General features: G+C 41.9%; 10 protein-coding genes and 1 long non-coding RNA gene across 39 annotated transcripts in view; 8 read left to right on the top strand and 3 right to left on the bottom strand.

Moving 5' to 3' along the window:
- Positions 1–14,501, bottom strand: part of ZFYVE1 (zinc finger FYVE-type containing 1) — a 27,958-nt gene extending 13,457 nt beyond the window's left edge. For 2 of the 7 annotated variants that reach the window (XM_021401541.1, XM_021401547.1), the window contains exons 1-3: positions 10,850–11,237; positions 10,225–10,409; positions 9,558–10,094 (exon numbers count right to left, since the gene is read on the bottom strand). In XM_021401541.1, the coding sequence (XP_021257216.1) occupies positions 9,558–10,052 (495 nt within the window). In that variant the 5' untranslated portion in view covers positions 10,053–10,094; positions 10,225–10,409; positions 10,850–11,237. The other 5 variants (XM_021401544.1, XM_021401546.1, XM_021401542.1 and 2 more) reach the window with 5 other exon arrangements.
- Positions 14,684–48,961, top strand: RBM25 (RNA binding motif protein 25). 3 transcript variants are annotated; one of them, XM_021401538.1, is made up of 20 exons: positions 14,684–14,857; positions 18,608–18,699; positions 21,883–22,003; positions 25,463–25,512; positions 26,512–26,682; positions 26,999–27,056; positions 28,047–28,207; positions 31,291–31,473; positions 33,618–33,671; positions 33,932–34,015; positions 37,558–37,844; positions 38,732–38,930; positions 39,240–39,329; positions 40,529–40,602; positions 41,305–41,455; positions 41,777–42,101; positions 43,039–43,313; positions 44,201–44,299; positions 46,812–46,859; positions 47,469–48,961. In XM_021401538.1, the coding sequence occupies exons 3-20, from the start codon at positions 21,898–21,900 to the stop codon at positions 47,559–47,561; spliced, it is 2,508 nt and encodes an 835-aa protein (XP_021257213.1). In that variant the 5' UTR covers positions 14,684–14,857; positions 18,608–18,699; positions 21,883–21,897; the 3' UTR covers positions 47,562–48,961. The 3 variants fall into 3 exon arrangements, with proteins under 3 accessions (XP_021257213.1, XP_021257212.1, XP_021257214.1); XM_021401537.1 differs by lacking the exon at positions 18,608–18,699; XM_021401539.1 differs by lacking the exons at positions 18,608–18,699; positions 33,618–33,671 and having other exon boundaries at positions 14,685–14,857.
- Positions 50,738–75,773, top strand: PSEN1 (presenilin 1). 5 transcript variants are annotated; one of them, XM_021401578.1, is made up of 12 exons: positions 53,567–53,701; positions 55,449–55,555; positions 55,960–56,025; positions 58,323–58,579; positions 59,838–59,979; positions 62,884–62,951; positions 63,688–63,908; positions 66,097–66,195; positions 68,106–68,192; positions 69,023–69,196; positions 71,238–71,356; positions 71,653–75,773. In XM_021401578.1, the coding sequence occupies exons 2-12, from the start codon at positions 55,472–55,474 to the stop codon at positions 71,806–71,808; spliced, it is 1,473 nt and encodes a 490-aa protein (XP_021257253.1). In that variant the 5' UTR covers positions 53,567–53,701; positions 55,449–55,471; the 3' UTR covers positions 71,809–75,773. The 5 variants fall into 5 exon arrangements, with proteins under 5 accessions (XP_021257255.1, XP_021257253.1, XP_021257252.1 ...); XM_021401577.1 differs by having other exon boundaries at positions 55,431–55,555; XM_021401580.1 differs by lacking the exons at positions 55,449–55,555; positions 55,960–56,025 and adding an exon at positions 50,738–50,885 and having other exon boundaries at positions 53,558–53,701.
- On the top strand, positions 82,736–146,696 carry PAPLN (papilin, proteoglycan like sulfated glycoprotein). Of its 5 annotated transcripts, none has more exons than XM_021401536.1 (28): positions 82,736–84,566; positions 105,786–105,848; positions 117,443–117,558; positions 118,935–118,995; positions 119,283–119,385; positions 120,316–120,446; positions 120,772–120,895; positions 121,554–121,634; positions 122,310–122,482; positions 123,068–123,191; positions 124,238–124,364; positions 125,058–125,123; positions 127,054–127,261; positions 128,979–129,155; positions 130,467–130,623; positions 131,247–131,333; positions 131,850–132,138; positions 132,269–132,386; positions 133,098–133,227; positions 134,433–135,087; positions 135,813–135,950; positions 136,826–136,953; positions 137,872–138,010; positions 139,448–139,585; positions 139,992–140,119; positions 140,633–140,741; positions 142,069–142,244; positions 142,632–146,696. In XM_021401536.1, the coding sequence occupies exons 2-28, from the start codon at positions 105,792–105,794 to the stop codon at positions 142,805–142,807; spliced, it is 4,116 nt and encodes a 1,371-aa protein (XP_021257211.1). In that variant the 5' UTR covers positions 82,736–84,566; positions 105,786–105,791; the 3' UTR covers positions 142,808–146,696. The 5 variants fall into 5 exon arrangements, with proteins under 5 accessions (XP_021257211.1, XP_021257208.1, XP_021257207.1 ...); XM_021401532.1 differs by lacking the exon at positions 82,736–84,566 and adding an exon at positions 94,576–95,074; XM_021401535.1 differs by lacking the exon at positions 82,736–84,566 and adding an exon at positions 95,622–95,816.
- On the bottom strand, positions 146,471–239,824 carry NUMB (NUMB, endocytic adaptor protein). Of its 10 annotated transcripts, none has more exons than XM_021401558.1 (13): positions 239,738–239,824; positions 231,841–232,139; positions 194,210–194,324; positions 183,363–183,506; positions 172,015–172,089; positions 166,810–166,887; positions 158,912–158,986; positions 156,885–157,025; positions 155,197–155,398; positions 153,024–153,323; positions 151,105–151,254; positions 150,115–150,258; positions 146,471–148,420 (listed from the first exon to the last, which is right to left on the bottom strand). In XM_021401558.1, the coding sequence occupies exons 4-13, from the start codon at positions 183,486–183,488 to the stop codon at positions 147,711–147,713; spliced, it is 2,001 nt and encodes a 666-aa protein (XP_021257233.1). In that variant the 5' UTR covers positions 183,489–183,506; positions 194,210–194,324; positions 231,841–232,139; positions 239,738–239,824; the 3' UTR covers positions 146,471–147,710. The 10 variants fall into 10 exon arrangements, with proteins under 10 accessions (XP_021257233.1, XP_021257237.1, XP_021257234.1 ...); XM_021401562.1 differs by having other exon boundaries at positions 166,810–166,842; XM_021401559.1 differs by having other exon boundaries at positions 239,663–239,763.
- On the top strand, positions 245,951–248,573 carry RIOX1 (ribosomal oxygenase 1). The gene has a single exon (XM_021403442.1). It carries the CDS (start codon positions 246,741–246,743, stop codon positions 248,529–248,531), a length of 1,791 nt encoding a protein of 596 aa, XP_021259117.1. The 5' UTR covers positions 245,951–246,740; the 3' UTR covers positions 248,532–248,573.
- LOC110401907 (acyl-coenzyme A thioesterase 5-like) lies at positions 253,735–259,235 on the top strand. Its single transcript, XM_021403454.1, has 3 exons — positions 253,735–255,435; positions 256,901–257,103; positions 257,559–259,235. The coding sequence occupies exons 1-3, from the start codon at positions 254,718–254,720 to the stop codon at positions 258,138–258,140; spliced, it is 1,503 nt and encodes a 500-aa protein (XP_021259129.1). The 5' UTR covers positions 253,735–254,717; the 3' UTR covers positions 258,141–259,235.
- On the top strand, positions 263,360–269,916 carry LOC110401900 (acyl-coenzyme A thioesterase 1-like). The gene is made up of 3 exons (XM_021403443.1): positions 263,360–265,807; positions 267,190–267,392; positions 268,444–269,916. Exons 1-3 carry the CDS (start codon positions 265,216–265,218, stop codon positions 269,047–269,049), a joined length of 1,401 nt encoding a protein of 466 aa, XP_021259118.1. The 5' UTR covers positions 263,360–265,215; the 3' UTR covers positions 269,050–269,916.
- On the top strand, positions 270,165–277,559 carry LOC110401901 (acyl-coenzyme A thioesterase 5-like). The gene is made up of 3 exons (XM_021403444.1): positions 270,165–270,717; positions 273,319–273,521; positions 274,370–277,559. Exons 1-3 carry the CDS (start codon positions 270,180–270,182, stop codon positions 274,943–274,945), a joined length of 1,317 nt encoding a protein of 438 aa, XP_021259119.1. The 5' UTR covers positions 270,165–270,179; the 3' UTR covers positions 274,946–277,559.
- Positions 271,911–277,414, bottom strand: LOC110401908. Its single transcript, XR_002440678.1, has 3 exons — positions 277,276–277,414; positions 276,091–276,189; positions 271,911–272,180 (listed from the first exon to the last, which is right to left on the bottom strand). It is a non-coding gene; the product is annotated as an uncharacterized LOC110401908 (long non-coding RNA).
- The window catches only part of DNAL1 (dynein axonemal light chain 1), a 17,011-nt gene continuing 8,162 nt past the window's right edge, over positions 277,744–286,592 (top strand). Inside the window, exons 1-5 of one of the 4 annotated variants that reach the window (XM_021403451.1) lie at positions 277,744–277,891; positions 280,208–280,246; positions 283,141–283,250; positions 283,715–283,770; positions 286,358–286,413. In XM_021403451.1, the coding sequence (XP_021259126.1) occupies positions 277,889–277,891; positions 280,208–280,246; positions 283,141–283,250; positions 283,715–283,770; positions 286,358–286,413 (264 nt within the window). In that variant the 5' untranslated portion in view covers positions 277,744–277,888. Of the gene's footprint in view, positions 277,892–278,681; positions 278,808–280,207; positions 280,247–283,140; positions 283,251–283,714; positions 283,771–286,357; positions 286,414–286,592 lie in introns of those variants that run through there. The other 3 variants (XM_021403450.1, XM_021403449.1, XM_021403452.1) reach the window with 3 other exon arrangements.

Genomic DNA, 286,592 nt, shown 5'->3' with positions numbered 1-286,592 from the left:
TTTGCCAAAGTCAGTGTCTGATCAGACCTAATCACTCTGGTAATGCACTCTCTCAGCAGCACAAGGAAGTGCCAGTCTTCCCCAAGCAGTTGTTTAAACATAAGCAGAGCAACAGCTAAGGTTGTTTAGGCAGCACTGGTTATTATGCTGATACCAGTTTGGGAGAGCATCTGCAAAGGGCTGAGTTAGCCATGTCAAAAGATAAAAAGGACCACAGAGACCACAGGGATAAGGGTGATCTGCAAAGCATTCCCACCAGTAAGAAACATGAGTCAGCTTTCACAAACTCCACTGTATCTGAGATTGTCACAGGCTGAGCTAATGCAAGTCTGTATAATACCCACTGTCTTTTGCATTCAGGCTACTTTAACAATGGCCCCTGCCAGGGCAACTTACTGCAGGAAGAAGAGTTGGATTGCTGAGCCAGAGGAAGAGTTGATTTCAGATCAATAATCAGCTGACTTCCTCTCAGGACAGAACTCAGGAGCAATTCAGACATCACCTAGAAGCACATGAATACGCTGAAGTGCAGCTCGTCCTATATTCTCATGGGTCTCAGTAATAGATGAGAAAGAACTTAGACAAGAAAAGGGTACTTTCTTGCACACTTTATCAGCTCTCAGGTCTTCCTGAGTAGTGGTTGCATCGGGATGCTCACATCTGACACAGAACCAGTAGGCCTATACTACAGAGGTCGTCAAACCCCTTTGCAACCTCTGAGCAGTTTCTTTAAGACCGTTAAAGACAGGACGGATGCAATATGTATGTTGAAGCACTTGGGGCTCCAGTCCTATTTCTTCATTTTTTCCCCCTCACCTCTAAAGAATGCTTGATACCACCTTCTGCTGCACGTGCAAAGGACTCACTTTTCCATCGCTAGGGACACTCCCATGCTGCCCAAGAGCTCCACATCTGACATGAACAGCAGCGTGTAAATATGAGAGCTTCCTTAAATTCCACAGCAATGACAAGCACGAATGAAAACCATGTACATCTACCTAAGATGAGTCAACTCTCTCCAATTCATTCTCTATTTCCCTAAAGTATTTTGTCATTCCCAGTATCAGAGACTCATTTACGCTTCTGTTATGGATTTTAGAAAAAGATCATCTTCCAGAAAGAAAAGTTTTTACACCATCACAGGTTAAAATCTTGGTCAGCCTTATCTTCCAGCTTTAACTACATTTCTGTTCACCACTGTCATGCAGCCAATAACTCCAGCGTTGAGTCAAACTGAAAGTGAAGGCCTTCCGCAGGAAGAAACGAAAGCTTTAGAATCCTCTCTAAAGAAGATACAAAAGTCTCACACCACACTGCTGTGGAATGCATTTACATTTCAAACCTCCTTGTCACTCATACTGTGAGATGCATTATACCTAGCAAAACACGTTTCCTAGTTCCAAGACACAATAAGATTACAATTGTTTAGGAAAAGTCTAGAAATAAGAACTGATAAAATGACATTCCTGACCAGGAATTTCTTAGAAACAATGTTATTCAAACAATAATAAATTAAAGCTTAGGAACAAATCACATAAAATAGATTGGAGTTTCCAATGACCTGTACTCATACAACTTTAACTCTGCCTCTGGGCAAAACACGTTAAGTGAATCTGACATTTTTTAACCAGTTTTCTCCACTTAAAACTATTTATGAAGCCTTTAAGGTTGGCTGATATTCATGGAAGTGATGCACAAAGCTACAGCTGTGCCATGATGACACAGTAGCTGAAAACAAAAATCTAGGTGCATGCCTAGGTCACTACACCAGAATTTCAGGCGTAAAGAAAACAAGAGAAATCTATAAAACAGATGTCTTCTTCTAGCAATAGCCTATGAGGCAAATTTGAGAGGGATAACTGGCAACGCATCACAGTGCTGCCACCAAAATCCACATCTCTTCAGAGGTCCTGGCAAACATAACTCTGAGATGGGTGGTACATGAATGCAAAGGAGCACAAGTAGCTTATCCCAGAAATTCAAGTGCAACAGGCTAACAAAAAAAGCTGCTGGAAACAACCCACTTTTGTCCCAGAAGAAACGTCTGTTGATATTCCCAAATGTTTCTTGCTACCAAGTGGGAAAAAGCACTGGGTGACTCCCTGCGAGGAAGAAAAACTCTCAGCTATGAAATCCATGACATCCACAGACGGATGAGAGGAACCTTAGACAATCTTAATCCAAAACACGGAAGACTATAGACTAATCCAAGCTGGAAGGGACCTCAGGAAGCCATTACTCCCAGCCAGCTTTTAGAGGGCTTCCAAACAAGAAAGAGGAACTTGGCCACAGGTGGATTACTCAGGAAGAATTAAGACTGACTTTTAAGCCCAAGCAACTCTAGTTTCCCGCCCTAGCTTTATCCCACATCTTTTCTTCCTCACGGCTTCCTATGGAAATGCCATTTATGCCATTACTCAAACCTTCCACGTTTAACTTAAAATCTGTAATTCAACGATGTAGACATATTTGATAGAGAAATATGCCTCTAAAACATGTTTCCTAAGAGTTTGATGAAAGCAAACGGTGGAGTAGAAAGACACTAAAACTTTCTGAGGAAAGGCCTTAAATTGCTTGTCAGATCAGTAATTAAAATACTATATTTGGGAATAAAATATTATTTATATATATTACAGATCAATTATAATACAATATTTATTATTTCACCCAGCAGACTCTTAACTATAGTTATCATTATTATTTTCAGTAACCTCCTTGATTGTCAAGACAACTGTGGGTACCAGCATTTTCAAGATCATAGTCCTATAAAACCTCAGGCCCAAACCCTGAGTGACCCAATACTGGATGCAAAGAAGGAAAATTAAAGGAGGGGACTGACAAACCTTGAGGATTGAAGGTGAGATTCCAGCACTCCTCAGCTGCCTCCAGTTTTGGATCTCATCCTCCACACTGAGTGCAGGTCTGGCTCCAATGCAAAAAGCATTTATATCTGAATTCTAAGCAGTTTTTTTGTACCAACTGATTTTTGCCTTGACTGCAGTACCAGCCACTGGTTCTGTTAAGTTTTGTTCTATTAGGCTCTGAACATATCCATGAAAACACTGTTACCAAACTGAAAATCCTTTTGGGACCAAAATTATCCTGTTCCTTCCCCCAGTGACATACATGGGTTTGTCCAGATACAAACAGAACAAGTCTCAACATGACCTAGAGGTCCCTGCAACAAAGGGCAGATGTTGTCCATTGGTGAAGCCCTTGTCTATCAGTTACAGGACTCTTATCTCTGTCTCTTTCAGGAAAGAGTTAAAAATCCTGCCTATCAAACGTAACCAAGGAGATAGGTTATGTCAAGGGCTTTAAGACAGGATACATGGGGGGGGGGAACAAAAACAACTACTATGAGTGGATGGGAGACAATTTCATTTTATTGGAACCTTCTTTAACCCAAGAGGCAATATTGACTGAAATACTGTTTTTAGCAGATAATCTGCCCTTGCGGATGACAAATGAGTTGAAAAACTGCTGAAAGCAGAAGACTATACAAAACCCTGTAACCTATTTGCTAGCTTAAAAAAATTTTCCCCTTCCTCTTCTCCCCTCTTCCTTTTAGAAGATCTCAAAATTAACAGAGACTTCAAGGTAAATGCAACTGCTGCAGAAATAATGTTATTTCAAGAGTGTCACTGAACTCTTACAGAGAACTGTAAACATAGTAGAGATCATTATCCCATTCCCTAAGTACCCTTTCAGTTCTGCCCAGATGTTCATTTGGCACGCAGTTACCACCCGTGTCATAGATGTAGCAGCAAAGACACATCCAGTGAAGAGACATGCCCAGAAGACAGCAAGTCAGTGAGTTGCTGCCATAACAATTAGCTTTGCTAAATACTAAGCATAATTACCTGCACGGACATTGTGATACTAACGTCCCTGTTACAAGGGGCATTCAGAAACTTACCTTACAATTGCACTTTTCAGAAAATAGTTACTTTAGTTATGTTCCCAACTGCAGGGAGTTTTGAGGGACAGATCAAGGGAATGTGAACATCCGCGCCTTTATGTGATCCCAAAGGAAGGCACTAATGACCCAGAAGTAAAAGGTGCATTATAGTAATACCTGCGTCCCAGTGACCCGTACAAAGCAAGACAGCGCAGGAGACAGAAGTGGCAGAAGGGCTGGAGGAGAACACACTGCCAGATCCCTTGTCTTAAAGGAGCTGTGCGTTTGTTGAATGAATGACTCTTCTCCTTTCTTCTAAAAATATTCCTCAAAATACTGGTGTATGTCTGGGGAAAAAGCACTCCCAACCACCTCTCGCAAAGTAGTCATCCTACTGCTTTATTCTGGGGACAGAAAATTACTGCACTGAATTGTAGGAGAGAGAACTGCAAAACTGGTAACAAAGTAGGATGGGAAAAATCCCAAAAGCACTCTTGCAAGAAAAGCTCTCTGAAGCGCAAACAGGAGGAATTCATAAATAGTACAACAGGGATCTGGAACAGAAATTACAAGTTCTGATCCAACAGATCACACTGACCTAAAGAACTCAGATCTTTCAACATCTCTTCTTCCTCCTTTGTATTTACGGTAAATATACCAGCTGTGACTCCTCAGGCTACGGGATATGGACCAAAATCCCAGGAAACTCACAGGAGACAGTAAAAAATAAGTAAAAAAAAAAGGACAAAGCAAGAACATTCTCCCAACAACAAGTTGAGCAAGACTGTCATAGAAACTAGTAGTATGTGTTTGACAAGTGTTCTATTTTTTTTTTTCTTACTACAAAGGCAAGCAACAAAATTTAGATTTTCTTTTTCTCTTAGCAGAGAAGACATAAATCAGCTTGCATTGATCCACAAAAAACACTTCATTAGAAAGAACAGTTCCTAGCGACTCTCCATTCTCTCATTTCTAGAGTTTAGCCAGGCTCAAGTCAGGAGGTAATAAGGAAAAAAAAAAACAGCAACAAGAGTGCTTTCATCAAGTTTACAGCAGGCGTGACAAAAGCAAAGCAGCCAACACTGCTGAGGAGTTATGGTGCAGTACACGCAACTTTCTAACAAGAGGTGACACAGAGGAAGACTATGGACTGTTACACTATTAGAGATCGGTTACTGTACAAAATGGTCTGCATTTAAATAAAGGCTGTGGCTCATTCTGTCATCTAAACTGTCTGCAGAGCGTTAGCTAGATCCTGCTCTGTATTTGCTGAGGGAAAGAGCTTTATCCTTTAAGTGTCTAACCCTGCTAGCCAGAATAAAAAGAACTCAGGAACGGGGCTGCATTTAGGAAATGCAGCTGTCGACTGGCAAAACAAAACAAAAGCCCTGCTAACTAAAGAAACACAGCTTAGAGGGGATGTCACAACACAGACCCAGAAATACATGTATGGTCCTTTCTCCCATATAGTATTATACTACTGGGGATGTTATTTTTGTACAATGGCAAGCTTCAGAGGGGAAAAAAAAGATGACTTTCTTTTCTTTCTGTCTCCTTGATAAGATAGGTTACGAAGTCAATACATTTTATTTTCTTTGAAGCTCAGAGAATGGATAATTTATCGTAGTAGAGATAGTTTCTGGTCAAATGTCAGTAACAATCAAGCATTTTCCCTGTCTGCTGTACTTGATGAAAGACGTTTTGCCATTTGCATAAATTACATGTCCTAAATTACAGCTTTGGGCATAGCGTTATCATAGAAGCCACTGATGGCACTACAACAAAGTACTGATCCTGTGGTAACTCTTGACATCTGTCCCCTAAGATAAAGCTATCAAGTTGCTGTTATGCCTTGTTAAGCCCCTCTTCTCCCTTGCTTCGGAAGTAACAGCAAAGAACTCACTGTACAACCAATACCTAACTCTCCACTCTATTGCAAACATGTTGTATAAAGACCAAGCAGAAATGGCTGCTGTTTCAGAAACTGCATAAACATTAAGTACAAGGAAGAAACAATGACCAGGATAAAAGCTTGAGAGGCTGCAAGAATGTATCATGGCTCAAACCAAAGATTCCAACCTCAGTTGTGAATTCACTGTCGCATTTTGTTGTGCTGTTCCTTATGGACTGAAGAGTAAAGAACATTTTTTAAATCTGATCAATTAATTGATTCTCTAAGTTCTTTAGAGAAGTGCCTATCACATGCAAGGGGCTGCCCTTGTGACCGTACAATAGAGCTTATCTGAAAATTCAGCAAGTTTGAGGTAAGAAAGGAAAGTAGACAGTTGAGAGATTTACACTCATAAGAAAAGAAGGCACAGTTTTGGTATTTGTTCTAACATAGCAAAAGAAGAGACGCAGAAGATGTAATGAGAGCAGTGACAAGACCAACACAATCGGCTGAGGAAATAATCCCCACAATATCACTCCTGAGTAGAGTGAAACAAGGAAGATAGAAGATGTCCACAACAATTAACAAACAGATGCTGCAGTTATTTGAACAATTTTAATAATATAAATATATAGAACAATATAAAGAACAATTTGAAGTCTCAGCTTCTGATATGTGATAGATAAGGCCAGAAATTTAATACTGTGTAAAAAGAAACTACAAAACTATAATATAGCCCAAGGAAAAAAAAAAACAAGAATGGAGTCCAAGCTGCAAAAGATGTCAGTTTGTAAAATATGGACAAGAGGTTTTTTGTTGTTGTTGTTTTTTCCAGTTCTAAAGGAAAGAAAGGAAATACCTGTAGTATAAGTCAAGATGGCTTGGGACTCAGTCACAAGACATCATGCTGTGTGGTGTGTAAGACAGCAGCAGCTGGACTCCAGGAGGAACAACTTCTCTCTGGTTCCTCCACAGACTTGCAGCATGAGCTTGGATTTAACCTTTAGAAGCACTTCCTTAACATGAGATAATAAACCTCTTTTTGAAGCCCTCAAATACAGCGCTGTGATGATGAACATCGCAAAGAAGCCTGCACTTCACAGGGATGAGCTTAAGCTAATCAGTTCTCTCCAAACTACTGCTTGCACAAACGATGGTTTGAAATGGGACCTTTCCCACCTTGAAGTGGATTTGAAACAAGCCCAAGAAGTCCTCAGCTTTTTGAGCTTACGGTTATGTCTGCAAAGCGCAAAAAGCTCAAAGCTAGCCCTGAGCAGGCTAGCAAATCTGTGCAACATGGCACAAAGACAATTATGCAGACCTCAGAATGATGACAGCTGAATCAGTGCTGTACTGAGACCAGGCTAAGAATCTCTACCTCTCAGCTAAACTAATTTGCTCCTTATAGATGAAGCTACACTGCTTCTGGATTTGAAACTGCTGTTGCTGACACACTGTAAACATCCTCAAGTTTCAGAAACACTGGCTCCTAGAAGCCAACAGGAACTATGAGATGGGACACAACCTCTTGATCTGAACAACTCCAAGTTTCACAAGGTAATAAGGAAATTTCTTTGTCCTGTGTTTCCACATAATTGTACAACTTTCGAGTAGTATACACCAGCAAGTATCTTGATCCACTGCATTTGCTCAGCAGCAGAACCTGTTCTGCCCAATTTTTAGGACTAGCAGTAAGCACTGGCATGGCCAAATGTGCCATGAACAGCAAGTCAGCAGTTTCCTCTCCAATTTCCTAACAAACTTCAAGTTCCAAAGGTCAGAGAACAGACAGTTAAAGATAGCTGGACTCCATAATTCTGATAAAGCCTTCTCCTGTTTGCCCAAGCTTATAAAGCTGCACACCCTCAAACTCTGAATCTCCACATTTCAGCTTATTATGGCTTTGGTATTTTTTTTTTTGACAAAAAGTTGATTTAACGAACTAAAGGCTTCTTCCAAAGTAATCAGGAACCATCCTGCTAATGACAAGAACAAAAAAAAAGAATGAAGATGACTTACCTATAGCTACATTGTCTGTTCAGTATTATTAAGAGCAGAAGATGCTACAGAACATGTCTTCAGAGCTAATCATCTGACAACTATCTCTAAATAAAGGTTTTCACGCTCACTAGCAGAAACATCACCATAATAGTGAGAACTCTAAGTTCCAGCTGCTAGAAAATATTTTAATTGGAAACTTGCAAACTGCTTGGAGACTTGGCTGTGAGCTGTCACGTAAGTAGTCAGCTGTGAGAAAGAGAACATCACTCAAGATGGAAGAATTGACTCAAGACCTCAATAAGAAGCCAGATCACTTTTAGAGAGCTTTTTCAACTCTGTTCTGATCAAACTGTAAACATCTTATAAAGGACCACTACAGTTCCAATAAGGAAGTTGCCTTTATTGCCTATGACATTTAAATAGTAAAGCACTTGCTTGCAAGAGGCAGCCAAAGGTCTGCCCCCAGTAAGGCTTACAGATTCATGGGTATAAAAATAACTTAAAACAGTACAACCAGAAGCAATCACAGCTTGTGAGGAGCCTTCCAGGACCACCCTGTTCTAAGGCATTTCAGAGCTTGCTCTAGAAGCTAGATGAAGATTACTGAAAAGCCTGCATCTTGAAGCGATAACTGCATCTGCCATGCATTACATGAAAATGTATGTGTGCTTAGAGGAAGCACGCGTGTTTAGGATTGCTTCCACACCTGAAACTCAATCATCCAGTTCACCGTCACCATCATTCTTTTCTCCCTTTAGCCTCAGTATACCTCTTTTTATGAGTGGCAGCATGAATATGTTAAATTAGGACAACCAGATACAGCCATCAGGTGAGTACACATCCTATTACAGCATCTCCTAAATGAGGTTTAACATGAAAGTTGCAAATCAAGCCAGAAGGTGAAACCAAAATTTTAGTTGGGTAACTAACGTGCTCTGTGACTTTCACATGCTGCTGTTTTTACATACACAGAGTGTTTTTACATTTGTAAAGTGCTTATCCTTGCCAAAAATAAATACCAACAAAAAAATGAAGCAAATGCATGCATTGCATGCTAGACCTTAAAATAAAGTCACCTGATTAGCTGTTCCTAGTTTTATTTCTGCCATTAATACCATCAGACCTATACCAAATGGATGGCCAAAGGCTAACATGGAACAACATTTGTGACCAGCAACATTGCTTAACCATGGCATCTGGAGGACTAGTCCGGTACACATGCACGATTCCTTACAGGATCCCCTTACTTCTACTTGATCCTGTTCCTAACAATCAGATGGATTTACTGGTGGTGAAAGAGGGTAGTGGGGCACTTTCATCTTCCCACTAATGCTGCTTGGTACAGTGCCCACTCCTTGTCATATGTCACATCTGCTGCCAGCACATCCATCTGCAGGGTACTACTGCAATCCTCTCCACTCAATTTTGTTCAGGAATGATCAGCACCTTGCACATCTTAGTTGTGCATGGCCCAGTACAGTCAATTCTCTCACCAGCTTCATTTACCAAACCTCAGTGGAGGCTCTTGCCACACAAAAGGCCCTCATGAATTTGCCCTTTGAGGCACCAGTGAGTAAGGCCAGTCTTAGGCACTGGGTCTCTTTGTCCCAAGACACCCGTTCAGTGCCAGAAAACAGCTATTCTCAATTTGTTATTGTTGCTGCCAGTTACACTTCTAGCATTAATCACTCGTCTTCCTAACGTGTCAGACAAAAACAGAAACCGAAGGATCTCACCTGTCAAACTGGCCACACTAGTTCTTACCTGAATCTCCTCAGTTTCATCCACCAAGAGGAAACTCACAACTTTCTCTGCCATCTTCTTTCTCCTGGTCTCCTCATCCATCTCCTCCTCTTCCTGCTCCTGGGCTTTACCAGCATGGTACACGGTGACAGGGTGCTTCCTCCTGTTCCCCCCAGCATGCGTTCTCTTCTGACACTCCACACAGAGGTTGATTTTGCACACCTGGCACCTCACCGCTGCTATCTGTCTTGACCCCATCATACTGGCGTGCATGATGTTCCCATTGGCACCTTTGCAGGAGTCACAGTAAGGGACGTGGCCAGGCCTTATGCGGGTCCGTTCGTGGTTCCGCAGCCTTTCCGGCTGGTGCAGCTCCTCTTCACAGCGCTGGCACTGCAGGCTCCTGCACTCATCGCACTCAAAGACCGCTTCATCTGTCCCACTGCAAACATAGCTCTCCTGGCAGAGGAGGGCTGTGTTCTGGCCCTTCTCTGCAGTCTGCGTGTGGGCACTCATCTTCAGATTTCTTTAAAGCAGTGATTTTCCCTCCTGATTGTGCTTTGAGTAATGATATGGAGAAAAGTCAGTTGCAAGTTCAGTATTTTTCACAAGGGAAAGCAACACAATAGGAATTCTGTCCGTACTTAATTTTAAGTAACTAAGAGATGTTTCTGTGAGATTGACTCACCTCCCTGGGAGCCCTCTTAGGCACAGGTGAAGTTCTTCTCCCACCTAAGCTGAAAGCACCTGGTTGGTTTCATTTGTTGTTATACCCAAATGGTGGCACCTGTTCCTTTGCCTGGTGATGTGCTTACAGTGACAGGACAAAGCCAGCCAGGTTCACCTGGGCAGATGAGGGCAAGGATTTCTTCCCTAGAACAAAGAGCAAACTGAGATAGTAATGCAGAAGAAAGAAAGGCATTAGAAATGCACAAGTGCATATATGTACATATGTACACACGGGGTTGTGTCAATACTAGAAAATTCTCTGCTTTCACCCCGAGCTAAGCTCCTCCTTCAGAGTTCACGGTATTTATTTATCCGCCGGGAATTTCCCGACGCGCTCTGCCAGCCCCGGCTCTCCGCACACCCCGGCGGTACCGAGCAGCCCCACCACAGGGCTCCAGGAGGCTTCTCTCCCCTATCTCTCCCGCTCCCCCCCCCCGCTGCCGCACGGCCCCCGGAGACGCGCCCGTCGCCTTTGTCTGTGCGCGCCGGGCTCCGGGGCCCGGCCTCTCTGCCCGCGGCGGCGCCGGCCGGGCGGTGCGGAGCCGGCGGCCCCGTTGCGTAACGGCGGTGCGCCCAGCACCTACCTCGGGCCGCGGCCGGAGCAGCACGGGGAGCGGCCGGAGTGCTGCCGGGAACCGCGCCGCCGAACAAAGGCGACCCCGAGCGGGGCGCCGCGGGCCGGGCTATTGTTTACAGTCCCGCGGCCGCCCGCCTTCGCCTTCGCCTTCCCCTTCCTCCCCCGGCAGCCGGTGACCAAGGAGTCGGCTCCCGGCCGCCGCTTCCTCCGCCCCGCCTCGGCGGCCGTGGGGCACCCGCTTCTCCTCCCCCGGCGGCCGGGGCGGGCGCCGAGCATGCAGGCGAGGCGCCCGGCGGGGCAGGGAGGGCAGGACCGGGGCACTCGCCGCCGCCGCCCTGTGCCTGCTCCGCTGTTGTCAGCGGGATCAGCTGATCGCGGGGATCCTCGGGCTTGTTGCTCACCGCGGAGACGGGAAGCGGCGGCGGGCACGCCGGGAGCTGTAGTCTGGGGCTAGGCCCCGCCGCGGCTCCTGCTGGGAGTTGTAGTGCCGGGAGGCCCGGCCCGCCATCTTGTCCGAGGGGCGGCGACGCTGCCCCCACGTTCTATTTTGCTTTACGTGCGCGGCCAAGGAAGGCCTGACTAGGAGAAGCGCTTCCTCTTCTCAAATAGATCTTGGCTGGCTGGCTGAAATGCCAATGGGCGCTCACTGGAGGAGGATCTGTGGCTTCATATCAGCAAGCCGACACATCAATATCCATAGAAAGGCAGCTAAAAAGCGTTCTGCTATTTGGTCCAGTGGTTTGGTTGGATACAAATTATTTCTAGAAGGAGTTAATTACATAACTGGATATCCATGTTAGTAGCAGTGACAGTGACTGCACCTTTTGTAAGGTGAAATACCATCGTTTCACAAAACTCTATCAGGACATCCAATTCTAACACCAGTGGGTAGCCAAGACCTCACTACATCCTCCTGTGTCACTAGGCGTACAGAGAGTGTACCTGTTTCTCTTCTGTGTGGTTCAGTGATGATGAAGACAGGAACGGGCTGCCCAGGGAGGCCGTGGAGTCACTGTCCCTGGAGGCGTTCAAGAAATGTGTAGTGTGGCACTGAGGGACATGGTTGGTGGGCATGGTGGGGATGGGTTGGGGTTGGACTTGATGATCTTGGAGGTCTCGTCCAACCTTAATGATTATATGATTCTAAGATTGGTACAATACACATTTTCCCTAATCTCCCTCCCACTGTTATGGTGATACATTTAAAATCAGTATTTTGCATAAAAGATTAATCAAAAAGATTAACTAAATAGACTGATGTCTGCAGGAATAAACTGTTGCAAGCCAAATGTCTTCAGAGTGAAAAATTTAAAGATTGTGCATATACTCAATACAAAGGAAAAAGAAACTTAAATGTTGTAGCGCTATGGAGAGCCAGGGAGCCAAATCAATGAGTTTGGCATCTAAAGGATCTTCCTCAAAGTGTCTATGTTTAGACTTGTAATGTGATAGTCAGAGATTCGATGGTATGAGGAAGAGAAAACAAAACATAATTATTAGTTTTGTGGTATTAATAAAAGTACATTTAAAGGCTACATTTATTTACAATACTACAAAATAAAAATTGCACAAATAAACTTTTTACAACATTTTTAACAGTATCTTAATGCCTAGGCCCAGTTTCTACATAGCATACTTTCTGGACAAAGCCTAAATGTTCTGCCCCCATTTTTTTTTCTACTTCTCCCTTAGAAAAACTGCAGCACTACTCCCTGCCTGGAATAGGAAGTGTATGCAGTATTTCTGTACGTGGCCCAAGCTGTGTTCCCCTGCCACAGTTAGGTTTTTGGCTGTCCATTAAACAGATGGGCAGTAAGGATCCCAAATCCCAATAACCAGTCACCGTTTTATAAAGCCTGTACTCCTACACCAGTACATCACCACTGCTGTGGATCTTTTTTACCCAGTAATTTTGGAGTTGTGCATCCATAAAATATTTAAAATGTTGCCCAGTTGAGAAACAATCTGAGCTTTTTACTCTGAGATACCGCCTGGTATGTTTGGAATGATTTCTTATACTTGAAATACAAAACTATCTGCCTACTAGATATAGTGCCTGTTTTAATTTCAGCCTAAATCTTAAAAGCCCTGTAGAGGACCCTTCTTGACTGACTTCAGAATTTTATTCTGAAGTCAGCAGCAAGTAAGGGAATCAAGTGAACTGGGATCAGTAACTGGAGTATGGCATCTCAATTTCACAACTGAAAGGTAAAAAGATAACACAGATAGACTTAAGTAGGAAATGCTAAAATTCAGGAGTAGAAAGAGTAGAGATCTGGAAGTAATTATTTTTATTGGATGCTTCCTTGATTAGGAAGGGTACTGGAGACAAAAGTTGATGATTTGGATCAGTAAATGCACACTGGTGTCTTTCTCTGGCTAAATAACAATACATGAATATCTACATGATGAAAGTCTTTGTCTCAGATTGAAACTGTTATCTACTTGAATTTGGATTTCACATTTTTCAGGCAGATAACAATTTCAATCTGAGACAACTTCATAGAAACCAGAAACTCAGAATGTTTTTTTCCTTTGTTCTCCTCTGAGCTGCAAAATTAGTGCTGTTTTTACCTACATAGGTATAAATATTTATAAATTATTCAAAAGGTAAATAGCAGTCAGTATTGCATTCACTAAATTCGTATTAGTTGAAGGAACATTTGTAGGACATATGGAATGAGCTATACTTAATAGAGCAAAGACACTGCTCTTAAAGGGGAAAGAAATGCATTCAATCTTGAAGTACTTTCTAAAGCTGAGATCTCTACCCTTGCACATCAACTCTTTTAAAGCAAAGCAATGAGATGTACCTGCTTCATCTCAGTTGTTGGCTGCTCAGTAGCAGGCATGAAATCATTTGGGTAGATTCCATCTTCTTGGTATTGAAGAAGTCAAGTTTCTGTGCTGTTTTTCCTTCTGATGCAGGTGGAGGGGATGGCTCGTCATTACGTGATCCTTTGAGCACTTTTCTTTATACGATATATATGAGCAGTGGGAACACATGGTATGGAAATAACAGGACTTTTTCCCTAGCCAATCCAAAATGTTCACTCAGGCTCATGCTGTGGCCCGCTTTGTAATCATCTTCCAGACTGCCTCTCTTCCATTCACAGCAGCTTGCTCTTTCCATTTGCAATCAGCTGCTGCCAGCAGTTGCACTCTGAAATGATTTGGGGAGGAGGTGTACAATTTTAACAGTTTTTTAACGCAGTCTGCATGCCGGATGTAGGCCAGGGAAACCACCAGAAGCAGGCCACAGACAGGCCAAGATGCCATACAGCACAGAGACTTTTATTGAGGATACAGCAGGTCAGGGCACCTGCACCTGCTCTTTTTGCTTCTTAGAAATCTTTTCAGGTGAGGTACAGCCTTCCTTTAACCTTTACGCCTACAGATGACGTTAAGAGTACTTTTCTTTACAGGCCCCTAGCATTGGCTACACTGTAGCGCACCCAAAGCACGCGTTCCTTCACAGCCGCGCCCGCGGTTCCAGCCAGCACTACCGCTGTCACCCCTCGCTCACGGCCCAGCGCGGCAGCTCGCTAATGGCGGCTCACGCCGGCAGAAGCTCCCGAGGCCTCGAAGCGCCGCTGTCTGACCTCAAGATGGCGAAGCTCCACGCTAGCTCAGGGCGCCGCGGCGCCTGCCCCCAGCAAAGATGGCGGCGGCACAGACGCCGTTTCCCTCACGCCGACCTTCTAGCCGCTGCCTCTCTGTGGTTGGGCGCTTTGCTGTCTAGGCGCAGATCGAGGGGGCGCTCCGGTGAGGCCGTCTCTATGGTAGAACGGCGCGGTGCAGGTCGGGCCGCTGCCGGAAGGGGTGGGTCACATGACCCCGCGCAGCGCGGCGGAGGCTGCTCGGCGCGGTGTGTTCGCGGCCTAGCGGCGCCTCGGGCCTTCTAGCCCGACCTCCGGCGGCCTAGCGGCTTCCCCCCGCGCCATCCCAGGCCTGCGCCTCTCGGAGGGGCCGCGGCGGCGCTCCGGACGCGGCTCCTGACCTGCAGCGAGGGACGGTGAGCGACACGGGGCCGCGGCGGCCGGAAGGGGGTGGGAAGGTGGCGGTGGTGCCTCGGCCGCTCGCTGAGAGGAGGCTCCTCTGGGGCCGGGACGGGCTCGGTCCGCCGCGCCGCGTTCCCATTCTTCGGACCGCGGTAGCTCCTCGGCGGGAAGGCTGCGGGGCCTGGCGTCGGAGTGGGGAGCGAGAGCGGCCTCGGGGAGGCGCTCGCGGGGCGGCGGCGGGGCCCTTCGTTTCTCCTCCCGCCCAGGAGGCGAGCGGGCCCTTCCGTCCCGCGCGGCCGCTGCGGGACCGCCGGCACGGCCCGGCGGAAGGCGAGAGGAGGCGAGGCCTCGCGCCCCTCGACCAAGAGGGAGTGAGCCTCCGGCCCGCTCCCGGCCGCGCCGGCCTGCTGGGGCTGTATACTCGTCGGTGCCGCTTCGTGCGAGGAAGCGCTTTTCGGTAGCGTCGTGGCACGGAGGTTAACGTCCTGAGCGCGGTCCGTGGCGGTCATCTCACAGCACGTGTTAGCCTGTGCTCGAGACAATCGGGCTGAGCCCCGTGAGTACCACCTGTGTTGCGCGGATAGGCACGTTTTTTCCTCATAATGTCTTTTTTTTCTTAATGGGATAAGACCTTTTCCTACCTGAAGGAAAATAGTTTGGTAGTTTTGTGCGTGTTTGTTTCTTTTTTTTTTTTTTAGTTATTAAAATACAGACTAGTGACGTCCTGAACAGAACTAGTTTTTTTTTCTTTTTTTTTTTTTTTAATGACAACAGATCTTACGTGGCCTTGCAGGAAATAGAATCTTAAACTTGTGTCATTTTTGGTCTGTTCTCCTTAAGATGACTGCATACGAATCTTTATTTTTATTTATTTGTGTAGTAGCAAGGCGTTGCTTCTAGTATTGCATCAGCATTTACCGAAGGTGGCCCAGAGCAGCTTGAGTAGGGAAGCACTGGCCGGTTTCTTACTTCTCCTGTGGAGGAGTTGCACTGCACACCGTGCTTCACGTTTCTCACTTCTTGTCCCTTGGCGTTCACTTACATTTAGCAATGTCGCGGCCTTGTTTGTCTTTTGGGAAGAGTCAATAGCAAAGTTAAGATGGAAGGCCATTTATTTTACTGATAAGAGCTTAATATGAACACAGAATTAAAAACAAAGTCCAAGACGTTAAAATTCTGATGATGTGATTAGTAGGGCTTTGGGTAGGGAACTTTCAGACTGAGGCTTAGTTTCAGGTAAGCAAGTTGCTTTTTTAATTGGTACTTTGCAGTAATTTGGGTTGCAGCTTACTGATGGCAGTGATCTTTCTAGATCATCTCCAGATAGCAGGCTTGAGCAAGTACTAGTGTAGTCTGTTTGGAAACAAATCTCCTTAGAAAAATGTCTATATTTGTTTTCTCTCTTGACATGCCTGTTACGTTTTCCACTAATGCCTCACTTAGCCTCAAGGTAATTTTGGAGAAAACTGTAAGGCTTTATAAAAAAGTGCTGGGCATCATCATTTAAAGGATCTAATAGCTTGAAGGAAAAGAGCCTTTATTTTTAGGGACCTACTTACCTTTCTGAGCTGCAGTAATATAGGCAGTATCTCCAATGAGTGACAAACTGTTTAAGATTATTTTTATTTTGGGGTTATTTTTATAATGGAGCAGCTTTAAGGTCCATGCACCATGTGGAGACTAATGTTAAAAGCCTGTGTGGTAGTAGTGGCTTTAGTAGGCTGGTTTATTGTGTATCTTTTCTCCAGTTGCTTTTGAAAATGTTTGTGCTGCTCAGCTGCACCTGCCGTGGCACAAACTGTGTGAAATATTTTGTCATAAAATTACATGCAGGCAGCAATGCGGAGTAAACAGTAGAAAAAAGAATGTGTAGGAATATTACAGTGAAACATTGGGATCAAATGCCTCAGTGACTCAGGGTGTTAGTAAGTAGCATGGTGTTACGCAATAAGCATGAATTTTGTCAGGGCTCCCTTAATCATCTAAAAGTTAAGATTTTAATCAAAGCTAGACTTCATTTAAATTTCTTTAAACGTGCTTTGTGCTTATTGTGCCCTTATTTGAGGGACTAGCCTGTGCAACATCTTGGTATGACTTGATGTTAAGATTTTTTTTTTACTCGTGATGCAGAAGGATTGTATTAGGAAGTGTTGAAAACAATTTATAATCAGACAAACTGAAATCAAGCTGGATCAGCTGTGCTATTGCTGCCATTATGGTACTGTATATGTTCTTAAAATGCATTAGTTTTGTTTATCCGTTAAGAGTTCAGGGTTTCTGTGGTTGATTTTAACTTTGTTTAGTTGGTAGTTGAACAGTAAATATTATAAGTGTCTTTTTCATGGGGAACAACTTCTGAAAATGATTAAAATGTTTTGCAGGTTTTTCAATGAAAGTTATGATGTGTTAACTCAATTATAAATGCTAAGGAGATGAACTGTGTGCCGGGTAGAATGAAGATGCTGCTGAGCAGGTGGTACAACTGCCACTTCCAAATACAGTAGTTGCCAGTGTCTTTTGATAAACTTGCAATCAGCATATGACATCTCTCCTCATCCCCTTACCAGAAGAATAGAGGAAACAAGAAATATGTTAAAAGAATGCTATAATATTTTTTAAAAAATCATGTTTGCAGTGCTGTCTTCTCATGTTTGCTCTCCTCTTACTGGGAAATTTAGGAATTAAAGATAATGCATGGGACAGCAATGCCTGAATGATAGTGACTCTCATTTCATAGTACCTCTGAGTTTTGTGTGGCCCCAAAGAGGAGCCCAGCATACCCTCAATCCCCTTCCCTGGACGCTCATTTCGTTGCGGGTGTCAGAGCAGGCCTGCAGCTGGCCAGTAGAGCTCAGGCCTAGTGGGCAGAACACTCAGAATTAATAAGTCTCAGGGTTTTTACCAAACCTTCGGGCCGTGAGGGTGTTTTTGCACTCTGTGAATTTCAGAAGGTTGGTGCAGTGGGGTGTGGTCAACATTTGGTTCCAGCAGGACTTAGTAACTGGAAAAGCACTGAATGAAAGCAGCTGAACTTCTTCGAGACCAAAGCTGAACCTGGAGCATTATCGTTGTGCTTGTGTAGTGCTTGTCTTAGTTAAGATATCAGGCAGGATTTGATCTGGGTCTGCTTAGAGAAAGCGTAGGTGTTTTGCTAGCCGTGGCATTGTTGATACGCAGTTTATAAAAATTGTCGAAGTGTAATAGAGTGTGCTGCTACATTACTTTGTTAATTCAGATCAGGAGTGTGCAATTTGAACAAGACTCGCAGTCGTCCTCACTTGGGAAGGTTTTTTTTCATATCAGCTTATACTGTAGTAGTGAATAAACTGGATTCTTTCCATATGAAAACATACTCAGAACTTAGAGTTTCACCTGCAGATTTTTGGACCTCCCAAAGTGTAGTGGGAGCTTTGGGGTCTCAGCTCCATCTGACTTAGCAGACCTATTCCTCTTGTAGTGCCCTTCTTGCTGTGTAGATGTAGCCTAAACTGACTATGTTTAGAGTCTGACACAGGTCCGTCATCCTGGGTGATGATGATTTCAGAATTTTTAATAGTATTGGACTAGATAATCACTGTTCTTACAGCTGCATCTTTGTGGCCACTGCTAAATTCATACAAATTAATGTCTCCCTTAAAGTGCTGCTGCTTCTTGATAGTTGCTTTATACACCTGACTTTATATGAGTTCATACTTCTGTAAGTCAAATAAGATTTTAAGGATTCCAAGACTTCAATTCCTTACTTGAGCATTTTAATATTTTAGGGGAAATTTGAAGATCACCGCAGAAAGAATACCGGACAGTGGTCACTGCACTGTACCTGTGGGGTTTAGGACAGTCTCCAGAGAAATTAAAGGTACTGAGATTTCTACCAGTGTTCTCCCTGTATCTAGCTTAGAGTCTCATTCCATGTTCAAGCCATGGCTTGCAGTTGCTTATGAATGCAAGTCCTCTCTAGGTGCTGGAAGAGAATATGTAGCTCTTGTGTGCCAGCTATTTACAGCAAAAATGTGCTTCTCGATTCCCTTCATTGCAGCTTTTTGGCTGCTGCAAGAATTAGGATATGTCTTATTCTCTCATCAGGATTCCTTAAGTCTTCAGTGAGCAGTTTAGATCTTGGTTCCCATTGAGTCACAAAGTTTTCATGATGGAATCTGAACCAAGCTGTTTTATCTGCTGGTTTCACATTAGTAGTTACATACAATAGCAGGAGAGGGACCAAGGTTTTCTCTGTGTTTGATCTTCAGTGTCCCAGACAGCAGAGGTGCTTGCAGTGAATCATGCAAGATTTAAGTCAGCAGCAAAGCAGCTTGCTAGCTGTTGTCAAAATAACTGTACAGATATTGAGAAAAAGGATTGCTTCAAGTAATGTGTTGTTGAAACCCTGCAGACAATTGTATGTTTCACATCCATCTCACCAGAAGACTGAAAGACTAAATTTGATCTCTGCTTGTTGCGTTGTTACGTTTTTTGCAGTAATAATTACTTGACTGCTAACATCTTGCTTTTTGATTTCAATAAAAACTTGAAGAAAAAGCCCTCTGCCTGTGTGCATGTGATGTTCATTAAGCTCAGTATATTTCAGCATTTTTTTAATTCAAATAACTGTCTCACTTCTTAGTCCCTAGGCTTTTTTATGCTTCCCTAAAATGGTGTCTTAAATAAAGTGCTTATTAGAGCAAGAAGAGGGACTGCACCTACTGGCAGCTTGGAAAATTCCCAGTTATTTTTGTTTGTTTAACAGTCCTCTCATTTATGTCCTGTGGACCTCAAATTGTGTAACTCTACTGTAGCCACTTTGGGACGTCAGACCCACAAGACAATTGCTCTCCTGTCCCAAAGCTGCTTTGAATTTTTGCCTAGTTGCCTACCAGTTGAAACATAGATAAAAGGACTGAGAGCCTTGAAGATCCTAATTTCCTGTCTTTCCTGGGACACTTGACTGATTTTGTTGTGTTTTTGTTGTTGTTGAAACAGCATGGAGTAGTGATACAAAGATGGATAATGTGGGAATCCTAGCCCCTCCCATACCATCCAAGCTTCACACTGTAGTGGAGTGTCTGCTAATGTTTAGACTCTTCAGTCCATAAACAACATTCTTCCAAATAAAATGATTTGGCAGTATGGCTTTGTTGCTTTTCACTTGAAAAAATCAAGAATGACAGGTGATAGTTATCTAAGTGTATCCATTACAGAGAACAAAAAGGCTTTCTGTTTTTTTACATCGTGTGAAATAGTCGGTATTGAACCGGTGGAGGAGGAAAGCTTGCGTTTGCTATCTTATTTCTTCTGTCAAAGGAGTGTTTAACTTTTCTCCTGGTGAGATGTGGATGTATGCTCTTTGGGGCCAATTAATGAATGCAGTTATCGCGAACTTCTTGTGACTGATGCAAGTATGTCTTCTTGTGAACTACCTCTAGGGTCACGTATGCGCTCTTATACTCAAATCATTTCCGGGGTCCCAAAGGTATTGCCAAGTACATCTAGGTTTCTCTTTCGTCCTCTTCAGTAGGCTGTATGCACTTGTCCCTCACAGCCGTTTCTAGACTCTTTGGGAATGAACTTCTGCTACAGGATTATCTTCTTGAGCTCTTTTGAGTGCATCTGCTATTATGGTAAAGTACTGTTACTTGCTCTTAGTTATGCTATTGCTCTTGCACGTGTGTGGAAGTCACATCTGTATCCAGCAAACTCATCTCATGGTTTGTGTTCAGCGATAGGAAAGCAGGTATGCATCATCCCATCTATAGGTCTGTTTTAGTTACCAGAATTTTATTCATTGTTCTTGTTCTCAAGGTCTTCTGTCATGGTTTTAATTTGCATTTGCCTGTTTGGAAAACAAACTGCACTGCAGCCTACAGTACTGCTCAGTCTTTTGGGAAACACGGATGTGTACATGGGAAGCTGGCTGAGCTCGTTACCTGCTACTCTTCGTAACTTGTATCTGTATAATCCAGGACATTTGAAGTTTCAGTGCTTCCTCAGCATAGTATGGTTGTACTTGTGTGCTCATGAGAAGATATAGGCATGACAAGTTACTGCTGAGTAATTTAGTGTGTTTTAACAAGCACAGCAACAAAGATTTAAGCTGTGTGACCAATTGTGTGTGTTGGTAACCAATGCTCCATTTGGTCTTAAGAAGTGAGAGCCAAGATGTAACTGTGTAAGGTTGCTGGGAAAATACTGGAAGTAAGAGCATTAGCTTTGTTAAGAGCGATCTTGAGTCTTATTGGGTGGTGTCTGTCGGAGGGTCAGTAATATCTGCACAACAATAACTATCTGAGAAGATAAATGATGTTAAAAGTTCTATTCTCTATGGTAGCACATTGACCCTCAGCTCCCAGGCTATCCTCCAAGATGAACTCTAGAAGGTCTGTGAGCTGGGAAGTTAAAAATAGACCAGAGGACCCTCTTCCAAGTGTTTAACTGTCTCCATTCTGGAGCCTGGGGTTTTCCCCAGCGTCTGTGTTATTATCTACATTTCCTGTTGGTGATGTACATAAGGATTCCCCAGTTCTTTCTCTGAAATTGTTCTATGGTTGTATTGTGTGTGATTGCTTCTTGTTCTGGAGAACTACTTGCCTTATTGAAGAAAGTATTCCAAGCTTGCTTCTTGCTTCCTCATTGTGGCCTTCCAATACTTGAAGGGAGCGTATAAACAGGAGGGGGATCAATTGTTTGTGAGGGTGGATAGCGATAGGACAAGGGGGAATGGTTTTAAGCTGAGACAGCTTCGTTTTAAAGAAACAGCATGCATGCTGTTAAATGCTGTTTAGTTCCCATTCTTTGTAAAACATTGGTATGAAGAGGCATATAATGGTTCTGTTTTGTTCAGTGCTGTTTTTCATTGGTAAGGAATACTTGTATTACAGAGGAAACTTGCCTCTTTTCCCCAGCTGATCGTTAAAAATAGTTTTAATTTGTAGGTGATTGTCCATATAAAGCTTTAAAGTCATTAGATGCAGATCATTTGCATTGCCTTTGTAATATATCTTCGGGAACTGACTAATACAGTTTTCCTTTTCTATCCTTTTGACAGATTGCTTCTGTAAGAATGTCTTTCCCACCTCATCTGAATCGCCCTCCAATGGGAATCCCAACTCTTCCCCCTGGGATTCCACCTCCACAGTTTCCTGGCTTTCCTCCACCTGTGCCTCCTGGTAAGTTGTTAGTGTATGAAACTGTTGCAGAAAGAAATTCCTTTTTGTTATAAGCTGTTATTTTCCCAAAGTTACTGTGTTTAACTATACTTCAGTAACACTGATTCACCTGCATTGCAATTGAGTTTCTAGTTTGCTCACACAGCCGGTCAGGTGCACAAACTCTGGTCTGCCATTGTCTGCTTACTTTTGACCAGAAATGAAACTGTAAGACACAGTACTAGTTTTACTGTCCTTTTGTTTAAGTCTGAAGCTAGATTGTCATTTTTGTTAGGTATTTTAAGAGTCACTTCTTTGGCAGTATACAGGTTTTGATTCCTTTCAAATAAGCCATTGTAATAGCTTTTAGAAACACTTCTCTACACCAAATATGCACAGTGTGAAAATACAGGAATAACTTTAAGAGAAGCTTCACTTTCTTACGTTGTTTTGTCTATTTTTTATAAGTCCATCTCAGAAATGTCATCTCTTTACATTTCTTTACAGTCTCTTTTTACATCTTGCTAACTTAGTTGTATTGCTCATTCCTTGTAGTCTTCCCAAAACTAATTCTGTTTTTTTTTTCTTTCTTCATCTTTAAGGTCAGCTTTTTCTTTTTTTGTTTGTGTGTTGCGACTTTAATTTATGGATTAAAAACCTTTTTTTTTTTCCCTGTATGTTGCCAGTATAGATAACAGTGTCTGGAGTCTGGACAGGGAGAGGAAGAGAGGAATACTTCAGAGAATTATCCATTTAAAATTCATAACACAAGGGCTGCAGAAAATAATTTCTGCCTGTTTAGTGTTGAGCTGTGTTGTGCACGAGTGTTTTGTAGACAATAAAGGCTTTCAAAAACCAGATGGCTGAATTCAGAAATGGTTCATGCACAATCGTTCATCATGCTAGGCCTTACTAATTGGTTGGTTCTTTTTTTAATTCCTTTTATATCCATGAGATTCTGTTTTCTGCTTAAGGTGGAGTTCTTGATTAGTCAACATCCTGCCATCAAAAACTTCAGGCTAGATTTTAAGAGTGTACCTCTTTATTAGTTTTGATTTATGTAGTCTTGTATGAAGAAAACAGGTGCTTTTTGAAATAGCTTTCTGAAAAATATTTTACGTTTGTTCTAAACACCCGCTTCTTAGCGTATATGACAAAGATCTTTTTGTGCATTCACTATTTGACTTTTTATAAAAATTGTCTTGTTTTCAGTACTAATAATCCAAATAGATTGTAATCGGCGGAGTCTGGTTTTAGGAGGGAGCTTAATTTTTCTCTTTGCAGTAGAAGTATGACTTGCTTACCTATTGAGTTAACATTTTCTGACCCTTAAAAGATATGGGTTTAATTTCTCAGCCTAAATGTATGAAGAGAATAGAAAATGCAGCAGTGACCTTTTGGAAGTCTACTCTAAAGTTGTTCCGTGTGTGAAATTACAATTAAAATATTTTTAGCTGGGTGTTCAGCAAAAAAAAAATCTTATTATCCAACCTATAAAAGAAATCTGCTAGAACAGTGTGCTTGTAGAAGAATGATGGTGGGAAAAGTGTTTTGCTTTGCTTAAGAAGATAACTGTTAGAAATAAAACTAGCATTTCCATCTTTAAATGTGAAAGACTCGAAAGGGAGGTGATTTAATATCTCTTGTCTTCTGTGAAAATCAGATATAATTAAGATACAAAACTCAAATATCTTTTCATATGTAAGAAATGTTCTATTAGGTCACATCAGCAGTCTGTATGGCCTGATATTTTGTCTGAGCTGTGGGAATAGATGATGTTATCTGGGTGTATACGTGCACCTATCTGCTTTCCATGTCTTACACGGAAGTTTCCACAACTAATATATTAAGGATGTTAGAGTGTGATCTTTTGCATTTCTTTTATCTGGTTCTGGACTTAACCATTCATGAGCATTTTTATGCTTTTTGAACATGTTGATACTGTTTCAACTGTCACCTCTTGTGCCAAATTCCGGAAGTTCATTACCAGTTGTGTAAAAGCGCTACTTCCTTATTCTGAATTCTGATGTGAAAATTTGGCAAATGGCATTTTCTGGACTTGTTCAACATGTTCCACGCAAGCATTCGCATTTGGAGTGTCTCAGAGTGTAAATTCTTTCCTTGCCAAGAAGCTGCTTCAAAACTCGAGTCATGCAGTTGCTCTTCTCTGATTGTGCATGCTCTTCTTGCATTGCAGATGGAGTCTGTAGGCACTAGTCAGGACACAGGTACACCGAATTCTTACGGAGCAGCAAAATAATGCCCATGGACTTGACCATCAGTATGTTTACTGATGGTACCCAGCATCTTATTAGATTTTATTGGGTTCTGCTGAGCATTGGTCACATCATTCTGTCACAGCTGCGCTACCAGTCTCTGTCCTGGGGTGGTTCTTCTAGTCTGAGAGATGATGTGGTGCATTAAAACTGAGAGCAGGTTCTCTGAAGAGTTTGGAGAGTTATAGATGAATTTAAATGAAGGAACTGAGGAAGAAAGGAATGAGTGATGGAAGAAATAGATGATGGAATCTAAGAAATAAAAGGTGGCTGAGCAGAAAGGTGCAGAGGGTGAAATGAAGTGTTGTTTTGGGATTAAGTACTAGAACAACTAGGGAACCAGTGCAGGAACAGTATGTTGCAGAAATTTGCTTGGGTTTTCATGATCATAGCAGTAAGAGAGAGAGAAAGGAATCAGAAGATGAAGATGTTTGTGTAGAATGAAAGATCTTGGATCCCCAGAGTGTTTTCCTGAAGAATGTGAAATTAACTTCATTGTTCTTGAGCCTTAATGTCTGACTGACAAAATGCTTTATCTCTCCTATAGCAGTTAGTATGTAAAGGTAAACAGCCTTTACTGTGACCAGATATTAGTTAACTTGATGGTACTTAAAGCCATCAGTTAGTATTGTAGTGGGTAGAAGGATATTACATTTAATTTCACACTATTTAATAGTTTTGTTAATTAAAATTTAAAGACTTAAAATCAATAATGAGGTAGCATGCTTCGGGATTGTTTTTTTTTTTAATGGAGCCTTTATTATGCTATGTCATAAATAATAAAGAATGCCAGCAGGTCTCATGCTTTTGGACCTCAGCCCTAAACAGTATGAAGGATTGTGTTATTGGAACTGAGCAAGTCAGGAATTAAATTACCATCGATGGGACTTGGGATTGTTTTTGTCTCTAGAATTCTTAGCCTCATTCATCTTCTAGAGCAACACTGTGGTTTGAATGTGCTTCTAAAATAAGCTTGTTTGTGAAGAACAAAGTCAAAATGAGAATGTGTTAAAAGTGATCAGGACACGTGTTATGCTAGTGTGTGCAGACTGTGCTTGAGTGCTTAAGGAATTGCTGGTAATTGATATGCTAAAATGCTTATGTCACCAAAATTGCTGTCTGGTTTAGTAATCATGGCTGCAAGCAATTCATTCATAGTCATCAGTAATCTTGACAGATTAATACTATATCTTCTTTTTCTCAGGGACCCCCATGATTCCTGTACCAATGGGCATTATGGCTCCTGCTCCAACTGTAAGTATTACATTGGGGATGAGTTTCATGCATGGTAGATTTCAACAGTATTTTCGTCTTCTGAACTATTTCATTAAAATTTCCTTCCTGCTGAAGGAAATGTTTAGTCTTTATTTCAGTTATTATGGTAATTAAAGTATAAAAGTTATTTATTAACATGAAGGTGAATTAGCATTTTTGTGATTTTGCATAAGTGAAATCTCCCCAAAATACTGATATTTTTTTTTGATAGCTTACATTATCTGTTAGAGAAAGATATGCTCATGGCAACCATTGTGATTAACACAGAAGTGCTGGAACAAATTCATTATTCACTGTCCTGATAAAATTATTAAAGCTGACACATTTAGAAGAGGTTTTGAGAGGAGGTACTTAGTGCATGTCTGATCTTAACTTCTTAAGTGGAAGGAGAGGTGCAGCAAAATGGAACAAATGTTCATGTCTGTCTCTGTACAGTTCATTTTACTAATAGTTGCTCCTTAACTGAAAGCAAATGGCTATGAGCTGTGTACTGAGCAACTAAACAAGTAATGTTTATTCGCTATGAAAGCTTTTAAGACCTGTCATATGTCCACTGAAGCCTTTTGAGATTTGAGTCAGAGTTACTATTGTTTGCAGCTTTGTTTTCTTTTTTTTAAGCATCTAGCACGCTGTTAGGTGCAGCGCTTCAACTTCTAGTGACTCATATGTCCCAAATAAGTAATTTGTAAAACAAATGATGTGTAATATTACTGTATGCTCACATCGAGACCTTCCAGTAGCCATGTTCAGGTACACCTTTTTTCTGTCTGTCTGTATCAGAAAAGGTATTCTCTTGGTGCTGTATGAAGTATTAAAACGTGAAGTGTTTGTTTACCTGCTCTATAAGTTTAACCAAGGTTCATATAAAAAATTAATTTTTAAATTCATGTCTATCCTATTTTGTCTTGAAAATTTAAATACAGAGGGAAAAAAAACAACAGCAGTGCTTTATTTTATGTTCTTTCATCCTCTTTCTAGGTATTAGTTCCTACCACAGTGTCTATGGTTGGAAAACACTTAGGAGTGAGGAAAGATCACCCTGGCTTAAAGAACAAAGAAAATGATGAAAACAGCGGTCCCACTACCACCGTTTTTGTAGGCAACATTTCTGAGAAGGCCTCAGACATGCTCATACGGCAGCTTCTAGCAGTAAGTGCAGTGGGCTGCTTGTTAACATTCATCCCTGGCTAATACATAAAGTTGTGATCTCCCAAGTAGTGGAACTGAAACTGAAAGCAGAGTTGGTCGTACTCACTGGAATAGCAGTTCGGTTGGTTTGACGTTATAGTCAGTAAATAAGGGAAGAGTAAACTTTTTTTAGCTGTATATGTCAGTGAACTTAGACATGGCTTGTTTTCAGTAGTGCTAATTTTTTTCACTTTTCATCTTTGTGTGCAACAAGTGTTAACATTTTCTTAACGTTTCAAGCAAAATAATACTTAAATATTATTTCTCTTTAATGCAGAAATGTGGCTTGGTTTTGAGTTGGAAGAGAGTACAAGGAGCATCTGGAAAACTTCAAGGTAATGTTCATGTTTTTCAAAATCTCTGATCAAAGTAATGTTTTTATTACCTGGCTGATTTTCAAATATTTGACACAGTTATTTTAATAGTTAATGTTTTAAGATATTGAATACAATACTTAAATGTTAAATGCTTCCTGATAGAGAGTGAGTATTTTCTGTTCTTATCAACACAGAGAAAAAACAAAATTGAGGAAGATTAAATGCAAAACTATATTTGGGGGACAAATGTTGTTCACCTTTCTCTTCTGAGATTAAGTCAAGTGTTTATAGGCCATCTCTGACAGAGAGCTACCAGCCTGGACTTAACTTCCAAGGGAGTGGATTTGCAGCACTGTTAGTAGTCATTTCCGTTACTGTGTATTATCCTTAACTGCCAAGGAGGTTTTCCTGACCTAAAATCTTTCATCCTTCCCTATCCCCAGATTGTACTGATTAATTTTTTTTTTCCTATAATTTTTGTCCACTGGATGTATGAAACAGTTATGATTATTCTTCACTGCTAATGTTTTCTTATATTCTCTAAGTTTTTTATTATAATTTAATATTATTATAATTGTTTTCTCATCTTTCTCGTATATAATTCTTTAATTCTCTCACAGTGTTTTTTTGCTTGCAACTTTCTGTAACTGTTGTGAAGAGTCTTGTTTGAAATAGTCCTCTAGGTTAACATTGTACTGTTGATTGACGTCTCTGATCTTCGGACAGTTGCAAATCTGAGACGTGTCTTTCTATAAGGCTACATTTATTAGCTAAGATCATTTTAAATTCTTTACAAACTATAGTATTGTGCATTGCTTTCACTTTATTCACTGGGCTATTCATTATATCAAAGGTTAATGAAGTTAATTATTAGTCTTGTTTCTGTGTTGCATTTTATGTAGAGAAGTACCTATGTTCAAATTTTGATTCAAAACATAATATTTGTTTAAAGCTAATTATCTGAAGAGTTTTAACATGTTTGCTTCTCATTTTAATCATCCATTTCAGCCTTTGGATTTTGTGAATACAAAGAACCAGAATCCACACTACGGGCACTGAGACTGCTCCATGACCTCCAGATAGGAGAGAAGAAGCTACTAGTCAAAGTTGATGCAAAGACAAAGGCTCAGCTAGATGAATGGAAAGCAAAGAAAAAGGCCTCTAATGGGGTGCGTATATAATGTATGACTTGCGTTATTTTGGCAGGAGGGCAATGTAATATGCTTTTTACATCAGATTGTGTGTTGGTCTTCTAGTTTCTTTTCTTGTCTCTGCCACTAATACACTTTAGGATTTTGCCAGAATGAAATTAATGAGTCTGAAGATGCAATGAAAGGAAATGAAGTGGAAGCTCTTAATTCACAAGTACTCTTGAAAATTTTTACCATGTTTACTACAAATGTTTGAATTAACCCACTTACAGCTACTTAAGATTTATTACCCTTTTTATGTTAACTTACACAGTGTTGTAGATTAACACAAACAGAGTTATGTGTGAGTTAGCTTTGTTTAACTTTTACCGTCATAGAATCACAAAATATCCTAAGATAGAAGGGACCCATGAGAATCGAGTCCAACTCCTGACTCTGCACAGAGCAGCCTAAGACTTAAGTTAGATATCTACAAGCATTGTCCAAATGCTTATTTGAGGGTGACGACCTTGGAGTCATGAACACTTGCCTTGGGAGGCTGTTCCAGTGCCTTTTTCACCTTCTCAGTGAAAAAATTTTTTCATTTCCTAAGACCCAGTCTGAATTTTGCTTGTTGCAGCTTTAAGCCATTCTCTGGTGTCCTGTCACCAATGCACAAGTGAGCACCTCCCTCTATGCTCCCCCTCGTGAGGAAAATATAGACAGCAATGAGGTCATCTGTTAAGCTCCTGTAAGTTGAACAAACCAAGTGTCTTCAGTTGAGCCTCCTTGATGATGTCCTCTAATCATTCCACCACATTTGTTGCCTTCCTTTGGACACTTTATACTGTTTTTCAAATAACTTATGTACAGTAGCCCAAAAGTACGCACAGTACTAAAGGTTGGGCTGCACCAATGCTGATTAAAGTGGGACAGTCCCTGCCTTTGAACAGCTAGCTGTGCTGTGCCTGATGCACCCCAGGGTATGGTTAGCTCCTTTGGCTGCCAGGGCACATTGTTCATCACAACTGAAGCTTAATCTGTTCGTACTTAAATACAACTGAATCTGCGGAATGAATTAAAAATTAATTCTGAAGTTCAGCTCTACCTTATGATTCTGCTGCTTCAGTTTTGTTTAGAAATTCTTAAGTTTATCAACTCTAAAACTGTTACTTTGTCAGAATTTGCAAACTAACTGCCTTTTCTTTCCCCTTGATTGACAATCTTCTGGAACAAATTAATGAAAAGGAAAGAAGTACATAATTCAGTAGATGATGCAGGTATCAGGCAGTGGGCAGTCATCTGTCAAGTTTGTGTGTTAAAATTAATTTTATTTATTAGCTAAAATCATGCATCTTGTGTCACAAGTTGTTGAGCTTGCCCCGTAACTGTCTTAAAGTACCATAGGTGCTTTAAGATATTCAGTATTTAAAACAGTTATTTCCTATAAAATGAAAGTGAATAGGCTCTTGTTCAGGAAACTATTAATCACACTAGCAAATCAATTTTTAGAAGATTTAGGTTTGCTAATGAAGGTATGTAAAGTAAATTGCAAACACAAGTACTTTTATTTCCTTTTAATGAGTTACTTTCTTTTTTTGGTGAGAACTAGAGGCATAGTCATTACTTGAAACACTTGATGCTTTTGACTATGTACCTAGTGCATAGTAATAAATACATTAGTTCAGTAAAGCAGACTACTAACTTCATGAGTTTTGAATGAAGTAATACCTTACATGTGAACTTAGATATAGGTTTGTTTGCCCTTTTCCATTTCAGACTTCCTTTCCTGTTGGCATAACTTGTAATACTGCTAGGTTTAATGCACCAGTGAAGCTTTTGTACAATTAATTTTATTTTCCATGAGATCCTGTGAGTACTGAGGCAGCTGGTTTAATAAAATAGAGAGTACTGTTTGTGGCTTTGAAATTGTGTTTTCATGATGATAAGAGTGAGTGCCAGTTCTTTGGAATTGTAGAGTTAGCGATACTGGTTCCAAACATCTTTTTTTGTGGTAGTGATGCGAAGAAAGGCTGAGGATTGCCAAGGAACATTGATAAAGCGTATTTCAGTCATACCACTCGAGGTTCCTTTCATACCATCATTGATATACTGGTGCCACATTTTTTTCTACAATATTTTTAAGAAATCAAACATCCACTAACACAGAATTTCTTTGAGGCACACCAAACAAATCTTTATCTAGTTACCACCTCTCCCTGATCACTTCTCCTTTGACCTTTGCAGTTCCACTCCCTGTCATTGCCTTCTAGCTCTTTCCAGTTTGCTCCTCCTTAGCCTGGCAGTCTCTTGAAGTCCAAATGAATCCTCCCTTCCCCCTCACTCTTAGCTGCTGCTCTGTGACCATTCTCTTTCTCCTTATTCCATCTACCACCTATTGCTTAGTGAGACCCAGCTGGATTCTTGGGTGAGGTTCCATTTAAAAAAAAAAAAAAAAAAAAAGACTGAAGGGATCAAACGGTGAGCTATCTTGCTCAGTGTGCAGGACACTGTTTTACCCTGTCGCATAATATTCATTAGTTAAGTGAACATTGTGTTTGTTCCCTTTTGTCACTAAGGTAGAAAGGGGGGAAAAAAGATTAGAGGAACTGTGAAGTAATTGATCAGCAATAGTAAGAAAATGTTTGCTGTGCAAACAAAATATTTTTTCAATATAGTTCTCAGTTAATAAGTTGCAACTTAGAAGTTATACATAGACATTTATAGTGCATGGCACCTCAGTAGGTACTGAGGAACTGACTCTGAAACGGCTTAAAGATTGTGAAAGAAAGAAGGCTGAAGCTTTTGACCGAGAGTGGAACTATAGCAATTGTCATTCTGTGACTGTGTGCTCTTTGTCCTTAGTCACCCGCTATCTGTTCTATTTTATTATGCAATCCAACATCTGCTCTAAACTGTCATTCCACAAGTAAAACTGTGATCCCTGTGTTACTGCTAATTTGAGAAGATCAGAGTAAAAATAATGCAATTGGTAACTCCTTGGAGGTTGTTTTAGTAAAAACTGTATGTGCGTTAATGTGATGATGAAAGGTGAACTTCTAAAATAAAGCGAATATTATTCTCAATTTGTTGATTCCTGTTACTTTGCCATTTTTCCTTAGAATTCCAGACCAGAGACTACAAATGATGATGATGAAGCATTGGATGAGGAAACAAAGAGAAGAGATCAGATAATTAAAGGGGCCATTGATGTCTTAATACGAGAGTATTCCAGCGAGCTCAATGCCCCCTCCCAGGAATCTGACTCTCACCCCAGGAAGAAGAAAAAGGAAAAGAAGGAGGACGTATGTGTTTTGATTTTGGACAAAGCAGATTTTTCTTCAACTCACCTTTTATAATGGCCAAACCTTGGGCAAACGCTTTAAACCTAAACTTAAGATGAGAAACCAGATCAACAAGCATTGATGTCAGCAGCAGTTTCATGTTTTATGCTGAAAGCTAGTCAGTTATAGAAACTATCCTTTCAGGATAGTTTAGGGATCTAAGCACCTAAACTTCTTGGAACAACAGTTTTGAATCTGGGCAGGTGTGAATTGACCTTTCATCCCTCTGAAGGTGGAAATACTGAATTGAGTGCAGTTTAAACTGTATGTGCATGTAGGTTTTTCAGATAAGAACTTTAAAAACAACTGTAAAAACTTTCTGCATACTTTGCATTTCCTATGAATAATGCCAGGGCACTTTTGTAATGGCAAGGATTTGCTCTGGTAGTTTTTGACAAATTTCTCTTTCTCTCTTTGCTTGTAGTATGCATTCTTGTAGTGCGCCTTGATCCAACTTGCTGCAGCTGTTTCTCCATATGTTGATGAACTTCATTAGCTCTATATGTGTGTGCCTCACAAACTTTGGAGGGATCCTTCAGGGATGAAAGGCATATTATAATCTTCCTACTTTACAAAATCACTTTTACACGCATGTGTCAGTTTGGCTGGAATTTATCAGCTGGTTTTACTATATTGTGTAATGCAAAAAAAATTGTTAAGCAGGAATTGAATGTTCTGGTTTAGACCTGCTTCTGTGAATGACCTTTTTTATGGTTTAAAACAAACTCTGGAGAAGAGGGATTAAGAATGAACAAACTCAGACTTAGCTTTTCCAGGCAAATTTCTAACCATGGGAAAATGGAGTCTCACACTTGCCATTCTGCACCTAATATGAAAGATTGGAGAATTGTTTGACCAAGATTTTTATACACTTAAGTCTTCTGTAAAGTACCTATTCCAAAGTCAATAATGCAGTTTCAGATATTTATGGGATTTAAGTGTGGTGCAAGAAGTAACATCTCCCTCAGGGAGTGAGTGTATCATCCCCGTAACATTTTTAGCCATGGCTAACCCAAGGCATATGAGTGCTGAGCTGAGAATTTGTCTTTCTTTTCTCTCCCTTCCTTTGGGAGAAGATGCTTTCATTGATGAGAATTTACAAATGAGTCACTGTTTAATGCTGTCAGCTGTGTTTTTTGTTAGATGGTTTGTTAAAATGTAAATTGTCCTGTGAGTGTATATATATATATGGCGATGAATAAGGACAGGTAGTTGAATGCTGTAAGAAGCCATCAGTCTTGAAAGAGACGAGTGCTGAGTATGTCACTGGGATAGAAAGATCTGAGCTAGTCAAGTGGACAAGTATGCTCTTAGCACTTGTGGATTGAAATTTCACCCCATCATTCCTCCTGTATTGGGAAGAAGGGAAAGAAACATGAAAGTTGCCATCATTGGCCTGTGTGGATAGAGGTGGGAGTGAAGAGATGGTCCTAGCTCGTTGTTCTCTTGACCATAAAAGAGAAGAGAGAGGAGGACTGTGGTCTGGTGGGAAAGGGAAGATGGCTGCAGATATGTATGTGTGGGGGGTGGGAAAGCTTGCTAGCTTTGGGGCTTTTGTGCCCTGAAGGGCATGAGGGTGAAGAAAACTCCCACTGATGTTAGAAATTGAGTCTGGTGTTAGTTCTTATGGATGAAGGCATGTCTGATATGGGGGAGTTGAAAATGTGTGCGGGGAACTGAGAGTGAGTGGAATCTGTTTTTCAATTTCAAGCACGGGGGAACCTCGCTAATTCGCACTACTAGTTAGTAGGTGCAATTTACCAAATTTTGCGAATTAGCGAGTAAATCAAGACTCGTGCACCACAAATATACTGATTGTTTGTATTGGCAAGGATAGCTTAGTCTTACGATGTTTTCTTAGCATACTAATATCCTGTAGTATACTTGATGATTCAGTGAAGTCTTAATAATGTGAGACCTCACTGTCTATTGAAGTAGTTCAGAGAAGGGAGAATTAGCGAGGTTCTTCTGTAATTTTGTTGAATCAAGAAATAAGATCACAGCAATACAATATTGCTTTATAGTGCAAACATACAAAACATTGTTTTTCAGAGTAGTATGCAATCTATTTTTAAAAAAAAAAATCTCCGTGGATTTTTCCGCAGATTTTCCGCAGATTTCCAGTGGCCCCACTGATACCTTATCCACTCATCACCAAGGTTCGTTTACATTGTAGGCTTTGACAATGACTATGTTTACTGCTAGTTGCCAGATTTGTGACTCTTGTCCATCTGATTTTTTTATTTTTATTTTTTTTTCACTCATTAACATCAGACTGTCAGGTTTGGTACTGCAGAAGGACTTTATTTATCTCTTACAAGACTGGTTGAAAAATTCTAACCTTCAGCTTTTCTCTTGTTCTCCTGTGTCTGTACAAACAGCTCTTAATGCTTCTCCTCCTGTCCCCCTTGTTTTTTAGGAGGATATAAATGCTATAGAAATGGAGGAAGACAAAAGAGACCTGATATCAAGAGAGATCAGTAAATTCAGAGACACACACAAGGTAGTATTCTTGTTTTTGCGCTTAATACAAATTAGAATTTTTCAAAATCCAAAAAGACACTATTATAAAATTTAGCAGTACATTGAGATATCACTTAAAATGATGCTTATGTTAGGTTTAATATACATGTAACTCTTTACCAGTCAAAAAAAGACAATTACCACGTTAAAGTGGCCCTTGACATCGTTATGCTAAGGCTTTTGATTGCTACTGATTATTTTTCAGTCTTCTCACTTTAACATGAATAAAGGCAACTTAAGTTTCTTCACATACATTAAGTCAAGATTATTTATAGCTAAAGGCTAAATGGGGCTGCAGTATAAGACATACACTTGAGTGTGTTTCTGTAGGTAGATTTATAACATAATCCAAGATTTTATGAAGAGTTGAAACTTGAATTAAATTTAAGTCTTTTATTTTAATAGTTCTAAGTTAAGAGTGGGGGAAAGATTAAAACTAGGTCAGTGGTTACCAGACTTACCAAACTTTAGATGCATGGAAGAACTGTAAATTCCCATAAAGCTAATCTATTCATTGACCCCCACCATTATGATAGAGATCATATGGTGACTAATGCAAGATGAAACTCACAGCTTGGAAAGTAACATGGAATAGGATGTAAGTATGAGCTTCTGTTTTTTATTATACTTATGGATGCCCCCTCAGAAAAATATGCAAAGGGGTAACTGGCTTGGAAATGGTTGTGTACGTAAAATCCCACCTAAGCTCCCACTTATGGAAGTTTCCATTAATGCTATTGCATCTGTGAATGTTTCTGCTTAGGAAAATGAAACTTACATATAGTTAAGCACAGCTATGCATGTAATGTTCTTGTTTCAATGTTTAGCTTAAAGTTGATATTATTTTTCCCCTACAAAACTGGAATGGCCCTTGGCGTAGGGAGATAGCAGCACGCTACTCTTTTGAGCCCACGCTTGTGTCTCAAAATATCCCGTAATCAATGTTAATGAAAATGTTGAAGCTACTTCAAGGTGAAGTATGCCCATGTTACTCAGCTTTACCAAGTGTAGTTACTGAGGATGGTACCGCATTTTCATGCAACTTTACCTATGTGAACATAAGTGACTACACATTGTTGGATGTGTACATATGTATTTGGTTTTTCGCTCGATCGAAGTTGTTGGAGGTGAAAACATGAGGAAAAATTCTATAAGAAATCATCTGGAGAAGCTCAGCAGTTCAGTGTGAAACTGATTCACAGTGGAACTTCAGTAGAATTGTGTTTGATTCCAAGCCCCAACAAGCTGCTGTTATTAAGATACAAACAAGTCACATGCTTAACAAAAACAAGAGCAAACAAAAAAAAAAGTGCTTCATTGTTTCAGAAGCTTTTGGGCGTGTTACTGCCTTTAATCTTTATTACTGGGGGGCTATTCTTATTACTTAACATCAAAAATCAAACTGAGAATAGTCACTGTATATATTGGATACATTTAAAAGGGGCTGTTGAATCTTTAGCAGCTGGTTAGTGAGCGCAGTGAACCTTTGCATGTTTTTGGTATGAGTTTATAAAACAATAACCACAGACTGTCAGGGTATCAGGTTTGCAGGGGGCGTCCATTTACAGCACGGACGAGTCTGAAGAGAGCTCAAGGTAAGATTTATAATTCTTCTACCTGTTCATTTCTGTTCATTACTTCAGTATATCAGATACCATTCCCATCCCATTACCCTTTCAGATCTGTTGTTTAGACGGATAGAAGTTGAAGTCAGATTTAGATTACGAAGTAGGCTGATTTATTTTCTATTTCAATTGGATTTTAAGAAAGTGGACCTACAAAATGGGTTTTCATTCATAATGCTGTGTGTTTACACACGTGTAAACATTTTTAAGTTTAAAAAAAACAAATGAGAACTTTTTTCACCAAGTTTCTGAGTGACAAAAAAGCAGGAGTTCTACAAAAGAAATTTCTATTGGAACATCTAAGATTACCTGTAAGTATCAACCTCTTCAGTATATAAACTTTTTTAAAAGTATATGAAATTTGAGGTAAGTTGGATTTTTAGAAGTTGGCAGCCTAGCTTAGCATCTGACTAGACTGAGGTTTAATACTGTAAAGCTCCTGTAAAGTACGGTCCTTTAGAAATTGATTTTCAGCCCCATATATCTCGTAGAATCCAAGTTTTGTTTTTCATACCAGTTTTCTACCTATTTCCTACCATTTTTAGTCCCTTTTTCCTTTTGTGATTTTAATGTATCCAATATTGGTTTGCCTGTATTGTGCTATCAATGCAGCGTAGTTTCACTGGATACATTAATCGCTAGTGAATTAGCTTTATTTCTGTAATCCTTTGTTGGTTCTCTGGTCCCCGTGCCTGTGGCAGAAGAACATTTATCAGGTAAGATTGCTTTTTAAAGTTGTCTTAAATGCTTTGTTTAAAAGAAAAGAAAAAAAAAACCAGAATGCTGTTTGATTGTTCCAGTTTTTAATTTCATTTCAGTGATGGTAAACGTGGAGCCAAAGGGGATAAACGTGTTTATTCTGCTCAATTTTTTTTCAAAAAAAAAGTGGTATTCTGGCATCTGTCAGGTTGAAATTTGGTATACTTGGTTGTTATTTGGTATATTTGTGAACCGTGTACTTGCTCTTCCTCCCAGAAACATAGCTTGTAGGCAAGGTTAATCCAGTGTTGGCGGTCCATGTCCTAGCACAGCATCTGTAAGTTAACACATAACAATTGCTTCCAAGGATGGATTTATCTATCATTCTGTTGATGTATTTTCTATTGTCTTATAGGAATTCTGGTCATAGGAACTGTTTCTAAATGAAATTTTTAAAATGGCAATTTTGCACAATTTTTAGTAAAACTGTAGCAGGTAACCCTTTAGTTTCTGTGTTTCAAAAGAGCTATTTCCAACCTTTTTTTTTTAACTCTCTCCATCTTGCAGTGGTGGAAGTTAAGGATTCCACTCTGCAAAGTCCAATTTTTATCAATGAACTGTTAGATTTTTTTTTTTAGGGAGGGGAAAGGTTGCAGCTCTCTTCACTGTTAAACCACATGCACCATGTGTAAGTGGAAAAATTTCTTTACCCAACTTTTCATATAGGATGGTTTTGGTCTGCCAAGACTTCTTGCAAAACTCAATGTCCCAGTAAGCATTCTACTGAAATATGTTTTGGTAGATGAACAGGATTAAATTTTGTCAGCTAGAATTTCACTCTGCTTGTACCCAAGTGGCTTATAGGACCAATACAATCTGTGGCCCACTTGAATCATGACTGGCAATGCACTGTGTATGTGCAGTTTAGTCAGCTTATTTGAGGCCAGCCCTGCTCTGCTAAGGTTGGAGATTGCTGGTCTGTGTAGATCTATGCTTTTGCACGAAATTTAGTCTTGTGATTGCTGCATTTTGATTTCATACTTATGAGTTCCAAAAAATACCCACCAAACCCTGTTTAATATTTTTAAAATCAGTGGCGGTTTTGGTATTTCCATTACCAGCCTTGTGTGTTGCGTCGGGAATATCCGGTTCCTATAACTACAAAATTAACTATGTAAGTTCTCTTGTTGGTTTTTAGAAACTGGAGGAGGAAAAAGGCAAAAAGGAGAAAGAAAGACAGGAAATTGAAAAAGAACGCAGAGAAAGAGAAAGGGAACGGGAGCGTGAACGAGAAAGGAGAGAGCGTGAAAGAGAAAGGGAACGGGAGCGTGAACGAGAGAAGGAAAAGGAACGGGAGCGTGAACGGGAGCGAGATAGGGATCGTGACCGAACTAAAGACCGAGACAGAGACCGAGAACGGGACAGAGATCGGGACAGAGATCGTGAAAGAAGTTCGGATCGCAACAAGGATCGGAGCAGATCAAGGTAGTACACTTGAGTTGCTATCTGTTTCAGTGACGCCTAGTGTTGTTTGCAGAGTGTATAGTTCAGCACAGAAGCTGCCATTCAAAAAAGAATTGTCCTTTTGGAAGATCAGTGTAAAAAAGGAAATGGAAATTTTAGAAAAGATTGTGTTTACACTAATCAGAAGAGTACTTAATGTCCTGCACAGCATAGGAACGAAACAATTGTAATGTGCAGCAAGCAACCGTCATCCAACCATGGCTCAAGTATAGAAATTTTATGAGAGTCTTCATCTTTCCATGAGTAATTTTGTTTGTCCGTGAAGTTCCTCAATGTCTTCACCATTCTTTACCTTAAATAGTTTTCATCCTTTTCTTGCACATGTGGATGTTTGGTTTTTTTAAAGCAAGGGAATTCCTTTTTCGGACTTAAACTGTGACTCATCATGTCAGGCCCTAGGTGCTACTGTTTTGTCTTCACCATAGGAGAAATAGCGGTTAAACTTTACATTTTCTTGTAAATGGGGCTTATTATCTGAAAGCCATGTAAATGTGAAGGATTTGTTAAGCATACCCTTCTCTGAGGCATTTTTAGCTGTCACTTATTTATAGAGAGCTACGAACATAATCTACTAAATGAGTTGCCATGTGCTTACGCTTAATTTCTGTAGATATTCCTATTAAATAGTTGCTGTGCTCAAACAACTACTTACATGTGTTCAAGAACTGTTTATCTCAAAGTCCTGATTTATGCCCACTGCTGTATTGGCTAATCATCCTGTATAATTGCACAAGAAAGACAACTTGCAAGATGGTGTAAGTAGTGCATTATACACTTAAAAGTACATAATTTCATTGAACGGACATGAAGGGCTCTGTACATAAAATTGGACTTCTTCCTTCCTTCAGAGAAAAAAGCAGAGACAGGGAAAGAGAACGAGAAAGAGAACGAGAGCGAGAAAGGGAACGTGAAAGGGAACGGGAACGAGAGCGGGAACGGGAACGAGAAAAGGATAAAAAGAGAGACAGAGAAGAAGATGAAGAAGATGCCTATGAACGCCGAAAGTTAGAGAGGAAACTGCGGGAAAAAGAAGCTGCGTATCAAGAGGTAGGCTGGAATTTCTAAGATTCCCGAAGAATAAAAACTACTTCTGCTAGGTAATTGCTTTTCTCTAAAATTTGCCATTCCTTCTATCTCTCTTTTTCTAAATACATTTAAAATCTTTTGATAGTGTGAATTGGGTCAGAGTATTTCAGTCAGTCGGAAGAACATTGGACTCTTTGTTCCAGAGTCTTAAACTATAACTAATGTTGCTTAATTTTAATGTAAATGTTTCTAAACAGTAATACAAACAAAAGTAGTACTGCTGCTTTTAATTTACTTGAGTCTGGATTGTATGTTTTTCTTCTGTTGTAGCGTCTTAAAAACTGGGAAATCAGAGAGAGGAAGAAAAGTCGAGAATATGAAAAAGAGGCTGAAAGGGAAGAAGAAAGAAGGAGGGAAATGGTAAGGCTTAGTTTTACCTGTAATTTTTTTCCCCCTTGTTCTTTGTGTCCCACTTAGAAAGGAATGTTCTCCTGTTATCTTTGTGCAGTGTTAGAGCGTTCATTTTGCATACACGTGTTTCTATACAAAAATTTGAGTTAACAGACTTGAAAAAGATGTTGAATAGAAGCAGGAGTACTATTGAGAGTCCTGAAAACAATCCAGCGACTTGATCTTTTGAAGACAAGACAGGGAGAAGTAGGCAGCTGTAAAAGCACTACGGTTTGATCATCATGCGCAACTCTATCTGTAACCTGTGTTTTCATCAGGTTTTTTCAAACCTGCTCTCTTTTTGATGTTATACCAATGGAACTAGAGTAGCTCTTTTGCTTCCAGCCTGCTCACATGCTTGAACCTTATGTAATATCTAAGCACTGCTAAATTTCTGTGGTAATTTCACAACTGATGAGCTAAAGCCAGTTACCAGTATAACACCTGGAAACATAGTCTGAAATCATACCTTTAGAAGATGGATACTTCCGCAATTTAATAGTTATCCTTGTTTAAAAAAATAATTTTAAATGGTGGCATTTCTATTTCACTTCATAATTATCCCAGAGAAGGAGAAGATACAAGAGAGCTCCAGGTAGGAGGTAGAGTGGGATTTGCTGCAAAGCAGAATATGGAAAGTAAGGAACAATAGAATAAAAAAATGAGAAAAAGATATTGTTCTACATGGAATTAAATCCCTCCCTTCCCCCCCCCCCCAAAAAAAAAAAAAAAGTGGTTGGGACGTGTTGTGGTTTTAACCCCAATAGGCAGCTAAGCTTTTTGCTCCCTCCTTCCCAGTGGGATGGACAGGAGAACTGGAAGGGTTAAAGTGATTAACCTCTTGGGTTGAGATTAAAACAGTTTAATAGGTAAAACAAAAGCTGTGTGAAAGTTGCACAAGCAAGTAAGATAAGAAATTAATTTACTGCTTCCTCACAGCAGGCAAGTGTTCAGCATTTCCTAGGGAAGCTAGGCTTTGTCGAATGTAGCGGTTACTTAAGAAGACAAATGCTGCAACTCTGAAGGTTTCCCCTTTCTCCTTCTTTCCCATAGCTTTTATTATAAGCAGTGTCATATGATATTTCCATTTGTTTGAAGCATAGACTTGCTAATAATATTACTAGATGTTAAACCGTAAATTATATTGTTTATGCTTTGATGTCTTGCAGGCAAAAGAAGCTAAACGGTTAAAAGAATTCTTAGAAGATTATGATGATGACAGAGATGATCCAAAATACTACAGGTATGTCTTTGTGTTGATTCCAGGCGAGAAAATATTCACTGACCGTTTTAACAAAATTGTGGAGTTTGGTGGCAGAGGTTTATGGAGTTTACGTTTGAGTGATTAAGTGGTGATGTAAGGGTCATATAAGTATCTAAATTATTTCAGCATTACTTGATTAAGTGCCAGAGGGAAAAGGCTAAGTCCTTAACTGCCGCTTGCTAGTGCTTGGGAGTAGCTATTCCTTCCTACTGCTTAACTTGCAAGTCAAACACCACATGGGTCAGTGTAAGTACAAAATAAGGTTGGGGCAGGCAAGGAGAGAGGATGAAACGTATCTCTAAAGCTCACTACAAGGAAGCTGTAAATTGTATCAAGAACAAGTGTATTAGGGATGAGAAAGATCCTTCAGCTTGGGACTAACTAAAACTGGCATCAGACTAAGATACCAGAACTGGTTCTTGTCATGTACGGATCTATAAAATTTGTTTATTTTCCTGAAGAGATCAGCAGTCTCATTCTCTGTTTAATGTGATGGGTGGTAAATCCTGTACTGGAATGTAGGGAATTTTTTTTTCCTGTTAAAAAATAGGGGACACAACCTGCTTTTATAACTTTAATATTTATTAAGTGCAGTACATCAATATCAGGTATTTCTTGCGTTGTCATACAACGTTATCCTTGGAATTTTCTTTAAAATTTCAAATTCTATACCTTTTGTAGGGGTAGTGCTCTTCAGAAGAGACTACGAGACAGAGAGAAAGAGATGGAAGCAGATGAACGGGATAGGAAGAGAGAAAAGGAAGAATTGGAAGAAATCAGGCAGCGCCTTCTGGCAGAAGGACACCCAGATCCAGATGCAGAACTCCAGAGGGTAAGTAGCTTTTAGTCTGACAGGAAGGAAAAAATCCCTTGATATTCTGCTAGTCTTGAGTAATAGTAAAATGTGTTTAGTAAGTTAAAGAGTAATGGTTAATACTTTATCTGTTCTCTTTTTCTTAAACATGAATGAATTCAAGTAAGCAGTAAATGAAAAATTGCTTCAGATGCATCTTTAGATGGAGTTCAGAAATGGGATTAGCCAGTATTTATTAATAAAATGACAGTAGTTGCATGTATTTATTCTTAACTAACTTTTTTTTGAACAGTGTTGTTTTTAGAGAGCTTCTTTTTTGCTAATTCTGTTTCATTTTAGATGGAGCAGGAGGCTGAGCGGCGTAGGCAGCCACAAATCAAACAAGAGCCAGAGTCTGAGGAAGAAGAGGAGGAAAAAGCAGAGAAAGAAGAAAAAAGAGAAGAGCCAGAGGAAGAGGAGGAAGAGCCTGAACAAAAGCCCTGTCTTAAACCAACTTTACGGCCAATTAGCTCTGCCCCATCTGTTTCTTCTGCTAGTGGCAATGCAACCCCTAACACACCTGGTGATGAATCTCCCTGTGGCATTATTATCCCCCATGAAAATTCACCTGATCAGCAGCAGCCAGAGGAGCATCGGCCCAAAATAGGACTTAGCCTCAAACTAGGTGAGTTTACAGTTTGTGAATGTTCAAATGGGTTTGCCACGAAAAAAAATGGCAAGATGACCAGCCACATAGTTTTCCAAATATATTGTACATTCTGACATGTTCTATCAAGTCTTGTTATCCATATGCTCTGCATGTGGAGTATTGATCTCTCTCCCAAAAGTAGAGTGGAGAAGTCTTGTCACCCTACAGGATTAGTATTTTAAGAATGCTCTAAACTGAGATTATTTTACTTCACATAATTTTTTACTTTAAAGGTTTCTAAGCGTCTCTTGTAAAGCTCTTTGTTACTTTTCATTAATGTAAGTATATTTTAATTAAGTCTTAGATACTTCCCATATTTATTCACAAAGACCCTTTCAAAACAAGGAACAAGGAAACTGGAAATGAGTTTTTTTCCCTCTTAAAGTAGTACAGTGAATTGATGACACTTGCAGTTGGAGCATGAGCATAGAGTTCCTTAGCTCTTCAGCAATTTCCTAGTGTTTAAAAAAAATAATAATTTTTGTTCAGAGTATGAGAACTAATGATACTTGTTTTCAAGAAGGTTTGTGCATTTATTGTTTTGATCTGTTCTAAGGCTGTATTTTGAGCTCACACTAATATTACAGCTTGAATGAAGAGTCACTGTGTGCTATTAGTGCGACAGATTTAATGTTTTTCCTACAATTGGATTCACAGTAAACTTTCGCTTTGTTGCTTTGCCTCTGCCATGGTTTGAATTTGATGTTATAGTCTCCCTCTCAGTAAGGGATGTTAATTGGTTTCAGGGAAGGGGAGAGATGGCTGTTTTTCTGGAACCTTGAAGAAGCTCAGTTTGAGCATGGCATTTTAATAGCAAATTTTGAGACTTGAGATTTATGTAACACAATGTGTGAAGAAAAAATTAGGTTTAGTTACATTTTATGAATATGTAATTCTGTCTTATGGGTTGTAGGTGCCTGTAATAGTCCTAATCAGCCCAATGCTGTAAAAAGGAAGAAGCTTGCTGTGGATAGTGTTTTCAATAAATTTGATGATGAAGACAGTGATGACGTGCCCCGGAAAAGGAAACTTGTCCCCCTGGATTATGGAGATGAAGATAAAAGCAATATCAAAGGCAGTGTCAATACAGAGGAAAAACGCAAACATATTAAGAGTCTCATTGAGAAGATTCCCACAGCAAAACCAGAGCTCTTTGCATATCCTCTTGACTGGTCAATTGTGGATTCGGTAAATTAATTTCTTAACCATGCTCAAAAAGCCTAATTTTTCCAGACAAACCTTGAAATTGAATAGAAGCGTAGTGTTCCTAGTACCTCAGTGCATTGAAGCAGCACTATTAAATGGAATTGAATTTGAATATTATATTTCTTTTCCACATTTAGTTCTTATTCTGAAGTATGCCTGCTTATTTTTGTTTGGTCTCTTGAATTGGCAGTTCTCCTGAGTTTTCTAGTAATATTATGAATGGGGAGAAAAAAGTCTTATAAAAAAGATTCTAAATGGCTGTCAGAAATACTGATGCCTAAATAACTAAGGGTTCTCAGTTGATACTAAAATATATGTAGGTTGCTCTGAAAGTAATGCCTCCTATTTATTTCCGTAGAAACTACAACATACAAAAAGTATAATAGCACTATCTGATATAACAAATTCTCAGCTGCAAAACACTGTTCTTCAACATAGTTATCACCATTGGATTTGCATTTTCACCAGTTATGAACAAGAGCCTGTATGCTCTGCTCTTTTAAAAAAAGATATCTATACTAGCTGAGGTGGTCTGCATAAATGTTCAGCATTTGTCATGGAGGAATTCAGTTCCACATCTTTGCATCATATGTACTTCCATGTTATATGCCATTTTGTTAGACTGCCCCTCTGCTGTCATCTGTTGCATGACAACAAAATGGAATAATGGTGGGGAACATTCAGCCTCCACTGCTACACCACCAACATCCACCTCTGACATTGTGGGCCAATAAAATAGGAGACATTCCTTTTGGATCAGTCATCTTTCACTGAGGTGTTGTTTTGGGTCTTCTGGCTGCCTTTCTGACAGCAATTTTTTGAGGTAATAAAATTAATGGAAAGAATGATGCGATTTTTTTTTCTTTTAGACACTAATGGAACGTCGAATTAGACCGTGGATCAACAAGAAAATAATAGAATATATTGGTGAAGAGGAAGCCACACTAGTTGACTTTGTTTGTTCTAAGGTTAGTATCTTGTAGGTCCTTTTCAAAGTCTAGATTTTACTGCCAATTAAAGCTGCAGAAATGGTAGCGGTATTTGTTGTTTGAAAGCATTCTGTTCCTCTCTATAATTTATAATATTGATGAGCAGAGTTGTACTTCAGATTAGTATGTACACTAATGTTTTACAAGTTATCTCCTTGAATGGTTAAGTACAATTTGTACATGCCAGATGCTGTTTACGTTTAGCACTCTAGTCCACAAGGCTATGTGAAATGACCAGTTGACAAAAGCAGCTGTTACACGTGATTTTACCGTTTAATTTCAGATAAAAGTGTTCATGGCAAATTAAATATTTAAGTTTACAGAATAGGATGTGTGTGAATTCAGGGAAAGACAGTAGGCTGACATCACGTAAGTTTTTAATTTTAAAAAAAGTTTTTTAGTTACTGTTATTTCTTTAGTAGTAGACAAATACCAAGGTATTAGATTTAACACTAGGAGACATTCTCCCATTCCTTTTAGTCATATGTGTCACTTGTTTGAACTAAACTGTGCTTAGATTATTATTACTGAACTCCGGCGACCCTTTCCGTATTACCCTTGCACGCAGAGAACCTAAACCTGGTTCTGACCAAATACTGCACGTAGCATCAATATGATAAGCAGCAAAATGGTGTTTATTGGTAAAAGTTACAGAACTATATAGTATTTCTTATCTTTTTACTAGACTGCTCCAGAAGCTCACGCAGGCTCCTGGCCAATCATATTAAATCTCCCGCTTCTGACCTCTTACTTCCAAAAGGCCATTTACGGGGTTGTTATACACCTTGTTATGAAAACAAAGAAGGACAGCCTCTCCTGTAGATTATTCCATCAAATTAGATACCACTTTTATGGTATATTCGTAAGGGCTTGCCTCAGCTTATGTTTTACTGGCTGCAGGATTGAGTCCAGAGAATGGTGGTCAATGTTTCAGTGTCTTGATGGAGATCAGTGATGAGTGGTGTCCCCCCAGGGGTTGGTGCTGGGGCTGATACTCTGTAATAATTTCATCAGTGACATTGACAGTGGGGTTGAGTGCACCCTCAGCAAGTTTGCTGTGTGACAGCAAGCTGTGTGGTATGGTCAACATGCCAGAGGGACAAGATGCTGTTCACAGGGACCTACACAGGCTTGAGCAGTGGGCCCAGGTGAACCTCATGAGGTTCAACAGATAGAAATGCAAGATCTTGCTCCTGGATCGAGGCAACCCCCATTACCAATACAAGCCAGGGGATGAAAGGATTGAGCACAGCCCTGCCAAAAAAGACCTGGGGGGTTATAGTGGATGGGAAGCTGGACATGAGCCAGCAGTGTGCCCTTTACAGCACAGAAAGCCAACAGTATCCTGGGCTGCATCAAAAGAAGTGTGGTCTGCAAGTCGAGGGAGGTGATCCTGCCCCTCTGCTCTGGTGAGGCCTCACCTAGAGTACTGCATCCAGATGTGGAGTCCTCAGTACAGGAGAGATGTGGACCTGTTGGAGCGCTTCCAGAGAAGGGCCACAAAAATGATCTATGGAATGGAACACATCTACGAGGACAGGCTGAGAGAACTGGGGCTCTTCAGCCTGGAGAAGAGAAAGCTTGCGAAGCGGCCTAATAGTGGCCTTTCAGTATCTAAAGGGGAGCTACAGGAATGAAGGGGATGGACTCTTGAGCAGCATCTGTGGTGACAAGGGGAAATGGTTTCAAGCTCAAAGGGTAGATTTAGGTTAGATATAAGGAAAAAAATTTTATAGTGGGGTTGGTAAGGCACTGGAACGGGTTGACCGGTGATGTGGTTGATGCCCCCATCCGAGGAGACTTTCAGGGTAAGGCTGGATAAAGCCCTGGCCAACCTGATCTAGCTGTGCATGTCCCTGTTCATTGCAGAGGAGTTGGACAAGATGGCCGTCAGTGGTCCCTTACAACTCTGAGGATTCTGTGATTATGTTTGTAGGCTACTACACGAAGCAAAACGAGTGATTGTTTTGTGGCACCAGTGGTTAATAGTGAAAAACAGAAAATATTTGTCAAGTTTTGAATTATATTTAAACAGAAAGAATGCAATTTTCTAGTTTTGAAGGGCAACTTCATGATTCTAGAAAATTAAAATCCTTGAAATACTTCAAGACAGATGGAAAACTGCATTAGAATGATAAAGCAGATTTTGCTTCAGTCTTCCAGCAGGAATTCACTGTTGAGGGAAGAAGAGTTTATTCCTTAAATTAGGAGAGCTTACCAAAGGTGCCAAATAGCCAGCAAATAGAGGTTGTGTTGAATCTCTGGAGCTTGCTAGAACTTGTTCCTCAGTAACAAGCCATAAACTTGTACACACTACAATGAAATCTAATTTTGAACTTTTAATTTTGCCCTGGCTAATGAATTGGAAACACTTTTGTCTGTGCAAAGTATTAAAAATTCTTGAGAAGTAGCAATTCCCCTCCCCCCCCCCCAAAGACATTCATATGGTTTGCTTTGAGTTTTCAGACCAAAAAACCTTCATTTCTTTCAGGTTATGGCTCACAGCTCGCCACAGAGCATACTGGATGACGTTGCCATGGTAAGCAGAAATTGTGTAACTGATGTACCTTCTGCATTGCACAGAAGCTAGTAGTCAATTGTGTGAATTAGTAGGAGTCTGTAACAAATATTTGGTGTTCATAGAATGTGTAGATATGAAAGCTGTTTTGATTAAACAACTTATGCTAGCACAGACATGATTTTCTAGCTACAGCATCTAGGTAGAAAATAGTCATCTCTGGTGGGAAACTCTTTGTACTTGGAAATGCAGAACAAAGATTCTGTCCCTAGCAGTAGAGGTGAGACTTGACAATAACGGAACTGTACCAGAAGCCTGAACTTCTGTTTATTCTCTTGTAACTACATTTTCTGATTTGTTTTATGGTGAATCTGTTCCTAATTAATGGGTATATATAAGTATGTAAGTACGGTCAAGTCAGATAATAAGTGTGGGACAGACAGAATCTCTGAAAGTTTATCCAGTGCTGCACTCAGAGTGTTAACTTTGATTATATTACCTGCACTGCATAGGAATTAGGTATTAAGTGATCTTTCTTCTGGCTGCAGATTGTGTTATGTCTACTAGAATTAATCATCATTACTAGAATCCCTAATCTAAAAAATAATGTATAAAATGTGTCTCCTACAGGTACTAGATGAAGAAGCTGAAGTTTTCATAGTCAAAATGTGGAGGTTGTTGATATACGAGACAGAAGCCAAGAAGATTGGTCTAGTGAAATAAAGCACTCTCCTTGCTTCAAGGGTTCCATTTCAATTTTTGCTTTTTTTTTTTCCTCCATCATCCAAGGACTTCAAATCTTCTCTGTTCTCAGAGACTTGAGACCTGTATTTTTTTTAATGTAGAAAATGTGAATTTTTTTTTTGTCCTCTGCTTTGAGGCCCCTTCTACCCTTCTCAGTTAGATATCTGAAATCCTGCATTGGTTCTCTTTATAATTCACCAGGTACAATTACCGGTATGTTTTATAAGCTGCAGCTACTGTACATGCTCTCTGGTAATCTTATGTTACTTTGATTCTTGTAAATATTAAAAAAAAAAAAAAGCCCCCTTTTTGCAAAATATTTGCACTCAATATGGAACTATTCTCAGTTACAGATTTAAATTTAATTTAAACTAAGTGGTTAGAGCTGCTTTCACAGAACAGTTTTGTGTGTTTTCTGGTCTCCTTACCTAATTCTGGAAAAGGAGTTTCCTCAGACTTCTGATTCTGGTGTGAACCATTACTGGTCCTGGTACTTCATTGCCCATTTAGCTACCAATAAAGCTGGAAGTTGAGTTCCTGCAGATGCTCTGCTTCTTTCCTAGAAGGTGCAAATTGCGGGAAGCTTTTTATTTGCTCAGTTAAAACAAGAACAGGACCTCAGTAAGTGCTATTTATTTTTTGTTAAACCTTGCGTATCTTTTGCTCAGTTTCATTTTATCGCTTCACTGTAGTCCCTTGTCTCCAAAGTAATTGATTTTTTTTTTTAAGAAATTACTTTTAAAAACCTTTTTCAGAATGTAAGGAGGAAAGAAAACACACATGCTTGGGAAGCTTCCAAGTTGTAACTGAGTGTAGCAGTTGACAAAAACTAAACCGTAAGTTTTCAAACAAAGCTGAAGTTTTGTTTTTATCCATACTGTTAAAACTAGCCCTGACTTTTGTTTTCTACTGTGAGCAGTCTATTGTCCACAAAAAGAGGGTTGTATTTTACTGCCTTGTTTGTATGGATTTTTATAAATAGGCTGATGTGATATAAATGATGAGATGTACTGTAAACTGCATTTTTTTTATCTCATACCCAGGTAAGAAGACAAATCAATAATGCGCTATGAACTGTTTTGATTGCAGGAGGACTGTGTTCCAGGGAGCAAACTATCTCAAACACACTTTTAATTTTTAAACGAAATTCTTAATAGCAAACAAATTAAGTAAAGGTGTTCCAGTATCTCTATATTGTATTTAACTGAAGGATACAGGTTGACCTGTTCAGAAAACATAACTGTGACCTTGAGTTACTAGTTCTTTGTATCTGGAGAGGAGACTTGAAAACACTGTTCTTAACAAATGGGATCGTGTAAAGGTTCCACCATGTAAATATTTCAAATATTAAAAATGTATATATTTGATTTGAGGACTGACGTTCTGGAGTCTTGTGCAGCGTGCAATTTTTTATTTAACACTGCTTTCTGAATCAGTGAATCAACATGTGCTCACACATTAGGGTGTTGGGGTTTTTTAAATTTCCTCCTGATTTCTGTGAGGTCACTAGAAGCCTGCGAATATAGATGTGATTTCTTTGTGCTCTTTCACATCCCTGTTATATTACGCATTATGTGCTTTTTTTTAATTTGAGGTATAATGTTCAGATGATACCATTATGTTCTGCTTAAATTTGTGTGAGGCTTATGTGCTCCAACTTCCCCTTTCTCCCCATAGTTCTCCAAATTCTAAAGAAGTTCAGAACTTGCCCTCTTCCTAGCAAGTATAGAGTTGAACTTCATAAGTGGTTTTTCTTCTGCTAATACAGCATTCTGTCAGTAGTATTTAAACAAGCAAAATACAACAAATGCCCCATAATGCTACCATTATTGCCTCATGTCCTTGTTGAGATTAAGTAAAATTTCCAGTTGTGAAATGTCAGCTTATTTTCTTGTGCCCTACATTAATGTTGTATATTAGTCTATTACATTATTTATGGGATGGATGTAAGCTTGTACCCTCCCTAAGGAGACTAAAGACAGCATCTGGGTGAGGAAGATCCAGAACTTAAACTGGAATGTCAACTATCCTGTTAATTGAGATTTGCATCTGTAGTGGGAGGAAGTAGGAATGATAACTGTATTGGGTACAATGTCATAGAATCATAGAAGGGTTTAGGTTGGAAGGAACCTTAAAGCCCACCCACTTCCAACCCTGTGCCATGGACAGGGCTGCCACTTGCCAGATCAAGGTGCCCGGGGCCCCATGCAGCCTGCCCTTCAGCACCTCCATGGTTGAGGCCTATGGCTGCATATGCCACAATACATTCTGTGGTGTAAATTAAGTATTTCATGTCGTGGTGCGTAGAGGGAGAGTAGCAGTGAATCCGCAACAGAGCTGGATGTACATGGCACTGATCTGGGTTTCATTCTGGTGCTGGGCTTTTCCCCTTAACCTGCCTGCATCTTAGGAGAGCCCCTTTAACTGCCACTCAGTGCTATTTGGAATGTGTGAGTACGTCATGTAATTGAAGTACTGTTTCCATTACAGTGCACTGTTTCTTTAAACCACAAACAAATTCATTACTGAGAATGCTCTATTTTTATATTCTTGTTAATTTGAGACTTTTTGTTAGAATATTTGCATGTTCATGTACTCCTTTGCTGTTTCTCAATTAGGGCTTCCTGTCATCTCTGCACTAAAATAACATGCAGCATAGTGGCTCCACCTGTGGGCAGGGGAAGGCCACTAACTGTATGTTTAGTTTTCCATTTTCTTTCTATTTTTTATTACCAGTATTTCTCTTTGAGAAGCATTGGATTTTATGCTTTTCTTAAGGGAGTTGCTAGGTAAGTATGTGAGGAGTTGGTTACACTTAAAACGGGAGGCTGTGCCACCAGCATCGCTTCAGTGTTCTGTACCTTTTCCTTTGAAGGAGCACAGGATGTCATAATGTAAACTCGCACCCTGTGCAGCCAGGATCAGGTTCTGTAATCGGTCATTTCAGGACAGGTTAAAGCAAGCGGTGTCAGGTAGTACCCATAGGCAAGAGCCGGACGTAGCTGAGCGCAGCTGCTCTGTGCTGCTGAAGGAAACCAAGCTCGCGCCCAGCAGCACAGCTCCGTTCCCCGCGCCTCGCGGCCCCGCGCGCGGACATTCGCGCCTCCTCCCGCCTCGCGCTGCGCTGAGGAGACGCGGCCGCTCCGGCCCCGCCGAAACCCGAGCGCCGTGCCCCGCGCCGGCCCCGCTGCCGCCGTCGGAAGTGAGGTCGCGGCCCGGGCGGGGCCTGGGCCGGAAGCGAGTGGGGCCGGGTTGCGGTTGGAGAGGAGCCGGTGGCCGAGCCCGCGGAACGGGGCCGGGCAGGTCGGTGTTGGGGGCGCGTGTGGGGCCGGGCTGGGGCAGCGCCGGGCGCGCCGTGCTCTGAGGGAGAGCGGGGGGGCGGGTCCCGTCTCCCCGCGGGCTGCTCCAGCCGGCGTGCTGCAGGAAGCGGAGCGGGGCGGGCGGGCTGCGCGCACGGAGCCGGGCCGGGGTCGTCCCCCGGGGCCGTCAGGAGGTGGGCGTGAGGCCGCCGGGAGCGGGACCGGCGGCGCCGGGGCCGGTGTTTGTGCGCTCCCTGGGCCGTACGGCCGGGGCGGGGTCCCGGGCCGCTCCCCGGGCGGGGCGAGCGTGGAGTGGCTGCGCCCGCTTGGGCATAACCGGCTACGGCAGCGCTGCTCTCCCGTCTCGGTTGCGCGGTAGGGGCGGCCGGGCCGGGCCGGGTGCGCTCGGCCGGAGCGCTGCGGCGTTGGCCCGGGGGGGCTGCAGCCACCTGTTGCTGTGTGAGGCACAGAGCGGGTTAACGGCCCGCTCAGTGTTGGCTCCCCGTTCTCTCCCGGCTTGAGAAAAGGCTCTAAAGCTTGTTTGCACGTTGCGTCCAGTTATTAGGTGGCTGCATATAATACACAAAAGCTGCATTGCAAGAAAAGCTAAAGAAGCAAACAAGATTTTTTTTTTTAGACAGGTTAACTCTTCAGAAAACAGGAAGTTTTGATAAGTCACTTTTAAGTTAAACAGGTAACATCATAATTTGCTCCTGCTTGCACCCAATTTATTTCTCGATTTCATTCGTTCACGGTTAAGTTTTGAACTTGGGAGCATTCATTTAGACAAATAAAATTGTCTTTGAAGATGTCCTGAATATGTTTTCAGGCTTCTTGAGCTTTAAAAACAAATTTCTCTAGCAAAGCAGAGAGGCTTCTGGGGCCTCTTAGTGCCATTCACTCTCTGGTATTGCTTCTGGCACCACCTCCTCCTGCTGTCGCTTTTTCTCTGCCCCTCAGTAGCTGGATCCATGTTTGGTGGATTTGGGGTGGTTTCTGTCCGTACTGGCCTTTAAGTGGGACTCTGTGAGGGTTTATTTCATTGTTAGGTTTTTAAAATTATTTTTATTATTTTACCTAGTTTAGGATTTTGACGTGATGCTGTGTCTCATTCTGATAATCCACGTTTGGATAAAGACACAAGCGTTTGTAGTGGCGCTGGCACTGAGGATTTGCGCTGCTGTTAGCCTTGCTACAGCATTGTTTATATTCTGTAGTCTAACTGAAGAAGTAGAGCGAAGACTTTAAGCATAAATGCGATGCAATGCCTATTTATTTTCATCTAGTCTTACATTTCATTGCATTTTAAACTAGACGTGCTTTACTTTTAATTACAAACACGGAATAGAACCGTTCTCCTGGTGAATGCTGTGTTGGCTTTCCAAATGGTTTGATGCTCCCACTAGACCTGTTAAATTGACATTGTATCCTAAGGGCACTTCTGTGTAAGCTGCTTCCTTGCAGAAGTTGGTAACCATTGTGAACTGGTCTTGTGAGATGCTGATTTATTTTGTTTGTGAAAAATCATTTTCTGCATCTTTGCATCTATGGAGCTAAACTGAATGTCCGTTTAAGTAAAAGTGCTATCTTGTGGCTTGCTGCTGCCGAAAGTGAGAGGCCTTGCTTCATGCAGCATCCAGATGTCCTCCTTTTATAAATTTTTCTAGATCCCTCCAAGCACTGGCTGTGAACGTACTACAACAGCAGAGAAATACTGTAGTTTTCTTTCCTTGGCTTTGTTTTCTTCCATTGTAGTGAATTAAATGTACTGGAAGAAGACTGGAGAGGAAGAGCTGCTTGTGGAAGCGGGAACTGGCACTTTCCTGTTAGCAGCAGCTGCTGTTAATTCCATTCACTGTGTTTTGTGCAGCCAAACCTGTGACTTAGCTGGACCTACCTCCTGTTTCTTAAAATGGCGTTTTTTCTGAAATGTATTTAAATGACCCTTCTACCATTTTCTACTATATTTTTTTTTTGTTTTCTTTTTGTCGTGAAGCAGCTGTCTAATTCTAGTTTATTCACGTTTTCTTAGGAAAATATTAGCGTGCCATTTTTGTGTGTGTGCAGGGGTATATTAAGCTGTTAAAGCGCAGGGAACTTTCAGTTACATTAAGCTCATACTTCAAACCTACCACTAAGAGAATGCATGTGAGTTCCTGAGGCTCAGCTGAAATATTGTTTAGTGTGGTTCTTGGTTGCTTTTTGAGTATTACAGTAGTAAACGTGTCAGATTGATATTTAAAATGATCAAGTTAAATTGGATCATCCTTGCTTGAAGTTTACTGATGATTGAGCTTGGTAGTAATCCGAAAATGGAGAAAAGAAGGGATCAATCGTACTCTGAGACAAAAACATACAAATAACGCTTTGAGCAAATGTACAGTACTTCTCATTTATTGCACAAGATAGAATGGAGAACTGTTTGAATGTTTAGTTTGTGGCTGGCTGACTTCCGTGGTTGATGAACTAATTTGATAACACCCAGATACTCTTATTTTTGCTCTGGAAAATCCCTGTTATGACCTGTCTGAAAAGATGTGCTGCGGTTCAGTTTCACTGTGAAGAGAGAAAATAGTTATCTTTGGTCTGCATGAGCTCTAAGAATTGGGCTAGGGAGGGGATGGTGAATTTGGTGATATAAGAAAAAAGGCTTCTCACACATCTTTTTCCTTTCAGCATCCCAAGAGGAAAGATCCATTTTGTGTAGATATAAGTGGTTCCCAAAGGACAGCCTCAATGACAGAACTATCTGCGCATTTACCCCAGTTTCAGCATGGGCAGCTGACGGAAAACTTCCCTGATAACCACCTCAGCAACACCGTATGTAACAAACACCTTTATCACCTGGTAGCCATTAAATTAGGAAGAATAATCAGTGTGGATGAACATACAGTTCAGAACTGTAGAAATTATTTGTTGGGAGTTATTTTCTCCATCTGACCATTGTGATTAGCAGTGCTGAAAGAAATGTTCTGTGAATTTTCTGATGTCCTAAACTCATTTTTATACATGTGTAGTCTTCTCCCAGTTTGAAGTGATTCTGGAGTGACCAGACCCTCTAGAAAAATTAGAAAATGAGATGGGATGTTCTCATAGCAAACTTGGATTTCCAGGTGATGGGTTGAGCTCTGGCTCTGGTCTGCTTAATTCAGAGGTTTCAGTCGTAAAAGTTAATTTTAGTGTAAGTAGAGCTTGAGGCTTGGATTTTGTCATTATTATTACTGAAGAACTATTCTTGTGCAGAAGGAACAGCACTATCTGGTCTTAATTTTGAATAATTGTGAGGGTATTATGAGAGTTCTTGAGGTTTGGGGTGGGGGAAAAACTCAAACCTTTAACTTTGATGTCATTGCTTTGAAAGATGCAATTGTGTAGTTATTGCCAAAACTACTGCACGGTAAAACCAAATTTAAATGATCTACTTGGGTGTGGTTCTCAGGCTCTTGGGTTTGTCACGCTTAGTTCTTTGTTCCTGCTGCAGCTCTTGAGTATCGGTTTTCCTTATGACATAGAAGTGCTCTGCAATTAAGTCACTCCTAGCCCTGTTTATGGCAGTGATTCGAGACAGTATTTTGATCCTTGTTCTAATTCCGCTGTGCAGTCCAACACATTAAATAGAAATTTGAAAAATCCTTGTATTTATCTCTTGGAGCAACATTGTGCTATAAAGTAAACGTACAGACTGTTCGAGAATTAGTTTTGAAATCAAGAAGTTACAATGACTTAAGAGCTTGCTGATTATAGAAACTGTTACTAAAAATAGGAAAGCGGAAACTGTCCTGTTGCATAGGTTGTGCTTGTACTTCAGAGGGAAGGAAAAAAGTTTATTTTCATCTTTGACAGGTGGGAGATTAACCTTTATTGAGCTTTCTGGCACAGTGAAAAGGCAGAGCTCTGTCATTAGCTGTGGGCTCGCTGGCATTGCCGAATGCTTCTTGGTGCTCCTTCCCAGCAATGGGGACGGACATTTTTATTTACTTCTCACTGCTAGACTATACTGATCTATAAGTACAGCTTGTGCTTTTTTTTTTTCAATATTTATTAAGTGTAACTGAAGGTGTAGTTTCAATACTTATGTGTAGTGATTTTTCTCCCCTACATCCATCTGCTCTGTTTTTGTACATGGGCACAGAGATCATTTCTTCCTTGAGTATCCCTAGCTTCTATTGGCTAACAGCAGTATGAAAAATCTGCAAGTTAGCATCTGTCATCCCCTTTTAGCTACACACTAGGAGTTCAGCCCAGGCTTCACTGTCTGTCACTGTATAATACCTTTAAACATAAATGGTGTATGTGAGAACTAATGAACAAGTCTATACCTACTGTCAGGCAAGAGGATCTACTACCAATGTATAAATTTAGATTTGAGAAATAAAAATATTTTATCAAATAAGCTATTTTTTTATCTGTTGGTTCAGGGGCATTGATCTGGGTTTGCTATTAACTATTTTCCTGATAGGTAAAAAAGCCGATCATTTGCTTTTGATGTTGTTTATTCACCTGAAAGCGCGTAGTTCGTAACTTACGTTTGCTTACGGTATTACAACAGGTGTTACTGACTTTTTAGCTTCAGAATTTTCACTTTTAACTATGTCTGAGGAAAGTGAAGAGTCTGTTCCTTTGCTTCCACTTCAGCAAGAGTCCATGGCCTCTGCTCTGTTTAATACCAATCAGGTAGGATATGAGTGCACTTTGTTCTTTTAAGCAGAGGGGCACATGCATGTCACGTTTAGTAACGCTTTAGTTCAGTAGACAGAAAGTACAACTTTTCTCTAGTTTAATGAGAGGTTAATTCATGTAATAACTTACAGTATCTCTTTTAACGCTGTTCAGATTTTCATGCACTATGTTTTACTGTGTAAAGACATTTTGTGATTGTGTCTTGATTCCTTACTAGTGCAGGGAACAGAACGGCACATACTGGTCCAATTTCTTCAGTCTTTCTTTGAGTTAAATTCTGCAGGTTTTTGGTAGTGGTGTAGTAATGTGTAGTTGATCAGGCTTTCTCTTTGGTGGTTTTTGTGTTTGCACTGCAAATTGTAGATTTTTATTTTAGTTTCTATGTTTCTGTGCCTAAGACAGGGCTAGGTACTCCCACATGCAGAACTGCTGTTACCACAGAGAAAGAGCAGCGTATTCTACAGGTATGCAGAAACCTAAATACTAGTTCTGCTTGACTTGCAAAGTGTTCTAAGTCTCTGATCCTCTCCAGTGCAATGTTACTTGTGGTCATCTTAGGCAGTTTATTTAGACAGGTAAGCTTATTGTTTTCACATTGTAAACTGAGAGAAATTGAGCACTTTCACAGTGAAAGTGAAAAATGTTGGATTCGAGCTATAATCTGTACAGAAAGAGGTTCAGATGCAGGCAGTCTTCTGAACAATTAAAGCTTCAGAACCTTTAAAGGTTTCTTTTACTCATGTTCCAGTTTCTAGCTGGCATTCAATAACTGTACATAAGAACTTCACACAAGATACCAAGTGGTTTATAATCAGTCTTTTAATTTAGTAAGAAATAATCTTGAATCTGAAATCTTTTTTAAGGAATGCATTAAGTTAATGATACTAAATTCAGTTTAGTGCTAAAAGCTGAGTTTAAAAAGTCTGGTTGCCCACTAATTTTAATTGTGAAATTAAGACAATTCTAGTTGTTTTGTTTTCTCCTCTATACTCAGTTTCCTCTTTGAAAAATTAAAAAAAACCCAAATTTTCTTAGAGGACATTCCTTGAAAACCTGCTGAGCTTGATCTTGAGGATACCACAAAAAAAAAAAAAGTAAATAGGCAGGCATTTGGTACGTATTTCTACTGTGCAAAGTTTTGTGAAAGTGACATTTTCTTGAGTTAGGGAAGCTGTAAAGCTTCAACCAGGATTTTTGCTTTGTCAGTGTTTGCAATTCAAAGTCCAGGGACTTGTACTCCTGAATCACTTAAGTGTTTTTGAAAACCCCACAATCAGTTCCTGACTGCATGTTTAACATCATTTATAAGAGTGAGACTGAGACAATTCTGTATACAGAATCTCCAGAATAGCTATTACTTTATCAAAAAAAACTTCAGTGAATGCTGTTAAGAACAAGTAATAGGACTTTAACGTTGCATGTTTAAGGAAAAAAATTACTTGTGTAACATTTCTTAAATAGAAATACATTAGGTTATATTCTATGCCCTATCCTATGTCTAGACCAGTTTTACTAAGTTCTATTTTAAGGCATTGCAAAAGGTGTCTCTCTTCAGTTTATTGTACTTTTTTTGATGTTAAGCTTCTCTAGTGCACTGAAACTGAACTGTTTGTAAATGAAGTAATTCTGAAGTTTTAAGATTCATTTTTTTAAGGAACCAAGTCTTCGTGTTACATCTCAGTTACGTGAAGCTTCTTATGTGGTGGAAATTGGAACAGTACAGCATCAACTACAGATGATAACAGGGTGGAAAAAAAGGCTAGTCTGTATAAACTGTTGCATTTTAGGGCTTTGTTTAGAGTGACCGGTAAACATTAAAAGATTCTGTTGCTGTGTAGTCCAGAACACGTAAAATGTAGCTCACTCTTCTACTGTTTTCTCTGTATGTGCACGCACCATAAAATTCTGAATTCCCCCTTGTTAAAGAATACAGACTTGATCATTTACTCGTAGACAGTATTTTCACTCTGAATTCTACAAAAGTTGAGTTCCCGAATTATGTTTTTGCTTTTGGTTAATCTTAATTCCTCCAAGGATGATGTGGAAAGTCTCTGTCCTTGTATATGAATCATAGTTTAATCAGGAAAGCTTGGAGGCTCTTTTGTATTTGTTGAGAAGGGTGGCGAAATTTCTTCAATGCAAGCAAAGGGATTTGTCAGTAGTATCCTTGGGAAAGGAGAAGAAGAATCTGCTCGCTTAACTCATTGTACTAAAACTTTCTGATCAAATCTCAGTGTAAAGAGTAAGAATTATCTGAGTTCGATCACTGTTTATATGTTGTTCTTGCTAAGAGTGTATGAACACAATACCTTGCAAAACTCATTTTAATATACTGTAGTTGGTGTACTGTAGTGGGAGCTACGTGGCAAGGAAAGTAGAAATTTTCTTGGGAGCTTCGTGGAATAAGGATCATAAATGTCTCTAGTATTCTCTGTCTGGAAGCAGATATAATGAATTGTTGTCAGCTATGAGTAATCTGTCATGCACCCTTGTATCAGCTATAATTTGGAGAAAAGGAAAAAGCTCTACTTTGTTTAGCATTTCCTTCAATTTGAAGAAAAGATGTTATAAACTATTAGATGCAACCAGAGTTACTATCAGCCGTTGGTTTTTTTCGTATAAATGTGAAACAGTTAGTTACTCTGGTTTAGATCTTGTTTTTGACTGTAAATGTTACCTTACACGTTTTCCATCTTTAGTTTAATATATGGGAATATGATTAGGCATAGTTTCTGATAAAACTGTGTTTTATATATTGCAGAATGATAACAGTGAAAGACGACGCCATGATAATAGTGAGCGCCGAAGAAATGACAATCCTGGGTCTGAGACCAATGGGCAGCCACAGAACAACATTCAGCAAGTAGTGGATCAAGATGAAGAAGAAGATGAGGAGCTGACACTGAAATATGGGGCAAAACATGTGATTATGTTGTTTGTACCTGTCACACTTTGCATGGTGGTCGTTGTTGCAACCATCAAGTCTGTCAGCTTTTATACACGCAAGGATGGACAGCTGTATGTATCAGTTTTTTCTCTGTCTTTTCAGCGGACCCACTCAGATAATTTTCTTGAATTTCCATTTCTTCAGGACTGTAATTGCAACAGTGTGCTTCCTCTTGTCTCCATTTTCCCTCTCACCAGCCCAAAGTTAGTTTTATTTTATTACTTCTAGAAACCAAACTCTCCGTCATGGATGAACATTTGTTGGTTGTCTGGTAACCACTCAGGATGATATCTTGCTTCTTACTACTTGATTCAAATCTTGGTCCCTATTTTAAAACTGTGCTCTATGGTATTCATAAAATAAACTTGATCCCTAGCCAAAGCCATTTCAGTTGTATTCTGCTAGAATACAAAGCTTTTGGGAAGGAGGAAAACCAGTACTCGTTTAAGTGAAGTACCTTATATGCCAAATACTGGTATGTCTGTAATGCTTGAGAAAGAAATTCAAGTACAAGAGGAAGATAATGTTCTGAGGTTCACTTCTGTTGCAGTTATGGAAGCTTTCATGTAAGGTTTCCTGTATATAATATTTTTGACAAAATACTAATATTACCAAAACAATAGTTGAAAAATTATATTAAGAGAAAGGAGACAAACAAAAACCACTGAGCCTGTCAGAATCTGCAGCAAATCAATCTAAATGTTTCCCTGTAAAAACATTTAGACAAAATTATTCAAAGTGCATTTGGCTTTGAAATGTGTATACAATACAAGCACATCATAAAATGGTAGTGAAAAAGAACTTTGTCTTTTATTGAAAGAAAGGTGTTGATCAAAAATTATTTTTCTTGGGATTTTATTACTGGTAAGTATTTTTTTTTTTTCCTGTCAAGTAATAGTGTTTTTTTCTCCCCAGCTTGTTTCTGTAAGAGCTCAGTGCTCATACACTGTTTTGTTGGAGTTAGTGGGAGATACTTCATTGTAAATCCACTAGATGGTGTGTTTATGAAGGTCTAGCTGCACTAATAGTAATGATTCATAGCCTGTGAGTAATTTCATTAAGGAACGTGGATTTCTGCTTTTCTTGTTGTTTGTTTTGCAAAGCTGAAAAGCTTTGTAGTAGTAGTCTAAGCAGTGGTCTGAGAATATAGGAAAGGCAAGTCTTCTAAGAAAGAATATACTATGTTGCCTTTCAAATTTTGGCTAAGTAGAAAATATTTGTACAGCTTTGAATTGAAAGATTACCGCAATTTCATTTCATGTTGGCCTTGTGTATCAGAAACATCTATGGAATATACAGGGTATTTCAGTTGACTCTCTGTTGTTGTAGTATCTACACTCCCTTCACAGAAGAGACAGATACCATTGGACAGAGGGCCCTGAATTCAATTCTCAACGCTGCTATCATGATCAGTGTCATCATTGTCATGACCATACTCCTGGTTGTGCTTTACAAATATAGGTGCTACAAGGTGAGTGTGGTTGACTTGAGTAAATGTGCTGGTTTTGTTGGTACGGATTATCGAGGATGGAACAAAATGAAAGGTTATTAAGGGTGAGTGAGGAAAAGTAGAAGCAGTGATTTTCAGTGTTTCAAAATTTTGTGGCTTCTGTTTCCTTCAGAGAATGAGGAGACAGTGACCCAGTACTAGCACTGCTGGGTTGTTTTATCAGCTAGAATTAGGTTGGGAATTGTTTCTTATTCCTGTTAAATGTGCTGAAATCTTCCTGTGGTCAAAAACAACAAAGCACAGACCTGGTCCTACAAGTTGAAAGCTGCTGAAGAATTCTGGGACTCTTTCAGGGATCTCCTCTACCCCACCCTGCCCCTGGTACAGAAGCCTTCCGAGACTGATGTGTGCATGGCTGTACATGCCAAGGTGATATCCTTATAGCAAATGCAGACGCTCAAAGGTTCTTTTGTGAAACACTTCAACCAAATAATGATGTAATCTAGGCAAGTTCAGGCTTAGCATAAATAACTACAATATCACCTGCTTGAGAGGTATTCATGAAAATTTGTGGTTGTCTTTTGGTCTTAACGACCCATTTCACAAAGCTTGGCATAACAGAATTTCCCAGTATGCAAATAATCTCTTCAACAATTGTAAAACTGTCTATGGGATCCATGCACTGGCACAAAACTTTGCTCCAATTTATTTTGCTTTCAGGAGGGGAGGATGTTTGTGATCTTCACAGCTGTAGGTGAAATTCCTTTACAAAGTATGTGAGGAATGCCTCTGGCTATGATTTGGAGTAGTGTTTTTTAAGGTGTGGGCTACCTCTCTTACACGGTATGGTGTTAACTCTGAATTGACTCAGTTTTCTTTGTGAACGGTCACTTTTGATTATTCGAAGGCAGTACAATAACTAACGTATGTCAGGTAGGTTCCTTAACTGCCCCTCAATTCTCCTCTGCTGCTGTAGCTGTCAAGCTTTCCACATTTCTGGTTTCCCTCTTGACCTTACAAAGCACTTTTGTAATTCTCATTACAAAATAGATTATTGTAGTTAAAAATTAGACTCATTAAACAACAGAAGTTTCCCATGTTTGTATTTTATACTAATTAAAATAGACGATTATGTTTGTATAAGCCGTTACATTTTTATTTATTTAATTGCCAGCAGAGTATTTCTATGCTACTATATCAGAATGCTATAAAATTTAGTTGCCTGTGCAATTTTATTGTCATGCAGTTCTATATGTAGAATGTATCGTATATCATAAGGAATTGAACTTGTAATGAAGGAATGTTAGGGTTCCAACTGGTAGTGATAGTTTGCTTATCTTCAGGATTTCATCTGAAAACTCCTTCGAAAAAAGGAGTTTTATTACTATTTGCTTCCTGTATTTCTCCTCTACATGAGAAGTTAAGCATGATCCCAGTTAGAGCTCCTAAATCTAACCAGAAAAAAATATCTTCCTCAGTGATTGTATTTGATTAGCTTTAATTTTTAACCCATTTTATTGTCTGCATTTTGCACTGGTCTGCCTAACTATTATCTGGCTGTTGTAATTCTCCACATTCTTCAGTCCTTAGTTTTTTTTCAAGTTGTAGCAGGCAACTGACTCTGTACCAGCAATCAACAGTGTTGGAGCCATTGTCAAATGAAAAATGAAAATTCTTTGATTAGAAGACAGTAAAACTGTTGTGATATGCTGTTAGGAAAATGGTAGCTGAAACGTATCTTAGGAAGTACTTTGTCCTCTTCTCATACAAGTGATTTTTCCAATGATATAGAAAATACGCGTGCACAAATTGTTGTACATAAAATGCCAACCTAAGTCAACTGTGACAGCTGTCCTCATTAGTACCATTGATGGTAGTTATGCAAAAGCATGTAAACATTTGCTGGATTGTGGCCTTGGAGTTTGATTTTTTTTTTTAGCATTTTACAGTACTAGAATAAAATGTTTGTATTATGGTATATTCTTAGGTGGTGAGATAATTTTAAGAGCTTGGATTGAAGAACTACAAGTAGAGGTCAAGTTAATGAAAGAAATGGCTCTGCTTGTTTTACTCTTTTTTTTTTCCAAATGTTTTCAGCCAATTTTATAGAGAAATAAAGTTGCTCTCAGATGACTAGTTAGATACATAGGTAACCTTACAAGTTGTTAGAAATCTGGATTCTGTTTCAGATATCTGTCAGTCTTCAGCTTTCATGTTCTGTGTCCCTTTGGGCTCACTGATCTTCATTTTTAATTTGCACAGTAATATAGGAGACTGTTACACTCTTTCTTCAATGCAGAGTCTGAGCTGATATTATTTGCAAGTTCAAATCTGTGTGTGTCCCCTGCAAAACAAGACAGAACTGTTGCGTTTGGTTTTTTTAATTGTTGGTTTTGTGTATCTGCTGCTGTATCATATTCAGGGGTTACGTGTACAGGTAATTGGTAGAGAATGTAGAAATCCTAATATAGTCATCATCAATGAAATGACAGTTCTGAATTCTAGCAGATAAATACTGAAGGTTTTCTGTGTTTTAGCATTTAATTCTGTAGCTAAATTCTGAAAGTGACTCAGAATGAGGGCAAACTTTTTAATAGTGCAAAAGCTAATCATTTTTCCCATCTTTGTTAGTGCTGAATATTTCTGCTCTGTTACAATGCCGTTGTTATCGAAGTAGCCTTAACGTGTACAGGAAATAGTTTGCATTGTATAGAACTTCTGTTGAGACATCACAAAATGCTTAAAACTATCAAGTGTAAACTGAGACTCAATTTTGTGTAGAGGATAAATGTAAACCAAAGAGAGAGATCTGAATATCATTTTCCTGCTTTAATCAAATGGGAAAGTAGCATTAAAAGCATTTTTAAGTAGCTATTAACTTAAAAATATCAAACATGATAAAAATTTGGTGTCTTCTTTTTCCAGGTGATCCATGGTTGGCTTATCATTTCTTCTCTTTTACTGCTTTTCTTTTTTTCATTCATCTATCTGGGGTAAGTGAACAGAAGCGTTATAATGTATTATTTTTCACATAAGGTATTATTTGTACGTATATATTTTAGAACTCGCCCCTGAATCTTAACTAGAATGATACCAAATAAGCTATTGCTAGTGAAGTAAAATTTTTAGTTTTAATATATGGCTTCATAGAGAGATTTATGGATTTTAGTGCATCTTAAAGTATACTGCTCATGTCATATTGATTACCTCAGTAAGGTATCTTCCACAGATTAGCTTATACTGTTATCATAATTTCTGATTATTTGATTTTTCATAAGCATGTGACCGAAGAGTAGCTCTTTGCATCATAGCTTTGGAAGTAGGAGACAGGTACGTAAGAACAGAGCGTTTTGTGTGCCTGTAAAGATCCATTATAACCTCACAAATCCTTATTTTTAAAAAAATCGTGAGCATGATTAAACTGACTGTTTATTCAGTAATGTCCTCTCCTGTCCATTTCTGGTTTGTCTGAAATGTGAATGCAGATGAAAATTTGCAGAAGGGTGAAATAATTTATATTAAGTAAGCACCGGTAAAACTGTCCCCTTTGTGAAGAATAGTTTCTAATTGAATACTAATTGGAGATACTACTTGACATTTGTGTCATTACATGGAGTAGGAAAAAAAAGGAAAAGAAAAAAAACAAAAAACCTGAAGACTTGTTTCCATTGTTTTAAGCAACTGTAGTCTATAGTCTTTTCCTTTTTCCCTTTTCTTTATTTTTTTTAGCGAAGTTTTTAAGACGTATAACGTTGCCATGGACTACATTACAGTGGCACTCATAATCTGGAACTTTGGTGTTGTGGGAATGATTTGTATTCATTGGAAGGGCCCACTTCGGCTTCAGCAGGCATATCTCATTATGATAAGCGCTCTCATGGCATTGGTGTTCATTAAGTATCTTCCTGAATGGACTGCGTGGCTTATCCTGGCTGTCATTTCAGTGTATGGTAAGAACTGGGGCAAGCCATTGGAACAGAAACTATGGCAGGGATTTCTTCTATTTCCTAATTTATCATTTTCCACTTGTCTGACCAGGCCTTAAAAAAAGAACAAGGGGGGAGGGGGATCATCCAAACTAGTAGGTAAGGTGATTACAGACCACATAAATAAAGTAATTATCTAAACCAAGATAAGTCCCCTGCAGCTATCAGCTTTGTGTGGCTGTCTGATGCCATCTTCCTTCATGTCTTCTGGACTTTATAAGTTCTCTGGGGAGGAAGAAAGGTTAGAATTTAATTGATTCTAGAAAGGAGAAGATAAGAGACCTGTGTTTGTCGTATTGTTCTTTTCTGTGAAATTGGAGAGCTTTTCTGTTTCCCATTTTACCCAGAATCCTTGGAAACGATAGTATATTCAGAATTTAGGAGTTTGTTGTTTGGATATAGTCCTATGTAGGTGCAGATCTGCCCAGCCTACAAATTACTCAAGTTTACAGACATAGGAACCACACTGTGATCCATGTCTAATAAAATGAAGAATCAAGGATTGATTAGAGGCAATTTTTATTGCTCAAAGTCATTTTACTTATAGAAGGTTGTATTTTAGAGATCTGTTTTCTTGATTTAAAAGCAAAAAGAAAATTAATTTGAATTATTGAACATTAAGCTTTTTCAGAATGGAGACTGGAAATAGAGATACCTAGATGTAGTTTTTCCATACATCTGCAGAGGGCACTGGACACTGGGAATAAAGCTGCTGGTTTTTTTTTCTCACAACATGTGCTTTGAATACCTCACAGCTTTTTCTTTTTGCAAAGCTTTGTAATCCTGTTTTTTCCTTTTCACACTTGCACTTCTTTCCTTCTTTAAGTGGAAATAAATGACCTATCATTTCTAATCCATAAAAATTATAAAACCCCCATTTACCTGTTGTCTTAAAATTTATTTTAAACTGGAGTTAAGAAAAAACCGGTAAAGAAAGCAAACCTGGGTATTTCAAAGATGTTAATTGAATCATAGTTTTTGAAAATTACTTGCTTTCAACTTGTAAATAGATATGGATGCACAGCAGCATTTGCAGTTGCATAACATGTTAAGTGAGAGATGTATATTAATAATATAATTATTTCATATTTATAATTATAATTATATACATTTTATAATTAATACATGTATTACAATCACATGTAAAATAGGTTTTATGATTGAGAATATTAATAAACTGTTTGTTTGATACAATTAATATAAGATTTCTCCAAACCTCTTCTGATTAAAGTGATGAAATTGTGGGAATGGCTGTTGTATGCTTTCTTAAAGTTGGTAAACTATCTTAACTTTTGCAGAGAAAGCTTTTGATAATCAAAAATAAGCAGCACAAAAGTAATAGTTTTGAGTATTATTTATGATTTCTGAAGCCAATACTGTAAAGTTTTATGTTCTTAGAAAGTAAAATACTTGCTCTTTCTTTCAATTACTTTTTATCTGTCAACTTCCTGATGGAGCAATGAAGTTTCACGATAAGGTATTTTTAAATTTGTCCTGGAGAACATTAGTTCACTGTTTTGTGGTCTGCAAAAGTTATGGCTTGGAAAAAAAATATACTCAGGCTTGTTGAGCCTATCCAAGCTCATCGGGAACTGCAGGTGATGGAACATCAAACTGAATGTCTGTAGTATTGCTTCTAGGTTTCAGTTAGCCATAGAACTACTTACTACTTAGGGGAAAGATCAACTACTTAAGGAAAAGTCGACATACCTAGTGGATATGAACTGGATCTATTAAATTAATTTACCACTTTAAATTTTATATGATGATCTTTATCTAACTCGTCTGCAGGCATTACAGAGACAAGAGACTAGGAACACATTCTTACATTTGTAACACATTGCCATGCAGCTAGAAAGGCTGAAACAAATGAAAAGAGAAATGAAAAAGGGGTCTGAAGAGTAACAGTGGCCTCCAGTGACGTATGTATGCTTAGACACTGCTAAATGTCAGATCAAGGCAAAAAATTAACTTTCTGTGAGGTGATGACCTCTGACTGGTCACTGCCTCTCTCAGAAGTCTGTGTTCATGGTGGCATTTTACCTTATTACCAGTCTCTGTAATTATTATACTTTAAAAAAAAAACAACAAAAAAAACACTTCTTAAAAGTATGTCAGCATTGATGTTAGATGTGTTTACTCTTCCTTCCAGATTTGGTTGCTGTCTTATGTCCTAAAGGTCCTCTTCGTATGCTAGTTGAAACAGCTCAGGAGAGAAATGAAACACTCTTCCCAGCACTTATTTACTCCTGTAAGTATACGTAGGTCGTTCCAAAGGAAATACCTCATTTTGATTTCCATGGAAACTGCAACAGATACAAAGAGCACGATAACACTATTTGATAGAGCAAATTCACAGCTATGAAGTACTGTTTTTCAGTGTAGTCACCACCATTAGCTATGCATTTTCACCAGCAATGTACAAGAGCCTGTATGCCATGCTTGTAAAAAAAAAAAAAAAAAAATCTGTACTAGAGGGAATGACCTGCTGTTGCTGTCACCACTGCTGAAGTGCACCACCTACTGCCTCTTTGTGCTCACATCCACTGTTTGGTCTTCATAAATGTTCAGTAAGTGTCGATGAATGTCAATGGGTGCAATTATTTCCGCATGGAGGAATTCACTGATACACCTTTTCTTCATATGCACTTCCATGTCAGACGCCATGTTGTCAGGCTGCCCTTCTGCTGCCGGCTGTCACACCAACAAAATGTAATGGAATATTGATGGGAATATTCAACGTCTACCGCCGTGCCACCATCTGCTTCTGATATCATAGGCCAACATAATAAAAATAGGAGGTATTGCTTTCAGAGCAACCCTCATATTTTATTAAATACGTCAAACTTAAAACCACCCACTTAGCTGAAATGATTTTCTCATTTTTCTTTGTTTTAACATGTTGTTTACCAGCTGGAATTCTCAGTCAGTTCATCTGGGTCTCAGTTTTCCTCTTGATTTTTACTCAAAAATATGAAACATCTTCTGGCTAAGATTTTCAGAATAAGAAACAGCATGTTTTGTTTTTACAAAATAGGAACAGGAAAAAAAAATGGTAGTACACCAGAGTAGTATGTCATGAAGCTGTGAATCAAGCAATTCAAAAGGAGCACTTCTTCAGCAAGTATTTATCAACTTCCTGTGCTTAAATATCCGATGTGTTGCTAAAAGAAAAGGGAGAAATTGCCACTGAGAAATTCATTGACAGAAGTGTTTTTTGCAAGGCTTGACTTTTTATATGTTGTTTCTGCTATCAGTTGCAAAAAAACAACCTACTGAACACAGGTTGCTGTTATGACGTAAATATCAGTCAGCAGATAATTTTGATATCCACAAGAATAAAACTTGTCGCTGGAACCAGCTGTGTTCCAGGTATTATTGTAACTTAATGAGAGTAGAACCGTTGCACGTAGTTACTTATATTCCGTGTTTCTAGTTAGAATCATGTGGATGATAGTGAAATGGGTTAGTCGTAAATCATGCTACTGGTGCTGAAAAAAGGTCTGCGTCCTGATGCAGTAAGTGTGTTGTGTGGTAACCTCCACACTGGCTACTTAGGGGACGAAAATACAGTGGGGAGAGGGGAGGGGCTTCTTTATCTTTCACTCTTGCTATGTTTTACTGATAGTACTCATAGTTACATGTCTTTTTTGTGGGAGGAAAGGTTAATGCTGAGAAACCGCATATAAAATGTACCATTAAAGTGTGACAGCATTTATTTATCGCAAGACTGGATAATTCTTTGTGGTGGGAGGGAACGCAGAACACTTAGCTTTGTAGAGGCAGCTTCTGATATCAAGTTACCTTTATACCAGTCTTAGTAGAACTTTTCACTTGCAGTTAGAAGAACTGATTAATGGAACAAAGTAAAGCGGTCATTGATTCAGACTTTAAGAGTGGGCCTTGTATGTAGAAGTAATGCTGCCATTTTTTTCAACATTTAGTAAGAATAAAACTTGTGTTCATCAAATTCTGTAAATGCATGTTGTAGCTGGTACTGACTGCGTTCCAGATATTACTATAATTTAATGAGAGTAAAACTGTCTCATGATGAAGACAGTTCTACCAAAAGAATAGAAAAAATAATGGATTGATGCCAACATGAGCTCAGAATTGCATGTGTTACAAGATATCATTAGCTGTACTGTTTGTTTTTAATAGCAACAATGGTGTGGCTGGTGAATATGGCTGAGGAAGATCCAGAAGGCCAACGGAAAGCTTCTAAAAACTCTACTTACGATAAACAAGGTGAATTTTTCTTTGACAAGCCTTTATAGTTGTCATTCTATATGTGTTTATGGATACGTGGTTTTTAGCTTTTTAAGTGTTTTGACTATTGTAGAAGAGTGGAAAAGCAGAAGCCTTATTAGGAATGATGAATTAATTAAGACTGAAGAAATTCCTCACTTACTGTGCAATGAATGCTCTTGCACTCATTATTCTGGAACACAGGATATTGGTGATGATATGACTCTCAGTAGACAACTATTTACTGATCTCAGTTGGTTGTCAAATTGGTTAATGTAGTATGTGCTAACTCATATTCATATTGGTATGAAACAGAAATGAGTCTAGCCCTCTTGGACATGCAACTAGTGTTTAAAATCAGAACTTGTTTACTTGAATATCTCAGAGAAGGATTTCTGAGTTTGATGTATAGTATGTAATTTTCAGAAGTGTTTTATATTCTACTGGAAAATTAGACTGTCAATTCTTTACTGACTAGAGAAGCTAGTATTAGATGGGAGTTAATTCTTTAAATTATGATCTTTGAATTAGGTCACCACAGAACTTCCAGTCTGTTATATCGAAGTACTCTTGAATACTAGAACTTGGGTGCAACTTGTAGATGCAGTGACTGCAGAGCGCATGTTGACTCCAGAGTGTTTAAAATTTAAGTATTAAAATAATGAGAATCTCTAGTAATGGTGTGTGCTAATATTAGATGTTGCTAAATCTTATGGAATACCTCTTTTTTTCCCATTGCTCTTCTATGATGTTTTATGTGGAGAGAGCGTTATGTGTTACAAGATGCATTTAAAAAAAAAAAAGATTTTAAATGCCTTTCTTCCTTTGAGCTCCGGCAAACCAGACTCAGAATGAAGATGCTGAAGCAGATGATGGTGGCTTTAGTCAGGAGTGGCAGCAACAAAGAGACAATAGAATAGGACCCATTGAATCAACACCTGAATCACGAGCTGCTGTTCAGGCTCTACCTAGTAACTCTCAAACCAGTGAAGACCCTGAAGAACGTGAGTATGGAGTACTGTCTCTGAAAGACTTAGTCGGTCTGAAGCTAGTTAATTTTAGTCATTCTGACTGCACGGATATGGTATCCTGTGACCTAATAGCAGGCTGAAGAGCTGTTCTTGCTTATGATCAGTATTGTCGTGCTTTATAGAAATAACTTGTTTTTGCTGTGAAAGTGAGGTATATTGGCCAAACTGATCCTCCATACAATACACAGATTGAAAACTTTAACAGCACAAGCTACAAAGTTGCTTTCAGACCATTATACACTCTGTTGTGTTAGCTTCTGTCTCTTTCATGCAGTCTTCTGCCCTGTATCACCTCTTTTGGATTTTAGGCCCTGTAAATATGGTCCTTAACTTTTTTAACTTTCAGACTAAATGACTATAATCTACTCTGGACAAAGCAGCATTTAAAAACCTAATTGGTGACTGAAATGAATTCAGATTGCAATGGGCTCGATTATTTCCTCCACCGCTCTGCTGAAGTGTAGTATCTTTGGAGAACGAGTGGTATCAATACTCAGATATCTGTTTTAGCAGACTCATGATTTTCAGTTGGAGTTTAAAGTAGTATTAGATTAGCAGATATCTAAATAAATAAGGGTCTGTGTGCCTAATGAACTTCTCTTCTCAGGTGGTACTGCCATATTTAGCAGGTGCACCTGCTTCATCTGATTCCCAGGTGCTCCTCTGTTTAAAAATAGAGATTTCCATTTAAGAACACTTCAGTATTTGAATTTACTTTATTCCAAAACTTCTAAACTGCAATTCCAACATCTTAGGAATTAGGTTGTTTTAGTTAGTTACCTGAATAACTAAAATTCTTGTCTGGACAGTATTATTTTTCTTCTTCCTGTATTTCTACGGGATTCCCCGTGGAATAACACGTGCAGTAATACAGCCAGACATGTTAGCCAGCATTAGCTTAGTAGAAATTTGGAGAATTTACTTGGGTGGAAGAATCTTTTCTAGCCATTTCCTTTTTACTGTTCTGTCATGCTGAAAGCAAGCATCCAAGTTTTGTCTTAGCAGTTACAGGATGTTTTAGTTCTTAACAGCTTTTTTTTGTGAATGCACTGTCATAGTGCTTGCTATGACTTTCAGTGCCTGCTGAAAGTAGCTTCCGCTCCCCCACCCTCGCCACTAAATGAGCAACCAGGCATAAACCTCTGTTTTGGTGCTCTGAGTTCTTTGTAGAACTCTGAGGGGTAAGTTTGGGTCTGGGCTGTAATCAGGTGACAAAGCAACTGACAGGCCAAACAAAAACAGCTGGTGACCTAATGTTTGGCCTGTCTGGCTTAATAACTTGGACTAAAAGCTTAGAAACTGAAGTGATGTTTGGGAAATTATCATTCTTTTATTTACAGATGTAAATGAATATTGTACTTCCAGAGTTGTTGCTATGGTGGTAATTATGATTTAAAAATAAAACACATTAACTCATCTTGGACTAAATATGTCCTTTTTTGGCTTTGATATGCTTTGCAATTATACACAGGAGCTTTGTAGAACTACCTTAGTGAGAATTCTATAGGAAAACTGACAAGGTAGCAGAATATTTTGCTGAACATCAATTTCTAACTGGCAAATAAAACACAATCTGCAAGTGACTCAGTTGCTTTCCCCCTCCCATGGCCAGTTTTTATTTTGTTTAATTATGCTTCCATGTTCTGCTGAAGAACTATGATGTAACAACCAAAAGTGGGGAAAAGAACCCCACAAACTATAATAAAAGAATTTGAGTTTGTATATACTGCAATTGTGTTTACGGTAGACTAGGAATACAGAAAAAAATCTCATTATAAAATCAGTCAGTTAAGTAGCATAATGTTCCTCAGCCACTTTGTTTCTCTAGAGTTTTTCTTCATCCCTTGATTCAAGAGTGGTACTGTTTTTTGAAAATAAAATGCTCTTATTAGTAAATGTTATTGATACTTAATGTAAATGTCTTATTCCCTGACAATTACAGATGCTTGATATTAGTAGACTGTTTGGTGGCTTAATTCTGCCAATATATTCACTTATATATTCACTTTTGCAGGAGGAGTAAAGCTAGGTTTAGGAGACTTCATTTTTTACAGTGTCCTGGTTGGCAAAGCCTCTGCAACAGCAAGCGGGGATTGGAATACAACTTTAGCATGTTTCGTAGCCATATTAATCGTAAGTATGATGTAGTAAGATGATAGTGATAGTTTCTTATGCTCATCAGGGACAAAGTCATAACTGTTATATTTTTTTCAGTTGGAATTTGTTTATTTGATGACCTGAACACAAACTAATGAGGAGTTCAGCTGTGATTTGCATTGATTGTACATCTGTCACTTAGATCTTTTAGTTCAGGAAGTTATGAAATTTGATTGTATTTGTGTGAGATTAGTTTATGTATATATATAGTCTTTTGTGTGTCAGAGTTCCCTAATCTCTCCCTATCTTTTTTTTGTTTTTCTTCTCCTCAGGGTCTGTGCCTTACACTTCTGCTTCTTGCCATCTTTAAGAAGGCCTTACCAGCTCTTCCAATCTCCATAACTTTTGGGCTAGTTTTTTACTTTGCTACAGATAACTTGGTGCAGCCCTTTATGGACCAGCTAGCATTCCATCAGTTTTATATCTAGCACGCTTGTTGCTGATATTTCATGTATATTTGTATTTGTAGCAAATCTGGGAGGAGGAGAAACATCTTTCCCTCAGTTCTCAAGTGAAACTGAAGTTTAATACTCAAGATTTCAAGCCCAAATCATTACAACTCCCTCCAGTTTTTTTTGTTTTTTTTTCTGAGACAAGTGCTGCACTGGGCACCGTATGAATTTTCCTGTGTGAAAGTGGTTTCTTCCTGATGGCTGGTCTAAACCGGGTGCTATTATATCAGAGGTGATCTGATATACATATCTCTGGCAAGGACCATCTGTGTGTAAATGGCTAATGCTTCCACCAGCAATGTGATCTCTACCACAGGTTGATTATTTTCAAAGCATTAAGGGTGCTCAGGACTTCCTTCCTGTTGACAGAGGAAGCTGACAAATCACACGGAACTTGTCCCTGTAAGCCAACTCAGCAGTGATTGCTTTGTGTAAGGGGAGAAGAACTTAGTAGCAATTCAACAAAGGGAGAGAATACTGTCACTCTCTAAGAGTGCTTCAGCACTTCATAGCCTCTGTGCCCAACTGTGCTTGATTTAGTACTTTTAAACTTGTTTTTTTCCCCCACACTGGAACTAGAGCCTATTCTGAGTTTTTTTTGCATTCTTCAAGCATGGAGTGCACCTTCTGTACACCTGCTTCATTTTATGTAGCCATTTGGACTTGGACTGAATTATATGGCAGAAGGGATCACAAAGTCCTAATTTGGATCTAAGATTCTAAAAAGTTGGTAAACTACACTGAAAGGCAATTTTAGGACTTACTGTTTGTGCTCTTGCAAATCATTTTTCTAGATCACCACTTCAAACTCTGTTGTCAAGAATAGCCACTAACAGCATAGACTGCATTGTTGTTATATGTTCATTCTATTGAGATTTTCATGAAATAAGTAGACATTCACAACAGTTCCAGATGGAGTTGAGCTTTCCAGATCTAGAGGCCAAAGTGCTATTGGTAGCACTTGTTATGTTTTGCTGAAATTTTTTTCTTCAAAAAAAAAATGTGGTTTACAGTTCTTTTGACCTGAATGTTGGTCATTCAACCATCTAAGACCAAGGTTGAGCAGGGAATTATTTTTTTTTCTGATGAAACTTAAGTTGCTTGAGACATTATGTAATGTTATGAAGGAACAAAATCTGTGGCCCTCTTCAATTTAATTACCTCTCCTGTGTGGAAAAGAAGACTGGACAAATGAAAGATGACTCAAAATTACTGAAAAGAAGATAGAAGATTTTGAACATCTTACAAGAAAAAGAATTGGTTCTAACCTTCAAACTGCTAAACTCTGTTTTCTTCTTCATTTGAAAGAACTCATGTATGCATAATTGCTTGGAAATGAGATCTGTATGAGATTAATTTTTTTTTTTTTGGCTGTAGGCTCTTAACTTTGCAAGTCTTTTTTCTTTTTTCCTGAAGGAAGCACGGGGAATTGGATACTCTTGATGGTTGTTCTGTTTTACTTGCATCTTGATGCTGGAGTCCTTGCCAGGTAGAACAACTGTTAAAATCCCGACACAAACTCTTTTTGCCCCTTTTTCTGGGGTTTTGTGTCAGTGCCTATAGATTGAAAGGACTGAGACACCACAGATGCTCACCAACCATTACCCATGTAAGGGAAGAAGGACTATGATGTATAAATTTACTTTAAAACCAAGAAAGATTTACTTTCTTTGTTCATCTTTGGAAACATCTGTCTTTTCCAGGATAAGTTGCTAACTGCAGCGTTAGCATAAAATATATTGTCTTATCTGAAGTACTTTTATTCATCTCATTTTTGTGCTGATTCATCTTGGATAGCATTAATAAAGTAACCATATGAAAATTCCTTACATTGACTTTTTAAGGCAAACTTGCTTGTGTTTTTTAGCTTAAATCACTGTTCCATATTTTGCTGAAATGAAGCCTGACTTAAAACAGGCTTCTTTTCACTTAGAAGAATCGGACGGTTTTTTTATACGATTGTAATTCGTTCTTTTCCTGAGCATTATATCTAAGAAAATTTCCCTTCTGTGTTTTACTGGGGATCTTAACTATTGCTGTATTATACAGAACAGGTTTGCTAAGAGTTGGCACCATTAGCATCTGTTTGCATATCTGAGCTGAGTCTCAGTTAAGAGTTGTTACCGAAAATCAGCAGTCATCATTATTTGTTTTTACTGTTTAAATGTATACTATTGGAGTACTGACTCCATTAAGAGATGCTTTAGAATCCATAGAAATACACAGAAGTCTTCCCACCTACTTGAATGGATTTTAGATATACAACCTGAGGAAGAGTGATAGATGTACAACGCAAGGAATCTTTGAACACTAAATTCCAGTCTTACTCTTCCCAGAGCTGTTTCTGCTATTCTGCATTCTTAATTTCTGAGCTAGTCTGATATTAGAGTGGTGGAGACTATAAAATACGTAGTAACAGAAACTGTTGTTCAAGTTTATGTATTTGAATCTCAAATTCAAAAGGGAAATCTGATTTTCAAGCCTAGACCAACATATATGTTACAGTACACTGCTTATTACTAAGCCTTACATACATTTCCAAAAAGAAATGTCAAAAGCTATTTGAAATTTTCTAGATTTGTCCCCTTATGCTGAGGCATGGTACATTGTGTTCCAAATCAGATTTTGCAACTGAAGATCATCTCAGTACTTGAGTTCATAAGGTGCAGTTAAGGAAAGTGTTTGTTCACATTTGAGTTGTTTCTGTGTTAGTGTGAAGGTTGTACCACTTTTCTCTCTTTTGTCTTAACACACCTATATAATTTGAAATCGTAAACCATTTCAACTTGTTAGCTTGGTTTAACTGAAAGAGTTCTGATATTTAGTCTGCATTTTTTAAAGAGTTGTTTGCTATTATTAAATTAGTAGGGCAATTATGTCACATCAGACTGTAGCTCTGAAAGAACTATTGTTTAACCCCAGTAGCTAAATTCATTTATTTTGTGCTGCAAGCAGACTAACTGGTAACTGCTGTGACTTCTTTCAGGAGTCGTACTTTGAAACTGAGTATCTTGATAGTTTTCTCTCCACTTTCGGCTTTAATTCATGATTAGTCTCCTTCAGCAAAGCTACTGCAAATAAATACATGAAAAAACACAGCCCTGGCAAATTACAGATTTGCCTAAAAAACAGCCACATTCATTTTGCCTTTTTTGGCACTGAGGATTTAATCTGGAGCAAAAAGATGAGAAATCCCCAGAAACTGTTACAGCAAAGGTGTTATGACGCTGTCGTATCTATGGATGGCTATTAATATGACACTCAAATTCATATGATGTATGTGAGGTGAATCTGGAAGGTACACACTTGAATATTGCAACGCATTCAGAACAGTTCTTGACTGAGCAGATAATTATTATGACTTTAAGCCAAATATTCAAGGGCTGTGCTCTACTAAAAATGGCACATCTCCTGAATGTGCAAAGTAGATTCTGACTTTTTCAGGCATAGAAGACTGGTGCTTCTTGGATATGTAGATATGTATCTGTACTTAAAAATATTGTATGCACTCTGGACCTGTAGGTAATGACTGTTCTGCCTTTACTGCAGTGAAGAATTAAGTATGGTGGACAGTAAACTTTGGGTGGACGGTACTGTATGAAGAAAATTCTCAAAATGATTTATTTTAAAAAAGTGATACTTTTGGGAGTTATGCTATTAAAATGAGTATAACTGACTGTGGAATGTGTCTGCGCTGTGAATGCATCTCAGTGGTAACTTGGTCGTTGGAAACGCTGAAACGTGAACTAGAATGGAGTTCTTTTACACTCAAAGCATTTGCTGTTTTCATTTTTACAAACACTGGTTTATACATAATCTGAATTGAATGTGAATGTTTTTTAAACACCTTTCTGGTTCTTAATAAGATACATTTTTGATAGATTACTGCAAAATTTCCTGTATTTGTTTAATTATTAAAATAAAAATTGCATGGATCCTGACTTATCTTGTATTTTAAAGCCATCATTTAATGCTGTTAGAGGCCCATTTAGTTGAGTAAGATTCTTGTTTTAGTACACTTAAGTAGTTTATTCATTTCCCAGTGGAATAGCTTCTTAAAACTGATTTCTGTATAAACACTGTGTTCTAAATGCTATCTTTCAAGTTAAACAGTTGGTCAAAACCTGTTGCAAAAGCAACTGCAAATTATGTCTAAGGCATTATAAAAGCTACTTGAGATTATATCCAAACAGTACCTTTCACAATGAAGTTTAGTGTTACCTAGGAAAAAATATGTGGGTTGTTCAGATAAAATGCTTCATGATCTGTATTGTTATTTTAGTGCTGACTTCATGTAGATGTGATAGGAGAAAGTCCTTTACCTTAGCAACATTTTTTGTTTTGTTTTGGAGAAGTAGTCACTACAAAGTTATATTTGTCCAAGTGGACTGACTGCTGTTGAAGATGTTTCTTTAGGGGATTACCTTGTAGGTAGGCTGGAAGGCTGGTATGGAAGATCACAAGACAAATCCATTCTGACATACAGAAAATCAAGCACAGGCAGTAGGAGGCCTGCATGGAAGAGCAACTCATAGCTGAGCTCAGACATAAGAAGGATATGCATAGGAGGTGAAACCAGAGGCAAATTACCCAGGAGGAGAACAGAGTTGCTGTCTGCTCTTGCAGGAATAGGATTAAGAAAACCAAGGCAAATTGAGCTGAATATGGGAAGAAGTGGGAAAGGCAACAAGAAAGGATTCTCCAACTATTCAGCAGCAAAAGGAAGACTTGAAAAAGAGAGATGCATGCCAGGATGAAGGGCTGGGGAATTTGTGACAAATGACATGGAGATAGCCATGTTGGTGCCTTATTTGCCTCAGTCTTTATTGTTAAGACTGGCCTTAAAGAATCCCATACCACTGAGACCAAAGGGGTTATCTGGAACAAGGTGGTGGAGGAAGACCAGGTTACTGAAAACGGGACAGGTTGCACACATGAATGCTGAGGGAGTTGGCTAACATCACTGCAAGATCATTGTGTTTGAATTGTCTAGACAGCTGGAGATGGTTCCTGAAGACTGGAAGACAGCAAATATCACTCGTGCCTTCAACAAGAGCAAGAAGGAATACTTAGGGAGCTACAGACTGGTCAGCCTCCCCTCAATCTCTGGGAAAGTGATGGAGAAATCATTCTGGAAAGCATTTTGAAACACATGAAGGGCTAGAAGTTGATTGGGAGTAGTTAGCTTGGACTTCAAAGGGCAAATAATGCTTGAGCAATTTCATTGCCTTCTACATTGAGGTGGCTAACTTGCTGGATGATTGGAGAGTGGTTCGTGTTACTTCAGTAAAGCTTTTGATGCTGTTTCCCATAGCGTCATCATCAGACAAGCAGACAAAGTATGGTTTAGAGAAGTAGATAGTGAGGTGGACTGAAAATTGGCAGAAAAACCAGGTCCAGAGGGATGTGATCAGCGGCACAAAGTCCAGTTGGAGACAAGTCACTAGTTGTGTACCTCAGGGCTCAATATTAGGATCAGTACTGATACATACCTTTTTTGTTGGTCTGGGCACTGGAATGGAATGCACCCTCAGCACGTTTGCAGATGATACAAAACTGGGAGGGGTGGCTGATAGAAGAGGTGACTGTGCCATTTTGAGAGCCCTCAACAACCTGAAGAGATGGACAAAAGGGGATGTCACAGAGTTCAACAAGGGGAAATGGAAGGACCTGCACCTGAGGAGGAGTAACCCAGGCACCAGTACCTGCTAGGGCATGACCAGCTGGAGAGCAGCTTGAAGGAAGGGACTTTATGAGCCAACAATGCACCCTTACAGCAAAGGAGGCTAATGATATCCTAGGGGTGGCACTGTGAGGAGATGTGTCAACAGGAGTTGATTCTTCCTGCCTGCACAGCTCTGGTTAGGCTAAATCTAGTGTAGTGTGTCCAGTCCTGAGCTCCTCAGTACAAGAAAGACAGGACTTAGCGGAGGAAATCCAGAGCAGAGCCACAAAAGTAGTTGAGGGAACTGAACATCTTTAATGTAAGGAGAGGCTGAGTGCTGGAACTGTTTAGTCTGGAGAGGAGAAGGCTCAGGGAAGATCTGACTGGTATACATAAACTCCTGATGGGAGGGAATGAAGTCAAGATAGCTACACTTTTCTCAGTAGCACTCACGGACAAGATGCAATAGGCACAAATTGAAAACCATGAAATTCAATCTAAGCATAAGAAAATACTTCTTTTGCTGTGAGTGTGAACAAACACTGGAACAGATAACCTAGAGCTGTTGTGGAATCTGTGGAGATGCTCAAAACCTAAACAATTCTATGATTCTGCATGAACATAAAATTTCCATTGTATGATAACAAGAACAGAACAATAATTGTGATTAATTTGTCCTGAATGCAACCGTTACATGATAAATAGAAAAAAGGAAGCTTGAGATTTTTTCAAATTGTATGAAGAAAAGTATTCAGTAAAAATCTGCACTTTGTAGATTGTTTCCTCAAGAAACAGAGCGAGCACTCAAAATGGAGTAGTTTTCTGCTGTAGCTGTCTTTGTTGGGTGCATTGTTCTAGCAAACAGATAAACCCTAAACTGACGTTTAAAAAAATTCATTGTTTTTAAGAGGCTTCTTCTTTTATTGTAAACTCTAAAAGCGTAGGGCTTGAGGGGTGCAGGTGCCATTGATAGCAGTGCCAAAACACATGGATTTATCCTACTGAAGTTTGAGACGTGATTCTAGTTTTCTAATTTAATTACCAATTTGTTTTCTTACTCCATTACATTTTTAATGTAATCTTTTAGGAATAGGTAGATAAATTTATGTGATTGACAGCATTAGCTTGCATGGAGAGTGTAGCTTGGTCTGAGTAGTCACCACCAAGTATTTTTTAATTACCTAAAAATTGCCTTTAAAAATATGTTTAAGGGCAAATTCTGGCCTGTAATAGTCAGGAATTTGTGAACTGCAGAGAGAAAATAATCACCCTTCATTGACTGGAGCTAACAACTCTATTTACAATAAGGAAACAATCTATTACTTCATGAGTCTGAATTTGGTCCTCTTAAAAAAAACGAAGTTCCATTTGCTGCAGGAAGATGATTTCAGCTTGGCACCAATAGATACTAATGCGTAGCACCAATGTAATTGGATTAGACTTACTTTTTCTTTGTTTTAAAATATGCTTTTAATCTACACTGACTAGAGTAATGAATAGGCTTCTGTGTTCATATTAATTTTCTGATTTCAGTAATTTCAGATAAGGATTACGTGCTTTGATCCGGGTGGTGCTGCAGTCAGAATTAAGCATTGTACTGCTTACTGTTTTTATTGTACAAGTCAGCATGAACATGCTTGGAGAATGCCTCAGAGCTCAACTAAATGTTCATAATATGCAGTAGCTGCATATCCGATTGAATCAATTGTTTATTTAGTCATACTCAACAATAAAATGCTAATTACTGATTGAGTAGCATACTCAAATGGAGGCCATCCTGTTACCCTCTGGTTATCAGCAGAATTATGCCCTAGGCACAAACTGTGCAAATGAACAAATTCTGTGTTCAGTTGTTACCTCTGAGGAAGGAGCTAATTCCAAGTGAGATGCAGTAGAATACCTGTGAGTGTCAAGGGGGTGATTTTTAAGATCAGAAATGGCTGGTGTCTGGCAGAACTGAGCATGTGGGATGGCTGTTCCCTGATGCATTCTGTTTAGTAAGGGACTTGGTTACTGTCAGGACAAGAAAAACAAGTAACACATACTACGTTGGAGCAGAAGTGAGAGAGCAATGTCTGTCCTGGTATCTATAGCAATAATCACTTCTAAAACTGTAATCACAGCCACGTGGCAGCACAGTGCCTTTTTTACCGCTATTTTTAGTGCTCAAAACAAGAGATTAAACAGCATGATAAAAATACATGTTTAAAAATAGTAGGCTGTTATAAAATATGATTTCCTTTTGGAAGACTGCATTTAGTACATGATAAATCCTACAGGGGAGAGGTACACATTTCCAGTCACTGCTAAGGTTTCAAAACTATTTTAAGAACCTGGCTGTTGTCATGGTAGCAGTAAACCTCTTAATCCCACTTCCTGTGGAGATGAAGCTGTTCTGTACTTAATCTACTTAAAGATTGTCAAGGCTGTTTGTGTGACAGAGAACTTGGGATACGGCACTGAAGAAGGTGCTACTTGTTGTAACCAGAAAGTTTAGTGCTTTTGTCTACTTGATAGCATTCAATTAGGATTTGCTGAGGGACAGATCTCATAACAAGCTAGTCGGAGGACCATCACCTGGGAAGCTAGCCTCCATTTTTAGCAGTGTACTGACACTCAATTTGTTGTCGTGGTTAAATGAAACTGTTCCTAGGTCATTTTGGACAAGAGCATGCCAATATCATTGATCTGTCATAGTTTAAAAACATCCTTTTTGAAGAAGTCCTTTCATCTTGCATGCTTCCATTCCTTAGAGTTCTTGAGGCCTCATAAACAGTGCTGAGTCTTATTTGAATACTACTGTAAAGTGTGTGATCCTTGAAAAGTTTATGCAATTAAAAATTTCTTGAAGTATTTGGATATTATAAACTGACTTGACATCGCTACTAGTTGTACATTTAAGAGAAACCTGTGGAAAACAGACAAATTTTTCAACTTTTTTGGAAGATCAGTTTAGCTAGGTAGTGAGAATTTTAAATGTCAGATCAAAATAATGATTATAACTGAATTTTGCATTTGAAAGAACAGATGATGTAAGAGATTGTTTATATGTATCTGGAACTAAAAGAGATCTTCCTTCTCACCAGGTCAAATTTCTTGGTAATTACTGAAAACTGTTCCATTGCTAATTAGTTAAGTGTAGTCTGGCTACAGTACTGGTTTACATAACCTCAACTCCTAAAATTAGAAGCAATACACTTGTTTTGTTTGAGCCAGTATTTTGTTTCATATGTACTGAATAATGGCACAGGATTTTTGTTTGTTTTCCTGAAGTCTACACATTCTGGCTAGATGGACCCTAGATGTTTCTAATTCTAGTTATTTATTTGCAAATGTAAAATAATAGATGTTTGCCCCTCTATGAAGTTTTGATGGTGGGTAATAGTTTTTTGCTCCTTCCCCTCCTTTTCAGCAGCCCTTAGTTAGTTCATCATAACATGAAGAGATGTAATAGACAAACTGTTGACTGCTACTCAGGTCTTTGTGACTGTGTATGAATTGGTGGCATTAGAAGGAGGCCAGCCAGTTACTACGGAAACTGCAATACCCTCTTGACTGAAATGCCACTGTAGTTTTAGCACTTTGGAATAACCACATACCCATTTGGTGAGTTTTGTTTGATGCCTGGTGCAGCCACTGAACTATTTGTTCAGAGTGCCTCATTCACTGAGGTACCTGGGCCATAATTTGATTCCTGTGCAATCTGATCTCCCCTTGCAGGTTTTGGCTGGCCACCACCCACAGTGAGGGATCAGGGAAGATGGTCCCTTCCTCTTTCCCCTTCTTTTCACAGTATTGGCCTCAGACACTGTGGGAAGGGAGCATTGACCACTTCCCATCTGTGGCACAAGCCAAGGGGCATGGCAGGGAATGAAATCCCCTCAGCTGGTCCTGAGTGGTCCCTTGCCCAGACCTCCACTCGCAGCCTCTGCCAGGCCCCATGCACTTCTCAGCCTCTTCTCCCATGCCTGCTTCCCTGTCCTCCTCAGAACTGGCTTAGCACAGTCACTGGTAGTGTATTCTTTGGTTCGATCTGTGGATTAAGATAGCCAAAAGAGCGATTGGAGATCAGTTTTTGAGAGGTGCTGCATAAGCTTTCATTGTGAAGGGCTGAGGCATGCAGGGGTCAGCACTGGCCTCCACAGAGATGATGTCTGCTGAAGATTACAACTGAGTTTCATTTTCTTCTTTGTGAATAGGGCTTCTCCAAGTCACTTGTAAAGCTCCATATCCATATACCCTTCTCCAGTGGCTTTGCAGAGTCTGAGCAAGAAGGCTGGCTTGCTTCATGTGTAGTGTCCTCATCACAAGATTCATAAGGTGGAATGAAGGATGTCTTCCCAGCAGAACTCTTTAGAAGGGCTTTGGAACCTTTCCCATTTGACACTCTGAATAAAGCATTTATTTTAAACCAGCTTTTATTTTAAATAATTCTTAACATTTTAAAAAATAATAATTCAGATTTTATTCAACCTGAAGATTTCAACATTTTGACCCAATTTGGAACTTCTATATTCCAAAAATCTTCAATAGTTTTTTGGCATGAGACATTTTCTTCCTTTTCTTAGGGTGATAAAAAGGCTAGTAGAGTAAGGTTTTCTGCAGTTTATAAAAGCACTCTGTCATTGTTACATATTTATTTACACTACCCAGCTGATTTCTCAGATGTGACAATTTGGGGATAACTCTGCTAAAGGTATCAATTTTTCTTTACTAAGCCATATTAAGCTAAATTAAATCTTAAATGTTTTTCTCTGAGTGGTGATGGAATGGGAAAAGTACCTCTGTATTCAGAAAATCTTTTCTGTAGACCCTTGTAATATTGAGACATCCTATTTTAATTTTGGTCAGAATTTTGTATGAGTATCGTTTTAGTGCAGTCTTTTAAGCTTGAACTTATAAATCATGTAATTTTACACTGAGCTAAACTCAACCTCTGCCAAATAGTGTGAGATATGATTAGTACTTATGATAGTTGCTAAAATTAATTTTGTGCATTAATATGAGCAGATTTTATCTGTAGTCTGTAGGCTCTATGGTGTGAGATCATTGTTATATCGGTCTCACACAGTGGAGTATTTTAACATGCATAGTAATTGTGTTTTTCTTTTCTTGGAAACAAATTGAACAGCTAGGTACAAAAGTCTCCCATTCTCTCAGTGGAACGGTCAGTGCCTCCAGGTGCTACTTGGTCTTTAGTGTTGTTTTTTTTTCTTCAAATGGTTTTACTATAATTATAGAGATGAGAGCTCTTTATGCTTAATCTTGTAATGAGTTTGTTTGCGTAATGCATTTACCCAAATGGACTTCCTAGCTGGAGAAGCACAGAGCTTATGCATACTGCACTGGCTGTGAGGCGCATTGCTGGGGATAAGCCAGGGATAAATGAAAAGGCTGCATGAGAAAACAGTGCTGAGAGCTGTAACGCTATCACTAGAGCTAGATATGCTGAATGTATTAATACAAATAGTTAAAATACTGATCACTGCTATCTGGGGATGATAAGCTTAAAACAGCTGCTATGAGACAGTACGTTGCTGTCTCCTGCTGCAGTTCTCTGATAAAAGTAGAAGCAGATAGTGTATGCCTGAGGAGATGAGGTATTGGTTTGTAGCTGTACTTCTTATTCCTCGGGGTTTATACTGAGTGGTTGCCTGTGTCAGCCCAAGCAGTAATTTAGAAGCCTTTATTGTTGGGGTTAGCAGTTTTCTCTTCCCATGTAAAAATCTAGGTTAGTGAACATTGTCCTCCTTGTGTTGCTGAGAAAACACTAGAGAGAGAGTGAGATAGGTTACTGATTTACTCTGCAAATGTTCCCAGAACCTCTCTGAAATAATCTAGAAACTGGAATGTTTGCAGTCTGCTTTCAAACAGATATTTAAAGGGTATGTTTTCTGTGTCTCCTCCTGAGAGTCTTTCGCAGGTGTGCTCATGATAGAAACCTGCATTTCTGGCTTGTGTGTTCCTCTGGGTAATAGGAATGATTGATTCTCTTTGGCCCAGAGACTTGTGAAGAAGACTCATCTCTCACTTGAACCATGCTCAGTTTGGCAACCTCATACTCTCTCACTTGCTTCTAGTGCTAAAATCAGCATAGTTGGGTATGGTATTGCAGTCAGATGTGATAGCTCCCAGTCCTTATGGGAAAGCACCAGAAGTTTCACTTCCACCAATGTTTTCTACAATTTTTCTGCCATTCACAATAGCAGGAGTGGGTGTTCCCCATGGTTGATCCTTTGTTTTGCTCTTGATTATCTCTGCCTTTCCTGCTTTTTTATATCTTGAATCCACATGCATGTGGGAATGATGGAATAGAGAAAAACATGCAAGGGCAGGCAAATAGTTTTTAGGAATGTTGTCTCTAAATGTAGTAGTCTATATTATAGCGAGAATTTGAACAGTAAGTTTTCCTGATTTCACGTAACTCTGAAATAACCAGACTGGCACCATTTGTCTGAGTGCATAGAAATCATTGGTATTTTAAGAGTGCTGAATACAGAGTCAGGCCCTTAATAATTATAGAAGCATCCTTCCAGCTGAGATGTCTTCCCTAGAATATGAAGGAACCAGGGCAAAACTGGAAAACTGTCCTAGAAATATCTTGCCATTAAGTTTTTAATCATTTTCCCTAAACCTGCTTCCTAAATTCTGCTGATTTTTTGAAATCAACATCTTCTCTGGTCACTTGTCTCAGTTTCAAACTTTTTTTTAAACCCTTATACTAAGATGTCCAGAATGAAAAATTACCTTCCTCCTCCAGTGGGGTGGAGGGAGAGAGATGCTGAAGGTACCTCATCCCTCTATGGTGCAATGTCTCTATGTAGTAGAGCCTAAGAGTGTTTAATTTTCCCCTGCTACGTTACATCGTAAATTCCCATCTGCCAGTCTGGTTATTTCCCCTCTACCTCTAGCTCTGCTGTTTGCTACATGTCATTGTGCACTGAATTCTTGTGGTTTGTATTGTTTTTCCCAGGTATGCTGTTCTGCTTTTTTCCCAGATTAATCCACTCTTGGTGTTTGCCTCTGCCTCCAGTTCTTCTACAAGTGTAGAGTCCAGCATTGACTAAAGGTAAAAAAACTACAGTTTGTGTTAGATTTTCATTATTGTTTTTCTCTAGCTTGATTTTTGCATCATTCTCAATTACAATTTAAACAAGCATGTTTTTAATTCCTGTCTTTCTTTGTCAAAGAAGATTTTGAATCAAACCAACCCTAATAACTCCTATCTTTCTTGGTCAGAAACTTGTCCTTGTTTTCATGTTACATTGCTATTTTAGTAGCGTCTCTTACCCATTTCTCTTGCCTAGATTCTGTCTGTATCCAAGGCAACTTAAATTTTGAGAGTAATATAGTGAGAAGTGGCATATCAATTACTAATATCGAAGTGAGTTACCGCTATGGCACTCCCCTTATACATCGTTGTAATTCTGCTTGATTTAAAATGTTTGGGTGCTGTGTGTACAGTTGTTTAGACAGGGAAGATTCCTCACTAATGAAGACCTGCTGTTTTGTAATGCTGCAACGTGTTCCAGCCTATTCCAGTGCCATGTGCATCACGTGGGATCTGGGCTGACAGCCAGTGCAAATGTTTCTTCAAGGGCTTTAGGACATATTCTAATTATGTTTAGATTCTCCCACTCTCTTTTCATCTGAAGGATGTCACTCTTTCTTCTCATTTCAAAGTGCAGTGCAAAACGCTCCATCTGCCAGCATGAGAGGGGCCCACTGGTGCACTTGTGTGAGAGGCAGTAGGATGGCTGGCTTTGTGAGTGACTCTTTAACCTCCAGCTGTGAGAAGTCCTAGGCCTTTGAACACTGTCAGAGCTGGCCAGTGTCCAGCAGTGCTTTCATCCAGTGCTGAAGGAGATGTAAAATTCCCGGAAGAAAAAGCTTCATTTCTTTGAGCGTAGAAAGGGGAAAAGGGGGGAATGAATTGTGAGATGAAGCATCTGAAACTCTCCATAGTTGAAAAAAATGAAATCTTTTGGTTAAAGGTCAAAGACTGGAGGAAGAAGGTATTTCTAGGAGCTATGCATGTAAACGTATATTCTCTTTCAATCTGGTAGTGGATGTATGTGATGGGGCTACAGAATCTTACCTAGGGGTCTTTTTTAAGGGAACTGGCTGCAGAACAGTAGGCAGGAATAAAGGTCCTCATGCAATACTGTGCACTGAACTGTAACTTCTGTGAGGTGAGGACAGATCCATGTCTATGTGTAACACAGGACTGCATTTCTGTGAGTATGTAGGCTCAGCCTGGAGTAAATGTTCCTGATGTGGGGAGGAAGGAGAGAAACATTGTTGTCTGGTCTTACTTTGCAAGTTATCCAAGGGCAAGCCGGTTTTCTTGTCTTTACTGTGGTGTATGCCCTCTGACCAGGCAATCAATGTTTAATTGCATGGGTTCTTTCTTAGAGAGCTACACACAATAACACCTTTTCAACTGAATTAATTTTTTCCAGGATAATATTGTTACATCAGATCTCTGAATGCATAAAACAGTCTGCATCAAACTCCTGAAAATCAGCCAGACTCTCAATCCCTTGTGGCTGCTGGGATCATCCTGCTGCCTGACATGACCTGAGTAATCAGTATATTGTCAGACTCATTCCTCAGTCCTGAGTCTCACAGGTTCACGGTAGTGTTCAACGGCAGTTTGAGACCATTGAGGGTGGCATGTGTGCCCAAGAAGAAATTTTTATGTGTTCAGGCAGCACCCAGCTATGGTTTGGAAGTATCTTGGGAAGCCCTTTGGTGTTGGTCACTTGGTATGTTACTTCTGAACCAGTGTCACAGGTAAAGTTGAAGTGACTTCAAGAGGAGTGGAACCAGAGTTTATAATCTCTAGCCTTTATGTCACTGGGAGAACACAAGCTGCTTTCAGGTGGTACACAGTCCAGCTGCTGCTGATGATAATGGCAACTGTGGTAGCCACTGACTGTCATAACCAGGAGAATAAATTTTGTGAACTCCTTCAATAAAAGATGGGGCACAGTCTGTTGTGGGGTTAGTTGCTGGATAGAGCTTCTTCTGGGGGGGGGGGGGGGGGGGAAGGATGATTGTTTGTTTTGTACCTTTCATCTCACCCAAACCCTAGGATTAGGAGAGAGGCGAAGAAACTGACACTAATTCTCTTCTTTGCCTACACTTGGCTTCTATTGCTGTAAGATTGCTTACCTCAATATATCTAAGATGAAAGACTGGCTCTACTCTTGGGACTGGGTTTGCAGGACGGGAGTAGGTGTCTGGCTTGAAGACTTTTCTTTGTACTTTAATGGGCTTCCCAAGAGAATTCTTCAGATGAAAGCTGTTTTTCTATGGGAGATCGCATAAAGTCTCATTATTGCTCTGGCTTTTGCTGCACAGCACATATGTTACTGCGGGGTTGTCAGCCCTTCTACAGCGCAATAAAAATAAGTAGATTAAGCAAGCAAAGAAGATTAGAGACACTTTGGGGAAGGAAAGGGAAGGGAGGAGGATGAGCAGAAGGCAGTATAAAAAGAGACCACAAGACTTGAGTGCTAGGCTTCCTGGTGCATGTTACACAGGGTTGCTCTCTTTATCCCTTTTGGGTTTGGGTTAGGACGACTGAATAGAACCGATCCTGACACCATGTCAAAAGAGAAACTAGAGTCACTAGTCAAGAATATGGAGATCATGCTCTCTGAGGTAGAGCAGCTGAAGATCCATTGCACCAAGCAGACAGAGGAGGTGAACCAGGTGGTACAGGAGCTGCGCCGGGAGAACAAGGAGCTGACAGAGAAGTACGAGCACATCTGTCAGGACCTGAAGGAAGCCAAGGAGGCTATTGCCCAGTTGCAGGACACCAAGTTTGCATTTGAGGCAAAGGAGCGGCAAGCACAGAAGCTCAACCGGCAGCTGTGAAGCAGTAGGAAAGAGAAGGAACCTGCTCTAAGAATAAACAGAAACCTTCAACTGCTGCAACCCAAAATCCCTGGATCGGTATTTTAAAGCAACTCTTTTCCTTCCTCCTCAGACTAAACCTGTGTGCTGGAAAAAAAAAATTTCTTTGTGGAGGCAAGATCTCAGATGCAGCTGGAGTTCTGCCCCAGAAGGCTCTTTTGTTAATAACTAAATGTCTCATTATGCTGGGAGGGAAAATTCATTCCAGAGTCCCTTGTCAGAAATCTGAGCCATAGGCATACAGCAACGGCTGCCAGGATCTGGGCACCTTCTCATGCCCTGTGGGGGTTGCACAAGGACAGAATCCAGGAAAAGAACTGTCTCTGCCGTGAGCCACTGGAGAGGGTTGTGCTGTGAGACTGTCGAGACAGAGGGAAGGATCATCGTCTTGACAGCCCCTGTTGCTCTGTTCCATTGCTAGCTTTTTTCTGTGCACAGCCAGGCTGTGATGCTGTCCTTAGATGAGTGTCAGCTTCCTTTCTGCCTGACACTGAAGGGCATCAATGAGAGCCAACATTGTGCCTCAAGCTTCCAAGTACTTGCTATCAAGGGCATGTTGGTCCAGAGGATCTTTTAATGCTATTGCAGTCGATCTTGTCTTCTTATAATTCCAAAGTGAAGTAAAGAACTGGAAAGATTTCTGTCTCAATTTCCATTTCAATAGAGCTTAAATCTTAATGAATCCATGTTCACCATGCTACAGTTAAATCTCTGCTGAATATAACACTTTTTTAACCTAAGAGCATGTTTTGGCACTGAAATTACTTTTCCTAAGCAGAAGTAATGTGTATAAGTGGACTGGAGGTTAGAAGGATAAATGTATGTGGGGCGTGGGGGTGGGAATTGCTTGTGAGAAGTTTTGCTTTCAACTTTTCTCTCTTCTGTCTTTCCTAAATGGCATTTGGTGTAGTCAGTGCCAAGTCCAGCTAAGAGCAGGTGACTTCTGACTGCACAGTGAATAGCGAGAGATCTCTGAGGGGAGTCTGGAGAGATTACTGAGAGAAAAGCTTGGATGTGTAAACAGAGAAGAGCTGGAATAGTTCCAGGAGAATCTTTCTTTATATTGGCCATGTTGTTGTCAGCTTCCTTCTTCCCTTCAAAGCTTTGCTGTACTGTTATCGCTGCTGGGCAAGCTCCCTCCTCTAACAAGGGCTGAAGTTTGTGAGAAGCAGGGATGCTGTATCTGTTTCTGAGGACTCAGGGTCTGTGTTTTATCAGGAACACAGGCACAGTGTGCTGGGGTGGGGGAGACTAACCATACGGAGAGCAGGCAGTCATCATCAAGGGGAAAGCGAAGCCTGTGTGCTTTGGTTTTTCCATGGAACTTCAGGCAGGGGCAGAACAGTTTAGCAAGACCTTTTAGGACTCAGTCCAGCACTAGTGAAAATAATTGTCATTTTGTCACTGGTTATAAAACACCAAGATTGGGCCTATATTTAGCTAGTTATTGTTCTTTCTCTGCTCTGTCCACTGCCACTTCAGTCTGGGCCTGATCCAAAGCCTTTGAAAATTAAAATCTTCAGATTAATTTGACAGAGCTCTGGTCCAGGCCTTCCAAGTAGAGGGTTGCTTTTTGTTTGGCAATCAAAGTACTGGGACATCAATGGGAACAGCTTTGTGAATCACTATGAATCACTGTAAATAGGAGCTGTGACAACAAGTTTTGTTACGTTTGTGTGCTCTAAACTTTTATTTTTGCTTTTTTGGGTGGAGTAGATTGGAATATCTGGAAAACATTTGGGAGATCGGAGTCTGTCCTTTTTGTTTTCAAATCTAATCTGAATATAAATGACCAGCCTTGACCCTTTTGCTACTTGATCATCAGTGACAGCTTGGGAAGCAAAAAAAATAATTAATCACTGTATTTGTCTGTATAAGAACTAAAACTGTTTTCTCTTTGGGAATTAATTTTCTAGCCCAAATCTGCTTACCACCTGTGCTTTCTTCTACTTTTTATATATAATTAAAATGTAAAATCAACAATAAAAAGAAAACAAACAGCTGAGGGATCATCTGTTCTGGATAAGGAATTGCTTCATTTAATGCATGTATATGTTATGTTTTGAGTGTGTGCGCATGCTTGCTAAAAATAAATTATTCTAGTGTAAATCCTCTGCAGCAATGAATGGACTAATGGGGACCCTCCAGATCTCTCTGTGTTCCCAGGTTAATCTTTCTAAATGAGATTCTCTGTGTGGCTGCCAAATTCACCCTATGTAATATTTAAATCCATGATGCAGAAAAAGAAAATGGGATTGTGGTGGTCTTATCTTAAGTTTCTTAATAATTAGTATTCTAAGTGTCTAATTTTAAGGAAAGCTGTGATTTTACGTAAATATCCTAGGATTTGAGATAAGACTTTTGAAAAACTGGATGCATTATCCAGTGATAGAAAAAATTAATATAGCCCCCTCTTCCTTTCCAGTAGACTCAGTTATGTCCTGGTTTTGCTTACACTGGTTAAACTTGGGAGTAGTTGGGCTGGTCTGAAATCAACCTAAGTCCTATTATGTGCCGGCCCTCTGATTTTATATGCAAATAACTGTATATCCAAATGCAGTCTTAGCAATGGATCAGTGCGTTTGCTTGGATCCTGAGATGCAGTATTTTGGAGTGCCTTTCAAAACAATATTTGTCTGGAGTTAGTCACAGCACTTGGAAGTTGTTTTTGTTTTTTGAACGCCAACACTGTCAGTGTGTGCTATTCTTCTTTAAATGGCCTAAGGATGAGGACCTGAAACGTGTGTGTGTGTGTGTGTGTAGCATCATCAGCGTGTTCAGAAAGTTGGCATGAATAGAAGTTCTGAATAGAAGTATTGCCTGATTTGGATGAGACTCAAGATAAATACAAAGTGACAGGCTTACCATTTCCTTCATCTTGGAAAGGGATGAAGAGAGGTATCTAATTCTTTGAATACAAAAAGCCAATTTATTTGAAGTCTGTCTCAGAGAGCACAGCACGGTAATTGGCTTAGTTGCCAGGAAGAGTCTAAGAGAAGGGGACCCAATTAGACCACGTGTCTGTGAGTTGGTCTGTTCTTGGAACAGATTATAGCAAAATATTGATGACTATTTTCACTGATCTGGGCTGTATTAAATGGAAGCGCCCAAGAAGGGAGGCTGGATAGGAATGAAGCTTATACTTTAATTACAGGAAACCTCTTCTGACACTTAGCAAGAGTGTGCTTGGGTGAGGGGGAGGGAGTTAAATGATGCCCGTGAGCACACAGGCTGATGGATAGGAATCCTTTGTTGGTAACTCACACTGAACAAGAAACCATGTTGCTGAATTGAAAGCAAAAGCTAGATGTATCCTGGGATTTTTAAGTGTATAGACGAAGAGGAGCACAAACTCGCTGGGGAGTACTTGCTTACTGAACCTTAGAGCAAGCAAAAGTGGACTGCTTCTATGCAGCCAGGAAAACATAAGGAAAACCTAGGAGTCACCTACAAGTCCCCAAAACTTCATAATTCACAGCTCTAACACTCCTTCATGAAAGAAGTGAAAGAACCCTATGTGGTACTTATTTCCTTTCATAACAGTGCTTCATGAAACTCTGCCTTTGGAAAGATCTCCAGATTTCAGAAATACAGTATCTCCTGCAGAATTTGTGCAGGTCAGCAGCTGCAGTTTAATCCTCTAGATTAAAAATCACAGGGAAATATGAAGACAGTATAGAAGGTGACTCTTCCAGAAGATTAGGTCTGTTTGTGTCCAGTTGCCTGTTTGTTTGCAGCTATCAAGGCCCTGGATTAGGGCACTCAGAGATGTGTACCAATAACCCTATGAACACTGGAGTCTGTTCTCTATGTATCTTACTACTATTTACTCTCATGCACTCTACTGGAACCTAGCACTGGCAAACCACAAAAAAAAGATCTCTGCTAGTAACAGTGCCTGTACAGAAGATATACTAGATCAGCTATTCTACTAAGTCTTGAAAGAGTTCCTGGGTGGAGGAGGGAGAGGGGATTGGATGAGTTATTACAAGAGGACGGCAGACTTTTATGCAGTTATATTGTAATACATAGCTGATTGGTGTGCAGGCTTGCAACATGCTTTCCAGCACAGGAAATCGAGCCTCTTTTCCTGAGGGATTAAGAAAGGTTTTCATTCTATATACTGAGAGGCTGTGATTCAGAGGGTTAAATGGCATACCTAACCTGTGATATTGAGTAGGAGTCTGAGAAGGACTGAGTTAATAGTACTTTATTCAGATTTGAAGAAAATTCAGATTTAATCAAATTTGATTATTCTGTCTTATCTTTAAAAGGAAAAAAAAGTGTATTAAAAAATGTGCAGTTTTCAGACCCCTGTGCATCTGATAGAAGGAATGATGTGCTGTAGTATTCCTGATAGCAGTGGACTTGGTTTGACATCCCAGAGGCCCTTCTTTCTTTCCTGTGTCATTCAGTCATCAGCACGCTTACCTGGAATGTCGGATTACAGTTCAGTGTTATCATGTGCTCAAAAGGATTTGAAGGTATGCCCTGAATAAAATGCCCTAAGGCACTAGGCTGCAGTATAGAAATGGCTGTTGGTTTCCTTTAAATAGGCTACTGCAATTATCTAAGAAACTGGGCATTAATATAAATGGAAAAAATACTTTGCCCAGCAAGTCATGAGATACTTGGGAATGGAACCTAAATCTCCTGACTTGAACCCAACTTGGTTTCCAGTTGAAGAAATGGAAATAATGCTGCTTTCAAATGAAATTTAAAAATAAAGAGCCGATGCTATAAAAGTGTTAGACATCCTTAACTAGTTAAACTGGAGCCAAGTCTGTAGAGCATGCAAATCTTTAGATATTCTTTGAAAACAGCCTCTGGCAGTAAGGAATCCTAGTGACTTGTTTCTGTGAAAGGTACTTGTGGAGCATAATAAAAAAGAAAGCCAAAGTCTTGCTGCAGACCTCTGTCTATGTAACGGCTGAAATCCCAGCACTGCAGCTCCTGTAGAGAATGCCTGCTTCTTAGCAAAAGCACTTAATTGATAAGTTTAGAAGCGATATCTTGTTCAGCAGTACCCATTTAATATGCACTCACCTCAATTCTTTCTTCTTGATGATCTCATATGTGACACCTAGATGCCATTGCCTCCAGGCTAGCCACTGAATAGAGCTGGTGGCAAGAGTGAATTGCTTATGCTCCTAAATGTATTCATTCCATAGTGAATTGTGGTTGTCTTATGAAGAGACAAGAATGGTCTTGAATAAGTGGATTATCATACTTTCACTAAATGGTAGGTGATGAAAATAAGGATTAAGGATAATGTTCTTTCTCACAGAGAAAAGGTGCACACAAAAAACATTCTTTAGAATTACAGGGCAAAGATCTGTTTACTTCATACTGCATTGTCCTTTTCCTGGTAAGGACTGGCCTTCATTTTGAATCCCACATTAATAGCTTCTGATTTTGTCATATCTCTACTGGAACTAGGAAGTATGAGCAGACTTCTTAATTTCTTTTGTTAATAAAAGGAGTTTCATCAATGTTTCATGCTGCTTAGTTCTGGAAAAAGACTGGTCACTTCTTAGTTTATTTCAACATCTTAGCAGGTTATCTATTAAGACTTTATGGGGTTAAAATAAATCTAGATGTGTTTACACGGTATCTGCTTTAGTGTAGTAGGCACAGCTGTTTTGGATGTATTCTGGCTAGATTCCAACATGAGCAGTCACATTTTCCCTGTTTCTGAACTCCTTTGTAGCTTAAACTGTCAGCAAGAACATGAGATGTGGGCAGGATGACAGTAGCCAGTGGCCAGTTGAGAGTACGAGTTAGGTAAAGAAAAAGGATAGGCTGAGATAACATCTTTCAGAAAGAAAGAAAAGCCTGCAGCTTAGCCCAAGGAAAATCTGATTCTGAAGGAGAACAACAATAATCTCTTTATTCTTAATTAGACATTAACAGTGTTCTATTATTGTTTCTTCTGACAAGGGGAACATAGATAGTCATGCATCAGCACTGGGATGTGTTGTATCTTTAAAACTTTGAGGTCCCCCTGCTTGTTGGTGGAGGTGTTGACATTTTGTGTTGGTTTTCCTCTTAGTTTATCCTGTAGACTTTGTTTATTGTGTCAGAGCTAGCTTGGACAGGAAAGTACAGGATTGTTTTTGCATGTGGAAAAGATGTGACTTTTATCTGAACTCTGTCCCACATGGGACGTGTAACTGTAGAATCTGAGTACTGTGTACCTTTTGTAGCTAGTTGCTAGACAGGGATTGACCAACAGGGATTAAAGCAGCTGTAGCCCTTGAATAAAATTACTTGCTGTAGTATTTGTGGTTCTGTGTCACCTGGAGCATTTATGATGTAGTTGGAAACTTCAGTTTGGAGCTATGGCCTATCTAGCCTTGTCAACAATTGTCAAGGTGATTGTCTCTTTTTATCAGGTAAGGCAGTGATGTGGCAAACAAGAGACCAGCAATGCCAGCCCTGGATATTTCATTGCACATCTTGGTGTCTTCCTCGTACACCCAGCACATGGAGTTACCTGAAGGCAGAAGATTCAGCTTTCCTTTTGAAAGTAGGGTTCTGTTCCTCACAGTTTCAGATGAACTACTGATGAAAAAGGACTCTCAAACTGGAAGGCAAACAAAAAGAACAACCCAAACTTAAGCTTTAAAGCTATTGTCATAATCTTGGAAACGTCTGTCATACTATTTCTTTAGGTAGGGTGAAAATACTGGCAACTGTTATAGTTGCTGGTTCAGAATCAATTTTTATAGATCAGTGATCTTTGTATTTCAATATTTTATGCTTAGCAGGGGGCAGAATCAATAGAGGGAAAAAGAATCTGTTTTCTAGATAAAACAACAGCATCATTTAAGTTGTTATGCAATGACTTCTCCAGTATCCACATGATTAACAACACAAGTTTTCCTTGTAATGCATCCAACTATATTTGTGTTCCCTCAACAGCTTTTCTATTGCTAAATTGTTCCTTCATGGGAATTTCAAGAGGGTATCTAAATTGCATGGCATTTGTTCAAGGCAAAAGTAGAGAAACCTGAGCTGCCATTGTATTTGGTTGAATTCATATCTGTATCCAAAGTAACAGTATTTTCAAATCTCAGGGATCTGCTTAACTCTGCTTATAGCCAGATCTAGCTGGTAATTGTATCAAAATTTATTTGGTCAAAATATATCTCTGAACTGTGTTTCAAGCTTTAGTTCTAAAGGATATAATTTTGGTTTAGAGTTAGGAACTTACTAAAATGAATACCAAAGTGATCTGTATCACTTTTGATATGCTGCCTACAGCTAAAATGCAACTACTTATAAAGGGCTCCACCCCTTCAGTAACTTAAGGCACAGTTTAGAGCCAACGTGTGTGCTCACGCACAGACTACAGGAGCGAGAAACAATTCCAAATCATGCATGTGTGCATGCATGCTTAGAACTCTGGCTTTCCTTAGCAAAAGAGAAAACACTTGTGAAGAAACTTGGAGGCTGAGGGGGTTAAATGAAACCCAACTCTCCTTTTCCTGTGTTGTAAGGCTTAGTAACCAAACAGAAGCTGGAGAGAAGAGCGGGTTAGGAGCCACTGTTTGAACCTGAATGATAGGAAAGTGGTTTTTGCTGCTTGGCTACAGAGCGGTGTCAGTGTCTCCAGCTTTTGCACTTATCTTTCACAGGTACACACAGAAGGTAAGAGCTGTCTTTGTGTCCTGGGCTGTCTCCTTATTCTTCCACCTGGGCATCTATTTTCTTTCAGTGCTGGTTTTTTTGTTTGTTTGTTTGTATTAAACTATCTTTTGTTTTCCACTATTGTTTCTCTTCAGTTCAAAGAACACAGGGGAGAGGAGATACCAGAGTGCATACACTGCAAAATTGGATTTTCTGGTAGAGAGGGAAGAAAACACTTAATGTGGTTGGTGAACGTTCATCCCTTTCCCTCTCAGTTAATTACACTACAATTTAATGTAATCAAAACTGTTCCTGACACTCTGAGTGAGGGGTTACAAAAGGGTAGAAGGGTCAGACACATATACATCACCAGGAAAAAAAAAAAAATATATATATATATATAGAAACCAAGACACATGTAGCAGGTATATTGACTGGAGAAACATGTTTTTTACTGGTAGAAATAAAAGCCTGCCCAGGTGCTAGGACTCTTAAATCTCCTAGCCACTATCCCTGGAGTGCTCAGCTGCTTCTATTAATGTTCTAGCAGGAGAGGGAGTGTCTCTTGATCAGTCTGCATTGCTTTCAGCTGTGTGAGGCAGGGTCCATTTTGGGGTCTGATCCCAGCTGAACAATGCTGCCTTAATCAATAGACCTGCTGGTGAAAGAGGTGGTTTGCAGGATGGGATCTCATTCTGACAGAGATCTGATATGTGAGGCAGGCCAAGAAGCTGCTTAAAGGAACAGTGCTGTTGAGGAGATGGTAATGGACTGGTGGTGACATGGTAGGGCAGTAGATTTGTCTGTTGTCTTGGTGTTCCCTGTGGGTGGTTGGGAGGAGGTAGAGGAATGTTTGCTTAATAATGAAGTTTCAAAGCTTTGATAAAGCTAATGGTCTTGAATGGAGTTCCTATTGCTGGGAATAACTAATCTTAGTACAAGAGATCAAGGAGATTTTAAGTTTCTTTGTTTCTCTGTAGGGACCCTAAAGATCACCTTATTTATTACTTTTGGAAGGGCTTCACAATGCTTAAGTATTTCTCTTACGCCTTCTGTATTGCACTTGCAGTGGCCCTTCACCAGCTTTTCTGCAAGCTTGCTTGCAACTTACATGTTTTTCTCCTGGTTTCTTAGAGACATGCTATCTTCAGTAATTCCAGAGCATTTTCCAGTGTCTGTAAATGGAGCAGCTGTGAAAAGACCATTCTTTCTCAGGTGTAGCTTGTTGATGAGCTGGTGTGCTATGCAGCCATGTGTGTTGGACAGCTTCACCCTTGGACTTTTAGGACTAATGTTCTGCTGTTAAAAGAGGTGAAGGGAAGTGTGTGATGTGTAACAGAAGTAGGTAGTGCTACGTATCTTTGGTATGTTATTAGCTTGAACTAGTGCTTGTTGAGGTTAGTGAACAGAATGAGTGATTAAAAAAAATGCAAAAATTGAAAGCATAAAGTATACTTGAGGCCTCCAGAAGTTTTGCTTTTAGCATATTTTCTTCATCCTGTGTGAGATAATTTAGGCTTCAAGTGTATTTCTGGGTTCTTGCACACCAGGGAGCATGCTGGCACTTCAGAGGTGTTTGTTTTTAAAATACTTTGTTTCATGAATGTATACACTTGATGGTTTAGGGAAGTGCTGTGTTTGGGGTAGTTACTCTGTAGCATGTGCGTATTCTCAATCTCTGTACTAGTGAACTGTCCTCTCTGACTGTAGCATTGGAGAAAGGGATTTTGACAAATGACTTGAAGGGATGTTCAAGAAAAGGCATAGGTTCTTCTTTGCTCCTCATTCTCTGTGTATGATATTAGAATAAAATAAATTAATTTGCTTTAATTTTAAGGGGAAAGAAACAATCATGGTTGTAGAAAGAATTATTTTAAATGCTGATCTTCAGTAAGTGATAATCTTCAGTTGCAAATCCTCTATCTCTGTTTTTGGGATGGAGTTCTTTCTCTGATCTAGCTTGGTAAAATATCTTAAGGGATTACTTGCCTTACAAAATTGGCACCAAGATTTGGTTGGAGTCTGTGTGAAAGACTGTGCCCTGACTTGTTGAAAAGATTTAGGAAATGGGAAAAGAAGTACTTTGTTGGTACCACCAAGAAAAACAGTTGCAAGTTTCGTTATGAGCAAATTTTTTTTAAAAGAACACTTGTGTTTCTTTAGAAAATAGAGAACCTGCAAAAAAGAAAAAGAAAAAAAGAAAAAAGGCAGTCTTGGTTGAGATCTCCTTCTGACTGCAATATAAATAAGACAAAGAAATGTTCTGTGCCCCAGAACAGGTAGGGCTTAGTCTGCCAAAAGACTCTCTCTTTGTTCAGAGGAAGGTCTTAAATGCTAATTAAATGGTAACCATTTTATGATATCGTGTATGTACTTTGTGACTCACCAGTACACAGGGGGGGAAAAAAAGCTTTTTTTGGTAAGAGGATGAGAGATGCTATTTTTGTATAAGAACAACACCTAGAATACATTGGATATAATTACAGGTGTTCTCATGATTGGTATTAGAGCCTTGTCCTTAGCTGATATAAGGAGGAATTGTTCTTCTACTGGTATACTGACACTGAGTGAAGTACTGAAGAAAGAAGTTCTTTCCTTTTTGATCTTTGAGAAGCATTAAAACTGATGATAAACTCCTTGGAGTACCTACCGTAGCTGCAAAGACTAGACATTTGGATGATTGACAGATGATTGCTCTGATCTAGTACAATCATTTGCAGTTATGCCCGTGGTATGATGGACGTGTCAAAAGAACTTCTCACTGGAAATGATACTGTGCTGAGTGCAGTTTCACTGCCTTATTTTTAATCTTACTATTGGATTTGAAATAGGTTTTGTTGTGTTCCAGTATCTTGTCTTGAATGATGACTAACAAAAGTTACTAGATATGTGAGGAGAGACTTTAACATTAAGGATTTGATTGGTTAAGTAGTCGTATGCATAGTCTATGTACATCTCTGTACAAAACACTTCTCTATGTTTCCCTACACAGTAACAAGCTCAAGCTTTCCTGATGTACAGACATGATGTATGGAAATAAGTACAAATAAAAGATTGTTTACTTCTCTGCTTAACTCTGAAAGAAGTAACTAAAGGTTCTGCTTTGGGCATCTGTGAGAGAAAACAGTTTTAGAGCAAGAAGCCAATCTATATTTAGATCCCACTGTTGTAAGTTTGCTGTGATCACACAGTTGAGCATGTGCTTCCTTTCAGATTTCTCCAGGCACTGCAGTGCAATCACACTCTCCTAAGATCTTTTTTGTGAAGTTAATTTTTAGTGACAGATGAAAGATGCTTGGTTGGTGTCCTTAGAGAATCTGGCCCTATTTCCACTAGCTGAGGTTCTGCTTCCTAAGTTAGTTGAAAGTTGTGGGATTTGATTTTATTTCTTATTTTTTGCTGTATTTTAGTTCTCCTCGTGTTAATCAACTTTCTGTTGCATAGCAATGGAAATAAGCCCACAGACTGCTCTGAGGAATTTCCTGCTTCATGTCACTAAAGGTATGTCAGCATCATAGTCCACAAGGGGGTGGTTGCTTAAGGAGTAGATGTACCCACACTAGTTTGTTGTGCTTGACGTATTTGCAGCTATATGCAGGTAAAACTTAGCTTTTTTTTTTTTTTAAGTAATTATTTTAGATGTGGAGGTAGCAGCAATCAAAATGTGCTTGAGGGTCAGGGTAAATACTTTTGTTTTTCTACCAACATTGTTGTTAGTCACCAAATTAATTTAAATGTAACACGAGTGTTTGGTGAGTACACTGTTGAATGTAGTGTTAATATCTTTTCAGAGAAGAGATGTAGATCTTGCAAAGACATGGAAAACAATTTATATTTTTTTAGTTTCCTTTTCAGATAGCACTCACTATTGTATTTTTTAACCTTTTGCACAGCTCAGAAGTTTACCACGTTTATGTTTAGGATGAAATGAAGTTAAATAAAGTTGGAAGTTGTTCTCCAGCATCCCTTATCTTCCTAAGGGATTCTTCAAATTTTGAATTGGAAAAGGTTAATCTCAGTCAGCATGCTAACAGTAGAGCTCAGTGTCAGGTAATGTTTCACATCAGGCTAAATAATTCATTTAAGTGAAGTCTGTGCTACTGAGGGCAGTAGTTGACCTAGAAGGTTGTTAGCCATTCCTCTTCAGTTGTTAATATTTGGGACATTATATCCTTGTCATGCATTTCCCATAGGCAATGTGTGACTGCTTGTTGCAATATTTACTGTCTAAATTAGTCTGCACGCACTTGTCTTTATCCCTGTGTGCTCACACAATTAACAACTAAGGACGGTGAGACTACCAAAGTAGAAGGCAGAATCCTATCTTCTTATAATGAATTTCTAGCTGCAAACCCAATAGTGGAAGGCTGGATGCAGAAAATTGAATCTCAGCTGATATTAATAGGTAGATAGATAGTTGTCCTCATGAAGCACTGTATTATCTCCTGCGACAGGGAGACTGGGAAGGAAGCAGATCACCCTCTTCCCTACCCCCTGATAGGGAATGGTGTGATGTCTTACTAGGCTTTCTGTGTGTTACACAGTCTGATCTTACTCTTCCACCTGATGATTTTTCAGTTTCTGTTTTGTGTGATTGCTGTATTCCGTATAAAACTGTATGAGATGGGCTGCTATAGCTTCCGCAGGTGTTGCTGAATTTGATGTTGCTATAGGCTGGCAGTGTTTTTACAGAGGATTTCAGAGTCAGCAATGTTAAGCAATGCCCTAGTTCAGGTTTTGTGCATGTTATGAATCAGTCAGAAGGCTGAGTTGAAAGACTGTTGATACAGCATTCTAGAAGAAGTTTGTATGTTGCTATTATTCAGCTGGTGCTCTGCTGCTGTGCTCATCAGCATGTTTTCTTAACTTTTTAACTTAACGAGGTAAACTTTTAGAGTTATTCAGCTGAAAAATTAAAATGCATAATATTGCTGAAAGTACATCTCTGCAGGATTACTTTTTTGATGAGGTTTCTTTAACTCCTAGCATATATGTAGAGTGAATTAATAAATCTGTATCAGTGATAAAAATACCTCTGTAAAACCTTGACTCACTTTGTGTTTTTTTCTTTATTCTCCCTCCATTCTTGTCCCGCTAAGCACTTTCAACCAGTCTTGTATTTAAATACACATTTAATAAATGTTTATCCACTGCTTTGTATACAAACAGGTCTTTATAAATGTGGCTTGTTGTGTGGTCAAGACAAAGGAAATTCAGCATCCTCTCACTTTAACAAGCATATGCACATGGATAGTCTCATTCACCCAGCCCAAAGGGCATCTGGCCCTGAATTTTCTTTGGAAAAATATAAAAAAATAAATAAAATCATTTGGCAGGGAAGAGAACAGGTAGACACCATGTTAAGATGTATCTTGGATGTGACATCTTCTGCCAAAGGTTCCTCTGGGCTTTGTGATGTGATCCTTGCGCTTTCCCAGTGCTGCACTCAGCATCAGTAAAAGGAGTTTTTTTCCTAATTTTGATCCCTGTTCCACTGCCTCTTGTTTCTTGCCCTGCCCTTCTTAACCATATCTGTGTATTTTCCATTTTTAACACTTTCACTGAAAACTTGAAAGATACTTGCCAGTAGACAGGGGTAACAAAACAGAGAAAGATGGAACATGACAAAGCAAAGCAAAAATTCATCGTGTCTTCAGAAGAATGCAGCGAGTCTTAAAAACTTAGAGTCTTCAGTGAATGGCTAAGAAAACTGATGCCACTGGAAAACTGAACAATATAATATTCTTTCTGATTTCCCGCCTCCTTTATTAGGCTTCTAAAAATATAATAATTGAAGGAGATTTGACATATAAAGATGTGGGAGTGGGGAATGGTAGTGGAAGAAGTGGGGAGGAAATGCTGAAAATGTGCAAGTAGTAAAATCACACTGACAACTTCTACTTTAATGCCAGATGTGCTAAACTTTACAATAAGCAATTTTGATCTGTGTTGCAGTGAGCAAATATTTACTGCAGTTGCTAACCTGTGGCTCAGGTTGTGCAAAGGCAGCTTCTTTTAGGATGAGAACAGTAGATCCACACTGATCCCATCCCTGACTGGGATATGAAATTAGCCATAAGTGGCTGCTCAGGCTAGTACTGTTGGGTAGCTTTGACACTTACAGCCAGGCTGGGCTTGCAGTTATCTTGTCTGGCAACAGAAAGGTGCCCGTCCTGAAGGAGACTTTTTATCTCCTGCCTTTCAGAACGTCTCTGACCATCAAATGTGGTGTATACCTTTGCCCAAAGGGTGATTTAGAAACCATATTGGCAGGCAGAAGAAGATTGGTCTGTCTTATGTGCTAAACAGAGAAGAGCCACATAGCACTAGCTATTCAATCTGCAAAAAAAAAAAAAAAAGAGAGAGAAGCACTGGAACTAATGAAACTCATTTTCTTCTGATTTCTTAACTTGATCCTGTAGCATCTAAACAGCTTAAGCTATTGTTTAAACAATGCTGGGTTACTCATGACATCTCTTTCAAGTTTGGATTCCTTCCTACTGAAAAGAAGTCATTTTCTCTCTGACAGAAGTTAGCTTTGTGTTTTAAAACCTTGAAATTAGTTTCAAAGTTATTTTGACAGACACACACACACATATGTATGTGGTCAATGTAGGTCTTGTTTCCTAAGGAGCAAGAATGTTGAGAGGTGATTTGGAAAAGAGGTCAAGTTTAAGCAGGTGACATGATAATTTTTTGTGCTTTGGAAGGAGGATTTATACACACAAAGAAAATGTAGAAGTCATTATACTTATCCTTGATTCTCTTCAAATTGTGTCGAGCATGTTCCTGGTCTTAATGTGTGATTCTCTGATCTTGCTAAGCCTTCATGGCCCTGGATAAGACTTGTAACTAAACAAAATACAAACCAGTTCACTGTTGGCTCCACTATAGAGAAATCTCCAAGACTGCCTGACTGTCTTTTCTAGATGTTTTATTTGTTAAAGCAAAAGCTTATTTATTGAGTAGAGTCAGTGTTAAGCCCTGAAATAAGGATGCTTATCTGAAGTTACAGATGAGTTACATCCAGACGAGTTAAAAATCTAGTATCTTTTTATCTCTGCCCTGTGTTCTTTTTCCCTTCAAATGAAAGTTAACTTTTTTACTTTTGAAACCTTGAAATTAACTGGCTGTTTCAAAGTCATTTTTATGTATATACACCCACAATGTAGTTCTCGTTTCCTTGGGAACATGAACGTTGAAAGATGAGTTGTGTCCAGACTTAAAAATTCTAGCCATCACCTGTGGTACTCTGCGCCTCCTGTCCACAGTGCCAAACAGAAGCTGGCACTGTGAATGCAGTTCAGAAGGGGCACCGGAATATGCTTCATAAGTATTGTCAAAAAGAAGTTTCACAAGTTTCCACAAAATATTATTTTATTGTTATTGTTTTGGAACAGAAGTAAATGTCCTTAGTTGCTAAATTCAATTCCAAGGTTAAACTTCTCCGGTGTTAACCAGGTTTGGGTTGGCCCCTGTTGGAGAAAAGTGCTTCATAGTTCAGCTATGGACATACCCTTTTTTTGACCAAGCTTATGGATACCTGAAACCAGTCACCAGTTCCTGCCTTTTACTCATATAACCTGAGCAGTTAATAGCAGATGCAGTTGGCTAGAAAACCTGAATCTCTTCTGGTATATTGAACGGAGGTTTCAGTTGGGCCTGTCTCTAGTTCTGGCTGAAGATCCAGGTTGGTCCTTACTTATTGTGAGTTGATTCTCATACTCCCTCTTGCTGATGTAACTTCAGATTTTAGCACTGTGGCAGGAATTTTTACTTGTTAGCTTTCCAGCAGATGTTCCGTATCCGGGGTTTATAGTCACTATTTCCCCTCAGGCCCTGCTACTATTTCTGAATGAAGGGGGGGTGGAAATGCTGTTCTAACAGTGGGAAAATGTAGATGGGGAGCGTTGAAAAGAATTAAAGAAGGGCAGGAGGCACAGAGTGCGGCAGCTGCTGTTGTCACAAGTGAAAGCACTGCAAAACACTGTCCTTTTCTTTCCTTCCCCTGCGCGCTCAGGCTTTGGTGAGAAGAATGGCAAAACAAACAGAATACCATATGCTGCCATATCCCAGGTCCTGCAAGGGGTGAAAGAGCTGTTAAATCCCAAAGCATAACTTGACCATTTTTTCTTGAAGGTTTCAGAGAGATTCACAGATCCCATCTGTGTCATTTCCAGTTGGAAGTAAGGCAAAAAGGATCAATGGTGAATGCTACATCTGAGGAAGCTTTTAAAATAACGAGTTTGTTGAAGCTCACAGGATCGGCCACAAGATTTGTTTTGCAGTGGAGCATTTAATGGGCTAAAAAAGTCCCTGTTCCTCCTTCTGACCACTTTTCCTGGAATCAGTTGACTGGTTTAATAGGGCTGGATGGTCTAAACTTTGTAATGCTAAATTTGGGCCAGATGTTAGACATATGAAAGCTATTTCCATGCTCATGCAATGGCACGAAGATACAAGTGAGCATGAGAGCTATAACCTGTTTTTTTTTGCAAGGGATTGTCCCATATATTTGATGCTGTTTCTGGTCGTCTCCTCACAGAATGTCTTTACCCTGTCTGGCTAAAGCCCCCAGGATGCTCTAACTACTTGGGGATGGGTAGCACTGCCGTCTCTGCTGAGCTGCTTCTCTAGCCTCCTCTCCAGGAGCATCATGGTTTGGGCCCAGCTCCTTATCTGGCTCTAGGTTCAGATTCGGGAGTGGGCAGTACATTAGCAGCAGTGCTAGGCTGCTGTAGCAATGGATGTGATTCCCACAGCTGTCCATGTGAGCCTGAGAAGTGCCTGTAATGGAACTTATGAGAGAGGAATGCTGGGGAAGATAGATTTTTCTCTGGACAGTACCATTTAAAAAAAAAAATATGCTGGTGTAAGGACATTATAAGCTGCTTCAGAAGAGCTTTGCTGTTTTGTGTGCATAACTTGTAGCAAAAGTGTTGTTTTGCCCCATCCCTTGGAAATGTTCAAGGCTGAGTTGGATGGGGCCCTGGGCAACCAGATCTAGTGGTTGGCAACTCTCCTCACAGCAGGGGATTGGAACTAGGTAATCTTTAAGGTCCTTTCCAACCAAAGCTGTTTTATGATTCTATGATTTCTAAGTCTCTCATGGCTGTCCTACCTACCTGAAAATGTCACTGCTGGACAGGGCTATGACACAGATCTGGCTGTTTGCCTCAGCTGCATTGAGAGTGTATTCAGCCTGTTATGGAGGACAGCTCTAGATGTTTTTTTCCTTTGATTTTAATTGGAAGAGAATTAATAGCACGTGTGTGCAGTAGAGGGCACATAGTCTTTTCTCAGTTTCTTAAGAAGGCTAATCCAAAGTGAATGAAGTCTATTCGTATAAAAAGCTCCAAAAGCTTCATTTTCTTAGGAATCATATGATTGGCGTTCAGTATATAGTGACAGAAGCTTGTTTTCTCATTACATTTCCTTTGCATTTCCCTACTATTCGGCACAAGGAATTTGGTCCAGCTGGGTTTTCAGCACTTAATTTCTATACTCCAAGGGAAGAATATTAGAGAACAAGCTTTTTCATCCTCACCACTCTGAATGTTGGGAACGTCAAAATCCATGTTATATATGGATTTATGGAGCTGTAATGAGCAGAGTGGATTCAGTGAGGCATAGCACTACAAGAAAAATAGTCGCCCATCATAAAGTTACTTGAAATATCCAAATGCTATATCAAGCATGTTTCATTTTGTTTTTGGTGTGATGTTATCATGCAAGAATGATTTTATAGCAATACTAGCATTGTGATATCTGTTTACATTTTTTCTGTATTTAATAGGCCAAGCTAAAGGAGCTATATATGACATTTTAATGTTAAAAGGGGTGTCATTTATGCTTTGTTTTTATGCGTTGTGAAAAGAAGGCTTCTCCTTCTTTCATTTTCCTTTTTCCAAATTTGAAAGAAACTTGGACTAGATAAAAACTATGCTAAGAGTCTCTACTGTATATCTTCTTTCTGGGCTCAGTCAACAGGTTTTGAGAAAGGGGCCATAAGAAGTAAGCAATGTCTAGTGACCCAAGTACCATTTTTCATAGCTGTAAACTGTGGTGAATGGTGGTTGGTGTGGGTTTGGTTGCTGCAACTCGCAGGAGAAGGGACAAAGTAGCAAGAGGCAATGCGCCGGTATAATGTTGTGGTCCCAAATTAGCATAATGCCTCAATTTCATTTATTTATTTTTTGAACAATTGTATCCTGTCTTTATAGTCTGTGTGGCCCTAATCTCCTTTCTAGCTCTGCAGAGGCGCTGCAACTACAGATGGTTAAATTTAGTTATAGCTGTCAATGACAAACTGTAGCATTTTAAACAAGCAAGATCATACAAGAGACGTGAAGCTTCACCAAGCCACACAGGATGACTATAGGGCACAGAAATGTTAACTGTGGAATTTCTTACCTTGGGTTGGTCAAAGTTGTTACAATCTTAGTGTTTTATCATGTGTATATGTAAAAGGGTGGGAGAGCAGGCAAGCAGCGGCATGCACCTTCCATTGTGCCCAGGGATAGTGTTCTCATAATACCAGAGGAAAGTTCAGGGAAATATTTGCACTCGGTAATTACATTCTGGCTTTCTTTGCAGCTGTCTTAATCTGTCTGGGGAGCATAGTGAGAAAACTGCTTTTCTTCTCTCATCTTCATTTTAGTTCCACCTCACTTTTTTCCGTATGGTATCTGAGCTTTGTCACCATACAATTATAATCTTTGTGTTCCCACAGACAGAGATGAAGAACTTGCTCCTTCTGCTCCTGCTAGCAATGATGCTGCCTTCTGCATTTTCAGTAAGTAAAAGCTCTTCTGAATACCTTTACAAGAAATTATGCAAGATACTTCTGCTAAGGACTGTCAGTATCTGTAACTCAAGTGCTCTGTAGAAAGTATTATTTCCAAAAGAACTAATGGGTTGAAGTCATCAGGCCTACTGTGGTACATTATGAAAAGTCTAATGCGGCAATTAAACAAGAAAATTCTGGTAGTGCCTTTGGCTTGAGAATTGTTATCTGCAAAGCAGTAATTGCTATATCCTGCTTCAAAGCTTTAGAGAACCGTCATTGGAAGTAAGAAGAATGAATCTTTGGTTAGCTGATTTAAACCACTAAGACTACACAAAAGAGAGAAGTTGTATGGTTTAGGTTTTAAGGGGGGGATGTAATAATTATATTAAAGCAATTCAGTATTGTCAGAAAAGGAACACAGTTGTTAGGAACTCAGGTTCCAGGTTCCTCTTCCTTTCTGAGGGAAAAGTGGGACCTTTCTGAAGTAAATTAAGTTTGAGAGCGGTTTCTCTGAGTTTAACTTCAATTATTTTAATGAGTTGGACAATCTGAGGTAAAGGGTGACCTGCTGAGTAGATTTAAAGTCTTAGCAAAGGAAGAAGTGGTATGTTTATTAGATGTAAAGGATCAGAAGAGGGGGGATGGGAAGAGGTAATTATCACCTGGAGTTAAGTGTTTAGTGGGAGTTGTGAGGAATTACAAATATGCCACTAAAATTAATGAGTCCGTAACTTCTAATCTCTAGTGCAGTTATGAAATTCTGTTCCTGTATTTCGTATTTGCAAAGGCTTTGTAGGCCTTCTTTGAAGATCAGGGACAAGAGGCCAGAAATCAAGCAGTTTGTTAGCTGTCACAGACTTTTTATCTTCGAGTTGGAAATATGCTGAAGTAAGATCTTTTTATCTCACATCTGATAGAAGATTATGCTTTCTGTGAAAGAACCACAAGCAGAATATACTTTATTCTGTTCATCTGCTTGCCTGCTTGTCTGCAACCTGGTTATGTTTTGGAAGGGAAATGTCTGAAACACCCTGCAAATACAAATGCTGACATTTCTCTTGTGCATTAGTCTCTCCCCTGCATGCAATCAGTAGCTCCTCTTGAAGGCACGCTGAATGAAGGAAAAAGGTTTTGATTGGCCACTACTTTATTTCAGCTTCCCTAACATGCTGGATCTGTCCAAGCTATAAAAAGATGAGAAGATCCAACAGCACTGAGGCAGTCTGCTATGGTGATTCTCCATATTTTTTTTTCTGTGAGGGAAGAGGGAAATGGTGTTGGTTTTGAATGGGCAATTCTTTACCAGATGTGAATGTGGGGAGGCTGAACCATAGTGAGAAACAGTCAGCTTCTCAGAGCTGGAGCTGATAGGAGTGATAGTAGAGGTGACAACTCAAGTTTGTGCTAAATCAGGCTATGTACAAAAAGAACAGTGAAGCTGTGAAGACAAATCTGGAAAATCTGGAAAAGCAGTGCCTGCATGCTTCTCTTTCAGAAGTGACGTTCCTCTGCTACAGAAGAGGAGTGATAGCGCGGCTGCTATAAATGAAAATTTTGCACATATGTAGTGGAAGAAAGGAAGGGAAGGAGAGTTTGAGACTGAAAACTGATGCAGGGAGTACTTCAAGCAGGAAAAATAAGTTGGAAAATGGCTTTCTGGCTTACACCATTCTCTTCTCCTTTAGGGCTTCACTTGCAGTGGGAGGCTTACTGAAGAGAAACTTGAATTCATGTTATATAGCATTGAAAGGATCCCTTCCCTGTGCCTTCCTTTTTTAATTCCTAGAGGCAGAGGTATGAGATTGTCAAGTGGCATGGTGCAGTTCCATACACTGAAGTAGAAACTCTTCCTTTAATGTAAAGGAGCTTTTCTATAACAAAAAATAAAAATAAAATTGAGACTCTGCCACTAACTCTGCCAAATACTGGATCCAGAGAAGCCTTGCAGCTGAAATACCAGCAGCCACCTCAATTTTGGCATCAAATGAGCTGCCAGTATAACAGTGTATGGGTGGAAAGGTGGATCTCCTCCTGTTATGCAGTGAATATTGTACACTCCAGGAAGAAGGTGGTGGTGGCAGAACTGAAATCAGCGGAAAGGGTACAGACATATGTGGGTTTTATTCCAGAATGAACCATTTATCTCAGATCCATCCTATTGACTAATTCAAACAATTGCTTCTGGACACCTTTTGTCCAAGCAAGAAGGCATGAGTTTGCAAACACACAGATTGGTACTGATAATAGGAGTATAACTGTAAATGTGTGAACTGCAGCCTTACATGAAGATGGAGAAGATGAGCCCACAGGGATTCACGTCTGCTTCTGATTGAAAGCTGTAGATTGATGCCTGGTGTTTTTCTTCTCTTCTACTTCTGTTACTTTGTTGATTGTTTGGATAGGGAAAGCAGCAAGCAGAAGAAGGGGAGCTATATTGACAAGCCCAAGACTTTCAGAGCAACCGAGGCCATTGTCTACATCTGATCTAGGCTTGCAGATTGAGAGTGGATGACTTATCTTCCAGGTGCGGCAGGCAGCATTAAGGGGCAAGAGAGGGGCTCCTGCTTGTCAAAGCCACTGGCTGCTGGGAATTTCCTGCCCAGTGTCTTGGTAGGATCCACTATGCTCTTCTTCCCTTCTTTACTGCAAGAATATGGAGAAAGTCTTAGAATATAGAACAGGGAGCCCTGGGAGGTGGTGCAGTCCCCATTCCTGGAGATATTTAAGAGATGTGTGGGCAAGGCACTAAGGGACATGGTTTAATTATGGGACTTGGTAGGTCAGGTTCATAGTTGGACTTAGTGATCTTTTCCAACCTAGAAGATTCTCTGGTTATCATGCAGCATCAGTGGTGTCTGTCATTTTACACCAGGCTTTGAATGATCTAGAAAAGGAGATCATCTGTTACATGTAGCTCCTTTATTTTTTGTTGTGTGTTAGTACCTGGAAACTACAGCTGGGTGGTCAGGAGTTATGTTAGGTCAATACAGACAGAAAACTCAGAATAGTTCAGTGCACTTTCAGGTCGTTCAGACTTCGTTTCTAGGAAACTGGGAACAGTGGCAATAATGAAAAATGCCAGATTCAGGCATTTTTATCATGACTCTGTGTTTTCAGACAATGATAAAAAGATATCAAAGTAAAACTGCCTGAGCCATGTCCATTAGTGCTTCTGCTGATAGAACAGTGCTTCTGGTGATTTAGAGAAAATGAATGCTGAAGATCTTCCATGTGAATAACTCTTTTATTTTTGTTGGATGCGTATATTTAGCATGATTGTGTATGTATATTGTATAATTTGGAGTCACTTTCTGATTTGTAAATATGATATTCATCAGATTTCTCTGCCTCAATTTCTTTCTTCCTTTTTTTTTTTTAACAAGTGTGATTTTGTGTCGGCAAATTTTTGTAGCTAGAATTCCTTCTTTCTGGATTGGAAACATCTTATCCACACTTACTGTGGTACTGTTTCAAGGGAAGAGTTTGATTTAATGTTTTATGATCCATATGCATCAGCTGGTAGATAATGCCAAATACTTACATTTGTTCCTAGATTGCACTGACGGTATGCTTAAAGTGAAAGCTGGTTTGAAGCATGGATGAAAATCATAGTGAAATGATTTTCATCTGGACAGTATTATTTTCTATAGGTCTGTATTTCTTGGTTAAAATACTAGTTTTAATTTATTCTGGAGCAATTAACATTGTTATTGTTCAAACACTGTTTATTAAACTTCTAAAACTTCTAGATCTGACAGAAAGGTCAGAAGGTACAGATGGACCTCAAAGTTGAGGTAATACAAAAAGAGTGAAAATTACTTGAAGAGGGAGGAAGGGAAAGAGATTTTATTAATATTCTTATTGGTAGAAAGTGAGAAAAAATGGCATAGGAATAATTGTACTGTGTAGAACCAAAGGTTTGTTTTGCCATATATTCTGTCTCCAGCTACATCATAAGCAAATGTCTAGAAAAATGGTACATATGTTCAGTTTTCCTCAGTATGCTTCCACTGATTTATGAACCCTCTGGGCTGGAGTCATCTCTATTTCTCTTCCCTAAACTTTTTCATTGTCTCCTTGAAGCAATCTAGACCTCTAACAGCACAGCATTTCTATCAAAACCAAGATTCCACTCCTTAATGTTAGTGATTAAATCATATGTCATCACAGTATTTGTTAGGATAGGATTTATCTTTTTTCCTGTGCATCACTTAAGTTATGTATGTGAAATCTCAATTTTCATTTCAGTAATGAAGTTACCCGTCACTCAAACTGTCATGTCTTTCTGTAGTTCTTTGCAGTCTGTCTCTTGTTCTTTGTGTTTTATTACCTTTATCATTCATCTTTGTTATTTCCATATTTATGCTGTAACTTGTGACTGTGTTGAGCGGTTCATGTTCCTTACAGAATTCTGCTGCTAATGTCAATCTTTGCAGTGAACGGAGATTTCACTTCTACATTTGTTTTTGTCTTCTGGCCACCTGTTTATTATCCATGCAAGGATGTTCCTTCTGGCTACTTAGCTTCCTTCAAAGCTTTAGGTGAAGGATTTTGTTGAAAGGTTTTTGGAAATCTGAATGTATCAGGCAAGATTACCTTCGTTGAAATGTTTACAAATCTCTCAGAGAACTGCAATAGCCTTAGAAGGACTTGTATTTAAAAAAGCCTAGTTGACTCTTTCCCAAGTATATTTATCCAGGTATCTGCTAATTCTGTTCTCTGTTATAGTTTCTATTAATTTATTTAGTAGACGCCAGTTTTATAGTATGTGGGTGTATAATTCCTTGGGCTCTTCTGGGACCCATTTGTAAATTGGTGTCAGACTTTCCACTTCTCAGTAATCACATACTGAAGCAGTTTTAGCTGCAAGAGTTGTCTGCCAGTATGTAATCATTTATCTGTTTCAACCTTGAGTTCCTGTTATTTCACTTGGATAAACAATTTCTAGTGACTTCATTCTGTTTGTTTTGACCACTTTTCCAAAATAAGTCTGTGGTCATAAAATGTTCTCACAATCTTCTTCTTTGTGGAGCTTTCTGAATGTCTCCTGTTTCTTCCTCAGGGATTCTGGTAATTAATTTAACTTCTCTGCAGTGGCTGTGTCTTTTTAGCTTGCTCTTCTTATACTCTAGTCAGCTTCAGGCCACCCAGGGCCTCAGGAAGGCTTTCCCTTTCTGAAAAGTAGCAACTACCTGCTCTGCCCACTAGCCAATAGATGAGCATAGTCCAGTGAGGCAGCACCTACCTGGTTCTGCAGTAGCTGAGGCAGATGCTACGCTCTGTCTAGCTGACAGAAAAGCAGGGAATGTGGAAAGAGCAAGCTATATTGTGCTAGAGCCCTTAATGGGGTAGAAAGAGTGAGGTGTTCTGAGGGGGTAAGCATAGAGAAAGTGGGAATGAGTTGGGAGCTATAAGGGAGTGGGTTAAGTACTCTAGGAAGAACCTGAAGCATCTGGAGGAGCTGAAGTTGTAGGGGTACTGATGGATTTTAGTGGGTTTGTTAGAGGGGATATGCTAACAAGCCTGGGCTAGGGTGGTAGAGGTGAATGGAAGATGTACACAGGGAGTGCAAACCTCAAGCCATTCAAACTGTTAAAGCCTTGGTTTTTTTCTTCTTCTCTTCGAGAAACAGTTTTTCTTAATAAGGTGCTCTCTTCTTCTGTATCATTTTGTGTTTCACTTCCTGCTGTCACCATCTTGTTCTCTCTCTTTTTTTTCCTAGGTTTGTTCAAATGCAATTCTTTGATTGCTTATTCATTATTCATAAAAATGGTACTTGGCATTCTTCACCTTCAAAGCTCTTTGCAAGCCTGCTGTGTCTGAGCCAAGATCAATGGTTAAGAGGGAATTATAAAAAGTGCTTTGTTCGTGTAGTTCTGATTCATTCGCCTATTTTTTGTTGCATTTGAGGCTAATAGCATAGCTTGCATCTATTGGAATAGTAGCATACATTATGAATGTCTGAGATATACTGAATGTTCTCAGCCCCCTGGCAGGTGCGAACGCTAAATGCCACATCTTTCAGGGCTTAGGTGTTTGGAAATATTTTGAGTGGTCATCATCATAGTACAGGGCAGGTCTTCTGAATGTAGAAAGCTCACATCCTGAAGAGCATGTGGTTTAAGCATACATTCCAGGTGTGTTGTTTTTCAGAGCCTTGAGGGCATTGCTAGGCTTTACTGGCCCTGACCAGCCTCCTTCCACCTTGCCCAGAGTCTGGGACATCATTTAGGCCCTCAGACTTGTCAACCCTACAGCAGCGACACCACAGCAGGGCCTGTTCCCATCCCTAGGGAGGTGCTTGATGCCTGGGGACAGCCATGAGACAGACTTGGCTTTTTTTTTTTTTTTTTTTTTTTAAGTCTATCTCATTAAAATTTCTGTAAGCAATTAACTCTTTCTAAGCAATTATTATTCAAACTTAGTAAAGACGCATTTTTCCACAGAGACTTCCTAGTAGTCCGATCTTTGGCAATGAAACCATTATGGAATAAATGGCTGCAGTGGTAACTTCCTTTTGTAAAACATTTGGTTTCCACCCTTCTTTCATAGATGTTTCAACAGTGAGGATACTGAATTGTATGTGTTAAGGTGTGTTAAGACAAACTTTATTTCAGAACATATAAACCCCAGAAAGTTAGTGTTTATCCACATAAGTAGTGTTATTTGAGAAACACTGTGAAAGATTAAAGAGAAATGCTCTGGTTTTAACTGAAGTTTTACACCACAGAAGTTCTGTATAAAATGACAATTACTTCTGGGGAATCAACTTTGCATTACTCATGTTATCGTTGGCAGCTGTATCTATATTCAGTGGGTAACAATTGTACAGAGCCTTGTACTTCCAATGTAAAGAATTTCCAGTGTAAACTTACAACGTCAATTTCCCACCAGTCTCGATGTTGGCACTGAGATGTTACTGGATTTGAATGGAATTTCTTAACTATGTGATGCAGCTTCAGAAGTCAAAATAACAACTTTTCAGCATCCAGAAAGATCCTTTAATTGCAGCTCAGTGGAACAAAGATATGTGACCTGCTGAGCTAAAATTGAGCAGTATTCTTGTCCAAAACTGAGCATGATTGTTGGAGTGATATAACGTGGTGTCTTATTGCTGCTTGCCTGTTTGGAAAGGCAGCGGAAAGAATCATGGAATAATTAAGGTTGAGTAGGCAATCAAAGGTGCCCAATGAGTAAGGAAACACTAGATGGAAGATTTTGACTGGAATTTAGTTTGTTTGAACCTGTGATTGCAGATCTTCACTGCTCGCTTTGGACTGTATAGTAAATTTGTTTGCTTTCATAGCTTATTAGTAATATTAGAGTTGTGTCAGGGCACTAGAAAAATACTTAAGTTGACTCAGTAATCCATATTAAGTTACATGAACTTTGTAGATCATTGCATCCCTACAATGCACATCTGGGATGCACCACCTGCCTGTGCATAGTTTCCTATCCATCTCATCAAACTGATTGAGAAGTGTTTCAAGGACCCTCTTTAAGTTGTTCCTACATACTGCCAGCATTTTCAGGCTTTCTGAGTCACGTACCATTCATAGCTTCTTTTCCAGTGCGTGTTTCATATGTAGAAGTATATATTATATGATATATATTAAACTATCAACTGCCATTTCCCAGAATTATCTTATTGTGTGTGTGTCTGATAAATACTGAAATTCTCTTTAAAGATGAAGACTGCAGCTGTAGTGACTCAGAGACATAGCTCTTCTCTTTGCTTGTTTCATCAGAATCAGTTGGCCTGCTAAAGCAGGTGCTCCAACTACATCACTAATGCATCTGTCAAGGAATTGATGAAAGCAATGCACTGTCCATAAAAATGAAATCACTGACCTTCTAAACTTTTGGACCACTGCAGCTTGCTTACCAGTGAGCACTGAGAGCATGTGGTGCCAGGGTCATGTTTTCTTCATCAGTGTCGCCAGAAGATAAACATTCCCATTGTTTTAACAGGCAATAGAACTAGACAGAGTAGCTAGGCATTAACTGTCCTTTCTGGAGTTTTCAGAAGAAAGGTGGTTGTATACTTTCTCTGGCTTTTCCTGAAACATTATTTATTTACTGCAGATAGAGGATCTACGTTCTTGAATGCATGCAAAACTGAAGCAAGGGGAGAATGGAGCCAACTGAATTAACAGCAGTGATGAAGTTGTTAGGCCTTTAGTTCCAGGGTCCAGCAGGGTCTGAGATTTAGTCATTCTGGCTGACAATAGAGAAAAGCATTCTGGAGTCAGAGCAGAGCATAAAGAGGCTTTGGGGACAGAAATTAGCTGATAGCATCTTAAAACATCTTGTTATCAGATTACATAATAATAGATTCCTTATTTATTATGTTACTTTATATTTGCACATGCATGCATGCATGCAGTCACTGGCATAATGAGGGAGTTGTGTTCCCATTAAAATGTTTCTAACACCGTATGGCTTTGGAAGGATTCTTCTGGCTGATGCTCCTTTTGGGGTGTATATAAATGGAGTGATACTGAGAAAATGATTGTTCCTGCTCTCTGCAGATGTATAAGCCTTACAACAAAGAGTCCCTGCAGATTTTGCTCTCTGTGGAAGGAATAAAGAATGCTACTTTTGTAGGAGGGATATTGGAATATTTATCACGTTGGTGTGTGTGTGTCAAGGAAGGGTTTTCTGTCCTAATTGCCTTCCAGTAATCTGACTTTCAAATGCTCCTCCTTTGGATTTTTATCTACATGTTTTCTTCACTCTTATGCTGACTGAAAGGTTCCTTGTTTCCAGGGTGAGCTAACACTGCTCCTAAATCAGCCAGCTGATATAGAGGAATAAGACTGCAGAGAATCAGGGCGGTAGTATGTTTCATTCTCTTGGGAGTAAGGGAAGAGGGATTACAGGGGGCAGAATTAGGTGCCTGAAAGAAACACTTGGGAAAATAAGATGCTTTTCTGAAAGCTAAAACTCTATTGATGGGATTGCTCCCAGGAAGGCAAATGAGAATGCCAAAGACAAACACTGAGTTGAATATTTGGAACTGAACAATGGTAGCTAGGTTTGGCAAATGGTCAGAGAGATGGTGTCTTGGCAGACAGAAAATATGTGGAAGTGGCTGTAACCTGGGTGGTGCAATCAAGTGAGTAGAGTGAAGGTAAACAGAGTTAGTCTGAACTGGAAGAGCTGTCCTGAAGGATTTTGCTTGCAGAGGTATTAGGAAGAATTGCACAAAAACTTACATGAAGAAAATCAAATAGCATAGACCAAGGAAAATGTGCTTCACGTTAAAGCAGTAGAGGCAGGAAGAAAACTTAGTGACTCTGGAGAATGATAGTTGTGGGTGTGGTCGTAGCAACTGCATAAATATGGTAAGATGTCTCTGACTGCGTTCCTCTGTCTGTAGCAGGGAATTATTCCTTAAAAATGGCTGAGAGGAAGAAAGAAAAACAAGACTATAACTCAAGAACTTGCAGTCAGGCAGGGAGTATGTGCAGAAAATTACAAAACCTGTTTACATGACAAGGGAGGATTAACTCATGCATCTTGCCCAAGTTGAATTCATTGGATATTTTATTAGGATAGATCCTATTTCTAGCAGAGATTTGTATGTCTTATGTAAAAATGATTAACTGAAGTGAAAAATATGTTCAAGAAGTGAGGAGCTCGTGCCTTCTCTGTAGGCCCTGGAAAGCGACCCTGGTGGGTGCAAAGTGTGAACTGAGTGGGGTAATATCCCTGTAATAGTGAAATTCTCCATCTCTAGCATGTTCCTCCACTACAGCAGAAAACCCTTACAACGACACCAGCTGGTTCATCACCAGGGAGTAATTTACATGAGAATGCAGGAGGGATAACAGGAAGGGATGATAACAGAACACAAGCAGGGAGATGTGGAGGATGAGGCTGTGGGGTGTAGCAATCTAGTCACAAAAGGGGCTCTGTGAATCTAGGGGATAGGCTGGGAGCCAGACCCAGAGGTTATGTAGATTTGGAATACAGTGTGGGTGAAAGAGAATTAGACTAAGTCTCTTTTTTTTTTTTTTTAACCTTTTGTTTTCAATAATGGATTGTAATTGCACACCAGAATAACAGGCTTAATCTGAATTAGCCAAGTTAGCACTGGCCTGAATGAACCAGCAAGCAGTGAAACTGCACTGCAAAAAGATAATGACATCGTGAAGTGATGCCTGCTTGCAATACTCAGCTCTCAGAAGGAGCTGCTCCTCATTGTGCAAGAGAGGCCTGGACCTACCAAAGACTGCCAGTCTCACTGCACAGAATTTAAATAGGATTCTAATGTCTTTCAGTGCATGAATAATCGGCTGATTAGATTAGATTATCACATGAACTCTCATTTGAAGTAATAGGTATAGATAGAAAATGTATTAGTGTTCACCTATCTTCATAATCCTTCTACCAAAGCAGAAATATGGCTTGTTGTAGTCCATGTCTTGTGTTCTAGAATAATAAACCTCAAGCAACAGCTACTGTGGATCCTCGTATGTTGCTGAATGAATTTGCAGGCTATTAAGATGAGAGGGAAAAGGAAATGGAGATTGTAAAGATATAATTTCTGACTCCTTTTGAGTCTTTCTCTGCCTTTCTTCTCCACATTAAGCCAAATACCTAAATGCCCATACGGTGTGTATTACCTTATCAACTGTATAATATGTATGTTAACAGCCCAGCAGGTGCAGCTGCTCAGCAAATCCTGTCTTTACAGAGTCAGTCCTTGAGTAACCCTTCATTTACTGTTTTTTAGCAAACATTGCATGCTGCAATTACTTTTATTTTCAGGATGTTGCTATTCTTCCCACTAAATCACAGAATCATAGAATCCTTGGAGTTGGAAGGGACCTCCAAAGGCCATCTAGTCCAACTCCCCTGCAATGAACGGGGACACCATGTTCTGCTGTGTTCAGATCCTGTCAGCTGCAGTAGGCCTTCTTTCCTGAAAACTTATTTTGTATGCTTCTAGAACAATGTATTTTGTGTGGTACTATTGCAATTGTGACATCTTATCCACGTTATTGTGCTGATTTCTCTCAACATCAGTATTCAGAACAACTTTCTCAAACAGAATGAGTTAAGGCTATAGCTAGTGATGGCCCATGCCTTAACACGGACAATGTTGTGCAGCTGAAAAATGTCCATGTGCAGATTTTTTTTCCCCCTGCCTTAAGAACTGTGTTCTAGGGGTTTACTTACTGCTTCCTTCATTTTCTCTAAGTATCTGGCTTGGAGGAAAGGATTTGGAGTTAAGGGGCAGTGTTTATCTGGTCTGGAGTGACAGTGGTCACAGCTCCTGAATTAACGATTTGTCTCTACTACCTTGCTGAAAGAGAATTGTTATCATCTTTCAGAGGATTATTCCGAAGTATGGAGATTATGAAGTTGGAAGTGCTGTATGTCTTCAGGAAACTAGTACTTCTAGTTACTAGTGGCTTGGCTTTTCTGATGTATTGTTCTCTGCCACCTTTCATACTAGGAATACAAGCCAGCAACACAGTCTATTTTGCAGGAGAACAAATAGGAGTTCTGCTTCATTGTGTTTGTTTGTTTGTTGTTTTGCTTATGTTGCCATGTCTGTTTGATATGTTTGTGTTTTGTGTTATTTACAGGGCCATAGGATGAAGCGACAGGCTGGTGTTTGGGGAAGCTGGGGTGAATGGGGCAAGTGCAGTCGGAGCTGTGGTGGTGGAGTCAGTGTTCGGCAACGGCACTGCTATTTCCAAAGGTGAGATCTAACTTCCATTTTTCTTTCTTTAAATGTGTTCTTCTGTCACCAAACTCCTGTATGTATGGTCCAATACCCATTCAGAACCAAAATGGCATAATTCCATAGGAAAAGGTCATCTGAGTCCACTTTGACATGATCCCTAGCTTTAGTCTCGTCACTGCTCTTTTGAAGAAGACTGTCTTTCACATGTCTTTACTTTGACTCCTTTGCTTGAATACAGTGATATCTCTTTGAGATCTGAGGCTGTACAATGAGGTGACCGGTATGGCAGCATCTATTCAATCAGGTCTAGTTTGGGAGACCTGGGGGAGTGGGAGGAGAGTTCAGAGCATTTGGTTGCTCTCCCAGGAGCCATTGACTATGCCAAGGTTTTCTCAGGCTTATGATTTCCAGGAAGATAAATTGTCCCAGTGAGTGCTGCAGAAATAGAGTTGGCTTAAGTAGTGATAATGCAGTGCCATCTCATTTGCAACTGGGTCAGATTAGTGATGACAATGACTAGAAGCGTACTTGTTGAGGAACCTGAGAGGTCCTGTTGGATAAAAAGCAAGAAAAGGAGGAAAAAAAAAATAACCTCCAGCCTCCATAACATCCTGGAAAAAAACCCTACCTCTTTATATATAGAGAATTAGATGGGTGGTTTTTTTTTTTTTTTTTTTAAATAAAGACTCAAATGCTATAATGCTATTCAACACTCCTTGACCCCACCCAGATTAAAGAAAGATCTCCTTTGAAGGCTGTCACGGTATACATCCATGTCTTGCCCAGTCAGAATTCTTGGGGACTTGTCTCTCCATTTTAGAAGTGCTGAGATACTATACTTTTGTTGACTTTTCAGATCAATATCCTCCATAGCTGTTATTATCCATAATTCTCAGCTGGAAACATTTGACTGGAACCAGAGGGTTGCGCACCTTTCATGGGCATCTTTAGCTCTCCTAGCTAATGGTCTTAGAGTGCATATAAATAGCACAGTAAGCGACGTGTGTACCTATTCTGAATTAGCCACTACTGTCTTTCTCGGAATATGTGTCTGGGTCTGGTAAGGATATGTCAGCTATATGCTAGTGGATAAAGGACAGAAATGCTCTGCTTCCATTACTTAGTGAAAACATAACCCTGAAGAGCTATCCTGCAATTGTTCTTAGTTTATGTTTCATTCATTACAGATCACAGTCCATAGCAGAAAATAGCACTAGAAAATGCAAACTTGCCTTAGTAGGAAAAAAAAAGTGCTTTTTCCTTATTTTGCTGCTTCAGGAGACTGTGTAAATATGAGATGCTCTATGTGAAGGTTATTTGGGATATCTACCATGAGATGATTTTTTTTCTGTGTTCAGACAGCTTAATGGTTTTTTTTTTTGGTCTTTCAGGACAGAAAGTGCTTCCAGTTGCATTGGACCAACTCGAAGCTATCGCTCATGCAATATTCAGGTAGAGTATAGCGTTTGTACTCTGTTTTTTGTTTTTGCTTTCCTGCTGCTCCTTTCCCAAGACAAATCATTCATGTTCAGAAGTAATATGCTATTTTTAGATTCTCTTTCTCTGGCATTACTGATTAATGCTGTTCATCAATGGTACCTCTTCAAAAGGATATTGATCCCAGACAAGAATTTATCCTAAGATTTTATATGTGAGTCAGAAGGGACAGTTTTTAGTTGCACACTTAATTCTCCTCCTTTTCCTAATGGCCTGGTGCAAATGTTTTCTTCTCCAAACAGAGCTGTCCGGAAGGCTCCAGAGATTTCCGGGCAGAGCAGTGTGCAGAGTTTGATGGGACAGAATTTCAAGGAAAGAAATACAAGTGGCTTCCGTATTATGGAGGTAATAATAAGTCTTACAAAGTAGGGTCACTCTTCATTCTTGACTATCAGCAGTATGTTTTGAAGTGACTATAGTGTTTTTGACTGCATTCTTATAGTAGATACTTCCCTAACTGGAGTAGCAAGAGGATTTGGGGCATGGAAATAATCTTTTTGTCAGCAGCAAAGCATTGCTGACATGACGATGCTGGATATGTAGGCAAAGAGACATCTACCTCAGCAGCAGTACATAATTGTCTCTTGTAACAACTGTTCTTTCAGGAACATTGCTCAAGAAAACTGGAACTGGCTGCAGCTAGATCATAAAGTATTAAAGAAGCTGCAGCTCTGGTGTATTTTACAGTATTTGTGAAAGAATACTAGCAAGACACATGAGAAATAAATGCATGTAATTAATAAGTCCTTCAGAAAACATGACATATTTGCAAGTGGCCCACACTTTCTTGAGAAACCACTTCAGAAGGCAGGTTTAGGAACTGGAGTTCCTCACTTTGATTTTTGCTGTCATTCACAGTGGCTTAACAAGTTATGAGGGATTTAGAGTTGGATTTAAAATTTTGCTTGCTGTCTGTTAAAAGAACAGCTCTCTTGTGTTCTGTACAAACACTTATTCTCTTTCCAAAAAGCTTTGTACTCACTCCACGGGGCATAGGAAGAGTTCTACTAAGGAACAACCAAATATCCCCATGGCCCAACACGACCTCTCTAGCATCCGCCAACCAGGATGCCTGAGGAAAGGGATGCATACAGTGAGGCTTTCCCAGTGTACTTTTCCATCATCCAGCAGTTTGTGACCCAGAAATCTACTCAATATCTACCACTTAATGTCAGTCCACTCCTCTTTCTGCTTCTGTGATCTAAAACCAGGACTCTGATGCATTAGCAAGCTATTAGCCATGGTACACACTGTTTTTTTTTCCTCTCCTACCAGCACCCAATAAGTGTGAGTTAAACTGTATTCCAAAGGGAGAAAACTTCTACTACAGACACAAGGAAACTGTGATAGATGGGACTACTTGTGAACCTGGCAAGCGGGATATCTGTGTAGAGGGAGTTTGTCAAGTGAGTCATCCTTTTGCTTCTTTCCTTTACCGTTGTGTCTGTTAGTCTTTCAGGTTCTTCCCTTTTTAATAATATCTGAAAGGTGGATTCATTCAGTTTCTGAGGTGCTGAGGAGGATATCAACAGCATTTGTCTCTCTGTCTCTGGAAGTGGAAGGGAAGATGTCAGCTCTGTCCTTCTCTTGACAACAGCTTTCCTGCCTTCTGACTTCCCACACTCCCTAGATTCAGGTTTTCTCATAGGAACAGTCCATCATTTAGCCATTTTGTCTTTCTCTCCCTTGTCATTAAGGTTTATTCATATTGCTGCCCCTATGCCCTGACAGGTTGTTGGCTGTGATAACATACTAGAATCTACCAAGAAGGAGGACAAGTGCTTGCAGTGCGGAGGAGATGGCAGCACCTGCTATGGTGTGAAGGGCACTTTTGATGTGCCCAACCTCCCCAAAGGTACAAATGATCTGTATAGTTCAGGCAGGTGAAAAGAGGAGGGTTAAACCTAAACTCATGTGGCTCTTCAGCCACTTCAGTATTTACCCTGAGAATCATTTTCTCAATCTCAGAACAATCAAATGTACTTGCAGTGCTGCTGGTGTCTTTCCCTGTTCAGTCTTCAGCAGGTGCTATAAATGTACCATGTGAATATAGCTCTATACCATTTTCATAAGACTATCTCCATGCACAGTATCTTGAAAGCCCTACTAGAATTTCTGCAAGGCTAGAAATGGAACTGAATCTTCTGCATTTGGCCCATTTTGAGTCATTTCAAGACAATTGTGCTGTGATCAAATCTTAGTCAAGACCCAATATACTAGTTACTGAAATCCTAGATTTTAAAACCTAAAAAACAAATGACTTTGCACTGATCCCTGTGCTTACTTTTCTGAGGTGTAGTTGCAACTGTATGCCCATGGACTGTCATCTGAAGAGTTTTGGGTGAAGCTATTCAGAATGCAGATAAAGTGACAGCTGAAATGCTTTGAGCCACCATCACAAAGCTCATCTAGTTGTTCAGATACCAATAAAATTGGAAGAATCATTGATGCAGAAATATGACTGTGTACTATCAACAGATAGATATTGAATAATCCTCTTTATTTTTCTTTAGGGTACAATCAAATCTTCATCATCCCTGTGGGAGCTACCAGTATCCAAATCAAGGAGGTTATGCCCAGCAGGAACTTCATGGGTAAGACTGATATCAGAACATGTTTTTCAGTCCATTTGGATTCCAGCCATTGCATTAAAATTTGGTTTTCTGGTACACTGGGATTTGGGAGGGTTGCCTTGATAGCTTGATCTGGCAGAGGGAAAAACTCTGAAAATCAGGATCTAAATACTGAGTATCTTTAAAGTATTTGTGATGCTCAACTCTGGGCTTCACATCTACATCATTTTCGCTGAAGAAGGTAAAGTCAGGACAGGAATAAGTTGGAGGGATTTGGCTGTGCTTCCTCCGCAGCAAAACTGGCAAGAACTGTCCGAATATAGAGCAGCTTCTGGCAAGGAAGTGCTAGGCGGGTCCAGCATTGGTGGAGGATAATGTTCACTTTTATTTGCCACACCTGTGATGCAGAATTAAGTGGAAATGGGAGCATCCCTGTTTAATTCTTATTGTTCATTTTAATATAAGAATTTTTGCTATGGTGGTAGGTGCTGCCATATTAGTTTGTCACTCCACTTAAGAGGATTGCAATATTAATGCAAAGACATGGTGCTCAAATGATGACGCTGAGAGCTCCGTGGGTTGCCAGTACCTTGAAAATCTAGAACAGGTACTGTCTTGCAGTAACTAGAACCAGATTTCAAATCATAAGTGTGTTAATTTATTTCCTTTTCTTCTCTGGCATGTGGGTTTATCCAGCTGTCAAGAATGTGCAAGGGGATTATTATCTGAATGGGCATTGGACAATTGACTTCAGCCGCACGCTGCACATAGCTAGCACAGTTATGCACTATGATCGCGGCTCAGAAGGTGATCTGGCCCCAGAGCTTCTCCATGCCAGAGGTCCCACTACAGAGCCCTTAGTCATTGAGGTAAGTGGCTGTGCCTGCCTCCACTGATACTGTCTTACTTTGCATAGCAGTCCTCACTTTGTGCAGTGGGAGTGCATTGGTGGAGACCAGATGGGAAATACTCTTGAAGGATAACTGGGCCTCCAGGACTCTGACGAGGCTGTGGGCCATTAATCTAGACCAAGGTGTTTTTCTTGCAGAAAACACAGTGTTATGCTCTGGTTCTGTGGCCCAGAAAGGAGCGGAGCAATGCTTGATGTATTCCTTTGAGCTCTGACTGTAAGAGACAAGTCTGCACAGAATGGATTTGGTGCAGGGGCAGGCTCTAGAGTACTGCGTGTTACAGTGTACTGTAGGCCGTGTCAAGGTATTACTGTGACAGATGAGGTAGATTTTCTGTCTATGAGAGAGATGAATGCACCCTTTTCTGAAAAATGATACTCCCTAGATAATCACAGAAAGCAAGGAGAAAATACAGTCTAGAGAAAAAGACCTCTTTGAACTGGAGGGAACAAGTCAGCTAAAACCCTCAGACACAGAGGGGAAATGCTGTGAAGGGGAGAAGTGCTGCTGCTATTTTCATGACTTTATCCCATGTTTTCGTAGCTCATCAGTCAGGAGCCAAACCCAGGAGTACAGTATGAATACTACCTGCCTGTGCACGAACAGACCTCAGGTTACAGCTGGAGCTACAGTTCCTGGAGTGAGTGCAGCTCTGAGTGTGGAGGAGGTAAGGGGGCAAGACCTGGTCTCTGGCAATGTCGTTCAAGGTTTATATCCATATCCTGAAGACACAGTGTGACTGCGTGCTGCCCTCTGCAGCTGCTTCTCAGCAGTCTCCTGCTGGAAGACAACACAGATATCTGCCGGTGGCAGCCAAGGTTTTCTCAAGGGAGTCACATATGGAATCACAAGAGGACTGTGCTCCTTGCATTGTCCTGTCTTATTTTACATGTCTTAGTCCCCAGACTTGTTTCTAGGATCTGTTAAGGCTCTTCATAGGATGCCTTTGTTTTATTTTGTCCTACCTCAGTTCTTAATGTCCTTTGCAGGCCTTTTCAACCTCTTTAAACCATTTTCCAATCTGACCTGGTCTACAAAACTGGGTTGTATCACACTTCTATACTTCTACCATCACCTGTAAGATTCCTGAACAGGGAGATTGTCAGATTCCATGGGGTGTCACAGAGTGTTCAGTTTGCATCAACAAAACTATTGATTTTAAACTAAAAGAACAATGAAAAAAAAATGGCAATCAAAGAAAAACCTCCATCTGACTATAGAGTTTCTGTCTGTCTCTTATGGTCTTCTGCACTGATGGCCATTTCAGTAGCTCTTGCCATACTGTGGTTGTGGGAGCTGATACTCTCAACCTGTAAGAAACATGACGCGTTACAACATCTAGTCTTCATAAGACTGACCTTCTGGGTCTAACAGCACACACCAAGCCAGGTTCCTTGATAAGCAATGTATGGATATGGCATCTCCCTTGTGGCTCTTAACCCACTCAAACAAAAGGAAAAGGTCCCTCAGCTCTACAGAATTATTCTGTCTCTCTTTTATTTCCTGTAGACTTGTATACTGTGACAAAGGCATCATTCATACATATGGTGACAGACCAAGAGCTGCACTTGGCTCTTCCAGGCTGGTGGGTTGCAGATGTGGATTCAGTGCTGCTTCAGAACCTTGTCTTAGCAATGCCACTGCATTTCAAACACCAGTGCATTGTCCTAGGTGGCTTACATTGATCAGTATACTTTCTTGTTTCACCTTTAGGTTTCCAATCCCGTTTGGTGTTTTGTACCATAGACAATGAAATTTATCCAGACTATATGTGCAGGAACAAACCACAGCCAGACAATAACCGGACATGTGGCCATCAGACTTGTCCCCAGACAAAACGGTAAGATTTCCTTTCCTCTTCTGAGCTCTGCCTTCCTCCTGAGGTGATTTTGGAGCCAGGAAAATGGAAGGCTCTCTCAATAGTGCCCTCCAGCATGGTGCTTTCCAAGAAAATGTTTCACTTCTTAGAGAAAGCCCAAGACAACTGTGGGGATGATAACAATATGACAAGCATTCTTATGTGCACAAGGAATGGACTTGATATGTCCTGTGTTCATTTTTTAGATCAATTATGTTTTCTTTCTAACATGATTGGGGAAGATAGTCTTTTAGCCCCTGTAGAAGGTAGGAAATAGTCTGGGTTTTTTTGTTCTCTTCAACTGGAGCCTGCAAAAAAAAGAAGAGTAGGTCTGAGCTGGTCTAGTTTTTATGTCATTTCTGCACTCTCAGCGTCCTTGCTCTTTGAAATAGATGAATCCTGGAATCTTTTCTATTATTTTCAGACCCATTTACTCAATCATTTCCCCCTTGTCCCTTGCTTACGCAGCCTTGCAATTGGCTTAAATTGGCTCTTACAAGCATCCAGAACTGCAACCAGAGCCTTAACTGCACATCTCACTGTGTATCTGATTGGTATAGTGGAGACCTTTAAGAGTGCTGTTGTGAGCCAGAGGGTACCTGGAAAACTGGGAACATTTCTGTTCCCGTAGCTACTTGCTTTAAGTTCTTTAAATTCTTTGTTCTGTGTATAAAGGACTTCTTACATCTCTCCGCCACGAGCCTGGAGCCACGGTGGAGCACGGAACTCTCAGATGAAGAGGTAACAGTGAGGAGACTACAGGAAGGCGGCTGCTATCTTCTGCTCTCCACCTACTTGCCCACTGGAGCCTTGTGGGGACATGGGGGCTTTCCTTTGGCACTGATGGTAGCAGTGGGCAGTGCTTTGCTTTTGATTCTTGGCAATGAGATTGATGGTGGAGGGTGCTAGCTGGCAGCTTCGCTCAGGTGATTTTGAGTGTTGCTGGTAACTTGACTCCTATGGTATTGAGGAGGAGACAGTTTCTTCATAGCTTTTGGCTTGATAATTATTGCTTTAGGCTAGAGTGGTAGAGGCATGTTTTGTTAGATTTTTGTTTGGTTAATCAAGGTAAAAAACAGGGAAAGAAAACATGATGGACTAGGTCTATTGAATTATTGACCAGGACTCCAGAGTGCCATACCAAAAGCCTCAGAGTTCCTCAAAAGCCCTTCTTTGTTTGGCCTGGGTCCTATATCAGGCAGAAAATTGCTTACATACTGTGGTGAGTGCAAGGTTGTGACAGATACTATACTTAGAATGTCCACTGAGGTATTAGAAGTAAAAAAGAACAGAAGCAAAACAAGTGTTCCCAGCATACTGCTAATAGCTTAGGACTTGCCTCTTAATGGTCCCATCATTATGATCGTTCTTTCCATATAAAGGACATGAAACAAGTGTCAGAGATGTCTTGACTTGCAGTTAAAGGAATCTGTAGGTGAGTCCATCCAGTTGATACAACCTTTCTAAAACTGCATGCTTGCTTCACAGGAGGCAAAATACTCCTGTTTTTATACCCTGTGGAACGTTTGTAAAAGCTTGATCAATTAATTTATTTTGAGCTCAGTAGCCACACTGCTCTAAGTGGCTTCTGTTTGCTGTAATTTTTCACTTTCTAAAGGGAATATCTTATTTTGTGGTAAATGGTATTCAGTTTTAGGCTATCTGCTTCTTTAGTAGCAGAAAAAAGTGCCTTAAGGAGATGAACATGTCTTCTCTGGCTGAGTCTGCTGTAGAGTTTCTGATAGGATATGAATGTGAATTGGTTGGCTGAAACTCAGTGGTGAGGGCAGACCAGGGGAAGCAACTGGAAGGCTAGGGGAGAAAACATGAACTGCCTTTACTCCCTGGCTCGGGCTTATATGTCTGAAAGAGGGGGTAGTAGATCACCGTGATACACCCCCTGCATCACCAGTGCCTTTTAACTCCTCCCACTCCGTGCTGGAGTCTGAAATCCCTGAAGTCAGGCCATGCAAGCTGTGCTCCCAGCTGCCTGGGCAGCTGCACATTTCCCCTTCTGCTAGCAGGGATGTAACATTTCTGTGACAGCTTCAGCAACCAAATGCAAAATCTCTTTGAAGTTTTTTTACTTTTTTGTGTGCTTCTGTCAGATAATTTAGCCAATGAGAGGAATAAACCATCTTTCGGTTGGTCTGTCAATTAGAAGTTTGTAAGCGCTTCTGAGAGTGTTGGGCATAGTTTGCAGACAGATTGAGATCTCAGTTTAGTAATGTCTTCTGTTTTGGGTAGTGGCTGGAGCATAATGGATTGTTAAGCTTGTGAGCTACTTTTCTTTTAGCTGATCTGGATTGTTTTCTTTTTTGTTTGTTTGTTTTTGTGTGGTTTTTTTCTTCCCCTTTAGTGTACTATTCCAGGCATAATATTTTTGCAGATGGTAGGAGACCAAAAGCCATGAAAATAAATCCTTCCTCTGAGAGAGAGCTCTGCATTTCCAGAGTAACAAGTGTTTCATAGCTGGGGATTTGCCTTTGGAGTGGGACTCACGCTTTGCATTGCCAGTCAAGCTGGGCAGCGCTTGGTGAAATAGGAACTTGTCTTTGACTCCGTTCTGCAAAGAGATGTTTTCCTTGTCTGACTGTAACAGGGACACAGCACTGACCTCTGGGCTATTTAGCTGGGCCATCATTTGTTTGCTTGATTCTGTGACCTGCAGGTGGAAAACAGGGGAGTGGGGACCCTGCTCAGCTACCTGTGGTGGAGGCACGCAGACTCGCTCTGTTTACTGTGTAGCATTTGATGGTCAGAGCTCCCAAGGTGTTGTGGACAATGCTGAATGTATGGCCTTTGCACAGCAGCCTCACAGCAGTCAGCCCTGCAACAGGAGACAGTGTGCAACCTGGAGCACAGGACCCTGGTCAGAGGTGAGTTTGTGTGAGAAGCAGCTGCCATGTGGCATCCGCTGAAGGAGGATCTGCCAAAGCTTGAGGGTGAAAAGCCAGGCACCTTCTCTGGGACTATATAAGGTGTGTGTCCATAGCTAGGTGCAGAGGTATAATAATATTTGTTTCTGCAGTTCTCTGAAGAAGTTCTCCAGACAGCATCTATGCCTTTTGATAAATGTATTCCTGTTCCTCATAGCTGATCGTGAGTCCGCACCCATGTTCCTTTCACCACACGCTCTCTCTGTATTTTTATCAGGTCCACCAGACCTTGCCACTGTCTGAGTTTCTGAGCCAGGCCTGGTGGAGGGCAGGCTGAGAGCTGCTGTCCTGAAGCTGATCTTGTGCACTAACACTCCCCTCTGTAACATAGGAGCTCATGGCTTCCACTTGTGCTGCTTATTTCCGTGCATATTGCTGCCCCAGCATTACTAGCCCCTGAATGGCAGTACTAAATCACAACAATCAGTAAGCAAGATGCCAGTGAACTGCTGGTGACCTGATGTTTACTGTAGGCTGTGTGTCAGTGCAGGGCTTCTCTGGACAGCTGCAGTGTGCATTTACCCTCCAAACTACATGTAGTAAGTGCCAGCCAGGCACTTAGAAGGCATCTTATGTTCAAAAGTCCTAGAAAGTAAGGATAGTAAATATAATTGAATCGCATCTACTCAGTACCTAAAGCACAAGTGAATTTTCTGCTTTTGAAATAAGTGTGTTGCGTGCTTGCAACATTTGATTTACAATCTTGTGGTCTTTCTTTGCCTGAGTGATGAAGCAGCAGCATGAAATGCAACTTTGAGGCGTGATAAACAGGACTGTAAAGTTTTTTGTTGTTGTTTTTATACTCTCATGAGATGTGAGGTGTGAATACTGAGATGAATTCAGGGTTGTGGAATGAGAGCACTGTCTAGGAAAGGCACGAGGCACAAAGTGACATGTTCTTACAAATTGATTCCTAAGTGATTCATTCTGGGGTTACAAAAAATGACTATGCTTCACGTATGTGTTACTGGAGATAAAAGGTCACTCTAGTAAATAAGTAGTAGAAACGCTGCTGGAAACTCAAAGTCGTTCAGACAGCTCCCAGGTCATCTCCTATGTAGGAGTCTTCTGCAGTTCCCAGAGAACTGAGCTGGATTCCAGGCAAAACCACTGTGAATTTAACAGAGGATTGGAAAAGGCCATTTACATGCATAGAAAGCAGCTGTCTCACAGCTCCACACCATAAAATGGAGCATGAAGTCTTCAAGAAAAAGTCATGAGAAATGCAAGAACCTTGTTTTTTATCTTCCCCTGAATTCTTTACCTCGAGCTGGTTTTTATCAGGAGTAATGTTAGTTTGCAGGTCTCTCCAGCCATTTACAAACATCCTGTTCTGAATGTATTCTGTTGTACTGGTGTTTTTTTCCAAAACCATCCATTCTCCTTGTCGTCTTTGATAGAGAGCAAGAGAAGTTACGTAACTAGACCAGAATCATCCAGTGAGCTCCAGACCTCCCAGATCCTATCCACCATGCCATATTGTCTCTTCTACAGCACAAACTACACTGCTCATTCCCATCCAAGAAGATGGTTTTAATAGTGGTTGCGTGTTTGAGATGTTCTTAAAATGGAACTCTGCCTTGATGTTTGAACCACATCCTGGAAATGCAAGTGTAAAGTAGGTGCTTCCTTTTCACTGTTGTTCTCTGTTCCACAGTGCTCGGCCAGCTGTGGGGAAGGTGTCCAGACCCGGACTGTCACCTGCAGAACGCAGCAGGGCTCTCAGGCTCAGGACTTTGCTTGTTTAATGGAGCCAAAGCCACCAGCCACCCAGCCCTGCCTTAAGGAGAACTGCATCCAGGAAGTCGGCTGGCACATTGGAGACTGGGGCCTGGTGAGCATCGTGCTTTCATGCATCGGAAATAATTGATTATATTGCTGTGTTCCTTGCAAACAAGCTTTAATCAGTGCAGCCTGCAATTGGCTGAAGCAGGGAGCATGTACTGCTTCATTACCAGTCCCTTGGCTCACAGTTGCATTGTAACTGGCACTAGTAATGCTCCAGTTAATCTGTTGCTTGCTTTGTTTGCAGCTGCTACAGAAATAAATCCTTCTTGGAGGAGGGAGACTATAGTTTCAGTGACAGTGGCAAAATGCAGCCAATATACTGAAACAATCCACTCCTGCTGCTTATTCCCATTTCTTTGCTCTATTATTGTGAATAGCAAAGCTGCTCACGGGCTGGATATGGCTTAGAGCTTCAGGACTGGTCATTTTGTTTGGTGAAATGATTTAAACTATGTTTTTGTAATTGTTCAGTTAAACTGTTCTTCAGCTGGATTAATCTTGTCTTTGTGGAGGGAGACAGGCTGTTTTCAGCCTGGGAAATGTACCCAGGGGAGGAGATGGGGGAGATCCAATCTATCACGTGACTTCCAAGCACACTTGTTTCCCTTCCATGCTAGCCAGACCAGCTTGTTCTGAGTTAAAACATGTTGCATCTGGTTCTTTGTGTGATGTAGCTGAGTTTTAATAACAGCAAAGAAAGCTGCATACCTTAATCTGATCTTTCCTGGCCTCAGGCTTTCCAGTATCAGAGGGCTTCTGCTTGCATCTGAATAAAAGAAAGAAATACTTTCTCAATGTCTATAAAACTTGCTATGAACAGGTTGGTTCTCGTCCTCTCCACTGCCCTCTCCACCCGGAGCTGCTGCTCGTTGCTCCCTCTTCACTCACGGCTTCCAGTGAGAGGAACTCGTTAGCTGCTTACAAGAAAGCTATCCATTTGCTTTCCTGTTGTGAAGTGCTGCCTGTTGTTTTTGAATTCAGAGTTCAAAACTGACCCTTTAACAACTGGTGGATCCCTGTAGTGCTGAGGTGCCTTCAGGCCAGGCTGGAACAATTCACTCCTGCTGCTTATTCCAGCTCCTTGCCACACCACTGTCCTTGGCAGAGCAGCAAATCTAGATGTTAGAGAGTAAGCATAGCTTGGAGCCTAATGCTTAAGGGCTGGGTGCAACATTTGGCAAAATGATTTAGAGTATCTCTGTTCTGATGAATCCAGCTGAACTGTTGTTTGCCTTATCTTGGTGGAGGAAGCTGTGCTTGGCCTGCAGCTAATCACAGCTGTTCCACACTCCTGGTCTGTGGTGTTTCTGCATTCTGACTCTGATTCCTGCTCACTTGCCTTGTCTCTGTGCTAAAGTGTTCGAAGAGCTGCAATTCAGGCATCCGGACACGCCAAGTTATTTGCGCTGATGGTGACTCCAAATTCTACAGTGCTGATATATGCAAAGCCATCCAACCACAGAAGCCAGCCACCCTGGGTAGCTGCAACATGCAGCCTTGCTACCTGCCACAGCGTGAGTTGATTTGATAGACACCCAACATTTTCTAAGTTGCTTCTGTTGCAATTTCTGTAGAAATTGCCAAGTCTCTGCAAAAGCTTGTGTTCTCAGCTCCCTGCTTACCTGTCTCCATCCTGTGCTTTTGCACATATAACCATAGCATCTTCAGAGTCCCTGTAGGTGTGCTGTTTGAAGCACATGTAACAGATTTGGGAGCAATATTGGCATGTGTCCATTCTGAATTCAGTGTTTTGACTTGTCTCTGCCCCAGTCTGTACCGTAGACTGACACCAGGACTCACATGGCTGAGGACTGACACGCTGGACAGGCTCAGTAGTTAGAAACCATAGCCAGCTCTCATCCCTTTGTAGACTAGCTGTAAACTGTTTGGAGATTTTACTTGCTGTCTGTATTTAGTCTTCATGCCAGAGCTGAAATGGTGACTTCTGTCTGCCTACCTGTTGCAGGTAGCTGTCTTCACAGGCCAGTTGAATCCAATTGCTGATCAGCAGCTGTTTCAGGAGAAGAAATAAGTTTTTGCCAACCACAGTCTCTTGTTGATTTTTCTGATGCATTTGTAATTATTTGAACATAGCTGGACTAACTGTGCTTACTTTTATATATGTCTCTCTTTGCAGAGGTCCCCAGTATGCAGGACACTACGGGATATGATGTCAGTCGACAGTCTTTGCTGACGCGTTACAACCCAAACAGCCCTGCCCCAGGTTCAGAATTTTGTTTGTTTGGGTTTTTGATGATGGTGGGCTTGAAACAGGGTGTGGTAGGGAGAAGGATCCTCCTTTTCTTCCTTTCTATTGTTCTTTTCATGGACTTCTAGTATTCTTGGAGCCAGGGATAAATTATAGATTCGTTACACCAGTGGAGAACTATATCTGAGTCTGTGCATGTAGCAGACTGTACAGACATCCCAGGTTCTGGCAGTATGACATAAATGCTAGCTGAGAAAAAATGCCGCCTAAAGGTGATTATAGGTAGAAAAAAGGTTCGTGTGTCCTGCTACAAGGGGACTAAAGCAATGTGACAGGTAATTTCTTATGGGTCAGCAGGATGAATGCTTAGGGCAATGAGCAGAAGAGCCTCAGAGCAATCAAATTCAGAAGGAAGGGCCAGAAGACACGTATTCAGGTGAAACCTTGGTACAGAAAACCTTGCCTTGTAGCTTTGAGTGGGTAAAAGAGAGCAGATGCTCACCTGTATGCTGTAAGGAGTTATCTCCACAGATTCTGGTGATGGAAGGTTGCTCCCTGGCAGCTCTGCAGTCCACAGCACCTCTGGGAATCACCATATCCATTCCACTGAGGACCACGGCATCAACTTGTTGCCTGTTCGCTGGGAACCCCAGTCACGCTCATCAAGTTCCCATCAGCTCAGCATCTCTCAGTACTCCACTGCAGGGACTGGTTCTCAGAACTGTTATCGGAGCCCACATGGCTGCTGTCCAGATGGACACACTCCAGCTTCAGGCCCTTTGGGGAGAGGTTGTTCCTTCAACACCTGTCACCAAAACAGGTAGCTGTGAGTAGATAGGCCTGAGCAGGGAGGCACTGCCTTTCCTGGAGGCTTACTGGAATTTACAGCCTGTGCCCATTGAACCAAGCAGGTCAGATATTGCTGTAGCCTTCCTGCCCTCTGCCTGTAGGTATGGATGCTGTCCTGATGGAGTATCAGCTGCCCGAGGTCCAAACAACATGGGATGCCCACAGTATGACAGTGATGTTCATATGAGAAGAAATCAGCCTGCTGCAGCTGTTCTAACAGTAAGTACAAAAACCCTTTGGGTTTTAGCTGTCCATCACATGTGAAGGTTCAGTTTTGACCCTGATGATTCAGACTGTGTGTTTCTGTTTACTTCGTCTCTCCCAGTAATGCTGGAGGACCAGTACTACATGTATGGCATCAGGCCCTTTGGTGTGCTTCATTCCTGTTTAGTCTGGGGCATCTGCTTGTGATCCTTTGTAAGCAGGGGATGGAGGGAGTGATTGGGAATTGTCTGAGAAGGAGAGAAGCATCTTGAGTAGAACTGGTTGAATAAGCCTGAGTAATGAAATTTCTATCTGTCAGAAACTTGCCATCCAATTTCTGGGAGGAAAAAAAAAAAAGAACAGGAAAAATATTGCCACTAACAATTGTCCTTGTGTGTCATCTCTGCAGGTTAATTGAGGATAAAATATTTAGGGAGGAAATTCCTCTGAAATAGCTTGGGGTATCTGGTGGGGCCATTAGAAAAAACTGATCTGCTGTTGGGCTGGCTAGGTGTGTTTTGCAGAGAAGTGCAGCACTGGCTTCATGGCTAAGAGCCAAGTTTCCCGTCCCTTGCCAGCATGAAAGCCTCTAGGAGGCAAACAAACGAACAGTGATTCCTCTAGCAGCTGTCCTCCTGCAGCCGACAGCTTGGACACGGTGCTTTGCATGTGCTACTGCTCTCATGTATGCATGATAACTTTTGGCTTTCAATTCCTGTCTCTAAGGCAAGCCAAGCCTTGTCCCAGCAGCACCCCTCTGGCGAGTGCCGCAGTTCAGTGTACGGCTGCTGTTTTGACAATGTCGCTTCGGCTTCAGGTCCTGAAGGGGAAGGATGTCTCAATAGGCCCAACTACCGTAAGTGATGCTTTGACTTCTTTGATTAGAAGCATAGAAAAAGTCACACAGAAATCAGTACCGTCTGGAAACGTCCTGTGTAGAAGTTCTGCTCTCTGGAAATTGTAGTGAATGGTCTCCTTGAATACAAACCCTCCTAGTGGCTGGGATAGGGAAGGTTGAAGGGAATGCAGAGAAGCTGCTAAATGGCTCAGTTAGCTACCGCAGAAGTTCTTATTCTCCTCTTTTGATGTTTGGACAGAACTGTGTGTAACCTCCGTCAGTCTGTAGGGAGCTGTTTCACCCTGGGAAGACAACCTGGTATAGCCTTGTTCTCCAAATTCATTGCCTGGGTTTAGGTGTAGTAGGCCCTTCTCTGAGGAACTGAGGCCACGCTCTGTCTTCAGACAACCCCATTTGGGCAGAGGTGGAATAAGAACTACAACTAAGGATGGAGGTGCTGCTTAGGGCTCTGTGGAGGCTTTCAGCCAGCAGAGATCAATGGGGAACGGTGCCTGCTATGCTACAAGGGTGCTAGAGGTGCTGGGCAAAAGCATCTCTGCTCCTGTAGTTCCCAGCTGTATCCTCTTCAGGCAGGTTGCTGCTGCATTACTTTCCCCTTTTGCTGCAGCATAGGGATTGCGTGGTCACCGGCCCTGTGAGACTGCCCTGGGGAAGGGGAAAGGTCTGCCTGCCCTCTCTGCTTGGCCTCAGCTCAGCAAAGGGCCTCTCAGTCAGAGCCCTGCATCAATTTGTCAGCATGTGACTGTGATACTTGTGACTCAGAGCACAGGAGAAAGCAGACACCTTTGGCCGTGCTCCTCTTTATTTGCAGGGGTGTTCAGTAATGCATGAATCTTAACAACTGGGTCTAATCCACTTGTGCTGTGGGCTGGAGATGTGCAAATGACAGCCACGTGCCCCTTGTGGAAGAAGTCCCAGGACCGACCTTACAGCTGCAGAATTCCCTGGAAAGGCCATAAGTATCTAGACTCAAAAATGTCTCTGAGATGGGTTCTCTTCCCTCCGTCTTAGTTTTCCTGCTAGCAGAAAACATCAGAACAGTTGTCCTATTCCAAAGCAGAGCCGGGTGCAAAACTCAGGTGTCCCAGATTTCCACCAGCACTCTGCCCACAAGGCCCATCATTTAGGCAGGTGGTTTGGAGCACTCAGACCTTTGTGTTTCACGACCCTCACATGCCCTTCTGTTCTGCTCTTTTTGGCAGCATATCCTGTCATGTGCCTGCTGCCCAGTGCTCACGGCCCCTGTGCGAACTGGACCACTCGCTGGTACTTTGTGACTGTTGTTGGCAAGTGCAACCGGTTTTGGTACGGCGGCTGCCATGGCAATAAAAACAGATTTGCCTCAGAGGAGGAGTGCATGAGAGTGTGTCATAGCTCAGTGGGGGTTAGTACTCTAGAGCACCAGCCCTCTTCTGGCACAGGAACGCTGCAACAGCAGGACACCAGCTCTCGCTCTCATATGGGCACTTCTCAGGGTAAGCAGCAGCCCCTGCCAAGAGAGTCTTCAAGTCATGGCCAAGAAGGAACAGCCTACAGGGCTTCACACCCCACACAGAACAGACATGGAGAGAACAGCTGGAGAAGTGAGGTGCTGCCAGAGGCTTTGCAAAGGTCTGGTGTGCTAGAGAGCCAGCAGTGGGGCACCCAGCAAAGTAGATTGAAAAGCCTGAGCCAGCTGCACTTGACAGGGGAAACAGCAGTGCCTGGGCCCTCCCAGAAGCAGAGTAGCAGGGGCCAGCAGGTGCTGCTACATGAAGGCAAGCAATGGCAGAAGGCTTCTGGAACAGATGCTTCCATGACAGAAGGCTTTGGGCACCAGGTGTCTGCAGACTCCTTCCCAGCACAGAGTCTGCACAGGTGATTGTATTTTATTTTTTGGTCTTTTCTGCCTGCTCATTGTGAAGCATCAGTGCAGCTTCCTCTGCAGTGGAAGCATAGGTGCAGCCCAACTGACCCTGCAACAGATTGGCTATATATTAGCTTTGGTAAATCACATTATCCAGGCCTTGGAGTAAACTACTTTCTCATTCCTTGCACTCTCATTACGCTCTGACAGCACTGAAAATAGTGTGAGAAGACTGCAGGATGCTGGGACCCTTGTTCGAGAGGCATACTGTAAATGAAAATCCATAGGTGGTTTGCCTGTTCTGACCGGTAAATATAGCTGACTCTGGCTTTGGAGCCTTTATCTCCGCGCTGCATGGAGAAGCAGTGGGTTGTTCTGGGAAAGACTTTAAAATGCAGAGTTTGAGTCAGGATCAAGACAATGACACAGCGAAAATCAAGATTGTGAGGAGCTAGATATGTGTGTCTGGATCTATGTCAATCTGCTGAGCTGAGCCTTATTCTCACAACAGAGAGTTACATAGCTATGGCTGCCTCCTTGGATTTCTTATAGTACTCTATCTATCCAGACCAGCCTCTGCCATGTAGGAGAAGGCTTGCCATATTACATGGTGCCTCTGCTCGGAGCTAAATGGGCAGCCAGTCCCGCTTTGCACTGTGGTTGTCCATAGTCACATCGGAAGACCCCAAGGAGAGAAGGGAAGCTGAGTTGTCACTGGAATCGCTTTCTCTTTCAGAGCCATTCTGGAGGAAGCCAAGCCCTCTCTTGTGACAGCAGTCATGGGACAAAATATCCAACTGGTCTGCAAAGCAAGCATATCCCCTTTCTCCAGGGTGGAGTGGATGAAGGATGGCAGGCCAGTCTCCTCTGACAGGTGAGCTCGGCTCCCTTCATTACAGAGCAGTTCATGGTCCTTGCTGAACAGGGTGCCAAATACGCTTGCCCACTTTCTCTGTAATCTCATTGGTAAATTTCTTTGGGGGGGTGGGGAGGAAAGGATTAGTAAATAAACAAGCTCATGTATTAACCTAAGAACACGCCTGAAAATGAGCTTTCCATCTGGCCTGTAAACAGCAGAAACGGATACACTCTGCAACTGTTACTGAGGCACTGGATAGCATTATGGGACAGAATGGGTGCTGCCCCAAAACAAGGCACCAGTGGGAACTGATGTGTGGGCAGTTATGCAGAAGAATGTTGGCTATGTAGGATTTTTCTTGAGATACTACTTAACTAGTCCAGGATGAAGCTCATGGCCAAGCAAGTCAGGAGTTCCCCTGGCTAGAAGTTTCTGGCACCATCTAAGCCGCAATGCTTTTAAAATTATTTTTAAAGCCTGCTTTTCATGGGAAGTCTGTTTCCTGCAACAGTTTGGATCCAGAGAGTCATTTTTTGTTATGAAAATCACAGTTGTTAAGAAAAGCTCGGTTCTGCTTTTCTGTTTGCAAATGACTGCTGGGGCTCAGGCTCCTGCCTGGAAGGGCAGTTTGCCTGCTCATGGGAGAGGATTGTTGAAAGCAGTTCCCTGTTTTCCCATTCCACTCTGTTCCTGACCTCCTTTCTGTTGCAGTTATTTCCCCTGCCTGTGACCCTGCTGTGGTCAACAGGGTTTTGTTTTTTTTTTTTCCTAAGCTGGGGAGGGCACTGCATGGTGGTGGTTTATGTAACATCAGCAGGAAGGGCTGCTTTGCCTTGACCAGTTGCTGTCCTTGGCCAGGCAGAGGCAGTTGATTCCTGCTCCTGTTGCAGGCACATCTACCAGTCCGACAGCTCCTTAGTTATCAGCCACGTCAAACTGGAGGATGCTGGGACTTACACATGCCTCATTTCTGATGGGAGGACAGAGAGACGGCGGCAGATTCAGTTACAGATCATAGGTAATTTATTTTCCACTTAAACCTTAAATCTTCCACTACCTCTTCTACCAATGAGGTAGCTCAGCACTCCTCATTAACAGATACTGACAACAAGGGCAAAACTCCTCTGCTGCTACACTGTGCAAGCAGCATTGCCTTCACTCCATAGCAGTGATGTTCCTAGGGAAAGTCACAGCAGCAGATCTCCTCTGCAGTGCAGGAGCCAAGAGGGAGTGTGGAGGTAGTAGGGCTTCTTCCAGTGTAACATTATGATAAAGCCTTTACCCTAAAGCACTTCCTGCCTGCAGTGCCACCACGTACCCAGAATTGTCACTCATCTGTAACCTGTACCATTTCTACCTTAGCAAGCATGTTGTCCTCCCTGAGAGCCATCAGCTGACTCTGGTCCCAGGCAGGAGGCTCCAAAAAAGGGGTTTCCTATACCCTCCAACTCACAGTACGGTATGACCGGTTCATGCTGGTGCATTTATGTTTTGTGTTTTGCCCAAACAAGACCACCTAGGTAACAAATTATTCCCTGTTTCAAAAAACATGCCATATTTAAGAAGCAAATCCAGAAAAATACAAAAGATTAGTCTAAGAAGATGGACCAGCAAGCCACTCTTGGTGGCCTTAAGTCTCTGAGATGTACTTTGTCACAGCAGTGGCACACGGGGCAGAAGGCAGTGTGGCCTAAGGAATACTGCAACATATTCACTAACAGAGGAGAGAAAAGAGTCTAAAATTGCTTGCCTGCAGGTCTATGACTCTCATTAGTCGGCAGCACAGGCTTACTGCACCAGTCAGTCAGAAAACAGATGGCTGAAGGGCTCTTTGGCTCCAGTTCAGTGAGCTCTCCCAAGCTCACAGAAAACCCTATGCAAGAGGTCACAGTAAGAACGGTCTTTTTATTCACATATGGCATTTTATTTTGAATAGAGTACCAGAGTGCTGTTCTGGCAGAGGGTGAGAGAGGTCAGGTCCTTCACAAGGAAAATCAGCAGCACCGAGAGCTACCCAGAGGCGGGAAGGTTGTACAGGCAGCCGGTTCCTCTGTGCAACAGCAATTCACATATAGGTAAGTTCACATACAGCAACAGTTTGTCCACCGTGCCCAGCTGATGAACCATATGGCATCTCTTCATGTAGAAAAACTGAAGCTTGGAAAGGTCCTGGGTCAGCTGTTCTGGGCATGGTTGGGAGGTGAGGAATACTGAACTGCTGACAATAGGAGCAGGCAAAAATCCCAGTTGCAAGCTGCCTGCTGTTCTCCCAAGGGTCCCTTGAAAGAAGCATATCCTGAGCAAAGATATCCAAGGAGGCTGACAACAAAGCGTCCAGGTTCCAACAAATATAAAAATGCCAGGGGAACTGTCCTTAGCTGTTCAAGTTAGTGTAGTCAGAAAGAGAAACCCATTCAGGAAAAAAGCAAAGCAAATGGGAACTGCTTAATTAGTACAAAATAGACATATGTATATTAAAAAACAAAAACAAAAAAACAACAACAAAACAACCCTTCAGATACTTTAGTCCCTGCCCATTTATTTTAAGTATTTTGTGAACAAAGCACTTTGACTTAAAACTATCTTCTCATGTACTGCTTGGCATATTTTGTAGTTTCTTGCATATTTCTCTGGTACTTCTAGGCCTTGCAGAAATAAAAGGTTAAAAGCTGTTTTCACTTTAAATGCGGAATGCTGGGGCTCTAGACTAAATGGGACTATGATCTGATCTCTCTCTCCTTTTGAGTTCAGAGCCTAAAACCCAGCCAATTTGCTGAATCTCCAGCAACCCCCTTAGCTGCTTCTGCCTAAATGCAGAAAGAAGTGTTTCATTGAATTATAAAAGCACTGAATTAAGGCTCTTTGGTTTTGTTTTTTGAGATCAAGAATTCAGGTCAGAGAATGGGGGTGGGGGAGATGATGTTTTCTTTGACTCTGGGAACATCATGGTTTAGTTCTCTTCTGAAATGGTGTTTATCTGTAGCCAAAAGAGAGCAAAGAGCACAAGAGGATGGATGGTATAAGAGCCCATGCCCAGCCTTTCTGCAGTGTGCAGTGGATGCCCTTGCACGCAGTCAGGCTGATGATTGCAGTGGACTCTTCGCGGTCCAAAAAAAATATTTGCTATCTGCACCTTGGGAGAAGCTTACTTGGTGTCCTGTTCTCCAGGGCTTTGGGCCATTTGCTGTGCATTTATGTTGCTAACACTTAGGGTTTTAGCAGAGGGATGTTATAAGTAACAGGGATGCTCTGAGTTGCTGTCTCTGAAGGGTTAAGCTGTCTGGCAGGAGTGCAGCACCACGCTGTGCTGATCTGTAGCAGGATTTGATAGACGCTGCTTTTTTCTGAGGAGAGTGAATGTTGTTAATGGCAAATTCTGATGGGAGCACAGAGACCGCCCTTTCCCATTGGAGGCAAAAAATAAGGCTTGTGATTAAGAAGGCCTTGTGCTGAAGGTCAGAGACTGAACAAGGATGTTGCTGTATTGTTTGCTGTGCTTGTGGACTTTGCAGGTTGAGAATGGACAAGAGCGAGCCCTCAGTAGTGGAGGCCAAAGTGGGGGAGAGAGTCAGACTGCCCTGCACAGTAGAAGCATCTCCAGCTCTCACCATTGAGTGGCAGAAAGATGGGCAGCCCCTCTCCCCTCCCAGGTGAGCTCCCAGCTGGCTCTACTATTCCTGCAGCAGGCTGTGGGGAAAAGAGCCCCCTTCTCACCTTGCCTTTCTTGTTTCCTCTCTGAGGGAACACTGTTGCTGGTCAGTGCAAATAGGATCTGTTCTGCTTTGTGCTGGGCAGCTTCTGTCAGGGCTAGACAATGCTGTCCTACTGCCATAGCTTCAGTCACAGGCCAGAGCCTGGACACTGAGCTCTCACATGAACGGCTGTGATACAGAGTCTACATACCAGAGACTGTGTTGTGGATTGAACTGAGCTGCTGCTAAACCTTTGCTTAGTGTTACTGCAAAGTTGCGCATAAGGCTCGGATTTGTTTCTGGTTGCTGGAATCACACTGTGGCTCAAACACAGGCTGAGGGGATTTCTGGTTTTGTCCCTCAGACATAGACAGCAGTCAGACGGGGCCCTGGTGATCAGCCGGGTCAGCTCCGAGGACGCCGGCTTCTTTACCTGCATTGCCTCGAATGGACGTGACCAGGACCAGCGCCAGGTCCTGCTCCGGCCTCTAGGTACTGGGCGGGTGGCAGTGTTGCATGTCTGTGCACCCAAATGTGAAACGGGAAGGGCTGGTCGGAGTGGATTTCTCCTCTGGCCATGCCTTTTAACTTCACACCACATGTTTAACAGGCAACTTGTGGGTAAGGGAAAAGTGAGTTGGTTTTCCCAATGGTAATCTCATGCTCTTAGTAGGTCATGGTGCTGTAGACAGCTGAGGTGGGACTGCTAGCACAATGAGAGTATCTTTTGAGTCTCATTTCTGGCATGGTACAGGTATGGTAGTAGCGGGAGGCAATAACGAGGCAGTTCTTTGCATATGATGTACTTCTGTCTAACTGGAGGGAAGAACTTTGAAAAATCCATTACTTGCCCTGGCTTGGGCTAAAGCACTTAGGAAATATGACATTCCCTGTAGCAACAGCTACCATAGCTCCCAAATATGCCAGTTCAAGGCCTAGAAGCTTCTTTTACCAGGGGCAGCATAGAATTTTATTCTTGTTAGTAATTATTTCCTTCTGTTTTAGGAGGGCTGAGGATTACTGGTCTTCTGCCAAGCATCAAGGTATCTGAAGGAGAAACTGCTCAACTTCATTGCACAGTGACTGGCAACAATGTGAATATAAGGTGGTCAAGGTGAGCAAAAATGAGACAGAACTTCTCTCTCGTCTCTTCTTGAACCTCATCACGTATCCTCCAAATAGTAATGCAGGATACCTCCTAGGCAAGGGAGAGAGCTGTGGTTCACAGCTCCAACTGCCATCATCTAACCTTTCCTAATCCACTTGATGGTTAACCTAAAAATCCTAGGCAAAATCTCTGTGGGGAGTGGTCACCAAGTTTGCATTCCAGTCAAATGAGGAGAAAGGCAAACTTTAAGGTAAGATTTCACGGAGTTCAGAAGAGCTCCATGCTAGCAAGCTAATGACATTAAAATACCAAAATTTAAAGTGATTAACCAGAGGGTGACTTATGGCTGGTCTTCAGAAAACTCTCTGTGACTAACCCTAGCAAACATTTTAGCCCCTACAATAACAGCATCTGTTCTCCCAGCTTTGTGCTGTGACAGTTCTCTCCCTTTATTGCCAGATGGCAGTGAATGGCAATTCAAAGTGTTTTGGTAACAGTAAGAGAGAGTCTTCTCGTGATGTTTTAATAGTTAAACCAAACTTGTCCAAGTATGTGGTGGTTTTGGTGGGGTATTTTTTCTCCCATTTGAAAATAATCAGTTCCATTTTGGAGCTTTCTTGCAAAGGATCCATAGACATGGATTGGCAATTGTTTCAATCCCTCTGCTCCAAGGGGTTGGACTGAAGTGGGCCATCTCACAAAGACAGCTATTCTTCCATATGGAAGTTTGGTATTTGAGTCAACAAAATGAAGTATCAGACTATGAATGAAGCTCTTTTCAGTGAACGAAGTTTACTTTCCTTGGTAACTATAAGTTCATAATTCAGGCAGTTTTCTTGCCACGCACAGGGTATTCCAGGAAGAACAGAACAGTTACGATCTTGCTGATATTTTAACATTTTTTAAACAGGCTTTTAAGGGAAAAAGGTTGCATTGCTCACTACCCCATATGTTCCTCAAGCAATGTGCGTAGCTACCAATGCCAGCCAAACAAGACTGCCAGACCACAACCTGGAGAGAAGGAAAGGCACTCTGGCTTTTCTTTTAGTTCCTCAAACCTCAAAAATGTGTCATACTGGAAAGGGCAAAGTCAATACACGGAGCACACAGCTAGCTACCTCCCACGGAGGCAGTGGACTAATGGAGGTAGACTTGCTCACGTTCATATTACTGTGTAATTGTAGAGCCACGTTATGGCAAAAGAAGACTTCTTCCTTTGTGCTGAATTTGTACTAATTGACCCCTTTCATGGAGCATCAGTTTCCAAGGAGTACAGAGAGCTCCTTTAGTTAGCGGGTGTGGGAACAGTGGTACAAAATGCTTTTCCTTACAGAAATGGAGTCCCAGTGCGGGCAGATGGGCGCCGTATCCACCTGTCCCAGGATGGAAGCCTGACCATAAGCAATGTTCAGTTGGCTGACGAGGGATCCTACACATGCAGCGCCTACAGCAGCAGCAACTCTGTCAGTGCCAGCACGGAGGTGAAAGTGTTGAGGAGCAGGCCCAGCAGTGAGTATGACTTGTCCTCCCCGCTTCTCCTGGCACAGAGCTGCCTCTTGGCCGTTACTAGAAGGTTGCCCATCGTGTGCCCATCATCCACCAGTCCCGGGCTTTGGGGAGCAGCAGGAGCCTCTGGATGGATGTGAGAGCAGGGTGGTGGAAACAGCCCCCCACCAGGGCACCGGGAATCGGTCCCAGAAACTGCCTTCTCTTTATCTAACCAGAGTTGTCAGTTTCTCTCTCTGGTCCTTGATTTGGACTGTAATTAAACAAACCCCCTTAGAACTGGGAGGATGGAAAAAACATGAACCTGCTGTGGTTTTTGGGAGGGAAAAGAAGCCTGGGGACAAGCCCTGGCAGTGTTTTCAGCTGGCTTTACCTTTTACTTGGCTGCAGCAACTGTGAATCACGTTGTGGACCTGAGCAGAGAATGCGTGGACCAGCCGCACCTCGCCAACTGTGGCCTGATCATGCAGGCCCAGCTCTGCGGTAACGAGTACTACGCCAGCTTCTGCTGCGCCAGCTGCTCTCACTACCAACCGCACGCCAGCCCTCCCCATCACAGTGGGTGACCGGCACCACCAAGGCCGCATGGAACAGCAGGTGACAAGACAGGAACTTTGAACTCTGTCCTTCTACTGCATGAAACTGTTCTGGGAGCTCTGCTCTGCTTGAAAGCTCAAGAGAGTGGATTTCATGGTGTAGTGGGTGTAATTGCCAAAAGGTGCGAGAACCACCATCTTCAGGTTTATTGCAGACTTCTTTCCCCTGACCCCTGTATGCCTTGCAATAGCTTATCCATGTCTCCACGTAATGGTAGTTGCTGCTTTTCACAGCAGGAAGTGACACTGGGAATGCAAGGGCTCTGTGACTCTAGAGAGAGCAAACCAGAATGAAAGATTCTTCACATAAGAGAATAGCTCAAAAAAGCGCCATAGTCTGAAGGGTCTGAAGGTGGGCCTGAACTGTCTTAACAAGAGCACTTATGACCGAGGAACATTTGTAATGCTGAGGAGCACGTTCCATCTAAATGCAAAGGAATCTGGCCACGACAAACAGCTTGATGCATACAAAATTAGCATTAGAGTCCTGTGAGACAGCCAGCTCTAGGGATGCAGCTGTGATGTCACCTACTGAAGCTATGTAATGTAGCTGTTTTATTACAGTGCTCTGAAGTAGAATTTATCTTTGGGCCAGTTTGGTTTCCACTTGGATGTACTCAGCTTTTGGATTGAAATGCAGAAGCAATGTTCTGCAGAAAGCTTTGGACAAAATGGAAGAATATGTTTAGCCCTTTCTGAATGGTGGGAATCATCTAGGTTAACGTAATAACAAACACTACAGTATGTTCTGAGATGCTGCAGATTAAGTATCAGTATCTCTCAGAAGTATTATGAGGTTAGTTTGGTTTTTCCAGAGCCAGACCATGCTGTTGAATTTAATGCAAATATGGGCTCTTGGTAGTACTGTGCTGGGTATTAGCTTGGAGAGGAGAGTAATATACACATGGAAATAGGTGTAGGGATACTTGTCTTGCTGGAATAAATTTCCCAATGATCTTCTGTGGTGTCAGTAAACTCCAGAAACACCTGGGTCTGCATGTGGCCTGGGCTGATTCTTGCTGTTACGTGCTAACAAATAGGGATTTCCAGATACAGAGGCAGAGCAGCTAGTAAAGAGCTGAAAAGCATCCCTCCTGTCTGGACTAACACAGAACACAGAGTGGCAGCTAGCATGCATGAGGCACTGAAAGAGAAATCCCCAGGGATTAAGATATGTGTGTATGTGTGTGTATGATTGATAGTGTAGGATGGTTTGTTGACCCAGCAAAGGCACATGGCATCTTCAGTATCTCGAAACAGAATTAGACCTTCCAAGCAAAACCTTTTTTTTTTTTACAGCCTCAATATTGTTTGCTGCAGTGTTGGCCCTAGCAGCAGCCTCATTCTGCACTACCTTCTGAGACTTGGGGTGGGTCACTGACGTTAATTAGCACAATTTATTGTACCTATAGATGTAGCTATGCTTCTGTGCTGGTAGGCTGATGTGTAGTGTTGGTGCTGATGTGTGCAGGTGGGGAGTAAGGATTGGTTTTTGTGATAGCTTTTTTAGTGTGGGGGGGGTGTTTTTAGTTTGTTTTTCTTCTTTCTACTTCTGTTTCTCTAATTTAAGGCTTCTATGGAAGGAAGCTAATTCTGGACTATGATCACACCGCTCTCCTCTCCCTCAGACCGGAACCAGCACTCAGGGCAGCAGTAATATGTGGGCATAAATCCCCAGGCTTGGCAGCCTAAGGCTGGTCTGGATTCTAAATCCAGTAAATCAGTTCAGCTGCATCTAAAAATAAGAGTTACCAACCTAATGACTGCCCTCTCTTCAGCACAGGTATGGCTTCAGGATTGGACAAAGTGCTTTAAGATGTGAACAAACTAGAAGCAATCCAGTAAAGGAGCAAGAGGTTACAGACAGTTAAAAAGCTTTTCTTTTTTTTTTTTTTTTTTTTTTTTTTTGAGGTCAGTGATAGATTCTGCTTGCTAGAAAAGACCAAAAGCCTTATTTTGCAGCAAAAGACTCTTCAATTTGGTAATTAAGAAAAGCTTTCTCTACCATAAGTCACGGAATGTTACAGTGAGAGATTGTGAAGTTGCACTCACTATTTAAGGACCAGACTCCTGAGATAAATTCCAATTGTTTGTACATAAATTTGCAGAATGGCACTTCTGTGTTTTTAGGTACAGGATGTTTTACAATATGGTATGACTGCCTTTCGAGACCACGGAACGATCACAAGCTGTGTAAGTTCCAGTCCCATGGGGCAGGCACAGAGGGCAGCATGGGGCTGTGAGCCTCCCCAAGAAGATGGCTGGTTCCAAGTGGACGATGGCTGTACAAGATGCCTTTCTCTTTGTGTCAGAGGCCCTGTTTTCTAACAGTTAAATAGTACGTGCAGTCAGCTTCCGTTTAAGCTGTATGATTAGACACAATGTGGTCAGGGAGCTCTGTCTCTAGCCTGGTGAGAGCTGTGGTGGGCACCTGTGTTCTGACAGCCTGGACTTTAACACTGAAGGTACTTTCTTATTTTTTTCCTCTCATTTATTCCCTGACCTCCTTTCAGATGTGTAACCATGGTAATAAGGACAGGATCTGAAGGCAGTTCGTTGCTTTAAATACATGCCACGGCTCTAATAGTTAACTAAGGCAGTGTATTTATATTTTCCTATTTGGCAAGCAGAGAATTTTCTTCTGTGTAGTATCACTTAACTTCCTAACCGAATGTTTGTATTTGATTTGAGAATCAAGATAGTGGCTTTCTTCTCTAAACAAAGGATCGTAGGAAGGTCATCTCTATCCCCTTTACCCTTATCTCCCAGGCAGAGGAAGGGTGCAGCTATTTCCATCTGATCTCTGGGCACTGCTCTGACAGACTGAGGAACTAGGAGGAGAAAGGAAAAAAAAAACCTGACCAAAAACTGCAAACCCAACCATGTATAACATTCTATTATAAACGTTGGATCTCTGAGCATATAATTAAAGTATTTGCTAGCTTTCTGAAAGTTAAATAAGCAGGGATACCAAGTCCAACAGCATAGAGCGTGCTGGGGATTACTGTTGGTGCTGTACAGGTACGCTTAAGGTAAGAAATAACCTGTAAGGAAAAAATCCCCCATTTTCTAGCCTGTCCCTGTACTTGCCTGGAAATGGAAGCTGCTGGCAAGCTCAAATACGAAGGCCAATGCAAGGCAGCATTTCTCTCAGGTTGCAAAGTCTGACTTGTTTTTTTTCATGTCTAACATTACTTCATGCATGTAAGCATGCAGTGAAAAACAACCACGCTGGTAGGATGGGTATCAGCCTCCTGGGAGAACAGAAAGGAGTGAAAATACAGTGTCATCCCATGCAGCTTTTAGGAACTTCACTCCTTTTAATAGCAAACGAGAAGAAAACCAAAGTGAGTATTCCTTTTACCTGTTTTTGAATGCTTGTGTTTTCATCTTTGAAAATGTTCAATGTTAGAAAATTCAGTGTTGCAAACCCAGAATCCAGAGTTTTCCATAGAAGCCTCCTTTGCAGAGCTTTACATAGCTACAGGTAAAATGGATATTTGCAAGTTCAGTCTTAAAGTTCAAGGTAACATAGTGTGGGCTACAAAATGAGAAGTGTTAAAATACCAATAGCCAGAAGGGCAAATCCTGAAAAGCAAACAGGGAGAGGGGAAATAAAGCTTTCACAGACGGTGCTTCTACCACCAACATTTATTTCTGTTAAAGCAGATTATAAATCGTCAGTACAAATATATATAACTTACATTTGCTTGTAAGGCCAAAGTTTAAAAGTAAAGTTAAAATGAGATGGATTTCACAAGTCACCAGAGGCAGAACCTGGACGAGCTGCAGCCTTACCACAAGGTTTCACAAATCCGTGGAAAAAATAAAAACAAAAGTTAAAAAAAAAAAAAAAAAACCAACCTCTAAGATCTATTGACAGACAAACAAAAAAACGGGTTCCTAGGCAGCCCCAGGATGTTAGATATGGTTACAGTAACTTTGTCACAGTAGTGTTAGAACCAATAGATTAAGACAAGAAAACTGCAGCAATACATGAAAGGAAGAAATGTACTATATATAATATGTAGCTTGATTCCAATAAAAAACCAGTTAATTTTCCCCATGGTTTTCAGACCATGACAACACTGTTCTTTAATTTTCATTATTTAAAACTACGATGTAATGACTTATTGGTTGTGATTGTTGTTGCAATATGCTACTTACAATGAACAGGTACAAGAACAAGCTAGAGCCCCTTTTTCCACCCCCCCAGCGTTACTTACAATAAGAATCAGAGATAAATCAATCTTATGTACAATTTCTTACATTCACCCCCCCATTTTTTTTAAACCTTTGGCAAGATTACTTACAACTCATACATCTTTTAATATCCACTATTTAAAATATTCTAAATGCATAAAAATAAAGATTTTGGCTTTACTTTAGTCTTTACATATAATATTCACTTTGTTACTCAAAATGGAAGCTCATCTTTTTCCACAGACCTAGCTTCTGCTAAGCAGGTGACAACCTCCTTCCTTACTTTCCACCCCCCAACCCCGTTTCTTCCCTGAGGGGGAACGTCCAGGACTCACGGGGCCTCGGAAGGACGCGGGTACGAGCTCTGCCGTCCTTTCTGAGAGAGACGTGATGCTTCTGCTGGACCGGGCGCCCATCTCCGCTGTGTAACTTCCAGCTTTCCAAGTGAAGAGGGAATGCGGACTGAGGCGGCTCCAGGGTTCATTTTGAGAACTGCACGTGAAATTCTGTGTACGTTTAAATCCTCCCCATCATTGCTCCCTCTTTCTAACCCATTTTCATTTGAAGGGACCTTTGGGATTATCAAAGCAAACGGATGAGAAACAGTCCCCTCTGCTCCCTTTATCCCTCTAGCCTAATGTACAAGTTATCCACCCCCTCACAGGGCCGCTTAAAGTTCAATCTCAAATGTCTTCTGTAAATCACTCGAGAAGGGGTTGGTTGGGGAGGGATTCGTGCGCTGCTTTGCCTTGCTCTCCAGTGCCGCCCACTGTGCTTCAAATGGGTCTACCTGCGGAGCGGCCGCAGGAGGCTGGGGGTGCTTGTCCTCTGCAGCCCATTTGCCACCGTCAACGCCATTGAAAGCCGCGGAGCCGTTGTGCTGCGCAGGCGGATTGAAGAAGGGGCTGGCCGTAGCGCTGCCGGCCTCGTACTGAGGGAACGTCTGCTGTTTGACGAGGCTGGGGGACTGGTGCGGATGGGCGGCTGGAGTGTGGCTCGCCGTGCCAAAGACGTTGGCTACCATCTGGGAAGGCGTGATTCCCACCACAGGTACGCTCGGGGCTGCCGCGTAGGTCATCCCATTTGCTACAGCGTAGGGCTGAGCCGGAATAAAGGGTGGCTGCATGGGCGGTACCACGCCAACCGGCACAGGCTGAGGCGCGATGAAGGTGCTCACGGGGTAGGCGGCTGCTGCTGCCTGGGAAGCAGCCGGAGGGGGCTGCAGCGGCGGCTGCGCGGCGGGGGCTGGCTGCTGCTGGGCGCGGACAGTCTTTGAGACCTCTTCCAACCAGCGGTCCGCCTCCGAGGGAGTACGTCTGTGATTTCCTTGGAAGAGACTTGGTGAGGCCGTGCCTGGGGTGCTGCTGTTCCATTCGGTGCCTGGGGAGGAAAGCACGGGGAAGTCAGCAGTGGTTCCATTCCTCACCCTTTTATCAGCGAGACAGACCGGAGGATGCACAGCGGCAGCCAGGCCTCTGCCCTCCTCAGCTGAGACCACTGCTAGCAGCAGAAGTGTCTTTTTGCATCCAGTGTACTGCTCCGTTTACAGGAAGATGTTGGTCAAGAAGGGATAGAAAGTTTCCTCACTAAGGAGATTTTCATTTTGAGGGTTTTGTTTTCTTTTGTTTTTTTAAATAGCGGGCATCTGAAACTTTTGCGCAGGCCTTTATTGCTCAGTGGCAACGATCTAGGCCGCAGCCTGGAACTCCTCTAACAGGGAAGTATCAGTTTCCACCATTCCTGAGCTGTGCATTCAGACTGTTAGAAAACCAAGCTTTAAAGAAAGTGTTTTTAAGGTTCACTTCCCTTATTTATTATTTCCTAAATTAAGGCTTTACCCTTTCATAGTACTGCCATGCTATAGTACAGGAAGTTCAAGGCAACGTTCATTTCTCTGTCCCAAACACGCTGAAGCAGAGTGCGAGTACCACTGCTATACACGTGAATGTTTAAGGCAGCACATCTCATCAAATCATTTTGTAATTTGTAGACTGTACTTACTATGACTTCTTGTTTACTTTCTTCTTCCTTCTCCGTTCTTGCCTTCCTCTTTCTATAACTCAGGCCGATAACCCTCTCAAATTCTTTTGCAATCCCCAACTCCTAATGTTTCAAATTTTTCTATTATAAATGCAGCTCTATTTAACTCATTTATCTTCAGTGATTAAAAAAAAAAACCATCATTTCCCTTCCTCTTCCACTCTCAAAACCATCCTCCATTGGTTGAATGCTTCAGTCTTCTTTCTCCCTGTGGTTTTAAACTCTCTTTCCTTCCTATAGGACCTCACCAACTTTCCAACGTGATGAGAAAAGCAGTTATTCAGTGTTTTGGAGAAGCAGAAAACTGCTCAGTGCTCTGCATTTGGCCTAACTGTCGCAACTAGTTAAAACTCCCTCAGTTCTCTGCTATTTTTACCGTGGTAACTCCCAGAGGCAGAGCTTACTGTCTCTTTCTTATGGGAGAAGGCTTACTGCTACCAGCTCTGGTACTTCTTACAAGGGCAAACACAACCCGCTTCATTAGCAGGGCTGGGTTTTTTTTTTCTGGTGGAGCTTACACCGGGAAATGATGCTTGCTTGTAGCTTCCTAGCATACTTGTCCACATGGATGACAGCCATTTAAATCACAACCTCACACTGGATATGAATGTAGACAACGACAACTGGACAGACAAACTAAAACTTACTAGACAATAAATTAATTTCTAAAGCTTTTAAGCACCAAACTTAATCTCTCTGTTACTAGAACCAATGCACAAAAATCATTTGGGGGTGCACGTACAGACCTCTTCATCCTCAAACACACGCTATTTTAATGAAAATAAAATAGCTTCCTTTTAAAGCATCGGCTTTTCTAAAACGCTGCCAAAATAAGAAACCGTCTAGCTGATAGACCCAGAACCTACGAGTTCATAGCTTCCCTCCATCCACTTGTGCAAAAGGCTACTACTTCCAGCTTTTGTCACTGTTCCTTCCCTTTGTCATCAAGGGGCACAGACAGGCGTCTCAGGGGCTCAATTACGCTTTTGATCCAAGCTCTCATAGCAACGCACAGGATCTACTTCCAGTCTTACCGGAGACCATGGCTGCAGCTCCAGTATTAGCAGCAGGAGCATGAGCCCAGGGATTGGTTTCGCGAACTGGCATAGCTGTGGACACTACAGCAGCTTGGGATGGTTTAGCAGCAAGCACACAGAAGGCTGAGGCAGTGCCATTAACTAAAATGGGAGCAGACAACATCAGTGCAATTAATTCATGCAAGGCATGCACATGACTGGAGTATTAGTGGGCCATGTCATAACCATTAACATACAACAATTTTAAACACTTCCACATGACAGCAGTTTGCGTAAATTAGCCAAATTGGACTGACAGTTGATGAGGCACATAAATTCCATTTCACCAAGCCAACTCTTGTTAACAGTTGTGGGATGGTGGATTTTTATTTAGTTGATGAGATCATCGGCGCTGATATCTAAAGTTAAATTTGTTGGGTTTTTACAGAAAAGAGATATGGCTCACCAGAAGTTACTGCGTGATTAAATTTAGATTCCAAAGAACAGCAGATTTTGGAAGCAAAATAGTAATTACATTTAACAAGGAGAGGTTCTTCTTCCACACTATTTGCATAAAACAGCATCAGTGGAATGAAGGTTAGAGGCTACCAGGAGCGCTACGGTTTGCATCTCCACATCTTATTCAGGAGTTTGTGTGAAAAATGGTAATCAGGTGGCACATCATCTCCTTCCCTTGCAGGATTCAATTCCTGTGACAAACCATTGTTCAGATTTCTGCAGCTCAGGAGGCAGACCGGCAAAAAATAGCCATGACCTCAAAGCCAGTCCCTTTTACAGGTAACCATCGTGTGGTAGGTGCACAAACTTTTGTTAAAAACAAAACCACATAAAAACTAAACAGACGGGATGAATAAAACAAGATGCATTATCCCAAAATACTGATACAGGACTTACACAAGAAATTAAGGCCATGTGTTACTGGAAAGCAACATTATGTGCACTCAAGCCTCGTCCAGCACAACCACAGCAAGCAAAGAAATCACAGACCTTGAAAGGCAGGAGACTGCGGGGCAACCACTGTCACAGGTTTTGTCATGGGCGCTGAAGAGAAAGGGTCCTCCGACGGCGTGCTGAACGCACTGGTGATCTGCGAGCACAGGGCACTAATGCTGTCCGCTTCCCCTTCCACCTCCGGGACTGCAATGCCAACAAAATTGGTTAAATGAAGTTTAAGGCATACAGAAACTGAAATATAATTTATTTCTCTCTTAGATGTTCCTACTACTGACGTGCACGACAGCTTTTATGGTTCGGTTTGGTTTTTAAATCGGGTGTTGAAGACGCAACAGTAGAAACATAAAGCCATTAGTGTATTTTGTGACTTAGGAAGAGATCAGTGTTCCAAATTTCAAGTCAGTTATCGCTGCTTCTCTGTGTTAATGCAAGAGAATGTTCATTTCAGAACATAAAAGGTTTTTCTATAGCTTTAACAGAGTTCTAAAACTTTCTGTATTAAGCGCTAAAAATAGGAAGGATTTGGCACTAATGTTTGGCATTGCGAGAAATGAAGATAGTTGCGAAAGGTTTAACTCTTCCAACAACATACATCCCCAGGAACTAGACGAAGGATAAACATGTTGCCAGCACTACAGAGTGGCAAGTTAAGCCTGGAGTTGGAACGTTGCTAGCTGCAGGTCAGTGGCAGCTGAAAGCCCCAACTCCCGTGTTAAAGTTCTGAAAAACAAACGCTGTTTGCTCGAGTGAAATGGACGCCGGGCTGTAAGCCAGTACCAGCACAGCGCAGACAAAGTACCACTTGGAGTAAAACCACTGATGGACCAGATGTGCCCATCGTTTCTAATTGCACTGCTCTTCAAAACTACTGATCATCAGTTCCTCGTTGCAGTAAACTGACTTGTGTAGGCAAAATTAAGCAGAAACAGTATAAAAACCATAGGATGGCTGGATACGGCAAGGACAATATGGAAAACTTAAGGAGGGGGCATTCCCAAAAACTGATTGTTTGAGGAATATTCCAATACAGCACCTGCAGCGTGACAGCAGGCTGTATATGTACATGCTGCAAATGCTCTGAATCAGGAAGAATTCAGACTGTCCATGCACAGCTAGCCTGAATCCAGTGAGCAGTGCCCTGTTACTGTTAACTGATAAAACTCAGTGCTGGTCTTAAAGCACAGGTCACCAAGCAAGTATTGTAGGAGAAATCAGATTAGGTATTTTTGTTGTTTTCTTCTTTGCCACAGAGATTTGAATGTTAAAGCTTAGAACTCTAAAACTAGCTCTGCTGCCAAGTGAGAGTGCAGCTGCCCCGCAGGATAACCTAAAGGGATTCTAGAATGATATGCAAGGTACTGGTCACCCCAGCTGTTTATTTTGGGATGACTATAAAACCCCAACTTTGTCATCTGAAAACCGTATCACACGTTACTGATGCAGCCAGTCGTACTGCCTGAACAGAAACGTTTCCTGTAACGAAAGGTGAAAATTAGCTTCATTCGTCTCAACAAAGAGAGGAATTCAGAAGGGCAGAAGCACAGACTGCAGAAAAATGTCAAGTGATCCCACGACCTGCAGTTAAGGCCTTGACCAGGTTTGAATCCCTAGCTGCCCTGGCATGAAGCGCAGGAACTGGTTCAGTGACTCAAGAGGGAAAAGCAGTACCTACTGATGCACCACCACTTGTTCCTGCACACTTCAAGCTTTGTTCAGTATTTCAGATAATGATTACAGCTGCTTATCTTCTGCTTATGAATACTGCATTTGAAATTCTTGCATATTCCAGAAGTAGAAGTTTTCTGACCTGATGATGTTAGCTCATGAGAAATAAGTTACATGAGGAAGGAAGAAGGATTAACTGTAAAATACTGAGTTACTGGAATCCACAGACAAGGAAAGGAGGAAGAGACAACTTAAGGTAATGTTTCACTGGAACTACTTGGTTTTACCTGAGTTTTTCATGGGGAAATCCGTCTTCCTTTGCACCGTTGAAGGCAGTTCATTTATTCGCAAGGACAACTGGCGCTTAAAAGGAGACATCTTTTGACTGAGGGCAGGGAAGCCCCTGAAAGAGCCTTGCCTGGCAAGCTGCTCTATAGGGGCGTGCCTCCGTGGGATGGCATGGGGGTTGCTCATTTCCTTCTCCACAGAGGCAGCGACCTCAGCAGTAGGAGAGGCTGGTGAGCCAGGAGAGGGGGCAGTAGTGGTTGGAGCGGCACCTGGTGCTGCTGTCTTCACTTCTGTTTCAGCTGTTGGAGGAAACAGGTTGAGGTTAGAAGAGTAAAGCAACATATTGTTCAGCTGCCTGCCCCTTGCTCCTCTTTGTTCTGTAAAGTGAAACTGCGTAACTAGTACTCTTCCAGCAAACAGGTTTCTAATACCATTGCAGAAAATCCTTTTCTTTCTCCCTTCATAGTCTTCACCACACACACCACTTTACGTACACCCAACCCCCAAAGCACAGCTTGCGAAGGCCAGCCGCCTCATAGAAATGATGGCCTTACGTATGTAGTTTTTCCTCACAGCTCCTGAGAACGCTGCTCTGGAAACACCCGCAATTCATTTATGATTAAGACTGAAAAGCGCACTGTGTGTTTGAGACCTTTATTTTGCCTCCCACATAACTGTAAAAACAGATCCAAGGCCAAAATATTACTACTACCTGTAGTCAGTTAACGAGCACGGTACCGCTCAGCAGCTGCAGGGAACAGAACAGAGCTCTAGGACCTTCTTTTAAAGCCCCCCCACCCCCCCACCCCTGCAGAAGCAGCAGCAGCAGCCAAACAGCCCACACAAGCTCCAGCAGGCCAGAGGGAGCACTTAACAGGTTAGGCAGCATTCAGCACTCAAACAGCAGCACCCCAGCAACTCCAGGGAATACACTGCAGAGCTGGAAGCGTGCTGCAAGGCAGAGCCCGCCTCTGAGCTGACAGGCCTTGCTAGGCACCAGCCGCATTTTGAAGACTTTCTAAACTTCATACAAAAAACAGTGACTATTTTTGGTTGATGGATCAACAGAGTAACTAGAAGTCTGGAAAAAGAAGAGTCACAGTAGGCATTTTTGAGGAGCTGGAACAGTCAGAGGAACTAATTATGTTGTCTTGCAAGCTTCAGTACCCATGAGCTGCAGCTGCTCATTCAAGTGAAACTTTTCTAATCAGTCTTTCTTGGAAAGGATTTCACACACCTTCATTGAGTCAAGACTTTGACTCATGCCCTCAAGTAACAAAGGCCTCGTGTTTAAGCTTCATTTAACACATTCTAAAACTAACGTATGGGAACAAGCAGATGGATGATGAAAACGAAGATTCAAGTTTTGCAAGAGTGGCAGTACAAAACCTGCTGTGGAACCCTCTGAAAGAAAAGCCCAACTTCACTGTAAAGAGAGCTATGGGTAACATTTCTAACACTTATTTTTTTGCTAGTTGTACAATGCTATCGCTGGTAACAAAACTTGGGTAAGAAGTTCTACTTTCATCTGAATTTGAGAACACTTACAAGTTTTAAATGGCTTAGTAGTAAAAACCACTCCTCTCAAATCAACCGGTTACCATTTTTGAATGTAACTGATGTGGGTTTTGGTGGTTTGTGTTTTTTCAGTTTTTGATTGCCCTGTTCTTCCCTCAAGCAACGTAACTATATGTAAACTCTGTAACATGCCTTAAAAATGAAAATAAAACCACACTGTTTTCTAAGAAAAACACACAATTTTCTGTTCATTTACAATAATCTCTAGATGACAGAAAGGACTGCTTGAAGTCCAGCAATCTGCTTACATTTTAGTAACGTGTTTCTAATAAGGCCTTTTGTTTTAGTATGTGCCTATGGCGTTCTCTGCAGTCCAGCAGGCTGACACAGCAGAGCAGGAGCAGCTCTGTTCAGCTGCTTTCACACATAAAGCCTCTTGCACTTTTTCTTAAAGAATTGGAGAAAATGCCCCATGAGTAAATCTAGAAGCGTTTTTCATCTTGAAAATTAACAAGAGTCTGGAAATACGATTTGTACGTAGCAAGGTTCAAGAGAGGGAATTTTGGATGGATATTAAGCCGCAATCCCTGCTGGGTCTCCACTTCAACCCCAGTGCTGGTTCTGCTCACTGTGGATGACTGTGTGCACCCTTACCTTTAGCATCCGGCATCTGTCTCATAATTTCCTCTCTTTCTGCTTGTTCAGTAGCTGTAGTGACCCTGAATGACCCCTCTCTAGTGAATGTGGTTCTGCTGGCATCAAAGGTGGCAGTGACTCCACACTCCTTCTCTCGCTTCTGCTTTCGCTCCAGGCACGCTGCAAACGCACAGCCCACGGCATGACTCAACCTTTCCCCCTGCAAAAGACAACATTGCATCATATGGTGAGTGGAACAGAAACATCCGTGTACTTCAAGCACTGCAAACTGGTAACTCGCCTTTACAAGAGGACTCTAATTAAGACATTAAAAAGAGCTACTGTAACTGGCCAGCTTGTATGGCTCTAAAACTAAACCTAATGTATAAAGACTCACGACTACCGGTGCACAAGCATGAAGGCTGCCCAGAAATGAAAGACTGTCAGACAATCTGTTTAGCTTAACCGCTACTACGATAGCAGTGCGATAACGTGCCTGCACCGATCCCTCCTCGCCTCCGGATGCGTTTGTGCACAAAAAAATGCTTGTGGAGCCATCTTAGCAGGTTTAAGTCCTGAGGGATAGATCAGCGCTATTCTCAAATGGAAGAGAGCGTGCAGGGAGACAATACTGTTGTGTGCAAATGTGAAATCTAAAAGCAGAACTGACTACTAATACCTCTTAATGGCTCTGACCAAATGCACAAATCAGTATTGAGTGCCTTCCAGAAGGCACTTCCACTATTAACCAGTGAGGTCAAAAGGATCCACTGCCCAGTGACTGCAATCAGGAAGTGAAATTCAAGTCGGTGGAAGTCTGGCACTCCAGCTGATCCGGAGGCTGCAGCTGAGTCACAAGTGCTATTACTACAGCAGCTCCACTCATCTGTTATCACCGGTAAATGAACTGACCTGCATACACAGCAGAGCATAGCTCTGACATGAGTTTAAATGGGAATGTCTAACATCACTGTTTCTCTTTAAAGAAACACAACAAATTAACAAGTGTAGTTGCTTTCAACACACAGCTACGTGGAGTTATCTCATTGGATTTGCATGAGGTTTCAAGCCCTTGTGTAATATATGGGCAGGATTCAACAAAAAGCCCAAAGGAGAAGGCTGGATCGGTGAGTTAGATGACTTAGGTCTACAAAGCAAAAGACTGATAGAAAAAACTTGATTACAAACCTTCTACTGCAAAAAAATCTTAACGTTTAGAAGCAAACAGGACCCTAACTTAATGCATTTTAGCTCCATCCCTTAGCACTCAGATGACTTTCCATTCAAGAGAGCATTTGCATACAAGAGGCTACGTTCACACCCAGCCTGCTATTCATACCCTACTCACTATGATCTTATCCTGGAAAAACCGCCAGTGCTGTTCCAGTTTTTGGCTGTATACATTTTCAGATGAGAATATCTTCTGTCTATTTTTAGAAGAGTAGTTCCCTTCTGCTACCCATATCTGAGGCTGACTGCATTCCACTTACACACCATGCCGTGCACCGCTTCTCTGCGCAAAGAGACATCACAGAGGGACGGCAACTAATTCAGATATAAAGAATTAGGACTAAAATAGTTTTTAAGGAAAAAGTAGTATTTTAGCTGAAGTTAAAATGCACTGCAGTGTTCTGTGTAATTAAATTTTCTCAGCTTAAGTTCCAGCTAGAAGCAGGAGGAGCCGACACACCTTGCGGCCCACTCACCGTGTCCTTCACGGCCATGAAGCAGTGGCAGATCCAGCGCCTGGTGGTGCCATCGCGGCAGATGTAGGAGAACGCCCGGTCAAAGTTCCGGTCTGGCGCGCAGAAAGAAACCTTCTCTATTGTCTGATCAACTATAAGATCCTAGAGGGGAAAGAATCCATTCCAGCCCCCACAAAAAAAAAAAAAAAAACAACAACAAAAAAGACGTGAGGAAACGTGGAGAAACAATTACACAAGTCATTTCCAGTGGTAGCCGCAGGACGCATTATATTAAAAAGAAGGTAAGCTGATTTGGCTGTAATCCTCTATCAAGTCAATTTGCCATTCAGAAACCGTTCCCAGTGTGAAATGAAAATGGCAGCCACCACCTTCCAGCAGCCATCCCTGGCAGGAGCCAGACAAGGTGCCCAGTTCAGAATTCAGGGACACGAACAATTCCTAGCATCTCTGCTCTAGACTATGGATCTATCATGGTGAAAAAGGGAAGTTTGGTTTTATTTTTACTGCAGTCTAGCAATCAAAAAATCTTTACTGTGAAGAAATCTGCTTGCGTGAGAAGCCTGAGCAGCTGCTGCACAAAAAGCAACAGCTCATGTGGCACCAAGCTAAGCAAGGATGGAATAGAAAAGCACCAGCAGTGCCGGCGCTATCAAACACTCCTGGTTTGTTTCTACAAATGGAAGTGTTTCTAAAAAGGAGACAGTACAGTTTAATAACTACGCTGTCCTCGTTACTTTTTTTTTCCCCAATGTTTTTCAGAATATTTTTTTGGTTGGTGTTTACTCCTTGGCTCCTGTGCTACTGTGCTCAACCACCAGGAGGCAATATCATATTCCCTTCTTAAACACCGTTCCTTTGATTACCTCTACGGTCTGCAAAAGTTATTAAAATTCATTTTAATGAATTAAATATATGTATGCATAATTTAATAATGCACATTAAATACACTTCTATGTATGTATACGTATACTTGTTCATTATTCTTTTTAAGGCACTCAGCAGACTGAATTCACCTGCATCTGTATGTTCGTATTAAACACTGAATTCTTGCAGACGTTAACTTCAGTGCAGGCAAAGCACCCTGACATCAGCCCTGGAGATGTCTATCCCCACAGCAGGCATTCATCACACAACCACACTGCAGAGGGACGCTTTTCTCTACCCATTCCTCAGTGCTGGCTTGCAGAAAACATTTTTTACGTCGACAAGATATACATTAAGTTACATACATACAAAACTAATTAATTTTACACTAATTACAGTAAAAATTGTTCTGCTAGCTGTGGCATCTTCTAAAATGCTAGTAACTTTATAGAGACAAGCATAAAGCTCTCATTTGTAATTGCCTACATCCAGCTGAACACACAAATTGTTTGCTCTTACCTACGCACAGGCGCCTTCATGCTACGCACTGTGCTACCTCACAATAAAACCCTGTAAAACAATCTAGAAGGAAGCCATGAATGCACTCGTCTTCCATTTGAAACCAACAGCTTAGAATTACAAATTACAGAATTTGATGCCCAGTAACTATTTCTCTTAAATTTGAAGGAAGTTTAAGATGTTTAAGGGAAACGACCCTATTTCATTGATTCCCTTCATCAAGCTTTCGGAAGCCAGCTTTTGTTCCTTCAGGCCTATTCTGGGATTGGCACGCACTGAAAATGACATGGATTAACAGGAGTTTCCTCGTGTATTACTCTCACAGCCCTCTGTGGTCATACAGGACAAAAGTCAAGGGACACTGCGAGGTCAGTGTCAGCAGGGCCTGTTGGGAAAAGGTGTTTCTTCTGGCAAATGCTAGGTAGCTTCTGCTACCTGCCTCGTTTTATCAAGTACTGTGGCATTCATAAAGAAAAATAATAAGCATGCATACGTTTTATAAGGAAGATATGATTAAACCAATCAGATGCTTAAATCTTTCTTTCAAATACCAACATTTACATTAAGATAGAGTCTAGTTAAAGTCATAGCACGCGCGTTATTATTATAGAGAAACTCTGAACTTTTGTCAATGGAAATCTAACCTTGGTTTTCTCATCTACAACTCGGAGTCCATCAGCAGACACCCACAGGACCGCTTTAACCGCCTTCTTCCCAGTCTTTCAGAAAAGAGAAAAACAGGAAAAAAAAAAACAGCTTTGCGTTAACGGTGTCAGACTGCACCCATCCCCCCTTTCCAAGAATCACAACATTAAGTGCAGATGAAGTCCACGTTCAGTAAGGTGCCCAAAGCCAGAGAACTCAATCCAAGTTGCAAAACACTCAGAGAACCAAGCCAGAGCCAGTATTCCAGAAAGAGCGTATCATGGGCATGGGGAGCGGGCACGGAACAGGTGGAGTCATAAATAGGGTGTACATCCATGTACAGTAAAGAATTCAAGACTGACCAAGGGGGTGAAGAATTCCACCAAAGAATCAGGTAACACTAATTCATAAGGAGTTACACCCCAGGTAGCTTCTTGAGCGCAATTTTAAATGCGGGAAAATTCTTACCTGGTATTTCCACCACTCCCACCCTCAGCCCCAATGTGGTCGCCCCATTCTGATCGCCCCCACGTGGCAGAATCGTGGCATCACCTTAAACCAGTGTTAAAAGCACCCAGAAGCCATTGGTTACGGTGTTACGGGCTTAACGCTAAGATCGAGCATCTAAACACGTCTTACAAATTGACTAAGAGCGGAATGTCACCGGGCGGAAGAGAGGCAGAAGAATATGGCTTATGAACCATTTGATGTGTGGCTTGACAAGCACCGTGCGGCACAGTGCAGCAGTGGGGGAGCGCCCTGGCTTTCCTCCAAGATGTGACTGTGGGAACTTTCAGCTGCCACGAGCTGAGGCTGAGCAAAAGTGGGAAACATGGGAAGGCTTTGGGAGCCATGTCAACCACGGACTCTTTTTAAGCTGTTTACTTTCTAAAGGACAGTCGCAGAAAACAGTTTACACACAAGACGATATTCTTCTGAAACGAAACCAATCAAACAGAAAATAGGTGCAACGTCACCATAATTTTACGAGAACTACTACTACAAAACAAACCAAAACACTATTTTTAATGCATTACTTCGATTCACAAGTCCTGTACTCTATTCTTTTACCTTTGAGGCAGCTTAGAAACTATTCTCCCCATAGCTTTTCTGAAGCACTGCTTTTACTCAGTGTGTGGCTGCTGTCGGCAGCTGCCACACACCACTGCAGGAAGAGAGGAGAACAACAAAAGCAACAAAAGGTGGGAGGGGGAGCGGGGCGGGGTGTATCAGCTCGTGGCTTTGTGCAAGAATTGCGTTTCATTTTTAATAACTCAGTACGGATAATTAATGTTCATATGGCAAGTATCTGTGCGAGGACACATTCTGGCATCAGCTACCGCATGTTCCAAATTAGCAACTCTGATTTTAACATTGTAAGGATGAAGCGTATTTTTTATCTCGGCCTGATAAGCCACCTGCTGTATCACATTGGCTGCACTCTCAGAGAAGTCAGAAAGCGTGAAGAAAACCAGCCTGGCAGGACTTGTGCTGGTTTTGGGGGAGGAACTATCTGTCCCGATTTCTGAAGCAGCGATGACAACCAGAGCACTCTCAGAACGCTTGGGGAGACCAGAGAATGGCACTGACTTGTACAGAACAACGAGCAAAGGTGAGAAGAACAAAAATAAGCACGGCATGAAAGCAAGCTACTGAAGTGCTGGCGGAAACAAGTTTGTAGAAGTCCATCCAGCCTGTTCAATATCCCAGAAGGACTGAAGTAAAACTTGCAGATTCTGGAATGCCTAATGGTAAGAGTATTATTCACAGAGGAAGACGTATTCAAAGTTAGCATCATATGCATTAAAAAAATACTGCAGCATTTAAAAGGTGCCTCTCGTTTCTGATCTTAGAAGGAAGTCAATATAAATGCACACAAAATATAGTCTGTATTTTCAGTGCCCACTTAGCTTTCACAGCCTAAAAATCACTATCAATCTCAACAAGAGATGGCCTGCAGAGAATTGTCTCAAACATTTTGCAGGTGTGCCAATTTCTTAAAAGCCATTAGCAGTCTTAAAATCTTCACTTCAAGCAAATAAGAAAAATCAAGAGAAGACAATGCCTGTGATAAGTGCTTGCTGTAGACTATCATTATAGAAACTAGGATGCGTCTTCTTCCAGCAAACCATAACAACCTTCTTTCCGTAGAGTCAAATGCTGAACGGTTCCTGAAGTTTGTATTAATCAGCGTGGGTTTAACTCAGGTTGATACTTCGTAAAGCAGTGCTGACATGCAGCAGAGCTGGTCCTCATCTGCTATAAACAGATGAACCACAGAACCTCACGTTTCTCAGAACAAAAAGAAAAGCCTGAAGGGCTGAATATCCCACTGGACAAGTAAGCTTCCTCAAGCAAGATAACCAAATACAGATTTGCTACTCTAAGAGAAAAACAAAACACAGCTATCTCCCAATCCTTACTTCTAGATTTACTGTGGATGCAATGCTTAGAACAAGTAAGTTCTTATAGTCTGTACAGACTACAAGGTATAGAATACCATGATTAGAAAGTAGATCTGCTTTCGCTCCAGACATACAGTGGGCAGGACATAAAATTACTGCATGCGAAGTGATCTCCAGTGCAGGACCACAGTGTCTGACAGACAGACGTGACTTCAAACAAAAAATGTTTAAAGCAAATGGATGGTATCCATTGGAATAGCGTGGTCTTAAACTCCACTACTAAGGGACTCATCCAGATTTCTGTATCAGTAGCTTGCCTTCACATTCAAGAGCTCTTGGATGACAGCACTGCTGGAGGGGAGCCACTCATGGCACAGACTCCCAGGAGCCCGATTTGTCAGTGCTGAATCTGCCGTGACAGAAAGTTCACTTCTTAGCACTTTCTAGGAGGCTGGTAATCTGCTCCAGCACAACGCTTGTTTTCTTGACTCATTTCAGAGGCCTCAGAAGCCTCCTGGAGGGCAGGTGAGGCACCCTGGAGAACAGAAGGCAAGGCTGAAAACAAAGCACATAGGAAACCTCTCAGACAAGCAGGTGCCCTTGACACAGACATCACAGAAAAGAAAATGAAGTTGATTAAAGCTGAAATACATCCCTCCTGAGCAACAGTGCTGGTCCTGCTGACTAGGTTGTTAGAAGCGATAGCAATACGGAATTAGGTAACAACCGTACTGTAAGGTGGAACGTAAAGGTTTAAGGATAACCAAACAGAATGAACATTGCATAATAATGTAGTTTTAAATACTTCTAATTTGTTTCTAGTCTTTCAGCTGATTGCAGATTTCTCAGTATCTGCCTATTTTTATTCTTTTCAGGGTCTTAAAAACAATTGTGCGATGTATCTGGAGCCTGAGACGTACAAGAACATGAATTTCTTCTCAGTTTCTGTACAAAACGTTACACATCAAGAAATACATGTATTTGATAGAAGCAAAAGATGAGAAAGATCTGTACTACTATTTGTTAACACACAAAAGGCTTAGTTTTAAAATATGAAGAGCTACCCAAAAAGGCAGTTGGTTCAGCTACATTCTGCAAATAAAATAAGGCAGCAAAAGCCTAACCCAGAGCTAGCAACAGACATCTTGTTTTTATTTAAAGTTGAAGATAAAGTATTTTCTATGTCAGGCTGTGACTAAGCTCTAAAACACTTCCTGACACAAATAAGTCAGATTTACCTTTCTAGGGGAAAAAAAAACGGACAGGAAAAGAAGCAAACCTGTCTAGACAGGCTTTTTGAGAACAAGTAGCAAGTTAAGTTAAAACAACACAGGTTTGGAGTATTATATTGATCCCAGAACAAGATATCCAGGGAGAAATTATAGATGTTACAGGGACATATAAACACTGTGGATTTCAGCAGTCTCAGTGCTAACTAATCTAACTTTGCTGGCTGGAGCAGATCTTTTTTTCCAACAAAACATCATAATAAAAAGGAAAGCAAGTCTACAAGGTTGAAACAAATTATTGGAGTTCATTAAAAAGCAATGCAAATGTAATGGGCTAGGTACGTTATAGAACCTCAGAACATCTCAAGTTGGAAGGAAATCACAAGGGTCACTGAATCCAATTCCTGGCTCCACGCTGGACCACCCAAAACTCAAACCAGGTTTCTGAGAGTGCTGTTCAAACACTCCTTGAACTGCAGCATCTTGGGGCCGTGCCCACTGCCCAGGAGATCCTGTTCCAGGGCCCGACCTCCCTCTGGTAAAGAACATTGCCCTACCTCCCCTCCCCTGACACAGCTCCACGCCATTCCTTCAGGCCCTGTCGCTGCCACCAGAGAGCAGAGCTCAGTGCTGCCCCTCAGCTCCCTGCAAGGAGCTGTAGGCCACCATGAGGCCTCCCCTCTGCTCCGGGCTGAGCAAACCAAGGGACATCAACTACCCCTCGTGCAGCTTTCCCTCTAGACCCTTCACCATCTTTGGCTGCCAGGGCACGCTACTGACTCACATTCAACTTGCTATCAGCCAGAACCCTCAGAATCCTTTCTGAAGGGCTGCTCTTCAGCCTCTAGTCCTCTAACTTCTACACATAGCCAAGGTTGCTTTACCCCAGGTGCAGAATCCAGCACTTGCTCTTGTAATAGTTCGTAAGATTGGTGACTGCCCAGTCCTCTAATTTGTCAAGATCTCTCTGCCCTCGAGGGAGTCACCAGCTCCCCCCAGTTTAGTGCTATCTGGGAGCCTTCTCAGTGTACCTTCAAATCCTATATCCAAGTCATTGATAAAAACATTGAAGAGAACGGGCCCTAAAATGGAGCACTGTGGAACTCCACAACTGACTGGCTGACAGTCTGCTGTAACTCCATTTACTATAACCCTCTGAATCCAACTTGTAAGCCAATTGTTCACCCATCGTGTTATGTTTTGTCTAGCTGTGTGCTGGACATTTTGTCCAGAATGACACTGTGAGAAACAGAAATTTTGCTGAAATCCAGAAAAATTACATCAACTAGCTTCCTTTAGTCAACTAGGTGGGCAATGTTGTCATAAAAAAGAAATCAAGTTCATTGAACAGAACTTTGCCTTCATAAATTCATATTGGCTCTGACCAATGACTGCGCTGTCCTTCAGGTGTTTTTCAGTAACTCCCAAAATAACTTTCTCCAACATTTTGCCAGGCACTCGAGTGAGACTGACAGACCTGTAATTTCCAGGGTCTTCTTTTTTTGCACTTTTTGAAATCTGGGACAATTGTGTGTAAGCTTCCAGTTGACCTGGACCACTCCAGATTCCCAAGACCATTGAAAAATAATTGAGACATCTCATGTTGACATCAGCCAGCTCTTTCAGTACCGGGGGATGAATGCCATCAGGCCCCATGGACTTATCTGCACCCAGCTGGAGCAGCAAATCCCACACAAGCATGGCCTTTGACTGGGAGTTTGCTGTTACCAGTCATAGCTCTCCATCTCAAGGCTCCAGGTGTCCCCGAGTCCATTATCGGCGTTGAAGACAAAGGCAAAGAAGGCAATAAACATCCTTGCTTTGTCTGTGATCCCATCTGTGAGGTGACCATCTTTATCAAGTAACCGATCAATGTTACCTCTGGTCCTCCTTTTGCTGTTAACATATTTAAAAAAAAAACATTTTATTGTCTGCCACAGTACTGTCCACCTTCAACTGTAATTGAGCTTTGACTGCATAAATTTTCTCCCTATGATAATGAACAGAATCTCTGTAGTCCTCCCATGTCACCAGACCTCGCTTCTAGTGGCCACATGCTTTTTTCCACCTAGGCCTTAGAAGATCTCTGCTCATTCAAGCTGACCTTCTGCCTCATCCGCATGACTTCTGACATTTTTGAACTGCCCATTCCTGTGCTCTTAAAGAGGTTATGTTTAAAAAATGACCAGTGAGGGACCTCAGTGCCTTCAAAAGCAGTTTCCATGGGATCAAACTAACTAGCTCTCAGAACAGCCTGAAGTTTTACCCTTATCACTAAACATTTTTAAACTCTAGGACTTCATGCTCACTATGGCCAAGATGGCCATCAATTGCCATTTCATCAAGGAGAACATTTCTGTTTACAAGCAACAACTATTCCTAGTTGGCTCTCTTAGTACCTGTACTCAGAAATTATCAAGCTATTTCAGGAATCTCCTGGCCTGTTTGTGTCGGCTGTGTAGTATCTCTAGTTAACATGTGGCAAATTGAAGTGATCCATAAGGAGAAGGGAGCTGATCCAGAGGTATCTCTTAGTTTCCCAAAGGATAAATCATCTGTATCATCATCTTGGCCAGATGGCCTACAGTAACTCTGACCACAACATTCGCTTTATTTGCTTGTCCCTTCTCATCCTTACCCTGAGACTCCCAACTGTGTCACTGTCAGCTGTGAGCTCTGCACAGCCCAGTCCCTCCCTCACACACAGCACTCCCACTTCACCTGCCCTGCCTGTCCCTGCTGAAGGGCCTAGAACTTTCCATTGTGACGCACTCTCTCAGGACTCTTCCCAGGTTTTGCTTGTGCCAATGATGTGGCTCTGGGACTGACCGAAGGCTTCTCGTTTCTCTTGACTGTAGTGTGAGGAACATTCACTAGTGTGTGAATACTCCAAACGTGCCTCACTCTGCCTGGGTGCACCTCCTACAGGCACAGATGAATGCCAGTAAAGAAAAAGGAAACTGATGTATCGTTTTGATCAGGTTGAGGTGAGTCTTTTATGTTGGTTTTAAACAAATTCCAGAACTTAGCGCATTGCGCAGCAAATAGCATGTTTCACTCCAATCTTTGGAGATTCCAGCCTTTAAGTTCATTTACACACAGGAATGCTTTGATTAAACTGGCAGATCTCCTCCATATAGCATTTTGACCCCTAGAAAAAGAGCTTCTTCCTTCACTATCACTACACTCACTTCACTGGTGAGCTTTCCCACATCATGGGAAGAAAGGTGAACTGGGGAAATAGCTGTCCCTTGACGACATGCACTACAGTGTGAGTGTGAAGTGACACAGGTGCAGCTGAAAAAAGCTTTATTTACTCCCTAAGTAAAGCCAAGACAAATGCGTGACCAGAAAATCATCTGCTCTTAAAGATTTTGTGATGCGAGTTGCAAACTTGTTAGTTTCTAGTTAAACCATGATTCAGCGTGTAGTACGATCCCTGAAAAGCAGCATCTTAAATTTATTCCATAGGAAAACTAAACACAAGTGTTTTACAAGAATTTTAAATGCAGAGGCAGTCAACAGATGGGAGATAAAAGATTTCTTTTAGAGGTTTACAAACACTGTCTTATGGAGATGGAGACAGCAGGAATTTAAAAAAAAAACACCCCAATCCAGTCTCCAGTACAGCACATTCTTAGTAAGGACAAACAATTGCTTCCCTTAACAACACCGTCCTCAGGAAAACAAGAACAACAGTGAACAGCAAAGTTTTCTCCTACACATTAGAACTGCAATTAAAAAACAAATAGCAGGTAAATGCCTGGTCTCATCTTCATGCATCTTTGAATTTGGACCATGCTCAAAAAAAAAAAGGTTTAGGAGATGGTACGCGTAGGCTCACTGCTTTCTCCCCACACTAACAAATGGGCAAGCTCATGGTGCTAGGTGGCTGCCAATCCAGCAGTGCTTACAAGTACAGACCCCAACTGTTCCATAGGTGTTTGCCCAGGTGATGTAGGTTGGCACAAGTTTAAGGGATTTAAAGGGAAAAAAAAGTCACATTTTTTCCAGGAAGACTAAATCATTTCAGAACACTGGATTTCTGATACAGTCCATATGGAGTTCAGTTTCTGTTTCAGGTTACTTTTTTAACCATAGTCTTTATTTCATCAACATATTTCCAAGTCTGGGAAGAATTAGATTTTAGAAGTAAATATTCTGAAATAGATAAAGGGATTCTCAACATCCTAATTTTACAGCAGTGCTATACCAGGGATGTAACTCCTTATAGTGCAAGCACAAATGAGGCATTAAACTTACTTTTCCAAAGAAGCCTTTGAAGAACTTCCTTTCCTGGAGGAACAGGGGGGACAAGTCGAGCGCTATTACTGAAGGTAGCTAAAATGTCCCAGGGTTTCAAACCAACAAGCACACACAAGAATAGGGTTTGGAGGGAAAGGAAGGGGTTTTTAGAGTTATCCACGAGAAGGTGCGACAGGCAAATGTGAAAATAATCCCATGAAAATGCAGATCAAAGGGCACACACAATTCTAATAAGCTACTGCCCTGAAATTGGTGGAAAGAAGAGAACCTTGGCCCCAATTTCATGCAAAGTGGTTACTTCATTGTCACTCTCCCTCGTTTAGTTCCCTTCAGTTAGGTTATAAACCAAACTTGGCAGCAGATGCGGTGCTTGAACGATTAAAATACTGTATGGGCACTTGAGAAATGCAAAGTTCTAACTTCAGAGTTATAGTCAAATTTGCTCTGTATTGACCATTTTTTCCCCAAAGCAATTGCTCCATACGCTGGAGAAGGAGATACGGTGGCTGGCATAATACAGGATTAAAAGCTGAAAAAGCATTTTTTGTGCTTCATTTTATTCCATTCATTTATTGTTTTGGCTTATGTGCTGCTCTTACTTTGCATCTTATACAGTTGTCTTTGGCCAGTAAGGGATTTCCTCTGACCTAAACTAAACCACAACTGAGATCTCTTCCTCTTCCACAGTATACAACTACTAAATATTCATTCCACAACTCTGGATTAACAGATTGAAGAAGATCCCCTTTAAAGTCTCCTCTGAGAGGGAGAAAAGTTAGACCAAGCCAGAGGCACAGACACAAAAAGCTGAACTACATGTTCCTGAATGTCTTCAGCCTGGAAGTGATTACACTGATTGCCCAATTCACATTAACACAAAAGCAGAACACAATTTTAAGCATATTTGCATGCCGTTTGTACTGGCTTTGTTTTGTTACAGATTGTAAAAAGAAAACTGCAAAATCTGCCTGATCTGATGCAAGGATATTCCCCGGGCCTGATGTCCTGCATGCACAGCTACGTGCTGCTCAGTACCTGGAGGAAGCTGGCTCTGAAGCATATCCCTGCTCTTGCTATCTTTCTGAATTATTTAACTTGCAAGTAAACTGGTACTGCAGTAACAGGGAGATCGTGGAGAATCCACATGAGACTAAGTACGGGTTTCTGACAGCCACTGACCCCAAATTACCACCACGTTGACAACAATGCTATATCAAAAATATTATTACAAATATCCTGAGGCAGTGCCTCCAGAATTGATTGATATACAAGGTTATATTTAAAACAAAGCTATGGTTCTGACGTAAGCCAACAAAAGCCAGGAAACAAAGCTAAGAAGGGAGTGTCAATCTCAACTCTACATTTCCTGACTTTTGCTCCTGAGCGCGTCTCTCTGCCCGATGTCCTTCCACAGAGCCTTTCAACAAGTATCTGTAAGATGTTTATGTCAGCCCAAGCACTATATAAGAACATCTCTACGTGCAGACAGCTGAAAGGCTTAATAGCTTTTAGCAGCAAGAACGGTCATGTATTTGGACAAGATATGCTGAACACTGGGAGGGGAACTAATGGATTAATCACAGCGTTGTGCACATAATGAGAAGGGGCTGGATGCTGCTGCCAAGTTGAGCAATGACTGTTGCATTACACTAAATAACAGCCTTTTAAAGATAGCAAAAGCTAAAAGAGATTCACCAGAAGCTACCTCATTTTTAGGTGATGGTTAATTTTGCCCTCAGCAAAATGCTTGTTAAACAAGATCTATGTTTTTTAATAAGCTAGACATGTTAATGGAAAGGCATCATGCAAAATGGATTTTAAACGACACTAAGTTAATGTAGGTAGTTTAGAGATAACTAATGCATGTTTTAAAATATTAAATTATGTCTCTTTACCTGCTAAAACAAGAACATATATTAAAACAAATGCATCATTTAAAACAAGAAGTGGCAAGTTAGAAACCAATACTACACACTAAAGCTGATTTAAAAATCAAAACACGATACGAGAGCATAGTTTTGTCTTTATACCATTTCCCCATACCTGCATTAAATAAAAGCTACCTTACAGGGTCCTCAGAAAGCCGTTTTCCAGTCTGCACTAAAAGTTAACTCATGGAAATGGTTTTGGAGAAACCTCTCAATGCTTTGTATCCAAGTCTGAGGATCCAAAGTTAGTAATATATCCCTACTAAGGGAAAAATGTATGCTCCTTTGGTAACACTTGAGTAATGGACAGCGATATGTGAACACATAGGTTTCTGATCTATCAGTGAAACTGCTGTGCCATATCATCAGCCAGAAAACAGAGACATTAGTTTCTCTTCATTCATCGCAAGAAAAATTGTAACCTGCACATTATAGTGATGTCTGGGTTGGTATGCAGTTTCAGAGCTTGAAAACTGTTCTCTAGCTAAAAAATGGCTTCTTTTACTCAGCTGTCAATTAAAGAATTCCTGAACAAAATGCTTACCATCATTCGGTTTTAATTTCTGCAAGATGTGCTCTAAAATAATTATGGCGTATTAAACCAGCAGATAAAGGACCTGGAAGGATATTTCCCCACAATAACGAGATAAAAGAATTTGTTTGCATCTTTTCTTTCAAAAGCAGGAATTAAGAAATTCCTAAAATGAAGATTCAACTTTTGTATTTTTCTTGACAAATCTCAAAAGGTTTTAAAGTCCAATAGTCAACCCTAAAAAAAGAACATATTTCCATTCCCCAAATAAACAGCCAACTGTTGGAGAATAAGAATTAAGAGGAAAACACATCTATTAAAATAAGTAAGACAGACAGAACTTAGTTTTAGAAGTTACAAGTATTTCAACAATTCTGCCTCTAAGAGAACTGAACTATTACTCAGACTGGATTCATAAGCACTATACAATAGCTGCAAAGAAAACAAAGATTAAAATAGGCCACGTACACTTGTATGTAGTTTAACTATAGGAAGAATAAAGCTCAATTTTCATAAAGCTGGTCTTTCCCTTTGAGCATTGCTCAAACTTGAAGTTCTTTCGAGACCAAGAGAAAGCCCATCAAAATAACCAAGCACTGTAAAAGGAAGAGACTACCAAAGGAACAAATTGCTTTCTTACTGCATTCCTTTTATGCTGAAACAACACTGAGTGGTATGGCTTTTCCTTGTTAAGAGAATATACTGTACAGAAAAGAGCTTTCAACAATGGAAGAATCCTAAAGAAATGCTCCCGGTTTAAAACCCACACACTCAGGGTGGGGATCGGAGAACAGGGGCAAGGTTTGAATTGCAATGAGCAGCTTCAGACGAAGCTTGGGTCTGATGGAGTCTAGCAACTCAAGTACACAAAGCAGTTTCAGTAATCTGAATATTCCTCTCGGGACCCAATGAGAATTCCACATCCGCTTCTCCATTTCCAGCACTGACAAATGAGATAAAGCAAGCAGAAATCCTAAGACACACACCTGTGTCCAATTTGAACATAAACATGAAAAGCTTCAAACAGCAGAAGAAATAAAATTTATCTGAATAAAAACATTGAATTTATGAGAACGGGCAATATGTTGATGCCGTTCAGAATTTAGAATAATCATAAAGCACAGAACAGAGAAATGAAGTTGCTTCTAGGGAACGCACTGTAGAAGTTAGATGTCTTACATTTGAATCAATAATTCAGATAATCAAGAATCACAATCCTAGGATTATCTGGACTCCTGAGGAAACTGGGTGCTACGGTTTTACTGTGTCTCATTATTTATAAGCTTAACTACACTTAATTGGCTCGTGGACTCAAAGTTTATAAAAAAAAACCTAGAGAGCAAATACTTCACAGCACAGCTCCTCAGAGAAGATGATGAGAGAAGCTGCAAAAAGGAGATACTGGAACATTATTTGGTGTACTAATAGAAAGTATCCTGATACAATGAAAACCGGAACAGGACAAAAATGGATGCAACTCATTATGTGGTCAGTACGTGCATTTTTAGCTGCATAAACTAAATCCACAGAACAAAAACTAATTTACATTTTGTGTGGTCCTTTTTAATAAAAATCAAGACACCAATCACTGCTGGACTGAATGGGAACAGATGGGATGCGGCTTGAACAGGTTGCTAGACACTGGCCGAGAGAGAAAAGAATGAAAAGACTCTATTTTAATCAGAGCAGTAAAGCAATTCAGAAACTTTGCAGCACAACAGAAGGAAGATAACCTATAATCTTCTGTTGTGTGCTAGGAAGAACAGGTTTATTTGGAAGACATTTGAGTTCTCACATTTGGTGAGGAGAAAAAGATCATATCCAGTCAAAGATATCTTAAGGTAGCAAAGATGCAGTAGAAGTGTGTGATTTACTTCCAGTAATTCTGGCTGAGCTAGAAGGATATGAGAATTTCTTCTGGTAAAGGCATTACTGAAGACTGTTCTACAGCTAGGACACAAGAGAAGCAATGAAAAGGACAGCAGTTCTCCATCTTCAACCAGACTTTACATTCTAACATTATCTCTCCTCCTCCTCAGTGCTGTTTTAGCCTCAGATTCTTAACATGTTGATCACCGACTTTCTACAGGGAAGAGATGACAAGACCTTGAAATGAGCCGTAGGAATATCAAGAGCTTTGAACGAGTGCCATTTACAGGAGCAAACGTTCACAGAAGCCAAACTAAGAGCAGCCCACTTCACGACATACCAGAATTAGGCAGCCTTCAGGCAGGCCACTTCCAGCGGATGCAAGCCAGATTATTTCATGCATGACTACAATGTTGCAGTGCATTAGAAAAAAAAGCAGCCTAAATCAAATAATATTTTGTATAATAAAGGTGAATTAAGTCACTATTGAAGTGGCAGGCAACAGAGGGAGAGGGAGAGGGAGAGAGAGAGAGAGAGAAAGAGAAAGGAGAAGAGAGGGAAAAAGACCTGTTAAAAAACAATGGTTGAAGCCCATATGGGTACCAACTTAGTCTGAAAGGTCACAGAGGATTTTTACGCATTTGTTTTGCAAATAGTTTCTGCCAGTAGAAAGAACAGTTGTAACTCTCTCCCTCTCATCATCAGATTAGCACGTCCCCCTAACCGCAGCAGTGCTCTCACACCAGCTCTCACACTGCTCCCCTAAAATGGGTCAAAAGTTCAGGCTTTAGCTGGAGCACTGCTGCCGAACGGACCTTTTAGAGTAACGCTCACAACCCCAAAGCCAGCTTTTTCGTGAAACAGGTTACATACAGATTTCAGTCTCTTCACAGCATCTTCACAGATATGCATTCCTCTGGATTCATCCACTTCGACATGTCCCAAGTACTGTGGGAACAAGAATAGGAAGGTAAGAAGCGTAACAGCTTTAAAAACTACGCATTTTCTGCATATTTATTGTCACGGACTACTTAAAACCATACTAAACAGAAATTGCAAGTTGCAAAGTTTTTTAATTAACAACATGACCAAGCATAACATTGGGCTACAGAGGAAGAAATTTCAAAAAAATACACTGGAGCGTAGTGTCTCAGGAAACCGCATACTTGCATATTATACTCTGGAAAAATAAAAGTTCCTCTTGTTTTCCATTTTCCCCTCTACCTTTCCTAATCACAGCTCTTTTTGATAGGGGAAGGAAACATTCTCTCGGAAACATTCACATCCTTACTCAAAGTACTTGACTCTTGAGGAAAACCATGGAAACTATTAGACAAAAAGTAGAAGTCAGAGAGCTTTTATTATAAAACTTCAAAGAAGTTTATCCTGATTTACGTGACATTGTAAGAACTGTATGCAAGTCAGTATTTATATTGGAGCAGGCAGAGAGGGAAGAAAGGGTCTTAAAACTTCAGAATCGATATTTGTGGCACGATGAAGCAGTAAACCAAGGTTTAATCATCTATGGAGATGTTCCATACCACCACAGAACATTCTCCCAGTATTTGTTCCAGTAATTACGATATCAAGCTTAATTAGCTCAACAAAGAAAGATTTTGTTCCAAATTGAAGTGCTCTGCCATAATAACAACATATGAGATTCGGCTTGATGGACGAACTCAGAAAGATCGTTTAAGGATTTAATAGCAAATGGAAAGGCGTGCTGTTATTTTGGTTTAAGGTGACAGTTTTAAGCGCGAGGCATGATACTTGAAGAAGGCTGTCAGCATATCAACACCCTTATCATTAAACAGCTGAGAGTTAAAAGACCTTAAATGCTAGAGGGTTTAACGTTAAGTCTCACTATCTGGCATTTTTAAAATAGAATAACTCTGGATGGAACAATTCTGAAAGAACTTCACTTAAACCACCCCATACAGCCACAGAACAGTTTGAAAAATACGCTGCACAGAAGCTACATGGTAAATAAAGATCTAACACCTTACAGCTTTTCCAAAGTGAGCTCTGCGAGCCTGAAGCCCTAAAATTGAACACCAGAGCTGCCAAAACAATGACTGTATTCCATTAGCTGAACTTTCTGCACACTTGCACAAGATGTTCATTTCTCCATAACACTAAGGGAACAATTTTAATCCTAAAACTACACAAACAGCAATCATTGAAGATGCATTTACTATGTGTCCAGAAGCACACATTTGTATCCACACCTATGACGGGTGCATCTGCAGTTCTGCCACGTCTACGCTGGAAGTTCCAGAGACACAGAAATATTGTGAATCTATCATGAGAAAATCTTGGTTTTAGGAGCCCAAGAAAGTTTGTCAACTGAAAAAAAAAAAAAGGATAACATAAACAGGAATAAGGCTGAGGTCTAGAGAAGATGAGTAAAACAAAGATATACGCATGGAACGAGCCATCTAGTTTGCATTACAATTAGGTACAACTTTTGGATTTCCAGAGCTAACAGCACATCTCTTTTACCCAAGTGTAGGCAAAATGTTTCCAACTGAAGATCCAAACCATTCAGTCCCTGTACTTGGCAACCTGCCTTTTGCTTGGAAAAGGGAGAAACAGAGCAGGGTAAATATTGCCTCTTGTCACACTCCAAACCAGACAACCGCTTCCCCGTGTGTTGCCAAACCTCTATTCAAGTCACATGCTCCAACCTTCAGCAATCACTCATGGCACTGCTGCTAGAGACAGCAAGTTTAGCTGCAGTTTTCAATACTGCTTCCACTCCAATGAATGGGGACATTATTGCACATATCAAGTGCATCTATCCACAGCAAAAGGGTACAATCCCCAGACCTCACTGAGCATCAATCAATTCTGAATTATAAAAGAAATTATGCTGCCACACAATACTTCTTTATGATGAGTACAAAAGGTGCTTTGTTTGCACTTACACTTTACACTTAAAGCCCTTCATCAAAAAAACTTATTCTTCCCAATGCACCACTACTGCAGAAGCTAGCTGCCACAGCCATCAAGAACTGTGGCCTTGTACATTATATGGGCAGTTTCCAAAGTCTTCCTGAACACTGTTTGGATGGTTCTTTGACTTTTTTTTCCAGGTTTGAGTTCTCACTACGTCCAAACATATTTAAGTTTCTTTCTCCTACAAATAACTGTCAACTGCACAATGAGAACGCTACTGTCCTCTCTTTTTGCTACATCAATTTAAGCCTTCCTTAAGCAGCAAGTCCTTTTCCATGTCTTCAGGTTTATTTCCAAAATGCTTTCTCCCCCATCAGGCTACCGTAGATATACCGGCCTCCTGTATTGAAGCAGTGCTACACAACTTGTACTTATCCAACTTTTAGCCGGTAGGAAACAAAGGCCCAAGTATTTCTTCAAGATACTTGGCAGCTGGCTCTGCTATAGACTGAAGCCTTTCCAGCTGCCTTACATTTTTAATGAGAAGCATAACATTGTAGTTATATCACTTCCTAACCTTAAATTTGAAGCATCAGCTCAACTTGCTATTATCACAGCACATTATGAATGGCATTTCAACATTTAATAGAATAAGAAAAATATGGCTGCTAGTTAGATTATGAACTCCGGTGTTTAGCTTCCATTCAGCAAAAAAAACAAACCAAATTCTGATATTCTGCCATGTCAAAGAGAGGCACGGAAGCCACTCTAAAAAGCAGATACATACAACCCATGCTTCTAGACAATTTTTCAACATCTCAAAAGAAATTTCCCATTCAAACTAAAGGATAAGAAACATAATGCAAAGTGCCTGGGCAGAGATAGGCCATACATAACGTAAAAGCTCTTACAAATCCATCAAGGCATGCCACCACGAAGAAATGCAGTGACTGGGACATAGGATAACAGTGGCACAAAGCTACACAAGGCATACTGTGGTGGCCGGAGACTTCACAGAACAGTAAGACTATTTGCAGAGAGATATCTTCATCACAAGCATCACGCAATCTAACATGCCTGGAGAAAGCAAGCACATTTCCATCATGGAAGTGCAAATAATGGGAATGCAGTATTAATATTGAATGCATTCCTACTTAATTTCCATAGCAACCACTTAGTGATAGCCACGACATCAGCAATTCTCAGCCATAAGATGTTCTGTGGAAGATTTAATCACTACACCAGAAGCCAGCTAACGCTGCTTCTACAGAAAGTGAAAAATCCTTTAGGGCAGAGTCCACATAAAGACTATCACAAAATACAAGTTCTGAATAGAATAAAATACCTTCAAGAGTTGTCGGGGGAGCCCCTTAACAAACGTTTTTAAAGAAAGGCATTGCTTATTTTAGCGTTTTCAGAAAAGATTATACGATGGTACAGCAGGTCATAAAAAATCTTCCCTCTTCACCTCAAGGCAACAAACTTTGTTTTCACAGATGAACCACCTCCTCCTGAGGTGCTGGCTGTCACTCTTCAGCCACACACTACAAAGCAATCGACACAGGAACAAGTCAAACTGGCACACAGCAAAATGTCCTTGGAACTTGAACAACTTCATTCTTTTTCAATATTTTAACCCTTTTCCGATTTCATCTAAAAGCATGCAATTGATCACAGCCAGTATTTTTGGTGAAGCTGTCCCAGTGCCTTCCCCAAACATACACTTATGAAAGTGTTCCTAAAAAAAACATCACAGGCTGATGTTTTATGGCAGTAATATAGCCGGGCAGCAGTGAAACCACTCTACCACTTGTGTCCTAGTACAAGAAATACCACCTTGATCATCTTTGTTTTCTTTCATAAATACTCGGCTATCTTAGTTTTTCAAAAAAGCAAAGTTCAACAGCATTGATTCAGCAGCTGCTGGCCAAAAGGAAGGACCTTCACCAGAACTCCTTCCACCATTTGCAGTTACTGGAACACAGGAATACGCTGTTACAGTCTCTCTTCCAAACAGAGGCAGATAAACAAATTACTGAAATTTTCTCTGTATCAGCAGATGTTCACTTGGACTGTTCTATTTGCAGTAACAGATTAGGCTTTTCAGATTACATTTTAAACTAGACAGACACAAGAAAAGAGCTTACCAGAAGTCTTGGCCAAGGTGTCCCATGTTAGTGAGCTAACTGCCAGAGAGCAGCAACCCACCATTCCCTTAATACTTTTCCTAGAAAAATAGGAATGTCCCTATGTCTAGATGTAAATGTTAAAAATAATATCCCAATTGTAAGACTGAATACTTGGAATCTGCATGGGTAGATATGCTTCTAGAAAAGGTGTCGCTCAAGAATTAAAGCCTTAACTCCATAGTGTCATGGTGAAACACTGTCTTGTAACTAGACACAAGCTTAAATCCAAGAAGCCTGACGTGTCTAGAAGCTGAGCTACATTTCCACTGACCTGAGATTTACATATTCAAATTCATGCTGCTACTCTTTAATTTATTAATTTGAAACATGTTTTCTTACAGCTGTAGAAGTACAATGACAAAAGCTCCATAATTAATCATCACTAGACAAACTTAGTAAATTCTCCTTAATCAAAACTACAGGTTAATTACGATGCTATACATTTCCTCAGGGTCCAACTTCTTCCACTGCCCTAAATCACCAGAATAGAAAGATGTCTCGTTGATTTGTTACCCCCCTCTGCTGTTACAGCATCTCGGTGTGACCACACATCACACCCATCTGTGAGTCACACTCTGCATTTCACTTACCGATTCTCACACTGTAATTACTGGCGTGAAGAGAAACAACACAGAATAAAAAAAACACTTCCGACTACTGAAGATGAAGTAATAAAGTTCAGTTTGGATATATGAATGCTCTACTCTTTGTAGTCTCACCAATCCCTAAAACGTGGCTGAGAAGAAACTCGGAGGTTATGTAGGAGACCACCTGCCTCAAGGCAGGATCTTCTTCCACGTCTACACCAGAGAAGACAGCCTGGTACTATTACAACAATTCTGTAACTGGAGATCAATAGGGTACACCACCTATCCTATAGCTTCTAACTGCCATACAGTTAGAAAAAAGGGGGGGGGTTGTTTTCCTGAGTTACTGTGAATGTCCGTCCTAACTTTCTCTTGGTGACCTTACACTGACCACTCCACCCAGCCCACTTACACCTTCACACATGTTCTGTCAGACTTAGGTTTTCAGCTGCTCACTCTGGTGTGCAGTTCCTTTGTGTATGTGGAAAAAGAAGGAAAAAAAGAAAAGTGTCGATAACAGTTTTATAAACACAATGCACAGGTGCACATTGCAACTTTCATTCAAGTTCTACAAAAAAGGAGTTTCCATTTATGACCCTGGAAACCTTCTGGTTTAGGAAAATTGTAAAGAATGTAACACCAATTTTTTTTTTTATATATATATATATTTTTTTTTTTTACTTCCAACACCTAAATTACATTTAAAAGAAATTTCTACAAGGGCATCTAAATCGTTTTTATGGCTCTAGACATGAATACTCATATCTTTGAAACTAGTTGAAGTTTATTAAACAATTTAACAATTTGACCTTCGTCAAAGACAAGAGGGTTTTTAAATTAAGAAGCTTCATTTAAAACTTCTTGTTTGCAAGCTATTCAGACAAAACTAAGAGGTCTTTTAAAATGTAAAAAGTCTAAATATTAGGGATTGAATTACTCTCCTTTAATCATGACAAAAATACATAGGACTTTAAATAAAGTAACCTTCTGTTATACACACACCTGCAGTTATAATCACCTTCTGTCATAATTAGTTGTCTTCTTCCTGCGATCTCAAATGCTGCAGGAGTTTAAAAATTTACATTTGCTTGCTGCTGGGTTAGCATTCCGTAGGAATGGTCAGTGTTCATTGCTAACATCAGTTCATTCCATAAGAGGTAGGGATTTGGAGTGTTTCACATGTAAGGCTCTGCAACATTTCAGAAAGCAGCAAATTTGCCACTTTAATGTCTTAAAAATGCTTAACATAGTTCCCAAGGACTGTTCAAGCACCTCAAGATTTCACAGTCAAAAATATCACATGCCTAACTTAAGGGCACTTCAGCATTACATGCTGCTTAAATTCTTCACAGCTATTATGATTTCAAACAACTGGAAGCACATTTAGTAACACGCAACAGTCACCTATGCTGACTACTAGTCTTTCTGATCTGGAAGAACAGAATGGTACACAAACTGTGTTTATAAACTAATTAAAAACAACTACCAGAAAAAGAGATTTATATATTAGACATTATGCAATGAGGTGCAATATGTAAATTCCAGAACTAAAGAGGAGAAGGGGGCAACTACAAGTGGTGTGAGAGCAGGCAGCAAAGGGGCAGGCAGCGGCCTATTCTCTGCTGCTAGTGGTTCTGGTGGGCCACGTACATGCTAATTATACAAGCCACTTCTCAGTCACAGGAATCCCAGAGACAGGAGCTTATTAATTCATATAAAGTAATACACAGCCTTCCAAACATTTCCCAAAGCAAGAAAGAGAAACAAAACAGTTGAAGAGTGTTGATCTGAAATGTTAGTTCTTGCACACGTGACTGTACAACTCTATCCATACAGCTTTTATTTGTCAATACTAACAGAGAAAAATCAAGATTCAGTGGAGAGGCTAATTCACATGATATCATACATCCAGCAGCAAACCCTAGACTTGAGATTCAGAACCACAGATGTGTACGTTACCCCCCCCCCATGGACTTATTTCATTGATAACTTTAGTCTTCCATTTGGAATAAATGGACTGAAATACATACACAAGTAAACTTGCAGGTGACAGGCAACATTAAAGACAACAGAGACAGACCCCCAAAAACTTTAAAGTGACAATAAAACTAATTAAATCACTCACAACCACGGCTAGTTGTTGCATCCTTCAGAAGCACAGGTAGGAATCAGCTGTAAACGTTCTAACATGTCTGGCTGGTTAGAAGAACCAAGAACTTGGAAGTGCTTTTTTTTTTATTCTGTTAAGTAGACCGAAGTGACCTATTTTATCTGATACAAATTTAACAGGCCAGTTACTCTACAGATTATCTGTACGGACAAAAACTACTTACCCAGAGCGACATTTGAAAAGGCATTTCAGACAAAAGAAGCCCCAGTGTCAAATATTTTAGTCATTAAAACATAGAACAGCTGCATGTTCTCAGTGAGGTAGTGTCTGAAGCAAGAACCCAAGTTTGAGAATGGGTATGTCAGTGCACTTCATTTTTGACAATTATGATTTATAAAGACTGTATAAAGATAAATCACAGTACCAATAAGAGCGGCATTAACATCTGTTAGAATAATCTTCTTCTGAATAGTTGTAAATACCTAAATCCCTTATACATTACATCTATCTGGCACAGTTTTCTCCCCCCCCAGAGGTTTCCCTACTGAAACAGTTACTTTTTCAATTGCTAGGACTATGGAAGATGATTGTCATCTCTGAAAATACATTTCTGTACAGATGTCTCAGCAGTTTTAACAGTTCCACACTTAAAGAGATGGGTCTGAGTACACCTATAAAAGATGCAATGCATCATGTCTCCACACCACAAGAGTCAGGAGAGCCTTAAAATTATTACCTAACGGGGTAGTAGAAGTCTGCAAGCTACCCTTGTCTAAACATAACTCTAATACCCTTCTGTACCTTTGCTGATAGAGAGGCACCTGTCTCCCTGCTGATGCAGTGGAGTGCAGAAAGCCATTCAGTTATACCTTCTAGTACAAAGGCTCTTTTTTTCAGTGCAACTGCAGCCAATTCAAAGGAGGACAGATGAAAGAGCAGAGCAGGCAGGTCGCTAACTGTTCCAAGACCCTGTTTTGAATGTGTCAGATTACCTCCTCGGACATGGTTAGGTTCAAAATACAGCCAAAGGCTAGCTGTAAGATCCTTCACACGCTTGGACGTTTGAAAAAACATGATCAGCAGCTTGTTGCATGCAACACAGATATGCTGAAAACTGTGGATAAACACAGATTGTAAAAACAAGGTGTTATTACCTAAAAGTAACAGTATGATCCCAGGATTATCAGAAGCTCCAAATTTATGAGCACAGCACTGAACAAACTATGCATCAAATCTACCTCCCTGAATTTTAAGGCAACAACGTCACAGGAATTTTACCAATACTTTCCATGGAGCACCTTCACTACCAAAATGCAGATGTACAAGAGATGCATCAGAGTTGCTCAAAATCTACTATCACGCTTGCAGTCTGTAATTAACAGTCAGGATCAGCTGTGGATACAGCACAGGAAGAACTCCAATAGCAGTACTGATGTAAAACAACATTAAACTTGTTTGCAATACAGCATCCTCAAAGCACAATGAATGAACAGCCAGTGGAGTCCTGTCCAACACTAACAGAACAGAGCCCGGAGGCAAGAAGAAATCCTATTTGCAACATGACTTTCAGAGCGGTTCCACATGCTCTCTAAAATCTAAAAAAGGATAAATCTGTGCTAGCACTCTACAAACACCCCAACTCTGGGCCAAAAAAATGCCTGAAGGCAAGAAGTTAAATACACCAACTTAACGCTATTTTAAGAGAGTGATATATCTTTCTCACATCAAACTTTCAAGATCTCTTTTACAAGAGAAACTAAGAGCAAACATTCCCCAGTTTGCTTGCACTAATCTTCTCTCTCAAAAAAAAATTCCTACGTAAACAAGTTAGCAAGCATCAGAAGAAACAAAGCCCTGACCATGGCTTCTATTCCGTTACTTCTCTGTATTTTCCTTTCATACAAAAAAACCTAGAAGACAGCTATAGAATATTTGTTAACACTTCTTGGGTCTTCACCAGCTAAAATCTTAGACATCGCTTCAGAAGTCAGACTTTGATCTTGCTATCAGCTATGTTCTCAGCTTTTAAGAATTAGGGCAGATGATTTTCAGAGAGCGCAGGCAAGGCAGAACATAAAGAGTAAGGACGGATTAATCCCCACAGACACACGCTGAACAGTGGTTGAGAAGCTACAGGCGACTACAGCACCATGCTAGAATGCTAAACAGGGATTCACAAAAAAGGTATTTTTCCCTGTATTTCAGATTTGAATGCATTCCTATTAGTTAACTATTCTTAGCAAGATATCTCATTTTACTCTGCTCCATTGGGGAACATCAGGAAGAAAAGACACTCCATCAGATATTTAAAGACGCAGGCAACAGCCCACTTTTCCAGGAATACATACACTTCTGAATAATACCCAAGAACTATGTAACAGGATACTCTCCTTCAATAGCACAAAGTTCTATTCTTTTTGTGAGCAAAACGCAGTACCACCCACTAAACCTCTGACTCTACATCTGGTTTATCTTGTTCACTCACAATGCTATACTTCCTGCCTGTATCTACAAAACACCAGCTAACACCCACTTTGCATCTCAACCCTCCTAGCACTTTCCATGACTGCCCATCTCAGGTCTCAGAACTTTCAATGGTACGTTCACATCGAAAAAACAAAAACATCTCAGTGTCCAATGGTTCTAAGCTTTCATCTAACTACAAGATCGTCAGATATAAGCGTCAAGCATTCTGACGGAATCAAGAAACACAAGTAAAGTCGTATTTACTCCAGAGTTATTTTTCCAGCGACCTAATTAACTCAGTGAATTCTAATACAAAGCAGGCAAATAGGGCTAAACAAGTTCCAGTACCAGGACAGGATGCAACGGCTCATCCATCTCTATGCCTTTTCACCACTGAATGGTCCAAAACCTTTTTCAGCTTTGGATGCATGTGCCCAGAATAGATGAATGCTTCATTTAAATACAGGAAGCATTTGTCATTGTAAGTGCAAGTCTTGACCAGGACTTTAAAGACTGACTTGTGTTGTTGTTTTTTTTTTTCTTTAAAGTTCCTTTATGTTCAGTCAACAACTGAAAATACTTTCAGTTAAACTAAATGCTTAAATATTAAGAATTTAATATTTTAGCTTTAGCATGTTTGTAAGACTATAGTTTATTGCTAGACTTTAAAATGACGATCCTCAAGCTCACAATTCTTTTCCCTCCTAGACAGCATTAACATTTTGAAAAGCTTAGTCTAAGTTCAAGCTTCCACAAAGCAGTTACTCGGTTCCAAAGCTCTGGCAAAACACCATCTCTCTTTAGTATTAGATTACAATTCCTTCATTCTAGCAGAAAACTAACATAAGACAGAGATAAATGAGCAGGCAGGCAACCATAACAAACTAGAAAGTTAGCTTGCACATTATCTATCCTAGAGAATGCATTGAAAGCACACACAAGCAACTATAACAAGATAAAATAGGACATGAACGTAGTATGGAAATTATTCCATATTTGTGGAGCACCTGTACATACCCACAGCTTTACAAAAACATGCAACAGCCAACTTCAAGAGTTCCATCTAGCAACAAAACCTGTTTAATAACTGTACATAATTATTACACAGGTAATAAAAGATTCTCAAGTGTCAGTACCACAGACAGCATTTTCCTCATGCATAGATATTTAAGCTGTTACTTCTAAATAAATATTATCTGTTTACAATCTACTATAGAAATAGTATTAGTATGCCTTCAGGAGGAAGCTTTTGAACACGAGCTGAGCATATGCAGCAAGACACCTTAAATTCCTTCCTTATTTCTTCTTAGTAACATTAAATATTATAAAATAAACATTAAAATTGTGTTGTTTCTTGGAAAAGGTGGAAGAATAAATGAAAAAACCTACTTATAGTACTGAGAATTTAGAGTGAGTTCAAGGAATCAATCAGCTTCACACACATGAATAGTCTGTAGCATACACCAAAAAATAGCAGAAGACATTCAAAATTAGTAAGTGCTTATACCTCAAGCACTGGAAGGAAAATGGGGCGCTTCTTTGCAATATTTTCAATTATCAAAAGGGAGGGGTTATACTTTTCAAGTATAAGCCACCACTTACCTTACAAGCAAAACTGTAACCATAACTTTAACAGATAGAATCTAGTACTTTTTCCACGCAATCCATGAGGTGTATCATTTCTGCTCTTCCAGAGAAACGAAGACAAATTACATTACTCCTCTGCCTAGCTACATGATTTATTTCAACTAAATAATAATGTAGGATACATCAGACAATGACTTTCCAAAGCATTTGTTAAGATGATTCATCTGGCTTTAAAAAAGCCACATCCTCTGCAATGAAGGCTGACTGTAAAATAGGTCAATGTGCAATGAAGCATACTTCTGGCTCTTGCTTGCCAAAAAAAACCCAAATAATTCATGGCAAAAGTACCTCATGGATACTCAAAAGAAAGGCAGAAATTCTTACCTTAACGGGGAAGCTGCACTTGCCAGTACGAACACCTTCTTCATCAGTCTGCCACTGATGAGGCCTACTGGCCTCTGGCACGTAGACATCTTTCTTTCTCCTAAAGCTTTGCCGTAATTTATTCATTTCTCAGATGTTGATGTCCTAAAAGAAGAAGAGAATTATTGCAAATAGGCACCAAGCACATTTAGCTGCTTCAGGTTAACTAACATCACCACTAACATCCTTTTGAAACTTTTGAGTTTCTGCAAATATGAATAGAGATCCCTGTGAAAGGGAAATGCTTTGGATGAAGGTTCAGAGAAAGGGGGATAAATATTCTCTCCAAAGCAGAAGACAAATCCACATTACTTAACATCTTTCTGCAGCAACTGAAGCATCAGATCCAGAAATAACTGTTACTCCGAGCACAAAATTACCTAAAATAGCTGACAGAGAAGCTCTGAAGAGTGATGGGCTTGAAATCCTGCCTCCTTGAATTTATACACCTAGAGCAACCAAGCAGGGAATAGGTAGCATAAGTTTCTAAGGCACCCATGCAAGACAAAGATTCGTAGCCTTGAAAGGTCCCCAAAAATTAACTGCTTGTACTGCTCTTTAAGTATGGATGATAGGCTCATTGAGGTAGATGATGCCAGCTTTTAAGCAGTAAAAAAGCAAGCACTTCTGTTCAGAAGAGAACTGGAATTCACTGCTCTTGGATCACACAAGACAAATTGTCAGTTTCTACCAGCAGCAGACCGCTCAGCAATCAAGGTACAGAGCTGGGAGCATCAATACTTCTGTTTTCTCTACAAGCACCATGTGTCAGTGTATACGCGTAAAGGAAACCAAAAACTCAAGGAATGATGACCCAAATCTGTAGCAACAACAAGTAGGGAGTAGTAGATTAAAGCCCAGGTTTTGAGGGGCATGTTCCAGGCCCAACTTATTCTACAGGTGGAAGTTCTTATTAAAATGAGAGAGACATTTGAGAAAAGCACTGAAAAATCTCAAAACAATTATCACTTCAAAAGGAGGAAGGCAGTTCTATAATTACACTCCCAAAGCCTTTGCTCAAGATGCTTTTTTATACACTATTCGCTTCTATGTCAGTTTTTGTATACTAAATTTTACAGACATGCTCACTCTTACTACACTCAAACTACAATTAGCAAAGAAGCTATCAGAGTAGTAGCTAATAAATAATAACTAATAAAAAGACTTAATGTCCAGCTACAGAAGTAAAATGATATGGCATACAATGTGGAAAATAGAGAAAACATGCCAAGAGGCTTTTTGAGCTATTACTCTTCTTTCCTGGAGAAAAAACACTTTCTTACAAACACCACATCTCATTTTGGTACAACGAAGATGCTGCAGAATGCAAGGCAGCAAAAGCTAATTTGATTATATATGCTTATTTCCCATTACATTAACTAATCTGCAGAATACAGATGTTCATGGGTGACAATGGGTAGACTTGGAACGAAAGCAGCTTTAAAATCACTTTGAACGCTATTTCAAGCCCTAAAAAGAACCGAGTCACTTTCCAGTTACAACTGCTTGATGCAGGTGAGAAAAATCTGCATTCTTGTTCACAGTAACTGACATTTAAGAAGCTTAAATTCAAGATGTAACAACAGCAAAACTGAACAGAAGCCAGAAATGAAAGCTATTATAGAAAACCAATGCCTGCTGACCAGCTCCATTAAAAACAGTCAGTTGTTTTCACATCTCCTTAAGCACTTAACTATTTCAAGTAACAAACAGATAGGAGCACAGGTAAAGAACAGCACAGTATCATTAAAATCAGGACATTTAAGTGTGGCAAAGTTAATATCTGAAGTCGCGAGTAAGCGTGCTGCTTATGTTCAAGAGTTTAGTGATCAATGCAATGCTACCTGGACCTGTAGCATTGTGGGAGATTGTTTAGCACATGGAATAATTCACCACATATTTCTACATTAGTAAACAGGCAAAGCAAACTTGAACCTTTGCAGCAGCGACATGTGCTCAGAGCTGCTTCTCTCACACAGCACAGCATTTGCCCATGAGACCAGGACACTATCAGCCAGTTACTCTGATCAGGAACCTCGCTCCATAGAGAAGCCTGAGAATAAGAGTTCCTGAACTATATATACTTCCTATGATAAGCTGAAGTGGCATTTTGCCCGAAGTACTTCCTTTTTACTAAAAACCAAGCCCATTTTCCTCCTTGTTCTAATTTTGCAGTCACGCTGGCAACAAGCGCTTTAAAAATAGCTTTCCTATTTAATAGAAGTGCTGACAAACGGCAAGATTAACTTCTGGTCAGGTGACCAGCGAGCTTTCTCCAGCCGCCACACTCCTATTTCCTGAGACGTCAGAATGTTGTGAGTGGGTTGTGAAATAATTTGCCCCCAGAACAACTCTCTTGTTGGCAGCACGGACGTCATCCTAGTACAACTGGACCCGTCACTTGATGCAAAAGCATTAAGTCACACATTTCACACAGGATGCACATTTGAGGATTCAGGAGAGAAGCACATGCACTGCTGCATTTAAAAGCTGAAATCCTTACTAAATCTATCTGGAGCTCAAAGTCATTGCCCAGCATTTGCAGAAAACACCCAGACCAGCATTGTCTGCTTCAGTTCTCTGCAGTGCACTTTGTATTTTCAGAGAAATACAGCGTGTATTTCTGCGGGTACGACAGATGCCAACAGAGCCTGCAATAGGCTAGCAGGGTATCTTCTACCAAAAGAGACAGCACTACTGACATTACCAAGTTTTGTACTCAGTCTTTGGATTATAAAGGCTGGAAAAATCAGTGACAGAGTTTTTGTGTACAGAAATTCATTTTTGCCATATTATTAAAAATACTTCTAAAATGCACAAAATAAACAAAAACAACTTTAAAAAAAAATCTATTTCCTTTCCGCTTGTACAACCCAAAATCCAGGTTGGGTGAAGAGAAAGGACAATGGATAAATAGTAACTGAAGACAAACCTGGCCAACAAGCAAGATGAGGAACTCAAAATCTAATTAAAATAAAAAAGCAGAGTCTTATGGGAGTCTAACAAATCAAGATTGAAGGCAGTGAAGTTCTGGAGAGATGAAGACACAGACCCACTTTGGGTCTGAAGGCTGTCTTCACGAGGGGGCTCACTGTAGGCTGCCCAGCACTTGAATGGGCACATCCCTTACAAAAACAACTTCCACCACTTTAGCTATTTAAGAGATTACAATGTGAGACTAAACATTAGACTAGTTCCCAAAGCATCATACAAGCATCTCCACAGGCATGGAAAAAAAAATCAAATTATTCACACCCTAAGTTTTACATTTGTTGACATTTACCTGTAATTCAAAATGATATATACTTAACACTCTGAAAAAACAGCTACAAAGCTCTTTTTCTGTAGTAATCACAACATCAGGAGAGCTTTAGTACTGTTATACTCTCCACCACCTCTAAAGGTCTTATTCCAACCCAGCTCAGTTCACTGACAACTAAGAGGGAGCACAGAGACGGAAACACTGAGAAAAGTGCATGCTGGATGAAATATTCTTGGCTTCATGGCCTTGTGCATCACCAGGTAATGGCTGCAGGACAAATTACTGCACGACAGACATACATGTTTATTCATGCCTTATCAGCTACTCTGCTTTACCAATGTGTTTACTTTTATCCTCCAAGAAATGCAAACCAACAATTTACCCTTAAGAGCAAGATAGGTAAGCTTGTACAGTAACTGAAGCTGGATCACATGCGAGTTGCTGATGATCAAATCTGGAGCTTGGCTTGCCTTGCACAAGTTAACTCATGTAGCCATGCCTTCAGATAAGCACTTCATTTACATTCTGTATAGATGTTCCTTTCAGAGCAGTTGCTGCTACAAGTTGATTTAAACTACAGCATCTGGAGGCAAAACAACTATTTAGTACTGGTACCTGAGCTGCATTCACAAAATTAAATGGTTGGATTTTAGGCTAGCAGTACTAGCTAGTACAGATTTTCACACTTGAAGCAACCAGTTGCAGTTTCAACAAAGAGGACAACAAAACCAATACAAATCCATTTAATGTTCTTCTTAGCTCCAGCTTTAATAAAGGTTATTTAATCTGCGGTTGTTAGATTGTGACTTTTGTTTGTGGTGGAAAGAGATAAAAACTGATTTTAAGCAATTCCTCAGTTCAGTCAGGTGTTTTTTGAAACCAGGTGGTTTGAGATTGATTGCTGTGCTCTCTGAGAACCAAGTACTGTTTCCTATTTAATTAATCAAATAAAAAAAGTCATGGGTCAAATAAGGGCAAAGCACTCCTGACAGTCTGCAAGAAATGGAGTAGCCAAGGCTGGGGAGATAGCACCAGCCCTGCAGTCCTCCTGCTTTGTAGTTCAGGTCCTCCTGCAAGCACAAAGCATGACAAGCAGACTGAATCCACACATTTACAGAACTCCTGGAAGTACACATTCCAAATAGCAGAAAAATCTGGACTTAAGAGCAATGTGTTTAGATATCACCCTAATGTTAAAGATAACTCATATAGCTTCCACATAAAATGAATTTAATAAACATGTTACAATCAGACTATTCAGAAGAATGCCTCCCTCACTTCCCTCAGCCACAAAACTATCAGCCCCTATGGGCTTCTTCCCAGAGAAACGCACCCTCTGTTGCAAATACAAAGGTCCAAATCAAACAGAGCTCCAAACCCAAAACAACAGGATTACTGTCTTTAAAACATTTTTGTCATTACATCAAAGGATTGTGAAAAAGAATCTCCCAAATTTACTTGATATTTCAGACCCAAGATAACATTTAAGTTATCTTGATATCATAAAAGAAAATACGCTTGCTTAACTCAGTTCCTAGAGCTACACATGCGAAACACTCCTCCACATGGCTGTGAAGATTTGGATCCTCAGAAAATTCTGTGGCTTTGAGCTTTTGTGTGAGTGCATCCTGGTCACACCTGTCCTAAGACTCACATCCAACACCTACCTTTTAGCATTATGAAAACTTGAATTTTATTATGAAATTCGTAGAATCCCACCTATACCAGTAAGTACAAATAGCCCTGACTTTCGCATTTCAGAATAATGTTGTGCATTGCTGCTTCTTGCAAAGTTCAGTAAGTTGTTGATACTTTAGCCTTATTGGAAACCTTGGTTGTAACTGGGATGCGATGACATCCATAAGGAAACACGCTTATTTCAAGTCTTGTGACAAGACTTAGTTTTGGCAGGCATATCTGTCTGGAGGAGAAGCACAAATACAATGATTCAAAACGTTAAGATCAATTCTGCTTTCTAATGCACAGTTCAGATGATTGCATGAGAATATTTCACTTATAAGAAGCAAGGTAGACAAGTACACGTACTGCAGCCAAGGTAAATAGAGTGTTCAAGACTATTATAAAGCTGCAAGAGTGAAGTTTTATTTCTCTGAAAAATCCTTATTAAGCATTGCTGCTAAACAAATGTTCTCCTCTCCTCTCCCACTTACACCGCACAATAACGTGTAATGCCCTATCTCTTCAAACCCTACCATAAAGGTTAGCCAAATCTTGCTGCAACAGCTTCACTGCAATTATTCACCAGCACGAGAACACAGAGTACCTTTATCTTCTAAGGAAGAAAAGGTCATTCCACATGTCAGGCTTTGAATACAGAACGCCGAGCCTTTTTGTAAGTTTAGATCCCATAAAATCTAATTAAATCCAGCACTGTCACACTAAAGCAAATGAAGGCATGTAACCATATGAGCATTCTCAGTAAAATGTTAACAGTCCAGTTTACGCAATCCAATATGACTAAACCACATTGTTCACCACATGGCTTTCCAAACCATTTACCCTTTCATTACCCAATTAAGATCAAATAATGTAATACAAGTAAGCATTCGAAGGCACCAAAATACACAAAGATGAAGTATGAGCTCATCATAAATACATTTCATTACTGCTATTAATTAGTGCTTGAGTTTAAGATACTTTCCTTGTTGCAGAGAAATAAAGTGTTTGGTAATTAAAAAAATCACTAAAATAAGCACATCAGCTGGAGAATATTGCACGTCACAGTCTGGGAAATTTAGGATTGTTTCTGGTGACACACCTTCCAGCTGTGAAAGTAATGTTTGGACCACGTTTGAAAATACAGCAGAAACTGCAGCCTTCAGCTACTTATACAAGTCCAAAGGGATCAGGGCTCTAATGACAACATCCATTTATCTGATAGCATTCTTAGAAACTGATGTTCTGACATCATATGAGTCGAGGTACTGGCTATCTGCGGAAAGCTGACATCTGTCATTGAGGTGCAGAAGTTGGCACCTTTAAGACAGTCAGTCTGATCACTTCAGAAACAGCTGTAGTCAGTAAAGATGTCTGTAGCTATCAGGCTGTGCTCTCTCACACCTGAGCAAAGGTAACTGATCATATGAGCACTCTACAGCTGCTTCCAAGCACTCTTTTTTTTTTTGCATCACAGCTGAGGGTGGGAAAAAAAGAGAAAAGAACATTAAAACAACAAAAAACTCTGGCAAAAAGCAGAGTTAAAAACTGCACACAGCTTATGAAATACCAGGAAATGAAATCATGGATTGTACTCCAACGCACTATTAACAACTGGGGGCTAAAACATCCAGCTACCACACATCCTGACCTAAAGCTCAGAATATGATACACCAGCCTGTTCAAACAGCTATCCACACGCAGCAGCAACAAAACACAGTGCTCAGTGCTCCGCAACAGTATGCAACAGAAGTACCAGCACAGCAACCCCCCTTTTCCAGACTCTTAAACTGACAGAGAAATACAAGTTTGATCATTGTAAGACTGAAGTTATTCCCAAGACGTCATGTTCTTTCTGTCAGCCAAACAAGCCACTTGCTCCTCCTTGTGCAGAAATTCAACAAATACAAGAAAAACAATCCTCATTTTCTCCAGTAGTGACTATTGTAAACCAAGTGTCCCAATTCAGACTCCACTGCCAATGCAAGCTCTGACTACAGCCGCAGACAATAGGCTTCTAGGTTTTGGTGCAGAGGTACAAGGCAGCAATCCTTTTGTTACAGGTGATCGCACTGCAACTGACTGTCAACCTACAGCAAAAAGCACACCTCCTTAGCATTCTACATGACACAAAGCTAGTTGAATTATACCACCTAAAACAAGTGAAAATAAGCACAAGTTTTCTAAAACACTAGCTGTGCCTTGTGGAAAGCAGTTCAGGCAATTCTGCTCTGCAGCTCATCTGGATGCATGTGACGAATGCTAACTAACCGAGCCATTCCTCTTCCAAGTGAATCATTTACATTTAGGGCAGCTAATTCTTGGATTTCAAAACAGTTTTGAAAAAAGAACATTCCAGGTTTAAAAACCATCTTTGCAAATACATGTCAAACTTAGAAAATTTAGAAAAATATTTTTCTTTTTGTTGTTGTTTGGTTTGTTTCTAGAGTTTTTTGTTTTTAAGAACAGAAAGGTCTGAAACAATGGGACAAGATTTCATTTAATGATGCAAGTCCAGGATCCAAAGTCTGAAATTAAGTGTCAGCACCAACAAATATAAATGCATTTTCACAACTCAAAGAAAGTATCGCTCACAAGCAAAATAAGCCTACTTTGTTGGTAAATAGGTCACAAATCTAAGGTTTTACACTGGAGTTACTTCAGTAGTACCAGAGAGTATTTCACAACCATGCAATCAATGTTTGAATAGACAGAGTTTTAACCAGTATGGCAAACATCTCCTACTTTTAAGTAGAAAAGGTCAAATAATAAATGATACTTCTGCACTACTGACCTGATCATTACCTACTTACTGTTAGGGCAGCAACACATGAAAGCACAAATTCTTTTGGTTCCGGATGTAAGGTGACAGCAGAAATTGCAAAAAAATAAAACGAACCACAGATCCAGGGTACATTTCAGAAACCAATGCTAAACCAGATTACTTGGAGGATCTATTTCACTGAGGTAAAAAAAAAAAAAGGCACACCCGTACTGAGGCTTTACGCAACGTTTTCTATAGAATGGATGTGCTCACCACGAAGGTGAAAGCCACAGCATTTTGGAGAAGTGGTCTAGCAATAATGCTCTGCGCCGCCTGAAGTCCAGTCCATCCGTCCGCACAGCCCACATTCTGAGCGTACTCAGAACAATAAGCTATACATTTTTATTGGCTTTACAAGACAACAGTGGGAATGGATCACAGTGTTGACAAATCTGTCAGCAAGAATGGCAGGTATAGAAAGGTTGGTAAATCAAGCCAGGTAAATCTACAAGAATAGCAGCATGCTGGGATGCAGAACAGGAAGCTACACAGGGATCTCTGCTGGAAACAGTGATTTTTATTTGCTTTTGAGAGCATATACGAATAAAATAATTAAGTGACTTTTTGGTTGATGCAAAATGTTCTGGAGTAGATTAATTTAAACTGACTGTAGAGATGACAAGAGCATCTCATAAGAAGGAACTACTGTGATAAAAACAGCAGAGTAAAGCACATGGAAAAAAGAGAATGACACAACTGTAAGTAACAGTGAATACGAATTCAGCAATAACTATTGTTTACAAAAGATCACGAGTCACACGTTTAGTCCTCTAAAAATAGATAATGTAATACCGTTCGCTTACTTGACAGTTACAAGTTATTATAACAGGAATAGAACAAAACCAGAAGGGTGCCACCACAAAAAAAAACAGGCCGCACTCATCTTTAATGCTGCATAGATCTTGTAGTCACTCCATCCTTCCTGAAATAACACCAAAAGGTTCAAAAGGGTAACAAGAATTAAAACTACATAACTTCTTCCGGACAAGGAGAGGTTAGGTACAAAGGTCTTTCCCATTTGTTTTCTGACACTACCCTTTCCATAGCTCTTCCCACTAGCAAGCTGCTTTTCAGAGCTAACAATGACTTTTGCAGTTCTTACTTTCTAAAAACTGGGGACAAACAACTGAATTCTACAGCAGCCCAGGTTTCAAAATAAGAGTACTTCTTACATGATATGCAATTAACTTGCACTATTCCCTACCCTGAGATGTTTTGCAAACAAACAACGTAACAGATTTTAAAAGAATAATTGTTTGATCAGAAATTCCAAAGGCTATTAGCAATGACAACAGAAATGCCCATTCAGGAAAGCGCCCAGTCCAATCCAACACGCTGGGAAGGCTTATTTCACATCTGCCTTACCCTTAACCCTCCCTGGGAGCTGATGCCATCATCAGCATCAGCTGTTGATGGCATCAGCTCAAAGAATACTGGAACACTGAGCTGCACAGCCCTTGTTCCGAGCCAGCCCAGCTCAAGAGCCCATCTCCGTACACCACAAACTCAGCTAGCCACACTCCTGTGCTACTTCTTTCACAGCATCATACCAGAGTTGTTGCTATTTGGCCACAGTGAGACCAACAGGAGCAGGCTCACTGCATGCGTTAAGAACTTGTCTTTCCCAAGCCTATAGAAGCAGAAGTTTCCACAGCTGAACACATCTAAAAAAAAACAGCACAGGAATTTGTGTATTACAGATAGCTCACCAAATCTGAATTAGTATGGCAACAAGCCACGGGTGCACTAGTCAGTCTCAATTAGAAAAATCGAAGTTTGCTTAAACTACCATGAAGTACGTATGAGGAAAAACTGAGCTTTAAGTAAGTTCACAAGATGACAGAAGACGCCATTTTATCCTGTCACTGCAGCAGGCACAAGCACTCAAACCCATCACCGCTTGGCAGCTCTTGCATGGCAATTCAAGTCACTTTACTTGCTCCCATCCTCCAGCAGTTGAGTAAATGTAACTAAGATCCTTTCATCTCTACATTTTCTTCAGTTTCTTCACACTAAATCAGCCATGCTTTTGTCTGCAGCCAATGCAACAAGAAGATTAACTGTTACCAAAGGCGTTTTTAATATTAATTTAAAACTCAAAGTGAAATTCTGAAGGTCTTTGTCAAGCGTTTGTGGAAAATGGTGGCTTTTGATAACAAAAATGACCCCACAGAAACGATACGGTCACTGTGTCTGGCAGTCAGAACTTTTGATCACCCTTTAATAAGGCTCCTAAGAACAAATCTTTCTTCACCAGAAATACAGTTCGTATTTAGTATGTTAGGAATTCCTGTCAACATTTGTACACCTGTCCAGTGCAAGTCTGAGTTGTTTCATAACTGTTTTCTCATAATAGCTCTTTGCAAAACATCGTCTGGAACTAATAGCATTATTTCCCAAATCTGTTTGCTTTACACAGATGTAATCAAATCAGAAGCTAGCTTAATTAAATCAGATATGAACTAGAATCCATGTTCTTTTAAGCACACAGGATGCAGTGTTTTCTGAGTTCTTCTCCTGGTATTAATGACAGAACCAGTGAAGTCACAACCAGTTAAATATGTTTAAAAATATTCTGCATCCTCTCTAGATTCTAATACAACGCATATGCTCCTTTGCCAAGAACTCACAAGCTGCCTGAGAAATCTGTCACCGTAGTCCCTATTCCAAGTGTCTAATCAGGATTCTTCAACACAATACCAGCTTTTCAGTACCATTTTGTCCATACACAATTTGTATTCCTTATGATTACACAGCACATAAAACTTCATTTCATGCCTCATGTTTCTCACATCTGCCTACTGTGAGAACTGTAAGAAGATCCAAGCACAGCTTCGATGGCTTGCTTACACAGTGATTTTGGAAAATCAGATGTAACAACAGAAGTGAGGAAAGATGGTAGATTTCGAAAGGATTTATCTTCAAAAAATCCAGTTTATATAATTTGTGACAAAACAAATTCCTTAACCTCAAGTACCACAGAATCAAAGTTACCAGAATGCATCTTTCATGAAGTAGCAAGAATATGTTGACTTGATGACTTACGTTTTTTTCCTCAGGTCCACCAGTAATATTTCTCTTAAAACTCCTCTTGCAAAATTCTTCTCTTGGAGCTATAACCTTGACTCCATGGATACGGGAGAAGATGTGAACCTATGGGCTGAGAAAAGAAAACAAACATAGAAAAGATCAAGTTAGGCCCAATATGGGCTAAAAATGCTAATGGGGCAATCTAGGAGTAGGGTGTTGGCCAGAAAGCACTAAGGGATAGAAAGACTGCATTTAAGGGTTTTTTGATTGTTGATTCGTTTTTTTTAAATATTAAAAAACCCTTCACATCAAGGTTTTCAGACTGGCTGTTATGAACAGATGCATCCCCTCCCTATTTCTAGCCATTTACGGCCCTTTCCTGGTAAGGATACTAATGTTTGTGTTTATGGATGTCGAGGACAGGAATTTAACTGCTATTACTACAAAAGCCACAGTGGCACTACTGTTTGAACTACTGATAGCACAATCAGACATTTCCTTTCACAGAAGTTACCAGTTTTATTACGATCACTAAAATCAGTATCACATTATTGCTAATACGCACTGATACTGTGATCTGTAATTAAACTACCACTGAAAATCATCAAGACAGCTTGAGACGTCGTTAAATCCAGGGGTACACATCCAACTGGTTATTCAGAGCCCCTTTAGTCTCAGTAGAGAGAAAAAAACAGGTTGAAGTCATACACAACTATTTTAAGCATACTTAAAAATGAAAATATTTTCATCTAAGCAGACAAACATTACCAGATAGTTTCTGATTTTTATGCGCAATAACAAATTAATACTTATAAAATTCTTCCATGATAGTGAAGTGGGTATTTTTGTCTTTTTTTGGGAAAAGAAAACATTAATCATGAAATAGGAGCAACAGGAGTGCCTAACAATTTAGTCAAAATTCTTGTCCTTCCCAGCATCACAAGAGCTTAATTCCAGCCTGCAGACCACATTTAAACCAGTTAGTCCATTATGACAGCCTCTGGAAGAGAAAGGGGGAGAATAAAATCCCCTTTCATTATCTGAGACAACTGCTTCAAAGTAATAAAACTGCCTTGCCTACCAAGTGCACTGCAACAGCTTGCATCAGCATTTCAACTTCCAATAAGAACTGAATCTGTAGTAAATTTGTATAGAAGCCAAGTCTTTGGCTTAGCCTTAAAGAGTAAGGGAATCATCCCTGCTGCACTACCTTCCCAGTCCTAAGACACTGGAGTCTTCAGTTTTTTTCTGTTAGCTTTCTGTTCCCCATATTAATTCCATTTAACATCCAAGCTTTATTATCTCTCAAAATCAGCACAGACTTTGTGTTACAATACAGACAATTACTGTAAACAAACGTATCAAAAGCCAGAGCAAGTCTTTGTATGTTTGTTTTCCTCACATGTTGTACTTGCATCCAAATGGATTTTAAGACAAGGCTATAATATGACTCCTGACACCAACAGTTTAAATTAACCTTCACATAATAAACAACTTGCACTGAAACTGCCTGCAAGATCTAGAGATTAACAAAAACGTTACCACATTCTTAGTTCAGAGAGACTCTGAGCACACGACAGTGACATGAAAGTTAACCAACAGCAATGTAGCAGTTGGTCAATCACATGTTCAAAAGAAAGTAAGAACATGCAGCTCGAAATGCTACAGCTCACTTTCAGTTTCCTGGTGTATTCACGTAAGCAGCTGAGATCCATCCACCAACGCTGCAATGCCTGAGCCATGGATGCTCACAAAGCTCCTGGGTCATCACGACACATCAACTGCTCTCCCATTTAGAAGATTCTAAATCAGTGTGTTTATTTTGGCACTGACAGACCAATAGATGGCAAACTTAAAAACAACAGTAGAAGAGCATAAAGTGCTATTTATTCAGCAAAATCGTCAAACAAAAGGATAATTACAAGCAATATCTGCTGAAGTAAGTTAGAAATATCTTGAGCCATCAGTAAAGCAGATTCTGTCAGCTATGATCAGGTGAGAGCTACAGAAATATTGCCTATTGGACTGCAACTGAGCACCTACCAATTTTATTTAAAATGCCGTGCTTCCTTAAGATACAATGCTGGCTGAGACAGGAACAAAGAAAGTCTTCAGAGAAGCAAGATGAACTTCTGCAGTTTTGTTGTTCTTTTTCTCTCTTACTTGATGCTAATTAAATAAAGGTATAGGGCCTGGCCTAGCCTGTTACTTGGGAGAAGTGGTAAACTGGGTGCAGCTATCAGCATTATAATTGCCTGATGTTTCAGGCCTTGGCAATTACTGATGAACTTAAAGGAGATACCACAGGCCTGAGTAAAAGCTGACTGAAAATCAGACGTCTAATTACTCATAAAGCAGCTACAATGATCTACTGCAACACACATAGCTCCCACCCTCTGCAGCGCAGGGCCTGGTGGCACAGTACGCCACAGAGGGCACAGCCCACAAGTAATGCATGCGGGTCATCATCTGGCTGCTGCAGCCTCTTGAATCATAGAGATAGCTGTCATCTTCTCAGCTCTAAGTTGCTTGGCAGAGGAGGATGGAAAGCCAAACAGGAAACACCCAGGAAAATTGCCTTCCCTTCTCACTCTGCCTCACGCTCATTAGAGCGATCGATGAAGCTTCAGTCCCAACACAGACAGAAATATCACCTGGCCAGCACCCAGCAGCTGCCTCCCCACAGCCACAGCACAGCTCATTGCTACCTACCAGACCTCCCTAAGGCCCAGCAGAGCACTGAGCAAGTAGTCAATTCACTACTCTCAGAAGCTTCCTCCGAGTACCTGAGCATTCAGATTCTACCATCACCACATCGCATGCTGCCTGAGGATGAATAACTGCAGCAGCAAGCAACAGATTTCACTTCTGGTACTAAGACATTTGAAACAGAAGCAGCACAGGCTTCACTCTGCTGTGAGGTAGGATGCAGCGTCACTGCCTGCTCTCAGCACCATGCCAGCCACACCAAACCTTACTTCCACAGCAGACAGCTGCTTCCTGGGGTGGCAGCTGAGTTGGGGGACAAACCAGGATAAGCAGGAGAGCAGGCTAAAAACACGTGCAATGTGACAGTCAGCACCCAGCAGCAGGCAGGCACAATGGCGACTAAGTGCATGCTGCCAGATCCAAACCAACAGAGAAGTCAGAACTGTATTGCCTCCACCAGTGACTAGCCACAGAGTCCACTGATTTGTGCAGCACATTGAATAAACTCAATTATTCCGACAGATGACCCTAGTATAACTACTCTATTCATAGATCACTATTCTCAACAGTGCCTTCTGTTCTCCTTTTCTAAGTCTGGAAACCATGAAAAACAGTCTGTTCCTTACAGAACATGCAATTGTCCTTTGCATGTTAGGCAGCGCACAGGGCACCGCTAACAAGCATAGCACCAACTAGAATGGTATTACAGTTACGTGGGAGACAACACCGTCTCCCTTCACAGGGAATCACAACTATGCATTCCTCAATTATCCTATAATTCCTCTATGTACGTTACACTTTACCTTACTAGATTCAAGGAGTGAAATTCAGAGCAGGGAATGCACACACATAGCAACACAGGTATGGAATCAAAAGTCAGCTTCTTCCACTCTGGCAAAAATCAGATCTTCTAAATTGCTGGCAAAATCCATTCTTGCCAGCAAGTTCCACACAAGTTCATCTTCGCCACAGACCCAGGTGAACAAGCATCACCTCACCTCCCTTTGACGCTACATATCACTTGGTCTGAAAACATAAGCATACACAGCAAAAACTACACCCAAATTGCACTGCTGTTGACCCCAGCATGGCCCCAATTCATGTCAACTACTGTCTTGTAAGCACATGTAGCCAAAGCACCAAGTGAAAACAAAAGCTGACTACATCAGACTTGGTAGGCTCTCTCCAAGAGCATTTCCTAGCACAGACAGGTGCACTTCCAAAAGAATAACTTTCACTGCATCAAAGGTTGACTGCCTACCAAGCACCAGATAGCTGTATTACAGTGCCATCCTACTCTGCTCTGCGTTGGTTGTTTCTTCTCAGCTCAAACAGCCACCTGGTTCAGCAGCAGTATACCATCCAAGCTGATTGCTGGCGCACAGCTCCAAACCTGAAGACACAGCTGTGTGTCTGAATTTTGTGTCCAAGCTGCATGTTCATCTGCTGACTTTGGGTACTTCACCTCCTGAGTTCCTCTGCACAGCAACACCTTCCCTGCAGCCTTCCAGAGCCAGGCACATCGCACCAGACAGCTACCACTGCTTGAGGCAGCACTCCCCTCCAGCAGTGCTTATTTCTGTGGAGAGCAACGGTGCTCAGATGTGAACTGCAGAGCTTCTCATCTCCTAAAATAGGTTTCTTCCGACATTTGTAGCAGCCTGGCTTTCCACTGCAGACAGAGATGCCAAAGGCTTATATTTACAAGGGAAGGCTTTACATAAATTCCATTTTATCACACTAATTTCCCAGCATCAAGACTGAGAAGTTGGAAACCTACTCAGAAAAAAAGCAGCACCAGTCAGGTGGCAAAAATTAGGAGGAGAAGATCTAAACATCTATTTTATGTTTCTTTGGCCAACTTAACCTCATGACAGTAAAATTATGCAAGTGACTACGGGCATTTGAATTGCATGCCTCAAGACGACTGTTGGAAGCCACAAACTACTTTTACTCAGATTTCAGACCAAGGACATTTCAGAGTTACGTCAAACTGTTTTTTTCCAGTGGTTAAGCAAAGTGTGCAAACTTATAAATATTACACAGAAAGATCATTCATTCATGCAATAACATGCTTTTCAGTTATTTACACTCAACATTTTACCGCACAAATAAATTTCATGAAAGAAGCCTTAACTGCAAAATAAGTAAGGTTAGAATTTGCAAGGGCAGCCTAGTTTAGTCACTCACAATTTTTTTTGCTACTAAAGAGCTTACATTATTGAATGAGTTTTCTATTTTGTTGTTCCCTCACTATCTATGACAAAAAACTCTATAAAGGCAAAGGCCACATGGGCAAACATCGTACTCTCCTCTTCCATCCTCCTCTCTTTCTCATGAAGTAAGACCACAGGAAGCTGACCTTCAGCACTGTTAATGCGAGGATTATGTAGAAACATTTCTATAAAGTACACAGTGTCTGACAACACAAACGTTCTTAGCTTTTGCAAGTCTTGAGTTTGAGTGATGCCAGCACTACTAAGTAAGTGACAACAGTTTCCAGCATAGTCATGCCCATGTTTCCTGTTGGGAATTCCCTTTTTCCGTGCTCACTCCTCATTTTCCCCTCTCATATCTAGTCCTGCATTCAATTTTAACTCACAGCTCGGTTCTATACTGGCCGATAAATTTGCAGTTCAGAAGTTTCTCAAGGCTCAACATTTGCAATGGCTGAAAGCAGACCATACATCCTAATATTCTAAAATGAAGCCTCCTTAATCCTGAACCACACCAGAGAAAATACCATGACTAGGATTCTAAACCATGAAGCTGAAAAACAACCACAGTTATGTCCAAGACCATTTTTTTTCTACCCACCATGATATTTAAAAGAAAGCAAACCACAGTGAGGTGTTTCTTACTACTCGTGTAACTTCTCTCTCTCAAATCTTACAAAAAAAAAACCTTAAAGATGAAGGTCACCAAAATTTCAGTCTGGAATGAAAGGCTTTTCATAGTTTTTCAGAGCCCATAATGTGAACCTCTAGACTTTGATGAGCTGCTGTAACAATGCCAAGATAACCGAGGCTACCCTGGATTGTGCTACAACCACACCCAGGAATGCAACACATGCCAAAACTCAACAGTTGCTCGCTGACATAGGCACAACAGGAATCATAGTGTGCATCCAGTCAGTTTCTCACCACTGGAGTCATGTACTTCAGCCAACTTGCTATGAACACCTAGTTCTGTACATACAGGAGATTGGAGCCATATGCAAGAGACCCAGCTGATAAATGCACAAAGTTAGAGCAGTATATAATTAAGGAAGAGGAGAAGATATGGGAAACAGCCTACTTCTAGTTCTGCACACTCAGAATGCCACAGAGAGATGCCCAATAGCTAGATAAGGCTGTGAAAGAAATCTGGGGTTAGGGCTGCAGGCAAATTTTCCCATGTATCACATATTAATGCATGCTATCCTGCTGCTGAATTCATCTTTTCCAGACAGAAATAGTACTTGTGGGGAAGAAAAAAAAAAAACACAGAAAACCACATGAAAGCAGATTGCCTTGTAAGTCAAGGCACAAGGACGTGCTTGACAAGGCTGTCAAGGCTATGGAGCACCAGCAGCCTGCCCTGAGCTCTGTCTTTATGCTACAAACCTGCATCTGCTGCAAACGGCAAATCCATGTTTTCTGTGCCAGAGAGTGGCTGTAAATGCAGCAGCTGCTCCACCTCATTCCCACCCTGCTTCTGTAGTAAAAAGAAATCCTAATATAGATTACTAACTTGATAAAGCACTCAGAGTCCACACATCTTATTAAAATGAACATCTACAAGTCCATTTCCAAAATAACTGAGCTTAATCTTCAAAAGCTTTCAAACAGCATGAGTTAAAACTCAATTTGAACACCACTGTTGAGCAGATAAAGCAATTCTACCCTTTCGTATTTGTCTAATAAAGCAAAGCATTCAAAAAGATTTGAGCGACCTTCTTATCCAGAACCAAGTCCTCCAGCTCCAGTTCTCCTCATATAATTATTTTGGGAGTGGGGAAGAAAGGAAACAAAGTGCTTTTTGAATTTCTAGAACATAGATTATCCATGGATTATGGGAGCAGCCAACGTGTGTACTATTGACTTCACATTATCTCCTAGGTCTGGGGAGAAAAACCTACAGAAATATGGACAAGAGTAAAACTAGTTCATAGCTAGCACAGCTGTTGCTAAACGGCACCTTAAACAGCTTCAAAGTGGCTAACTACTGACAGACATCACAAAGAAATGGATTTGAAATATGAACAGAATTATGGATTAGTGTAATGAATGTATTCTGTGATGGTCAAAATCCAAGGCCAAGCTTTCTAACTTGACAAACATTCAACCCTACTAAACACAACGTTAAAAGAAAAATTGTTTATTTAATACATTTCAAAGATTCAAACTGTTTCAATGTATCAGTACCTAGAAACTGATTTTCTGACTACACTGTAAGTGGTAAAAGATTCCCACTACAAATACAATTAACTTCTATTTAATGATCTCACTGAATTAAGTTTTCAGTAGAGATATTTCAGATAAAAAGCCAAGCTCCTCAGCTACACTAAGATGCCCATTTAAAATAAGGTATAAACTTCCTCAGAGTGCCTAGAAATTCATGTACAATCAATCTTCCGGAGAAGCTAGTTTTAGAACTCCCACAAAATAGGTCATTCAGTTTTTCAGAAATGAAGGAGAAGTTCACAAACTTCGGTAGGAGAATCAGCAGTGCTTAACTGGTCAAAGACAGCTGAACAGAGTACATGGTTATAACTAGTTCAGCCAGAAGGGCTAACAAATATCTTAATGATTTGAATCCAGTACACCCAGGCTTTGAGAAGAAAAACCTCCTACAAACTCTCACTTTACCGGCTTTTATTTGTGTGTAGTGCAACCAGCCAAGTCTGCGTGGGGAGTAATCGCTGGAGTTCTTAAAACAACAGGCACTTTTCACATGGTAAGTTAAGCACTGTGGAAACCAGTGACTTAATTTTAGAGGTAATGTAATCCTCAGCATTCACAGCAAAAAACAGCTAGAGCAAAATGCGAGAACACAGCCATGACACACTGTGCCGGACAGCCTGAGACACTCCCTTTGAATTCCCCACACCACCCACACCCCTTCATGCTAGGTGCACAGAAGCAGCACACAACAGGAAGGGCCTTCCCGGTCCTCCTTCTGGGTCAGGTTCCCTGAAATAGTTCTGGGAAGCCTAAACAAGCTGGATGTGACCTCGGGTCAAAATAAAAGCTACACTGACAGGCTGTAGCTAGTCATAGCTGGCAGCACAATCTCACATTCCAAGATACCATGATACACACAAACCAAAGCAGCCATCAGCCGTTTGCTTTTACCTAGATTTTGGTAGCATTCGCACCAGTTATAAGAGACCCTACTCACAAGCAAACATTTTCTAAGGCACTGTTACAATCACAATCCATTAGGATGCCTATTAGAAGCAGAAGCTATCCCGTGCCACGAAAACTAGCACAGAATACAGCGACTGCCATTCACAACATACCATCAGAAGTAGCATTTACATAGTCTGTACAGCATTAAAAATATATTACATTATATCCATGTTTTTGTTTTGCAGTACACGTGCTCATAAACTCCATTCTTCTGTGATGGAGAAAGGAAACCAGTCATTTTTAGCAGGCAACAGTCCTCGAGTACAATGACCTATGCAAGGCCTTCAGTGCCACCACGCCTTTTCTGCAATGCGACGACCACGACATAAGCAGAGAAGCAAGTTACCTGCTCCTCTACACCACAGCACCTTATTTCCCACTGTCTTTTGAGTTATGAGCAAGATTTAGTCTTGCAACCTTGAAAACAACTGGCAAGCATTATTCAAAAATCCTTTCATCTGCGATATTCAGTTTTGTTGTACTGATAAAGCTACTTTATTGTTCAGCACAAACCTACAGAAATAACTGTGCAGAAGAAAGGATATCCGAGTGTACTAATAAGACCTATAAGCCAAAACAACAAGAAGCTTCAGACTACTCCAGCAGAGCATAATAGTTAATACAAGCACAGAAGCATACAATTACCCAGTTAGGTCCTAAAGTACGTTTATCTTCACAAGATTACACTTGAAAAAAAAAGAAAAGCACCTATACTGAAAAGGAAAGAAGTCAAAAGGCAGAAAAGAGACTAAGACAGCAGGATAAGTCAGGAGCAGTCCCAAAATTTCTCACAACAATCCTGAATACAAAAGTCAGTTGTGTTTTTTGTCACATCCCTGCCACGTTCCAGCCTCCAACAAATGTTCCTTCAACATTGCTTTCCTAAACAGCAAAGACTGGAGCAAGTTGGAGCAAGTATCTAGACTAAATTGTCTCTGGGAAAGGTTCCGCAACATCCACAGAATTTACAAAGGCTCGTTCCAATGCCAGATATAATTTCTAGAAGTAACTTGTAAGATTGTTCAGCGTTGGTATAAGTCAACCTTTGCATTTTCGTTCAGTTTTCTTGATCTTATTCCATTATACCAGATGCACACTAAGGCCTGTACAATGGATTGCAAGCAAAACAGTAGATCCCTGTATGAACATACGAGCCCTCCAAGAGCTGTTCAAGTATGAGAAGAGTAGATGCCTAACAGAAACCCAAACACTGCTGGTTTTAGAGACAAGTAATACCATGGAAGAGCTGGAACACTATCAGAATATCTACCTGAAGATTAGAGCACTCACCCTGCTGTAAAGAGCTCGCTTCACCAAGAGGAGCAGAAGAGCGAGGACGGCCATGCAGCAGCTCATACTACTGCAGGAAGCAACATACTGCTACCATCCTCTGAAAATATGCTTCACCCTTACTGACAAACACACTGTAAACACAGAAAAAATACACAGAAGAGAGCTATGCGATGCGTCCTTTTTCTGTAAGATATCCCATCCCTTTTCAATTGCACATGCAATTATTTGACAAGAGCGCTTCCCTGAATTACTACCTCTCACACTGAAGTATTATGTAGACCCACATCTGCAGAACAGTACAGCTATAGATGAAGAACTGATTTTGCCTTGTAATCGTATCAAAGCTAAACTTTGGTAAGGATCTTTAAAAACAAAATGAGGTATTGAATTTAAGTAAAGATTACGACTCCAGTCTTGCACTGAACAATGAATGCCTTTTTTTTTTAAACAAAAAACATCTTATAGGTTCCAAATTCTGCACACTTATCTGCAGAAGAGTAGCAGTCATAAACTTAAACCCATACATAAAAATTGGGAAGTACTTTTAAGCAGCATTACATTAGATGATAAACAGCATCTGAAATCTCAGGCCCTTTGAGAGCGTTCTCAGTATCAAAAAGTAACAAGACACCATTCAGAGTGGATCATCAACAGTTTGGGTTGAGGGCATGTTGGGGAGTTGTTTTTGATTCTATATCCACAGCTGTTAAGTTCATTAGCCACCATCTACTGTATACTTCACATCTGGTTCATTTGACCTGCTCACTTTACTGGCTGGTACAGGCAGCTTTCTCATCTCTGCACCCATTCCTGCATGGAGGAGGTACATCTTTATCTAAACAGAGCTAAGCAGGATGAATGAGATTAAAAAGGAAACATTACTCAGTCTTCCTGGTATTTTATCTTTCAAGATCTCTTAAACAGACATCTGAAGTTTATCATGGCATCTGCTTAACCATATCAAAAGACTGGTAATCCACCTTAAAAAAAAACTGACGTGTTTCTGTGAAAACCCAATGCAAGCCCAATAGGCATTTTTGCTACATTAGGAAGGAGTGTGAGAAGCAAAACAAGTACCTCCTTCAGTTCAGATACAGGGGGGGAAGGGGGAGAGAACAACATTTTTCTCTGGTATCAGTGCTTTAACTTTCTGTCAGTGGCACAGAAGTACATACAAGCACCAGATTAATCTTTAAACTGAAGAACATTTATATCATACATCCATAATATCATAAAGATCATATAGGAATAAAAAAATTCGCAACTCTCGAGGGAAAAAAATGCTTCCCATTGGATTCACACAATGATCACTGCCACAGGCACAGAGGAAGGAACCCGACCAACCTGAAATGACATTTTTAAACTTGCACTGAAATGTACTATGCTACTTACATACAGACTTAATTGTGTTTGCCAAGCAGGGGGAATGTTAGCAAGTATTCTTTAATTTGAGAATACAAAATTAACTCTTCCAGTTATAGAAGTCAAATCAGGTTTTAGACACCACAGTGGGACCAATTCCCAAAAGGTGGGGAGGTGGAGGCAATGATTCCAAGACAACACACATGCAGCACACAGAACACACATTCCAGTACATATTCTATATTTACACACCAAAACAAGATGCCATTACGCACATAACATCCCTGTCAACATACCACATTTAGATGGACACTGAAATACCTTTAAAACATTTTTAAGATAACTGAACTCAGTCTAATCTGGAGTTGGTATTTCCTGACCACTGGTGACTAACTCTTCTTAACCACTATTAGATATCAGGAAATACCCACCCCCATCATCAATTAGAATTTAAACATTTATCAAATCATTATGCTTTGAACACATTCACTCATTGCAAAGAATCCATATAACCTATAGGCAAATGCGGGATAAAATAATTTCATGCCAGACTCGAGGTAAACCAAGTATAAAATGAAGTCCTAGTACTAACAGTGAAAGGTACATTGGGGCCAGTACCTCACTTCACTTGTAACCTCAAGTTGCACTGCAGAATAATGCTGAGCTCTCGCAATGTTATCTCACTTCCTTCACCCACACATTACGAAGCTGCCTGAACTAAATCAACCCACATTGCTATCATACTTGGGATTACAGGTTACAGAGGAATTTGGACTGGGACTGTACGTTCATCACAGCGATGACAAAGGTCTTCGGAGCCCCAGGGCTGGCAGCAGAGGCTGTGCTGTGCCCTCGTGCCTCAGTGCGGCACCTCAGTGACCACGCGAGGAGATGCAGCGCACAGGGCCTCCACGCACACTCAGAGTGCAAGAAAATTCATTTCTTCTTTGCTCCGCTTTCCCGTCCATTAAAAATTGCAGGGAATAAAAAGCCTTTCCTAGCTAAAAATAAAGAAATAAATTGAAATGGTATCAATGCAGCAAGTGAAAGACAACACCACAGTTATATTCAGAAAGGCTCAGTTGTGAACAATCCTCTTCATTTCTGTACAAACCAAAATTAAAAACTTGGTAGGAAAGCCACAGTTACAATCCTCCCTTCCCCATCTCCCTGAAGGTACTCACAGAAATTTTCCATGCCAGCAGCCAACACATCACTATGCTGCGAATCTTAAAAGCAATTCCAATCGCAACACGCCCCATCACCCAGGGCTCCCTCTGCCGTCCTTCTCCACTTCCCTTGAAAGGGAAAAGATCTGCTTTACAGCAGCCAGGAGAGCACCAGAAGTATTTCTACTTTACTTAGAATTACTTGCAAATTCACGACAATCCCTGCTGAAGTTACTAGCCATTATTAGATTCTCCATCATTTTTCTATGACAGTTCTATAAACTCAGCTGAGGCTGCATGTGGTTTTCTCAAAGTCAGCAGCTCAATTGAATCCCAAATTCCTAGTAAGCATCAATACTCAAAACTTTTGCTTTGAAGCAAGTTGCTAACTTTATATGAACAATGATTTTATGCTTCAAAGGACACAACTGTCTACTTTTTGAGTACAGCAGGTATCTTCCCTCCAAGAAAAACCTAACCTCTTATGAAAACTGATATTCAATCACAACACCACACCCAGAAGAGCTAACCACTTATCAAAATACAATTAGATATTCTTACAGCTCTTAGTTGTAATCAGCTCTCCGATTTACATACAGATTTTAAAGGGGAAAAAAAAAACAGCAGAACAATTCCTCACAAAGCTTCGCCACTTCATTTTAATTCGCCAAAATGGCTCCTTCTCATCATCTGAAAGACTATTGTATGTCACAGGTAAAATAGGATCCATATTTTTTGGAAAATAGTTTCAGGACAGATTTTCTCATCTAACACCCCCAAAGCAGAATGCTACATGTAGGAAAAGCCATTCAGCTGTTGGTTCAGAGAGCAGTGTGCAGATGCGTGAGCAAATATGTTTGATGTTCATTAGCTGGCACAATACTTACTGCCTGCATTCCCTGTGCCCAGTAGTTCTTGAAATGCTACACCCATGTCACCGAAATTAAAGCAGCGACACTCCTTCAAATTGAGAAACCTATGCAATAAACAGCAGTAATCCACGTAATCCAGCAGCAGCACCTGCCTAGCACCAGCGCACACCCCCATAAAGATAAAAGACAGGAGGTGCTCAGCAGCAGTAAATTTGCAGTGAGTTTCAGCAGAAAACATTACCTTTAAAAGCAAAATATACGAAACCTTTAATTCTACTATGAGGTTGTTTACTAATCTATAAAGACATGAGAGATGTTAGCTGTGATTGGAAAAAAACTAATCAACATTAGTCTTGCTACTTCTAAAATGGCTGTGTAAATCAGCCTGCTAAACTATATCTGTAAAGCAAAGGTAGAGTTTCAAACTGACTTGTACAAAGGTCTGCAAGAAATCAAGCTTCCACAAATTACAGCTCTGCATGCACTCCAGATTACAAAGTGGACTTTGTAAAGATTTGAGACCTTCGGAGTGACGTGTTTCTGAGTAAACAACAATATGAGGAAGTGTCCTAGCTGATACCGCTCTTCTCTTTGGGCAAGCACATATCAAAGGTGCATCATTGTTTAAAATGGCTCCAGTTCTTAAGGATGAAGATCCGTTCCCTGTCCTGCCTTGACCCAAAGGGAGGGACACACTGTCCTTCAAAACATCCTGTCAGGAAAGCAGTAACAAGCACTCAAATTCGGAGATAGGCATAATAAATGCAGTATATTATATATATATATTTAGCTTTATATACATATATATATATAAAGCTAAATAAGTAACTAGCAGAATATATATATACACACATACACACACACACAAATTATTGCCTAATGGAGGCTTTTCTAACCAAGTACTGCCCATTTCAGAAAACCCAGTGAACACGTCAGCTCCAAGAAACTACAAGCAATAAGATTATTAAGCTCTGTATAAGATGTTATTGTGTGAAAGCTTTCATTTGTTATATCCATTCTGTTTTGAAGCAACACGTTTCCTGAAACTGGCTTACCAGGTCAAAATATTTATTTGCTATTTCTTCCAACATAGAGATTTAGAGTTTACCAGAATATAACCCTGGTCTGCTCACTACGAAAACTCATTCTTTTGCTTAGGAAAGATGGGATGACTGATGCTCTTATAGCTTTCAATGGGTCTTTTTTTGTTTTGTTATTAGGACCAGGTCCCCAAACCTGCAAGGAGATGACTACGACATAAGGAACAAATCAGCTCATCTTTCCTGTTCCTGAGGACTGGCACCAAGTCCTGAGAGAACAAGCTGTTCAGCAAGTCAATAACAAACTGCAGAGCTCCTAAGTGAGCTTTACCAATTCCTACCTCTACATAAAATTACTGCTTTACTGGTCAAAATTCTGTCTTCTTAAGTATGCCGTTGACATAAAGACTGGTCCCAACTACTTGACTGCCTAAGTCACACAGTTTCACGGCTTTTAGTTCTTAGACCTTGACATTTAGTTACCATTTCTCCCCAAGGTGAAGCACTGATCTCCATATTTTTCCTCAAAGCTTATGCAAATGGACAGCATTGAGCAAATGTGCAACATAACAATCTCCTCTTAGGAAAACTACTGCTGAAAACCACATAAAAGCCTCATTCAGTGAGATTTGTTTTAATGCTATCAGCCCTTAAAAATGTTTACTTGAATGAGACGGTTGGATAAGCCTGCTCTTGTATTTAGTTCAATTACCAAGTGTCAGCAATCCGTTTGTATTTCTAGATAGTTGTATTTGAAACTGAGATAGGGAAGGAAAAAAGCCAGTATATGAGACCGCAAAGTTTGTACTTTTTTTCCAGTTCAAGTTTTTTAATGAATTCAATAAAACACATTATCTCTGTTCTCAAGTCAGATGAAATAACAGCTATGAATTCTTGAGAGACAGAATATCGTTTTATCAGATAACAAAGAATATTGTGGAAATGACAGCAAAACACAGAATTTACCAAGTCAAACTTGAGCTTGCTTATATTAAAGCCTAATTCGAACTGTGAAGTGCACTTACATATTGTACTTTTCAGACAACGACAAAGCAAATAACAATCTAGACTGAATAAATCAGATGTCAATATTTACAGATTCCTTTTAAATTTCTCATAAAATGTATACTCTTTACTATAAAGAAAAGCAGAAAAAAAGATCTGTTTTTCAGAAACTAAAATTGCCACATTCACAAATGTGAATGTGAACAGTGATAAAAGGTTAGTATACGAGAAGATTCATACATGAAGTTTTTAGAAAATGCTATAATAAAGTACAAGCCACTACATCGGCTTTGTACAAACTTGTAGCAACAACAAAAAAAATCACTTCTTCAAAGAGTTGTTAGAAAACTGTTTTGCTCTCATTACGCTTAGGGTTCTGTTTAAATTGTACTCAGCAAGATCCAAGGGCAAAATTTAGGACCAATTTCAGGTTGAACAAAGTTTATCAAAAACCTTCAATTTTTATCGCCTCCTGGACCACTTACCCACTTGCGATGTGATGCTATGGGGTTCACACACAACACTGGCATCATTACTCCTATTTTAAAGGAAAAACCATCTCTTAAGATCTAGTTAACTACACTGTAACTTCAAAATGTTCAGCAAAGTACACGGCAGCCACTCTGCTGCCCGTACTGGGGAGCTGACTGACTGCAATGCCTTTAATAGTAAAATCAACCCTATTTCATTCCCGCTTGGATCTGGACATCTGGAATCAAGTACCTTTCTGAGTAAGAACCATACAGCTGCAACTGTACAAATATTTTTCTTATCAACTCCTCGCCAAAAGCATCTCAAAATTCAAAGATCAATTTCACAGAAAAAAAAACACAACAAAATGAAGGTCACGCAGTCAGACTGCCTCCTGACATCCAGGTCCCCAAATCCTGGTTAAGTGAGAGGTATTCCAGCACCAACACATTAGTCATCTTAGATCAAGTTCTCCAGATTGTTTCCCTTCGAGTTTTTTGGGTGGAACCTGTGTCTCCTTAAATTGGCAGAATGATTATCGCTGATTTTATCGTAAGAATTTCTGGCATCCACTTCAAATAACAATCCAGCAGACAGCACACACTCCAGCTTGCATTACTAGGATTAAAACAGGAACCTCTTTCCATTCACGCATTCCTCCAGACAAGGATTATTTAAGAAATTGCCAAACTGATTGCAATTGATTGCAGTATGATGTGTATTGACACTTAAGCGTATTTGTCAACAGAAAATGCTGCAGTATATTTAAGTCTTCAGAAGTTTGGATTTTAAATAAGCTTGAGAACATGCCTTAAAATGCGGCTGTAAAACAGCGCCTTAGAATCCACACAGTCCACGGAACATCATTTTAAGATCCAGAACACTAATGGAGATATAATTGTTTCGCTCAATCTCCAGCCAGCCTTGCTTCTGCCTTCTCATACAAACCCACCACACTGCGCAACTTCATTACCTAACTGAATGCAAGTGGAGGTTAACACTGATGCACCGTTAAAATCCACTCTTACCTGTCATAAATCTGCCAGGCAACCATGAGTAAAAAGATATCCACAAAGCCCACAAAGGTGTTCCACGTATAGATGAATATCTTCAAGTACTAGTGGCAGCCAGTTCACATTTCTTTTTGCCTAAACAAGGAAGCTGTATTTCTGTATGAAGCTTGTGGCAGCAGGGCTGATTGTACCAAGAAAGCAAAATACATTGTAGGTTCAGCAACACAGGGCCAGACAGTAGCAACCCTGTAGAATTTTCAGCTTGCAAATCTACACGAGATGCGCATTGGGTACTTTCACATTCCTTCATTTACTCAACTTTAGCATCAAGTTTCATTTTAATACTTGTTTAGAGCTGAGAAAATTATTTCCTCAACACTTGAAAATAATAAAACACGTATTTAAGGGTATCACGTTCTTCTCTAGGACTTTGATAGCTCTCTACAAACAGTTTTGCATATTTTTAGCCTAGTCACCATGTTTAAATGGCTCTATGTTGTCCAAGTTTGAGTACAAGCAGTCTGCCAACAGCAGGCAATGGTAAGAACAGTGAAGTACAAGGATGACAGTGCTGGTATGCAGGCACCTGCTAGTAGATTTGCTTGCCGAGGCTTGATGAACATAAGGTTCCCATCAACCCATTCCTTCAGTTTGTCAAGGTCCTTCCAAATGGCAGGCAACCATCTGTTTGTCATCCATTCCTCTCAATTTTGTATTATCTGCAAATTTGCTGAGGGTGCGTTCTGTCCCATTGTTTAGACTATTACTAAGGATGTTAAACAGCCCATGCTCTACTAGAAACCCCTAGGGTAACACCAGTAGTCCAGGGCCTCTGGCTGGACTTGACGCCAACAGTCGCAACTCCCTGAGCACAGCAGTTCAGTCTGCTTGCAATCCACCTCACCACTTACCTAACCTGTACTTGATCAGTTTGTAGACAAGGGCAGAAAATATCATAAGTCAATGTCAAAATCAAAGTGTTACCTGTTCTCTCCACACACACAACCTCACCACTGCAAGGCGGGCCAAGCACGATTCCCCCTTCATAAACCTATGCTGACTACTCTTAATCACGTTCTAGTACTTAATACATTTGGACACATTTTCCAGAGGACCTCTTTCCATCACTTTCCCACAGATCACAGAATGGTTTACATTAGAAGGAACCTCTGGAGATTGTCTGGTACCACCACTCCTGCTCAAGCAAAGGGAGGCTAATCAATCAGTAAGTCCCCAAACTCTCTCGTACTTCTTGAAAACAAGACTAACATTTGCTTTTTTTCCCAGACCTCAGAAATATTAACCAATTGCCACGATAATTCAAAGGTAGTCAAGAATAGGTTTAATAGGTTTGCAATGACATCAGACAGTTACTTCAGCACTCTAGGTCCAGGTTCCATGGACTTGCATAATTTGTTCAAACGCTCCCTTACCCGGTCCTTCTCTACCAAGGCTGTCTTCACTGCTCCAGACTTTCCCACTAGTACCAGAGGCCTAAGATTCCTGAAGGTAAGTCTTACCAGTAAAGACCAAGGCAAAAAGGCATTAAGTACATGTCCTACATTTCCCCTAGTCTTCCTTTGACTGCTGATATACTGCAGCAGCCCTTCTCAGTGCCCTTTGTGCCCCTTTCCAAATTCATCTTAGTGGGCTCTGACTTTCTTAGCCTCATCTCTGCATACCTAGACAGCATCTTGATACTTCCCCACGTCATCATTAGCAGTTTGCAGAACAATAGGGTTTTATAGCACTGATCCAGTATAATTTTAAGTTCTGCTCCAGTAGTCCAGTAAAAATGACAATTCTGATACTACCTGAGACAGAATAGTAGCAAGCAAGGAGTCTGCATTCTACATGAGCCTTTAAAATACTGAAACAAATGAATTGCTAGCATAAAGTTACAAATAATAAAATACTTCAGAATCTGATCTAGGAGATAAAAACATGACTGTTAACACTCTGCTCTTCTTCCTTGGTTATCAAACACTCAGTGGAACAAATTCAGGACATAAAACGTTCACCCAACTCCGTTATCCAAAAGTGACTGCAGTCTAACACCTTTAAATCAAGCTGGCCTCTGAGAAAACAGTACTCATTCTTCATTCCAGCTGTTAGTTTCTACCTGCACCACTTTTTAGGTACTAGCAGCTATACCATTTGTGTGGTTGCACAGTGGAAATGAAAAGGAACACTGCCCAGCTACAAAGTAACTCTCCAGTGGCTTAGTACAAAGGCAATGAACAGAAAACTGCTTTTACCAGGAGCACTACTAGCTCAAATGCATTTCAAAATCACTACCTAAGGCTCTTCCTTGTGTGATCTTAGAATATTTAGGAAAATAAACATGAAGTTAGACTACCATACACATTTTAGAATACTTTCACATTAAGTAAATCCAGCCTTAAATACTCATATGGTCCTCTGGATATACAAATACTTTCCATCTACTTCAGTGACCTCTTCTGATCTGCAACTGACTTACTGCTTGGTTTGAAGAGGATTATTTCACCTCACATTTCATTTAAATGGATGCCTCCAGGCACTAACATAATATAGTCTTACTATCTTGTGTACTAATTTCTATTTTAAGTTAACTGTTGCTTAGGGTTGCCTTGCTTATGTAGGTCACTCCAAAAGTAATCCCTCCTATGTAGTTTCCATGGAAACTACAACAGATACAAAGAGCACAATAACCCCTATTTGGTAACTGCACCAGCAGGGGTACCATCTGTCACACAGCAACAAAATGTAACGGAATATTGGAGGAAGGGTTCAACCTCTACTGCCTTACCTCCTACATCTGCCTCGGATGTACTGGGCCAACATAATAAAATAGGAAATATTTCTGGAGCAGACCTTGTATGCCAAAGCACCAATGCATTCTGCTCTTGCAACTACACTATACATATCCACCATAAGAGGACAGGAAAAGAGCTGCAGAAGTACTCATCTTTCTTCTGGGGACATAATGCAGTATTAAGTTACCCCAATAAAAGTGCACAAACATGCAATTGATGATCTGCAAGAAGCTTAAGACAGACTTGTAATTAGCGCAGTGTGATGGAAGCACAAAAGCAAGTCTTGCTCTAACATCCCCCAACCCCAGAAAGTGTCCCTTAATCATTTGCCCGCTGATCTCTTGGCAAGGGGTGGCAGCATGATATTACTCAACATGAGTTATACTTCCTTCCCTTCAATAACCTGCAGCAACACAACAGTTACCTGAATACGAAGGTCCAAAGTCGTTGCCAACCACACCTTTTCCACATTACTACCACTCCTCCCATGTGCCCGAGTAGGAGGTGCAGCTAAGTTCAGATTCAAAAAGAACACGGTAGGGGAAATGATATTTCTTCCTGAAAACCTCCTTAATTGGTGCATTTAACCTTTTAAATGCAATACAAAGCAAGGAAGCCTTAACCAACTGCTTAGAATTAGCTGCAAATTGTCTCTCTCCCCTGCTTAACCTTACAACACAAGACTCATGCTAATGATGGCTAAGTTTGCTCCTGCAGTCAAAAATAGAGAGCCTGATTGACAGCTGCGATACACATTGGAATGAACGTGAGCAGACAGGGAGACAGCTGTCTCCTCAACAGCAACACAACTTCCCTGTTTATAACTGTAATGAAAGTGAATTCTTACTTTCAGGAAACTGAAATGATGCATCCCCATGGTTACAGATGTTGGTATTTCAGAACACACAGCTCTTTCATCTTAGTTATGAGCTCACACCTTACAGCCTGCCCCATGTTTCTAGGGCGCAGCATCATCACACGCGTCAGGAGGTGTAATGTCAGAACAAATAATATAAACAACTCACTAGGTCTGGACAGTATGCTTTAAAAAACTCTGACTGTAAAGAACAAATGACCGAACTACTAGTATGCACGTACAGAAGCCAGCTTCTATGCCAGAGGGTAGTAAATACTGCACTCGCATTTAAAGGGTGATAGGAGCAGTTCTAAGAACAACTTGTGACCAGTAATTTAGGATAAGGTCATTCAAACAAGGAGTTGTGAACAAACAACAGCACTGAGAGCTTCAGCGACGCACAGGATAGCTGATATTAATTGGTTGATATCTGTCAAGACAGTTGAAAATGAGAACATCTTTACAATTATAGAAAATAACCTATTGCCAAATTTTAGTTTCTTGAAATAAATTTTGACCCTCCTAAGTAGGACAAAAAAATTCCAGATATACTTCAGCTATCCATCAGAATTTGTCAACTATGTTTAGCTGAGTTGTTTAAAGCTGATAGAAGTATGTGGATTTTCAGCAAGCCTCTGACAAAGGCTGACAGGAAGTGCCATGTATCAGAAGCTAATTCTCAGGGTACCAATCAGCGGCTGCAGGACTCCACACTAGAAGCTTTCCTTTCTCAAGCTCGCAAGTAACCCCTCCACACATGTGCACTTGACTTTCACTAATCAACACAACATGCATGTTCCTCTGCTACAACTCATCTTCTTCTTATAAGTAGGTATGTGTTGTGCCACCCTGCTACTGCTCCCTGGGACAATCCTTTAACTGTGAGTCTGGCGGTCTTTGTTAAAGGCACAAGGAATTTAAAGGCCTATAGAAACAGCAACAAAAAAGGCAAAGAAAAGAGGAAGAACAGTGCATCTTTAACTGGCTTCCTACAAATCAGCATCTCCCAAACAGATTTAACAAGTTAACCAAAAAAGCCTTTGAACAAAATTTTAATTAACTCTGTTCCAAAACAAGCAACCATCTTGACTCAATGCTCTAGGTAAAACTCTGATGTATTTACAATTATAATTAGTTCAGTACAGTCCTCCCTATTTCCAACCAAAGTACTGCTATTTGTGTTTGACCCTAAACCACACTAAAACTGAAACAGCCAGCACGCAGCTGCTCCATCTTCAACTAATTTCCACAATCAGATGAACAGAAGTAGCATGCCAGATGAAGAAATGTTGGGAGTGGTACCCTCAGAAACAATTTAGTGCATTTTTGTGCCTGCTTAATTGTGCTACTGAATACATTAAGTTTGAGCAAATATTTTCACCAGTGAAAATGCATTATCTGCACTTTTTTTTTTCAGCTCATCATATTCAAGATACCAAAAACAAATGAAGAAAGAAAAATGAGGTTCTACATAAATTAATATCACTTAAAGTGAATGAAGAAGTTTGCACTGATCCCATTCATTGCCATGCATTCAAAAAGCATAATCATTACTCGATAAAAGAAGTGAAGATCCAGCTACTAACAGGAAACCCGGGACATCTCAAGCCTACCTAATGACCAGTACACTCAAAATTGTGTTCGTATCAACACCATTTTGATCAAGTGTTTGAAAATCTGACTTGAAACATGACTATGGATCCCAACACTCAACATTTCCTATGGCTAAAGCAGGCATTTGAGCACAGAAAGCAGATTCATTTGTACCACTAAAAGTCCGTTCCACACGCACCCAAAGGAGAAAGTGCTACTCACTAAAAAGAATCACTTCATTAAAAATATTTTTAGAAAAACCTCTTTCCTCCAGCAGCTAGTAGCACGCAGCAATTTAGTACATACACAGCTCTACTGGAGTTGCAGTAGCTCCTTAGCAAAACATCATTCAGAAAAGGCTTCACCACAGTGAAGCAGAACGCTTTTACCAGTGATCCATGAGACAGACAGCGCTCATGAGACAGCTCCACCCAGTCCTGCCTGGACATCTAAAGAAATGGCATTTAGCTTGCAAAACTGCGAAGGCCAGATTAACTAGCATAAGTGATCATTTCTGTGCTGTGGACCATTTCACAGAATTACATCTCTTTCCCAGACAAAATCTCCACATCTGTTATCAGATCTCACCCTACTTAATGGCCACTGCTGACAATCATCAACAAAAAAAAATGTTTTGTACAATTTCTTTTTGCTACGGGGGTCTGAAGAAAAATCAAAGGACCTTCAGTTTGGGGAATCCTTTTCCTGCTATTTGTTTTTAATTACAGTACTCCCAAAAAAACAGAACTGAGCTCAATAGCTGACAGCTCTACCAATAGTTTCTTATTCTGTCTTGCAATGATCAGTCTGTATAAGGTAAAGAAATACACTCTTAATAAGGAATTTCTCTCCAGGGCTGGAAATACCATAGGTCAGTCTTCAATATGAAAGTCAGCAACAAGCTCAACCCGGCTCTCCCGAGCACTGACAGGGAGCTGCGCCAGCCCAATTTCTCAGAGGGCTCACAGACATTGTGCTTTCAGAAATAATTGCTACAACCAGAACATTGCTACTAAATGTTACAGTTTAAGTCCCCGTAAGGGCATCTGTCTATGTTACATTGAACACAAGTGTACTACAACCCGTACGCACAACAGGTCTTCATCTGCTGAATACTGGAATTTTTTTTGCTAGCTTTTCTCAAGCATACACTGGTTTCATTAGTTTCACAGTTTGAAATGTCAAGACTGATGTAAGGCTTGGAAAGGATAACATTGAAACTATTCCCCCAAAACACAGATTGCAAACAAAAAGAAGGAACTACAACGCAAATACGTGCATTTCACATTATGCTGGTTACCACTGAACAAGAAAAACTGGTTTGCCCATATGGACAAAAGAAAGCAAGACATGCTCAATGTGAGCTTCCCTTACCCAGCTTTACTGAAGTGAACAAAACATTCAGTCTATTCCAGAGGAAAACTCAATGACTTCAAGTTCACTATAGCTTCTCTGAGCATGCAAAAGGCAGATAACGCAAACAGTGGTTAAGCAACATAGACTATGACAATGGATTAAATGGAAAAGCCATAATGCTAGTGTATCATTAAACGTGTGAACTTAATGCAGCTAAAAGGTTTATGTGATAGCTGAGTATTTGAAACCCTTTGGCTACACCAATAGTTTCTACAAGTAGCAAGAGCCACCACAACACAACACTTCTCCACTGGAGCTGAACCCCACGTAAGCATCTCTGAACATCCAGGTCAATCTCAGAAAACATTTACCAACTTGGGCTCCTCTTTTTTTTTTTTTTATTTTTTTTTTTAATATCTGCCATCACTTAAAAAGCTATGTCTGAAGGCTGCCAGATGCCTTTCGTTATCAACTTACTAGTTGTTTTGTGTTTCAGAAGTTTGGTAACTAGGGATAATAGCTACAACTATAAAGACATTCATGGACAAGAATTTCCAGTGACTAAGAAAAGACAGCCAGAAACCTTGCTCCATGGGAATGCGTGCGATCTTTCCCCCTCTTTCTCCAAGGAGTATCTAAGGAGTTCACTCATTTTGAAATTAACCGTTTGTGATTCAACGGTGCTGATCCAAGAACTGCAGGACGTGTTACAAAATGGTTTTGTGTCCCTGAAAACCACAGACACTAAACCTGAGAAACAGCAACATGCATAAAGGAACAGGAACACCTCTCCTTGTTTCAGAGGTGACATTTTCTATTTTCTTCTAACAAGCATTAAACCCACTTTCTATTGTTAGCATTACATAAAATTTCCAGAGAATTAGAAAATTAATATTACTGTTTATGCTTAATTTTTAGGCTACTTTGGCAATGAAAATTCATCTGATTTATTTTGGTTGTGGGGTTTTTGTTTTCCCCTTCCATTTCTCAGTTCTCACTCCAGAGATTCAACTTCTCAGCCTTGTGTTAAACTCCACAGGGAAATGTGTTTAAAAGAAATTCATTCTCGCTTTATGAAAACACTTGCTTAAATACTAGTCCTAAACCACTTTAATATCTATTTAAAGGAGAACTTCATTTTTCACATACCTTTCAAAAATAAAAAGTAGCCCAAAGATGAATCAAGCTTTTTAATTACTCTGTATGTTTATATACAAACAGAGGGAGAGGAGAAGAGCTACTATCTGGTTTAGAAGCAACCACACACAAAATTCCAAAGCTGTTCACACAAGGCCTCTTGTGTCTGCAGAATGCAGAGCACCCTTGTACCTCATTACCGGGGTTCTGAACACAACAACACTAACAAGAATCCACCGAAGTACCAGCTCATGGCACATAACCATCTTTATTTTCAGGTATGGTGCACCCACAGCTATAAGTTTAACAAGGACAACGTACATTAACAAACTAATGATTGCACGGTTCTTCCACAAAACCTCATGCAACAGACTAAGACCTTTTATTAATAACATGGACCAAGTTCCCATTTGCTACAAACAGTGCCTCAGAGTAGTTTGCCTCACTATCACTCACCTGTATAAGTGGTTTATATATGCATCTCTATACTTTCATTTTAATGTTTATTTTCTATATTTAACTGAACATCCTAACATCCCTCTCAGGATGGAGAAAAGCAGTACACACACCCCGAGCAGCACACTCAGCTGGCACGGCAAGCGTTTCTCAGCTCTGCTGGGTAATGGTTACAAAGGTCTGGGCAGTTCACTTCCTAGAAGCTGATTCCAAAGCTCAACTATAGTTGCTCTTATTTCAATACAAAAACGGAGCTCTCTAATTCTGCCTATTTCTGCAGCCTGAATTTATGCTTTACATCAAACTCAAACTCAAGTTACAGTTTCAGAGGTCGGCATGCGTACAGCATTTCTGTCTCCAAAAAGCAGACGGAGAGAGACAAAAGCTCCCGAGTGGGAGGAAGCTACAGAGAAAGAGAGGAATGTACCAGCTTGCCAAAAATGTGCCACAGCCTCTACAATACAATGTTAATAATTCTGGCTAATGCAAACGCAGTAAAGGTCAGCACTTTATATCCAGAGTCAATCCCTTTTCCTATTATGAGACAAAAAGGACTATAGATTACTTCTTTTTTTTTTTTAAGCATGAGTCATTTTACTATCCCTTTAAATTGAAGGGTGCCACCTGAGGTTTCTAACAACATTTTTCATAAACTGCTTTCAGATGTATGGAGTGGAATATTCTTTAAAAGATTCTGGTTTGCTGTTCCTGGCTTCCTTTCCAAAAGTTTGGACAGCACTTTGCACTAAATAGCAGTTAAGTGCAATAGGTTTTTCAGCTTCTTTGGAAAAAATGAGCGTGTTTAAACATTCCAAGGCAGTACTAAATTCCATCTTCCTAAGAACTACTTTAAGGGAAGTTAATCTAAACAACTTAAAATAGACTAACTTGAAACATATCCTATGCATTATTTCAAATAAATATACATCAGCTCATGTTTGGTAGAGACCAAAGAACAAGTCTTGACTTGCATAATTCAGTCAGATCCACAGTACAGAAATGATTGTACATCCTGCTTCTTCTCCTGTACATTCTACTACATTCAGAAAATACAATATTTTGAAGAAATACTCCACAGATTTTCATGTTTGCTTCACATTTTGGAAGCTCTTCGACAGCAGAGCAGCTATTCAGAGAATTAAAGGAAGTACTCTGGAGCTCATTTATTATGGTTTCTTATATTACTCATTTGGAAATGAATCAGATCATATAGTAATCAAATCCTTCTTTTCTCTGCATTCAGAAGTGCCCTCATTGCTGTAACACAAATATTTAACGAATAAAAAAAAAAATGAAGTGCAGTCTCACTATTTCTGCCACAAGCATCACCATCATCACAAGTGTCACAGTTACAGAAAGGTACCTACTACTCATAAAATTTAGCTGCATCATCTCTAATTCTAGTGGGTTACATGTTTACTTGCACGCCCAACTAATTGGATTAGAAGGTAAACAGGAGCCCACTAGGGAAAGGGAAAAACGGCGCTTCTATTTGTGTGCAGCCCAGATTAGCTTCCAGCTTAACACTGCTTCTACCATACTTATGCCTGGGCCCAAGCAATTAATGGCAAAATCTGCAAATATTAGCAACTGACAAGCTCAGAGGTAATAAAGGCCTAGTCACGGCAACAGATACCTCCTAACAGTGATTTGATTTCAATATGCAATATGGCAAACCAAAAGTAAGATCACATACAGACAAGAAGGAGTATGAAAGTCTATATCCATCACTGGGACTACCCTGGCTGCTAGTTATGCCAAGAAGAGAGCAGAGCACTCTGTGAGCTACAAAAGACAGAAGAGGGGATGTGTGAACAGGGGCAGAGCCACCAGCAGCACACTCACCCTCACGCTTATCACCAAAGCCTTGCCCACAGTTCCAGCACCCGCATTTTAAAACAAGCTTTGTAGTGTCACAAGCCCATCCTGCCCACCCTCCCCCCCAGACATAAACATACATATTGAGTTCTTATACTCAGTACAATCGACTTCTGAAATACATAACAGAAAATTAAACAACAACTTGCTCATAACCTAAATTACAAAGACTTCAAACTTCTTTTCATCTTTTGCTTTTTTTCCTGCTAGATCAAGTAGCTGTTATTTGATACTAGACTAAGATTTGCATCCTCCTAGCCACTGGAATAATTTGCCAGGGCATATGAGGAAAATCCAACTTCTGAAGTTTAAAAAAAAAGTATGGAAAATTCAATTAACAGCATAAGCTATAGTTCAAACAAAACACAGCCTTGTTAATTTAGGTCTGCTTTCTGTAAGCTTTTGTCACAGTATCTAACTTGTAACTACAACATCCTAGTAAAGGGTACACAATTAGACTTACCTGGTTTAGTTTGAAATGCTGCCATAAGTAAAGAAAACAAGGAAAACAGATGCTCAATGCAGACATGATCTAAACACTGCACAGGTAAATGCAGAAGCAGGAGAAGATGTCTGCACCCCAGGGATTAGACTGGCTGCATCTCAGAGCTGCCATCCTTCTCCTTCCTAGTGGGGCTGGGGGGCAGACCCAGGCTGAAATAACACACTCAGTGCCTGAAGCCTCTGGCCAAATCAGGTCACCATTCAGCATAGTAAGCCCTTCTATAAGCTAAGGCACCTTGTCTAACTTTTCTTCTCTCTAAGCAATTATCAAGCATTTATCCTCGAGACAAAGTCTCGGTCCTATCCCTGGCCAGGCTCTTTAAGGACATCTACCCAAACACTCGGACCTTCCAGATAAGCACACTTACCCTACAAGCGTCAGAGTCCTTATTCCAGGCAATGAGGCAACTCCACACTTTACCATCTTGATAAGAAATTTCATGAAGGCCAGCAGGTGAGGTGTGCTTCATGCAGGCAAAGGGCACATGCACCCCAGCCTCAATCACAAACATCTGAGACTACAAGGGAGGCACCAGCTGCACTGAATTTTAACAGATCAGTACTCCAGGTCCTGTAAATCTTTTCTTTAAACAGTTTTACCTGTGACTCAAATTCTGGACTAGGAGACACTTCACTGAAAGTCTGAGGATTTGTCTTCATTGCCTTTTTTTTCTTTCCTCAATAAAAAAGCTTTGGAGTATACTAGAAGCAGATTAATTTAACTGGAGATGTGCTAAAGTATGTATTTCACACCAGAGAGTTTTACAGAACTATGGGAATGAATGCTGTGCTCCACTGTTAAGAAGATATTATTCCTTTCTAACCCTGTCCCTCGGGATGAACAGGAGACATCACAATGCAAAGTTTGTTTTGCTTTCTCCAAACAGAGAAGAGAAAAAGAGTTACAGCAGCTGCAGTACCTAAGAGTGGATAACTCAGTCAACTCGGGACCCAATTTTACACAGCCCACTGTTTGCAGTCTGAATCAATACAAAGAGACAGACTCCCATTACCTAGGACAAAGGCAGGCTGAGCTACAGCAGCATTATCCCTTGCAACAAAGCCTGGGACCCACCCAAGGAGAATCAGCTCAGAGCTCCTGCCCTTAACATCAGGGAGCCTCGGAACCAGAACCTCCTCGTAACCTTCCTCCTGCCTTGGGCCCAGCATAGCCCAGTGCTGAGCAGTGACGCAGAGCTAGCCAGGGCCCAGTGCTTGTGCAATACCTCTTGCTTCCCCCACCTCCTGCGAAAAGCCCAGTGAAAAGACACAGTGCGAGCAGCTCTGAAAAACGCAGCATCTCTGTGACAGGCCCGGAGCTGCACAGCAGAGCAGTACTCACATCTGCTCTGTGCAGAACCAGCTCTGGGTGGAAACTAATTCTGCATGGAGCTTGAGAGCAGCTGCGCTGCCTCCTCAGCTCAGCTGGGACCTGCAAGCATCACTGGTTTGGAGGCACAGTAACATGCACCAGCTAATAGGCCTTGCAGGATGTGAGTTGACTTTGCATCTATGCATCTATTGCTCAGCAACCCAGAGAAAATCCCCAAAGAAAAGTACTGACCATATTTAGGCATTACAAAGGGCCAGAAAAAAAAGAAAAACACCACACAAAACAATTAATAGAGAGAAATCTGTCTTAAAGGCAAATTTGGACCCTACGCTAAGAGCTGGCTATCTTTGATACAGCCAACAGGCTTCAAAGTACAGCAGCTACCAATAGCTTAACAATAACTCAGCTGAAGTTTTTTTTTTTTTTCCCCCCCAGATAGCATAGAGGACAACCTACAGTCTGCAAGCTCAGACTTCCACTCCACTGCACCAAAAATATGTTAGTACTGCTGGTAGAGCGAACAAAATCTGGATTTTCACAGCTTGTCAGTGCAGACAAACTCTTTTCCACCTGGAACCTTGTGTTTCACTATAAGGTGCGCTAACACTAAGCACTGGCAAGAGGTTAACTGCAATACTGCTAATGCTAGGAATTGTTTCTGCAGACCTATATAAACTCTTGGGGGACAAATGTTAAATGACAAAAGGCTGCCTTCATTTGTCCATTTTGTGACTGTACTAGCACCAATGGTTTTTCCTAATACCAGTAGATTTTCTACTAGGTAGACTTTACTAACGAAGTCTAACGCATTACATCAATAACCATAAACCACATTTCACAACTTCCTTTGTACTTTGGCAACATTCTCCCGTTATTATTTGTCAATAGAAAAAATCTTTGAAAGACATGAACCACTATGCAGAGTTTCACAGCAACTGATGTCTGTCTTCCTTAAGATAATTAAGGCAGAAAAGCAGTAGAGACTGCTTTAATACAGCTTTAAGTGAACATCTGTACACAACTGGACCTTAGTACTTTTGTGTTATTAGTAATTACTAGACCTTGTCTCAGTTCTTCATTTGAATATACATTGTAAAGAACATCTAGTTTAATAAAGAAAAGGAAACCTGTGAGAAACTTAGCCTTTTCTGTTCTTGGTACCCAAATTACCTTCAAGTTTAGAAGCACAATAGAAAATGAATAAATACAGTCAGTTTTTCACTTCATTGGTGAAATACATCTCAGCTATTTTACAAACTGCGCATTTGTGAAGAACAATCTGCCTCCACAACCAGTTACTCCAAAAGCAAGGAGACCCTCCTTTGCAAGTCTACAGGACTTCTAGACTCAAATTTTACTAGTAAACCTATCTTGTGAAGAACTGCTTATTCCAAAAGCGCTAGGTGCAAAGACATGAAACACTGTTCTGTTTCATATTTGTATACCACCCAATTTCCAGACACATCTACTCTTCCCACTACTGCTAGTATTTTTTATTTCATTTCAAGTTCTATTCTGTCGCTAAAAGCTGTATGAGGAATAATACAGATGTTGGTTACAAAGTACATCTAGAGAAACAGACTTCATGTTTGTTTGCTAGTACTATTAAGACAAATTCTGATCTCTAAAATGATCTTACTCAACAAAGAAGAAAGCCCTTGATGTTGTTTACTAGTAGGCTAGCCCTCAAGGCTGCCAATAAATACATTCTCTTGAGAGCACCAGCTTGCATTCATTCTCTTAGTCAGAATTGAAAAATAATCACCACATACCTTTTAAGCATTTTAGATTGGCACTTGCGGTTAACACTGCCACAGCCCCAGCAGAGAAACTGGAAATGGCCATTTTTCCATCTCTGCCACTACCGGTCGACCCAAGGTTCTCCTAGCAACTGCACGGAAATTGCCTTTAGAGGAAGGGCTGCTACAGTCAAGGCTTCACAATTTAAGGTCTGTGAGTTGAAAAGCACTACCCATTTTCAGTCACTGTTATTTACCAGCTCACCCAGCATCCAAGAATCACGATGTCTGGTTCATCTTCACCCTCGGCAAAGCTGCAGTACAGGGGATTTCTGGGTGTTAAAGTCCAGGTACTTCAAAACAAATTCAAATTGTTAGATTAACTATGAACACTGCTAAATTTACAAGCCTATAAAGCTTCAGTCGGCATGACAGAACTAATTGCAAAATGAAGCTACAGACTTGTGACTTACCCTAACTGTGAGATCCTTCCCTTGTTTCTGTATCCGGAACTGATTTCAAAAGCATCTAGGTAGACCTTATGACTCCAGCATCCATAGAGAAAAAAACCACATAAGCTTTGCAAGTTACTTCTATTTAAATAGATGGTCCTCACTGCCTACTTGTAACATCTAATTACTTAATTTCTTTTATTTTTTCCCCTCCTTGATGTGTCTTTCAGACACGCCTTTCACCTTGAAGAACGTACTCTTTAACACCTGAAAATTAATAAAGATCAAACTTAAAGTAAGATCGTGGGAGGAAGAAAAAGGTTGTGTTACATATGCCTGCTCCAGGATCGTTGCTTAAGTAAGCGCAGGCCCTAAGAGCTAGAAGGTAAAACATACCTTGAACAGCAGTATGTCTACTGCTGATACTTCTTTGGTGCAGACATTACTCCTGCACTAATAAAATAAACCACTACAACAAAAACCAACTGTGCACTGAGAAAACCCAGTCCTCCAATGCTTTTGCAGGAAGATCTTCACCAGCACAATCTAATCTGAGGCTGCCACAGCCTCTGGCTTATCAATTGCCCTGAAACCAGCACCTGAGCTTCGACCCACAGCAGCAGTAAGCCCTTCCAAAAGCACCTGTGGGACAAAAACCAGAAGGCGTATCTAGGCAGAAGTTTTCTCTTAAGTTTTATTTGTTCTTTGCGAGCCTTTCCAATGAGGAAACAAGGAGGAAACGTTGTTTCATCTACTCAGTATTAAAGCATGGCTTTCCAGGGTAAGAACTTCCCTTTCAAGTTTTTCAGAAGTTCCTAACTCTTAAGCTTTCCCATTTGAAGAATAACGGAAAATTGGGTTTGACAAGGAGAAAATGAATTTTATTCATGCTCAAGTTTTATGAAACGATTAGAAAAGCATCTTTCAATGTCAACTTCAAGAAGGCAGACTTGATCCAAACTATTTCAGAATCAATCAGAAAAGGCTCTCCAAGAGCCTTCAAACAGTGTTTCTGCTAATACACATTCTCACTTTGAAGACTCTCAGCCTTTTTCCTAGTTTAATTTCTATTAGAAACTTCACTTTGAAACAAACCTGTTCACATTCATAGTGAACAGCTTGTTCTGAGAGAGGGAGCATCAAAACAAATTGCCATGTTAGAATCTGAATAACTGCTATCAGAGCTAAACAAATTGGAAAACTAGCTGGACCAAAGGCAGCTTGCAGGAAGCAACTCATTCTCACTATAATTCAAGAAAGTTAGAGGAGTTACATAAGTAATCACTGCAGGAGGGAGGATGTCACAGCAAATAACCTGGATTATCAATCGCTTTCGTTACCATAACACCTCCTTTAAGTCAAACAGTGCTCAAATACATCCATTATTTATCGCCCTCCCCAGGCTCAGATGTCTCTGCAGCTACCCCAAGGTCTATCTGCAGGTCTATCTGAACAGCAGTCTCACACCTCACTGGGAGGCAGCTCACGCCAGCACCTATGAAGAGTGCCCCAGTGCCCGTGTCCAATCTATTTTGCAAAGACGAGGGCATCAAGGCACATTAAAAATAAAATTAAAAGAAAAAACAGTTTCACAAAACAATGCAAGTGCTACCTGCCAAATACAAAAAGAGCTTTGATCTTTGTCTCCAGCAAAACGGGGACAGGATAATGGATTCTGCTTTGCTTGGGATTGATACAGCCTCTGATATACAGAGATTCATAAGCCGTTAGAAAAACAGGTAGAGCTTTTGTAGAAACACCATAACGTCCACTTTTGAAGACATCATTGTACACATAACCCTCATTACTCCTGGCACAAAATAATATTTATCCAATACGTATTCAGGGGATCTCCTTTACAGTATTAACATACAGGAAGGCAGACAACTCCACTAAGCAAAAAAGAGCCAATTCACTGCTCATTGCTGCGCCAGAGCAAACCAACGGCTCCCTTGGTGCCATGTGCCAGAACTAAGGGGCGGGCAGAAAAGCATATGCTCCCTTCTCTAAATTGATCATTGCTACCGCAACTCAAGCTCAAATAATGTCCTATCAGTAAGTTACGAGTACTAACAAATTTAGAGGCTTTTATAGCACAGAGCAAGAATAAATGGCTGTGTTTAAACAGCAAGAGCACATGGACTTCGTAATGGCATATATAGTTGCCATCTAATGGTGCGCACAGGGAAACTGAACCTACAACAGTTACGCTGGGAAGTTTGGGGCAAAACCAGACTCCTAATAAAAACAAAGTGTCTATTATCCAATTTTTTTTTTCCTACATCAGCCATCCTCATAAAGCTAAACAAACTGAGAAACCACATATTTTCAACTCTGCTATTTGCTGCCTATTTGGAAAGTCAGGATTGCACTCAGCAACGCTCAATCACCACTCTTTAAAGAAAATGAGTGCCAACAAACAGAGGGAAAATTCCACGCAAATGTTAAGGATCAAGCGCTGAAGTATAGCTGAGTAAACACAGTAGCCGTCTTCACCAGGAAAACAGTCAAAGTGCACTTAATATTCAGTTTCTTCTGCTAAGTCACAGGTATAACGCAGGTTTACTTGGAAATAACTTTTAAAAGCAATGATTCAACTTGGCATTTGGCAGCATGGCGCATTACAGAAAGTTGGCGGGAGCAGACTGAAATTAAACACTTCCTCCTTCCCAAATAAACGTTTCTGAGTCTATAATCATACCACATTGCTTTCATGGCTAAAATTCTTCAGCTCTTCCACAAATACAAAGGCGTTTACCTCGTAATAACCAGTGGATGCAAAGTATTTTTAAACTGAATTGAGCTCAGCTGTACTTCAGGTCTCCTTGCACAGGTTGGTTCAAGTTCATTTTGTCAGGAATTTTGTACTCTGAGCAGAATTGCTCTGGGGACTCAGCCCTGACAAAACTCCCAGTCCCAGTGTGGCTCCTGGCACTGCTACAGCCTTTTGCCAGAAAGGTAAGTAGGGCTCACCTTCTCACTTGGACTTGGCACCTCAGTAGCACTAAAAACACTGAGTTGCTTGAATACAACAGACAGGCAATCTGAGCAGTTTCCCACCCTTCGGAAGTAAAACACTGGATTTTATAGGTTGTACCGATTAGTTACATCAAGTGGCTGCACCTGCATGCACAGTATCTCAGCATTCGAAGCACAGAAATACAAATCCTATCAGATCTGATTCAGTCTTTCTGAAAACAGGAGCTGATTAAATAAAAAAAATTCAAACACACATACATATAAAGCACTTGTTTCCATTACAACATGTCTCAAAAATCAATGCTCATTGAGCTTGGCATTTTAAGAAGCAGTTCCTGAAATAAATGAGGTTTCCAAGGCACACAGACAAAAGGCTCTCCCATCTCTTTAGAAGCACAGAGACGACAAGCAGCAATGAGGGGAGATGAACACATTAAGGAGCAGCAAGCTATAACTTCCTTCCTCTCATGGCCTAGGTTTGCCACTGCTAGAGGTTTTGTGTAACACAAGTTCTCTAAGCTGCTTGTTTCCATGCAAGCCCCCGGCTTGCTGGCTTCAGCCATGGCTGAACAGGTGTGGCACCTGGCCAATCTCCTCAACACTGGTAGCTGCCCACCACCACCCTCCTAACATCCCTGTGACTGAGGAAGCCACAGTCAAAACCAAAACTCTGCATGCCAAGGAACAGAATTATAACCGCACATAAAAAAGACCACAAAAAAGCCCCTACCCAGTCCTCAAGTCAGTCCCCAGGACCACCGCGTTCCTTCCCTCTGTCAGAAGGGTGCCCTGACAGCTTGAAGGCCACACTTGCCCCCTCCCACCTCTGAAGTCCAGCGAATTCTGTGCTATTTTCTGCAATGAGGAACATCCTCAAAACGATGACATAAAACACTTCCTCCTCATGAAAAGCTGAAATACGGACCGTTTCCACAGGCAATTCCTTCTTTGTTTGCAGCTTTGCACAACTTCCCTCCCAGAACACAAACAACCTTCTCACACTCCTAGCATCCTCAAAATCCACAGCACGCCAACTCTACATAGGAAGGAGAGCCAGCTTTAACCACCAGCTGCAAGCAAACTTCTTGATTCAACTCACCACACGAGCACAAAAGATTTGCTTTTTTCCCAGTTTAGTTTCCTGATGGTTGAAAGAACGGTTATGGTTTACCAAGGAGTCAAACACAAAGATGCCGCAGAAGCACACAATAAGCAAAGAGATCACTTCCTTAGCAGTGGCAAATAGGTTAAAAATATATGAGCTAACCAAGGGCACCCTTGGACGTCATCAATAACATCACTGCCAGGATAAGATGTATTTGTTCACCAACTGAACTTGCTGGGGAAATTCAATTTTCAGCTTACAGCTCACATCCGGGCTGTTCCTGTGAATGTCACACTACTGCCTTGTGCAGAGGCTCCTACGCCACCTCCTTCAGTGGTATTTTAGAAAGAACAACCTGTGAACCACAGAAAGGTTATAAACTTCAAATGAGGTTTGCAACCATAAATTCCACGGATTATAAGCATCTTGCAGCTTAGCGTGGGACCTTAACCACAGCAAGTAAGGTTTCGAGAATTGTCTCTATTTCATTTGCTATGCTGAGCAGTAAATATCCTTTTCAATGACATTCTTGCATGCATAACTTTCCATTATGCATCAAAACAAAAAGACAAAGCGTGACTCTCAACTCTTGAGTCTACCATGCCAGGAACCTAAAAGTTAACGTCAGAAGCACTTGTGATTTTCTTCAAAGTTTTTACACAATGTTCACGTTCTTCTTGAACATTCTTCACAATAACTCAATTTTGAATCAGAGCTACACATTGGATTTATTTAACTGATCAAACAAAATTACACAGTCTGTTCCTGTTCTCTCTCTCCTACTGCTTAACTTGGATTTTAGTTATCAAGATGTTCTACTAGTCACAGCTAAAGAACAGTTCTGCTACTTGCTTAAAGGCCATGAAGAGTGAGTACAAAATAAAGCAGAATTTCAAGCATGTTAAAAGGAAATGCTGTGACACCTTTCAGATAAACAGCAAATGATACTTTGGTTCCCAGGAAATGAGTCATAAAAAAATTTACATGTATGTGAAGAGGTTCCTTAACTTTGCTCTGGACAAGACAGAGCATAAAGAACCATGTTACAGTCTAATCAGCCACTGAACACATTTTCCAAGTATCTGACCTTAAATGATCCCAACTTCATTAGAGAACTGTAAGCAACATACATATATTAGTGACATTTCTCTTAGTTAAATCTTTTGCAAACGTCACTGGGTCTCATAAGGGTGGTGAGGGGACATGAGTTCTTTTCCTTAGAAAGGAGTAAGAATTCACAAATTGTATGGAACAAAAATAATTAGGATTAAAATCCAGGAACACCTGTAACTGAAACTTAACACAGAAGATAATTAGACCTCCCAAATAACCATAGAACTACAAAATACCTAATTTAACAAAATAATGCAGTTTGCTTTAGCACCTAAGCGTGAATGAGATTAATGCCTGTACACTCCAGACCAGAATTACTAGGAGAACACTACATCCTTAAAAAATAAATAAATAGAGAAGCGCACAAAACCAACTAGACTTTGTTGAACAATACTCGTTAGCAACACCTGACATAGTGACTATTCTGCACTTGCAAAGGAGAAAAACCCCTGACGTGGTACTCTGCAGAAGAAAACATGCCAAAGAAACCAACCACAGTCCTTGCTACTTTCCTACATTAATAATTGTTTTCAATCACTCTGATGTACCTATAAAGAGTGGAGAGCTAAGACCAGGATTCAACAAACTGCTTCAGTCACGCTTTAAAAAGCTATTAAGTGCTGAGTGGAAGAGCTAGTCACAGTTCCGTGAAAACAGCTGCCTGGGAGAAGCAATTCCCAGCATACTTCATACGGGCACCATTCCCCACTTTCTGTAAACAGTATGTCCCAAGAATTACGCCTATAGCTTTAGGATAGTATTGTTGCAGGTCCTGCCAGCCGTACCTCCCTAGCAAACACTGCACCACACGGTAAACCAAGGAACATCCAGTGCCAAAAACAAAAACAAAAAACACTATAGTTTTGTGATATTCCGAAGTGTAACCAAGTATATCTGAAAACAAGCCCTGGAAGATGGAAGTAATGCCAATCAGAATTTCCAAGCACAGCAGCTACAGCTATTTTACACCTAACACAAAACAGCAGTTCTCAGGATGTGGGGGTGATATGACGTAAGGCTGGCAGATGCCAGTCCCTTCCCACTGAAAAAACTGGGACAGCAATTCACAGCAGATTGATCTAGTATCTCTTTGCACAGAACTAGTCCGGATGTAATACTCTCTCAGATAGATGAGTAAACAAATCATTAGTTATTTCACAAAGCTAAAAGGCACACAGTTGCAACCAGTTTTTATCCATATGATAGGTCTTACAGCAGAACGACGTGCATTAGGAAAGCTGAAAGACCATCTCTGAAAGGAGAAGGGGAGCTTATGTAGTATTTACCCAAACCAAACACCAAAGCAGTAAACTGAGTAGCAAGCAATCGTTTATGTAAAAGGCACATTAAAGAGATTGGAATAAGCATGTCTGTACATTTCCAGATATAACTGGAGCTAGAAGCAATCATGTATATGTGAGGAAAAAAAAATAAAAAAAATCAACCCCGTCACCTGGCTCCTTTAAGAAATGCACTTTCCATTCATTGTTGGAGATCTAAAGGTAGGAAGATCGGGAGACCAGCTTTTTCTCCCCTGCTATAGTAACATTATCATTAGCAAGGTATAACTGTATCATCACAATCACCAATTATCTTATCATTTGCCTATACTCTGTCTACTCCAACCGGTTCCATTTCCCATGTGATCTAATGCTGTAAAAAAAAAAAACACAAGACATTCATGCAATTACTACTATTCACTTGTGGGCAGACAAGTGCACAACCTTTACTTACAGAAATCCCAACTTCTAACGCTATTATGCAAGTCGATAGATTGCGATACACTGTAGTGGGAACAAAGAGTAAGGCTAACAACAGAACCCCGCTAGTTCAGATAACATCTTGCTATTTACTAGTAACAAGTATGATAATGGTGTAGTCATGAACACTATAGTAATTTTATGAGATGTGTTTTCAGCAATGAAACCTATGTCCTACGGCAAGACAACCAGTAGTTGGTTGCCCACAAGAACAGAGCTACAGACCCCTCTCTACTGAAGAGGCACACAGCCTTCATTACCTGTACCAAGTTATCAGTGGCCTCTCTCTTACGCAGGCATCACTTATGCATTTGGAAGAAACTCCAAGGGAAGAGCTCCTGAACGCAGTCTTCACCTCCGGTGGACCCTGGTGAGGGTGAGGCAGGCAGGACCACTTCCAGAAGGAGCCAGCTCACAGCCCCATGGGCAGTACGCACCGGATCCGTGTCACTTCCTTTTAGCAACAGCACAGCCCCTCCGTGCTGTCTCCCCCACCCACAGCTCCAGTACTAGTGCTTGCAGAAGTGGAAACAGGGAACTGATCCTGTTGAAAACAAACCTGGAAAAAAAAAAAAAAACATTTTTTATTAAGCTGAGTTCCTACAACTCACATGCACAAAGGAACAGCCCTGATGTGGGTCCTTACTAATTACTCAGGGCCTTACCTTACAAGAGCAGAGTGAGAACTAACCACCAAAACAAAACAAAAAAAAAAATGACGTGGAAAGCAAACCGGGCTGAAGCAACAGAGAGACATTCTGGACAAGAATTGTTTCAAGAAAGGATTCCAGGACTGATCTGAGTTATGCTCCAAAGTGGTAATCCAGCTGAGCAAGCAGCTCAGCCGTCAGCAAGTGAGACCAGAGATGAGCCACAGTCCAGCATCTTGGACAATTCCAGCATAAATCACAACTCCTAGGTTTCCTAACTCTGCAGCTAAGTATTTTTTTCTGAAACGTAGGAGATGAAAGGGTAATAAACTGTCCAATCGGCCAAATTCCTGCAGATCAGACACACCGTTCAATAGGAGAAGGCAAGCTGTTTTGGGGAAAATCTGTCTCCTACCAAGCAAACACGCTGGTTCCTAGCAAAGCACTGCAGTTCATTATTAGGAAATTAAGACAGGAAATTGAGGAATAAGGAAATTAAGACCGACTCAGATTTTTTTGCCCTGGATTTCATTAAACAAAACCACATTGTTTTGATCAACTTATTTATCATCCTTAGCAGTTGTGTGACAAGAGTAACACTTTGCAGGACCTCATGGCATTCAGTGCATCTGTATGCCTCAGCACCGCCTGCCTCAAACAGAAGGAGGGAAGAAGTAAATCTACAGCATTAAAACACTAATTTCACAACCACTAAATTGCAGTGTGCTAGAGCCAAATTGTTTTTCACTTGGATGACAACTATTGTTTACCCTATAAGATGCGCAGAAATGGGTCCTCAGCTAAAAGTCAACAAATAGTGCAGGCAGACGTTGTATTTCCAGTTTGCATGCAGGCAAAATACCACAGCCTGTCTGGGTGCTCGAACTACATCGGGAAGGACCTCCTGTACGCAAAGCAAATGAAGACCAAAACAAGGATTACTCAGAGCAAAACGGATCACATCCCGAAATAAAATTGAAGTACAGAACCATGGCAGAAATGTGAGGTAACCAACATAAAACTGTATTACACTTATGTCAACAGCTAACGAAGATGGCACATTCAAACAAAAACTACCAGTTCTGAGGCACAAACTCTGTACTTGAAAGAATGAGGAAAACTGTCACATAATGCTACACACACACCTCTCTTTAAAGGGGCATATCCTACCTCACTGGGCAGCAAATAAATATATATTTTGGCTGTTAAAGTGTGTGCCAAAACCAGTCTCACAAGCTCTTCTTTTATGCCTTTGAGCAGCCACAAACTTTCATATTGCGGTGTCGATGAAAAGAAAAATCAGGGTGATGTTATCCAGAAGGCGCTTGGACTTTGAGCACTCCTTATGAAAATCAAAGTCACGAAGCTTTCAGGTTGGTAAAGGGCCAAGGGAAATCCTAGAAGTCCTCGACGTGTCACTGCTCCTGGTGACAGCGCAGCAATGACCTAGCGCAGAGATCATCCCACTCCTCCCAAACTGGTAGAGAAACCCCGAGGCCATCTCAGAATTTACCCAAACAAATCAAAGGCTAAAGAGAAGATTGATCCAGCATAACCCTATTACAGACACGCAAACAGAATGATAAGCAGTCCAGATTTTACAGTAACGCAAGGCATTTAACCAAAGGGCATCCAGAGAGTTTCACATAGGACTCAGACTGCCTTCTTTTTGCTGACTGCATATATTAAATCCAAAACACAGCCTAAATGTAGAATACATAATCAAATACGAGAAGGATGTTATAACGACAAGTACTTCATAGAAGGATATAGATTAACACCTGGACAAAAAGACAGGCTGAATAAGCTGCAGCCCTTCACCTGCCTGCATGAGGCTGACTCTCCGCTGGGCTGACCAGCTGCACAGACCTAGTGGCTTTTTTACAGGCTTTCCTTACACAGGAAAATCCATGCATGGTACATGGTTGAAAGGCACTTGAAATGAACAAACTGCCCCTCCATCACCCTGCCCGGCACAAAATGATAGTAACAACAAAAAAATAAACAGCCAGTAATCCCAATGTGTAAATAAATACTAGGCATACATGCATGACACTTTCACAGCCGCCCCACATAAATCTAGTTAACGAAAGCACGCAGCTTTCGTTAATCGTTCTCACACAGATATGGCAACCCATACAGAAACACCAGCATTTAGAGGCACAAGCAAATCTGAACATTTAATATTCATTAACTTCTGATAACATTCAAGGACAGTTAACAGAAGACACTGAACAATTAAATCTAACCATTAACAAGACTACTGATAATTCACTACTGGGCAGCAGAAAGATCACATCAAGCGGTCTTTGACAACAAAATAACCAGCCTTACAAAAAGAAGTATATACTTAAAAGTACATTAGTAAAGCTCTCCACATATCCACACGAGGGGAAAAGGCTGCAAAATCATCCCTCTCCTTGCTGAGATGGCTCGGCAGCAGTTACAGGGATTGGCACTAATCAGGCGGGCACCACCCGGTGTCTGACGAGCAGGAGCACCCCATGACCATTATCCACAGAACTACGGTTGGTAGTTTGAGCAAGAAACAAATATTAGAGCAAAAAGCCAAGGAAGCAGTACAATTTCTGCAAAATAAACTGTCTGAGCTCCAGAGAAAAACATCCAAGAACAAGATTGGGAGATTTCTGTACCGTCCTTCTAATGTGCTTACCATACTTTCTTTCCTCTCATATCATGCATGCAAAGCAAACCACAAGCCCAATGCTTTTACCATTAGTTTAGAAGTTTAGAAGTGGCTGACTGGAACTGTTAACCTGGCTTCGATCCGTGCCGTTTCCCTGTACCGGGAACCAACTCCCACTCCCCCCCAGATTTTCACTTTAACAGTTGATGAATTAATGCCTTTGAAAGCAGACTATCCTCACTCAAAACCTGAAATCAACGCAGAGCTATCAGCTAACCCAAGACCCAGGAGTTTAACAGCCACGAAGCGCTTGCTCGCAAGGCAAAGCGAGTAACTCCGAGCTTGGCAGCCACGCATGCAGTGCCCATCCGCCAACTGCAAGCCTTGGGAACCTCAAAGCGTCTCGGAGACAAGATTTTTTAAACACGCTAAAATCAGTTCACTGCTCAGAGTAAAGCCCAGACTGGAACTGAGTTAATCATGCCTGAACAACATTAAAAGAAGAAGAGAGACCCTTCAGGTTTTTGGTTTTCCTCCTCCTTAGGAAAAAAATAAACTGAATCGAAGTGGTCATATTCAGAATAAGAACAGTTAGCATACAGCAGAAGCATTTCTGGCCAGGTATATCAGTGTATGTTTTGTTTGGTTTTCTTCCTTGAGAGCCTTGGTATCTCCTAGATCTGTGTCCAGTAAAGAAGCACAAGCCACTGACCAAGTACGCACAAAAGGCCACTCTGATTCATCTTTGTGTGCACCCCGGGATTTTATTAACAAGTACTGCTCTCACAATCCAATTCATCAAGAATTGCTAGATGGATGTTTCCTAAAGAAGGAGCAACTGGAAAAGAAATCCGAACACTACAGTCCGAACTTTAAAACACTTGAAAACAGTAATTCACTTAGAAGGCTAAGAACTTTGGGCCTGGCTTCAGCATCAAAACCCAAGAATCCTACAGCTTTTGCACTCAAGGAAGCCAAGAACTTGCTCCTGACCCTCAAACTCTGATATGCGTAGCTCCACTTTTTCTTCAAGAGAACCTTCACAATTTGGCATCTCCAGCCAATGCCTCATATACAAATCATTTGTCCTGACACCCTTTCATCCACAACACTGCACAAACAGAAGATGTATACGCATAAACCACTACCAGAAACAACAGGTTTGGTAACCATGGAACACCACAACTCTGCAACAAATGGTTCAGCAAAGACAAACGCTGAACAAAGCCACTGCAAATCTTGCAGATCTACCTCCTCCAACACAGTTAAAAGGATTCTGGATGGACGTGTAACAGCAGTTAACATGACATGATGCCGTTTGTACTTCCAGATTGATGGCACTCTATTAATGCTTGCGAGTTTATCAAAACAAGTCTTAGTCAATGAAAAAAGGAAAAAGAGCACTGCCTCCTGCACAGTGGAATAATCCTCCTGATCTTGTTAGGAAAGTTCTTGTTCCTGATGCAACATCTGCCTTGACTACATGCTGTAAAGAACATCAGTTCAAAATGGATATTTGATGGATCCCACAGCTGGGATGAGCACATCCTCTCCCAGACACAGCTGTGTCACTCTGAGGCTGCTGCCCTTCCCCTTGCTGCTGCTGCCGCCCACACTAACGTGTCACTGGGAAAAATGGAAGAACTTCTTCCTGTTTGAGTTTTCACCAGCCAAGCCAACATAAAGCAATTTGCTATGGGCCTTTGCTAATCCAGGTGATTTTTTGGAGCTGTGCCCTTCCATCAAAAAAAAAACACCCTCAAGCAAATTTAAATCAAGTCACAGTCCCACCTCCCACCACCATCCTCACCAACCTAATGGTCGGAAACACGATCCTGCCAAAACCTAACAAAGCAAGAAGCAATTCATTATGCCAGCTTGATTTAACTCCCGGACTTGAACTCCTAGACACAAAGACTCCTGTGCCAGCAAGGAAAGATGCACAGACAGGAAGGAGGCTGAACCACTGCAGCCCCAGTTTAAACTGCCAAGTTTCTAGATGAGCTTAGGCAAACCTAAGAGAGTTGCTTCAGAGAAGAGGTCACAACCTCCTCCCCCATACAGGCAGTAACATTTGCACAACCATGCAGTCAGTCTGTTCAGGCAGCTGATCCAAGTGAAGTTGAATATTCTTCTGTACCACCATTTTCAGCTAGATCAGCCAAGAGGGAGTGACAAAAGAATAACTTTTCGGTGAAAGTACCTCCACAGACATCTGCTCTGGTGGCAATGCCCTGGAGGATGCATTAGAAGCTTCAGTGTGATTGAGTTCACGCTTGGTCTTCTGCAGAAAAAGAAAGGCAACAGGCTCTGATGTCACTCAGCAAAATCAAGATCCCTGGATTGAACAAGTATCTATAATTGCAATGCGTTCACTGATCAAGGAACTTCAAAAGCAAAATTAAAGCCCTAATTTCACATAAGATTAAACCAAGCTTGCTTAATAAACTGTTTTAATAAATAACATCTAATCTACTCTAAAAAAGAAAAACATACCAGGTCAGAGTGTCAGATGAGCACAATTGCATGAGCTCAGGCTGCAACAAGAATCTCTCACCGTCAAGGTTCTGCAGAACACCTTTTCCAGAGTTAGAAGACTTATTTTTCTATAACATTAGGCCAATTTGGTGCCTTGTTGGGTTTTTTTTTTTGTTGTTTTGTTTCTATATTATGCAGCTCCACCGATATTAGTAGCAGAATAAAGCCAGCTACAGGCAGAATTCAAGAACCCTGTGGAGAGCTGAAGCAAGCTGTTAAGAGCACATGATTAAAGCTGCACAACAGTATGTATTCCTTCTAGCCCCTATTACTGGAGAGGTTAAGTACTTTTCCATGGATTTTCACTGTTATTTCAGCAAGCTTTTCACCCACCACTCCCATTATTGTAGGAAAGAAAAGTACTTAAAGATCATTCCAACACCACGCAGCTAAACCATGCTACAAAACATAATGCTGGGAGAGTTCTGAGAGCCCAGGGTGGCTTGTTGGTTTGTTTTTCTTCTTCCTAAATGCATAATGCTGTCAGATACCAATGCAATACCAGAGGACTCCACAGCACCAAAGTAAGACGACAAATTTGTCTACTCTGCCTAGTTTACATGCACCTTCATCTTCCACGCATTTGAGAGCAGTAATAAGTGCAGGGAAATCATTCCCAGGCTCAAAAATAAATTTTCAGCTAATAAGGATTTAAATGTTTTATTTGAATTGTATTTCTTCTTTAGGCTTTAGAAAGGAAAAAAAAAAAGTTCTTTGATGTGTTATGTTTGGAGCTGTACACATCAGAGTTTTCACTGAGGCTTAAAACCAGCACCTCACTCAGCTAGAGATGAAACAGTTTACCGTCACATAACCCAGGCTATCAAAACAACTTAAGAATCATGGGCAAGGATGAACACATCTCAGACTCATTCTTTTGGACTTTGCTCACGTTATTTTTTTGTATTCCTTCCACGAGATTTTTGCTAGAGAGAGAAAGAAAAAAGCAACTTTTCCACAGAGAATTGCCAAGAGATGAAGAAATGGAAAACACACTAATGAGCAGAAAAACAATACTGTCCCTCTATGGTAACTATTAACTTCTGCATAATCGTAGAAAGCGTGTTAGCAGTAACCATAGATCAATAAGTCAAACAGAAGTGATGAGTCAGAAATCCATTTAAATATTTACACTTTTTCTACAAGCCATAGCTAGGGTAGTACTCTCGCCAAACGGAATGACTGTGCCTTCCGTCTCACTCTCCCATGCCGGACCCTATCTGGAGAGGCAAGAAAGCCAAAAATGAAAACCACAAAACCAACCCCACCAACGTTACAGCCGGATGCTGCGGTGGTTAGAAGCAGCTCCCAGTCCAGACAGATGGATCAAGAAGCACCGACAAGACCCTTGATAACACAATAAGAGGAATCAGAGCAAGAGCTCCCTGATCATTTTGCGAAGCACTAATGAGCAGGTTACATAAATGCACCGGACTGAGGGAGCTTCAGAGCAGGGCTGCCGCGAGGCAGGAGCTCTCCTCTGAGGGATGCACCACGTCGCTCGCCAAGACGGCTCGCTTCCACCGGTGCAATAAAATGAGTTAAGCGCATTCCAAACAGAAACCGCGCTTAACCCTTCCTCAGCTCCCAGAAACGAAGCTGGGCTGCGTCTGCCCGCGGTGCGGGCTCCCTCCGGCCCCAGCCGCACGCTGTTGCTCGCCCATCCCCGCCGCCTTCTGCCCGACAGCAGCTCCCATTGTGCAGCTGCTCCACGCAGGAAGGCGAAGCCGAGAGCCGCGCTCTCAGGTGGAAAAGACACGATCCTCACCTCAGGGGCCGCTCCAACAGCTCCACCGAGTATCGAACCGAGCGGCGAGTGCCTCGGCCCCGCAGGATTCCCCCACGGTGAGGGCACCCCGCCGGGCGGGGGCTGAGGGCTGCTCCTCCGCAGCGGGGCCGCTATAAAGCGGCGCGGGCCGGGCGGCACCGGGGGACCCTCGGCCGTGCGCGGGGCCTGGAAGAGGGCTCGGGCAGCGGAGGAGCAGGAAGCGCCGGGGCCGCTTCGCGGGGCCGGGGGCTCCGGGGTCTCCCCGCCCGCAGCCGGGCCCTCGCGGCCGCCCCCGCCGGCTCCACCTGCGCCGCGCTCGGCGTCCCACCCCGGGCCCGACCCGACGCCCCCTGCCCCAGGGCGGGCGCCGCAGGGCGTCGCCGCCTCCCCCGGCCCCTCACGTACTTCCCCGGGGCGCCACCGCCCGCGCCCCCCCACCGATCCCCTCAGGCTCCGCCGCCCCGCGCTCGTAACCTCACCCCAGGCGCCGCGGCCCCTCGCCTGCCGCGGCTTCGGCCCGGCCTCACCCCGCCCCGCGGCCCACAGGCGCTCACCTGCCGGCCGCAGCCGCCTCCCTCCGGCGCCTCCTCAGCCGCCCGTCGCCACTGAGCAGCGCCGCCGCCCCCCCTCCCTCCCCGCAGCAGCTCCGGCCCCCGCCACGCCCATCCCGGCCGCCCATTGGCCACCCTTCCCGTCGCTCTGCCCTGGGATGGCCGCGCGGCGCTTCCCGTCAAAGCTCCGGCCCCGCCCCTCTCCGCCCACGGGCCCCCGAGTGTTTTATTCACTCAGGGGCTTTGGCGCCCCCACTCCATTTCTGCCGTTCCTGATTGGATGAAGCGGTCGAAAGGGAGAGCCGCGATAGGCTGCCGGAGGTGCCAGCTGCGGCTGTGGGCCCGCCTCCCCGCTCAGCGTTAGGCCGCGTTAGGGGCTGGGGGCAGCTGGGGTGCGTGCAGGCCGGGCGGGCGCTGTCCTGGCAGTGGCGGCGGCTTCCCTGCAGCGGCCCGGGCAGAAATCTGCTTCCTTCCCCCGAGCCGAGGCCTGGAGACCCTCCGGGCGGTGTGGCCGCCGCACAAGCAGGGCCCTGCCTTCCACAGAACAGCTCCGTAGTTTCGCTGTGCCTTCGGCTTCCTTCCCTCCCTACAAAAGCAGTCACCCCTGCGGGCAGATGTCGGCTGCGGCAGCCGTGGAAACGCGCGGAGCTGTGCGGGAGGGAGGGCCAAGGAGCGTGCTGCCAGAAGCATCCTTCACTCGCTGTCGAGGGTTTTCCACAGGTCGGGTGCCTTCTCCGTGTGAGGGCTGTGAAAGGCCCTCGCAGGGGAGGCCCCAGCCCGCCGGCAGGGGAGGCTGAGTGCTGGCCGATGAGGAGGAGCAGTGCTCCTGTGGGGAACACGGTCCGCACGCGGTGGAGCCTGGTGTCATCCCCGGGGCCCGGTGCTACCTCCGTTACCTTCGGTCAGCCGCCTCTAAGAATCGCTTCCTTCCACACAGGCTGCAGTAAAATGTGCCATTTTCTGCGGAGGCGTCTTCCATCAGCTGAAGGCTGGGTTATAGGGAAAATGTGAGCAGTCCACATAAAGGCCCAAAATACTGTCCCCCAGCCTCTTTCCCCAGTGCCAAGTGCAGGCATGCCTCTGTTTTCAAAGCAGGGAGGCTGCACCTCGCAGAGCAGACATCCCAGGGCCTGACTGTGCTTACTGGGCTGGGTTGAGGCATTTTTCCTGGGTTACCGGTCCCCAGCTGCTGTCTCCTCTAACCAGGCATTCAAACAGCTACTTGATTCACAATGCAAGCTGAAATAGTTCCTGGAGCATGCAGCTGGAAAATAAACAAATAAATAAAAATAAACCAACAAACACAACACCTCAGGAAATTGAAATATAAAGATTACGTAAGGTTTCTCTGTATCATTATCTTGTTATCTCCACTATCTCCTCTCTGCATGCACCAGTACCCCTTGCTTCTCTTTGTTCCTGAATCAAGCAAAGAAAGAGAGCGACAAAGAGTATGGACTATAATGTGAACTGGCATGCACCCGGAACAGAACATAAAGGAACAGGAATCAGTGCTCATTTCAAAACATGGTGTGCAAAAATCATTTACCATATTTACATCGGAGGTGCTGGGACAGAAGCAGGAGGATGACACAAACTCTGTGTTTCAGACTGATGCTCTCTCCCCCCCAAGGCACCATGTTTGACAATTAAACTACGAAGAAAAAAAATTATTCTCACATCACTCTGCTCAGAAAGCAAAACCAAAGCAGATAGCAGCTCTCCTTCTCACAGCTGCCTCTGTTACTTTCAGAGTGCTGCTCTCATACAGCAGCACAATGCAGCTATGTTCAGCCAGTGTCCCAGAATGACTAGGCAGACATTTCTATCTGCCCTGAGATCTCTTCTGTTGTTATAAAACCTGGAGTCGTTTCTGACCTGGCATAGCTCTTAAAATGTTGCATTCCCCATGACTTTGGTTTAACGCTTCATAATATGCGCTACCTCTGGACTGTGACAACATTTTTGATAAAGCATGATGCCTTACACTTTAATTTCTAAGCAATTTCTTAGCATCTTTGTATTATGAAGACACTGTGCTCTCAAATGAGAATTATCTGAGGACAGGTAAAGAAAAGAATAGGGCATCCTATTGTAACTAAAGTTCCTGTATATGCTTCAGCTATACGTAGCTTTTACAAATATTTATTAATTTGATTTGTTGCTATACAACTTGTCTGGTCAGTTATTTGTATCTCCCCAACTCCCCATATAGTTAGTGGTGGCTAAAGGGAAAGGAGGGTTTTGGTGAAAAAGAAGATGACCCTAGAGGTCACCTGAACAGAACAAGCTGAGCATCCAACACAGCAAACTGCGCGTTCGCTACACTGACCTGTAAGCCTCACTCTGTACAGTCAGTCTTCATGCAGAGAGTTGCCATGAATGAAGGAATATTAATTCTTCAAGGCATCAGATTGGAAGCAGGGCTTCAGGGTGCTTTAATTTTTTTAGCAAAGAAATGGGAGAGACATCATAGCACATCAAAGCTATCCAGCCCTACTGCCCCTTTCCCACCTTTTAAGAGAAGAGCGTTCTGTGGGTAATACACTGGATTAATGGAGCTGGCTGTGTATGTTGTGCCCACGTGCTCCTGACAGCGGTACCGTTTCAGACAAGATCCTTTCTGGTGTCACTGGGACAGCAGGATAGTATGCTATCCCCTAAGGAGCTGAGAGTATATTACACATGCACTCATGATAATACAAACTCCATGTCCTCAGCACAGATACCCAGAGGCTTAACATCATTCCTTCCTATTGGCTACCTAAAACAATGTTGGTGATTAAATCTCCCTTCTCTAATCGCACTGTAATACTATCCCTTCTAGGAACAAGCCATACCAGTATAAATACTACAACGTAAGCATTTTTACGTTGCTGTAACTGCGCTCACCCCAGAGAAATTCCACCTTTTTGACAGCAGAAGTAAAGCGTGAGAGCTTGTTTGAGTGAATGAGCACTGAAAATGTGCAAAAACACTTCAAAAGAATGCCTCTAGTAGCAATACAAATCTACTATGGGAAGCAAAAACCAAAGTGTTACATGCAGGCTTTCTCCTGTTGTGCTCTGAGCAGACCTGAACAATATGGTTGCTAAACCAAAACATCCTGTTTGCATGGATATTGCCATCTTGGTTGCGCTGCATCAGAGGTGAGGGAGTGATTTTAGAATGCCTCAGAAAAAACATCATTATGGCTTTTTTTTGCCCACTTATCAGGAAAGACGAGATGAAGATTTTTGCATGATTTCTGAGAATGAGAAATGTACCAAAGAACCAACTGCTGAATGGCACTGCTATATGTCAGAACTGCTACATCTTCCTTTTGAAATACTGTGCATATATACAGTTAATGAAAAAGGCTTTGCAGTTGCCATAATTAATAAGGATCTGAATAGTAAGAATTCTTTATAATCTTCCTTCCACAGGGAAGCCACACCCAAACAGCTTGCTGAGAGCCAGCTCTGCATGTTGCAAAGCACATTCTCTACCACCAGACACATGATGCGTACAGAACTGTCTGACTATCCCTTTTATCTCAATTATCTGTGTGTGAGTAATCTTACAGGGCAAATACTTCATTCAGATTCTCTTTGCTTCCATTTTATGATGTGGATTTTCATGGCCGTTTACTTTTCTCCTCCTGCTGAAAAGCGAGAAGATTGGAGTCTTGGAGTCTGCAGCTTTGTGTATAGTCACTGCCTACGGAGTCACTGCAGATGGTATCTGCTCAGCGCTACCAAATGCTACATGACATATATTAAGAGCACAAAAAGCCTCGTGAAATTGCTTTCAAAATGCTTACAAAGTAAGCCCTGTGATCCTGATAGGAATGAGGTGACAGCTCAGTAGAAGGTCCTACTCAAATATTTTCTGTAATTTCAGCTTTAAGTTACAAAGAGTGTATTTTAGTGTTACATAGGACAAGAGGATATGTCTGCACTTCCAATTCCCTCCAAAAAGATAATTTCGTAGGGCCACCTGGACCTCGTAATTATTATTTTTATAAACTTGTTCTAATTGGAGTATTGCATGGTAAGGAAGTCTTATTTTCTCAGTGGGGCTCCGTGTGCCAGGGAACCAGGATTAAAGACTGCAACCAGTCACCGAATAAGAAAATCACTGAGAAGAGAGAAACAGCTGGAGACAGGCCAAAGTCTCTGCCAAGAGATGCTTCAGTGAGTGAGTGCATTCACTCTGATGAGCGGCCCAGAGGATAGCTCTTGAGAAACAGTTCCTGAATTAGCTTTTAGTCTTGCTATCTGGCAGTGAACTTTATAGCTTTCACAAAGAGGAGCAGGCTTCACAATCCTGCCCAGTGTCCTTCCAGTGATGACATACTGCATGTCACCGGGCTGTATGAGAAGGACTGCCGGGGCTCTAGTTGAGGAAACATGTTAGTGAAGGCTTGAAATGTTCTTTTTCCTCACTGGGTATTGCTTTTGGCACAAGAACAAAACTGACAGTGCAAGAGGAAGGCTGCCAGCAAAGCAATCATGAGAAAAAGGATTAAACCTAGTTTAACTTTCTACAAGTGACCGATTTACATTAGTAGTTTGCCAGGAACAAAGTGAATGTGCCAGGCAGTATGCATCATGGTGAACAACTGGGCATCCAAAACACAGAGAAGTGAAAGGTCCACTACACAGAGAAGTGAAAAGTGCAAAATAGGCCTCGTCGTGTGAAGAATTTTGCCCTTTCTACTCACTAGTGAAGACTGATCAAAGCTTTGCAGGATCAGGCCTTATATGATCTGCTCTTCGAATTTAAGATTTCAATTCTTTGAACCATGAGTTGGAAAAGGTAGAACATCAAATAAGCCCTGCATCTCTTTGAGGTGCCATTTCCTTACTTCTTCTGAACTCATTTGTGGCTCTTTAATAAGTTGTATTGCACACGTTTTTTTATGTCCTCTTAAATAAAATGTGTGTGGCTCTTGGCAATGCAGCCTATATGCTGATAACATCTGAGTGACTTCAAGCTAAATTCTAATTAAGATATTTAATTGAGCCTCCGGTTACTACTATGTCTATGTGAGCGGTAGCTGGGGACCACCTAATCATGCAAAGATCTGTGCTACTTTCCTTAAGTTTATTTAAAGAGCTTCATGTGACACTACTTTCTTTACTACAAATTCCCTTGAAATATTGGACAATGAATGGAAACAGCATGAAGACCTTTTGGCTATTCCTAGACAACCATCCAAGTACTCTGTAAGTGATATTAAAGCTCCCTCTCTGTGCCTTAGGTCAAAATCCTTTCTTATGTGGCACAGAAAAATAGCAACATGCTTCTTTCTTGAAAGCCTTTACTATTAGAAAGGCTCAACTGTCAGAAGAAATGTGTTACAGAGATCTCACTACCCTTATTTGCTACCACATCCCTCCCTTTGGGACTTCGTTACACACCAAGAACTCCAGTGGCGGTCATCTATCTGTCAGTGCCAGAAAGGGATGTCTGTGCCAAGACCTGAGCCCCAGAGCGAGACTTTGAACCCACTGGACTGATAAACATCCAGGACAGCACTGCTGCACTCAGTGCCAGTGCTCAGAGCAGTTCAGGTCAGGCTCTGCACAAGCACTCAGCTTCTGAGAACCGTTTACACTTGAGTAAATTAAACAGTAACACAAATAACACCTCACAAGCCCAGAGCTTTCAGAGGTCTTTTCCCCCCAAAGCCTACTTAGCCATGCTTACATACAATTAAAGCATACAATAGCCAAACTTCTACCGTATTTCAAAGCCGCTGCATCTTGGTTTTGTGCAGGGCCCAGCTCCGCTGATACGGTTTCAGCCGATAAGATTATTCTGGTAAGCGGGGCTTAACCTTGGAAAACAAAGAGCGGTTTGAAACGCAGCGCTCACCCTCCCTTCCCTCGCAGCACACAGACGCACAGCCCGCTTTCGCTTCCCTCCCATTCGGAACCCCACCCGCAGCAGTAACCCTGCCGAGGGCATTCCCCACGCACACGCCCCGCGGCGCTCCCGCGCAGCGCCGGGCGGAGCGGCAGAGCGGAGCGCCGGGCTGCCCTGCCACCTGGCGGCACGGCACGGCACGGCACGGCACGGCACGGCACGGCACGGCACGGCACGGCACGNCCCTGCCACCTGGCGGCACGGCACGGCACGGCACGGCACGGCACGGCACGGCACGGCACGGCACGGCACGGCACGGCACGGCACGGCACGGCACGGAGCTTCGGGCGCCGCAGCGCGGCGCAGCGTGCTGTGCGGGCCGGGCGCCTTTAACGGAGGCTCCGTTAGCCCAGGGCGCTCCAGGGGCAGCGTGCTGCCGCTCGCAGGGCTGCTCTCTGCTAACGCTCACGCGTCGGCCCGGCGGAGACCCTGGCAATGTTGACGGGAGGTCAGAAGAGTGTGAGGTCAGAATTCACCTTCCAGCACGTGCCCTGAGAGCATTAGCTGTTTATTTATGTTCAGTAGACGCGGCACGACGCCGATATTCAGGTCTGCAAGAGGGTAACGCCAGATTTGTGAACCAGCAGCACGCGTGGGTAATTGCTCCTTAAACACCCGGGGCCAAGGGGAGTCTCCGGAGATACATCTCCCATGCAAAACCCATTGCCACAAATTATCTGAGTCCGTCAGAGCTTCCTTTCACGGAAGCGCTGTACAGTGAACCTCTGCTATTAAGTTTGCTCGAGATCAGAAACGCACGTACAAACGCGGCGCCATTTTCCACGCCCTCCTGAGCAGTGCCATGCGGTCACCGCGCCTCTCCTTTCCCCTTCGGCAGCCGCTGAGCGGCAGAGGGCCGCCACCGCCATTCCGGGAGCTCCGAGCACAAGACAGGAACGGAGAGAGGGCAGACGGAGCGTGCCGGTTACGCACGGAGTGAACGTGGCAAAAGAGATCACGGCGTAACAGGGCAACTCTTCGTTCGGGTGCACCGACACCAACCCACGCCGCCCACATCCCCGCGAGGCACGGCGCTTCCCTGAAGCCCCGCCGGAAGCAGCCGCGCCGGGCGGGGCGGGGTTGTGTGTCGGCCATGGCGGCGTGCGGCACGGTGGGGAGGCTCTCGGCGCTCTCGGTGTACCGCCGGGCGGCGGGGCCCGGGCGGCTGGAGCGGCGCCGCCGTGGGACGCCGCTGCCCGCGGGTGGTAAGCGGGCCAAAGCGCGATCGAGGCGCGGCGCGGCGGGAGGAGGCGGCCCGGAGCGGGCTGCGCCGCCGCGGGGCGCCGCTGTCCCCAACCGCGTGGAGCGGGCCGGGAGCCCCGAAGCCAAGCGGCAGGGAGACCTTAAAACGAGCTCGGGCGGCCCGCCCGCCGAGGCTCCGGCCGGAAGCCTCGGAACCAAGTCACCCGGAGGGCCTTTGACAACTCCGGGCGGCTCGCGGGACGAGGCTCCGGACGGAAGCCCCGAAGCAAAGCCACCCGGAGACCCCGCAGCCAGCCCAGGCGGCGGCGTGCTGGGGCTGCTGCGGCGGCTGGGGCGGCTGGAGGACAGCCGGCGGCGGGCGGCAGAGCTGTTCCGGTGGCTGGTGGCGCCGGTAGCACCGGAGGAGTTCGCGGGGCGGCACTGGGAGCGGGCACCGCTGCTGGTGCAGCGGGGCGACCCAAGCTACTACGCGGGGCTGTTCTCCACGGCTGACTTCGATGCCATTTTGCGCAGCGGCGATGTGCGCTTCGGGACCCACCTGGACGTGACCAGCTACGCTGAGGGGGTGCGGGAGACGCACAACCCCGTGGGCCGGGCACTGCCTGCTGTTGTGTGGGACTTCTACCAGAATGGGTGCTCCCTGCGGCTCCTCAGCCCCCAGGCCTTCTCCACCACCGTCTGGCACTTTCTCTCCATCCTGCAGGAGCACTTCGGGAGCATGGCCGGGGCCAACACCTACCTCACACCGCCAGGCACACAGGGCTTTGCCCCTCACTACGATGACATCGAGGCCTTCGTGCTGCAGCTGGAGGGCAAGAAGCACTGGCGCGTTTACAGCCCCCGGACGAGCTCTGAGGCACTGCCCCAGTTCTCCAGCGCAAACCTCACGCAGGCAGAGCTCGGTGAGCCCCTGCTGGAAGTGGTGCTGGAGGCTGGAGACCTGCTATACTTCCCCCGGGGCTATATTCACCAGGCCGACTGTCTGCCAGACGCACACTCGCTCCACATCACAGTGTCCTCCTACCAGAGGAACTCCTGGGGTGACTTCTTGGAGAAGCTCCTCCCAGCTGCCCTGCAGATGGCCCTGGAAGAGGACCTTGAGTACCGGCAGGGGCTTCCCGTGGACTGCCTGGGGTACATGGGCGTTGCCAACTCAGATGCAGTCGACGCTCGCCGAACGGCATTTGTGGAGAAGGTGCAGCACCTGATAAAGAAACTTGTTGACTACGCACCCATTGACGCTGCCATGGATCAGAGAGCTAAGTCATTTCTTCATGACTGTCTCCCCCCAGTGCTTACACAAAGGGAGAAACAGCTGAGCGTGTATGGCTTTCCGGCCCAGTGGCAAGATGGAGGGCCCCGCAACGTCGATGTACTAATAACAAAAGACACAGAAGTACGTCTTCTCCATCATGGCATTGTTAGACTGTGCAATGAAGAAGCAGGCGTGATGCTGTATTATACAACAGAAAACTCAAGAGTGTATCATAAGGAAGAACCCAAGTACCTTGAGATAGATCCTGAGTATACAGACAGTATTGAATTTCTCCTGTCCTCCTATCCAAACCATGTCAGTGTGGATACCCTCCCATGTGATACCTTGGAGGACAAGATTTCTCTAGCCACGCTCCTGTTTGAGAAGGGCATTCTGACTACTAAGAAGCCACTGGTGCAAGTGTAACTCTTATTTTTGAACAAAATAAAAATACATTTGTTTAAAAAATACTGTCTCTTGTTTTAAATTTACAGCCGCTAGGTGTGAATGAGCAAGCTGATCTCAGCATCTGACCGGGGGGCAGAAGGGCTTTGACCTGAGTAGGGAAATGACATGTTCTGATTAAAATAAGCATCTGCTCTAAGAGCAACTCTGCATGGCTTTGCCAGCCATGTTATTACACGCTAGGTAACTTCAGAAAGCAGTGAACTTTTTTTTACAGTCTGCAAATTGTCAGTATTTTTCAAGTATTGTAAAGCAAACTGCGTGATAGTGGGAAGTACTCTCATTACTTAGATGTATATTTGGTGATGGTCACTGTATTTGCAGTGGGAGGTGTTGGCTGGTTATGATCCCAGTAAGAAAGACTAAGACTTTGTGAGGTAATCATTTAAAAATGCTATTAGAGCTAACATTAAGAGCTTTGATAATCTTAGGTCCCTCTAGGTGCTGAGCGTCAGACAGGACTGACCCACAAGTACAATGCCATGCAGATAGCACATAGCAGAGATGCTTCTCTTTTGGTCATTCAACCTATTAGAGGATTTTCTTAAAGGAAACAGCTCTGTTTATCATGTTTATAATCAAGCAGAAATGATGCGTGCACGAAAACTTGCTGCACTGTTAATATCTAAAAAGATACTTGCTGTTGATAATAAACCGGGAGGAGCTGTTGACTCTCCTGAGGGCGGAGAGGCCTTGCAAAGAGATCTTGACAAATTAGAGGGCTGAGCAATCATCAGATACATTAAATTTAACAAGAGCAGGTGCTGAATTCTGCACCTCGGATTGGGCAACCCTGACTGCACATAGAGACTGGGGAGCGAGAAGCTGGAGAGCGGCCATGTGGAAAGGGATCTGGGTGTTCTGGCTGATGGCAAGTTGAGCATGAGTCAGCAGCGTGCCCTGGCAGCCAAAAGGGCCGGCTGTACCTTGGGGTACACCAAGCCCAGCACTGCAAGCCAGGCAAGGGGAGGGATTGTCTTGGTCTGCGCTGTTCTGGTGTGGCTTCGCCTTGACCTCTGTGTGCAGGTCTGGGCACCACAATACAGAACGTAAAACTGTTAAAGGATGTCAAAAGGAGGGCTATAGAGATGGTGAAGAGTCTAGAGGAGAAGACGTATGAGGGGTGGCTGAGGTCACATGGTTTGTTCAATCCAGAGTAGAGGGGGCTGAGGGGAGGCCTAGTGGTGGCCTATGGCTCCACACAAGGGGAGCAGATGGGCAGCACTGTTCTGTGCTCTCTGGTGACAGTGACAGGACCTGAGGGAATGACTTGGAGCTGTGTCAGGACAGGGTCAGGCTGGGTGTTAGGAGAAGGTTCTTCACTAGAGGGTGGCCGGGCCCTGGCACAGGCTCTTCAGAGCAGTGGTCAGCACCAGGCCTGCCAGAATTCAAGAAATATCTGGGCAATGCTCTCAGAAACGTGGTTTGAACTTTGCATGGTCCTGTGTGGAGCCAGGAGATGGAATCCATGCTCCTTGTGGGTCCCTTCCAACTCAAGGTGTTCTACAATTCTACTGTAAAGGCAAGGCCATGGAGGCAGCATACTCACTCGTACTGAATGCAAGCTACGCAGAGGCTTCTCCAGTTAAGAGCAGCTGGCCGAGTGAGTCCTGCAGCTTGAGGGGTTGTGCAGCACAACACAGGCCTGGAGGCCGTGCTGTATGTGCAATGTGGCACAGGTCTGGTCGTGCTCAGGTTAGTTGTACTGGGGATCACTGACTTCTTGATGTACAGTGGTCTTCTGGTCATGATAACCATACTAACTTCCACTGAGAAAAAAAAATGAGATGCCTAAATGTTATTGAGGACTTCAGACCTAGTGACAAACTGAATTCTGTCTCGCAACAGTGAAGTTGCTGTGCCATTTAACACTTATCTGAGCTGTTCCATGAATTTATTCTGCAAGACACACATGCCCCCAAGTGGAGGGTGTCTAACTGGTGTACTCTTGTATTTGAGTCCTACCACATGAGCTAGGAAATGGCTGCGTATCACCTGATTTGTAGGTTGTTTTTCACATTTCTCTAGTAAAACCCTGTTCACAGATGTGCCAGTACAATACCACTAACATCCAAAGGAGGGGGACTGCAGCTGTGCCTTCCTCTGAGTCTGTTGCTCTGAGGATAACAACTAGTAAGCCTGAAGGCAGATTGCTATCAAGAACCTTGTGCCTTGTGTTTGGACTTGCCATTTGGAAACAGTGCCTGTGGCAGTTGACCTGACAGGATTGACAGGTACTGCCTGTTTAGCAGTGAGACACCAGGCCTGAGCAGAGCTGCCAGCCTTTAGAGATGCTCCCACAGTGCCAAAGGATCAGCCGTCATGAGCTTGCCCTGCTGCAGTCACTGGCAGAGCTGCAGCTATGGCTCCAAGCAGCCTTGATGTCTATCAGCGCTCGGGTGTCCCTCACTTGCAGTAACTCTGCCTGCATGTAGGATGGTATGGACAAGGACCATCCTGATGGGGACCACAAATCTCCCCACTGTGGAGCACCAGGATTCACCAAGCAGCCAGAACCTGCCTGCCCCATCAGGCAGTGGGATAGACAGTCACCCCTGCTGCTTGATGCAAACCCTCTGAAAACACTAGTTGGAGGGATCTGGGGAAGTGTTTCATCAGGCCACAGCACTGCTAATAGCAGGGAAAGCTCAGCATGCCATAACGCAAGGCATGGCTTGCTTGGACTGCATCCCTAGGATATATCCAACAGATGCCTGCTATATATGCCTCTTCCTCCGGGAGCACTAGTGTCTGAAGTGCTGGAGTGCAGCAATACAGGACCAAAGAGCAGAGATGTGAACTGATGTACATGGAGCAAACACGGCAGAAGACCTGGCGAGTGCCATCACCCCTATGTATTCTGTGCAGCTCCTCAGCGTATCTCAATATCCCCACCAGTTACCTTCAACTGCGCTCCAGCTAAAAAGCTGCGCTGACATTTGGCTCAGGTTGTATTCAGTTCAGCGTTAGTTGACTGAGTCTTGAAGGCAGCCTTTGAAGTATTGGGGAAACCACTCTTCTCAACAAGCTCTAGAGGTACGAGTCCATTTGCAACTCTTCCTCATCACTGCACAGGCAAGTTGTTTCTGCAAAAGCAATTTTTTTGTTAAACAAACAAACAAAGCCTTGTAACCTCAAAGAAATAAAATCCCCACTGCTGAATCTCCTTTCTCACCATTGTACCAAGCGACAAGGGGTCCATTTTGAACCAAATGACCTTCTGAGGTGGGGGATGAGGCTGCTCAAAATTCACGCAGAGGACCAGGAAGATGCTTGCAAGAGGTCTCTGCTTTGTTCTACCCTGAGCATGCCCAGGTCTGACAGACCTGAGCTAACAGATGCCTTTTCATTTATGGAATTAGTGTTGTTCACACCTGCACCAGTTTAAATCCAGTAACATGGCTTCACATACAGCTGCCACTAGAATTGCATTTACATTTCTTGTTATTTCCCTGACCTTTTTCAGTCAGGCATTGAGAAAAGGAATAGTATTTGAATTGATCTTAATTGCGTAGATCATATGCAATATCCTGTTATGTCCCTGGTGGTTTGTGAACTTCAGATAAATGTCTGTACTTTCCACTGAACTGTGGTCCCCTCATCTATATGCCATCTTCAGCTCTTCGGTACAGAGATTTCACCATGTATACAATGAATGCCAAGCCAAGCCGCTTTCCATCATCTATCGGTGTTCCTGGTCAACTGGAGAGGTCCCAGAAGACTGGAGACTTGCCGATGTGACTCCCATCTACAAGAAGGGTCATAAGTAGGATCCGGGGAACTACAGGCCTGTCAGCCTGACCTCGGTGCCAGGGAAGGTTATGGAGCAGATTGTCCTGAGGGAGATCACGCAGCATTTGCAGGACAACCAGGGGATCAGGCCTAGCCAGCATGGGTTTGTGAAGGGCAGGTCCTGCTTGACCAACCTGATCTCCTTCTATGATCGAGTGACCCGTCTGGTGGATGAGGGAAAGGCTGTTGATGTGGTCTACCTAGACTTCAGCAAAGCCTTTGCACTGTCTCCCACAGTATTCTCCTGGAGAAACTGGCAGCCTGTGGCTTGGACAGGTACACCCTTTGCTGGGTAAGGAGCTGGCTGGACAGCCGGGCCCTAAGAGTGGTGGTGAATGGAGTTAAATCCAGCTGGCGACCGGTCACAAGTGGTGTTCCCCAGGGGTTGGTGCTGGGGCCTGTCCTCTTCAATATCTTTATTGATGACCTGGATGAGGACATCGAGAGCACCCTCAGTAAGTTTGCAGATGACACCAAGCTGGCAGGAAGTGTCGATCTGCCTGGGGGTAGAGAGGCCCTACAGAGAGATCTGGACAGGCTGGATCTCTGGGCTGAAGCCAACGGGATGAGGTTCAACAAGACCAAGTGCTGGGTCCTGCACTTTGGCCGCAACAACCCCAGGCAACGCTACAGGCTTGGGGCATAGTGGCTGGAAAGTTGTGTGGAGGAAACGGACCTGGGGGTATTAGTCGATTCTCGGCTGAGCATGAGCCAGCAGTGTGCCCAGGTGGCCAAGAAGGCCAATGGCATCCTGGCTTGTATCAGAAATAGTCTTGCCAGTAGGAGTAGAGAAGTCATTCTCCCTCTGTACTCAGCCCTAGTGAGGCCCCACCTCGAGTACTGTGTCCAGTTTTGGGCCCCTCACTGCAAAAAAGACATTGAGGCCCTGGAGCGTGTTCAGAGGAGGGCGACGAAGCTGGTGAGGGGTCTGGAGCACAGGCCTTATGAGGAGTGGCTGAGGGAGCTGGGATTGTTCAGTCTGGAGAAGAGGAGGCTCAGGGGAGACCTTATCGCTCTCTATAACTACCTGAAGGGAGGTTGTAGTGAACTGGGGGTCGGCCTCTTCTCTCTTGTAACTAGTGACAGGGCGAGGGGGAATGGCTTCAAGTTGCGCCAGGGGAGATTTAGGCTGGACATTAGGAAATACTACTTTTCTGAAAGAGTGTCAGGCGCTGGAATGGGCTGCCCAGGGAGGTGGTTGAGTCACCATCCCTGGAGGTGGTCAAGAAACATTTAGATCTAGCGTTGAGAGACATGGTTTAGTGGGGTTATTGGTGGTAGGTGGATGGTTGGACTAGGTGATCTTGTATGTCTTTTCCAACGTAGCTAATTCTATGATTCTATGATTCTATGATTCTATGATTCTATGATTCTATGATTCTATGATTCTATGATTCTATGATTCTATGAATGCCTCATCTCAAATGGGAACATCTCCAACTGCTAAACTGCAGAAAGTATACAATGTGGGATGTTAGAAGAAAGGTGCTGGTGCCCTCAGTTAAGAGCTTTGAGGCTGCTGGGAATAAGATCTTCCCTCCGGAAAAGCTGTGTCTTCTGCACCTTTGGGTTCACCTGCCCTCCAGAAGGACATGCTCTGCCTGGTAATCTCCACTCCTGGCCCCAGTGTGCTCTGGCCATCCAAGAAACAATTCTGCTTTCTGTAATCTCCTCCCAAAAGATTTATATCTCATGCTTGGTGTTTGGATTGAAAAATCTTTATTATGTAAGAGATCGGAACTGGCAAAAGAGAATTAGTAGCAAATGAAACTCCCTTCCCTACCCAGCATATTTTGTAATTGATTCTCTTGACAGACCCAGTCGACGCCCTCATGCTAACAATGTGCCCTCTCATACCAGCTACTATCATCTGGCGAGAGGTGCAAGACTGTCCCACACCTACAGTTGGCAGAAGGCAACTATGCTATGTTAGGACTGTGTCTTGGGGGTGGGATTGCCCTGGGCAGCAGTTCATGGGGGGAGCGGGCAGAAGAAAGCTGCCAAAATGCTCCCAGTCTGTGGTGTCCATTGCCTGCAGGTCTGCAGACAGCAAAACAGAAATCTGTCTTGTAGGGAGCCTGCTGCTTGGCCAAGTTTGGGAGATGCAAGGGAGAGCCTGTGGGAGAAACTGGGTCCAGTCCTGCAAGGAGCAATAACAAGCAGGCCTGGCTTTGAGGACTGCCACCACAGCACATTTGCACACTGTAAATCAACTGCCAGTGCTGGGCAAAGCTGACAGCCTTTGGAAATGCTCCTATGGTGTCAGAGCACTGACTGCATTGAGCACGCCCTACTACAGACACTGACAGGGCTGCAGCCACAGCTCCAGGCAACCTTGAAAACCTCGCAGCCAGAATGGGCCCACGCAGTCCCTGCCCAGGGTTCTCCTCCCTGTGTGTGGGAAGCAGCACTTGTACAAGAAGCTCCAGCCCACATGCAAACAGTGTGAAGCGACCTGGGGCCAAGAGGCAGATGACTGTCCTCACATTGTACCGACCTGCCTCCCGCTTCTGGCAGAGGTGGCTCTCCTGGACCAACCCTGCTCTGCAGCCCCTACAGCACCACAGCCCCCTGCAGATCCCTGGGGTGTCCCCGGCCCGCGGCCTCTCTTCCATGGCCGCCACCATCCGCTTTTCGCCAGCCACCCGCAGCCTCTTCGATGAGCCGCTGGGTATCGCCGTGCAGGGCCTCGGCCCGCGGCAGCAGGTCACCCTGCGGGCGTCCTTGCGGGACGAGGCGGGAGAGCTGTTCGAGGCCCACGCGCGGTACCAAGCGGCGGAGGATGGGGAGCTGGACCTGGCCCGCTGCCCCGCGCTGCCGGGAGGCAGCTTCAGCGGCCTGGAGCCCATGGGGCTGCTGTGGGCGCTGCAGCCCCGCAAGCCCTTCTGGCGGCTGGTGAAGAGGGACGTGCTGACCCCCTTCCGCCTGCAGCTGGAGGTGCTGGAGGGCCACGGGGACGGCCCCGGGCGGCTCCTGGCCCAGGCCCAGCACGAGCGGGCGTTCCTGCGGGACGGGATGCGCAGGGTACCGGTGCGAGAGGGGAAGATCCGGGCAACGCTCTTCCTGCCCCCCGGTGAGTACTAGCTGTAGCCATCCTGTTTTTTCTAAAAGTATCGTGTTTGTCAGGGCAAGCTGTTTCATGACCTTCATAAAGAGGAGCCCATGAAAACTCCCATCCCTGTTTTCCTCCCTACCATCCCACTGACCCATCTGACCATCATTTACATTCACCTAGCCACATGAATGCTAGAACAAGGTAACAGAAACAGGCAAAGGAATAATTCTTTCCAAGAGCCTGAGGGTACAAATGTGGAGGAACGCACAGCAAGCAACAATGAGTGTGGCACTAGGCCTCTGGAGCCAAGAGGCTGAGATAAAGACCTGCGGAGAGAGTCTATGTGCCAGTCCTGCCTTGCTGCCCAGAGCTGTGTCCACATGAAAAGCCAGGGAGTCCTCCTCCTGGAAGGTTTAGAGTATGCTCCCTCTCCTCATGGCACAGCAGCCACTATGTGGTGACGATGGTTCACTATGTTCGAGTTCCTTTGTTGGTACCCATGACCTGTGGACAACTTCATTATGTGAAATGTGGAAGATGAGGGACTCAAGAACTTTTATGGAGAAGAAACCATTCCAGCAGGAAAAGACAAATACTGAATAGCCCTAGTAAAGGATTTCCTTTTGGAGGTGTATGACTTGCTCAAGACACCACCAGGTTGCAATACGGGCTGGGCTGCTAAACACAGACCTCCTTGCCAGGGTCCAGGGCGTGTGATGGCTGACTTCTCATCCTCAGCATCCCCTTTGGCAGTGAGGCCAGGGGTCCTTCCCCTGCCTGTTGACCAGGAGATTAAGAAAGCCACCTGCACACATTTTGTTTCCAAACTTTCCTGCTTCCCTTCACTTGCACTGCTTACAGTAAGCTGACTCATTTTTTCAGTGTCCCCAGACCCGCTCCTTTAAACAGTGTGTGTTTTAAAATTATAGACTCTTGCCACAGTCCCTGTCTCTTTGAAATGTTTCCTAGGCAGAGAACAGAAGGATTTTATTCTCATCCTGCAGCCATTTAGGAGTTGGATACCACTTAGCAAATGACCTAAAGCCATACAAAAGTGGAGAGTCCAAATGGCTTTCGCTACAGTGCTGTCCCACCTCCCTTCAGCACCCGCACAGACTTACCCAGTGCTAGGACCTTTTCTGTGCATGTTCATTGTAAGCCCACAGTGCTGTGCTACACTCAGCTAAGCCATGGGTCACAGGCAACTGCAATCCTGCTCTCTGTGGTACACAGCCACTGCTTTGAATGCTCAGTCTATGTAAAGCCAGTTGATGTGCTCTCACCTGCATGCAAACAGTAGAGGAATAGTAATGGAAGAGGTCTTTTTAGCAGGCAGCATTGAATAGTCGAGTGACTTGTCATGTCCTTTCCCCAAAAAACACAGTCTTCTGCAGTTCCTATTGTGTATCTGGTTTTATGTGTTTTAAATCAAAGAAACATTAAAAGGGCTAATTTAATGCAATACTGCTCTTGTCTGCTGCAGGACAAGGCCCCTTTCCAGGAGTCATCAACATAGAGGGACTTGGAGGAGGTCTTTGGGAGCACAGAGCCAGCCTGCTGGCCAATCATGGCTTTGCCACACTGGCCCTGGCTTATTACCAGTATGAGGATCTGATTCAGAAGCCGACCAAACTCCATCTGGAATATTTTGAAGAGGCAGTGAACTACATGCTGCAGCACACACAGGTAGTAGCACACTCCCTGGCCCCTGGGATCCAGGGAATGCTTCTTCCCTGGAGTGCCTATCCCTACACCTGAGTTATCTTCAGGGTGAAGCTGCTGGACGCTTGCCCAACCCCATGGCTGGCATCTGCAGGGTGTCTGAGCCCTAGAAAAGAGGAAGGACTAAACAGATATGCACTGGAAGGGTGGTGGAAAGAGATCCCAAAGTACTCCCAAGAGAGACAGCTGAGACATAACAAGGTGGAGAGGTTGAGCAGGAGAGCCTTCATGAATCACCACCCTTCTTTCCTTCTCCTTCGGTGCGATGTTTAGCACTTGTCCAGCAGAAAAACTAACCATTGCCATCCCCTCCTTTGTACTGTTGTGTAAACTCTCAACATTACACAACATCCCCTTCCAGTAATTAGCTGTTGTGTTTTTCAGCTCAGTACTGATGGGGCTTTCCTCCTATCCACCAGGTAAAGGGACCGGGGATTGGTCTGCTCGGTCACTCCAAAGGAGGTGATCTGTCTCTTGCCATGGCTGCCTTCCTGAAGAATATCACAGCAGTGGCTTCCATCAATGGCCCTGTGGCCACTACAGCTTTTCCTCTGGGCTACAAGGATAAAACTATCCCCCCTTTGATATGTGATGAACAGCGTGCCAAGGTTTATGATGACAATATCCTTGATTACTCTGAAGTCATTTTTGACCCCTTTAAAGCCCCTGGCAACCAAAGCCTAATCCCACTAGAGAAAGCTGAGGCACATTTACTATTAATCGCTGGACAAGATGATCGTATTATCAACAGTAAGTATTATGTCACTGAAGTCTGCAAGTATTTGCAGGCTCAAGGGAAGGAAAATGTTCAGACACTCATTTACCCCGGAGCAGGGCACTACATTGACCCTCCCTTTTCACCCTGTTATCCAATAGGAAACCATCCCCTTTATCAAAAACGAGCTGTCCTGGGTGGAGAGCGCACAGCTCATTCTAAAGCACAGGTTCATGCTTGGCTACAGATACAGGCTTTTTTCTACAAACATCTAAATGACAAGTGATGTGTATACAAGTAACACACAACTTTGAACAAACAGATCTGATGAATTATTTTACTTTTATCAGGTCAACTCTCTTTTGCAGCTGTACCAATACAGCTACGGTGTCTTCAATGACTTTGCACAACCATAACTCAGAAAAGAGTTAGGTTTTCTTGTTCACTTTTACCCTGAACATTTTTGCTCAAGTGTCAAGAAAAGGAATGGAGAATAGGTGATAGGAAGAAAAGTTATTTTTCTCATCTGTTTTCTAATTTTATATTTGACTGTGCTTTTCAAATTACTGTGGCCTCCACGTGCATATACTATCCACAACTCACACTTCAAGACATTCCAAATACTAATTTTGGTGCATAGATTTCACCACTGTTATGGTAAATATCACAAATGAAAATGTTTCTGAACTCTGAGAATGCTGGAAGTGTGCAATAATGGATTTTATAGCGAGGATGCCATGGTGTCTCTGGCTAGCCCTCTGGAAGGGTTGTTTGTATTCTGTTTCCATCTGCCCTTCAGAAGAAAGTGCTCTGCTTCATGTATACTTCCAGCTCTAACATGTAATGCAAAAAGCCATATTTACAATCATCGTGCTCTTCTTCCATAAAATGCAGAAACTTTTCAGCTTTGTTATTAGAGCTGGTTAAGGTCAGACTAATTTGGGAACAGAGCTAGAGCAGCTCGAACAGGAACCAAAGGCATGAGGGGACCCTCCCACTGAGTCACGAGATTCAGAGCGAACCACCTTGCTTTCTACATTCCTTTTGTTGGCCTAAGTGCAGCTAGATCCAGTCTAAGTCTCAGACTTGGTCAGTGGTTCACATCTTAGCAGTTTCTCCCATCCACACACATACAACTAACCAGATAGTCACAAACAGTTGCAGACAAATTGGAATAAATTCTCCAAACAATTAAGACTTTACATGTACCCCAATAAACAAGATCTTCCAACCAAATTTTTCAATTTCAATTAAATTTACTTCATCTGTCTTTCAGGTTCTGGACTGACTTGTATTTAAAGTCATAATGATCATGTTTGAGTACAGCAAAGAGCCTGCAAACAATATGATATCTTCACTGATATCCCAATAGGGATTGTTTTTTTAAAGTGCTTTACCTTTTTTAGGGTGGCACCTAGGATTCTGAGGAGCCAGGCTGCAATTCCTCCAAGCTGCAGCACAAAATGAGCCATCTGAGTCACGGCACCGTGAGTGCCAGAGAATATGGTGACTCCAAGCCTGTAATAACGAGAGTACAATTTAAGATGAGTCAGACAGAGGCTTTATTAACTACAACACATTAAGAAAACATCAGGGCAGCAACAGCCCTTCTGCTCCCCTCTTCTCTGTTAGGTGTCTGCAGAGACCTCTCTTAAGTACTGTTTCAAATAAAGGACAGAGATGAGGAAAATCTTTCTAATGTTAGCAAAGCCAGTTGTATATTCTTGGCAAAAACAAATTCTAGATAACTATTCGAGACTAATTCTAGACAGCATTAGAAAGGCCAAGTACCCATGCCTAGGAGGGATGCAGTCCTTAAGGAGCTTGTTACCAGCCACAGCTGACAAAACAGAGAGGGCTCTCTGATAGCCCGGTAGGAGAGTCACACCGGTATTATCTTAGCTCACAAGTGGAGGTAGAAGTGGGCACTGGAAACAGACAGCTAGCTTTTGTTTGGATAAAATTCTCAGCCATACCTTTCAAATCTTACATATCAATAATTTCACCACCACACTCAACTGCTCTAGCTCTGTTGACAAATTATTCTGACCTCAACTAGAACAGCCAGATCAGGCAGAGTGCAACTTCATCAGACCCCTACTGTGTGTTGTCTCCTTCCTTGGCTCATACTCACCGTACAAGCCATATCAGTGTGGATTAAATGTGGGCAGACACTCAAGTCTCAGGTTGTCATCTTGGTGAGACCGAAATATAGGCTGAGACCCTGGGAGGGTTGTCATTAAAATTGTGATTAAAATGTGGGCTGAGATTTGAACAGCAAATCAACATCTCAGAATAAAAGTAAATCTTGCAAGTAAATAAAAGGTACCTTTAAAATCGCAGGCTGGCAAAAGTCATTTTGGTAAGGATAATACGCAGGCCGGGATTCCCTGAAATTTGACCTTATGGCATGTGTGTGTGTGTGAGACTGAATACAAATCGGCACCGGAGTGCCCAAAGTGAGGGAGGTTCCCCCTAATGGGGCCCAGCCCAATATATATACAAAGATTACTAAAATTGGCAAGGTTATTGTTTTGTTTTGTTTTAATAATGAAACAGCTATACCTGGGATGATCCCCCTGAACAATTTCCTTTTGATACTTTCAAATTTGATTTAAGAAAAAGAAAAAAAAAAAAAAACAAAAGCAAGGTAGCACAGACTCAGTGTGCTGCCTGTTTCAGTTGGTAAGATGACGCAGCTGAACAGTGCACTACATCACAAAACTCAGAGCCTAAAGGACTCCCAGGAAAAGCTAAGACAATAAAAATGTAAAAGCAAAATCACCTGATCAACAAATGAATCCATCTCAACATTGATATCTTTCTGTCACACATACTGCTGCTCTTGTACAGCTAGATACTGTGGATGACCTTATCATCCTCTTATCATCCACTTATTATATTGTGGATTACCTTTAATAACCTAAATCTTTAGGTTATTTTTCTCATTTAGCCCTCCCCATACCTTCGAGATAACCTGGATGAGCAGGAGGAGGAAATTGAGTCCACTACTAGCTCTACAAATGAACCTTATTTGAATTGCCCTGTTGCAGAGAAAATTGTAACTTGTCTCTTTGGTACTAGGACTTCTTGTTCCACTTCACATGCCTCTGACTTACTGCACATTGCCTTGTCTTCTGAAGTTGCAAATGGTGTGGGTATCGCAGGATAATCCATCCCACCTCCTGTTACAATTTCCCTAAGTGTTTCACTTGGTCCTATTTCTGATTATTCTGTTTTTAAGTCCTACTGCTCCTATTCACTTGTTGAACAAATTTCTCATTTAAACTAGGATGTGCCATTACTGTTACCCTGACTGAATTTGTATTGATGTTTCACCAGTGCATCAGGAAGAGTTCATCTCTCTGCTCCATCTCTGGGAGTATGAACTTGCATTGACACCTGTCTCTCCAGACCCTTCTTTTCTTCAGGACATCTTGGAGCAAGTATCTTCCCAGATTTGTCTTCTCACACTAACGAAGCAGGTCACATGCCAAGTGCTGAATCTCATACTCAAAATAGGGAAATGCTTCTCCAGTGTGTTCCTCATCATCCTATCTCAAAGGAAGCTGAGGAAACTATCTGACTGGTAACTGATTCCCTATTGCAGTCCCTAAGGACGGTGAATCTCATGACCATCTTTTATGGAACAGCTCCTTTATCCCATGGCTTGATCTCCAGAATGTACCCTTGCTCAATCCAGATCTTATCCTTTCTGTAGATGGCTCTTGCCTCTGACACTCAACTGGAAAACTTGCTTCCAGCTATTCTGTCTGCACTGCATGATACATTGCAGTATATTTCCTCTGTTCCTTCTGTACAAACTGCTGAACTTGTTGTTCTTATCTGTGCCTGTGTTACGGCACAGAGTCAATCCACAGCTATGTACACCAACTCTTGCCTTGCATTTGGTGTTGCATATGATTTTGGTCAGCTTTGGAAACAACATGGCTTTCTTACATCAGCAGGTGCCCATATGATGGGTAGTTGTTATGTGGATGCTCTTTTACAAGCCCTTCTTCTACTCTCTTCTTTAGCTGTCGTTAAATGTCAGTCTGTCACAGTTTTGGCTGGAATAGAGCTAATTTTCTTTATAGTAGCTGGTACTGTGCTGTGCGTGTTTTGGATTTAGGAGGAAAATAATGTTGATAGCACACTTATGTTTTAATTGTTGCTGAGCACTGCTTACTCTAAGTCAAAGATTTTTTGGCTTTGCAAGCTACCTTGTTAGTGTGGAGTGTGGGCACGCACAGTTGCTGTTGTTTTCTTTCCCTCTTTTTTTTTTTTTTTCTTTCTTATTAAACTATCCTTATATCAGCCTATGAGATTTCACAATTTTTCTTTAACCTGTGGGGGAAGGGAATAAGCAAATGGGTGTGTGGTGCTGAGCTGCCTGCCAGGTTAAACCAAACCAGTTTTTTTGAGAAAGGACCCAAAAGAAGGACTTTGTTGCACAAGTTGTGTCAGAGCCAGAGACATTTTCTACCCCTTGAGGCAGCTGAATAATATGATTATTATTTGATAGGTGCAGGCCAGACGCCAGCACTACGTGGTGAGCTGTAACCCTCTAGCACTGCCAGAGTCAGGACATACTTTTTTCAAGCATTTTGTCAGCTTTTTAGGATTCCATAGGTCTTCAGAGATGAAGTCTAAAACCATCAGAGGTGGCAACTGTGACAGATACCTACATCCCATACACCTGTGTCCTCCCATACACCTTGCTACCTGTAACCATCTTGCATCATCACAGATTTCTGGGTAGTATTTTAAAATAGTTGTTTAACCTTAGACAAAACCAGAAACATACACAAGAGACAAAGAAATTGGATTGTGCTGGTTTGACCATCCCAAGGATATTTAAAATTCTCAAGAACTATTGTAAACTATCCTGGCAGAGACGGAGACGACAAAGGTGAATGGGAAGGGGAAAGTGTCCAGCCTCATCCTTCACCCAGACTGGCTCACTGAGAAGAAAAGGTAAAGAATGTACTTGTTAATAGTTTCCAGGAGAAGGTTACTGAATTACAAAGATGGTGGTGATATGGAGTACAAACACCAGATTAGGTTCATGGTCAGTGCAATGTGAGTGTGTAGTGTTATTGGTTTGTTTATAACATAACTTTTGGCCAGCCCTTAGAGTTGATAAAAATAAAAGGAGAGTGGTTACATAAAACAACCTTGAGACACCATTGTAACTAGCAACCAGTAAATGAAAACAATACTTATAAAAAAATATAAGCAAATTTCTTCTAACGTGCCCAGGTCAGATCTGACATTACTTCAACCTTTCAGGCCCCAAAGTGGACACCAAAAGGTCTGCTGTGGTTTAACCCAGCAGGCAGCTAAGCAGCACACAGCTGCTCACTCACTCTCTCCACACACAACAGGATTGGGGAGAGAACTGAAAAGTAAAATGCAAGAACTTGTGGGTTGAGATAAGGACAGTTTAATAAGAAAGAAACAAAAATGGAAAATAAGAAACAATGACATGAAAAATACCACAAACGATGTGACACACAATGCAATTGCTCACCACCTGCCGATGGATGCCCAGCCAGTCCCCGAGCAACGGCAGCTAACTAACCCAGTTTTATCGTTGAGCACAATGCCATACAGTATGAGACATCCTTCTGGTCAATCTAGGTGTCCTAGCTGCGTCCCCTCACAGCTCCTTGTGCTCCCCCAGCCTCCTCACTGGCAAGGCAGTGTGAGAAGCTGAAACATTGTTGGCTCTTTGTAAGCACTACCCTCTAGCAACTAAAACATCTGTGTGTTATCAACATTATGTTCCTCCTAAATCCAGAACACAGCACCAACAGAAATCATGACACAGGCTGATGCTACTCCTTATGAAGATGTCACATAAGGAGATGACCTGGTTGATCACAACAACCTGGCCTCCAGGCTCCAGATTTTGTTGCTACTTATCTTTCTGACTCTGATTCACCTTCTCTTTCAGAACTTTCATTATTGTAGAACAATGCATCTGTAACTGAGAAGGACTCTTGGCTCTGCAGTGGTTGCCAATTATACCCAGATTCTTTACAGTCGTGCCTCATTCAGTTTTACCCTTCCTTGCTCATGTGTCACATCCATGTTCACTCTAGCAAGAGGGGATTATTGCTGCAATACAGTGGGACTGGTTTGCTCCAAATTTTTCTGTGAAGCACAGCAGTATTGCAGTACCTGTCTGTAACAGCTACCTAGTCTATAAGACAGGCCAGTATACAAAACAAACACCTGCAGCACATCCTAAACTTCGCATAGAAATATATCCCAAACTTAGCAGATACATCTCCTCCAGATAGCTAAACGTTGTAATAAAGAGTACATGCTTGTAGTCCTTTATGAATTCTCAGAATGGGTTGAGGCTTATGCCTGCAAACATACTGATGCCACTACTGTGGCCTAGAAACTTTTAAGAGACTTGATACTGCGATTTGGCATTTCTCTTTTATAGATAGTAATCAAGGCACTCATTTCACAAGCCAAACAACTAAAAGTATTTGGACAGCTTTAAACATTAAGCAACACCTGCGTTATGCCTCAACCCAGCAGTGCAGCAGAAGAATCTCTGACCTGAGAAGTAAATTAGCCAGAGTATGTTAAGAAACAAGACTGAAACAGCAAGAAGCACTGCTGCCGACATATATGCAAAGCACAGCAAATAGGAAGCACAGCCCTTCTCCTCAAAAGATTCTTATAGGATGGCCATTGCACTTTCCTCATTCACCACCTGAAGCACAGCATGAACTTGACCTGTGACTGACGTTCTAAATTTAAATTATTGCAGATCCCTAAAAACCATGGGATATCTGCCTCTTCTCAGGAAAAGGAAGCTCTCCTAGGACCTTCCTTCAGATCGTGCCACTCTCTGCAGCTGGGAGACTGGGCTTACACTAAGGTGTGCCAGCGAGAAGACTCCAGTCTGACGGGAGAGGAAGCACACACACATACACACCCAGCCACCCACCCTGGATGGATCCCATTCCAAGTCGCCCCTTCCAACAAGTCGGCAGGGAGGCGGGGGCGGGCAGGAGCACAGCACGACCCGCGCTGGAAGTAGCCTTCAACGCCAAGCGCCGAGGACGTCTGAAGCCTGTGCCAAGTGTTTGGGAGGTTTTCAAGCCACAAGGGGCGGAGCGCAGCAGTAAAATTAGAAGTATTTCATATTAATATGTTCGTATTTAACACCCAACGTCCCTGCCCGGTAGTCCCGCGTCTCCGTGACGAGCTTCCGACCCGCTCCTCTAGGTCCGGACCCTCCCACCGTCCCCGAGGCGAGCTGCCCTCCGGAGCCCGGCCCGGCCCACCTCCGCGCCCGCCCAAGGAGGCGGACGCGCCCCGGGGCCACAGGGCAAATGGGCGCCCTTACATTGTGCCGAGCGAGCTTCTGCTGCTGGCAGAAGTGGCTCTCCCGGTTCGGCCCCGCTCCGCAGCACCACAGCCCCCTGCAGATCCCTGGGGTGTCCCCGGCCCGCGGCCTCTCTTCCATGGCCGCCACCATCCGCTTTTCGCCAGCCACCCGCAGCCTCTTCGATGAGCCGCTGGGTATCGCCGTGCAGGGCCTCGGCCCGCGGCAGCAGGTCACCCTGCGGGCGTCCTTGCGGGACGAGGCGGGAGAGCTGTTCGAGGCCCACGCGCGGTACCAAGCGGCGGAGGATGGGGAGCTGGACCTGGCCCGCTGCCCCGCGCTGCCGGGAGGCAGCTTCAGCGGCCTGGAGCCCATGGGGCTGCTGTGGGCGCTGCAGCCCCGCAAGCCCTTCTGGCGGCTGGTGAAGAGGGACGTGCTGACCCCCTTCCGCCTGCAGCTGGAGGTGCTGGAGGGCCACGGGGACGGCCCCGGGCGGCTCCTGGCCCAGGCCCAGCACGAGCGGGCGTTCCTGCGGGACGGGGTGCGCAGGGTGCCGGTGCGAGAGGGGAGGATCCGGGCAACGCTCTTCCTGCCCCCCGGTGAGTACCGGCGCAGCCCCGTCCTTCCTCCGTCGTGCCGCCTCCTCTGGCGGTGCCCTCCTCGGGCCCCAGGAGGCCCCTCGGCCCGGTGGCAGGCGCAGCGGGGAGTTAGGACTCGCCAGCTAGTGCAACCCGGTCGGCGCAGCCAGCTTTTTTTATCTGCTCGCCACGCTCCTCCTCGTGTACCCTATCTACGAGGTTGCTCTCTAAAAGTGCTAACTGTGCTGCTTCCCTTCCTAGCCTTTCTCCAGATTCCCAACTCAGTCATTTCAGAGTTGCTGCAGTCCAAGCTGCTTTTTGCTGCCAAATTTGCCCCGTTTCTCTCCATCTGTGAGTGGAAGGTCAAGCAGAGCATTACACACGTTTGCCGTTACGGCATTTTTGTCAGAGCTTTGATTGCCTTAGAAATCCTGTGTTGTCCTCTTAGCAGCTGCCCAGACTTATGCTAGTGTTATGTAGGAAACCTCTTCCCATTTCTCATCCTGATCAGGTGCTCATTTACAGCTATTACCAACACCACTACATTCCCACCTTTAATTTTCCCTGTGACCCAGAGGCTCTCACCAGGCATGTCTCTGGTTTTGTGCTGGAACCCCACGTGGTCAAGGAGGGTCTCTACGTAGTATATGCTTTTCTTTCCCTTCCCCTGTCTCTTTCCCTGCCTCTTCCTGGTATCTCCTTCGTGTTAGCACTGCAATCGTACGTGTTGCAGCCAGCACCTCCTTTTCTTACACCCCGTGGCTGGAGGTGAGTTTCCAGTTGTTCCTCAAATTCTGCACGGTCATGTGGAAACATGGGGATTCCTCTGTTCTAAGCAGAAATGGAAATCTCCCTTGTGGCCTCCTCCTTTCTATACTCTTCATCAGTTTGCTGCAACTGCTCTCAGCCTCCCTCATGGGAGTGGCAAGGCTGGTTGCAAATATTTTCTTCCCTTAGTGGCAGAGTAAACTGGCTATAGTGCATTTACGCCGAAAGTGAGAAGCTGGAACCATCGCAGATGGGATTTTTGGGTCCAGTTTTTGAGAAATGCAGTAGGGAAAAGCTTCCTGGGTATTTTTGGAGCAGAGTTTGTTATGTTTGCAGTGAGTTTACATGATACAGTCAGCTAGCTGTGACTGTTATCCCTTCCCTGCCAGCCATGTGCTTCCTGATGTTCACTAAAACATTGGCAAGGTGATTGCTTTGTGCTTTTGTTTAATCTTGAAGCTATGCAGCCATTTACTGAAACGTGGCACAGAATTTGGGATGCTTAGTACCATTCTGTACTTTTTTTTTTTTTTTTTGCTTCTTTTTTTTTTTGAAGACACATTCCCAGGCCTGTGAATTTGGGATATAAATGAGAAATGATAGGTCACGGTGTCCCATTTTGTGGTCTCTTGCAGGAAATGGTCCCTTTCCGGGAGTTATTGACTTGTATGGCACTGGAGGAGGACTCCCTGAATACAGGGCATGCCTGCTGGCCAACTATGGCTTCGCTGTGCTGGCTCTGGCTTTCTATGGCTATGAAGATCTCCCCAAAGGGATGAAGGAGTTCAATCTGGAATATTTTGAAGAAGCTGTTAACTATATGTTACAACACAACCAGGTTTGCTTAGACATTGACACAGTCTCACTGCAGGGAACTGTCATTAGTCAGGTCCTATCACCCTGCAGGTGGGGAAGAGCTGTTGTATTTAGAATAGCATCTCTGTTCAAGTCAGCTGTAAGTAATTCCTTTGATATCCTTAACTCCCATTACAGTGGTTATCTGGCATTTAATTCCAGTTCTTTTGTTTGTATTGTTCCAGGTGACACAGTGACATGAAGTCACATACTAGTCATTTCTGCTTCACTCAACCCAGTGTTGTAACAAGGGAACCAGCTGCCTTGAGGCACATCAGACTTCCAGTGAGGCTGTTAAGTTTACATTCCATAGGATGTCCTTCAGGACTAAATGTCTTTTTTAACCTTGGAGCACGTGATACGCTCCTGTGATCTAGGGCTCAAGGAAGTCTATAAATACACATTTGTTGCCATGTATTGTAGTAAGCTGTTACAGTCACTCCAAATGTTGGTATGTGGTGAGCATGGTTTTCGGTAGCTGGCTGTGAACTCAGCAGTCAGGGTTCCTAAGTTGGCACCTCCTGGAAGAGAGCCCTGCTTAGCCCTGCATCTTCTTCCAAAATTTTAGCCATGTTTTCAAATTTCCCCCCTTCCTGTGCTTCAGACTCGGTGGGTGTGGAGCTTGTCATTGCTGGTGATAAGGCACAAAAGATACGAAATTTCAGTGCTATCTCAGAGCCTTTTTAGCCCTGAGAGTCTTTGAATGTTGGAGCTATTGTGACATTGGCACTCTGAATTTCAGCACCCTGTAAGATCATTTAGCTTTCCCGTTACAGTTTGTCTGTGTAAAAGAAAGTGAAGTTAACCTGTACAAGGCCTTGCAGTTTTGTTAGGATGCTGCTGCAGTCTCAGCAGGGCTTGTGGTTGTAAATCAAGCACAGAACAGTGCTGCAGGGTCCCTTGTATGTAGGACCTTAGATGCCTATACCTGGAGTGCAGATCAGGACGCTGTCTAACTGTGCTAACATGGCAGCACTTTCAAGAAATGGCTTGCATTTTTTGTTGATTGTGATTTCTGTTTCTTTGCCCTCCAGGTTAAAGGTCCAGGGATTGGATTGCTTGGCTTCTCCAAGGGGGGTGACCTGTGCATTTCAATGGCCTCCTTCCTGAAGGGCATCACGGCCACCGCTGTGATCAATGGCTCAGTGGCAAATGTGGGCGCAGTGCTCCGCTACAAGGATGTCACCATTCCACCCCTGAGTGTCAACACAAAACGCATCAAGGTCAACAAGTCTGGGATTGGTGATATCATTGATGCACTTAACAATCCATTAGAAGGGCCTGACCGCCAGAGCTTTATCCCCTTGGAGAAGGCCGAGTGTTGCTTCTTGTTCATTGTTGGCCAGGATGATCACAACTGGAAAAGTGAATTCTTTGCAGTTGAGGGGAGCAAACGTTTACAAGCTCATGGGAAGGAAAAGCCTGAGATAGTCTGTTATCCTGGGGCAGGACATTATATCGAACCCCCCTTTTTCCCAATGTGTGCTGCGTCAATGCACCTGCTGGTTGGCATGCCTGTGATGTGGGGTGGGGAGCCCAAGGCGCACTGTGAGGCACAGATAGATGCCTGGCAGCAGATCCAGGCCTTCTTCCACAGACACCTCGAGGGTGAGCCTTCCAGGACAGCCAATAAGCTGTGATGTGATTTGGGTTACAGTACAGAGGAAGATGCTAGTGTTTCACATTTTTCACATTCTGTTTCACATTTGTTTTGTTAAAGGGCTCTGAATGAGAGCAGAGAGGATCAGATAATAAACAGATGGTTTTCTCTGAGCAGATGGTGGGCGAGAGGTGCATCCTTTCCACACCTTCCTTTAACGTGCAGTGATATCTTGGCCTCCCATTGTGTGTAGTATAGGAAAGATGTGGAAATACAATGATGGCAGGGCTGGGTTTGTTTTGAATGTGAGTTTAAGTGGAAGGTAAATCAGCTGAGAAGTGGGATGAAAATTTACCTTGTAAGTCTTCCTCAGAGGAAGCGTGTTGGATGCCACTGTCCTTACCAGAGACAGTGCACTGTTTGTTTGGTTGGTTTTTTTTCTGGAAGCAGCTGTTGTCTCTTCCTACATCTAGTAATCTTATCTCACGTCACTAAATTGTATGTCTGCCTTAACTCCATCCATTCTGATATCTAATATCTAACAGCAAGTCTCCCATTTAGAGATGACAACAGCCCATAGCCTGAAAGCTCATTCTGGGTATGTGCCAGTAAAACTGATAAGACAGGCTTCCCCTCTGGCTTTCTCAGAGGACTGGGGAGCAGCAGGGTTCTGTTCTGGAGATGCTGAGCAGTTTTTTGGCTCGCGAGCATACACTTGAAAGAGAAAGCACTGAGTGTTGCTAGGGTGGTGCTGGTGACTCTTCACAGTTACCTGAAAAACCCTTTGGTGCCTTACAAAGGCAGGCTGAGAGTGTGCAGCTAGTTGGTTATATCCAGCGCTTGAATTCCACAAGTTATTAATGCACCTTGCGCTTTTCTAATTCATTAAAGTGAAACGTTAACTCGAGGAGTGGTTGGTTTGTGCACACGGGACGGGACGCAGCGAGAGAGAAAAGCTCCGGGAGCCGCTCCGCCGCCCACCCACACCCGGGGTCGAAGCGGCGCCGGGCCGCGCCGGGCCGGCGGGACGCAGCGTGGGGGCGGGCCGTGAGCGACGCCTCCCCCTCCGCGGCCCCGCGGGCGCGAGGGCTCCGCTCTCGATTGAGGCTGCCTGGCGGAGGCGGCCGTTATCGCCGTCCGCGCTGCTGCCCTCGGTCTCGCGCCGCCGTCATGTGGAGAGCGGCGGCCGTCGCCGCCACGACCCCCGCGCGGGCGCTGTGCCGTGCCCCGGCGCGCCGGGCGGTCAGCGTGGCCGTGACCCCCGCCGCCGGGCTGGCGGACGAGCGGGTGGACACGCGGGTGGCGGGGCTGGGCCCGGGGCAGCCGGTGACGCTGCGGGCGGTGGCGTCCGACGAGCGGGGCTGCCTCTTCCACTCGTGCGCGCACTACCGGGCGGACGGCCGCGGCGAGCTGCACCTGGGCACGGACGCCTCGCACGGCGGGAACTACACCGGCGTGGAGCCCATGGGGCTCTTCTGGAGCCTGGCTCCCGCGGGCATGGAGAGGCCGTACCAGCGGCTCGTTCCCCGCAGCACCGGCACCCCGATGAAGGTGGAGGTGTTGGTTCACCAGGGCCACAGCCAGCCCGGCGCCATCCACGGGCCGGTGATGGCCAAGGCCGAGGTGGAGAGGTGGTTCACGGCCCCGGGCGTGAGGAGGATCCGGCTGAAGGAGGGCGGCGTGAGGGGCTCCCTCTTCCTGCCGCCGGGTGAGTGGGGGCCCGGCCTCTGCCCGGAGCACGGGTCACACGGGGCGTCTGTGTTCCAAAGCAGAACTGAAGGCCACCACGGACAGGTCACCTCTCTGGGGCATCTTTCATTTTCTGGGGACGCTCTGGCACGTGGGGACGCTGCTCGGTGCTGGTCGGCGGGACAGGCGTGGGCAGGTGGCTGACGCACGTGGAAGCTAAGCGAGACAAAGGCTTGTAGTTTTCCACGCCGCTTCTCTTAGTTTAGAAGCTTCTGTAGATTTGGTGTTTGTCCCGAACTACCCGAACCCAGAACGCTTAGAAAAGGTGATAAGCTTTGCCGTGTGAGAGCTTCTGGTCAGGATTTTAGCCTGAGGATTAAATTTGAAAGGCATTTTTTTCTCCCCGCAAAGCAAGTGCTGACAAGCAGAGCTGCAGAGGAGACTCTGTAAAAGTATTACAGTTCTGTTATGCTGGAGCTAAAGCTAAGCTACTAGTTTAGTAAGTTCTGTTGTTCTGTGTGTAACTATGAAATAGTTTTCAGAAGAAGCTCTGCCTGTTCTCCCCATGGGATGGCTGTGTTCTATAGCGTGTGACATTCCCATGGGCTGCTGCTGTTGCTGGAAGTTGAAACCTTACACTGCTGGCGGTGCTGGAACGCTTCAGCCGTGATTTAAACTTCCGTATTTCACTGGCAGCTGTACTGTGAGAACTGCCATCCATATTGCTTCTGCAGTAGGTTGGCTCTGCTAATCCTGTAACTGCTGCAATTATCAGGGATTAAAATCTTGGTGAATGATTTCCAAACCAATAATCTTTTCTAACCTTTTAGATACGGTTCCGAAGTCTGCTGAAGAAGGGAAAAAAACCCAACGTAGATTGAACTTTGAATTTTGGATCAAATGTTTAGTCAGCATTCTGAAATATCTAACACAGATGTGGTTGATACATCCTGCCTTGGAGAATGAGCTGAATTTCTGCTGAGCTCAGTGGAAATCCAGAGATCTGCAAGCTGGAACCGTATTTTTCCCTTTAGAAAGTCTGGTGTTGTAATATTATGGAAAAGTCTGGGATCATTGCTTAAATGATGCCGGCATCCTTTTAAATAAAGGATCCAGTTACAACATCACCACCATATCTTTCTTTGCTTCAGAGATTGATAAGAAAGGAATCTTAAAGGTCAACCATCCTTAGTAAAAATGAGATTACAAGAGTGGGTTTATGCTGCAATCGTGATATAAAAGATATTTCTCATTTCAGGTATAAAAGTTACAGGCTGTAAATCTTTTTAAGCAGTAATAAAGTTGTCTAGAAAGTTATCCTGCTTTTTCGTGAACTATGAAGAAACTACACTGGGGCATGTGCAGGCATTCAGGAAGGCAGCTGGGTGTCCTTGTGTAAGCTGAAGGTTATCTTCATGAGAGAGAGAGAAATGCAGTCCTTCTTGACTGTGTTCTGGTCATACGTTCTCTCTAGAAAGCTCTCTGTGTAGGGGTGAGAAATAAAAGAATGCTACTGTTTTTCCTCTCATACAGAACATTGAACTTTGATGAAAAGTTTCAGAACTGAGACAGAACCCCAAAGCATGTTTCAGCACTTTTCTGACTTTCTTGTGTTTCGTTAGGAGGTTTCTACCATCTAACATGTCTTGTCCAAAACTTCTTCTCCCAAGCACCTTGAAATATTAGAGGTCTTGTCTTTGTAGCATATAAATAATGCCAGAGACTTAATGCACTCCTGCAGGTACCTTTTCTGCTGAGATGGGCGTGATCTGGATCTGAATATGCCAGTGGTGACATCTGGTGGCAAGACACCACACCTCCCCAAAATAAACAAACAAAAATTACCTGTGTTCTTTATGGTTGCAAGAGCCCTTAAAGACAAAATCTGCTAGCATATCAGATTGTAATATAGCAACACAACCTTCGCTGCAAAACCACGGTTGCTTAAAGTTGTGGTTCTGAAAATCTCTGTAGTTCTACAGGACATGCATGTATATGCACGTTTATCTGTGCATCGGTCGCACACACCTAACTGCACCCACGCAGCTCTCAGTTTTACTCTGTCTTTTCACACTTGCAATAGCAATTTGGCTGCTGGCTGTCACGGTGCTGATGCCGAGATAGAGCGAGTGAGTTGAGCTGATTTCATCCTGTAGTGGGTGTCTCTGTGCTGTGCTTTTCTCATTGTGCCTTACTTCAGGGTTTGCATAAATTGTATAGATTTTACTCCTAGCCCTTAATGCTGTTGCCTCATTAGTAATGTGTTTTCACTTTGCTAATTAAGGAATGGCTTCTTTGTGGGGAAAAGAGCTGATGTAGAGTATGATTGTTCTGAGGGTGAGAGTTTAAGATCGTTGAAAAATACATTAAGAGGTTTTTTTAACAAAGCACGTTTAGCTGTTCACATACTTTCACAGGAAGCTCAGGACCTGCTCTTAGTTTGAAATAGCTGAAGTCAGATACAGCACGAATCTCTTAATTTCAGCTGTGCAAATGGAAAATTTATGAGTAGTTATAGAAAACATGTAATGCTTTCTATATATTTTGATTCTCAATCTTAACTAGATACTTCTTAGAGTCCTGTTTGATAACTTGTGCTCTGTACCTCTTCTTAATCCAGGGGATGGCCCCTTTCCAGGAGTGATTGACATGTATGGTGATGAAGGAGGTTTGATTGAATTTAGATCCAGTCTCCTGGCTACTCGTGGTTTTGCTGCTCTTTCTCTGCCCTATTTTGACTTTGAAGATCTGCCTAAGGTCATGAAAGAATTTAAACTTGAGTACTTTGAGGAGGCAGCTAGATTTCTACAGCGTCACCCAAAGGTGAGTGTAAGGAAAGATCTCTCCAGACAAGGAACTAGGGAAGATTTGGTAGTCATGCCCACATGGTGGCAGTGATTTCTTGGAGTGTCTTTGTTTGCAGGTTTAGGCCCCATAATGGAAAAAGTGTCAGTCCTACGTAGGCAGCTATGCGTATCACTGCAGAGTGCATTTCTTCCACCACAAGCAGGCCATTAAATAAATTCACACTGGAAATTTGACAATTCCTGATCATTAGGACAATGAAGTGCTGGAACAGCCTTCAAACAGGAGCAGTGGTGATGTATGGATGTGGTGTTGTTTGTGGGGTTTTGTTTGTTTGTTTTAATGAAAGCAATTAGCTTACGACAGGATGACACAGCACCGCTCAATGCTAGGCATGAATTGATTTGATAACTTGAGATGTTACTTTGTTTTACTTTCCAGGCCAGAAAAGGAAAAGGCTGAATACATATCTAATTCTCAAATGTCATTTGTGAGATGACTTTATATGCCTGGGACATATTTAGCAATCGACTGTATTTGAAGTTCCCAGTACCTGTTTGGGGGAAAAGAAAATATTTGCATGAAAATATACAGTGGTTGAGTTCCAAGTGATTGCACTTGTGCCTAGCGTAAATATGATGCCAGTGTTATTTTATGGTGTTTGACATTTGTTATTGGCTCTGAAGAATAAGACACCTGGGAGAAGTCTGGATCCAGGCTATAGCTTTCCAACAGGTCATATCAATAATTCACTTTTTTTTTTTTTTAAATAACACAACTTCAAAGACATTTCGTGGCTAACCCTGTTATAACATATATTTATTCCTTTCTTCCTCTCTTCCCCTCACCCCTATCTTAATCTGAAGGTGAAGGGGCCAGGAGTTGGAGTGATTGGGACTGGGAAAGGTGCAGAATTAGCACTCTCCATGATCACCTTCCTGCCAGAAGTAGTGGCTGCTGTCTGTATCTCCGGCTGTAGTTCGAACACAGTTGCAGACCTCCATTATGGTGAGCTAACTCTGCCTGGGCTGCGTTTTGATATGAATAAGGTCAGTGTTTCTGACGCTGGTGTGTTTGACACTTTTGAAGCTCTGGATGACCCAACGAATCCCGCTAATTCTTCTTGCACAATCCCCATAGAAAAAGCAGAAGGTCACTTTCTCCTAGTAGTAGGGGAAGCTGATCGTATGTGGAAGAGTTCCTTATATGCTGAGCTGGCAATTGGGCGTCTGCGCCAGCATGGGAAAGAAAACTTTGAACTGTTGAGTTATCCAGGAGCAGGCCACCGAATCGATCCTCCTTCTACTCCATTTTGTCAGGTAGCTCTGGATCGTGTTCTAGGGGTGCCTGTTCTGGGCGGGGGAGAGAGCAAAGCACACGCCCATGCCCAGGAACACTCCTGGGGAAAGATTCGAGAGTTTCTGCACTTGCATCTGGGATGAACATTGCAGCACCTTAAGTTGTTGCTGCTGAGCTTGAGCCACCAAAATGACTGGAGAGCTGGAGGTATCGACTGAGAAAAGGTCTGGAATACAAACTAGCCAAATGACAGCTACATATATAAATCAAGACAGAAAGGGATCGATTTGCACTAGCCCAAGTTATTTTAAGTAGTATGCAGAAGAGAAGTGAAGCGATAATAAGTAGATTGCATTGTAGTACAAATTTGAGTCTGAATTGGTCATGCTATCAAGAAACAAGTGTCTGAAGAAAGTGCTTTCTGATAAGGTGCTTTCTTTGCTTACGGTATTTATGAATCAAAGAACTTCACCGCCAGCCTGTACCCTTAGAAATGACAGATTGTTTTTCACCTGGGAGAACAATGGCAACCTGTGGGTCATGAACTTTGATATCAAAATGATGAATGATTCTGGATTTGGGTCTTAAGTTATTTTAGCCTAGAACTTTCTGATTTATAACCATACACTTTGGTACTTTGGATGCGTTCTCTACTTGCACAAAGCTGGGGATCTTTATTTGTAATAAGTTTCTTATACATTGGCCTGAAACAGTGGTCTTCTGTCGGAAACAATCTTGCCTCTTTCCAACAACAACTGTGCTGAAATTGAGAAAGTGAAGAGTACTTTCATCTATGGAGGAAGGCTGCACCAGTGGTGTCCTGTATTGGGGATGTAACCACCTGTTCCTATAATGCCTTGGATTGGCAGCTGACACTTGGGAGTACTGAAATTCTGTTGTGTAGCACCGTTAAATGCAGTTATACCATCAGCAGGTCTTACTTCTCTCATTATTACTTGTTTTATATTATTAACACTTGCTGTTAAGTTAGAGCTCAATTACTTGTGGAACTCTGTTAATGATGTCAGCAGATGCTGACAGCTGTTATTAGGAGGGAAGCTGAGAGACAGAAGAGCTGGCAAGTAGAAGACTGTAAGACAGGCTGTAAAAAGCTGTCCTCTTGCAGTAATGATCATAATACAAAATAATACTAAAGAAAAAGGTAATCTAGGATTTCTGACCCACGCTGCCTGAGATTGTTTTTCATCCTAGTTAATTTTTAGCTAGTGCCTTATTGTTTCCTACCATTTAGGTAGAAAGAAACAATTTCTTCCCAAACGATTCTTACCTGTTACAAGGGTCTTGCCAGTGCTGAAGGCCTATTTAATAAGGGCTTCAACTGATAGAATTCTCCTTCCGAGGTTGCTTTGTCAGACCTGTTTCAGAGCTGCCCAGAAAGAAACAAAACTTTCATATATAATAGTGAGTTTTGCTTTGCTCTCAGGGATCTTTTCTCTCCAGTTGACTGTCATTATGCTCAGGCCTGATTAGCTTTCTGCAACTCATATTATTCCTTATCATTTGAGTGAAGTCACTTGTTCTCCACACACCATCACTGCCACTTATTTATCCATCCACTCCTTACAAGAGAATCTTTACTCCACTTAACTCCAAAGAAAAGGTCCTCGCACCCAGCCTTCCTCAACTCTCTGGCTGAAGGGCCTTTGCAGAGTCGTATCTGGTGCTCGATCCTCCACTAATCCTGGCTGCCCCAGGAGTCCCACACCACAGCCTGCTGTGATGTGCACCTAGAGGTGTTGCTCATCCTTACTGCCCTTTTTTCCAAGTTGCAGCTATTGAGAAAAGGGTTGTGTATAGGTTTCTTGTTCTGTCCTTGACACATGTACCTTCAGCAGCTGGAGCTCCCAGTATAAATGACTGTGGTAGAGTAGTACCTCCCTTAGCTCTCAGGACTCTCTCAGGATTGACAGCCGTCTCCATACTGCAGTCCTACCACAGTACATCAGTTGCACTGCAGGACTGCAAGCTGGAGACTCAGAAACAAAACAGACAGAAAAAAGAATGGAAATCATAACAGGTAGCTTAAAAACCTCCAAACTTTGTTTCTAAAGAACAAACCCTCAAAATAATTCAATGTTTGATATCATCAGATATCTGCTATTTGAAAGACAAGTAAATCACTTACTTAAAAGCAAGGGAGTGTGAGAATTAGACATTGTGTTTTGAGTAGTTCATTTGGCAATGAGGTATCTTTATTTCTCCTCCCTCATTTAAATAAAATCGCTTATTTTACTGTGGAGATGCTCGGTGGACAGGTCAGGATACTTCTGAACATAACCGTTCACAAAATGGCTTGTAGAAAACTGACCAGCTTTTGTACTAGTTTTGTATTTTACATTGCTGCTGGGAGACCAAAACTACCTTACAGACACTGCAAAGACGGCGCAGCTACTGCCCGAAGCGTACGTTAAACTGGGTGCCTGGCTGCGGCCTCGGCTAAAGCGTTACTTACATCGTTTTGCACGCCTTCCGCGGCAGACGTCCCGTAGCGTTTCTCCGATGGCTGGATTGACTTAAGCTGAGAGTGGAGGTGCCGCAGGAAGGAGGTGAAGTCAACTGCGGGGTTCCGGACCCGCTTTAGGAACCGGGCGCAGGCGGGGCCGCGCCTGAGGGAGTGCGGGCAGCACCGGGGGGCGCCGGCCCCTGTGAGGGGCGGCCTGGGCACGGGTTGTCACCTGCCAATCGCTGTAACTTTCACCGCGTGATTTAATTCAATAAAAAGCGCACAGTGACGGAGACGGGGCGTGGCCTTTCTGTTATCGGTACCGGGGCCGAAGCGGGGGAGCAGGCAGCCGCCGGGCCGGGCCGGGCCCGGCGGCGCAGCCGCTGCTGAGGGAGCCGGGCGGGAGGAGCGCGGCACCCCCTGCGCCGCGTCCCACAATGCGTCGCGGAGCGCCCCCTACGCGACTTCCGGGCCGGGCCTGTGCGCGGCGGCGGCGCTCTATGATCGCCAGGTGTGGCTGCCTCCGTGCACGGCCCCTCCAGCCCCGACGTGTCCGCGGCTCTGCGCATGCGCGGGAGGCGGCCGTGCCATAGCAACCGGAGCGTTAACGGTAGCAACGGCGATGGTGGGTCCTGTCAGCGCCGGGCGGGGGGGGCCGGGCGCGCAGGGAGGGCGGCCCGCGGCGCTGGCTGCGGGGGAGGCCGGCGGCTCGGGGAGACCGCGCTGGGGCGTCCCCGAGATCCAGCGGGGGGGGGGGGCGGAGAACGAGCAAGGGAGGGCGGCGGCGGTCCCTCAGCGCCGTCCCCGAGCGGTGCTCGGCGCCGCGCCTGGGCCGGGCGGTGCGGCCTCACCGTGCCCGGGGAAGCGCGGCTCGCAGCGGCGGAGCAGAGGAATCCCGCCCTGCAGTTGCTACGGTGCCACCGTGTGAGAGCTGCTCTCGGCACTCCCCTGTGAGGCGGCGGCATCGGCAGTACCGCACCGACGGGCCTGGTCTCTCCTGCCGGGCGGTTCCGATCCGCTCCTAACGTACCAATAAATGTACGCAAACGAAGGCAGCGCGTCACTGGTTGCTTGGCGGGACCGATGGTTGTGTAAATGCTCGGTGTCAATACGCTCTGTGCCCAAAAGCCCCCTTTTTGAATATTTCAGTTATTGCAGTTTCTATAAATTTGCTTTCTGTTATTATGTTTCTCGTTCCTGGAGCCCTGATGGCGATGTCTCGCGGTGGCCGCTTCAGCCTTTGATCACTCTTGAAGCTGTGTGACTTTCTTTCATCTCCATCCCTGTAGGTGGTTGTTCGGTATCCACGTGGGGATCCCTGAAAGCAGCCTTCTCGGGGAGGCTTCCCTAAGCCGGAGTGCCCTCTGCCGCAGGCGGCTGTTTATCTATGGAAATTTCAAGTGCGCTGCAAAGAACAAAACAAAGTCATTGGCACGTGTTCTCTTGATAAGCCCTGTGCTGATTGTTTCCATGCACACCTGGTTCTCGGCTTTAAAGTCTGGTCTGGTCTTAGGCATCAATTCCGGACAGCAGGAGGCTCTGTGAGTGACTGAGGTCATGCCCCCAAATAGTACAACAGCTAGCAGAATTGTGGAAAAATGCAGGGAACTTCCCATCTGAAAAAAAAAAGAAACAACTGGAAGCCAGTTGGTTTTGCTGTCACGCTGCTGTAGCTGTTAATCGGAATCTCAAGGAGGCTGTGGGAGCGGGAGCTAGGGTTGTGTTCTGCACGGAAGGCGGTCGTATGGGTTGGCGTGCAGCAGGCACCAAGGAGGCTGTGCTGTGGCAGTTTACCCCCATCTGCAGCTGGGCCTGGAGCTGGCTGTTGCGTGGGACAGACAAGATGAAAACGGAGCTCAGAGTCCTTGATCTGGTCAGGTCTAAGCTGTTGCTGGGCATTCTGTGCCTGTAGCTATTCTATTGGCAGCTGCCACGACTCTTGTCTTTTACCATTGAGTCCAGAACATTCAGTGGTCTAAAGTATCTGGCTTTAAAGCTTTGTGACCTGAGGTGAATACCCCTAAGATTTTGGGCAGTAGTTTGTTAGTTTTCTTTCCCCCACTCCACACACACTTTTTTTTTTTTTGGTACCAGAAAGGCTGTCATGTGTGGTTGTGCTACTCTGGTTTGCTAGGAAGGAGGCTGTTGGTCAGTGCTGATGGAAGATCAGTCTCTGGAGCCTTTTTAACTCAAAAAAACTTCTTAGAATGTGTTTAGGATATATCAGTTTCTCTTCATACTACTGTTTTGGATATTGCCATTTGGTTTTAATGGGACTGACGTGAGTCAGAAAAGTTGGAGTTAGTGACACCCAAAGGTTGCTCTGTGAGTCAATCCCTGAAAAGCCTCCTACAGGAGCACTCAGATTTTTTTCAACTGATAATGTATGTATTCATGTTACATGTTCTGATGACAAAATTGTTAGTGAAAAAGAAAAGTACACATTTCAGATTGCTCTTGATTTTTTTGGTAAGAGATACCTTCTTTTCCCTGGTGAATCCTAACTGGCTTTATCATTCTGCCTATTCACAGACAGGCAGGAAATTGCTAATGCACAGTGTGTTTTCCTAAGAGTGTCAGACCACATTTTTCAGTGCAGTAATTTCTAATGCCCTTGAATTCAACTGAATTTCACTGTCAGAGCTGACAGTGTCTAGATCTATGCTCCAAGCTGGGCAAGAGAATAAAGTCAGGAGAGTAATGTGCTCTTGTAAAGCCAGCGGATTCCTTCTGAAAACGCTCACAAGTTCTCCAGAAAATAAAATTGAAGAGCCACTCGGGGGGTCCTAGCTTCTTAGTATCACCTAGAGGAAGATCCTGCAGGAAGATGATGGAAGAGGGGAGAAAAGCAGAACAGGAAAAGAGAAAGGGGAGAAGTGAAGAAGCCAGATGAAAATTTGCAGTGAACATTCATTTCAATTTGTTTGTTTGTATTTTTTAGGCAAAAGCAACAACTATCAAAGAAGCTCTAGCCAAATGGGTAAGTAATAAAAGAGAATCTAGCTGCTTTGCAGCACTCAGTGGCATGGATTTTTACTACAATTAATAAATTTAGTTTTTCAGACTTACTGTAACACGTGTTTGCTAGAAGTTTCACAAAGTAAAAATTCTATTCCTATTATCCATTAATAATTGGTTCTCTTGGATTTTCTGTGCGTTCTTGATATTGATATGGCTGGTAAAGACGAGCTTGTTTTGCTCTCTCTCCTTGTTCTGCTGAATATGCACTGATAGAAGGCCTGAGGCTACACAGAAATTCAAAGTTGGAGATGGCATATGTTTCATTATGCCCTGTTCATTTTACCTGAGTACGGTTCTTCCCACAGAGTGAACAGGTATGAAATGCTGACTGTACTGAAGTCAGTGAACCTTCTGCATTGGCAGGTAGCGTTGTCCCTCATATTGTCCACTGTGCAAAGCTGAGTTTCTTACTTATTTTTAAAGTACTCTTTTAATACAGTCGTCATCATTTAGTACCTTGGGTATTTCACATTTCATTTTCAGCCACATTGGTGTACCCCACAGACTTCAGTCTTGCTCTCTTAGGAAGAGCTAGAATGCAACAGCTTGCAGATGTTTCTATTACTAGAGATGTGAGCTGAGGTTTTTTTTTTTTTTTTTTTAAAGTGTCTTTCCTTTTTCCTCTCACTCTTTCTGTCTTCCGAAACCTCAACTTCATGTCTTCTGTTAAAGATTTATTTTACATTTGCTCCTTTGTCACATGTCTCTTACAAGTAATCGCCTGTGTCAGTGAGTTTCCATTTATGTTAATTACAAAATGCTGAGTGCGCTGTTCTGTTCATATTGTTTGGGAGGAGGTAGATTTTCCCTCTACTGCTGCTAATCTGGGTCCACCTGACTTGTAACATTGGATCTGCTGTTGTGTTGCATCCCAGATGTATTTCTTCCCTTTGGCATAAAGGTTTACCTGTGCTCTTCAGTCAGAATGACACGAGTTAAATCAAAGCAACTTTAACGTGGCAACCAGGTAGCCTGCTCTTCAATAAAGTGCTGTTCTACCTGTAGTTTCTCTTGTGCTTCTGGTGGTATTCCATCTGACGTTTGTTCCAGAGGTGGGTGGCAAGCTGGAATAATCTTCTTCAAGTGCTCACTCCCTACCACAGGCCATGTTAGGAGCTCCCTCTCTGTCCTGTTTTAAGAGAAAATGTAATTTTGTTGTTGGTTTAAGGTGACTATAAGATTATAAGCTAAGTCTAAATGCAAATAGATACAAGGTTATCCTTGTTCTTAGAAAAGGAAATCAAAGTTTCAAGTTTGTGTAGTGCCTCCGTTTGAGCAGTTCAACATATTCTAGCAAAATGTGGCATGCTTGTTTACTAAATTGCTAATTATGAATAAAAGTACTGTAATTACTGAATTTGGATGGAAATTGGAATATAAGTGAATGTTCATGGAAACATAATAATGCTCTATTAAATTAAGTTGCCTGAAGTATTTTGTGCACGCAAGAGACAAAATGATGTCAAAACCCAATCTTGTGCTCTGCTATTCTTAAATGTTTCTGGCACGCAATTCATTTTTTTTCTCAAGTAAAGATATAAAACCGACCTCAGCTCTCTCACTTTTCAGTAGCTGCATAAAAATGGGGGAGAAAACAAGACTCCTTGTTTTGAAAACGCAGAATAGATTTCTCCTTTGTTAACAGACCTCCAGAACTCCCACTGAACGCCGAGTGAATCGACAGAACATTCCCTTTATGCTGTCTGGGAAGCAGCTGTCAAAACTGGTGTTACTGCTGAAAAAGATACTCGATCCAAGTGTTGAGTGGATAATTACCGTCACCTCAGAATTTAAAAAGATTTTGTAGAGTATATTTTTTAAATAAACACACCCAAATGCTGAAGTTATGACAATTCTTCCAAATCTCTGAACTTTATGAAGTATTTAATCTAGAGAATTATCAACTTAGGTCGTAAATAGAAAATCTGTCTTTTAATGTACTCTCTGAAGCGTGAAATCTTCCACTCCTTTCTAATGACTAACTAGAAGTGATTTTTTTTGTTGTTTAGTGAATTCCATAAACAATAAGGATTTATTACTTTCTTTAGATTACAACTTCTCTGATTTCTAATTGGCCTTTGATTCAAAGGAGGAATATTATCAGTCCAGACTCGAAGCTCTCTCCTCTTTGTCCTACAGTGTTTTTTTTTTTTTCCCATTTTTTTATGAAGAGTGTAAGCAGTTTCTCTTTTCATATGTGTGTTCTTTAGGAGGTAGAGCTGAGTTACTGGTTTGAGGCTAGGTGCTAGCTCCGCCTCAGAAGAGCAGCAGTCACAGCTCCAATTTCATGAGGAGGAATACCTAGGAGTTATACAAAATGGTTAAAGCCGTGGAAACACTTGAGGAAAGTACTGTTGAGATTTTCCCCCAGAATGCACTCCTCTGCCTTCTGAGTTTGTGCTGTGAGCTGGGTGTGAGTTGTGAGTTTTCTGGGTGAAGAGGAAAGGAGGTTTCAGTCAGAGATTCAGAATGTGCTTCTGCTACTTAAGCTTCTGGTCCTAACTGAGGCTCCCACGCGTCAGTCTTCACCTTGATTCAGAGTTTCAGACCTCCAATTATTCTCCATTTCTTTTCAGGAGAGGACACCTGAATTAATTTGCTTAAGTGTAACTCAAAACAAAAAAAAAGTGTCTTTTATGTATACGTGCTTTTAGTATCTATGAACTATGCGACTCTTCTGCTCTTTATACTGCGCTAGCAGGGCTCTTGAAGCATAGTATTCAAAATGCTTTCTCTTTTCAGTAATTTCTTTTAGTAGTACATTGGAATTACCTCTATAGTAATTACTTTTATAGGAACGTTACAGTATAGCAGTTCTTAGTGATTTCATTCTTTACCTTCTCTTTTCTTTAGGAAGAAAAAAATGGCCAGAAGGCTTCAGAGGCAAAAGAGGTGAAACTGTATGGCCAGATTCCTCCTGTAGAGAAGATGGATGAATCTCTCTCCACTCTTGTTAACTGCGAGTAAGTTAAGCTAAAAACAAATAGGAAACCAAGCATTCTCTTCTCTTTGTGCTAATTTGGTTAATGTGCTCAAATGGCAACATACAGCAGCATGCAGGGTTATCTAATTAGCTCTGGGTACCCAGTCAGTACGGCTGCTGTTTAGCTGAGGAAAATGTAGCGTTGTCAACGTAGGCGATAGGACAGAGAAAAAAGGAGATCGAGACAGGACTTTCCAAAAGAAATTAGGACAGTTTCAGAAATAAGTTTCCGTGCATTTGTTAAGGCTATGCTTAAAAAAGTCATCCCATATGTGATGTTAGTAATACATGGTACTTTCCTGGAAGCTAAATAAAGTCACAGAAATCATGACGGTTTGAGAGAAGAATAGACAAATATTTCTAGCGCAATGGTGTTTAGATGTGGAACTCTTCAGATACAGTGATCCCTTTTGTTCTGAGAGTTGACTGTTCTTGCTTTTAAAGGAAGCTTTCGTTGTCTACAAACTGCATTGAAAGAATTGCCAACTTGAACAGCCTAAGTAAGTGACAAACCAGTGATTATATTTGTTTTCTAGTTGTGTGGATAGGACATATACCACAATTTGTAATATGTGTCTAGCTTTATACCTTTTCTTATCCTTTTGAACTTCTTCCTCTTAGAAGATTGCAATTGACTTTAAAATTATCTGTCTTCCTGGAGAATGCAGGTTTATCAGTAAAGGTGTATTAAAGCATGCGTCTCTGTGCAGTCTTGGCAGTTGTTTTGCTGTGCAAGCTTAATAAAAAAAAAAAAAAATCCAGAAGTAGCTTTGTAATCTCCAGGGGGCTTGAGTTATGATATTTGACACTACTTGATTCTAGAATGATATAACAACTAATTTCCACATTGGTGACGGAGAGAGTCTGCAGTTCACCAACTTAAAAATTGTGGTATAGTCTGTTGCTGAGGTCAGAGTGTTGTAGACCTGGATGGAAAAATGTCTTTTCCATGTCTTTTGATTTTGCAGAGGATTTTGATTTTGCATTTTGATTTTGTTCTTGCTTTAAAGGGCTGTGCTAACTGTCTAGAAAGTGGAACTGAACTCTTATTTCTTGGGCAGTTGTCTATGAAATCTTGAAACTCATTGGGTTACCTACTTTAGGGCAGAAATCTGCCCTCAGGACTGCCTCTGTGGCATGAGGCTGGCAAAGAGCTGCCACTTTGGGACTGGAGATTCCAGGATTTTCTGTCTCTGTCGAATTGCCAGGCAGATGGACAAGGAACCTGGGATCCCATCCTCTGCAGCTACACACCACCAGGAGTGTGAAGGAGCCCGATGAACTTAGCAGTTTTCATCATATGCTCAGATGTCAACAAACTTGCAAATACCAGCCAGGGAAGAAATATTCCAGTAGAGTCTTTTCAAATAACCATACTGCAGTATTTCAATTTGGGTAACTATCATGAGCAAAAAATAATTAGGCAGTTAAATAATAAAGGTGAATTCCATCTTAAGTGGCGTAAAACATTAAAAGTCTTTTAAAGCATCTTAAATATTTATATTAGTAACAAGTAGAATAAAAACAGCCCTTCTGTACCAAATATTTGATCTGGAGGTGAGGCAAAATAGAACTTTGTGGTCTGTCTCTTTAAGGTATAGAATGTGAGGAATTCACAGTTTCTATTGCCTTCTGTGAGAGAAATCGATGCTTGTAGCAATGAAAAACAATCAAGTAGCTATTACGTATTTGCTTTTGTTCATTGAAAAGAGGGTACTGAGAAATCCTCTTAAGCACCCAGCACTGTTTTCAGATAGAAAAGATTAGTATTATGTGATATTGTAATCATGCTGAGTAGATAATTCTGTGTAAAGGACCGCACCCCAACATCCATGCATGTGAGGAGGATTTAGATGATCGCAACGAGCGTTAGTTTTCTGTTTAATTGTGTGTAAATATTTCCCAAGGAACTTGTTATTGCTTCTAAAATATATAATATCTCAGAACAGGAGTACTAAAGAACAGTAAGGGCAGTTAGAAATGACTTGAAGGCATGATGTTTTCTGCAATCTTTCATTTTTGTATTTGTAACTATCCTCTCATCTCTTAGGAATTTCTAAAGCTAGTGCAGACTTGTAATTTCTAAACACGTGTTATAAAGAGAATGAGGATAGCTGGCTAGTCTCTCTCCAGAGGATGAAGAATTGCAGAGATATTCTGGAGAATATTAGCTGTAGCTGACTTTAGACTTACTGATGTTGAGTTTTCATATTTCGAGCCATGGTCATGTGTTAAGCTGTTGCAGTTAAAAAGAATTCTGATTGTGCCTCAATTTTTTTAATCCTGACTAGTCTTTCTGTTTTAGACCATCTGCCAGGTGTGGTTTCATCCCTGCATTCCTGGAGATAGAACATGTTTTAGATCAGCCTCAAATCTTCATCCATAGCAGTCTGTAGCCACTGCATTGCTATCTGTGCAGCCTGTTGCTACTGGACTGGGACATTCATTACTCTCGCCATTAGTTATTGCAGTTATTAGTTATTTGCTTGTTTATGCCTGCAAGAAAGCTTATGTGAATACTGAAAAGGAGTTTTCTGGAAAGACTGCTGTTTTGTCATAGCTTTGAGTTACACTAGTATTACACTAAAATCCAGCAAGAGCAACTAACTTCAAAAGCTTATTTGTCTGGGTGCTAGACTAAGCTGAAATGTTTCTTATCAGACTTCTGTATGGCATCTTTATATGCCACCTCTATTTTAGAGGTCAAATCTGTGGCCTTTAGAACAATTTTTTTTTTTAACCTGAGTAGGGGTAAGAACTAAGTGAAATCAAAGTTACCAAGCTAGCAGTTAGAGTTCAGGTGTAAGATGAAATTCTAGTATTTTTCAGTATTTATTTGGACTGAATTTCATTTAGGTAACCTACAAATGAACAGCTTTGTACTCACGAGCATGTTTCTGGGCTGTCCTCTGCATCAATTCCCAATCATTGTCAGGAGTTGTTGTTTCTGTTGCGTCGTTCTTTCTTAAGATGGTCTTTTTGGAATGCAGGCTTTTTAGGAGTGTGGAGTTTTACCTAAATTACAGCATCTTCTTACACTTAAAAAAAATCACTTACGAATGAGAAACTTTGTGTTATCTATTTCAGAAAATTTGAGAATTCTGTCTTTGGGAAGAAATAACATTAAGAACTTGAATGGATTGGTATGTGCATCTTAGTGTTAACTCTTTACTAAAAAAAATGGAGTGCTATCCAAGATGTGGGATAACTTCCCTATGTTTCTAAGCCTTGGCTGAATTTTACTTTATTTCCTAAACTTTTCTTTCATTTTATTCTGTCACAATGGCATGTTTACTCTCTTTCATATTGCTTCCGAATTTTC

This window comes from Numida meleagris, chromosome 6 (assembly GCF_002078875.1).
Source record: "Numida meleagris isolate 19003 breed g44 Domestic line chromosome 6, NumMel1.0, whole genome shotgun sequence".
NCBI lineage: Eukaryota > Metazoa > Chordata > Aves > Galliformes > Numididae > Numida > Numida meleagris.
Note: the sequence above shows the minus strand (reverse complement) of the source record. Positions and strands in the feature narration are given on the sequence as shown.

What these genes read in the sequence shown, in the direction of transcription:
- RBM25 (XM_021401537.1), top strand. Translation starts at nt 21,898, where the DNA reads ATGTCTTTCCCACCTCATCTGAATCGCCCTCCAATGGGAATCCCAACT. An exon ending in AGAAAAAGGCCTCTAATGGG is followed by an intron (nt 28,208 to 31,290) that starts GTGCGTATATAA and finishes ATTTTTCCTTAG; the next exon opens with AATTCCAGACCAGAGACTAC. An exon ending in AAGAAGCTGCGTATCAAGAG is followed by an intron (nt 38,931 to 39,239) that starts GTAGGCTGGAAT and finishes CTTCTGTTGTAG; the next exon opens with CGTCTTAAAAACTGGGAAAT.
- PSEN1 (XM_021401578.1), top strand. Translation starts at nt 55,472, where the DNA reads ATGTCTGAGGAAAGTGAAGAGTCTGTTCCTTTGCTTCCACTTCAGCAA. An exon ending in CTCTGTTTAATACCAATCAG is followed by an intron (nt 55,556 to 55,959) that starts GTAGGATATGAG and finishes TCTGTGCCTAAG; the next exon opens with ACAGGGCTAGGTACTCCCAC. An exon ending in ACACGCAAGGATGGACAGCT is followed by an intron (nt 58,580 to 59,837) that starts GTATGTATCAGT and finishes CTGTTGTTGTAG; the next exon opens with TATCTACACTCCCTTCACAG.
- PAPLN (XM_021401532.1), top strand. Translation starts at nt 94,985, where the DNA reads ATGATAGGAAAGTGGTTTTTGCTGCTTGGCTACAGAGCGGTGTCAGTG. An exon ending in CCAGCACAGAGTCTGCACAG is followed by an intron (nt 135,088 to 135,812) that starts GTGATTGTATTT and finishes TTTCTCTTTCAG; the next exon opens with AGCCATTCTGGAGGAAGCCA. An exon ending in CAACAGCAATTCACATATAG is followed by an intron (nt 138,011 to 139,447) that starts GTAAGTTCACAT and finishes TGGACTTTGCAG; the next exon opens with GTTGAGAATGGACAAGAGCG.
- NUMB (XM_021401558.1), bottom strand. Translation starts at nt 183,488, where the DNA reads ATGAATAAATTACGGCAAAGCTTTAGGAGAAAGAAAGATGTCTACGTG. An exon ending in ACAGATGCCGGATGCTAAAG is followed by an intron (nt 153,324 to 155,196) that starts GTAAGGGTGCAC and finishes TTCCTCCAACAG; the next exon opens with CTGAAACAGAAGTGAAGACA. An exon ending in GCAGTCTCCTGCCTTTCAAG is followed by an intron (nt 150,259 to 151,104) that starts GTCTGTGATTTC and finishes CTCCCATTTTAG; the next exon opens with TTAATGGCACTGCCTCAGCC.
- RIOX1 (XM_021403442.1), top strand. Translation starts at nt 246,741, where the DNA reads ATGGCGGCGTGCGGCACGGTGGGGAGGCTCTCGGCGCTCTCGGTGTAC.
- LOC110401907 (XM_021403454.1), top strand. Translation starts at nt 254,718, where the DNA reads ATGGGCCCACGCAGTCCCTGCCCAGGGTTCTCCTCCCTGTGTGTGGGA. An exon ending in AACGCTCTTCCTGCCCCCCG is followed by an intron (nt 255,436 to 256,900) that starts GTGAGTACTAGC and finishes TGTCTGCTGCAG; the next exon opens with GACAAGGCCCCTTTCCAGGA. An exon ending in ACATGCTGCAGCACACACAG is followed by an intron (nt 257,104 to 257,558) that starts GTAGTAGCACAC and finishes CCTATCCACCAG; the next exon opens with GTAAAGGGACCGGGGATTGG.
- LOC110401900 (XM_021403443.1), top strand. Translation starts at nt 265,216, where the DNA reads ATGGGCGCCCTTACATTGTGCCGAGCGAGCTTCTGCTGCTGGCAGAAG. An exon ending in AACGCTCTTCCTGCCCCCCG is followed by an intron (nt 265,808 to 267,189) that starts GTGAGTACCGGC and finishes GGTCTCTTGCAG; the next exon opens with GAAATGGTCCCTTTCCGGGA. An exon ending in ATATGTTACAACACAACCAG is followed by an intron (nt 267,393 to 268,443) that starts GTTTGCTTAGAC and finishes TTTGCCCTCCAG; the next exon opens with GTTAAAGGTCCAGGGATTGG.
- LOC110401901 (XM_021403444.1), top strand. Translation starts at nt 270,180, where the DNA reads ATGTGGAGAGCGGCGGCCGTCGCCGCCACGACCCCCGCGCGGGCGCTG. An exon ending in CTCCCTCTTCCTGCCGCCGG is followed by an intron (nt 270,718 to 273,318) that starts GTGAGTGGGGGC and finishes TTCTTAATCCAG; the next exon opens with GGGATGGCCCCTTTCCAGGA. An exon ending in TTCTACAGCGTCACCCAAAG is followed by an intron (nt 273,522 to 274,369) that starts GTGAGTGTAAGG and finishes CTTAATCTGAAG; the next exon opens with GTGAAGGGGCCAGGAGTTGG.